We start from the raw sequence: 288,358 nt of genomic DNA on the forward strand, positions 1-288,358 counted from the left end.
CACAGTCTCAGGCTGTGGCAGGGGAGGTTGAGGCTGGATGTTAGGAAGAAGTTCTTCCCAGCAAGAGAGATTGGCCATTGGAATGTGCTGCCCAGGGAGGTGGTGGAGTCCCCATCCCTGGAGGTGTTTAGGGAGAGACTGGATGGGGAACTTAGTGCCATGGTTCCGTTGATGAGATGGTGTTGGGTGACAGGTTGGACTGGATGATCTCTGAGGTCTTTTCCAACCTGGTTAATTCTGTATTCTGTAAGGTACAAGATCAGAAAATTGATGGTGGTGTATTACTGAAACCTTCAGTTTAGCTTTTTATTATAACAAGAAGACCCACTGACTATCTACTATTTCCACTTGGATTAAAGCTTCACTGAGTGTTTTGGGAGCCTTGCATCCATTTATCATGCTTGTGTGCTGGTTATTGAGGTGCAGGAGGTCTTTGAGTCTGTTTTTAAAGATGACCTGCTACTTTCTTGACTCTTAAGAGAACATTAGGCTGGAAGGAATAGCAGAAAACTATCCCTCTGCCCCTAAGCAGGATTAATCAAGAGGAGATTGGATGTGGCACTTGGTGCCATGGTCTAGACATGAGGTCTGTGGAGACAGGTTGGACTCGATGATCCTCGAGGTCTCTTCCAACCTTGGTGATTCTGTGATTCTGTGATACACCTAAGCACTGTGGTGGTTTTAGGCTATGCCTTTAAAATTTAGCTGCAGATTTTGAGCAGAAAAGTAGAAAAATATAAGTAAATCACTATTGGGTGTAAAAAGAAAAACAGAAGATTATTCTAAACAAATCCATTGGATAAATGTCTGGGATAAGAGCAGCTGTACCATAACAATGCTTCATATTTCCCATTCCTTTTCTCTTCTCTTCTGATCTCAGCTCTTTTGCTTTGCTCAGGAGAGAGACAACGTGCTTCTGTCTGGCCTTGGGATAAGTCTAACCCACTGCTTTGTTTCTCAACTCCTCTTTCTCTTGGGACAGGGGGATCTGGGGGGGCAGTGGAACAGCTCTCCCTGGTCTTTTTGACCAAGGGGGTTTTCATGTTGTTTGCTAATTGTAAATATCTGTAAAATATTGTAAATACTGTATATTTTGTACATATTCATTGCATTCCATTGTAAAGTGTAGTTTTTGCTTGTAAATACAGCTTCATTTGCTTCTGACTGAGTTGATCTGGCAAAAGTTAATGCTGGGGGAAAAACTCAACCCACCACAAGCACCCTGATGGAAATTTGAAAAAAATAGATTTGGTTTCCTTACTTTACACAAAAAAATATTTGAATGGAAAACTTGGAACACATCTATATTGTTGGGTTTTTTTCTTACTACACAGATTCTCAGCTTGAAGGCCTTATATATGTCCAGGTAGGAATACTGCCTGCTAGTGATGAGACACGTAACAGATCAGACAGAACATACCATAATTTTCATATGATAACAAGCAGTGGATATGTACTGAATAATTATTCCCTGTTCAAAAATTGATGAACTTCATATGAAGCTAGGAGGTAACAATTTCAAAGCATGGAGGAGAAGATACTTCTTCATACAACATGTATGAGCTCAGTGGTTGAATTTAAGCCACAGGAGGTTGAAAATACTAGAAGACAAAATGATAAAGAGACACAAAACCACCAGTGATCTGCAAATGACAAATCACTGACAGATGAAGGGTTATTCTGGAAAGCATCTCTTTATATCTTGGGCACCTTCTGCTGGCCATTCTTTCTTCTGTTTCTTTGGTTTTTGAAGAAACACAGGTTTGTTTTTTTTTTTCAGGTGAGTACCTGTATAGTATCATGCACATGCCATGCACCATGGACCTCTACACAGCAGCAAAGTCCTCTGCCTATGGTCAAGAACCAGGAGATTGTACCTAGGTAGTTACTTGTCATTACAGCATGGAAGATGTTTAGACCATTGCTGTTGTCCAAATGTAAAATTTCAGCAAGAAAGCAGAGGTGGAGGGAAAGGGACATCAAGGCTCAACACAATTCTTTCAAGATGAGTTCTTAATTTGTGAAAGAAAGGCTCCAGTCTTCCTGTCATATTGGGACCTGGTACATAAAATGCTGTATATTGCAGTGTATTTCAACATCAGTTTCAATCAGCTGTTTTATAAAAAATGAATGTTTTATATTGTTATTTATTTTCATACTTATTGGTTTTGTATAATTTCTATTGTTCTTCAGGAGTCTTGCCCCATAAGATGTTATGTACAGTTTCCTTTAAAAATCAACACTTTTACAATTGCCAAAACCACAGTGCTCAGAAGACATCAAAAGCATTTTTTCATCAGAACATATTTCATTCCTTAAATGTGGCTTCACATAGCCCTTTCATACTAATGCAAATTAATCATTTGGAATGGATGACAAATAGGTTATACACTTTCTTTCTGAATGAGAAATGCAAAAGGCGAGTCTCCTATTTGCCCTAAAACAGAGGCCTCCTGTTTATATCTTCTTACCCATTTAATAGAAAAAGTTATATTTATACTTGCAAGAAAGTAACTTACTTCATTTAAACTTGAATTCTACCAAGATAATCTTCTAATGCCACACTTATGTAAAATTACTTAGAATTTCCATGCTTAAAATCCTAAGACATTGGGAAATCAAAACAATGTTGAGAGAGTATCAGACTCATGCAGAGAATTTCAAGTTAAACCACAAAACACCTAAGCTCAATAAATTCCTCTTTTCATGAAAAAGTTAAAATGCCTTTGGTGCCAAAATTTTAAAGACCAAATTGTGGAACCAGGCAGCTCCCCTAATTAGACTGGCATGGTGATAAACTCTTCCGTCAACAGAGAAAAACTACTTTTTTCAATTTATTCATCTAATTTGGTTCAATGCAGGAAACTACTGATAAGCTGAGTGGGATATATATTTAAAAAGAGAGAGAGAGAGAAAGAGAGAGAGAGACAGAAAAAGAGAGAAAGAGAGAGAGAGAGAGAGAAAATGAGAAAGACACCAAACAAACAGAAACCCCCCAAACCAAAACAAACAAAGATACCATCACTAAAACCTCGAATGTTTTCTTTTCCCACAAAGCTTGGCTTAAGAACCTTTGATCTACCAGCAGTAAAAAGACTTGGCGATTAGAAACAATCCTTAATTTCCACTTATGTACATGAAGATTTCTTGCTCGATTAAACACATTAATTTAGTGTCTAAAGCATATTTTAACTTTAGAAAATGGACTACATAACCAATATATTTGTGGTGGTGCTACTGGTTGACAGAAATACTTTTAAAATGTCGTATGTGTTCATTTTAATTGAATTCCAGCTCTATTCTAAAGCAATTTCACATTGATCATAAATTAAATAATAATCACTGAACAAGTTAGAATCACACCTTTTACAGTTTTAAACATATTAAGCTAAAAACTGCTTTAACAAACAGACACAGGTAGTGCTTTTTGTTACCCTAAAACATAAACCTCAGTGTTAGGTTCCTTAATTTGCTAAACGAAATGTTTGGATTCTTACCAAATGACAACAATCTAATGTTGTTTAATAGGCTAAAATTACTGTTTAAAAATTTATATATATATATATATATATGTATATGTATATGTATATATGTGTATATATGTATATGTATATGTATATATGTGTGTATATATATATATAATATAATATAATAGATAATGTGTATATAATATATATTTTATATATGTATGTATTTTATATATACACATATAATTCATATAAAATTTGCTTGCTTCTTGATGTAAATCAATCTACCTGCAAAAAATGTGCCTTAAAGTCTTGTGAGGTGATTCTTTTCTTTCTGCAAAGAGAGATAGTAATTTTCAGGGAAGCCAGGATCTGTTGTTCTGTAGGTGCAATAAAATGGTGTTGAATCTCCTGTGACTTAGATTGGTTTAAAACAGGGCTGTTATTTCATAGGTTTTCTGATAACTGAGTCTTTATGGATGAATCATAACATGATGCTGGAAACTTGGCAATTACATCAATGACTGCACCATGGATTGTACATGACCTGCATACTAAGAGAGAATAGTACAAGTAGAAAATGATGCTTTCTTGCAGTTGCTGAAATTCACCTTGTCTTGTTATATCCATTGTGTGCACAGTCTCACTTGTTAGAGGACAGATGTAAAGCTGTCAGCATCCCACAAACCACACGTTTCTTGCTATGGCTGCTTGAGTTCCCAGGGAATGCTAAAATAACAACTAAAGATACTGAGACATGCAGCTAAAAAAACTCCACAAAGAATATTCTGAGGTAGATTTGGATTTGTAGCAGTGCTTACAAGCTATTTAAAAGATTCAAGACAAATTTTCAATTGTGTGAGAAAATGCAAGTGATGTACTCAAGTAAAAGAGACACTTAGCAGTTTAGTTCACCTCTAAGGCCATACAAAATAGGCCATTTGTGTAATCTACAGCCTTGAACAAAAGGTCTCTTTACTCTCTCATAAGAGCCTAGGTAGATAAATCTGAGAGAGATAAAGGACATTGTCTTTCTTTCCTGAAAGTAAGTGCCATAAGCACAATAGACTTTCCAAACACGTAGTTATAAGCACTTCATTCTAAGAGGAGGAAAGTGCCTACAACAATTTCAATGTTCTCTTTTCCTTAAAATGTATTTCTGTTTGGTGGCTTTCATCCAAGTTGTTCCAAATTGCTTTCTGAAGTGATAAGGAATTCTTAATGAAAGCAGGAATAGCAAATGCTATACAGAAAAGAAACATTGTCTGGGAACAGTGAAAAAGGTCTAATCTATTACAAAGTGGAATTTTGGGGTTTTTTTAAATTATTATTTTATTTTATTTTCCTAGCTAAAGAGGAAAATGCCCTGCTTCAATGTGCTTTCCTTTTGAAGAGCCATGAAGGGGAAAGGGACCTGAAGGTCCTAGTGGATGGAAGCCAGCAATATGCTCTTGTGACCAAGTAGGCCAATGCTATTCAGGGGTATATTAGAAGGGGTGTGGTTAGTAGGTCAAGCGAGGTTCTTCTCCCCCTCTGCTCTGCCCTGGTGAGGCTGCATCTGGAATATTGTGTCCAGTTCTGGGCTCCTCAGTTCAGGAAGGACAGGGAACTGCTTGAAAGAGTCCAGTGCAGAGTCACAAAAATTACTTAGGGGGTGGAACATCTTCCTTACAAGGAGAGACTGAGGGAGCTGGGGCTCTTCAGCTTGCAGAAGAGGAGACTAAGGGGTGACCTCATTGTTGTTTATAAATACGTAAAGATTGAGTGTCAAGAGGATGCAGTCACAGGATCACAGGATGTTAGGGGTTTGAAAGGACCTCTGGACATCATTGAGTCCAATCCTCCTGCCAAAGCAGAATCTAGCACAGGTCTCACAGGAATGCCTTCAGATGGGTGTGGAAAGTCTCTAGAGAATGAGACTCCACAACCTCTCTGGGCAGCCCATTCCAGTGCTCTGTGACCCTCACAGCGAAGAAGTTCCTCCTCATGCCTTCCTACATGCCCTGGCAACTACTCTGTAGGTCTCCCAAGTGAAAAGTCCCTTCTTGCATGAACTGTAAGTATCTTTCTTCTGTGAGATTTCTTTCAGAAGCTCTTGCACATCCATGCTTGTCTACCCAATTTTTTTCACTCAAGGGAACACACCTATCTTGGGCTTGGAGAAGTGGCATTTAAAAATTGGCCAACTTTCCCGGGCTCCTGAGCTCTCTAGAGTCTTAGCCCATGGGATTCCTGCAAGCATATCTCCAGAGAGTACACAGTTAGCCCTGTGGAAGTCCAGGGTTGTAATCCTATTTGTAGCCCTGCTTCTACCCTGTAAAATTCTAAACTCCACCATATCATGGTCACAGTCACCAAGGCTGTTCCCAACCTCAATGTCCCCAGCCAGGCCTTCTCTATTAGTTAATACAAGGTTCAGCAGTGAACCTTTCCTTGTTGGCTCCTCCACTACCTGTTCAAGAAGTTATCACTGACATGTTGCAAGAGCCTTTTGGAATGGATGTGCCTAGTTGTGTACAGGCTTTCCGGCAAACATCAGGGTGATTGAAGTCACCCATGAGTACCATAGGAGTGTGAAGTAGAGGCTACTTCCAGCTGACTGTAGAAGGCCTCATCAATATCTTCTGCTTGATTTGGTGGTCTATACTAGACACCCACAACAGTTTCACCTCCCTTTCCACATTACCCATAAGCTCTCTACCACCCCCCTGGATTGAACTCAACACATTCCAGTTGCTCTCACACATAGAGAGCAACACCACCTGCCTTACCTTGTTGGTCTATCTTTCCTGAACAGTACATAGCCATCCATGACAACAATCTGGTGCAGTCATGCAACTTAATGCAGATATCCAACTACTCCTGTTTATTCCCTATGCTCCATGCATTGGTATATAAGCATTTCAGAGAGGGAGTTAATCCATTAGTTTTCACTCTTGCCATCCAACCACTCCTGGCCACCTCCACGGCCACCAATCTACCAGTGAGTCCTGCATGTGCTGACGTTTTCTTCTTGGCCGTTACTACCACATGAGCCCCTGGCTCATCTCTGTGAAACTTTTATAGTTGGCATCAGGATCTTGACCTTGTTCTCCCCAGAAAATTCTCTTCAGTGCAAACGTTACAGCACAGTGCTTCATCTCAGACCTTGGAATATAACACAGGCAAAAAATTCCATGTTAATTTGACATTGGAATCCAGTAGAATGTTATGGTCTTATTTACTTTTTCTTAACTTACTTGTTTATATCACACTTTACTTATTATTAAGGGCAGACAGAGAGAATGGATAACAGACTGATGTTCAGAGCCACCTTCAGCCCAAGGTATTCTACACTCAACGAAAATAACACTCAGCTGGCACAATCTACAGCTGTGAAATACAGATGGAAATAATGCAGAAGCATGTGCTTATTCATATAATCACTTCAGAAGAAAATATTTCTAACACAATGAATCCTGAGTATGAGATAAGATGAATAAGATGTCCCAAATGACTACTTTCAATCTTTGTTTACAACATAAATTAAAATAATATAAAAAAAAAATCTAAGACTCAATTATTTATCTACCCATTATTTATTCATTCACCTAGTAGTATCTCGGTAAACTAGCATGTGGTTTGGCTGTGCAGTTTTTCCCAAAGGATTCTGGCCAAACACTCCTGCACAAAGGAAAGCTGGGGAGTATTTTCATTTGAAAACACAAAGCAAGCAACCGTATCTTGTCAAATCTTTCATTGCATCTTTAACTAGTGATGGACATATTCCAGACAGTCTAGTTCAATCTTGGTTTAAGTTTTCAAATGTTTAGAGACTTCTGAAGTACTCTTGTGCCTTATTCTGGCCCTGAAAGCAGCTCCCAGAAAACATCCTTATTTCTGGAATACACTGAGAAGTTGTATTTGATTATGCATTCAAAATACAGAGAAGAAATGGAACATGGGCTTCCACAGACACAGACATCCAGACACAGACACAGACACACAAACATTCCTGACATTGTAAACTAGTTTATCTGAGTATATTTGCTCTGAGAAAGTGTAACCAGCAATTCCTGCAGGCTTGCTGAGGTGCTGCTCTAAGTTCCCATTTCTTGCTTTTGGCCTGAAAATCAGAGCTGCTACCCTAACTATGAAAACTCTACTGCTTTCACTTCTCATAATTTCCTTGAAAGTCACTCCTCTTTATTGTTTGTTTCTCTTTAACAAAGGAAAAAATATTAAATATTGTGTTGAGTCACAACAAAGTGTCAAGTTTTCTACCTTGTCATTGTCAAAATAGGCCAATTCTGTGGGGAGGGAAGGATTTGGACAAAATTTGATGAGGTTCAGGTAAAGAAAAATATTCAGAATGTGCTAAAATCCTTCCACAGACCTGGGCCAGTCTTTTCCTTTGAAGTATCTCACATCTCTAGTCTTTTCCACACCATCTTGTAAATCTTTCATAGCTATCATTCAGCATAAATGTACCAAAGCATAGCCACTACAGTGACTACCTATTAAAGCTAACGAAGAAGAGAAAACCAAACAACCCCCAGCTCTTCAAATGAAAAGAACCAGAAGGAGGAAAACAGCTCTCATTCTAGCAAATGTAGTGGGGAGGGTCTGAGGGCCAGCAATGTATCTTCCTTAGCAAAGAAGAGAGATGCTTAAAGGTGGGAAAATCAAAATGAACTGAAGAAGCATAATAAAAAAAAATTCAGAAGAATGATGTTAGGTGTGGGACTGAGTTGTACCCAACTGCTTACTCAGGTAATCCATATTTTGAACACAATATATTCTGAAGAAAATTATGACTCATTATCTAGATGTTATGACTCATTATCTAAATACCTAGAAGCCCTGAAGTGCTAGAAGAATGCACCAGTGTTGTCCAGAATAAATTTTGTCTGTGGAATAAAATACCAGAATATAAAAACAATTATTACAAATAGGTTATATAAATTGGGTTAAAAAAATTGAAGCTCTTGGAATACTAAGGTATAGAAGAAGGGAGCATACTCTAGCATATGGCTAGATAATGTTTTTGTTGTTTTTTTTCCCCCAAGTTTTCACCTCCACAAATAGAGACAAATATATAATAATAGAATCATTGAATGTTAGAGGTTGGAAGGGACCTCCAGAGATCATGGAGTCCAACCCCATGCCAAAGAAACATCACCCAGAGTAGACTGCACAGGCATGCCTCCAGATGGGTTTTGAAAGTCTCCAGATAAAGAGACTCCACAACTTCCCTGGGCAGCCTCTTCCAGGGCTCTGTCACCCTCACTGTAGAGAAATTTCTCCTCATGTTGAGGTGAAACCGTCTATGTTCAAGTTTCTATCCATTGTTCCTTGTCTTATGACTGTGCACCACTGAAAAGAGCTTTGCCCTCTTCCACTTGACACCAACCCCTCAGATATTTATACACATTGATGAGATCCCCTCTCAGTCTTCTCAAGACTAAACAGCCCCAGGTCTCTCAGTCTCTTGTCACTGGGGAGATACTCAAGTTCCCTAATCACCCTTGTGGTTCTCTATTTGACTCTATCAGATCCTGCTGGAGAGCACACAGAGAAGGTGGTTTTCCTTTACAGCCAGACAAATTAATCCATATCCTTTTATTGTGACCACTGTCACTTCACTTACTGGTCCCAAGGATTATTTGTAAAGTTCTTTGAGATCTCAGGAGGTAGGTGTGGTGAAGAGGTTATTTAATTTATTAATATGAAATATGAATTATGAAAATATTTTTATTAATTATCAAATCATTAATAACCAATGAATCACCAACTTATATACATGTTCTAGTGCACGTTCGTGAAATAGATTCCACAAATAGCTTAGTGTTATAATTAGAATTTAATTGAACTAATTACAAATTATTTCTATTAAGTATAACTAAGGGTGCAGTTCCACCACTTGGCCACTAGATAGCGACTCGGTGGAAAGTGGGCGGCTTTTGGCTGCACGTGACAGTATTATCAAAGTGGGGGTCCAGCAGGCGACTGTTGCTGGACTGGTTCCTAGTCGAGTTGACGACAGGGCTTGGTCCTGGTCGGGGTCGGCCCATAGGGTTGGTCCTCGGGAGTCAGCTCACACAACAGGGCGGGGCGATGGTTGCCGGTGCGTTAAGTGGCAGCTTCTCGTTTACTGAGCTTAAAGGAACAGCAGGACGCTCGGGGTGGTCCCGGGTTCAGTGCAGTATAGGCACGAACAATGATTTGGTATTCCCTGAGGTTTACAGGGCTCAGACCAGCACACGTGGCTGCTCCTCTCCCGCTACAGCGGGGCTAGGCAACTGTGGATTCGGGCTCGATCAAGTCCCTTCTCCCCTGTAACTGGGCAGGTCTTACCCTCGGGGGTTGGTCCAGTCCCTCGGTGGCACGGTGGGCTCTCCCGGTTGATACGACTGGCTGTGGCGACGCTGGGCTCCTCAGGCTCAGTGAAGCGTCCTCCCTCTGTGGAGATGATTCTCCAACCGCTTCCCGCGATGCAGAGGCTTTTAATATGCGTGCATGTATAACAGAAGCTAAACAATGAGCTCAATGGCAGAGGCTGCGGCTCGGAGTTACACTCTTGAGCAAGCACAGAGACAAAGTAGAAGAGGGGGCAACTTGTTTACCAGCTGGGGTAATACTTATAGAGTCCCTCGAGGCTGGGTTTGACCAATGGGCACTCTCATAAACAACTGGCTTCAGCCTATCGAAAGCGTGAAGCTAGAATTCTGCCATATTTGCCGTTTGCACAAGCACTGCATGAGCTGAGTGCGTGCTGGCCTGGCTAATGCCTTGGCTTTTGTCTTTCTCCTGAAGAAGGGGGAACTCGTCCACATGCTGGGACAAGATTCAGTATCTGGGCATAATGTACCTTCACCACAGTAGGTTAAGGCATCCAAGTCCAAAGTTACTAAAATACTGTAACACTATGTTGAGAATTAAGTTAAATCTGGTTGTCATTTAAATCAAAATGAAGCAGCAAGTGTGTGATGGGTTAATGCCCATCCTGGAAGCAGGGGGGAGGGCTTGTGAAAGCATTGCCCTCCCTGGAGGGCATTTTCCCCCGGGAAACAGTTAATCTGTTCCACTCCCCCTCCCCTGTCCAGCAAGGGTATGAAGAGGAGGACACTGCAGCCATTAGCTCTCTTGGGCCCTGCCTTTGCTTGGATGGTGGCTCCCTGCTTCTCTGTCACATGATCAGGCCTGATCCATCTCCCTGCTGCCTACATGCCTCTTCAGAGAGACTGGTTTTGTATTCTTGGTTTTTTCCCCTCCCCTCCATCCTTGTTCCTTGCCCTTGTGAACCTTGCCTGTTGTTGTTATTTATATATATATATATATATAAAGAAAATTCTTTACCTCTCTACTTCCAAGCCAACTCCAAATTATTTCTTGGTGGATTTTCTCCTTCCCTTTCTTTTTCCTCTCTGTTGGGAAGGAGGAGGGGGGAGCAGGAGAGGGATTCTTAGCCTTGTCCCCATCTGAGCTCTTAAGTCCCAGTTAAGGCTCAAACCACCACAAAGTGACATTCTTGTGGCACAAAGATCTCGTCTTGACTATTTTATTCAGGGCTGAAATTTACCTTGTTATATATTTATAATTAAAAATAATAATAATAATAATAATGTGAAGGATTTAAGGTTATGTAATAAAATAATTACTCTTTAATTCACGTGCACAATTCAAGAATCCAAAACGTCTAGATATGTCAACAAATGGAACACTTCATTGCATTTGCATTTGTTCAGCCATGTTCTCCACTTGCCTTTTCAGTGATCCTTTTTAGAAGGGTGATTTACCTAAAACCGAGCATTTTTGCAATATTGCTCGTGATAATGTGACTCACTAAAGCAGTTGTATATAATCTAAATTTTCACATGTAAAAAAAAAAAAGAAAGGAAAAAAATAGGTCAATCAATTAATTACAGCACTTCAGGACTCTAAGCCTTTATATCATGCTCATCCACCTCACAATATTATATCATAGTGGTCAGATAAAACCCATGGCAAAATTAATTCCTAGAGAGACAGATGCACTTTTGCTGTGAGCTAATTTCTGTAAGAACTTCAAAAATATAAATGACACATATGACTCAGTATGCAAAACATTTTTAAAACTGGAATATCTGACTTCTGGAAAACCAAAATATCTTATTTATCCCATTCTCATGCTTGCACTACATTTAGCCCTGCAAACCAAGCTCATAAAAGCCTCTGCTGTGGTATCAACCAGTCTTCCTACAGTTACTCTGGAGTGGAACTAAACAAACCGGCATAAAGCACAAGAATGCTAAATCACACACTGTGAACAACATCTTAAGAGTTTGTGTCCCATTCAGGCTCTACAATATGATCAGCAATACTAGGAAAGAAGGAAATAATTCACTACTGGATCTCACAGAATTGTAGAAACATTCATGCTGGAAAAGACCCTTGGGATCATGAAGTCTAGCAGATAAACCCTACTCTACAAGGTTCACCCCTAAATCATATTCCAAAGCAACACATCCAAAAGACCTTTAAATACATCCAGGGATGGTGACTCAACCAGCTCCCTGGGCAGCCCATTCCAATGTCTGACCACTCTTTCTATGAACAAAAATTCCCTGGTGTCCACTCTAAACCTACCCAGTTGCCCCTCTTGTTCTAACTACCTGTGAGAAGAGACCAGCACCAACGTCTCTACAACATCTCTTCAAGTAGTTATAGAGAGTGATGTGGTCTCCTGTCAACCTCCTCTTTTTCAAACTAAACAGCCCTAGCTCCTTCAGTCACTCTTCATAAGATTTATTCTCCAGGCCCTTCACCAGCTTTGTTGTTCTCCTCTGCGCTCACTCCAGCACCTCCACATCTCTCTTGTATTGAAGTGCCCAAAACTGAACACAGTACTCAAGGTGTGGCCTCACCAGAGCCAAGTACAAAGGGATAATCACCTCCCTTCTCCTGCTGTACACAGCATTTCTAATACAAGCCAGCATGCCATTGGCTTTCTTGGCCACCTGGGCCCACTGCTTGCTCATATTCAGTTGCTTGCCAACCAGAGAGCCCAGGTCCCTTTCTACCAGACAGCTTTCCAGCCATACTTCCCCAAGCCTGTAGTGTTGCTTGGAGTTGTTGTCACGCAAGTGCAAGACCTGCTATTTGGCCTTGTTGAAGTTCATCCTGTTAATGTTGGCTCATTGATCCATCTAAGTCCCTCTGTAGAGCGTCCCCACCCTCATGAAGATCAAGATTCCCACCTAACTTGGTGTTATCTGCAAACTTACTGGTGACACACTCTATGTCTTCATCAAGGTCACCAATAAAGATGTTAAACAGAAGTGGTCCCAACACTGAGCCCTGAGGAACACCACTTGTGACCAGAAGCCAGTGCTTTATCCAGCAGAACTTGTGCTCATACAAGCCATGAGCAGCCAGTTTGTCCACAAGAATTCTGTGGGGAACAGTGGCAAAGGCTTTTTGAAAGTCTAGGTAGACAGTATCCACAGCCTTTCCCTCATCTAACAGTCGGGTCATCCTGTCAGAGAATATCCGGCTGGTCAGGCAGGACTGGGCCTGATCCCCTGGTTTATCTCTGTATGTCATGTAAAGCACTTGAGGTGACCTGCTCCATGACCTTCCCTGGTACCAAAGTCAGACTGACAGGTCTGTAGTTTCCCACATTCTCCTTTTTCCCTTTCTTGTAGATGGGTGTTACATTTGCTACCCTCCAGTCCACTGGGACCTCCCCAGTTAGCCAGAACCACAGGTAAATAATGGAAAGTGGTTTGGTGAGCACATCTGCCAACCCCCTCAGCACCCTTGTGTGTAGCCCATCCAGCCCCATAGACTTGTGTGTGTCTAAGTGGTGTAGCAGATCACTGACCACTTCCTCATTTATTGTGATGACTTCATTCTGATTCCCCTCCCTGACTCCTAGTTCATGAGGCTGGGTGTCCAGGGAACTGCTGGATCTACTGCTAAAGACTGAAGCAAAGTAGGCATTGAGGACCTCAGCCTTCTCCTCATCCTTAGTCACTGTTTCCTTCTGCATCCGATAAAGGATGGAGATTTCCCACAGTCCTGTTTTTGTTGTTAATGAATTTATAGACACATTTCTAATGATCCTTAACACCTGTAGCTAGGTTGAGCTCTAGCTGTGCTTTGGCATTCCTAATTTTCTCCCTGCATAGCTTCACTACATCTTTATAGTCCTGAAGAGAGACCTGTCTCCTCTTGCAAAGGCCACAGACTCCTTTTATTCTTGAGGTCCGGCCAAAAGTCCCTATTCAGCAAGGCTGGATGCCTTCCCCACCAACTTATTTTTCAGCACACAGGGACAGCCTGCACCTGTGCCTTTAAGACTTCCCTGCATTCCCTCCATAGAATACATAGAATACATAGAATAAACCAGGTTGGAAGAGACCTTCAAGATCATCGCGTCCAACCCATCAACCAATCCAACACCGCCCAAGCAACTAACCCACAGCACCAAGTACCCCGTCAAGTCTTGTCCTAAAAACCTCCAGTGATGGCGACTCCACCGCCTCCCCAGGCAGCCCATTCCAATGTGCAATCACTCTTTCTGTATAGAACTTTTTTCTAACATCCAGCCTGAATCTCCCCTGGCGCAGCCTGAGACTGTGTCCTCTTGTTCTGGTACTGCTTGCCTGGGAGAAGAGACCAACATCCGTCTGTCTACAACCTCCCTTCAGGTAGTTGTAGAGAGTAATAAGGTCACCCCTGAGTCTCCTCTTCTCCAGGCTAAGCAACCCCAGCTCCCTCAGCCTCTCCTCGTAGGGCTTATGTTCCAAACCCCTCACCAACTTTGTTGCTCTTCTCTGGACTCGTTCCAGCAAGTCAACATCCTTCCTAAACTGAGGGGCCCAGAACTGGACACAGTACTCGAGGTGCGGCCTAACCAGTGCAGTGTACAGGGGCAGAATGACCTCCCTGCTCCTGCTGGCCACACTGTTCCTGATGCAGGCCAGGATGCCATTGGCCCTCTTAGCTGCCTGGGCACACTGCAGGCTCATGTTCAGTCTACCGTCGACCAGCACCCCCAGGTCCCTCTCAGCCTGACTGCTCTCCAGCCACTCTGACCCCAGCCTGTAGCTCTGCATGGGGTTGCTGTGGCCAATGTGCAGAATCCGGCACTTGGATGTGTTAAATCTCATGCCGTTGGACTCTGCCCATCTGTCCAGCCTGTCGAGGTCCCTCTGCAGAGCCTCTCTACCCTCCAGCAGATCAACTCCTGCGCCCAGCTTGGTGTCGTCAGCAAATTTACTGATGATGGACTCGATGCCCTCGTCCAGATCATCAATAAAGATGTTAAAGAGCATGGGGCCCAGTACTGATCCCTGGGGCACACCACTGGTGACTGGCTGCCAGCTGGATGTGGCACCATTCACCACCACTCTCTGGGCTCGGCCCTCCAGCCAGTTCCTAACCCATCGCAGTGTGCTCCCATCCAAGCCATGGGCTGACAGCTTGGCCAGGAGTTTGCTGTGGGGTAAGGTGTCAAAGGCCTTGCTGAGGTCCAGGTAGACTACATCCACAGGCCTCCCCACATCCACCAGGCGGGTCACCTGATCATAGAAGGAGATCAGGTTGGTCAGGCAGGACCTGCCCTTCCTAAACCCATGCTGGCTGGGCCTGATCCCTTGGCCATCCTCTAAGTGTTGTGTGATTGCACTCAGGATGACCTGCTCCATAATCTTTCCTGGTACTGAGGTCAGGCTGACAGGCCTGTAATTCCCTGGCTCATCCAACCGGCCCTTCTTGTGGATGGGTCAGCCTTCCTAGACTCCTATATCCTTCAGGGTGGCCTCCCAAGGGACTTTTTCAATCAGACTCCTGAACAGGACAAAGTTTGCCCTATGGAACATCAAGTTGGCAGTTTTACAGTCCTTTTACAATCTGTTAAAAACAGAGATGGACACCAACATACCAAGTTCTGATGGCTGTAAATAGCCCAGTGATGATGAGACAACTCTAAAGACAAGATGAGCCTCAGACTCAGACTGGCCGTGTCAAAAAGATCAGAGAAAGCCTGAGCAAAACTCACATTGTTATTTCTCATGGGTATTCTTTAGGCCATGCTTACATATTTACCTGCTGTAGACTGTGATTTTACATTCTTCACATTCTCTATTAATTCTTCAAACAATTCCTAATGACAAGACAGACTGTGACATTTCATGGTATCCAGTCAGTGGATTTTGCAAGAAGTTTGGATTGAAACTGCCACTGCCTATCTTTGTATTATTTTTTTCCATAAGCTCATTATGCTTAATATTTTGGTGGACTCCACCAGGGATTTATTATAAATCTTAGTATCTTAGCTATATGAAGAATGATTGGATTGAGAGGGTTTTTTTAGACATTTTCCAATTGAGCATTAAGTGCCCATTGTATCACTAAGTCCCTCATGGTGTAACAGATGCCATTACAATTTAATTCATGTGCGTTCCATGAATATTTATGTACATTAGTTAAAAACAGTTCAGCTACAGTAATAATATTCTGTGTCCCCCAGTTAACAAACAAAAAGAAGTGCTCCCCTTGTCACATGCTTATGTCTCAGTTATTAATGTACAATAACAAATTCCAAACTCTCATCTGGGAACATTATATTGTAATTGTTTAGTAGGCTATTAGGGCATATCTGTCTGTCAGAATCAAAACACAGAAAGTGACACCGCTGTCACCGAAAAGAGAACAACTGATATCTTCTGCCATCTCGTGGAAAATTTATTAACTGCAGGACAATCGCTGATACTTCACATGGTTACCTAATAAGCAGAAACGTCAGGAACATTGTTCGAGCCAGTTTTGCTTCCTACACAAAAAAATCTGTTGCCTGTAAAGGGGGAACCTGGTTCCTTAACACCTTATAATGGAACGTTTTTCATCAGCTGGCTTGTCATAGTATCATAGTATCAGTCAGGGTTGGAAGGGACCACAAGGATCATATAGTTCCAACCTCCCTGCCATGGTCAGGGACACCCCACACTAGAATATATTTCTGTAGACCTTGTGGATTGTGCACTCTCCATCATAAAGTCCTGGTTTCTTTTCCTTGCTGCAAACTATTTTTAGATATTGCTTCATGGTCAGATTTATACAAAAAGAAAATAGGCTTCTTTTAAAATTCATTGCACAACAGAAGCATTTCTTCTCACCTGGAGTGCAGGTTGGAACTGACCTTCCTCCTCCCTCCACCCCTACCTCCCAACCCCTCTACCTCCGTGGTACTTTTTTAAAAATAGCACGTTAATTGTTCTAACAATAAATATTCACTGATTGCTTAATTAAACGTATTAGAATGCAAATTAAAATCCCAAACCAATGACTATAATTAAAAAACAAAACAAAACAAAACAAAAACACAACAAAAAAAAGCCACCACATTATCAAAATGATGGAAGACCAAATTTAACTTTTTCCATCATCCAATGCAATGTCAATTAAGTATAATTAGAAAATAAACAATAGGAAAAAAAGTCTGAAACCAGCTTTTGCCACAGAAATTTAAACAACACTGTGTTACCTCACAGAGATCTCAGAAGATCCTAGAATATTATTCTGCAAGGCAGTTAGGTCTTCTTTGTACTCTAAGTCCACTCACAGCCCACGAGAATCTGAACCACAATTTTCTTCCTGTCCTTTCCCCTCCAGCCATATGGCATTATCTAAATCCCCTATCTGTAATCTATAGATACTTGCTAAACTACATGCACTGAATAATATAGATGGTAAGCTCTAGGAAACCCCAACAGAGTAACGTTTGAGGATTTAACCACGCAGCTCTTTTTAGCACTAATGTGAGCCAATGAAGTTAATCTCTATATTCCACTTTGAAACTGCATGTGTGAAGGTTAGAATTATTTCCTTTTATTTGTGTTTATCCTTTCATAATGCTTCAGCATATGAACACTACCAAACAAGATTGTAGTGGAGCTCAGTACCATTTACTTTGTGTAAAATGAATTAGAAATGCCTGGGTGAAGTCTAATTGAGCAAACATTTCAGGGAATGCTTCACCCCTCTCTCTCCTCCCCATCTCTCATCTTAGGAGTTATGTGCCCTTTTGCCATATATTTGTGTCTTTCTAGAGCAGATGTTGCTCTCTTATGCTGCTGCATAACATATTTCTGTTGGTCAAAAATCCTGTGTGGTTAAGACCAACAAATGGAGTGATTATTTAAATAAGAGCCACTTGACATGGAAATCTACTGTGCTAACATATTGCTGCAATGACCTCCTTCAAATTGTACTATTTAAATTCCTCTGACCTATTAAATGTCCTCCCTGCTTCACTGTTGCTGCAATACATTTGTGCTATAGAGCATGCTTAACCTGTCAGTGGTTGTGGAGGAGAGCATTTATTCTTTTGGCTGTGTCAAGACCTCATGACATGTGGGTCAGTCACAATATGAAGAAACAAAGGAACATCTCCTTTTGGTGAGAAAACTGCAGCGCGCAGAGGTCTTCCCTAAGCTGTGAGCTCTGAATTAGTCACATAGAGTCCTTGCCTGCTTTTCATCATGATCACTTATCTCAACCAAGTTCTGTGAGTGGACTCAGACAAGAAACAAGATGCAGGTCTATCCATTGTATTATGCTGGTTTCAAGTATGCACTACAGTACCAGACTGTATACAGGCTTTAGCTCCTGGCTGGCTGCTTTCACCACTTTTGCTGTGTGCCTTTGTTTCCAGAGGCTCTGTAACCTCAGTATCAAGGTTACAAACAGCCAGGTGTTGAATTACAATCTCTCTGTAGAGGCCTTGTCCATGTCATACTGACATGAGAGCTGCCATGTGCCAGTTTCACTCTGACACAAATATTTTGCTTCTTAACATGGGACACAGCTTATACACTATTCTTCATAATGTAAGCCTATGGAAATATTTGCTCCAGTACCATTTATCCCATCATTACCAGACCAGACCTTTGGTTTCTTTAACTGCTGCTGATGTGCATCTGCTCCAAATATCATTGTCTTCTGGTGAAAATCTTGACTCAGTATTGAATTACAACAGTATAAACTGAGGTCAAAATTTTACCCCTTTCCTGCATTTCCTCAGACCCTTTCCGCAGATTTATCATGCTGAGGATCCCTATAACACCTCTTCACTTCAGCATCACTTCCAGATCCCAAATCTATTCTCTCAACTGTGTAGACAAACATTTTATGGATTGGTAACACAACCGAACACCTGGAGTTTCTTGTGCCATCAGCCTTAAGCATGCAAAGACAATAACCACCAAAATTTAAAAGACTTAAACAAATGCAGTTGAGTCAAAGAAACTTCTGTCTTCTTTTTAAGACTTCAAAGGTCCTGTTCAATTTTGTTTTCCAGGTTATCTTTGCAGGAAAAAGTACTGATACAGTTTCCTGCCTCCATCTGTGGAGACTCAGATTTCTGCCAGATATTGCGTGTGAGACCTGGTAATGCTGTAGCTCCCATGACCCATTAAAAGTTAAATCTAAGTAGCCTTGACACAGAGAAGGCAATAAAGATTTCTGAGGTCAGTTTAAGACATAGGACAATTTGGTGAGTATGTTAATGGAGCCATACTCAAGGAACTGAAGTACATAATCAGCAGTAATTATTATTCTGCAAGACAAATTAGATGATCACTAACATGTAAACAGATTTACAGTTTTCAGGTTATGTCACTAATAATATCTACGCAACTCAGATGCCATCAGAGCAAATGCACATATGGACCTAACTGGAAATAGCCAAATTGTGCTGTTGATAGGGAAAAAGGGGAGAAGAGTTGGGTCACACCCTCCAAGCTGTGTTAGCTCTGCAAGGTTAATAGGAGTGGAGGGTAGTACAAACTAAATGTTGACACTGGAAAACCTGCCAGTTTTCCACATTTATGTTTCACAATATAGTTAATACTTGTATTTTCCTCTCCCTGCTTCCTGCTGTCAGGCATTTTCTTTTCAGTACTTATCACTCTCTACAACTACCTGAAGGGAGGTTGTAGACAGACAGATGATGGTCTCTTCTCCCAGGCAGCCAGTACCAGAACAAGAGGACACAGTCTCAGGCTGCACCAGGGGAGGTTTAGGTTGGATGTGAGGAAGAAGTTCTATACAGAGAGAGTGATTGCCCATTGGAATGGGCTGCCTGGGGAGGTGGTGGAGTTGCCGTCATAGGAGGTTTTCAGGAGGAGACTTGACGGGGTACTTGGTGCCATGGGTTAGTTGTTTAGGTGGTGTTGGATTGGTTGATGGGTTGGATGTGATGATCTTGAAGGTCTCTTCCAACCTGGTCTATTCTATTCTATTGTATTCTATTGTATTCTATTCTATTCTTGCACTGCTTTTTTTGTTTCCTCTGCTTAATCTTCTTGTACATGAAGCAGTGGTGATGTGCAGAGTGACACTACTCACCTCAGAGAGGATGTCATAGTTTCTCCAGTCCTCTTACAAGGAATCATAACCTACATTGGTCCTTGTATCTAAGCTGTGTTCATAAAGCAGAGGATATCATTATCTGTGCCCCAGTGGATTTGATGTTGGCCACAGCACCCCTGTCTGTTGCAGTGGAAATGGTGTCAGTTTCAAAGTTGAAGATTCTTATTAACATAATTCTATCTGTGCAATGACAGGCCAGGAATACATATTTCCAGTGTTTTGGTGATTCTTTCTCAGGCAGTTGTAAATTATTTCTCAGATAAGAGTTTTTTACACTTGATGAATAGGAGATGATTGTCACTACTTTACTCTTTAATTTTAAAATTAATTTGAAGTCTAATTCTCCAACTATAAAGTGTTCTGAGACTACTAAGAAATGAATCACATTAAATGAACTTCATTATAAATCATTAGCTTTACATGACACTAAAAAATATGCACTGGAGAAAATGAATGCACCAAAGACAGATTCTCAATGTTTCTTTTAAACAGAAAAAGCATTTAAAAATTAATTAAAATGAAAAAACACTAGGTCAGTGTTGAAACTATAAATGTAGAACTACTATCCCAGAATTACATAAACCCCAAGCTTTTACTCAATAAGAGCATAAAAAGTTTCTTACCCCTGTGCAACGTTACCCTTAACCACAAGTTTCAGCTTCATGTGACTAATTTAAAGGAGGGTTGCAAAACTGAGCAGTGACTTTTAGTTTTATACCACAGAACAATTTCATTAGTTACATTTAAGAAAGATAAAAGTAATGCATGAAGGAAAGCAATGAGAAACAGTCCATTACAGTTCCTACATAAGCCAGCAACATATTCAAATTGAAAAGAACAACACAAAAAGCACAGAACATAAATATTAAGCTTACTTCCAAATGGTCTTTAAACTACACTGGGGGGGTGGGGGGAGGGGCAAGTAAAAAGTTGAAAGATACACTGTCAGTTAAGATTTGAAGCACATATTGGAAGATACATTTTGTTAACTCTCTGATCTCCTGAAAAAATGGAATCCTTTGTCATGAGAAACAGTAAGAAACAAACTAGCTATGAATTAGCTAGGAATTAACTATTAATTATTAACTAGCTAGGAAGCTGCCAGTTTTTGCTGAACAGATGTATATTTTCAAGTCTTTCATGCAATGGCAGTAACCAAAAGCAACAGGTTATACTGTGATACTGTGATACTGTGAATATCCAATCTATCAAGCTGAGGAAGCAATACGGGGTATTTCTACTGAAAGAGAAATACTACACATTAAGAAAAAATAACTGACATTCAAATATAGTTTAACATTACAGTATCACAGTATCACCAAGGTTGGAAGAGACCTCAAAGATCATCGAGTCCAACCTGTCACCACAAACCCCATGACTAGACCATGGCACCAAGTACCACGTCCAATCCCCTCTTGAACACCTCCAGGGACGGCGACTCCACCACCTCCCTGGGCAGCACATTCCAATGACGAATTACTCTCTCCATGAAGAACTTTCTCCTCACCTCAAGCCTAAACTTCCCCTGGCACAGCTTGAGGCTGTGTCCTCTTGTTCTGGTGCTGGTTGCCTGGGAGAAGAGACCAACCCCCTCCTGGCTACAACCACCTTTCAGGTAGTTGTAGAGAGCAATGAGGTCACCCCTGATCCTTCTCTTCTCCAGGCTAAACAATCCCAGCTCCCTCAGCCTCTCCTCACAGGGCTTGTGCTCTCATCAGCCTCGTTGCCCTTCTCTGGACACGTTCAAGTGTCTCAACGTCCTTCTTAAACTGAGGGACACAAGACTCAAGGTGCGGCCTAACCAATGCAGAGTACAGGGGCACAATGACCTCCCTGCTCCTGCTGGCCACATTATTCTAATGCAGGCCAGAATGCCATTGGCCCTCTTGGCCAGCTGGGCACACTGCTGGCTCATGTTTAGGCGGGTGTCAATCAGCACCACCAGGTCCCCCTCTGTTTGGCAGCTCTCCAGCCACTCTGACCCCAGCCTGCAGCACTGCATGGGGTTGCCGTGGCCAAAGTGCAGCACCTGGCACTTGGACTTGTTGAATGCCATCCCATTGGACTCCACTCATCTGTCCAGTCGGTTGAGGTCCCTCTGCAGAGCCTTTCTACCCTCTAACTGACCAACATCTGCTCCCAACTTGGTGTCATCTGCAAATTTGCTCATGACTGTCTCAATCCCCTCATCCAGATCATCAGTGAAGATATTAAAGAGGATGGGGCCCAGCACTGATCCCTGGGGGACGCCACTGGTGACTGGCTGCCAGCTGGATGTGGCACCATTCACCACCACGCTCTGGCCTCGGCCCTCCAGCCAGTTCCTAACCCAGCACAGAGTGCTGCGGTCCAAGCCACGAGCTGACAGCTTAGCCAGCAGTTTGCTGTGGGGGAGGGTGTCAAAGGCCTTGCTGAAGTCCAGGTAGACCACATCCACAGGCCTCCCCACATCCACCAGACGGGTCACCTGATCATAGAAGGAGATCAGGTTGGAGAGGCAGGACCTGCCCCTCCTAAATCCATGCTGGCTGGACCTGAGCCCTTGGCCGTCCTTCAGGTGCGCAGTTATTGCTGCCAGGATAATCTGCTCCATCATTTTCCCTGGCACTGAGGTCAGGCTGACTGGCCTGGAGTTTCTGGGATCCTCCAGCCGATCCTTCTTAGAATACATAGAATACATAGAATACATAGAATACATAGAATAAACCAGGTTGGAAGAGACCTTCAAGATCATCGCGTCCAACCCATCAACCAATCCAACACCGCCCAAGCAACTAACCCACAGCACCAAGTACCCCGTCAAGTCTTGTCCTAAAAACCTCCAGTGATGGCGACTCCATCACCTCCCCAGGCAGCCCATTCCAATGTGCAATCACTCTTTCTGTATAGAACTTTTTTCTAACATCCAGCCTGAATCTCCCCTGGCGCAGCCTGAGACTGTGTCCTCTTGTTCTGGTACTGCTTGCCTGGGAGAAGAGACCAACATCCGTCTGTCTACAACCTCCCTTCAGGTAGTTGTAGAGAGTAATAAGGTCACCCCTGAGTCTCCTCTTCTCCAGGCTAAGCAACCCCAGCTCCCTCAGCCTCTCCTCGTAGGGCTTATGTTCCAAACCCCTCACCAACTTTGTTGCTCTTCTCTGGACTCGTTCCAGCAAGTCAACCTCCTTCCTAAACTGAGGGGCCCAGAACTTGTGGACGGGGACCACACCCAGTCATCTGGGACCTCACTGGTGAGCCAGGACTGGAGGAAAATGATGGAGAGTGGCTTGGCCAGCTCATCTGCCAGCTCTCTCAGCACCCTAGGATAGATCCCAACTGGTCTCATGGACTTGTGAGTGTCCAAGTGGCTCAGCAGGTCCTGAACTAATTCCTCATGGATTTCTGGTGCATAACACTGCTCCACGTACTTCATTTCAAAATGAAGTACGGAGTGTTTGATGACTGGTAGCAAGCTTCATGTGTTAGTGTCTCCTAAATGCTCAGCCTTTAAAAGGTAGTATCTATTCACCACAGTGATCTAGACAAAGATCACTTTTATGATTAGTTTAGGAACTTGTCTGTACTCATCTGTTTTCACCTGCTACTTTTTTACAACACAGAATAAGAATGGAAAAAAATTTGCAAGTGTGTCAAAATTTCTCAAAATCACAAAGAAATGCTAAGAATGAAATGCTACAGTGAAATGTTGAAACCAGCACAACTTGAATTTCAGACTTCACTCACTTTTCAGAATTATTATAAGGGAACATATATGCAATATGCAGATTTAAAGCTTTAACTGCAAATAGAGTTTTAGAACTTTTTTTACATGGAGCTTCACTGATTTATTGATGAAAAGGTTTGCTGAGGTTCCCATTTGGAAGGAAATGCTACTTTCATCACATCTACTGAACAGATGTGCTGAAACAGAAAAGATGATGTTAAATAAAAATTACCTAGAATCATACTAACTAGACTGAAACTTAATATGCAAGCTCATTCTTAGACTTCAATAAGGTTTTAGCAAAGAGTTAAAATTTTCATCCAGCTGGTCTTTGAAAGTTCAACAAAATCTTGTAATTATAGACAGACTTTCTATGAAAAAACAACGAATTTTCTCAGTTGGAATGCACTCACTGATGTATCCTCATTATAAAAATGTTTGTGGAAGAGATTATCTATTCTTCTGTGCATTTATTTTGCTACACGAGCCAACATTTCATGGTCCACAACAGCAAGCATGAAATAGTAATGTACAGAGTTCAAATTGTACAGTCCTAAATTACTTGTTTTTCTTAGCTGGTTTATGCATAATTGATGAGGCAAAGGTCTAACAAAGTAGTATTTTACCCTAGAACCCAGCGATCAAAACCCAACAGAGGCAACATAGCTGACCCTGACCATCATGCCAGGGGGGAAAAAATGGGGAACTGCCTTTATTTTGCTCAAAACTAAATGCTGCCTTTTTCAAAAGTAAGAGGAAGGGGAAAAAAATAAAGCTTGAAAGAAAAAAAAAAAAAAAGAAAAAAAAAGAGAGAGAGAAAAGCAAACTTGTTAAGTTTGTCCTTCCCTGGAGAATTGTTTCAGTTAAATGGAGGATTCAGTAATAGAAAATGGAATTTGTGAATACACGTATGAAACATACCTACTCTTGCAGTAGACAGTGATGATTCAATATCTGCTTATTTGGAAGACTGTTTTGGTTTAGTATATAAACAGGTACTTATTAAATTCTGAATGTCTGGAAGTTGACAAGCACTACACCTTTGCTGGTTTTGTTTGTGATAATCCTGCAGCAAATGTTTCTGTGTAACTGTTAAGTGTCATTAAGATCGTTATGTGATATTTATTATGTTAGAAAAATGGGTGATCACACACTTACTTTTGATGAAAATGTAGTTCAGTAACATGGAGTTATGAGTGACCTTTTCTAAAATTAAAATGAGTATGCATATATAAGAAAGAGCAGCATACTCCACTTATTCCACAGTATTTCAGCAGTGAGGCAGATCTAAGGCAAGATGTTTAAGAGACCATCATAAGTCTGTTACAATTTATAAATATCAAAAAACCTCCAATATAAACTGTAGAGGCATATAGCAGTTGTTTTCTCTGTGTATTCCTTTGGATTGTGTTTTCATTACCTTGTAGTCATACTTGCCATCTGTGCTGGAACTGCTTAATAGAATAGTCCTTAGTCACTAAAGAAAAAAAATTATCAAGATGCAGAAACACAAATTCTTTACTTAAACAGAAGTAAATGATTGCATTGTAAAATATTGCACTGTAAGTAAATCTATTGGACACACAAGAAAAAACTGCTGAGGAAACTTCAAGTGCTATAGATTATATCTGGATTACAATGGAGGTACATAGCTGCAAATGAAATTTAAGGGAGTAGAAACAAAGGCAAACATGTACCAAAGAAACACTGTCACTAGTATGAGTGACAAGGTGCAGAGGTGGAAGCTTGGAAGACTAATGTCTTGGTAAATCAAAATTACTGCTCGGATAAATATCTTACCCAAGTACAGAGTTTTGTTTTAAAGGAAGTAAATGAGTCTGTAAAGACCAAACTCAATTACTTAATTTTCCTTAAGGTTGCCAAAATAGTATGTTTTGTTACATAGGAAAGGATTCAAAATAAACTCATAGCGTCAGTGCAATTATGGGCAATACAGCTTAATACTTTGTTATTGGCAGTGCTATGCTCATGAAACAAATCAATAAAAACCTTTTGAGAAAAGTGTGAAATTAATCATATGAGCAAATCTGTCTCGCTGTCACAACTCTCTGGGGTAACATGACGCTTATCCACTAGAAAAGAGAGGAGGATCTGGAGAACTGCAGACCGGTCAGCCTGACCTCGGTGCCAGGGAAGGTCATAGAACAGATCATTATGCAGCATGTGCAAGACAACCCAGTCAGCATGGGTTCATGAAGGGAGGGTCCTGCTTCACAAACCTGATCTTCTACAATAAGGTGACTCTTAATAGATGAGGAAAAGGCTGCGGACAATGTTTACCTGGATTTTAGTAAAGCTGGCTCCCACAGCATGCTCCTGGAGAAACTGACTGCTCATGGCTTGTATGGGCGAACACTTTGCTGGGTTAAAAACTGCCTGGGTGTCCAAGCCCAAAGAGTGGTGGTGGCTGGTCACCAGTGGTGTTCCCCTGGGCTCAATCTTGATCAATGATCTGGATGACTGAATTGAGTGCATCCTCAGTAAGTTTGCAGATTATGCCAGATTGGGCTGGAGTATTGATCTGCTTGAAGGCAGCAAGGCTCTGCCAAGAGATCTAGACAGGCTGGATTGATGGGCTGAGGCCAATTGTATGAGACTCAACAAGGGCAAGTGCACTTGGGTAACAACTCCAAGCAATGCTACAGACTTGGGGCAGAGTGGCTGGGAAGTTGCCTGACAGAAAATTACCTGAGTGTGCTGCTTGACAGCTGTCTCACCACAAGACAACAGTGTGCTCAGGTAGCCAAGAAGGCCAACAGCATCCTGGCCTGTATCAGGAACAGTGAGGCCAGAAGGAAACTGAAGGGAAGTGACTGTGCCCCTGCACACAACACTGATGAAGCTGCACTTTGAATACTGTGTTCAGTTTTGGGTTCAGTTTTGGGCTCCTCACTACAAGAAGGACATTGTGTCACCAGAGCATGCCCAGAAGGGTAACAAAGTTAGTGAAGGGTCCAGAGAATAAGTCGTATGAGGAGTGGTTTGGGGGAGTGGGATTGTTTAGTGTGGAGAACAGAAGGCTGAGAAGAGACTGCATTGCTCTCTAGAGCTACCTGAAAGGAAGTTATAGTGAGGTGGCAGTCAGCCTCTTCTCCCTAGTATCAAGTGACAGAACATGAGGAAATAGCTTGAAGTTGCATCAGAGGAGGTTTAGTTTGGATATTAGGCAAAAATACTGAAAGGGTGGTGAGGCATGGGTGGAGTCACTGTCCTGGTGGTGTTCAAAAAAATGCATACACATGGCTTCAGGATGTGGTTTAACGGCCATGGTGGTGTCAGGTCAATGGCTGGACTCTATGATCCTCAAGGTCTTTTCCAATTGAAAAAAGCACCTGCCTCATTCAGTGCCCTTCTTTTGATTAAAGCCTAGAGGTTTCAAGTAGTCTTTTTTCCAAAGTTTATGAAATTAGCTGACATCCTAAAAATGGGTTTATTTTATTTTAACAATGGTGTCTTATTTCAGGATCACTGGTAACAGGCTCATGCTTCTGAGAAAAACAGAAGGATTTTGGCCTATAAAAAATTTATTGAGAGCATTCTGGTAAATCAAGTTATGCTGATGTACAATTGTATTAGTGGTTTTAACTCGGTATGGAACACATTACAGCACAAGTTTATAAATTCTCAATGGTATCTTGCATCCTAAGAAGAAAAAAGGCAGGCCAGCACAGATGAAAGAGGTGCTCCTGGACTTATCTGGGTAAAAAAAGGGTATTCTATAAGGAATGGATTAATAACAGGCCACAGGGGAAGACTACAAAGAAGTCATCCAAGCAGCCAGGTATCAGGTTAGGAAAGCAAAAGCATGTATAAAATTAAATCTGGCTAGGGATATAAAGGGAACTATGAAAAAATTCTTCAGGTACATCAGTGACAAAAGAGAAGGCTAGGGAAGATGTGGGTCATCACATGGGAACAGATGTTAGTCAGTTAGAGGGTAGAAAGGCTCTGCAGAGGGACCTTGACCGACTGGACAGATGGGCAGAGTCCAATGGGATGGCATTTAATAAGTCCAAGTGCCGGGTGCTGCACTTTGGCCACTGCAACCCCATGCAGAGCTACAGGCTGAGGGCAGAGTGGCTGGAGAGCTGCCAAACAGAGAGGGACCTGGGGGTGCTGATTGACAGCCGCCTAAACATGAGCCAGCAGTGTGCCCAGGTGGCCAACAGGGCCAATGGCATCCTGGCCTGTATTAGGAATAGTGTGGCCAGCAGAAGCAGGGAGGTCATTGTGCCCCTGTACTCTGCATTGGTTAGGCCACACCTTGAGTCCTGTGTCCAGTTCTGGGCCCCTCATTTTAGGAAGGACATCGAGACACTTGAACGTGTCCAGAGAAGGGCAACAAGGCTGGGGAGAGGCCTTGAGTACAAGCCCTATGAGGAGAGGCTGAGGGAGCTGGGATTGTTTAGCCTGGAGAAGAGAAGGATCAGAGGTGACCTCATTGCCCTCTACAACTACCTGAAAGGTGGTTGTAGACAGGAGCGGGTTGGTCTCTTCTCCCAGGCAACCAGCACCGGAACAAGGGGACACAGTCTCAAGCTATGCCAGGGGAGGTTTAGACTCGAGGTGAGGAAAAAGTTCTTCACTGAGCGAGTCATTCGTCATTGGAATGGGCTGCCCAGGGAGGTGGTGGAGTCGCTGTCCCTGGAGGTGTTCAAGGGGAGATTGGACGTGGCACTTGGTGCCATGGTCTAGTTGTGAGGTCTGTTGGAACAGGTTGGACTTGATGATCCTTGGGGTCTCTTCCAACCTTAGTTACTGTGATACTGTGACACTGTGATACTGTGATCACCAGAAGGAAAATGGAGACTGCTGTGACGGACATAGAGAAGGATGAAGTACTCAGTGATTATTTTGCCTAAGTACTCAATGGCAAGGGGTCTAGCTGCACCACCCAAACTTCAGCAGACAAAGACAAGGAGTGGGAAAAGGAAGATCACCCACTTTAAGTGAAGATCAAGTTCAAGACCATCTAAAGAGCCTGAAGGTGTACAAGTCCATGAAGCCCAATGAGATCCATCTGAGAGAACTGTCAGATGAAGTTGCCAAGCCATTGTCCATCATATTTGAAAAGTCATGAAGGGACTGGTGTAGTCCCTTCTGAGTGGAAAAGGGGAAACATAACTCCCATCTTCCGAAGTGGAAAAAAGGATGACCCTGGAAACTACAGGCTAGTCAGTTTCACCTCCATGTCTGTCAGGATCACGTATGGATCAGGTCCACCTGAAAGGTTTTTTAAGGTATATGGAAAATTAAGAAGAGGTGATTAGTGTTAACCAATACAGCTTCATCATGGAAGGGATGTCATCCAGCAAAACCTGGACAGGCTTGAGAGTTGGGCCCAAGCCAGCCTCATGAAGTTCAATACAGCCATGTTCAAGGTCCTACACCTGGTTGGGACAATCTCAAGCACAATTACAGGCTGAGCAAGGAATGACCCAAGAGCAGTCTTGAGAAGGACTTGGTGTGTCAGCTGATGAAAAACTCAACACTAGCTGGCAATGTGTGCTTGCAGTCCAGAGAACCAACTGTATCCTGGGCTGCATCACAAGAAATCACAGAATCAGCCAGGTTGGAAGAGACCTCCAAGATCATCAAGTCCAACTGATCACTTAACCCTAACTAATCAACTAGACCATGGCACTGAGTGCCTCATCCAGTCTCTTCTTAAATACCTCCAGGGACATTGACCCCACCACCTCCCTGGGCAGCCCATTCGAATGGGCAATCATTCTTTCTGTGAAGAACTTCTTTCTAAGGCTAAGCCTAAACTTCCCCCTGCACAGCTTGAGACTGTGTCCTCTTGTTCTCGTGCTGGTTGCCTGGGAGAAAAGACCAGTCTCCACATGGCTACAACCTTCCTTCAGGTAGTTCTAGACAGCAATAAGGTCTTCCCTGGGCCTCCTCTTTGCCAGGCTAAGCAACCCCAGCTCCCTCAGTCTCTCCTCATAGGGCTTGTGCTCCAAACCCCGCACCAGCTTTGCTACCCTTCTCTGGGCACATTCAAGCAAGTCAACATCTTTCTTGAATTGAGGGGCCCAGGAATAGACACAGGACTTAAGGTGTGGCCTAACCAGTGCTGAGTACAGGGGCACAATGACTTCCCTGCTCCTGCTGGCCACACTATTCCTGATACAGGCCAGGATGCCATTGGCCTTCTTGGCCACCTGGACACACTGCTGGCTCATGTTCAGCCTACTATTAACCAGTATTCCCAGGTCCCTTTCTGCCTGGCTGCTCTCCAGCCACTCTGACCCCAGCCTGTAGCACTGCATGAGGTTGTTGTGGACAATGTATAGAACTTGCCACTTAGATGTGTTAAATCTTATGTCACTGGACTCTGCTCATTTGCCCAAGCCGTCAAGGTCCCTCTGCAGAGCTCTCCTACCCTCTGACAGATCAACACCTGCCCCCAGCTTGGTGTCATCTGCAAATTTACTGGTCATGGACTCAATCCCCTCATCCAGGTCATCAATAAAGATATTGAACAGGATGGGGCCCAGCACTGATCCCTGGGGCACACCACTAGTGACTGGCTGCCAGCTGGATGTGGCACCATTCACCACCACTCTCTGGGCTCGGCCCTCCAGCCAGTTCCTAACCCAGCACAGAGTGTTGCTGTCCAAGCCGTGGGCTGACAGCTTGGCCAGGAGTTTGCTGTGGGGGACAGTGTCAAAGGCCTTGCTGAAGTCCAGGTAGACTACATCCACAGCCTTCCCCACATCCACCAGTTGGGTCACCTGATCATAGGAGATCAGGTTGGTTAGGCAGGACCTGCCCTTCCTAAATCCATGCTGGCTGGCCCTGATCCCTTGGCCATCCTGTAAGTAAGATGACCTGTTCCATAATCTTGCCTGGCACTGAGGTCAGGCTGACAGGCCTATAATTCCCTGGCTCTTCTAACCTGCCCTTCTTGTGGATGGGCATCACATTGGCCAGCTTCCTGTCATCTGGGACCTCTCCAGTGAGCCAGGACTGATGAAAAATGATGGAGATTGGCTTGGCCAGCTCCTCTGCCAGCTCTCTCAGCACCCTAGGATGGATCCTGTCTGGTCCCATGGACTTGTGGGGATCCATGTGTCTCAACAGATCCCTTACTGCTTCCTCCTGTATCACAGGGGAACTATACTGGTCCCTGGCTCCATCTGCCAGTTCAGGAGGCCTCATATTTTATTACTATATTCCCCTCTGCATCCAGTAAAGACCATCATGACAAGGAAGATGATTCTCCCCCTCTACTCTGCTCTCATGAGACCCTACCAGGAGTACTGTTTCCAATTCTGGTGCCCCCAGTAGAGTAAGGACCCCAAACTGGTGGAGCAGGTTCAGAGGAGGGCTGTGAAGATGATCAGAGGGCTGGAGCAACTCTTCAAAGGTGACAGGCTGAGAGAGTTGGGGTTGTTTGGTCTGGAGAAAAAAGGTTCCTGGGAGACCTCACAGAGGCCTTCCAGTACCTGAAGAGGGCCTATAAGAAAACCAGGAAGGGATTTTTCATGAGCACTTGCATTGATATGATGAGAGGGAATGGACTGAAGCTTGTGGAGGGCAGATTTAGACTAGGTGTTAGAAAAAAATTCTTTACAGTGAGAGTGGTGAGACACTGGAGCAGGTTGTCCTTGGGAAGTCAAGGATGCCCCCTCCCTGGAAGTGTTCAAGGAGAGGTTAGATGAGGCCTCAAGCAACTTGGTCTAGTGGAAGGTGTCCCTGCCCACGGCAGAGGGATCAGAACTAGATGAAACTTTTCATTATGTATCTATCATGTCCTATCTCACAGTTGTGAAAAATCCTGGTATATTTCTTAGAAGTCTTCCTGTGATTTATGATTTCTATGAACATAATTTCATTGTTTCTGCAGTTACTTAACTCTGCACTATTGCAAGTAAACTTGCAAAAATCTTCACCCAGCTCAAACTGCAACATGCATAAATACAACAGTATTCAAAACGTCTCTGTGTTTCCACTGAAAATAATTTCAGTTTTTCCTTGTTCCCTCTGCTGCACCTCCACATTTCAGAAGTAATTATTTAAAGATACCCACATCTACCCGACTTGATAGGCAAAATGCCTCTCCACCTGGAAACCACAGGTCAAAGCTATGTAATAAATCTTATTGACCTCCCGTAGTGATTCCAGCGGAAAAGTAAATTGTTAAAGAGGTTGTCACTGTCTTTAACTGCACATCCATGTTTCCTTGAGTCTGCTTATATGACCAACAGCCCATGCTTGCCACCTATGTCATGATAAGCAGGGAAGTCCAAGAGAGCATGGCCATCACCTTTCATGCAACACATTTTCTGCACTGGTAGCAATATTCAATATTGTATTTTCAGTAATATTTGAAGGTAATAGAAAAGATGAATTTTTAAAGCACAATTCTTAGGACATTGTACTCTCTTACTACAGCTCTCATTTTGAGATTTATGGTCAGCATTGGTCACATTATCCCCAAGAATTTTTTGTGGTGTGTTGCAAATATGCTTACAAGTCTTACCAAATCTGGGCTTTTAAAGAAAAGAATAGCAAAGAGTAAATGTCAGAGTGAAAAGGAATCTCCTTTTTCCATATCCCTTTTCTTGTAAAGTGAGACTGACACAAGGCTTTGGTGGCAGTAAGCTTAACTCATTAAATGGAAAAGCCTATTCTTTTGGAAGAGTCTTCTGTCATATCTTTTAGCGCTATTTTATTTCTGATATGCTAACTTTTTCCTCCTTAGCATCAACTGAAACCATCTCACTTTGGTTACCTAACAAGATTTTTATACAACCTGGACATCTGTAGACCTGAAATGTAAGATGTCTTAACAATTGTGGACCCTTAGAAAAGACATGTTTTGAAGCACTGCTATACAAATACTTTTCTTTTTTTTTTTTCTTTCTTCCTTTTTTCTGTGATAAAAGAAAATCAAGACAAAGAAGATACCAAGGTCAGAGACCAAGAGCAAGACAGCTTTACCCTGACATTTTAATTTGATTTTCACCACTAGCTGGAACTTGAATTGCAATAAACTGAACCAGCCTAGTTTCTCTCTGCGATGTTCTATTTTGAAGGAAAGTCTGCTTTTCAAAAATGGAAGATTTTCAAATTACATCTAGATCAACCAGAAATGGGAAATTTTGTCACAGTCAAGAACTGGTGACATGGCATCCCCCCCTGAGTTAAAAAAATCAGCTCAAGTATGCGGAGCTTATCAGCTCTGTTCACTGCTCTGCTCGCTTTCAAATGGGGATAGGATTTCCTTGTGGGGATGGGAACATGACATCAGAAAACATTTTATCTATTCTTGAGGTTGGTTCTTAAATGAGCTGAATGAATTTGTACCGTCTAATCCAACACCGGTTCAGAAAACTACATTGGAAAGAAAGGTTACAGTATGTAAAATTAAAAGACCAAGGACATAATTTACTGTTTCCTTCATTTATAAGAATTTAAAATGCCAGGTAAAATGTCAGTCTACCACTCAAAACACAGGAAATTCTTTGTCAGGAGCTCATTGGATTCCATCACTGAAGCAGTAGGACTTATTGCTCACTGTCATTTTCTTCAGCATTTCCCTGGAACACTGCTTTATTTTAAAACACTAACAAATATTATTTTTTAATCCATTTTGAAAGGTGTTGAAAGTGCACTCCGCCAAAACTACATGTCATTTGACTGTGTTATGTGAGAAGGAGGCTCAATTTGTTTAATATAGCTTCTAAAACACTGGGAAATACTGTCAAGATTTACCAGTATGTATTAATTCAATAGGCTGCTCAGCATATACATGCATAGCCTGGAGAAGAGAAGGCTCTGGGAAGACTCTATAGCAGCCTTCCAGTACCTGAAGGGAGGCTGCAGGAAGGCTGGGTTGTTTACAAGGGCATGCAGCAAAAGGACAAGGGGCAATGGCTTCAATCTAGAGAAGGTCAGAGGGACCCTGACTGACTGGACAAATGGGTGGAGTCCAATGGCATGGCATTTAACAAGTCCAAGTGCCAGGTGCTGCACTTTGGCCACAGCAACCCCATGCAGAGCTACAGGCTGGGGGCAGAGTGGCTGGAGAGCTGCCAAACAGAAAGAGACCTGGGAGTACTGATTGACAGCCGCCTGTCGTGGTTTGGGCTGGGTGCCCTCTGTTACAGGGGTGTTTCCTGTGTCCAGAAGTCCATCCCAGTGGGTGGACTCAGGAAATTAGGTATTTCTACCATAATCCCTTGCACCACTATAAATTTTGCGGTGGGGTCTGGCACTTCCTCTTTCCTTCCCTCTCCGAGACTTGGTAACTGGGGGAGAGATCTCCCGGCCATGGGCCTGATTGGGCCCAAGGCCACAGGGGGATGGGCAGTCTCAGGCCTGGCCAGCTGAGACTAGCCCAGCAGAGGGAGGGGGAAGAAGGAGCCCTGGGGGTTTTGGATGCACCCTCAGGTGGGGATGGGATCTTTCTTTGTCACTGCGCTTTGGGTTTTCTGTAACATTCACCACTTTCTATTTAAACTGTCATCACTTTTGCAATCCGTTTGTCTGAGTCGTTATTTCTGCCTGTGGTGGGGAGGGGATCTGCCCCAACCCATTACACCGCCTAAACATGAGCCAGCAGTGTGCCCAGGTGGCCAACAAGGCCAATGGCAACCTGGCCTGCACTAGGAATAGTGTGGCCAGCAGGAGCAGGGAGGTCATTGTGCCCCTGTGCTCTGCATTGGTTAGGCAGCACCTTGAGTACTGTGTCCAGTTCTGGGCCCCTCAGTTTAAGAAGGACATCGAGACACTTGAACGTGTCCAGAGAAGGGCAACAAGGCTGGGGAGAGGCCTTGAGCACAAGCCCTATGAGGAGAGGCTGAGGGAGCTGGGATTGTTTAGCCTGGAGAAGAGGAGACTCAGGGGTGACCTCATTGCCCTCTACAACTACCTGAAAGGTGGTTGTAGCCAGGAAGGGGTTGGTTTCTTCTCCCAGGCAACCAGCACCAGAACAAGAGGACACAGTCTCAAGCTGCGCCAGGGGAAGTTTAGGCTTGAGGTGAGGAGAAAGTTCTTCACCAAGAGAGTCATTGGTCATTGGAATGGGCTGCCCAGGGAGGTGGTGGAGTCACTGGTCCTGGAGGTGTTCAAGAGGGGACTGGATGTGGCACTTGGTGCCGTGGTCTAGTCATGGGGTTTGTGGTGTCAGGTTGAGCTCAATGATCCTCGAGGTCTCTTCCAACCTTGGCGATACTGTGATACTGTGATACTGTGAAGGTTAGATTTAGAGTGGATATTAGGATGAAGTTCTTTACTGTGAGGGTGGTGGAATACTTGAATGGGTTGCCCAGGGATTTGGTGGTGGCCCCATCTCTGGAGACATTCAAGGTCAGGCTTGATAGGCCTCTGAGCAACGTGATTTTTGTTAAAGACGTTCCTGCTTGCTGAAGGCGATTTGGACTAGATGACCTATTGCATTTCATGATTCTGTGATTCTATGTGTGTGCAACAGGAATCTAAAAAGTAAGAATTTAAAGTATGTGCAATTTACTTCTCGGTCAAATTTAACATTACTCAGTGTAATTTCTGTGAAAAACTCTTGAAAAAGCAGGTCTAGTATTTCCTCAGAACAATGCAACTAAAGACTTCCTTAGGAAAAGGAAGGTTAATTATTTTGATGTGATATTGAAATATTTAGCAGAAGTATAAAATCTTGACCTGCAACCCAGTATTCACAGAAAAATCTGGACAGATGGGCAGAATCCAACAGCATGAGATATAACACATCCATGTGCCGGGTTCTGCACATTGGCCACAACAACCCCATGCAGAGCTACAGGCTGGGGTCAGAGTGGTTGGAGAGCAGTCAGGCAGAGAGGGACCTGGGGGTGCTGGTTGATGGTAGACTGAACATGAGCCTGCAGTGTGCCCAGGCAGCTAAGAGGGCCAATGGCATCCTGGCCTGCATCAGGAACAGTGTGGCCAGCAGGAACAGGGAGGTCATTCTGCCCCTGTACACTGCACTGGTTAGGCCACACCTCGAGTACTGTGTCCAGTTCTGGGCCCCTCAGTTTAGGAAGGATGTTGACTTGCTGGAACGAGTCCAGAGAAGGGCAACAAAGTTGGTGAGGGGTTTGGAACATAAGCCCTACGAGGAGAGGCTGAGGGAGCTGGGGTTGCTTAGCCTGGAGAAGAGGAGACTCAGGGGGGACCTTATTACTCTCTACAACTACCTGAAGGGAGGTTGTAGACAGATGGATGTTGGTCTCTTCTCCCAGGCGGCCAGTACCAGAACAAGAGGACACAGTCTCAGGCTGCGACAGGGGAGGTTGAGGCTAGATGTTAGGAAAAAGTTCTATACAGAAAGAGTGATTGCCCATTGGAATGGGCTGACTGGGGAGGTGGTGGAGTCATCATCATTGGAGGTTTTCAGGAGAAGACTTGATGGGGTTCTTGGTGCCATGGGTTAGTTGTTTGGGTGGTGTTGGATTGGTTGATGGGTTGGACGCGATGATCTTGAAGATCTCTTCCAACCTGGTTTATTCTATGTATTCTATTCTATGTATTCCTTCCTTCCTTCCTTCCTTCCTTCCTTCCTTCCTTCCTTCCTTCCTTCCTTCCTTCCTTCCTTCCTTCCTTCCTTCCTTCCTTCCTTCCTTCCTTCCTTCCTTCCTTCCTTCCTTCCTTCCTTCCTCCCTTCCTTCCTCTCTTCCTTCCTCCCTTCCTTCCTCCCTCCCTTCCTTCCTTCCTCCCTTCCTTCCTCCCTTCCTTCCTCCCTTCCCTCCTCCCTCCCTCCCTTCCTTCCTCCCTCCCTCCCTCCCTTCCTTCCTTCCTTCCTTCCTTCCTTCCTTCCTTCCTTCCTTCCTTCCTTCCTTCCTTCCTTCCTTCCTTCCTTCCTTCCTTCCTTCCTCCCTCCCTTCCTCCCTCCCTCCCTCCCTTCCTTCCTTCCTTCCTTCCTTCCTTCCTTCCTTCCTTCCTTCCTTCCTTCCTTCCTCCCTCCCTCCCTTCCTCCCTTCCTTCCTTCCTTCCTTCCTTCCTTCCTTCCGTCCTCTCTTTCTTTTTTTTTCTGGAGAGGGCTAGGTGAAATCTCACCAGTGTTCAAGATAGGGGGTGCAAAGCCCATATGCTGTGACATCTCACTGTGGTCCTGGGCAGCTATTAGCATCTATCACTATTTTCCCTAGAGCCATGTGGAGTTGTCATGGTGGTCCTGCTGTGCTAGTGCCTTGGAACACACTACAGGTACCAACACATTGGAAGAAGGGAAGAAAAACCCCAGAACTGCGGGCCAGTAGGCAAGGGACCAGACTGGCCACAGAGACTCACCTGTCATGTGGCCCCAGCCTTATCCACAAGCTCCCTGGCCCCCAGACTCCCACTGTGATGTTGGCTGTTTTCAATAAATGCTGCCATGTGGCACAGCAAAATATTTCTCTGATCCCACACTCTCTCTTGCTTAGACACACTCTGACAGATCTGTACCTCAGGCTGAGGGATAAACCTCTTACAAAGTGGCAAGATCACAACTCTCCATGCATCTTCCCCCAAAGAGCCCCTCAGATGCTCGTATGCTTAAAAATGCATGAACAAAGTAGGTATAGTGACATTCACTTATTAAAATCAGATGATTGCAAATACGCATGCTGATTTTCAAGCAAAGCCACAAAGAAAAAAGGAAGAGGTTTTCATGCATGCTCTTTTGGCAAACGTTTTTCCCAAGGGCATCAGCTAGCAAACAAAATGATTACAAGAAATTACAGTATGTATGATGAATACTTTTTGGTATGCAGAGAGCAATTTAAGGTGTTATAATGTCACACTGCTACATTTGGAGAAAAAAAAAAAGAAGAAGAAGAAAAAATCACAGGCTTCTTTTGGTTATTAAGAAAGTAATACAATATTCACTCTGTGTTATAGAAGTTATTAAAGAAAAAATATTTTCAGACTATGCTTTAATAACACTGTCCTTACAAGTTGGTGAGTATTTATCTAAAGGAAGAAAATACAAGTTAAATTACTTATGTCCTCAATCCAAAACCTTTTGAAACTGAAGAGTTTCCTCAATTACTGCAATGGCCTTAGGTCCAGGTCTCAAGACCCCTTTTATAAGATGCACCTGCTCATTTCAGACCAACGTCTCTCACAGAAGAGCTACATCTTCAAACAGTATGTCTGTAGCCAGATGGCCTGCACCAAACCAATGAACCCAAGAGAAAATTAACACAATAATCTTCTGGAGAGCAGAAGCTGCCTCCTTTTTGTAATGCTTTTGTACTCTAACATGAAGCATAACCTATTATAACATTGCTAAGCTTGTATGCAGTATGAATTCCATTGTACCCCATGAGCTTCCCCTTGCAATATCTGCATGGAGCACCAGCAATTTTGTTGTTTACAGGAGAAAGAACAACAGAAATGTAAATAACTTATATGGGATCCCACACAGTGCCATGATAAAGGAGACAAAACTAACCTCAGTCCTCAGACAAACACTTACGAAAAATATTGAGCCTAACCAGGCCTTTAGACTTGAGTTTGCTAAGGGCAGTTTAGAAGACTCACCTTCAGCAGTTCAGCTTCAGCTGCCAGCATGAGGTTCCTACCAAATAATGGACCCAAATCCCCTAAAGTCCTCTAGTTCTAAATCAGTGGTTTAGCACTGAGCTAAAATGACTGGCTTGAGGTTGAGGTGGGTGAGGAGGACTCAAAGAATCACAGAATGTATGTGATTGGAAGAGACCTTCAAGATCATCTAGTCCAGCCTTTGAATGAGCACAGCAGGGTCAACACTAAACCACATCCATAAGAGCCAGGTCCATGCTGTTTAAACACCTCCAGAGATGGTGACATCACCACTGCCCTGGGCAGCCCATTCCAATGTTTGATAACACTTTCAGTGAATAAGTATTTCCTAATATTTGGTCTAAACTTTCCCTGGTGCAACTTGTATCCATTTCCTTTAGACTTGTTGCTTGCCACCAGGGAGAAGAGACTGGCCAACTCCTCACTCCAACTTGCTTTCAAATAGTTGTAGAGAGTGATAAGGTGTCCCCTCAGCCTCCTCTTCTCCAGGCTGAACAACCCCAGCTCCCTCAGCCACTCCTCACAGGACATGCTTCAGGCCACCCTTCACATGCCTCATTGCCCTTCTCTGGACCTGTTCTGTCATCTCAGTGTCATTCTTATGCTGAGAGGACCAGAACTGAACACAGTACTTGAAGTGTGGCCTCACCAGTGCTGAGTACAGGGATACCATCATCTCTCAGTTCCTGCTGGCCACAGTTTCTAGCACAAGCCATGATGCCATGAGCTTCCTGGGGCACCTGGGCACACTGCCGACTCAATATATTTAGTCAACTATCAACCACTACCCTCAGGTCCCTCTCAAAGCTGCAGCTTTCCAGCCACATATCCCTAAGTCTGTAGCTTGCCATGGGGTCATTGTGATCCAAGAGCAGGACCTGGCACCTGGCCCTATTGAACCTCATACAATTAACCTTGGCCCATTGGTCTAACCTGTTCAGATTCCATTGTAAAGCTTCCCTACCCTCCAGCAGATTGACATAGCCACCCAGCTTGGTGTCATCTGCAAACATACTGAGGGTGCACTCAATCCCCTTATCTAGATCATTAATAAAGATATTAAAAGAGGAGAAACCCCAGTACTGAATCCTTGGGGACACCACTAGTGACTGAGCACCAGCCAGACTTAACTCTATTCACCATTACTCTTTGAGCCCAGCCATTCAGCTGTTTTTTTATCCAGGGCACGGTGCACTTATCTAAGCCTTGTGTCATGAGTTTCTGAAGGAGGATACTGTGGCAGACAGTGTCAAAGGCTTTACCAAAGTCCAGATAGACAATGCCCTCAGCCCTTCCCTCATCCACTAGGCAGGTCACCTTGTTATAGAAGGAGATCAGGTTAGCCAGGCATGACCTGCCATTAATAAACCCATGTTGACTGGGTCTGATTGCCTGCTTGTTTTGTGTGTGCTTGTGTGATGGCACTCAGGATGACCTGCTCCATATCCTTCCCTGGCACTGAGGTCAGACTGATAGGCCTATAGTTCCCTAAACATCCTTCTGGCCTTTCTTGTAGATGGGCATTGCAGTCAACTGCTACTACTCAGTTAACCAGGGCTGTTGACAAATAATGGAGAATGTCTTGGTGAGCACATCTGCCAGATCCTAAAGTACCCTTGGGTGGATCCCTTCTGGTAACATAGACTTGTGCACTTCAGGTCTTTGATCATTTCCTCCTAGATTGTAGGAGCTGGACCCTCAGGGAGCAACTGGTATCACTGATAAAGATTGAGGCAAAGTAGTCATTCAGGAGCTCATCCTGTGCACCCAGTAGTGAGTGGAGATTCTCCCTGGCTCTCCTTTTACTGTTAACATATTTATAGAAACATTTATCTTTAATGGCACTGGCCAGATTCTAGTTGAGCCTTTCTAATTCTCTCCCTGCATATTCTTGCAAGACCTCTGTATTCTTCCTGAGTTGTCTGCCCCTTCTCCCATAGCCAGTAGACTTTCCTTTTCTTCCTGAGTCCTACTCAAAGCCGTCTGTTTAGTCAGGCCATTCTTCTGCCCCACTGGCTTGTTTTATGGTGCACAGGAACAGCTTGTTCCCTCTTGAGGAATGTCCAGCCTTCCTGGATTCCTTTGTCCTTCAGGACTACTCCCAAGGGATGCCATAAATCAATCAATCAATCTCCTAAACACATCAAAGACTGCTCTCCAGAAGACCAAGGACATAGTGCTATTGACCACCTGCCTAACTTCACTAAGAATTGAAAACTCCAATATCTCATAGTCAGTTTGCTTACAATGGACACCAACTTTTCTCTCTCCCACTAGCCCTTCAATGCTTACAAACTGTGGGTCTACTGGAGAGCCTTCCCTAGCTGGCTCACTTATAAGCTGTTTTAGGAAGTTATCTTCCACACACTCCAAGAACCTTTGGGACTTCTTTCTGTCTGCTGTGCTGTATTTCCAGCAGATATCTGGTAAGTCTCCCACAAGAACAAGAACAAGTCTCTCACAAGAACAAGAGCTAGTGATTCTGAGGTCTTACCCAGCCACCTGTAAAACACTTCATCAACCTCCTCATCCTCATTGAGTGGTTTATAAGAGACCCTTACTGTGACGTCTGCCTTGTTGGCTCTCCCCCTAATTCTTACCCACAAGCATTCGACCCTATCATCACCATCATCATCACGCTTGAGACAGTCAAAGCCATCCCTAACAAGGCCACCATATCACCTCTCCTTCTGGGACTCACAGATTTCCAAGCAGTGGCTTTAGATGGGTGGCCCAGAGCTAAGAGGAGGCCCAAGCTTTAATCACTCTTCCTGATTTGGGAGTGAATTCTTCATTGTTTTGGGTGGACTCACATATTTCAATGTGGGGTAGATCTTTCCACAAAAGCAGCCTTAACAGTCACCAGCAGCAGAGGATTGCTTACACTGGATACCTAGATAACAGAACAAGGAAAGAAATTACACAACATATTCACTAATCATAAGCAAAGACATTGCAAACTGTCAATGAAAAGCCAGCACATATGTTTTATATTATATAAAATGCAGACCAGCTAAATCAGCAGCAAACTTGCACTGAAAACCAAAGACATTGCTTCCATACATTCATCTGTTTTAGAATGTTGAGCTTGTGAGTTAGTAAACAACAAATTCCTCACACTTTCATTGCTGCATGCTTTTCAACATGTGGAGATTGAGTTCATTTGTAAACAGATCTATGTAAAAAAGCATGTAAACTGTGTATTTTAGTTCATCTTTAGAGAACAGTATTTTAAGTAGAGAAAATACATTACTGAATACTGTGGTTAGACTCTGAGAAATACCTAACAGAGAGCAAGGGTGAGGAACAAGAGCAAGAAAAGACAGCATAAAATACCTCCACTTCATAAAGAAACAACTTCTTTATTCTCAGTTAACTCTCTGTTGACAGTGTAAAATTTTAAATGCTTCCTCAGTAATTTGTACCAGAATGACCACCTAACTGATCTAGGAACATAAGGATTCTCTGAGAAGACATGAACTTGTGGAAACCAGACAATGGGAAAAACACAACATTCTGTCTTTGGTATGAAAAGCACATGGATATTAGCACTTTTATAGGGTATTTTCTCCCAACATTTCAAGTTACATTTCAGATATATATTTAATTTCATTCTGTTATTAAAATAATTAAATGGTGAACCACATCAAGTTGTGAAAAACTTTATTTGTAGGATTAACAACTGAGAAAGACAAAGATATTTACCACCATAGCTGTAAAACCTCAGACTATATTTGGGAATAATCAGCCTCAGCTGAAATCATATTACATCTAAATTAAATTAATGCTATGCACTTGAAATGTTTCTGGGTTTAAATGACTTCAAGACAGCCTCTATGTGGTCAATTACTTCTTGAGTCTGCTGCCTATTTTCCTACCTACCATCCCATCTATTAATTACAATGTCTGTTGTGGTTCTGAAAGGAATTCCTTTCATTTATTACTCGTGGTGTATATCAAGCAGTCACCTCTAAAACACACAGAATTCTACACAGAATTCTAATTCTAAACAGAATTAGGGTTGGATTTCTTTATAAGATTGCTAAAAATTAATTGAAACAAAATTACCACAGCTTCCAACATGTCTAGGTATTACTTTAGCATTTTGAAAAGAAATTTGCAAGATGGCTTGTGGAAGGTGGCTCCAGCAAAGAAAATCACAGTATCACAGTATCACTAAGGTTGGAAGAGACCCCAAGGATCATCGAGTCCAACCTGTCACCACAGACCTCACGACTAGACCATGGCACCAAGTGCCACGTCCAATCTCCTCTTGAACACCTCCAGGGACGGTGACTCCACCACCTCCCTGGGCAGCACGTTCCAATGACGAACGACTCGCTGAGTGAAGAACTTTCTCCTCACCTTGAGTCTAAACCTCCCCTGGTGCAACTTGAGACAGTATCACAGTATCTTCTTTGGAAACAAATTAAAAATATGTGACCAAAAAAGAGCACTTTCTGTAAATCTGCATGATGATTATTTATTACTTGGTGTATGGAAAAAATATCTAATTAAAAGAATATGGCACTTTTACTCTAATCTCCCCCCAGTTCCACCACTTTTAGAGTTAACAAAAGAACCTTCTGAACAGATAGGTTACTTCCAGTTTTCTATACAGAGCTTAAAAAGGACAGTTGAGCCACCAGGTACACTGCTAATGAGGTAAAGTTCCTCTTTCATATCAACAGAAATGAGAAGTAGCTGCATCAGATTCTGCATTCCCTCAATCTTTTTATTTTGAATTCTGACTCTCCTGGAGATTTACAGCTCTGTGGACCCCTCGCTATTTCCAGCTCCTGCCAAAGCCTGTTACTATTACTTCCTCCTGTTTGTGTGATTTGGCGCTGTGTTTATGCATTTAATGCAACTGGACAGGGAGAGCGCAAAGAACCGCAGCGAGAGTGTCAGAGGGAGAGCTGAGTGTAATCGTGACAGCGACACCTTCTGCAAGTCCCACAAGGGGACAGTGCCCCCTGGGAGCAGCTAGGGGATTCCTTGTGACAGGCTCACCCCAGGAGTACAAGTCTGAGTGAAAATGACTGGAAGCAGCGCCCATGAAATACCTCACTTGAAGCTAGGAGGAACTAGGTTTGGATTCAGAGCAGCAGAAGACCTCACACAACGCTGTGAGGGGCAGAGGGGAAAGCACCCCTTAATGAACTGCAGTTATCTGAAAATGCATTACCTCTTGATGCTTTGTCTATGTGTGTGTGTGTACACACATTTAACTGGATCCTGAATGTACAGTCATAAAGCAAGTTGGGGGCCCAGTCTCCTGCAGTGGGAACCTAGTGTTAGGAGCCCCCACCATCTATCAAAGAGGAGTAGTGGCTCTGAAGTCCAGACATTTCAACTCTTCACTATCAAATACAGGGTAAGACAAGAATAAAAGGTACAAAATCCTTTAACAGCATCTTGCTAGGAAGGAAACTCAGCCAAACAAACTCTCCTACATTACAGTAGATATGGGACATTTTGGACTAGGGAAAGATCTGTCTGACCAGGATATCATGGACTTGCCAACTGAGTAAATTTATTATTACTTAATAGTCCCTATGCTGCTTAGACCTCATATTGTTGATTGAAGGAGCCAATAACTTGTAATGTCTGCAGGGTGGGCAAAACTTAAAATTTACACAAGGTCATTTCTGGGGAAAAAAAAAAAAAAAAGAAATCAAGAAAAGGTATAACAGAACTCAGTTTTCTATTAAGATGGTACTAAATTTTATTCACTGAGCCATGCCATTCTTCATGATGTGTGCTACTACTCTTCTAACACTCCTTCCCAGTGTCTGAGAAAAAAAAATAATTCCTGCCACTCTGTCATATGTCTATTAATAGACCAGGAACATACATTGTTCCTTCACAATGTGAATTTAATCCCTTTCCTCAAATAGAGGATGGCTTTGCTAAGGGATTTTTTTCTTTGTATTTCAGGTAAAGGAAATATTGGGTTTAAGAACAACTTGTGACAGAGTTTGTCTGTCTAGAAACTGAGAGTTAAGTCTATGCAGGGTCAAACTTCAAAGTGTTTTTTAAGGCTTAGAAACATCAAAGTGTGGCTTTATTTGGAGATACAGCTGTGGTTGTAGCTGGGTGTTTCATCCTTAAGTTTGTTTCAGCAAACACCTCAAGGTCTGACATTTGAGAGTGCTCCAACTCAACAAATGTTCGTGACTGTTCTTACAGGAAACATCAGACTGCTTTCCTTCATTCCCACCTGGCTTAAGTGGGATGATTTCTCAAACACAGAAGCAAGTTTCAACTAATGAACTCCTTAGAAAGTGAGAAATAAATTCAAATCTATAAGAAAATGTTGAGGTACTGTTACTGTGAAGTAATTTGTTTTTGATTTACTATGGTATTTGTAGCTAAGGCGGATACAAGAAGCAAAGGATTTTATTCTCCACTGACAGCACACCTTTTTGGATCAGCCGTTAGGGAAACCGTTAGGTGTAACTGAGAATAGTGACATTTAGACAGTGAAGGAATGAAGCTGCCTATCCAAGTAAGGCCTCTTGGTACTTACCAGTTGGCACTGTGAGTGAATCCTCCGTCTTTACACAGCTGTTCATACTGCACTGTTTATGGTTTTATCCTCCCTACAGTCCCAACTGGTAAACCAGATCAGAACACCCTGCGATAATCCAGACTTTGAACAATATCAGAATGGGATTTCAGGCTGGAATTTCTGGCTACACTAGCATGGTGGAGGTGTACACCTCTTCTTGGGTCAGTTTCCTTGGTCAGGCTACCAATATTCCCTGCCCTGTGACTGCAAATCCATTCCCCAGCTACCCCAAATGCTTTTGAAAACAGGGACCCACATTTGTTTTTCAGGCACAGGCAGATGTGGGTCTGAACTAAGCACTACTGGATCCTGTAGATCTTTGGTTCTTTATGCTCTGGGCCACATGAATCCTAACAAAGTCTTGCCATGGATCAAGACCTCGTCCTGGCACTTGTGACTGTGCCACACCCAAAGCCCTCCTGCCTTGTATTTCCCTCCTCACCTGTTTCTCAACAGGACTGCTGAATATGGGCAGTGCAGACCTTCAAGCCTGCTGATGCTGGGCTGATCTCCAGACCTACCAGACACCCGTTCAGCAGAGTGGTGCTTTGCCCTGCCCTGAGGCGAATCTCAGGAGCACTTCAATGTTTTGTAGGCATAGGCTGTATATTGGAGAAGTGGCTATTGCCACCAGTGTTCTTTGCATCTTTCTCCAGCAGCTTTCTTCACAACAGTCTGAGCCACAATAAGACATCTGCTCCATATTAGCGAGCTAGGTCTGAGTGAGGACAGCTAAACAGTTTGGCATGGGCAGGGTGGAAGGGAATGCACCAGGTGGTGTCATACACCACTGCAGATGGGAAAGAAGCAATCTGTCAGCCACAGTTTCTGGGGCCATCAGTAGGCTGCTCTGGACACTACCAATACTGCATCAATTCTTTTCCTAAGGCCAGTCCTGCTTTCTAAGAAAGATCATAATGGCTGAAGTGGAGTAGGGGACACCAGCAAGAGGCAAGAGAAAACTTTCAAAACATTCCAGAGTCTTCTCAAAACCATCTTACCCTCTCCTAGCCATTCAGACATGCATTTGTTGCTTAGGAAAATTGTTGTCACAAGAACAAACACCATCTTTGCTAAGCCTGGCAGGGAAAAGTAAATTTGAATGCCCCATTTGCTGGGGAACCATTTGCTGGCTTTGCTGGGCTCCAGCCCCAGCCCTTTTCTCCCCTACTTCCACCTAACCACCTCATCCCATCCACTTACTACCACAGCCCTTCCCTCTCTTCCTTGGCTTTGTTTCCAAATCCTGAGAAGGAAAGGCAGACCCTTAACTCTGAGCAAGTCCTTACCACAGACATCACAGAAGAGTAGCCTGGAGAGTTGTAGAGCAAGAAATTACTGTTAGTCCTTAAGACAAAGCAGCCAGTAATGTGTAGGCAGTGGTAACCACTTCGGTACAGGTGCTCACCAGGGCCAGAGAGTAGGTGTTTTCATGGTGTCATGGTTCTGATTGTGGTAGCTCAGGGAAGTGTCCCCACATCAACAGAGAGAACAGAGCAATGAAAAGATCACTGTAGTACTGTGGGTATCACCAAGGCTGGCCTAGAGAACTGCATACTGCTTGCCTATCATTCCTTCAAGGGAGCACCTTCACATCTTAGTGGAGATAAGAAAGTCAGCAAAGCAGACTGTCCTATTTTTTCTAATTATAATGATTTATAGGCTTGAATTTATGAGGCTTGAAAAGGGAACTGGGAGTTTCCCAAACTGCATCCAAAGCACCCAAAGTTGTAATGGTCTCTGACTGTCAGAAATGGTCTCAACTTCAGAAAGTGCTGTACAGATAACTCCATTGACTACTGCTTGTTCGTATACTGTGTCTCCTCTCTGACTGATGTATCTGTGGTGTAAAAGGATCATTTATTCTCCATTTTCCAGGCAGTAAATTAGACAATGTAGTTAATAAAGTTCATTCATCTGACAACAGGAAACCTAGAAGAAACAAAGAACTTAAAGTAAATAAACTTTTCTGTTGTTGTTTTTTTAATCTATCCTTTATTTAGTTATAGCACCCAAAGCTGCGTTTTATTAACACAAATAATAGAGTTTTCATATTTTATTCCTGCCAGTGTGTTTCCAAATCCAGGTGAAATGCTGGAAATAAGTAATGCTGCTATACCATGAACATAGGGTCTAGATCACAATAATAAATGACTTACAAGTGAATCCCAAGGAACTGGAAAAAATGTAGTTTAGGTGTAAAAACTGTAACCTAAGGAACTGTGGCCTGTTTCCACCAAGTACTGTAACAAACAGCAGCAGCTCTAGGAACTATAAAGGTAACATACTTAAGCATTATTTTTGCATCACTTTATTGGATACTCCATGTTAGATGTACAATTTATAGCTATAGTGTGTGTTGGCTACAATGCTATAATGAGAATGTGTATTGCTTGTATTACAGAAAGGGCCATGAAATGTAAGGACCTGTCTGCACGTTTAACAAAATGGAACACCAATACAATAAAACTGTGCCACATGTGAATATTGTAAATGGATAAGTTATAATGTCATTCGTTAAAAAAAATCAAAATATTTGGAAAAAAAAAAAAAAGGATATAAAATGCAGTAAAACATAAATTACATTTAAAGGTCTGTACATGATTCATCCTGCAATAGAAGCACAAACCCAGCACTTCATTACAGTATTGCTTATTTCGGTGTTCTAAAGCTGAAAGATTCATTTTCACTAAAGAGGCAGGAAAAAACATGGATTTATGCACAATCCATCAGTAATTGTGTTAAATCAAGTAAGCCTGTAACCCCACACCCCCCAACACTTTTACAATGCAGGAACAGACATGTGGAGCCCTTTTCTATACTCGATAAACAACACGCAATTAAAGTTGGATTGTTAAGTTAGTGCACACCTATGATATCCCCTACAATATCCCCATTTTTTGGTTAACAGTGTATTAAGGCTGCTTGCTGCTGAAAATACACAGCAGAGAAGGAATACTTTCTTCCAAAAATGCAGTCAGATGATCTCATTTGGAAGCTTCTGTCACAGTCATTCATTGGGAATGATGAAAGAAAGCCATCCTCTCTCCTTACTTGTTATTCCACAGAATGTTGTGGATGCTATAAGTTTATGCAGGTTCAAAATATTTGGATAAATTCATGGTAGAAAATTCCATTCCAACAGAAAAGAATTCCACTTATGGCTTTGGAAGTCCCTAAGCCAGAGACTGCTGGAGGCTGGGGAAATTCTACAAGGGAAATTGTCCTCACAGTCTTCCCTGGGCAGACATTATTGCTAGCCTTTTGAGACATGCTACTGAGCTGGAGAGGCCCATGTTCTGATTCAGCACAGTCAGTTTTGTGTCCTATTTTCCTACTTTCTGGTTATCTTAATACAAGCACAGATCAGTACTCTCAAGTTGTAATTTTTTCAGACAAAACCCAAACAAAAATTTCATGTCCATTATATCAAAGAGATAAATATTATATACTAAACAGCTGTCCATCACATCTGGGGCATTCCTTATGCTCAGAGAAATTCTACAACCATAGCTGGATTCCTTTTTGTGTTACTGGTTTAAGCATAAATCACTAACATTACACCCACGTATCATGATATACATGATGTGCAATGCTACTCTGCAATATGTTGCACAGCAACAGTACATAACTGAAAAGCAGCTTCCCTCAAGAACTGTAGGACAGTAAAAAAGATTAAACTCAGAAATTCTATACCATCATATTTGCAAAATCTGATGGTGGCAATGGATAATAAAACCAGTATACCATTACTGCTGCACTTTACATGAGCGTAGGTTTTTCAGTTTTCCTTCTTCAAGTCAGATCAAAACCACTGCTATTAAGCCTAAGGATCTACAGTCTCCATGCACGGAAGTGACGTCAAATTCTTAGTAATGAGGCCAAATTCATTAAGCTTCTGACTGAATTTCTGCTTCGTCCATCTGAAGTGTGTCATTATCACCAAGCAATTCTGTTTCAGGCACAGAGCCCTCCTCTTCCTCTTCTTCCTGGACAGCATTCTGGGTGATGTCTTCTGCTCCATTGTGTGTGTCATCCGTGCCCTCTGAGAGCAGAGCAGCTCTGTCAGCCACTGATGCATTGGAAGGCGCTGTTGTTACATAGCCTGTGCTGGTGGATCCACTACCACTATGGTGAGAGCCTGGTTTGGGAATGATCTGGGGAGGCATTTGCTGAGGAGCCATTTGCATTGGAATTTGGACAGGATAAAAATTTGGCAAGTAAGCACCATAGGCAGGCATTGGCTGGTAACCATTGACTGGAATGTAGAGTTGAGGAGGTGGGACCATTGGTCTCATCTGCCCTTTCATTTGTATGAACTGTGGTTGAGGGAACGATGGAGTTTTCTGCTTTGGTCCAATGTATCTAGCATTGCTGATGTTGCTAACAGGGCTTGTGCTGAGAGAACTTGTTTGAGTGGTGTTGCTTGCCCCAGAGGTTTGTGCTGAACTGTTGTAATTAGAAAGATTTCCCCATGTTCTTAATCTGTTGTGTATATCTTTAAATCTTGGTCTTCTGTTGGGAAATTCATTCCAACATTCCAACATCAAAGTGTATATCCATGTGGGGCAGTCATCAGGACATGGTAAAACCTGCCGGTTTCTGATCATCTCAATGACATCCTGGTTAGAATAACCACAGTAAGGCTGCAGGCCATAGCTGAAAACTTCCCACAACACAACTCCGTACGACCATATATCTGAATCAATAGAAAATTTGCCATACATAATAGCCTCGGGTGACATCCACCGAATAGGAAGAAGAGAATTTCCCATCAGTTTGTAGTAATCAGCAGCGTAAACCTCCCTGAAAAGGCCTAAATCAGATATTTTGATATTCAGTTTATCAAACACTAGTATATTTCTAGTGGCCAAGTCCTTGTGGACAACATGGTGGCTTGAAAGGTATTCCATTCCTGCAGCTATCTGAGTCACAATATGGAAAAAGTCTGCTGGTTCCAGAGTGGATTTTACTGTCTTGTCGTCATCAGTGCTGCCAACATCTGAATGGGGAGATCTCATCACCAAGAATTCATGGAGGTCACTGTGGGAACAGTAACTAAATATCATGCTTATAGGTTGTTCCTTTGTCACTATTCCCAGCAAGCAAACAATATTTGGGTGCTGTAATCGTGATCTCATCATTGCCTCATGTTTGAACTCTTCCCGAAGAGCCAGTTCTGCTTTGTCTTTAAGTGTCTTGATAGCAACAGGTTGTGTCTGTTCACCTGGTGCTGTACCAAAAAGATGACCCTTGTAGACTTTTCCAAATCTCTCCTCTCCTAGTTCCTCCATAAACCGCACAGTGGACAGGTTGATTTCTTTAAGTTTAGCCTGGAATGCAGTAAAGAAAATAAAAATTCACCACATTTTCTAAGCAATAGATCTCTTGTTAAAGAAAAGCTCTCAGTGGTTAAATGCTCCAAATGGAAGACACATTGGGCCAGAATGACTTTTCAGCTCTTTGTATATTCACATCAGTACAGTATATTGATTTTACAGTTAACCTTGAGATGTGTTATATTGCTATTAGAAGCATAAATTGAATTATGCTTCTGATGAATAAAATGATGAATAAAATTATTTTTACAAAGGATGAACCATATTTCCTGCTAAATGAGTAACAGGTTCAGAGTAAATCTGGCAAATGATGACATGTATTAACTGAGAAATCTTGTGCTAGCTATGATGAAGAGGAGGGTGGAAGAGGAGAAGGAAGCAAGAATTTTTTTGCTGGTACATGAAGAAAAAGGTGGTGAACACGAGAGTAAGAAATCCCCAGAGCGTCCCTCCTGCAGCTGGCAGAGAAAGCAAGGGAATTTGTGACAGTGATCTAATGGGTCCATCCCAACCAGCTTGGGCTGAAGGAATACCCAACAGAGCCAGATGCAGCTGGCATAGCTTCAAACACAGGCAACTGCAACACAAGGGAGCAGGGCAGGCTGTAAAATAGGCTTAAACAGGTGTACGATTCTATGATTTGGGAACAAGCTCTGGTTTTAGTGGCCTGCAGACTGTGGGCTGGACCAGGCAGTTTCTAGCACAGCCCAGATTCAGCCATCAAACCTCCCCCTTATTACACAAAATCAATGTAATTTGTTACAATTGGTACTGTCTTGGAAATATTGTAGTTTCCTAAACAGATGTTGCAAATTATTCCAAATAGAGCATTTTTTTTTCAGAACTTGCATCTCGTAAACATGATTAAAAATTCAACATCAGCACTGAACAGGACTTCAGCTTAGAGATCAGTTAGCTGAGCCCAAAAAATGTATGCAGGAGCTGAGATCTGTAGAAAGACGTTCAAAGCTGTGTTCAATTCACTGTCCTTTGTGAAACATGTTGTACCTCAGCTCAACACACCCGCCCAGTAGTCATTGAGAATAACCGCAGTTTCAGTCGACGGATTAGACAAGAAACCCTGCTGTGCATCCTGCTTTAAACAAGCAAACCAGCCATGTCATCACCAGGAGTGAAAATAAGCTGCGGGCTGAAGACTGGATCAGAAGTAACAGCACCTCCAGTCACTGAGACAACAAGCAGGATAGGGATTGACAGGTAAGGACAAACACCACAAAATACTTTGTCCTGAAAGCTGTTGCCTGAAGCCAGGACTTCTGAACACAACTAGTGAGTGCAAGACCTAGTTTTTGCTGAACTATGAAAAGAAAATCCCTTACAACATGGCTCAGTTTGAACACTGACAGCCTTACATGCTGAAAATCATGACAATTTGGACATGTGTGGTCTAAAGAAGATCTGGAATTAAAATACCTGTTTGTGTTGACTGATGAGTGGCATTTCCATGTCCTGGCTAGGAGACGCCATCAGCTGGCGGCGCTGTGGTGTAGCAGCAGATGCCTTCTGCTTGTTTCTGCACATACAGACCAGGAAGAAAAGGCAGGCAATAACCAGAGGAATGGCTATGCTGGGAACCAAGATGTAGAGGATTCCCATTTTACTGTTGTCACGTGGACCTGTCAGGCACAGAAATGATCAATAAACATGAGGTTTTTTAATTAATTCCACAGTACATAAAATCCCAACAACCTACAGTATGATTATTAATACTGTATTTTGAACAAAAAGTAGACCCTATAGCTTGAAAACTGAAGTCATGTCAACCTCTTCCCATTCTCCATAGTTATCCATTACATATTTCAAAGAATGGACATAGTAACTAGCAGCATGAAGATAAATCCCACATTTAATGTGCTGACTTTAACAGTATGTGATTTATTTCACTTGATTTTTGAAGTTTCTACTTGTGGAAACTTCAGAACATAGACCTGAGTATCATTGCATTATCTTGTTCAGGGGGAAAAAAAAACAACAAAAACCCAACAGACTAGTGAGTAGTCTTCATCACAGTATAGAAAGCAGTAAACTCAACATGATGAACTACAGCACAACATTGCCGTCAGGCCTTCTCACCCACATTCAGCCATTTCATCAACACATTGCCCTTGTTTGACCTCCCCTCATACTGCTTCTGCCCAGAATAACATAAATCTCACGTCTCATTGACAGAGGTATTATTTGTTCTGTACTTAATAAACGGAAGGTGCTCTTACACTAGTGTGAGATAGATACAAAAGAGCCATCAATACACTTAATAAGACTGTTCTGGAACTTGTCTAAAATGTTTTTTTCTTGAAATCACAGTGATGTCTGGGTGGATGTTTTCTGCAGTCCGTGGTTTTGCTATTTGTGGCTGCTGCTTTCACCACAACCACATCCCAGTGTTATCTTTATACCATGTCACATGCAACACAGAAATTTATTCTAAATGTTGAATCATGCTACTTATAAAAAATGAGTCAACTAAGACATTTCATATCAGTTTTGAGAACTCTTAAATATCCAGGCAATCTGTAAAGGGGAAAAAAAAGGGTTTGGGCTTCCGCAATACATCTGCTGCCACAGAAAACATGCCTTTATTCCTAATGAAGCACAGTATTAAGTTGCTTTGTAACATCTAGAGACATTTATCATTCTAACAGCTCTACAGTAAGGCTGTACCAATGCAGCAAAATGAGTGGGGCAGTATTAAGCTGTAAGAGCTGTTCTTTGTATTTTTGCCATCAGTTATGCAGTATAGAGTCACTAGCAGATAGCTGGGACTTTTCTGATAAAATCAGCTGGTTTGTGACGTCTTTGCTTCAGGGGGTTCCTCCCAACCAAGCATGGTGCTCTATCTCCCTCTACAGGATCTGGAAATCTTTGCTGTCTGCAAGATGGCTTCAAGCAATATATCACCAGTAGCACAAGCAAACCAAATACATACAGGTGATATGTAAACCAAGTCTGGCATTTGGCAACTTTGTATCCTAGCTGCAGCAGTATTGTTAATCATTACATCATCTAAAGCACCCAATATATAATAAAATAGTGACACACTATACAAGCTCTCATCTCCATAAATTATTAAACACATACAGCACAAAACAAAGGTGCCACATTATGGTAAGCAAAACTTTTGAAAGCATTTCTTAAATGAATTGTACTTGTAAAAATAGGGACCATTCAAAATTGCACAGAATTTAGGACAGTGGTAGGGGGAAAAAAGAAAGAGAATACATACTACAAGAAGGTATGTCACACAGTTCCATGCGTACGTTTTTATTCTTTGTAAAACACCAGGGCCCATCCATCTGACCTCCAGGATTTCGACAATATGCATGTCCTCCACCTAGCTCTGGAAATTGTGTGCTGGTCAGATCATGGTTGTGGGGACTCTGGGAGTCCCAGAGTTGGCAAGTGTGGCCAGACTTGGTGACGCTGACTGTCCCTCTGTAGTCTGCTCCAGAACCATTGTAGCACTGATGATCTGCAACAGAGGGTTTGACAAAACATTGCAAATAACGAAACAGCCAAGCGCTCTTACACTCAGTTATTTCTGGATTGTGCCCTAAAGTGTCACAGCTCTATAGCTATACACCCTAATATTTGGTAATGGAGTTATCAGTTGATACTGAGGAGCACATATGGAACTTTATACACAGGACAAGATAAATTAGACAAAGGAAAAGTCCAGGAACAGTGTAAATGCCTACCATTTCTACTTCTCATGATCTTCCTGTCTTTACCACACTGCTCACTTCCTAGAGAAGCCAGCACTGCATTTTCTAATGCCTCTTGTCAGTTTTTCATTCTTTTACTCTTTAGAAAGAAAGGATTCAGGCTTTTCCTCTCTTTGCATGCATCAATATCTGCTGAATTCTTATCTTTATTCTTTCTGGTTTTGCTGCTGTCTTTGCTTCATACTTTTTGAATGCCTGTCTCCCACATGCATCACTGTAACCAAATCATGCATTTTTCTGCATGTCTACAGAATTACCTTCTCCATTTTCTGAGACCACCTCCCCAGCTCTCAGGAATCTGTCTCTATCATAGCCCTTCCCCCAGACTCCCAGGGTACTCATACTATATCTGTTGTATCAGTGGAAACACTGCTGACTCTGATCAGGATCACTGAGGATCATGGATGACTTTTGCCAGACATTTTATTGTTTATGTTCTCATTCCTTTTGCTTGATACCTCTTTCCCTGAATGGTTTATCCCTGTCACATTTTTCTCATCTCTCTCCTTCTAATTCTCAGCTACGCTAGATCATTGCCTTACAAGCACACAGGTAGTCCTTCACAATCACTGTTATGCCATGACTCCTACTTTTTTAACTGTGGGCTCAGACAATTAATATTTAGAACAATCTTATCTAACTTGGAAGTTTAAACATCTTTAGTCTCTTGGTGATTCCTTGTTGAGCATTGTAAAGGGTTTTGATTAGCTACTAGGAAATGAAGTAGGCAGAAATATTGTCAACACATAATTACTGGCAATGGAATATCCCTTCTACTCCAGGATGCAAAAAAAAATCCAAGGAAGTGAGATCAATGTTTTCACCAATCCTTAAGAAAGACAATTACACTCCGTGCTCAATTTACAGGATTAATATTCTTGTGGATTTCCATATAGAAGAACACACACTAAATCTTATTTTAACAGATTTTTCCAAGTAAAGCTTCCACAGCCTATCTGACTGAGATTTATTGATAGGTAAACAAAACTCACAACAAAGCTCCAGACAGGCGAGAATTGAGACAGGCATGCAAGTGAGAAGGGAATCCTGTAACACTCTGCTGCCCCTCCCAAAGCCAAATCAAACTTGTTGTGTGAACACAGAGTACCATAGTCCAGGGTGGCTGCTATAACCCTTTTCAGTACTAAACAGCATCCTTCAAGCTTCCTTGTTACCCTGACAATTCCCTAAAACAGTGCAAGATTACTGCTAGTATTAACATGATAAGTAGTAACATCCAGCACAGCAATACACCCTTTAAAAAAAGAATGACCAGTAAAGTATTGTCTCTCAAACTCAAACTGGATAAGCAGCAAACACTACTTTATCCCCACGATGAAACACCCAGACTTACATCGACTGAGCCTCTCCACAGGGATCCCGATCCTTATGCAGTTGGCAGCTTCCAGGGTGTCAGGTCGTGGGAGATCCTCACACTTAGGCAACTGTAGCTGCATCAAGATGAGGGGATTTGACCTAGCGATGTTGTACTCCTGCCTACAGAGATCATTCTCCAGAACTTCACATTCATCCCGGCACAGCTCCCGTGGCTTAGGGGTCCGAGAGCGCTCATCACAGAGGGGAAACACGAAGTGGCAGAATGAGGGTATAGCAAACTGTGAGCACTGATCAGACAGGTGTGTGGAAGTGCCAATCATGGTGAATGCAGCTGAAGAGGAACAAAAGTACTGCTTAAGTATTCATTCACAAAATGTATGAGAAAAACCCACAATTTTTGTTTAATTTTCCTGTAACAACTTTCTTCTTTTCTGAAAGAGCTCGAAGCCTACGGAGAAGCAGAGAAATTAACTCTGCAAAACAGAGCTGACAAATGCAGAAAGCAAACCCAGCACCCCACTGTTGCTCTTATATCTGCACTGAGCTCATGGGACACCAGTTCTCAGGAATTTACCCAAATGACTGGCACTGAGCAAACTGTTAGCACTTGACTGTTTTTAACTGAAAAGAAGAAATAGGAAGGCAAGATAAACCTGCCAGGGTGCTAACATGTATTTCCAAAGCTCCTAATTAGATAAATCTGGCTTCTTCTTCCTGTAGTCATTTTGATTAAGAGAACCTTAAGAAGCAAAATGAAATTTGTCACTGGTACTGGGGCAGATACTGCTATTAACAGACATACGAAGGCTACTAGGTAGCAGTTTTGGGAAAAATGAACATAATCAATCTCAGCACACAGATCACATTAAGATGAATGTCATAATTAATTAGGAACTTTATCCTCCTCTTCAGCTCTCATAATTTGTGTACTAATATTTATGTCAGAGTTTTCTTGTACACTACAAAAACAAGATAAATGTGCATGTGCATCGTATCAGGATGAACCAAACCTTAAAGGTAGGAATGCGCATTCCCACACCAGAAAGCATCATTTTTAAGAGAGGCTTGTTAGACTGTACCTTCCACCACTACACTCTGTAAAAAGAGAGGCAATGAGCAGTTCAAGTCAGTCATCAGTCTATTTACAATCTATAGATTAATTCTTTCCCTCTTGTCCTGCTCCCTTCATTCAGCCACCAGCTTCCTGCTTTCAGAGAGTCTCCAGTCTTCCTAAATTCCACACATGCAGCAAGCAGCCTCAATTCCAGTCTTTTGCTCTCTCTACACCTTTGGTTATTTTAATGCTGTAATATTAACACAGGAATATAACCATTTATTAGTCATATAGGAAGTATTTCATGCAATCATGGTATCAAGCCTCAAATGACAGCTGCGACATGTACTTGCCCTGAAGACTACTCGGGAAAAAATAAACCTGGAGGAGTGAAGCAGTCACGATTGACTATTTGAGACAATACACTAATTTTTTGAAGGCATTGTAGAATTTATGTAAGTATGAATGAAGAATTTACAGTTATGGCCTTATTTTGATGGGGGATGTAAAAGCCAGCAGGGTTGTGAGATGGTATATTGTGTTGGGGTTTTTTGTTGTTGTTAAATAACACAGAAAAGACATTGCTGGCCACTCATATGCATGGGTCAGGGGGCAAGTCTCTGCATTCTTTCTTGTTAGCTTTCCAGTCTTTCAGGTCGTATCTCAAGTTTTTCTCCAGAAACACCCATTTATTTTTAAATAGAAGTCTGCAATTCCCACGTGGCCAGGACCAAGCAGCAGCAGGGGCCATAGAAAGAAAGGGAGCGTATTTCATGCATTCGCACATCAGGGAAATGAAAATTCAGAATGAAAATTCCCCATAGGGGTCGCCAGTAACCTTGCTAAATGTTCTTGGTATTGGGCAGGAGGTGTCACCATTTCCCATGCACAGCCTCCCCTAGGAGACCAGAGACACTGAGCACAAAGAGCTCTCCTACCAAAAACTGTGCTGAGGTATGGGTAAATGAATAAGCAAGTATTAGCAGCAATTACACTGCTGATTTTTTGTTTACATCTAACAAGTTACTGTAATTTAAATAATATTGAATTTGGACAGAGAACACCCAATACTTTTTCACATGTCATAAGAACTATGTATGTTCTGAAACCCTCAGAGCTATTTTGCATAAAGCACTTGGTATATGCCCTTCAGATAGATGGATGTTGTACATATGTATACATCTGTATCAGTACAGAAGTTTGAAAAGGCTGCATTATTAATGAGCTATCATTACTGCTTAGCTAGACACTGGGCAGATCTACATGGTGGTTTCACAGAGTTTTGCTAAGAAAACAACATTTTCACCAGAAATTGTCCCCAATTCCAGGATGGAGTACTAACCCACACACTCCAAAATCCAACTGGCAATCAGTGGTATTAGAGATCCGGCCTCCACATCCCAAATGCCCATGTTACATATTCCATAAATGAGTATAATTCATCAATAAACATTTTCTGGAAGACATCGCACTTCTGGTGGCTTTTTCCTTGGTTTTGTTTTTTCTTGTTTTTGATGCTTGGTTTTTGGTTCGAGTTTTTTTTGTTTGAGTTTGATGTTTTTGTTTGTGTGGTGGATTTTTTACTGTTTTGTTTTTCATGGTTGTGTTTTTTGTTTGGTTTGGTTTGGTTTCATTTTGTTTGGTAGGTTTGTTTTGTTTAAATAGAAGGATTTATGAACCTAATTCACTGAATTACAGATATCAAAAGTATGTATTAGTTATGGACATAATAGTAAAAGATACCAGAATTACAATGGAACACACCCAGATTTTGCCAGTCCCAGAATCTGATCACCATCTCAGTAACAGAAAAAAATCCAACCTGGATTTCTGTCTTGACAATAAGCCTTTAGAGTATTATCCTAAAGCAGACAGACCTTACAAGACAGGTGAAGTCAAACTACTTTTGGCCACTAATTATGTTAAAATTGCAGATTCAATTTGTTAGCCACATCTGACTATAGGCAAATAACCTCCTGTTGGACTGAATTAGGCACTATGATAAACAGTTTGCTCTGTTCTACTGTTTCATTTGCTTGGTCTGCTGGAGTCATAGCTGCTAACATTAGCTGAGATTCAGTGAAGAAAACCCATGCTCATGCAAAGCCCATTAAAAGTTATTAAGGTTCTGGATACATGTTTATGACTCTTTACCAAAAAGATGATCAGAGGAAGAATCAGCAGGGGCAGACCACATGAACTCTTGTTTTATGTAAATCAGTGCGGAATCCAGACTCTGCCAGAATTGTGCAATAGGGGAAGAAACCCAAGACAAAAGCCACCATGTATTTGTCAATAAAAATAAAATATCACTGACTTTTTATTGCATCACAAAGTGATTTAAAAAAAACCAACACCAAACACCAAAAAAAACCAAACCCCAAACTTCTGTTTGAATCCGTCACATAAAACGCTTAAGTATAAACTGTAAGCTGTTACGAAGTCAGTGCTCTAACATTTTGCATAAGGACATGAAAAGAAGCTTCTATGCATGACAGCAAACATTCATCTTTCTTGCTCCAAATTTTGCTGACTGCACAAATGGGAAGCTGGCTTGCTTTCCCTAAACCTTAATATGCCTTAGTCATTGACCAATAAAATGGAAAAGGATGATAGCACTATTATGCCTGAACTGGACACATTCATGACTGTTTTTACCCTGCTACAGAGAGGTAAAAGCTTACCAGTTATTCGGTTTTCAATTTCCCCTTGCATCTGGAGGGAGTCCACATAAATGGTCCTGTTTCCAATGATTCGTGCACATGCAATTCCCCTGTAGGGCTGGCAGAACCCATCTTCATGGTAATCTTCTCTGCAAAAGACAGGTTAGGATTTTATAAGCAGATTAACTATCTCAAATGATTTTTTACATAATATATTCTTACAAAAGGAGAAACATCCTAAAGACTCTGAATCTGAAATTGTTCTGCTCCTTGGGCGCAGCTTTCTCCACCAATTGTCCCTACATTACCTTAGAAGTATTAAGTAGGCATCCTGTAAATAGCTTATTAGAAAAAGAAGCAAACCAAAACCCAAGATTAACTTGAAAATCATACCATAATAGTAATGGGATCTGACAGATTAGTCTATTAAAAAGCCTTTAGTCTAAGACAGCAACAGATTTTGTCACATGCCCCCATGCATTTTTCAACCAGTTTCACCTAGTGTAAATAGCTAACAGTTGTCTTCTACCTCTCTATCTCTTTTTCCATTTCCTGTAGTGAACATCAGGGAAGATCTTGCCAAGATTTACTTAAAACACAGAATAATTTTAAACTCTGAATTAGGTAAACAGAACAAAATGTCATCAAGATTTTAACCTGATTTTCTCTTCTCTTCTCTCTAATCAGATTCAACACCAAATTCCTCTTCCAACATGTATTTCAATATATTTTTCAATTCAGTGATGACCAGAATACATAGAATACATAGAATACATAGAATAAACCAGGTTGGAAGAGACCTTCAAGATCATCGCGTCCAACCCATCAACCAATCCAACACTGTCCAAACAACTAACCCACGGCACCAAGCACCCCATCAAGTCTTCTCCTGAAAACCTCCAGTGATGGCGACTCCACCACCTCCCCAGGCAGCCCGTTCCAATGGGCAATCACTCTTTCTGTATAGAACTTTTTTCTAACATCCAGCCTGAACCTCCCCTGGCGCAGCCTGAGACTGTGTCCTCTTGTTCTGGTACTTTGTATGCTTTGTATGAAACTTTGTTCCCTTATATCAACATAAATATTTTTGCATAGAAGCACTAGTTTAAAGGCTCAGTGGTTAAACACATCATCCCCAAAGACTTGGTAAATAATACAGAGCTGATCTACAGATCCTATCTGAGTACTGAGAAGAGGCTTCAGAGTGAGAGCGGTCTTAAGAGTTAATTATCAAGTATGAGTGTTTCCTCTGTCACAGAACAACCTCTGTGTTAGGATTCACTAGCTTGATGCATCCACACCATTTCATTCACTGTGCGATTGAACAAAAAAGGCATAAAACATAATCTGGAAAACCATGATTCCACAGTAATCCCAGGACACCAAAAACCTTAATCAACTTTTGCAACTAAACAGTCAGTTCAAAAGTTTGAGGTAACTCCCAATACCAGTGAATTTTCACGTATTACTTAAACATGGTTCTGCACTTCGGTCTTTATTATCTTTGGCCAACAATATGTATCAATATTTGGTTTGGTCACCCATGTTTCCACTTCTCTTACAAATATTTTCACCCTTTCTTAGAGTGCCACATGAGCAGCACAAAACTATCAGTGAACACATGTAAAACCACATATAACTCTGGTGGCGCCAAATCAGCTCAAAAGCCTGCTACCTGCCAACAGCTAGTCATGATGTTATCAACATCTATGCAGTTCACAGTGCAGCCTATTATTTCTGGATATCTTATTCTGTCTTAGGAGCTCTTTTCATTTTCCCCTCTGCCATGTTTTCCCAATAGAGATTGAGTTTATCTGTGGAAAGTTGAGCAGGACTGACCATACAGTGTAGCCAAAAGCTGGAACCACCAGTCAGCTCTTGAGCAGCCTCTCTCCCTTTTCTCCCAGAAAAGGATGAAGTAACAGGATCTGATCCATCACACAGTTGCTAGATGATTTCATGGTGATAGGAAGTGTTTTGTGCAGTTGTTGCCCAGATATGGAAGTTTTTGTTATGATGAATGAAGTAAAGGAGGATCTTTCAGGGTCAATTAATTTCTGCTGTGAAATTCTTTTACTTTCATAATATAAATTCCACTCTTGCAACAATTTCATCATGCCTGAAGGGACAAAAATATCAAAGCATTTTACCTGTGCAGGAAGCCAGCAATTCCCACAAGGAGCTGAATAAGTATGAAAACTCTATTTGACCTCTTTCTCAAGAGTAAATTCATACCCCTATGCTGCAGAACAGAGTTTGCAATGATGTAACTATAACCATACCTCACTTTTCAACTCTTAGTGCAGGGCACAAAAAAATTAAAAATTAAAAAGATCTATAAAAACCCAGTGCTCTAACCAGCATGGGTTTGGTGACAAAAGCAGCATGATTTCTTACTTAGCTCTGTTTATTTATTTCTGTCAAGAACTTCTAAATACAGCTTAGATACTATATATACACACATGTGCTCCCCTGTTCCATTTTATAGTCAACTGCTGATTAAACTAAAATGGATATGACCATTACCATGGATGCAAGCAAATGTAAACAGTAATCTGATGTCAGATACTCTGACAGAAGCTGAGCTGTTATTCTACATGTATCTTTGTCAGCTCAGGAAACTCAGTGATTGCAGTTTGACTAGCACTAATGATTGACAAAATTACATTAGCCTTCCTAGAAAAAGAGTTGATTTCAACAAAGCTGTGGAAGTGGCAGTACTTAGTCTCTTTACAGATTGCTCATTCCCTTGGCTACGTGTACACTCAGCACATGGCAAAATATCTGCAGCAAAGAAGCAACCTGAGGGGGCTCTGATAAACACTGCAGGAGCACCGTAATGCTCAGTGCAGACTGTAGTCTTTGGGAACACTTGCAGCTTTGATTTGTTCTCCAAACCACATGTTAGCAACTCACTTGCTGATTAGAGTTAAAACCTGATGAAACTAAGCAGGAATACTGAATCTTCAGGTTCCTGCTCCTTGAGCTATAAACTCTGCTCCAATCAAGAACCCTGGTAAAAGCAGAAATCTGACTCCACAAGAGAAGTCCAGAAGAGGTTATTTGTTCCACTTGAAGAAGTCTTACAAGCTAACTGCCATAGGTATTTTTCAACCTTTGTTCCTTATTGTTACTTTGTTAATATTTCAAGATAGCATTGCTTTTTCTCACTAGCGATTTTCTTCCATAAGGAACATGGTATTGACCTTTTCTCACATTTATTGGAGGGCAGTGTTAAAGACAGTTCACCTGGAACACGAATTTTCTCAGCACTCTATTAAAGTGGAGGTAATGAGGTAAGGTCCTACTGAGAGAACTCTCCTCCCAACTACTTCTCAGATGTTTGGATTTAAAAATGCAATTGCAAAGAAACTGACTAAACAGATCCTCATTTCTGAAAATCCCTAGTTGCATTTCTTAGAATGAATGCCATTTGTTTTCCAGGTCCATAAGGTGAGCCTCTGCCAGAACACTAAGATTAATAACTAGCCTTTCTAACATAAATCTAAAGCAGGTACGTATTTTATTTTGGGCATGCACAAATAAAACCAAATCACTGACAGTACATTTATGTACAACCCGGAGTGTTTCTAAGACAGGTCTGGAAACACCTTGAAGAAACAAGTACCAATAAGGCATTTACAAGTCCTTTATGACAGATGCACTGCACTGCCTGATTAAACACCGTCTGATTTTTTGGCAGAAATTAAATAGAGAATTAACCAAACAAGTGATACAGAAGGAAGCTGCAAGTTCAGTGGTATGGTGCCACATGAATCCCCTTCCACTGACAGAAATATCACTTCCAGGGACATTTGGGTCTGTAAAGGAAGCACTGGAAGAATCAGGTGCTTCTGAATAGAAATAAAACCTAGCAAATGTGAATAGAAAAGCCTCTAGACTGAGGTCATGCAAGACTTCCAAAGATTTCCAAGGCTCTGTAAATATATGGGGAGATTTCCAGGTGTACTACTTGTGCTGCACAAAACATACTGAACGCTGCCACCCCCACCTTCACATTAAGCATTACTTTAATTTTACATGTGACACAGAAAGAATACCAAAAAGAAGACTACAAAAGAAAATACCCAGGAAACAAAGAGGCTTTTACGAACAGAAAATCTAAAATGCTGAAAGAATACATCTGGGTACAATATGCTATGTGATATCTATGTAATACAATCTAATGTATGCAACTGTCACAGCTGAAAAGTCCAGAGCGCATATGAAACAAAAAAGTCCCAGTAAATAAAAGGCAACTGTGGAAACTCTATTCAAAACTAAAAGCACCCTGTGAAGCAGTGTTTGATGCCTCTGAAAGCAGAGTGAGTGCAGACCTAGTAGTCTTGCTGAAAAATAGAGACAACCCATGACTATATATCACAAGGATTTACAAAGGGAATTCCAAAAGCATAGTTGAGAGGTACAAGGTATTAATTTTCTAGTAAGGTATCTTATTGCATCTCAGAGACAATATACATTTTTAATTTATATCTGTCTTCATGAACACAGAAGAGTGATAACATTGTGCACCAGCCTGAAAGCGAGACTCAGAAATCCTCTCTAAAACTCAGAACAAAAACTTTTTTGATTGAATATACTTTTTAAAATCAACTAGCAATAGCCTACTGTATTGGGTTTGGCTGAGATGGAGTTAGTTCTCCCCATAGCATCTTTCTAGTGCTGTGTTTTGGAGTGATGTAGCTGCATGTTGATAACATGCTCCTGCTGAGCCAAACACCAAGGCTTTGCTTTTCCAACATTTCCTCATCAACAGCAGGCTGAGAGGTGGGCAAGACCTTGGGAGGTGACACAGCCAAGCCAGCTGACCCAAACTGACCAAAGGGGTATTCCATACCATATGACCTCATCTCAGATATAAAAGCTAAGTGAAAGAAGAAGTGTGGGGGCATTCATTGACAGTGCTTGTCCCCTAGAGAAAATGCTACATCCTGCTTGCTGGGGAGCAGCCAAACATCGTCTGCTGATGAGAAGCAGAGAGTATCTTCACTTTTGCTTCTGTGTGCAGCCTTTGCTTTCACTTTTGCCCTATTAAACTGCTCTTAACTTGACCCACAGGCCTTTTATTTTCTTTCTCCCCTATCCATCTAAGAAGCAGAGTGAGAGAGCAGCTTTGGTGGGTATCTGGCCCCCATCCAGGGCCAAAACACCACACCTACACAACTACTCTTGAAATAAAATGAATAAAAATGCTAGTCAAAATTGTAATTTGAAAAAATAATATATTCAAATAATACATTTAGAGTTATTTGGAGGGATACATCCTCAGCTTCCACTTTTCCAAAATAAACAACACTAAGCTAATTCATAGACTACAACAGGATATTCCTAAGGTTCTTTTTTAAAAACACAGTAGAAACTTTGTTACAGCAGTTTCCCATATGCAAAGTGCAGGTAGAATTTCCTACAAAAATTTCCACAACAAAAAATAAACCTGAAGAACTGGCCCTCTTTCATATTGTCTAGGGCTTAAAAATCTTTTAATTTCAAACTGTTAAATACTAAGAGAGGATATAAGGACATCCCCTCATACTCCATTGCAGGTGGAGTGGCAAAGCGAAATTAAATGCACAGAAAAACACAGACAGTGACAGACAAAGGACAGGAGAAATTGTTTACATCATCCTATTTGCTATAGGCAAAGAAATATGAGGTATGTGATGAGTATCTTGTGGAAAAGCCTCAGAGGTGTTAATAGCTACAGCTTGAAAGCTGATGCCAGAAGCTGTGTAAAGAGGATTATTATAATCGACAGTAAGAAGAGAGGGAAAAGTACAAGCATCATATTTCAGATTATGAGTTTACTCAGACTTGTGTGTGCCTATTTCATAAACATAAAGCAAACAAATTAAATAACCTGCAATACAAAGAACTAAAGAAACACAGGGTTTATGTTTAATCAAAGAGAGGCAAATCACACTGATTTGTGGGAAGGTCATTAGGAATTTCTGTTTTTAATATACGTACGTATTAATGGTTTGTTTACACTGCATACCAAGCTACTAAACTAGCACTACAGCCCTTATAATTTGTTACCCTTACTCCGACATATATCATATCATAGTTCAGGCAAGTGAAGTCAACTAAAAGAGGATGACTCTTCAGTAGTTAAAATGAGTTTACATCTCCAAGGCCAGGTTAGATGAGGCCTTGAGCAACTGAGTCCCTGCTCATGGCAGGGAGGTTGGAGCAGATGATCTCTAAGGTCCCTTCCAACCTAAGCCATTCTATGATTCTATAAAATATTCACTCCTCTCAAATTAAATAGGTCATGGAGAAGGTCTAAGAGAAGGGAAATACTATACATGTCGAATCATAGAATCATAGAATCACAGAATCGTAGAAACATAGAGTCATAGAATCATAGAATGGTCCAGGCTGGAAGGGACCTCTGAAGGTCATCTAGTCCAAACCCCTCTGCAGAAAGCAGGGTCATCTTAAATTAGGCCAGGATGCCCAGAGCTCTGTCCAGCCTCACTTTGAGGATCGGCATTGATGGGGCCCCAACCACCTCCCTGGGCAACCTGATTTGTTGTATCACTACAAAATTACCCTCCTGTCAAAAACACAATGAATTTATATTTATGTTACTATAGGAAAATATCTGGTACTTTTTGTTCAGGATTGTCCATTTGCCTTTCAGGAAAAAGCATCAAATAAAACACTCAATTTCTCTTTTCAACATGAATTAAAATTTATCGAGAATATTGTGTTTTAAAGTAATAATTACAATAGACTATAAAATTGCTCCTTCTCATAGGCCTTCTGTTGTGCTCAGGAGATCAATGGAAGTTTTACTACTGACATTCAAGACAACAGGACTTGATGGAGGAAAAGAATGGGATATTTCAAGGTCAGTATTGCCTAAACTATTACTATTCATCCATTGAGAAGGGCTGGACTAATGCCAGGTGCTCCTGACATACCTCATAACTTCTCCCCCTACAGAGCAGAAATTCAGTAACATACACAAATTGGTTGGAGGTTTTAGTGACGTTTCCAAAACCCGTGTGTACAGGAAAACAAATGAAGAAACTTAACAAACCCACAAAGCATAAAACACCAAAACCCCCACACCTGCAAAAATGTGTCCTACCCTCTGAAGCCAAGAGACAAAAGGATGGCAGACAGAGCTATGCTGCTGCATCAGGCCCCTGTCTGGTTGGAGTCACCCATGTTACGAGAGAAGGGTTTCCTGCCCTACCTGTTTCCATTCTCCAAACAAACAGTTTTATTCCCTGAACAAGGGTTTAGCTGCAAATAACCCACCTTTCCGGCACATAAACCCCTTGTTTGCACATCTGCCCTTGTATCTAAAGATCAGGACTCCTAGGATACCAGAAAATACCCATCAAAGGAGTTAACACATCAAAGACAGACTTCACTAAAATACAAGGAGGATGTAAAAAGTTTCCCCATACACTAAAGGTATGTAACAAATAGTATCAGAAAAGAAGGGGGGTGTCTAGTGTTAACAAGTCAAAAACTAACAGGCAGGAGGATTTGTATGAATAGTCATAGCTCAGTTGAAGTCATTGGACCTGTGACAGCTTACACTCACCAGGGTTATGGCCCATGAATTTTGCTCACTGAACATAACAGCAGACCCCAAAAGCAAGATGCCCTCATATCTACCATACAACTTAGACAAATATTAAAAAAATGGCATTTGGTTTTGTGGGTTTTATCCAAAAATAGTACATAACAGAACCCCTAAAAGAAGTATATATTTATGGAACAGAGCAATTGTGCTGTGTTTGATTTGAATATTTATATGCTAGCTGCTATACGAAGTATATGAAGTTGATGGGGCTCTGAGCAACCTCATCTTGTTTGAGGTGTCCCTGCTTACTGCAGCAGGGTTGGACTAGATGACCTTAAAAGGCCCTTTTCAACCCAATATATTCTACGATTCCATGAACTGAATCTCCCAACTGAATGACTAAGATCAGTAAAAAATAACAGCTGATCTTTATTTTGCTGATTCTACTGAACAATTAACGTTAATATTAATCATAGGATTTAGGAGCCCATTTCATGCCAGGTAATAGCTAAAGTACAACCACAGCTGCAAACACACTTCTGTAACATACCAGAGAAAGGTAAGAAGCATGTCAAACAGCAGGTTGTAAACAACCACCTCATTTTTAGTCTATTGCCATTATTTTCACAAGATTATAATTTTTTTTAAAACACAAAACTCAAGACTCCAAAGTCTGTCTCTCAAACATAGTCCAAATAATGTTTTCAACATATATGTTGATGTTACCATGAAAGGAGGATGCTTTTAATGCAAAGTATTTGAAAAAGTAATTAAACACAAGAGAACAGGAGGATATGAATAGTGTGAGCACTGAATCATGAACCAAATAGTTCTCTTCACTAGGCACTGCTTTTAGTAGGTGTCAGCACACCTCGATGAAGTGTGTCCTTGCTAAAAGGTATCACCTTTTTCTTCATCAAGAAGATGAAATCAATAGAAAATGGTATTGCCTGCCTTTCTTTCATCCTTCATCACTCCTACAAGAAAAGCACACAGTCCTTACTAGTGAAGATGCAGAGAAGAACTGACCATATAAAACTGTGTCAGGATGTTCATTAGGTAACACTACATACTGCTCAGGTTTGATGGTAGCACAGACATTCACGTATCTGTTATTGCTTTACATACTTAGAAAAGATTTCAGTGTACCAAAACCTGTTGCTGTTCCCAAGTAATCACATACAGAAGTATAAACATGGGTGACAGGGTGGCTCTTACTACAGTAACCTGAGTAAAACAGTCAAAGAAGCTAATCGAAGACATCTACATCCTGAAGGATTAGAGGATTGTCCCTGGAGGTATAAGCAGCCATATTCCTTTGATTACCACAAGTAACTTCAAAGAGATGATGTAAAATTATTTCTACCTACAAACTCTCTCTTTCAGTCTACTCAAATGACATTTTGGTAAATTCTCTTTCTGCCATCATAAGTGTAAGCATGTTGGAACTAAATCCTTGAAAGTCAGATGAATCATCTGGTAATCATGGAAGGCTGCAGTTTTGCAGATATTTTTCATTGAAACACCTCTGTTACAATCAGGGTTACTGAAGAATTGGGGGAAAAGTAACTTCAGAAAAATAATTTCAACATATGGGAGCACATACCTGGCCAAGCAGCGTTACAGCTTCACTCTCACCAAGGAAATCATTATGAGTCTCCCTCCCCACTCATTTTTTTTCAAGGAAAGTTATCCCTCTCTATGTGTCTAATAAACTGTCTTCCTCCAACATCCTCAAGGTAAAATAGCAGGTCCAGTGAGCCCTCTGAAGATCTTCTACCAAGCAGCTACTTCTTCCTCCAGCTGCTAGAGGAAGGCAAAATTCTTGTTCACTTGTATCCTTCCTCCTCCTGCCCTGCTACCCTAAATAAGCACACACAGGTCAGCTTCAAGAATGTCCTGGAAGAGTCCAGCAGGTGAAAATGTTGTTATAATTGCTGCCACATCAAGGAAGAACTAAAACTGGTAGCACCATCCTATGTGGCTCAGACAAGGCTTCAACAACAGGGCTGCTTGAGCCTCAGGGTCAGCGCAGTAAACAAAAGGCTCCACCTGGACTGCTGTGCTACATCGAAGTGGGCATGTATCGCATGTATCACAGTATCACATTATCACAGTATAACCAAGGTTGGAAGAGACCCCAAGGATCATCAAGTCCAACCTGTCCCAAAAGACCTCACAACTAGACCATGGCACCAAGCGCCACATCCAATCTCCCCTTGAACAACTCCAGGGACGGTGACTCCACCACCTCCCTGGGCAGCCCATTCCAATGACGAACGACTCGCTCAGTGAAGAACTTTTTCCTCACTTCAAGTCTAAACCTCCCCTGGTACAGCTTGAGACTGTGTCCCCTTGTTCTGGTGCTGGTTGCCTGGGAGAAGAGACCAACCCCTTCCTGTCTACAACCACTTTTCAGGTAGTTGTAGAGGGCAATGAAGTCACCCCTGATCCTTCTCTTCTCCAGGCTAAACAATACCAGCTTCCTGTGACTCAGAAGGCTCTACCTGACAGGAAAGGAAAAGTCATCCTGGGGAGAAAAAATGAGAAAAGGCCAGCTTCGATGGCTGTGATGCCATAGGATGGCACCACCAACAGAACCTTCACCTTGGACTCCCAGGGGGCAAACTTCAGCCTCTTTAAGAAACTTATTTGTAAAGTTCCCTGGCTACCAACCCTCATGAACCGAGGGGTTCAGGAGGGTTGGACCTACTTCAAACAGGAGCTCTTGAAGGCACAGGAACTGGCGGTTCCCATGTGCTGAAAGATGAGCTGGCGGGGAAGGCGACCGGCCTGGATGAGCAAGCAGCTCCTGGAGGATTTTAAGGGGAAAGAAGAGGCTGTATCACCTTTGGAAGGAGGGGAAGGCTTCTCGAGGTATGGTCAAGGAAGTGGTTAGATTATGTAGGAATAAAATTAGAGAGGCAAAGGCCCAGCTGGAACTGAAGCTGAACACCTCTGTGAAAGACAATAAAAAGCATTTTTACAAATATATCAACGCTAAAAAGAAGGGCAAGAAGAACCTCCACTCCTTACTGGACCTGGAGGGGAACACTGTGACTGAAGATGAGGAAAAGGCTGAGGTCCTGAACACCTTCTTTGCCTCGATGTTTAACAGCAAGGCAGGAGTTCAGGATGAGTGGCCTCCTGAGCTGGGCAATAGGGTCGGGGAGCAGTGTGATGCCCCAGAAATCCATGAGGAATTAGTTCAGGCCCTGCTGAGCCACTTGGACACTCACAAGTCCATGGGACCAGTTGGGATCCATCCCAGGGTGCTGAGAGAGCTGGCAGATGAGCTGGCCAAGCCACTCTCCATCATTTTCCTCCAGTCCTGGCTCACTGGAGAGGTCCCAGATGACTGGAAACTGGCCAGTGTGGTCCCCATCCACAAGAAGGGACGGATGGAGGAACCTGGAAACTACAGACCAGTCAGCCTGACCTCAGTGCCAGGGAAAGTGATGGAACAGATTATCCTGGCGGCAATAACTGCGCACCTGAAGGACGGCCAAGGGCTCAGGTCCAGCCAGCATGGATTTAGGAGGGGCAGGTCCTGCCTCTCCAACCTGATCTCAGCTCGTGGCTTGGACTGCAACACTCTGTGCTGGGTTAGGAACTGGCTGGAGGGACGAGCCCAGAGAGTGGTGGTGAATGGTGCCACATCCAGCTGGCGGCCAGTCACCAGTGGCATCCCCCAGGGATCAGTGCTGGGCCCTGTCCTCTTTAACATCTTCATTGATGATCTGGATGAGGGGGTTGAGTCAGTCATCAGCAAGTTTGCAGATGACACCAAGTTAGGAGCAGATGTTGGTCAGTTAGAGGGTAGAAAGGCTCTGCAGAGGGACCTTGACCGACTGGACAGATGGGCAGAGTCCAATGGGATGGCATTTAACAAGTCCAAGTGCTGAGTGCTGCACTTTGGCCATGGCAACCCCATGCAGAGCTACAGGCTGGGGTCAGAGTGGCTGGAGAGCTGCCAAACAGAGAGGGACCTGGGGGTGCTGATTGACACCCACCTAAACATGAGCCAGCAGTGTGCCCAGGTGGCCAAGAGGGCCAATGGCATCCTGGCCTGTATTAGGAATAGTGTGGCCAGCAGAAGCAGGGAGGTCATTGTGCCCCTGTACTCTGCATTGGTTAGGCCACACCTTGAGTACTGTGTCCAGTTCTGGGCCCCCTAGTTTAGGAAGGACATCGAGACACTTGAACGTGTCCAGAGAAGGGCAACGAGGCTGGGGAGAGGCCTTGAGCACAAGCCCTATGAGGAGAGGCTGAGGGAGCTGGGATTGTTTAGCCTGGAGAAGAGGAGGATGAGGGGGGACCTCATTGCCCTCTACAACTACCTGGAAAGGTGGTTGTGGCCAGGAAGGGGTTGATCTCTTCTGCCAGGCAACCAGCACCAGAACAAGGGGACACAGTCTCAAGCTGCGCCAGGGGATGTTTAGACTCAAAGTGAGGAGAAAGTTCTTCACTGAGCGAGTCGTTCGTCATTGGAATGGGCTGCCCAGGGAGGTGGTGGGGTCACCATCCCTGGAGGTGTTCAAGAGGAGATTGGACGTGGTGTTTGGTGCCATGGTCTAGTCATGAGGTCTGTGGAGACAGGTTGGACTCGATGATCCTTGGGGTCTCTTCCAACCTTGGTTGTACTGTGATACTGTGATACTGTGATGGAGTGAGACACAGAGGATTGGCCTGGGGATACGGGGTCCCTTCTCATACCTGGTGGGTGAAAGGGCAGCCGACCTTCCACCAGGCTGCTCCAACCTTGCCTAGAGCAACCCTCTCCCCACTCTGTAAAAGCACCAGGAATAAGCATGAAACAATACATGGTAAATAAAAAACAACAATAAAAATGTATGTGTGGGTAGACCTTCATGCATCGTGATTTACCCATATGGGCAGATTTTAAGCACAAATAGTAATTTTGTACTATTGTTCAGCTGATTAAAATCCATGGATGGAATTCTGTAGGTATGCCAGGAAAGCAGATAGAAAGTAGAAAGATTCAAGAGAAGACTAAGAAATCATGGTCCAAAATAGTGAGATACATAATCCAAAGAGAAGGGGAGGTTACAAGAAAAGCAAAGCACTAATTTAAAACAAAAAATGAGATCTCATAGAAGTGCCTCAAGTTTTCTGTTTTGGGTTTGATGGGAAATACAGTATTTTGTTGACTGCTTCCTAACATTTTAGCAGATGTTGAAAAGTTAAAATGTTTCTCTTAATAAAAACAATGGTTTAAAACTATTATTAATTAAAAATTGTTTCCGGAGTTAAAAGTATTTCAGTTGACCGTGCCATTAAAAATGTGATCACTTAGGAAAGTATCTGAGCAAGTGTAAAAAATAAAAATCATCATACCAGTATATTTTTTCCCCTACTTTATTTTATCTCTCTCTCTCTTTTTTTAAATTTTTTTATCATAGGAGCTGGGTTTTCTTGTTCAGCTAATACAGAGATTATTGTCAGAAGGAATTATGATAGCATCAGGTGCAACTGGTAGCATAACTGTATCTACATGCAAGTGTTCATCTTACAAAGTCTTTCACAGAACATTTTTATTAAACTTACTACTATTGAAACCATTAAAAGCATCAACATTTTATAGTCATAGGATAGTCAAGTGTCAGTTTCACAGCAGTTTTCCAGTCAAAAAACCCCAAACCTAACTAACACATTCCACTTACCAGAAAACCCCAACATTAATTAGATTACTGCTTTAAAACCACCTAAGCAACAACATGAAATACTGCTTATCTTTCTCTGTTACTTTTAATGGATACTATATGAACTTATTCTAGGCAAGACTGCAGAAAGTTGCAGTTTGTAAATATTTCTCAATGTTAGAGGCTGTTCCATCACTGCCCTTAACTTTGCAGAACTTAATCAGAGTTGATGTTTTCCACAATCCAAAACTAATTTTTTAAATGTTATTTATTTTTTATGCCAAAATAAATGGTTACAATGCTCCCCAAAAAATGATGAAAAAAACCCCAAACTATTTTTCTCTTTAAGAGAAATAAAACCAAATTAAAATGTCAAACCAAAACCACCACTGGGAAAAAACAAGCAGCCATTTGGTTGTGTTGTTACCACGTTGTCTTGATGCGACATGCTTTTTCATGAGCCCATGAAACACTACTCAAATTTGTTTGGCCTCTGCAGCATTCCCAACTCGATATGCTCAGCCTGGCCTCTCATAGCGTAGTTGATACTATCTCTAAATACCCTGTCTACAGCAAGTATTTCAGACAGGTGAGAAAACACTGCTTGGCACCCTTGTCAGGAGAAGCACCTAAGGTTAACTGAGGCAATGTTATGAGGAGCTTGCTGAGGGCCAAGGAAAATGGTGATGATGAATATGGGAGGAAGAGGCAGGTCAGGGATGCATGAAAAGGCTACCTCCAGGAGAGAATGCGGGTCTCAAAAATCTGGAGCAAAACCTCTTATTTTTTGTATCTCATATTTTTTTTTTTTTCTCTCAATAGATGAGTAAGTATGTGTCTCCTCTCCTGGGTTTCTTCAGCTATACTGAAGACAGTCTATCATTAGCACTATCCACTTGTTGGCTGGCTTCAGTGATTGAGGTCTGGGTGGTATGGCTAAGGAATCCAGGAACTCATGAAACAATTCTGGTGTGTCATCATAATTCCACATAATAGGATTGTTGATTTTTTCCAAATTAGGAAAGTTAGCTTTTTCTGTACAGGAAATTTGATGCCAGTTTCAATCAAAGCCTCTGGAGTTCCCAAGAATGAAAAATAAACAGATACTCTTCCACTTCAGCCACTGGAGAGGGAAGAAATGAACAACCTTTGGCTCTGCAGCTCCTCTTTTGGAGCTGGGGACACAGCACCTTGAATCATCTGGAAGAGCTGGGAGGCCTGGGTATCCATCCAGCCTTCATGTAATCCTAAATTGTATTTTCCCCTTATTTTTCTTCCTTTGGACTTAGAACTACTTACTGAATGTTTATCGGTCCTTATTTCCAAAGATTCCTCTTCTTTATTTTTTCTTTTCTATGTATAACCATCTAAAGCCTGAGCGACACATTGTTTTCATTTAAAATTTCCTAAAATATAATAGTGGATACTGCAATGTATCTCAGGAAAAGTAAAATAGCTCAACTTCCAAAATTAGAGTTATGATTTATTTTCAGATGTCACACATATGATGCTACACAAACATGATTAGCTTGAGAGGCTGTGAGTAGCAATTGTACCAGCACCAGAGCTCAGACTTTGTCCTCTGGCTGAGAGGAGCTCTGAAACAACAAGCAGCTCATGACCTCCATCACCATGAAGCACCTCAAACACAGGCTGTGGAAGTGGCGCCCAGGCTTACTGTGGGAAGCCTTCACCCTGAAGAATGGGTGATCCTTTCCCAGAGCCACCCAATGCTCCTCCAGATCCTGCTGACCTGGGCCAGAACTGGGCCATGCACTAGAACTCAAGGCCCCCAAATTGTACTATCCAAATAAAGTAATAAAAAAAATTAAATAGAACAAAATAATATAAAATAAATTTTAAAAAAATAAATTAAATTAAATTAAATTAAAGTATGAAAACTACAGAGAAAGTTTTAGCATTACCAACAGTGCAGGTGGTTTTGCTATCTGTGGGGTAAATGCCTAGGCTACCATAGGACAGGAAGGCAAGCTGGTTTAATACACTTCAGGACCACTGTAATTTACAGTGACTAATTAAATGCAATTTTAATATTAAAGTTAACACTCCTCAGTATGCTAATGAGCCAAACTGAGTGAATGGTAAACATATATGACTATGTTACTAAATCATGCCAAATGTCACCTAGATGGCAGGGACAGCTGGGGCTAGGGCATGAAACCCTTGAGAAGAACATCTCTTAGTGTGCAGGGGCACTGCCACCAGCACCAGTGGGGGTGCAGTGAGATAGCAGCAGAGGTGCAGCATGGCCAGCATCAGCAGTTTGGAGGGTAAAACAGAGACAAGTATGGTTGACAGGCTGCGCTCCTCTTCCTCCACCTGACAGGGACATCCGTCTTGGTAAGATCTGCACCTTTGATACACAGCTTAGCTTTTGCTGTGTTTCTATTGTACATTGAAGCTATTGCAAAGGCTTGCATTTCCAACTGTCAGTTGTTACCCAGGATTTCTTAATCTGAGATCATTTTGCACTCAGTGCATTTATCTCTGGCAATCCCAAGTCTGTTCTATCTGTTGCTTTAATAAGTTAAACCATATGAATGTTTTAACTTTCTGAACCTGTGTTAGTGCAATTCCTTATTGGAGCACTGGAAAAAAGAGAGGCAAATTTAAATTTTGACAAATAATTCCAGTAAGGGTTCTGAGATGATGAGACAGGCATACATAGGGATCTTAAAGCGACACTATCCTTGCCCTTTTTTACCAGGAGGGGTGGGATGTTAATTCTGAGGGGTCTTTCTACACGTGCCAGGTCCTATTGCGCTGTTCCCTCTGAAGGTAACTGCTGCCCATTTCTAGGCTTGCACCTCTACAGCTGGCCCTGGGACAAGTGGTTCCATCTAGTGGCTCTTTGGAGCCTGCCCATACCCCATGGCTCATCACCTTAAGCCTCACCACACCCTCTGTCCCCATGTCCCAGGGCTCTGCTCTCCCACCAGCCTGCACTGCTGGAGGCAGCCTCACTACAGCAACACCAAATCCGGTACACCTCCCACATGGAGTCACAACTTGGTGCTGCTCTTTGCATCAACCAAAGCAGGAGCCCCAAGAAGTTTAACAAGGGGAAACACATGTAGTGGGTGGAGCCAGGGTAAGCTGACTGTGCTGTTGCCCTTGGGCACAGGCTTTCTTCCTGCTCTATTAGATCCAGCCTGCACACTGGCATTTCCCCTGCTTGGAAAGGACCTGTCTTTGGCAGACACCCAGTAAATGGATGGCGAACAGCTGAGGACTCTGGGTTTGTCTAGTTTGCAAAAAGAAAGCTGAGGGATAACCTCATCACTTTTTATAGCTTCCGGAAGATGGGAACTAAAGGGAGGAGCTGAATTCTCCTCCTTGGGATCCAGTGACAGGACATGGGGGAATGGTTCAAAGCTCCACCAGGGAAAGTTCAGAGATGACATCAGGAAATCTTTCATTAGCGAGAGGATAGTCAGACTCCGAAACAGCCTTCCTAATACCCACCTGACAGTGCCTTAAAAATAGGCACTTGGACAATGTCCTCCATAATTAACTGTTGGTCAGTGATCAGTCAGTTGGACTAGATGATTGTCCTCTCAGCAGTAATTTCTCTTCTCTTCTCTTCTCTTCTCTTCTCTTCTCTTCTCTTCTCTTCTCTTCTCTTCTCTTCTCTTCTCTTCTCTTCTCTTCTCTTCTCTTCTCTTCTCTTCTCTTCTCTTCTCTTCTCTTCTCTTCTCTTCTCTTCTCTTCTCTTCTCTTCTCTTCTCTTCTCTTCTCTTCTCTTCTCTTTTCTCTTCTCTTCTCTTCTCTCTATTATATTTACTCTAGTCTAGTCTAAGTCTAGTCTATGTCTAGTCTGTCCTGGCCTATTTTGTTCTGTTCCATTATGCTTCTACTCATTGTTTTGGAATCTGGAACTACTTTATTTGCATTAGGCTGATGAAAAAAAAAATTCCTGCTTTTTCAAGATAGTTTTGCAAAACTGGTTCAGATGAAAGTATCAAGATTTCCATATGCAGGTCAGCCTGCTGACTGTGTTCCACAGAACTAAAAAGACTGACTTCCCTACTTGAAAGGGTAAATGTGCTTTCTAGCCTGCAAATACAACTGTTAGAAAAACTTGAGGGGGGTGGGGAGAGGGAGTGTGTATGTGTGTGTGCACACATCTGTATAAAAGTTTCAGTTATATATTGTTTGCATCTCACATAAAATAATCCTTTGCCTCTTCTATATTATTATCAGATTGAACAAAATGAAAAATGGAACACAAGATGGGCCTTTTTCAGGAGCATGACAGACTGGTGAAGAGATGTGCCTAACCATAAAGCCACAAAAATTGAAAGGATCATTCATGGCGTGGTGTTACACATTATCTCATTTTGTTAAATTACCTACTTTTCATTAGAATGGTGTTCCTGTATCTTTGTGCCTAACTACAACACTCACCCTTTCTTTGTATGTACTTAGAGGCTATTCAGCATCCAAAGGAACTGTAATTAAACTCAATGTGGCATCGAATACTGAGGGGAAGTCTCAAGACATATAACTGTCCTTTTGTAGGACATACAATAAATACTTTGAAAGCCATATAAGCTCCTGAAGGAAGGAGAGGAGGGGAGGGAGAGAGAGGAAATAAAATCAAAACAAACTAAAGATCACTGCTGTAGCTACTTAGACAAAAGCCATTACTACTCTGAATGTCAATTTACATATATCCTTATATGGATTAACAAATGTCTTATTTGCTTGCAGCTTCTTCATTAGTTCAACAAAATTGTTTCTCCAAGCTGCTCAAACCTAAGAACCTGCTGCTGATCTGGAATCTGATGCAAGAGGGCATGTCAGGGTCACATATTTATGATGTCAGAGCTGTGTTTGGCTCTTCACCACACTTTGCATATCTCAAAGATTCACCTTACAGATTGGCCGGTATGACAGCCTGTTGACTATTAAAAACCTAACCACCACTTTGCAGAACAGGAAGCAGGCTTTCCCAGCACAGAGATTGTGGGTAAAAACTCTCCCTATAGAAACCACCTACTTCCTTTAATATCAACAAGATACTTTTCTACATTTTGGAAAGCAGAACTCTTAAAGAAGAAAGTATTTGTGTACTTTGGTCTACTACACAATGTGCAAATGCAAAGTGGTAAGCATCACATTCATCAGTGGATCGATCCAAGTCTGCTAAAAGCATCTTGACAATGCTGCTAATCACAACCAAGAAACTGCTTTTCACTTTTAACCCTAAGTCAGCTTAACTAAGAGTAGACAGAAGTGTAAATAATCAGTTCTTCCTAAGGTATTTGGAAACTTTGCCCAACAGCAAGCAAGTCCCATAGGGTTGATTTCTTGTGTTTGCAAACAGGCTCTCTCAGTGAAGCAGTGCAAAGCAGCTGCCTGACACAGTAAGTCTCAGGAGCGTTTGATTTATACAGCAGAACAAAGAAGGTAAAGCTTTCCTGGAGGTCTGTTTGTACTCATCTTTGCATATGTTTGGTTTCCCCTTTTTTCCTTTATTTTCCCGCCCCCCTTCCTTTTTTCCTTTTTTTTTTTTTTTTTTTTTTTTTTTTGTGTCTTTGTTGTTGTTGTTGTTTCTGGACAATACAGATTAGTGACCATAGCAGACTGAAACAAACTATTATCCCTTTTTTCTGTATTCCCTGTCAGCTTCTTTGCTCTTCCCTTCCTTTGAAGGAAAGGGAAAAAAGCCACTTGGATCGTTTCCACAGATAACATGTTGCAGGAATACAGGCACTTGTGCCTACTCCAAGATGCTACGCATATTAGTTTAAATATACACCTAGCTTTTAAAACTAGCCAATTTTGTAAGCACATATTGAATTTCTACTTCTATCACTAAATAAAATGCACTAGATTTTTTCATCAATTATTTGTTATTGAGTAGAAAATACTTAAGCAGAAGATTAAACAAATAACAACAGTTAACACAGTGTGGGAAGAAAGTGGGATCTGGCATGGTGCAAAACAATCCAAATCAGTACTTTCACTGCTCTTTAACTTTTCCTTGAATTACACATATTCTGTGTTTCTCATGAGAAAAATTGCATTTTAAAAAAACCAAAAGCATTACTAGGATAAAAATTTTGCAGTATCCATTACAAGACAGAAGGTCGGCTTCTTCTGAGTATACACTCTATCTCTAGACAGATGAGTATAATTTTCAAGTATATATTACTTGTGACAGTGTGTACTAACAAGTGGTACTAGGTTGTGTCCTATGTAGCTAGAGTGAAAACAATCACAGCACCAAAGAACTTATACTTTAAAGCACACAAAAGAGTATGCAATGTTGTTTAGTGCAGCCTTGATTTAAGTTCCCTCCTTTCTCTACAGGCACAAGCAATAGTCGAAGGATATTTGAACTGATGGACCCAGAACCAGATCTGAGATTCTAGATCAAAATTCCCTGAAAGGAGCCTCAACCCCACACCAGGGTGAAATACAGGCTCCCTCTCCACCTTGAAAGCGAAAAGTAAAAATTGACACACAGGGGTCTAGAAGGGAATTGCAGCATGTTCCAGCCAGATCCTCAGATTGGATTGTCAGGGAACCAGGAAATCTGCCAAGGCAAACACACGCTGTTTAATGTAGACCAGCCCAAGATAATCTATGCCTCAGATCCTCTTTTGTATAACAGGAATAGCATTCCATGCCTTATGGGGAGAGAAGGTACCCTAAACATTTTGAAATTATCTGATCTTGTAATAGTAGAAGACAAAAAAATCCCAAGATCAGCCATCTCCAATTGATGTAAAAAGAAGAGAGAGAAGCTGAACAACTGCTGCAATCATACATGGAGAAAGGAGCTCGGCCAGAAATTGAATCCAGACCTCTAAGATTACAGTCCAGTGTTTTAATCACAAAATCATTCTTCTTCTTTGATTAGAGTAAGAAACTAGAACACAAAATATGCACTTATTCTGTAACTTCAACATGTTGCCACAAATACTTTAGGAAACTATATATACTTCAAATACGTTCATCTCAGCCAGGTGTATATTTTGACGTGAAAAAGGGCATGCATCTCATACTAGAGGAGGCCCATCACTGAACACCTGGTCCTTATGGGCCTGAGTAAACACAGTAACTTCCAAGCTCAGACAGCCTTGCACTGATTATAAAACTATCTCTATATGTGAATTTTAAGTTAATCTTGTATAATTTATGAAATTAAAAACATCATCAGTGGCTTAACTGACTGAGACTAGAGAGTATTTCCCACATCACCCAAGGAAAGGAGAAAGCTATTAAGTGGTGCTGCTACACTAACATGATGTTAGGTACTTTTGGTTTGCTGGGCAGATCTAGTTTTCAAAAATATGTGTCCCTAAAGCTGCTGGCTTTTGCCTGCAAGATCCCAGGCATCGGCAGAGATGTGGCCTCAGGGTGGAGTGTTCTGATAACCCACTCCTTTCCACACTTTCCCAAGGCCCTGTATTCCTTTTCCATCTTATAATTACATGAATATTTGTTGCATGATAGAAATATACCTTGTCCCATCATAGAAATGCGAGTGCCCATCACATCGGGCATAAGGTTCTCTTTGGGGTCATACAAGAAATGTGTTTTGCTTGTGTTATAATAGCCATGAGATATGCAGACTCCTCCTCCAGGTTCCTCAACTCAGAAATGTGACTAGTTTTTAAAGAGATTTGGCTTTCCATTGTTTGAAAGAATTGTTTATTTTCTCAGCTACAATTGCTTCTTAACTTTCTTTTCAGTGGACTGCCTCTTAAAAAATTTTACTGTTGTCTCAAACAACCTGAAGAAAATAAGGCATGGGAGGATGGAAATTTATTCTTAATGATCAGTATCTCAAAATTTCCCCCCAAAGTAATGACAATTTCTACTTGATGACCGTGTTTCTTCCTATCTATTTCTCCTTCTAAGGGTCTGGCATATAGGCATCAATGAGTGCAAACTCAGAACTGGTCTTAGTCAGAGTTAAATTAAATAGACTTCACAGTATCTCAGAAAGCCTGGTTCACCTTCACAGGGCTCTTGAAGGTGTTCATTACCTGGCATCCTGAGCAGACTGCAGAAAGTTCGGGTGGGGAAAAGTGGCTACAGAGCCAGCTCCTATCATCTACACCTAGTAAAGGCTGAGTTTATCATTATTTCTTTCTACATGTACTCTGTGGTGCCTAACTTCTGCTAATGTCTCATCAGATGTTCCAGGAGCCCTTAGAGCAAACAGTTAGATATCCATCATATAATAATAATAATAATAATAATAATAATAATAATAATAATAATAATAATAATAATAATAATAATAATAATAATAATAATAATAATAATAATAATAATAAACAGGTTGGAAGAGACCTCCAAGATCATTGTGTCCAACCCCTCAACCAATCCAACCCACCTAAACAACTAAACCATGGCACCAAGCACCCCATCAAGTCTCCTCCTGAACACCTCAATGGCATGGCATTTAACAAGTCCAAGTGCCGGGTGCTGCACTTTGGCCACGGCAACCCCATGTAGAGCTACAGGCTGGGGTCAGAGTGGCTGGAGAGCTCCCAAACAGAGAAGGACCTGGGGGTGCTGATTGACAGTCGCCTAAACATGAGCCAGTAGAGTGCCCAGGTGGCCAAGAAGGCCAATGGCATCCTGGCCTGCATTAGGAATAGTGTGGCCAGCAGGAGCAGGGAGGTCATTGTGCCCCTGTACTCTGCATTGGTTAGGCCACACCTTGAGTACTGTGTCCAGTTCTGGGCCCCTCAGTTTAAGAAGGACATCGAGACACTTGAACGTGTCCAGAGAAGGGCAACAAGGCTGGGGAGAGGCCTTGAGCACAAGCCCTATGAGGAGAGGCTGAGGGAGCTGGGATTGTTTAGCCTGGAGAAGAGGAGGCTCAGGAGTGACCTCATTGCCCTCTTCAACTACCTGAAAGGTGGTTGTGGCCAGGAAGGGGTTGGTCTCTTCTCTCAGGCAACCAGCACCAGAACAAGGGGACACAGTCTCAAGCTGCACCAGGGGAGGTTTAGACTCGAGGTGAGGAGAAAGTTCTTCACGGAGAGAGTCATTGGTCGTTGGAATGGGCTGCCCAGGGAGGTGGTGGAGTCACCGTCCCTGGAGGTGTTCACGAGGAAATTTGGATGTGGCACTTGGTGCCATGATCTAGTCATGAGGTCTGTGGAGACAGGTTGGACTCGATGATCCTCGGGGTCTTTTCCAACCGTAGTTATACTGTGATACTGTGATACCTCCAATGATGATGACTCCACCACCTCCCCGGGCAGCCCATTCCAATGGGCAATCACTCTCTCTGTATAGAACTTCTTCATAACATCCAACCTAAACCTCCCTTGGTGCAGCCTGAGACTCTGTCCTCTTGTTCTGGTACTGGCTGCCTGCAAGAAGAGACCAACATCCGCCTGTCTACAACTTCCCATCAGGTAGTTGTAGAGAGCAATAAGGTCACCCCTGAGTCTCCTCCTCTTCAGGCTAAGCAACCCCAGCTCCCTCAGTCTCTCCTCATAGGGCTTGTGTTCCAAACCCCTCACCAACTTTATTGCCCTTCTCTGGACTCGTTCCAGCAAGTCAACATCCTTCCTAAGTTCTCTTCAAGATGGCACCACTACAATAACAACCTCAATGAGAAATTTGTGCAGTGAGCAAAATGCAATCTAAGGATTTGGTTCATTAGAAAAATACATCAGACTAGAGAACACATGGTTTAGAATGACATTGTCTTAAAAGAACAATACTTGCAGAATGCAAAGCATTTGTTCTGGCCCTCTTATCACTCCAGGAGATTAACATCCATTGCTTAATTTTAAATCACACTAAAAATCCTCATTCTCCACTATTTGGATAGATTGTATTTTTCCATTTATACAGAAAAATATCATAAAAAGTTTTACAGATGCAGACTTCCACAGAATATAAAGACCTTACCACCCTCTCAAAAAAGTCCACATCAGTCTGAGACTATGTATTTGGCTGAAAATTTTTACTTTCAGATTTTTATGGAAATGTCTCAATTATAATACCTGAAGATAAGGGCTCTTTTTATTTTTATTTTTTCACTGCTAAGTCTGACTGTATAATGCACATTTGATCTCTGGCAAACTGTAATTGTAGATAATTTCTAGAAATGCACAACAAAACACATGGACTGCATAAAGATACTTTTCAAGATGGCATCTACATAGGTAATGGGGTTTACCTGTCAAAAATTCATGAGGCCTAGTTTTAAACCAAGTGACAATAGTTTTAGGTTTCAGTATTCCCAGTGAAGTGTGTCATTTTGGAAGCAGTAATGACAGGAGAAACAGCTCTTGGGTGGCTCGACATGAGATTGTGCTGTGCTCCCAGAAAACAGAAAGATCCCTTTGCTCCGTGTAGGCTTCTTTAAAAAAAGTTAGATATTGCTTTTGCCTTTTCCCCCCTTCCTTTTTTCTGGTTTACAGACTGCACAATTTTTAACAAAATTAATCCAAAAAAGTCATAATCATTTTCTTGGGGGAAAAAAAAAAAAACAACAACCAAACAAGAAAACCATAACCACAAAACCCCAGAGCTGCCAAGTTACAGGATTTTATCTAAAGGACTAGGTAGAAGGCATGGAGCAGACACAACACAGGAACAACTGTGAGCTATAATGTACAAAAAATTATAGCAAGGAAGTATAGGAACTTTGGAAAAGTGGGCAAAACCTGGTTAAGCAGGAAAGAAATAAAAAATCAAACAGAAGCAGGCATGCAATGAGGAAAATCCTCAAAATCTAATCGTCAAAAGCTCCTAGACCTCACATAAGTCCCTCAAGACTTCTCACTAGACATTTGACATGAGCTTGTTTTTGTCATGTCTCAGCTTTCTCTTCAATCTAGTGAATACTGAGGGGGAAAAAAAAATCTACCAGCAGTGTACTCTTCACCTTTTAATAGCATGTTCAAAACACTGATGGCACACTACTGCTTCTAGGTCCACTACTGACACTATCAGTAAAAGACCAGTTTAGAGGTATCATAATGAAAATGACATGATTTGTTGGTTTTGTTCTTACTTCATTTTATGGCTTCATAAACACCCAACAGCTGAATAGTTAAGCCTTTAAAATCTAAACAAAAGCAGAATCTTACTTCACTTTGACTTTGGGGGAGCATGCAATTAAGAAACTGTTACAATTTGGAAGTAAGTTTCCAGAGGTTTCAGACAGTTAGAGAGGAGTGGACTCCTCAGAGTTCACATTATGGTAATGATAAGTCCACCTAATTCAATTGGTCTGAAGAATAGCTTGTATTTTGCAGCAGAAGTCTTACATCTTTTTCTTTGCCTGCTTGTTGTTTGCTGCTCTGCTTTGGCTTTCAGGCTGTGCTATCCTCCCTTGTACATGTTTCCTGCTTTTTATACTGTTATATTTAGTTTCTTCTGTAAATACAGTTCCATTTTTACTTCCAAATTCTGAGTGTGGTGAGATTTGCTCTCTGGGGCAGATTTCCAAAAAATAAGTTATTGGGGGATCTAATTCAATCCATAACAGAAATACATCACATCGTAACATTTTTCTTTTTATTTGTTGGAATTTTTACATTTATATTGGTATTTGTAAAATGTTAGTAAACTAATACTCAGTATGGGAAAAGAATTTGGGAAATACCATGGAAACCAAAAAAAAGTAAGCCAATCGTTTGCTCAGTAGCAAAAAGTGAATCACTGTAAAACCTGCTTCCCAGCTTTTTACCTTGAGCTCAGAGCTTGCTACTCCTACTCTTCAGTTGCATTTGAGAAATGTTCTTTGAAGTTTGCACTCTCTGCCTTCTGATCTTCTATAAGATCACATAGCTTCCCATTTTTCTAAAACAGCTTTCTAAAGTGCTGTGAGCTCTAAGGCAAGATTTCACTGTTTACAGAAACAATCATATTTCCTTCTACTCAGTCATAAGCACCTGCTTTTAACCTTCTATAGCTTGCAATCAATTTTAAGAAAAATATGAAAACTTGTTAAATCCCAATAATGCTGAAATATTTAAATTAATTTACACTTTCCGTGCATCTAAAATACAAGAATGTGTACCATATATACATAAGATGAACTGCGCAAGGTACACAGAAGACGGATGGAGTACTGGTCAGACCACTGCAGTTACTGAAAGCACTCCTACCCAAACCACTGGGAGCTCAGAGATCACAAACACTGATCAATAATGTACTTCTGAAAAATATCCACATGCCTTTACAAATCTGTTTTTAGTCTTAGTTTTAATCAGTGATCATCAACACTAATTTTATGCCACTAACACATAAAAAAGCCTCACGCTGCATTCCTTACAACACTCCATTAACTGATCAGCTCCAGAATCTATTTCAATTATACAAGATGTGGTATTTAAACTAAAACTAACATATAAAGCAAGTGATGAAACAGAGCTGATCTAGTTGAATCTTTATGATTGAATCTGTAAGTGAGCTCAGGCAGCTAACAAAAAGTTAAAAGGACACTGAGAGATTTTACCTACATCCTCAAAGACAGGATTCTAGCCTTGCTTTATTTGACTTTTTATGTTATAATGTTGTAACATGGGTAAATTTACAACCACAGCAACCCAGACATTTTACCTGTTCATTGTTAATCACTCTTCCAGTCCATACTTGCCTTGTAAAAAAATTACTGTTCAAACATCATGACTTTGTGGTGTTTTGCTTGTACAAAATATGAAAGCAGAAGTTGCTCAAGAAAATTCAAACAAACCCAAACCCACTGTAATGCAATGCCATCCCAGTCTGAAAAGTTTCATCCGTTCTGTGAGATTTTGATCAAATTATGTTTTTTAAGAAAGCCCACTGTGCCTGCAGGCAGTGTTTTTTGAATTTATGAACTAAACTCTTACAGGACAAAATTGATCAGAGTGCATTAAGTAATTTTCAAGAAAGTACTTACTGAAGATTGTGATTTGGGCTATTTGTTGGACCTGTAAACATAAAAAGAAACAAAACTTGTTGACAAGTTTGGCCAGGGCCAACAGCATTAAAAAAGTCAATAGCAATCTAAAGGAAACTGTGTCTTTAAAGAAAATTTATCTTAGGATTCGAACAAAACCCTTTGCATTCCTGCACATAATTATATAGTGTTATTTTCAAAGCCACAAATAAAGATCACATGAATCTTCTGTCTGGCCAGGCAGCAACTTGAGTGGACTAAATTATTTCTTAGAAATAAAATCACAGGCTGTTAAAAGGACTACGTTGTCTTGACACACCACTTACCTCTTAATAAGCCCCACATGAGCCTCACTATCAGAGTTTATGGTATAACAAGGGTATGCTCTTAACCTTTGTCACTGTGGGAACAAGGTCCAACACCCAGCACTTAATGAATTACTACAAACTAAAGAGTGGAGTTAGCCATTTTCGTTATAAAATTAGACAAAATTTTAGGAAAATGCCTCTAGGATTTTTTTCCAATGCTTCAGAAGCAAACTAAATAAAAGGTTTCCTTCCAGGCTGCATGATTAAGTCTCCAAATCATAACATAAGGACTTATTGAAATGTGTGGTGTACCTTCAGCTGTCAAAGGGCAGAATTTAGACCAAGCTTCACACAGCAGTACAGGCATGATATTTCTCAAGGTAAGCTCAGTATGATGAGCATCACACAGGAAACTGCACCTCTCATTCACATCTTCAAGTTGTTGGGTTTTTTTTACTGCTTGAGTTCAGTAGTGGAGTTAAAATGTCTAGGCAATAACATGTTATCCTTTTGTACTTTACATTGCAACTTCTTTAGCCTATTTTTCTTCACTACATCTTTACAGATGTTTCCATCTGTATTTACTTTATTATCAGTAAATGTGCATCAAGTTCAACCAAGACGTTCCGCACTGAGGGAAAGGTCCCAGGCAATGGCTTTATTTCATAGTGTTAAGAGTTTTTCTTAAAACATCACATTAATTTCTCATTGTGCTATTGCAGAAACTCATACCTAGTCTACAAAGCAGTGTGAGTAGTCATAAAATCCTAGAACTCACCAAGCCTTACAAACAACACTCCTGTTGCAGTTATTGTCTTCATCCCATTTGAAGCCACACACTGGTAGTATCCTGTATCTGTGGTATCCAGATCCTGGATTCTCAGACGCGAACCATAATCTGTTTTTCTGATGATTATTCGTCTTGGCTCCTGAACCACTGGAGCATCGTTTTTTAGCCATCTGACATTTGGAGATGGGTTTCCTGCTACCTTGCAGTGGAGGATTGCTGTTTGCCCCTGGACTACAGTGATATTGTTTACTGGTTCCAAAAAAGTCAGGAAGTAACCTAAAAGGGTAAAACATCAGAAAAGATCAAACTTCACTTGGGTTGCAATAAAAGAGTGCCCAAAGACACTTTTTAAAAGAGAAGGTCCTGGAAACGATTTCAGTTCTCTTTCCAGCATATGCTCAGGAAAAAAAGCAATTCATTGTCTGAGGGATATCACAGCATCACATTCCAGTTTCTCCTTTATGATTCACTTTGTATTTGTCTGCAGGTAGGTATGCAGATTAGAAGGTCAAGCATGAATTAGTACCATTACAATCCTAACTCCCTTCTTGAACGCCTATTTTGATGCAATAATGATTTTTTGATTTTTTTTTTTTCTGCTTAGGTCCTATGTCTCTTGGGAATTGATTAGTGCTGTAACAGAAAAATACAACCTATTTCACCATTTAATTCTTTTGCATGGTCAAATATTTGACTTAAATATTCATTTGGCTTGCCAGATGCTCGTCTGACAAGACAATCTCAAGCTGAGCCTGATCTGGGTAAGTTCATGCTACAGTTGAACTTCAGAGAAGGCAAGCTAGGAACAACAGACAAGGAGAGGCTGAGGTTCTCAACACATTTTTTGCCTCAGTGTTCACTAGCAACCTCTCTCCTCATATTTCCTGAGCTGATTTTTTTCACCTGTCCCCATGTGCCAAAAAGACAAGTCATCAGAGGAGAAGGCCAGCCTTGCTGAATATCGCTGTTTGATTGCTGCTTAGGGAGAGAGTTTACAGCCACTGGAAGAAGGGGCAGGCCACTAGGGAGGACCACAAGGTTCTATGAGGCTATGCAGGCAGAAAATTAGAAAGGCTAAAGCCCAACTGGAAATTAACCTGGCTTCCATTGTTAAAGAAAAGAGGATATACTTCTACAAATTTATTAACAAAAGGAGACCTTTGTTTGGTGCATGGGGAACACAGTTGTAAAGGATGAGGGAAAGGATAAGGTCCTCCATACCTTCTTTGCCTCAATCTTATTACCGTAAGACCAGTTGTTTGCTGGATACCCAGCCCCCTGCACTGGAAGAGAGGAATGGGGAGCAGAATGAAGTCCCCATAATCCAAGAGGACACAGTTAATGACCTGATGCACCACTTAGACATACTCAGGTCTTTGAGGCCAGATGACACACACCTCAGGCTACTGAGGAAGCTGCTATCATTTCCCAGGGTTCTGGCTAAACAGTGAGGTCTCAGCTGACTGGAGATTGGCACATGTGATGTCCATCTACAAGAAGGGCCATAAGGAGGATCCAGGGAACTGCAGACCTGTCAGTCTGATCTTGGTGCTGGGGAAGGTCATGGAGCAGATCATTGCCCAGTCAGCATGAATTCATGAAGAGCAGGTTCTGCTTGACTAATCTGATCTCCTTCCATGACAAAGTGACCAGCTTACTGGATGAGGGACAGGCTGTGGATGTTGTTTATCTGGACTTCAGTAATGTCTTTGATACTGTCTTCTACAGCAGGCTCCTGGAGAAAATGTCTGCTTATGGCTTGGATGGGCAAAGACTTTGCTGGGTTACAGACTGGCTGGGTGGCTGTGCCCAAAGAGTGGTCGTGAATGGAATTAAATCCAGTTGGTAGCCAGTCACTAGTGGTGTTCCCCAGGGACTCACTTTTGGGGCCAGTTTTATCATCTTTATCAGTGGTCTGGACAAGAAGGTTGACTGCACCCTCTGTAACCACAGATCAGAGGGAGTGCTGATCTGCTTGAAGGCAGGATGGCTCTGCAGAGGGATCTGGATAGGCTGAATCAATGGGCTGAGGCCAGTTGTATGAGATTTAATAAGGCCAAGTACTAGGTCCTGCACTTGGGCCATAACAACCCCATGGAATGCTACAGGCTTGGGGCAGAGTGGCTGGAAAGCTGCCCTGTAGATAAAGACCAGGGGTTGCTGGCTGACAGCCATCTGAACATGAGCTAGCGGTGTGCCCAGGTGGCCAAGAAGGCCAACAGCATCGTGACCTATATTAGGAACGGCGTGGCCAGCTTTTGTAGGGAAGCGCTGGTGCCCTTAAACATGGTGGTGGTGAGGTCATACCTCAAATACTGTGTTCATTTTTGGTCCCCTCACTACAAGAAGGCCATCAAGTTGCTGAAGTGTGTTGAGAGCAGGGCAATAGAGCTGGTGAAACACCTGGAAAAGAGGTCTACTGATTAGCTGCTGAGGGAACTGGGATTGTTTAGTCTGGAAAAGAGGAGATGGAGGGGAGGCTTAACTGCTCTACAAACACCTGAAAGGAGGTTGTAGTGAGGTGGCTGTTGGTCTCTTCTCTCTAGTATCAAGTGATAGGGTGAGAGGAAATGGCCTCAAGTTGTGCCAGGGGAGGTTTAGGATAGATATTAGGAAACTTTGTTAAGGAAAGAGTGATCAGGCACTGGAACAGGCTGGCCAGGGAGGTGGTGGAGTCACCATCTCTGCATGTGTACAAAAAATTTGTAGACAGAACTGCAGGACACGTTTTAGTGGCCATGCTGGTGTTAGGTCTACGGTTGGACTCAATGATCTTAAAAGTCTTTCTTTTGGCTGAAACAATTCTATGATTCTAGTCTACGATTCTAAGTCTCATACTCAGTTTAAAGAAAGAATGACTCAATTGCAAAACTAACTTGTGATACAGAGGGCACATTCAAATTAATTACAGGCTGCCATTTTTTGTATCAAGTCCTAAAATACTGCTAAACGGGACAAAGAAAGTTCTGTATGGGTACTGAGGAATCAGATTTCATGGATTTAATTTTTTTAATGGAAACTAAAAGCATTAATTTGTGGTTTGTTGAAAGCAACGGGCATGTCAAGAAACACAGATGCTCTACTGGAGATTTCAAGTGATAAAAAAAAAGAAGATACAATTTATGCAAAAAAAAAATGAACAATCAAAACTTCTGTAGGTTATTATTTTTTCACTTAAAATGGTGTTAAGTTTTCCTGCAGCTGATACACAGCACACACTGAAAACTTGAAAGCATATAATTCTACTAAAATAATGAATGTTAAGATAAGTATCTAGCTGTCATTTTATGTGCTTGTTTTAATAAATTTATACCATCTAGAGATCAGGAATACTTCATATTACAGTACATTTTTATGTCATCTGAATCCAAATGCCAAATAACTCCAGTGGATGCCCACATGTGCCATTTACTATTAGTTTGATTACTTTGCATTTCTTTAATTAGTAAATAGCATAACACTGTGCAAGAATCTAACACTAGTAATAGAATGGTCAACCTTCACAGCAAAATTGCTGAAATACATCAAGAGAATTGATGTTCTGCTTTAATTTACGTTTGACATGACCATGGGTAGGTATAGCACTGGAAAGAAAAGCAGCAGAAGCATCAGAATGTAATGAATTTGCAATGTCAGATTTGCCAGAAAACTGGTTTTCACTGAGCATTACATTTGTCTCTACACTTGAATTTTCAAAAGAAATCCTCCTTTAATTAATGGTAGACAAGTGTGAACTTAGTATGTCACTAAATAGAAGATTAAGTAAATTCTAATATGCATAATCTCCACATGACATTGTAAACTTACACGAAAATTACTTTCATTCTTTTTCTCATAAAATACTGAATTTTCTGTATGTAATTTTACATTATTTTCCCCTATTGCTAGCCTACAAATCTCTAGCAGACTTTCAGATGTTTTGACAAAACACTAAAAATATTTCTTCTCACAAGTTTGATAAAAAAAGGGAGAAAAACATATAAACACTTTCTGCAGTGCCACGCCACAACAATACCATTTGTTGTGGTTTCCAGTTACATTTCATAGCTGCAGAATTAGAGCTACTAGGATGTCATTCTGATAGGGAACAGAAAAGCAGCAAATTACCTTGCTGATAATAGGGAATGGAAGCAATTGAACTATTCCTTAAGGTAAAATTTTACATATGCATTTCTAGTAGCAAGAAAGCAAGCATGATCAATCCTGGCACAAGGTGGAAAAAGAATTTTCATGGCTATTTCAATCTTGGTTCATTATTTAGGGAGCACCACAACTTACTTTTAAAATTTTTCATAAATCTGTATGTAGTTTATTCCCATCAGCACTGTCAGCACAGAATATATGGTCAGGAAGACAAGTTTGTTTTTGTTTTAAGTATGTTCAATAAAGAGTTGTCATACTGCACAAGTCAGAAGAATAAATTCATGAGAAGTGGTGGGAAATTGGAAAAACAGAAAACTTTTAATTCTAGCAAAATAGCTGGGGCACTGAAGAAATGCAAGGACATCTGTCCATGGTATTGGGTGTTGAGCTATTGGGTGGCAGAGGAGTAGAGCCATGAAGTGGGGCAATGAAATAACTCAAGGACAGCTCTGGCAAGGCAGAGCTTGGATGTGTGGTCTGCAAAATCAGCACTAAATTTGCTCACAGGCCACACTCAGGGAGTGGTGATCCACTGGCAGCCTGTCACAAGTGGGGTCCCTGAGGGTCAATACCAGGTTCAACACTGCCCCACATCTTTATAGACATCTTGGAAGTTGAGAATAAAAGCACCCTCACCAAGTTTATTGATAAGATTAAACTGGGTGGTGATGTGGTCAGTAGAGAGCCATTTTAGAGAGACCTGGACAGACTGAAAGAGAGGGCAAGCAAGAACTGTATGGAGTTTAACACAGACACATCCAGCCCAGATCAGAATAACCAGAGTCCAATTCAGGCTAGGATCTGTGTGTCTGAGAAGAAGCCTTACTAGAAGTGCCATGAGAGTCCTAGTGGCCAAAATGCTCAATGAGTCAGTAGAGCACTGCTGTGGCAATAAAGGTAAATTTGATCCAGGGCTGTGTCCATAGGGGTATTACTAGCAGAGACACAATAATCCCAATCTACTCAGTGCTTGTCAGGCCACATCTGGAATATTGTGTCCCCACAGTTCTGGTTGCTACATTCGAAGAAAGACAAGGATGGACCAACTTCTGATCACCAAAGGATTGGAGAGTCTGCCCTTCTCCCTAGAGATGTCTCAGGGAGGACCTCATCACAGTTTTCTAGTACTTAAAGGGCACCTGCAAACAGGACAGAAAGTCTCTCTTAACAGGGAGCCATATGGAGAAAACAAATGCAACGGGTGCAAGTTGTACAAGGATAAGTTTTATCTCAATAAAAGAAATAACTTTTTTTTTTTTTCAGTGAAAACCTTTGCAGAGATGTGGAGGACTCCCATCACTGGAATTTTTCAAGACATGGTAAGATATGATGCCAGATGATCTTTTATAGACTCTCTTCCCCCCTCCACCACCCCACCCCCCCCCCAAAAAAAAAAAAAAAATTAAAAAATAGGTTGGACTAGATGATCTTCTCAAATTCATTCCAGCTGGGCTGTTCTATGGTTCTTTGGGTCCATGATTCAACTACTTTGAGGATGCCCTGAATGTGCACATATGAAGAAGGCAAAAGAGAAGTTTTAAGGTCTTTTTTGAGAAAAAGTTGGGCCACTTCCAGCAAGGAGCCAGCATAAAATATAGTCCTCTGGCTTAAAGATGCTTCTGAATCCTAACAAGTACAAGAGGCAGAGAAGGTGCTTTCTATAAAGGTAGGGCAAATTCCAGCACTGTAAGTTGAGAGACAGGGAATGTAGTTCTTCAGCCTCTTCAATATACTTTTTGTTTTTAACACAGAAGTATATGAAAGGTCTTGTGCCATTGCCAGTTTAAAATGAGCCAGATTGAGTCTTCATGTTAGTCATGGATATTACACTCAAATACATACACATTAAAACAGATACTGGTTTTACTTATTAAGGCCAACAAATGTCATTAGCTCAAGTCTAAATCCATGTTAGAACCTTGTGTTTGACCAATTAAACCAGAATTACTGTAGGAATCAATTTGGCCCTTTTAAGCAATCCAAAATATTTCATCTGAATCAGATCCTATTAATAATTAGAACAAAACTGTTACCACCAGAAGTAATGCCAAGGATTTGTCGATGAATTCAGACTGTTATTAGATACACTTTCCTGCAGCCAGTATAACTGAATGTGGTAGTTTCAGGCTGTGCCTTGAAAAAAATTTCCACAAATCTTGAACAGAAAGTAGTAGAATGTAAATAAATCACCATTTGATGTAAAAAGGAAAATAATGATAAATTCTAAATAATCCCATTGGGCAGATATCTACCATAAAAGTTCGTTTGGTAAACTAGCTTTCTCTCTTCTCAGCTTCCTCACTCTAGCAGATACTAACTCTGGCTTCTGCTAGTTTTGATGACCTTGGCTGCATTGCTTTGCTGTGGCTAAGTATTAACAAACAACTCTCTGCTCTCTTGTCTCATGTTAACAGGGGATTATAGAAGGGAGCAGGGAAGGGGAAGCTATTAGTAGCCCCCTGGTTTGTCCAGGTTTTTTTTGTGTGCTGTATATAAATTGTACATATATGTTAATATTGTATATTTTTAACATATTCATTGCATTTCATTTTAGATTGTATCTTTGCTTGTAAATACAGCTTCATTTGCTTTCTAACTGAGCTGGTCTGGCAATTTTATGTTGGGGGGTAGTTTCAACCCACCACACGAAATTCATTTCCAGCAGGTCAGGACATGGCTTCAGTTCGCTGTTTCTCTTGCCAATTTTATAGGCATTTTCTGCAGTGTTTTATATTACCCTGTTATTACAAATCAAGTAGTAAATATTTTAATCTACTGAACTTTGAAGCACTTCTGTTTTCTTCAAAGCTCTGCAGAGCAGCTTAATAGCAGTAGGGCAGCTCACTGCTTATCCATTGCCCCTGGTCTGTACCTTGAAGTGTAACTGTTACTTGCAAGTTTAATTTCCTCTTTGAGAAATGATGCTGAAGTCTGGTGTTTATATACTTACTGGATCTGAAGTAGTTTTATGGCAGGGTGGGAAGCCATTTGCTCAGCTGCTCTGTTATTTGGTGTCCACTTGAGATAACCCACAATTGCCAATCCTCCAAAGTAGAAAATTTAACCAACCATGTTGTTAACAATGTTTTCCTTATTTAATGTCCTTGGTGATAATCAGCAGTTACTTTTCGTGCTATGCATCACACTACAAACACTGTGTGGATCCCATTTTGAGGCAATGGTTTGGGGAAAAAACCCCAACTGTTTCCCAGAATAAACTGGGACCTCAACAATGTGCAAAGCAATTTTTATTTCCAGTGTACTTCTTTCCCTCTTAATAATATTTTATTTGGACAGGTATGGAGGAAAACAAAATGTGAAGGCACTAGAGCTTGCATTTGTACCCTGTATTTTGTGTTAGGCATGTCAAACAGAACACTTAAAAACTTGAACAGAATTGTTCATCTGTTTTAGTGATGACATACCTCCGAAACGAATAATAAATGCTCTAAAATATTTTGAGTTTGCTATGTATAAGCACCATTACTAAACATGAATATCATATTATAAACAATGGTATTTCATTTGGAATGTGGATATCAAATAGATTTTTGTTTAAAATCTGAGTATAATAGGCAGCAATTTTCTGTGTTACACAAATAATTATTTTTTTTTCTTCCCCCCACCCCACTATGCTTTGGCTTGGTTCCAGTGGTCACTGAAATCAAGGAAAATGCCTTCAGTTGTCTTTGGCTTGGCTTATAGTACCTAAATAAGAAAAGCTATCTGGTGGATATTTCTGCATTTGCTGTAGGAAAAGATGCTCTGTATTAAATTTCTCTTTCAATATGTTTTTTTAGCATAATGAACAACCAATGCTAATATTTATTTTGCTTGAATGGAGTACAAACTGTTCTGTCAAGAAACTATGACAGAATAATGCAACTCAAACTACATATTATGCTGCACGATCATACTATGAATAAAGTAGTTTGAGGAAATGACTGACATGAATTCTGGTAAAACCCTTTCACATTTTGAAATGCCTTTATTAGTCATTCCTTCATATTTATAAATTGCATAAAATTTATATAAATGCATCAAGCAGTATCAAGCAAATAAAAATGGAGATACTTCGGTTTTGCGCATTTTAGCAAGAATATAAATGTTCCCTGAATAGGCCAAATCATTGTCAAGACATGCACAAGAATAGATACTAAGCTAAAAACATAAAAGGTGCGGCTACTACTGAGAACTTATACATTTTATTTTTCTTAGTTTTATGTATACTACGCTGGCACTTAGTTGTCCAGTTCATTGTCTTAAACTGAGTGTGCTATCTTTGGTATAAACACAATATAAAATGATTGCTCTGTTTCTGTTATTTTAAGACCTTAGCTGTGATTTGAAGCTCATGCTAAAAAAAAGTGTTTTAAACCTCTTTAGTTACTTAGATTGAGTTAATTCTGCATTAGCAGTTTCCAATTCAAGTTTTGGTTTCTAACAGTCTTTCGCTGTTGCTCCTTTTTCCCTGTAGGAATTTAAAAATAGCTCTTCATTCTTCATTTTCACACCAGCTTTGTGATGGCCTCCACAAATACCAATTATTAAAAACCTTCAACTCTTTCTATGCCAGAAGGTCTAAATCACTTAGGAATATCGAAGTCTTATGGGACGAGAAGGTACCATCAGCCTTATTTTTCCAAATGCTAAAACTAAAGCAAGTGGATTCCCAAATTCACACATGGACAGAGTAGTAGTAATATGCATGATGCAATACTGAGCTCACATCTTTCTGTGTTCCTGAGATCATGAGGGTATGAGATAATATCCTTTTTATTTTTTTTTTTTAACAGTTTATTCCCTTCTGTTTCTGCACTGCACAAAGGAAACAAACACTGAATGTCTAATTTCTGAGAAAAAGGAACACTGGAGTCACAAACTGCTAGATACCTGAGGATGTAACAGCTTTTTCAGAACAAGCAGTCTTAATTACATACATGTTTAGTCACTTTTAAAAATACATATTTCTCAGTAAGACACATGTATGTACTTCAATAACTTTCCATAAAACAGTCAAGACCCTCATAAATCCATCTGTTTGGTATTACAGAACACAACACAACACATAGCAGTGTAGGCTTCAGATACTCAAAAATTAAGATCAGTTGTTAAAAAATACCCCAAACCCTTTTGTCTGCATAACTTTGTACAATTTAGAGCATTTCCAGACTCACAGCATAAAACTTCCCAATGTTCAAAACCACTACAACATCTGTTTAAAAAGAAATGTGGGATTTTTTTCCCCTCTCTGCTCCTTTTTTTTTTCTGTTTTCCTCCGTCCCAAGCCTTTTCTATATTCATCTTCAAATAACTTTCTTCAATTTTTAAGATATAAATTAAGAACACGGTCTCTCACCACAACTCCTTCACACCTTAGGTGGGAGTCCAGCAAAGTGACTCTTGTCCACAAGTAAATCAGGTCTGGAAATACACTGAGAAACACCAACCGAGTTAGGAGGGGAGATAGAATTCTGTCTAAGCCCCATGACTTCTTGCATAGACCCATTTTACTAAACACAGTCTTCCCAGTTCTTCACCTCTCTGCTTTACTAACCACAATATGAAGATGAGCAATCTAGAAGATAGTGGAACCAGATTAGGAAATAGTGGGGATGTCAGCAGGTCTCCCAAAATACAAATTTACAGTTAAGGAAATACACTGCTATATACTGCCACGTAATATTTAGAGATCAACTAAGACTTTCACAGACTCATTTAGTCCCATTATTTGCCCCCCATCTTCAATACTATTTGTGATCTTAATGTACAAAGATGTAGCTAGAAGCACATAAAATGGATTTATTTGGATCGTGTGCACTTCAAATGTACTTCAGGACAAATTATAGTGAATTCCAGAATGAAGCAGAAAGAGCACTGAAAGACTGCTGCAGTGTACACACTGTGCACACAATTAAATCAGTGGACTTAAGCTCTTTTATTAGCAGAATGAAACCTGGTTTTGAGCAGTATTTTCTCATACTTCAAGGGCTTGAGATCATACCTGCCTGGAAATCCAGTTCTGTGGGGCAGAATGGTTCTGGTTTTTTGCTTTCTGAAGTCTTAGATGACACTGTGAAGAGGTATGTACACCTGTCCTAGGCTGCTGCCCATTTAGATCTTTGGGGTACACAGTAGTGCATTAGGTTGTAGACTGTTCTTTGGGTCACCAATTGTGTAGATAGAAAGCCACTGCTTTCAGAATACATATGAATGATTTCTGCCCTTATGTCAGGTCAAAGCAACAGTGACATTTTAGTCATAACCTGGATTTATCATACAGATACCTCTTAAACCAGAATGGGTTCCTAGACACATCTGTGCAGGAGCCAGAGCCTTGAGGCAAGTTGTCTCCTGAAGCAATGTAACTCACTTGATATCTCAGATACTGCATGTTGCCCTTATTCATACATTTCTTTAACTATTAAAGTGTATTGCACTAACATTCTCACCTCCAGACATTATTGATGATGTAAGACTCTACTGGTAGCTCACCTATGTTGCCTACCATCCATGAGAAGTTTTGGGTTTGCCTTGTTAGACCTTCTATAGGCTTGTTTTAAGAGTATGACATGGCCTTGTCCTGGCCAACCCTCTGCTGCAGTGAGAAAAAGAGGGAGCTTCGCCAATTTTCCAGCATCATTATCATGAAACACTGGCCAAGAGTGGGAAGGTGGACAGGGGGGCAGCACAAGACCTAGCAGATAGTGAGCCTTGTGTATTTCCAAAGAGGGGTATGGAACTGACATCTTTCTGCCTCTTGAGCTCGGGAGACTCTTTAGGAACCAAGGAGAGTTTGTTGCAAAACAAAAAGACCAAGAAATTGGGAGTGGAAGAAAGATCATCTTTGCAAAGACTTGCTGGACTGGAAAGCGAAGTGCATTAAAATATATTATTTTTATTCTAAAGCAGCCCTACAACAAATACCATTTGGCTTTGGTTTTCATGAAACAGTGCTCAGAGGCAGTGCTTTTCTGGTGATTCAGGTACTCACTCAGGGAAAATAGGGGAAGGTAAATTCTCCTTAAAGCCCTAGCTAAGTCATGGCTCTAGCCCATCAACTACCAGAAAAATAGCTTCACTTGTAGAAAGAGACTTGTAGCTTTTTTAAAGTCCACATTATTAATAATGCCTTGCTCAACCTAGTGACTTCTTTGGAGACAGAACTGGTTTTCAGGACTTCTGGAGAGTTTAGAGGAGAGTATGACAAGTATGTATTGGCTTAGAGACACATCTAAAGTGGCTTTAACTTTGGGCATTATTAAAGTCAATATCCTATTATTTTCAGGCCTGTTGTGGGGCTACTCTATAATTAGGGGGGAAAAAACACAACCAAAACAAAGAGGTTACAAACAAATCAGAACAATTAAACATTTCTTAAGGAAAAAGTCCATGTGATAAAAGAATGACATTAATAGCAGGCACAAACTCTGAAGCAGAACTGTCTGATGGTTTTTTGAAACAAAACACAGGCTAATATTTGAACTGTAGAAACAGAACCTTTCAACCAAAGGATTTTTGCTTATTTGGAGAATTCTGTAGACACAAAACTAAAAGAGGAGAAGAATAAGGCCATTTCCAGACAAACTACACATGCTGGAAACTAACAACCGATTCATGTAAGAACAAGGGTCACTCTTTTATTCTGAAGGAAATACAAAATCCTTATGATGTAAAAATGTTTGAGATGTGATTAATTACTTCCTTAGTCAGGTACTGCCTGTGGCCCAGGGAAAAAAAAAAAGGGGGGGGGGAAATAACTGCAACTCCTTTCTCAACAAGAATTTAACATGGAAAAAAAGAGAAAACCAACCAAAAAACACTACCCCAAAACAACACCAACAAACCCCCACATTTTCTTTTATGTCTGGTACCCTTAAAAGCTCAGACAACACAAGAGTAAAGTGGGACCAACTTGACAAGTAAACAAGCCTGTCAGATCAGTTAAAGACCTGGACCTTTTCCAATCAAAAATAATGGATGTGTGTGTGTAGTGAATAAAACAACTGTACAGTATACATTGTTGCTGGCAGGAATGCCTGTTACTGAAATTCATTCCCATAATGGAGGATGAAGCTAAATCCTCAAAAAGAAAAATTGGGAGCTTCAGAAAGTGGAAAAGGTTTGAGAAGAGGTGTACACCAAGTCTCCCTTTCAAATGACAGAGCAATGGTACCACGCTGATTGTCAGTCGGAATGCAGTTAGAGATATGCAAACATAAATGCATATTTTTAAATTCAATTAAGGACAGAAATAATTGGACGGTTCTAAAGAAAACAAACTAACTAAACCACAAAAATGGCAGCTTCCAATAAGCAGAGTCAAGGTAAGAACACGTAAGGACTGCATGACATTGGTATCTAGGAGAGCAGAGACTGCATTCACTCAAGAGGTGGTCCTCTGAAAGAGAAGGTCCAAGAACAACATCTGACTAGCACCTGAGAGCTCTGTAGGCTTCAACATGTGCTCATCTTGCTGAAAATGCAAGACAAAGTAGAAAGAAGGTTGCGCTCCTCATGTTAACGAAATTATCTAACAGTTTTTCTAAGCCTATGGGATGACATTAGTACAGCAGTGCATTCATACAAAGTTAAAAATCTGGATGACAAGTGAGATAGTATGTTTCTTCAGTCAGAATACTGAAAATCTCCTACTTTCAGAAGTTGCACCAAACTGTAATTGGAATCAGAGTCTGCAGTTTCAGATCCAAGACTAGCATTGAACCTACAGTTTAAGCGATAAAGTATCATTAAAAAAATATGCTAACAAGGTACTAGAAATTCTGCCATTACACTCAAAAGTATTTAACATTATTAATGCTCGGAGCTTAAAAATTAATCTTCATATACTCCTGTAACCTTACTACAGTTGCTTTCAATCAGAACTATTGAGTCACACAAGGCTGCCTCTCTTACAGATCTGTATTCACAGGTAAATCAAGTGAACATATAGCAATAGGATTTTGCTGGTCCTCTCTAAATGATGCTTGTGTTTGGGGAGGAATAAGAAAAAGTAACTACAATTCATTTTACCTTTTGGTGTTGGAATTGGTCTCTGAAGTCCATCCACATGACCTAAGGGGTCATTTGAATCTGGAATTTCCATTTCACCTAGGAAATTAAAAATAAGTTGTTGCATTGAGGTTCTGATTTAATTTTTCTCTTAATCAGCAGTACAAGAGTAAATTCAGCATACTGCTTCAGTCCAGATCCTGGGTTACAGAGTAGCACACATGAAAAACCTACTAACAAGGCCAGGATTTATCCATCACAGATTAATAAACTTCACCAAGGTACACACTGTGGATTTACCTTCTGCTACGGAAATATAAGCAGCATTAAAAGCTATTTCCCAGTTCTTACCAGTATAAAATCCAATTTTATAAAGAATACAAATATTTCCTGAAAGCAGTGCTGGCCCATAAAATTAAGCTTTAATAACAGACTCAGTGAGAAAAATAGCATGACTCTGCTTTTGAAGTTACATTAGAATAATGCAGATTCTATTTCCAGAGGCCAGACTCATCATCTCTGCTGACTTTCTTGTCATACTCTCAGTCACATCCCTAAATATCTAAACAATATCTCCCAGAAATGAAAATACAGTAACCATTAGCCAAGTGTTCTAAGGGGGCATGAAATGCACAGACATCTTTCTGTGTGCCTTCCTTGTTTGTGCCTATCATGTATCAGAACAAGACAGAAACAATGCTTAGACAGCAGCTGCTGCAGACAGCGGACATGTTCCTTTGCTTTTGCAGGTCTTACAAAACCCTGACCATTATAAAACAGAGCTCACATGTCTGCTCTCCCTTTTGAAAATACAATGCTGTGAGGAATAGAGCTGAATTACAGGGGTGCTTTTACTAAAGCAATTTCTCAAATGCCATGCACAGTGTTTTTGCATTTCCTAATTTATATTCAGTCACCAGCATTCCTTATCACCTCGGCACATTACTAAAAAAGAGCAGGAAAATCTAAGGTCATCAAGATCTACAGTGAAAGATCTGGGATTTATTGTAGATTAGTGAGAGGTGCAAATGTTACATAATTATCTGAGTAAAATGAGATTATGGAAAAGGCTCTCCCTCTTCCTTTTGTTCCCATTCCCCTTCCCTCAGAATAAACCCTGCAACAACACTCTTCAAATCAACATCCTTAATCTTCCATCTTCTTGTGAAAGAGGACAATAATTGAGACTGATATTATTATTTTTCTTTTATGGTTTTACCTATTATTTGAGAACATAAGATTAAGCTAATTTAATTCTACTTCAAGCTGCATCTGAAAGTATTTGTTCTGTCACAGTACTGCCACCTTGACATTACTTCATCATTCCCTTCAGCTCCCATTTGCTTAAGGATCCTGGCCTTCTGCTTCAGTTGTGTATCCACTGCCAGACACCTCGGTTAGAGTGATGGTGAAGACAGGGCCATACCCTGGTAAGACACTCTTTTTCAAACTGGAACAGCTAAGGCTTGGGCAGACATCATCTTCTGCCACCCCAGTGCTTGCCAATGGAAATGATAGAAAACTTTCATCTGCAGTCTGGAGGGAGAAATGGAAATAAATGAATGAGGTGGTAGCATCTTAAATTTCATTGCAAATCCTACTCCAGTCTGTCTTCACACCCATGAGGGCAGAAAATCCCAGTGTCTGTGTTTTTTTCACTCTACAGTAAAAATTGTTGATTTATTTGATTCAATATGAACTGATGAATGTGTAATAGTCATATTTCTTCCAAATCTCAGCAAAGATACATTTCATCTCATTTTTACCAGAGGACAGAAAGTTCACCCTTACTTCCTCGCTTCTGTTTGACCTCATCTGTGTAGCACAAGGAATTTAGAACAAGACAGCGACATTTACTGGTCACAAGGAAGATTAATTCAGTATGAGATATTGGAGTAAAAAGAAGAGTAGGAAAAGCAAATGTTCGTTTAGTCCATAAGAACCTGTAATTGGTTGTTGGGTTGGGTGATTCTAGCCCACCAGTATTCACAGGGTGAAACATTGTCAGTAGAAGCCCATTTTTAGGGACGCTTGGTCATTTAATACTCAGAGCTCCAGATTCCAAACTGCCCAAGATCCAAGTGGCACTTTTGGTTTGATATCACATGTTCAACTTTAAAATAGTTGTTTCCATTCCTTAGTCATTTAGTGGGATTCACAAAAGAAAAACACTGGAAGCTCAGATGAACGAGCACAGAAAGGACTTCCTCTCGCTTTTCTCCTTCCCACACTCATGTCTTTAATTTTTTCAAGCTTCTCAAAACAAAAGAGGGAAAGAAACAAGAAAGCATTTGCTGATTTGAAAGTGTTTCAATAACAGTTTGGTGTGATTTGTTCTTGTGCTTGATATGTTTATGTCTGGAAAAAACATTAATCTCCAGATGTGGTTTACCAAAGAACAAGTACAAACCATAGAAACAATCCACCACCAAAGCCTTCAGAACTGAGCAAAGTTAAAATTGAAAATCCTTTGTATATTTTTCTAACTTTACATACAAAACATCTGTCACTCAAGCTTGCTTTTATGAAAGAAATGTGTGTTTTCTGTATCTGCAAAATTCCACATCAACCACATTTATTATAGATTCCCAGCTTTAACCCTAAAGTTTCCGTATCACAACTTAAAACATAAAAGTTATTAGCAATATGGAAAATTCAAGTTTGTTATACCATAAATGCTTCCAGGTCAGACAACTAACAAGTCAATACAACCAAATAAAACCTTTTCCTCTTGAATTAAAAAGAATTTAAAAATCCTGCAACTAAGAGCTTCATGGAAAAAGCTGTGCAATCCTGTTGAATATTATTCTGAGCTTTCTGATTTTGCATAACATAGTACGTTTTCTCCTAGGCGTAAATCCATACTGGTTTTGTCAACATTTTCTTGCCATTTTTTAATTCAGTTCTTCTCACTATAGTGCAGATGCACCCTTGATCATGTGCTATCACCAACTTTCTGCAGTCCCACTCTTGTCTGAATACCCCTGTGCAGCTATGTGCCTATCTACATCTGATTTTTAACTTATGTCTTTTTTTCCCACCTGTTTGTTCATTGTTTCAGTATGGCTACCTCATTTTGCTTTTCTTCTCCCTACTTTAGGTTGCTTTTCCTGGCAGCATCTTTATGTGTTGTTCCACTACCTGAAGTGGAGATAAAGCCAGAAGTAGTTTTAATGTTCAATTTTCACTGACAGTCTTGATCTGTAGACAGATACTGACTGAAAAGATAGAGGTATTTATTAAACTGATTTTAAATGCAACAAAAAGATAGTCACAGCTCTTTATATATATCAGCATTGTCATATGATGCTATGAAAAAAGGTAGACTTGCAATACACAAAACCAGTAGAATAAAAGCAATCTGCAAAACAGTTAAAAAACTGATAAGAAGAAAACCTTACATGTGACATTGTCAGCTCACACGGGCAAGAAGTGTGCTAACCAGAATGGTACTACATGTGTAGCTAACTGAAGACAAATCAGTCACCATGGTGTCTGGAAAGTGTCTCAATGAACATATCCCCACTGGTGCGTAAATAATCTCCACAGCAGGTTGGACAACTGTGCACTCTGCACAGGCTTGTACAATAAGACTGAAAGAGCTCCTGGCAGAGAGCTTTGTGTGGCGATGTGGGAAAGACAAAAAAAGAAATGGCTAAATGGTATACAGGCTATCAAACTCTCCTAATCAAAGCTACTAAAGAAAGTGAAGGAGACAGGGAATGGGTGGAACACCAGCAAAACCCAATTTCAAAACAAAGCCAAAGCAAGGTGAAGTTTTCTCAAACAAGATGTAGTTAGGCTGTGGGCAGAGTTCACATGGGCTATAGCTGAGACTGGAAAAGTTCACATAGAAAAATCTCTTCAGACCTAACTAATTCATAGAAATCTTATACAGGCAAGGGTGTCACTGAGGTCAAAATGGTTGGAGGCTAGGTAAATACCCAGCATAAAGTAGTACTATGTACACCAGATCTCTAATTCAGCATCTCCTTTTTTTCTGCCATCAGAACCAAGACAGGGTTGGACAAATCTCTCATCTGCTCCTGTATGGTTACTCTCACATTTTTCACTCCTTGCTCAGCCATTAAATGCATTACAACTTTTTTTTGAACATCCACTTCTTTAATTAATATTCGCAGCGATCGGGTAGGAAAGATCACCAGTGTCTGTTCTCCTTGCACATTGGTCCAGGCAAGACTTCAGCATAACCTGAATGCAAATTGCCAGTATGAGACAATATATGTGTCAGATGTGCCACATGTGAGGCCCCCAGGAATATCTCTCTTTCAGGGACCATATAGTCCAGCAAAAAGCAGATGATGTAAACAGTACCTCTTCTAAATTGTCCATCCACATGAAAAGGACTTCTAAACTTTCCAGGGCAATAGTGCAAGCTATTTCAATTTAAGGAAAACTTCCAACTCCACAAGATAAACCACATTTAAAGACCATGTTCTGTATTTCTGACGTACAAAATACATTCCATTCCTTTGACTTACTACAGCAAACTGCATAAAGAAAATAAGCAGCATACTAAACACTCTTCCAAATGGAATATAAATAATTATTACTTTTGTCAATTCCCTTTTCCTGAAAGCAGGAGGAAGATTCACTTACTGAAAAGGTCCAGCACAGGTGGCCCCACTGCTCTGGCTTAAACTCCAGTGACCAGCAAAATATACAAGCAAACATCCTATACCACTGGGATAGGAATGCCCTTCGGATGTTCGAAAACAAAATTGCCCAACTGATCACAATGCCAACTCATAGATCATATACTATTCTTCATAGAAGAGCTACATTTTTCCCTCTGAAATGGTTATGAGTTCACAGATCATTCACTACTTGAAAGGCAATTTCAATAAATACTTCAAAATGCTCTTGGTTGTAAGCAGACATCAAAACAATGCATTAATCTTCATCAAAAAGCCAGTCACAAAGAGGAAGTTATCATAATTGATACCAGGAACAAAACAAGGCCTCAGCCTTGGACAGGAAGAGAGTAACAAAGTCAGATATTTTCAAAGAGAGTGTGCCTAGTTAATTTAGAGCTGTTAAAGGTTGGCTGATGCAATGCCATGCAATGTCATGTTAGTAACTGTCAGTTCTCACAGAGCACAAGATGAGATCTTTAAAATGGGAAATTGCACAAATGGTTCCTATCACTTATTTTTAAAGGTAAAAAGGAGTTCCAGAGATTTATAGACTCATCAGCGTAACTTCAATTCCTGGAAAAATAATGAAACTAAGAACTTATTTTAAAGTATTTACAATAAAACAGAGAGATAATCTACAACTAACATAGAAGCCAAGATTGGCCTGGCTTACATGGATAGAATTGATCATAGATCAACAATCTCAAGATGTTGCTAACAAGGTAAACATTGTACAGGGACACATAAAGAGTAGTTTATAGACACAAACAGTAGCTTGGAGAAGAGGGCACTGAAGAGAGACCTTATAGTTCTCTACAACTACCTGAAAGGTGGTTGTAGTGAGGTAGGTATTTGTAGTGGTTTGAGCCTTAACTGGAGTTTAAGAGCTCAGATGGCAGCAAGCCAAGGATAAGGAAAATGGAGAGAAAGGGATAAAAAGGGGGTTGGGAAAAAGAGAAGAAGGTAAATCTACTAAAAAACAATCTGGAGTCAGTTTGGAAGTAGTAAATTTTTTTAACAAGATATGTATACATAGCAGTAACAGGGAGGGTTTACAAGGGTAAGGAATAAGGATAAATAGGAAAATATATAAAACTAAGCCTGGATGGCCTTATATTTCCCTGGATGTGCCTGGATTTTGGTCCTTTAGAGAAGCATGGATGCGGCAGGGGGAAGCCAGGCCTGACCACATGGAAGAATGAGGAGGAGGAGACTGGCTGTGGCAGGTGAGCAGGTGAGCCAGGAGCAAAGAGGGAAAATGGCAGCAGTGTCCCCCTTTTTATAGGCTTGCTGGACAGGAAGGGGGAGTGAAATAGACCACCTTTGACCTGGGAGGGGGAAACCAAGTCCCTCTCTGTTCACCTGGATCAGGTTTCTTTTGTCTCCTGTGGGTCTTGCAGCCCTCCCCCCAGGATGTAACCCAGGTGTAACCCAGCATGGTGTTGATCTCTTCTGCCTAGAATCAAGTAATAGAAAAGAGGAGGTGGCCTGAAATTGCGCCAGGGGAGGTTTTAATTGGATATTAGGAGAATTTCTTTACTGAAAGGCTGGTGAGGCATGGCAATAGGCTGCTCATGGAGGTTGTGGAGTTCAAACAGTATATAGAAATGGCATTTCAAGACATAGTTTAAAGGCTGTAGTAGTGTTAGGTTGACAGTTGTACTCAATGATCTTAAAGGTATTTTCTAGCTGGAACAACTCTATAACCCTATAGTAATCCTTCCAATCTACTCAACACTAGTAATGCCCTGGAGCTCTTTCTCCAGTTTTCTGTATTCCCCTTTAAGGTGGGTGTGGGTAAAACCAAAATACAGGAACTAGTGCCGTGAGTATCACCTAAAAAACATGATCAGCAAAAAGAAAAAACAGATTATTACTATGTCTGCTTAGTCTGAAAGACATTATGCATTGGCTAAGAGCTAATATTCTTTAAACAAAAAAGAGATTTCTTTTGAATGAAAATTAATGAAATTTTCCAGGGTGGCAGATTAGGCAAGCACCTAGTGCATATGGTACAGCACAGACTCAGCTAATGCTTCTTCTCACAGGGTGAAACAGGATCTCTTCAGATCTTTTCCAGTCTCATGATTCTAAAAGGAAAACAATCATCCTATCATTGTATGCTAAATCTCAAAGCTTGTGACTAAATCCTTCAACAACTGCATATAGTTACAATTAGGAAACTGTAGATTTTTGTACAGTAATTTCTTCCACTCATCAATAATTTGATTTCTGGAGCTGAAACTATTTTCAGATTTAAACAGCAATACGCAACCTTTGCTTCCTGTGGCTGTAACCTTTGACTCAGGTTCTAACTTTCTTCCAATAACATAAACCTCCCAAACTCTCTCTCTTTAGCCTAGTACCCTCTAATATTCTGTTCTTTTCTTCATAAAACTTTGTTGACCTTCTGTCAATTACTAACCTCTGGAGCTCCCAAACAAAGGGCTCACTGTACCCTTTGATTCAGCTGCCAATCTGATTACTTTGGCTGGGGGAGGCAGGCTGCTTGGGTTGCTGAATCAGGGCCTTTCATTGAAATTTCTCTTTTCCAACATCTGCAGCTCCTGGCAACCAATTGCAGAGTGGGCTTGGCAGACCTGTAAAGGGTGGTGAACAGTCTACAAAAGATGCAGTTTGTAGTATAAAATCAGTGTGCTCCTTTCATAGTGATGGTAGATTGCAACTGCCACAGCACACGCTCCTTAACTGCTGCAGCTTCACATAAAAATATCTGAAGGTGGTGGAAATAACCTAAACTTTTTGCTCTAATCAGACAACTGTGAAGTCTGAAAAACAAGCAATTCCTAGCTTGCTATCACCTTGCAAAGCATACTACTCATAGGATAGTATGTTAACTAATTAATTTTGATTTGATTCCTTAGCCATCTTTATAATAATTTTTAGCTAAATTAATAATAATAAAAACCTCTCACTATGATACCACCATAAAGGGAGATAGCATTTCTAAACCTGCTATATTACATCAAAGCAACATTAAATTTATTATTTAAAGTAAAACTAATGTAAAAGTAAAATGAGACTTCAAGTCACAGAACCCTCAGAAAGCTGCTAGAAAATACAGACAAAAACACCTTTTACAAGAGCCAGAGTTGAGTTACACAGAATAAACTCTCACCATTTATAAGCATTCCTTATTAAAGCCAATTTCTGGTTTCATTAGCGCTAATTTTCACCTCTATATGTTTTTCTACTTTATCTTAATAACTACATTTAAATGGTTTCATTTCATCTAGTATCAAGAAAAACAGTCTATTGCAAAATGCGGAAACTACCGTACGGGACAAAGGCAGATGTGAGGTTTATGACCTATAGCAATGAAAACACCTTCGTCATATGTTTGGGACAGAAAACTGATAATTGATTTAAAACAACATTCGAAACAAACACAAATGTTAAACCACCTTCACTGCACAGTGAGACCTCATTTCTTAAAACAGCTTAACAGAGATTCAGAATCCTGTATTTTTACACCCTTTTGTCAGTTAAATGCATATAGAGGGAATGTGCATTCATTGACCTATATTAACTATGAACATTTATGTTCCCAGACTTATCCAAGACAGACTAGTTGTCCATTCTGGAAAACTAGCAGCCAAGCTTATGATTAAAAAAAATGTTTTACAAATTTCATAAGGTTCCTGCAGAAACTTCCTCATTTAATAAAACAATCCTTACTAACCTAGCATCGAACCATTCTAAGAGTACAAGAAAAAAGCTGTCCATCAGCACAAAACTACAGAGTAGGAATGATTCTTGATTTCCACACAGAGCTGCAATGAACTTTCAAAATGCAAAAGAAGTATATGGAAGATTCAGTTCATCTTCTTAGTCATCAGCCAGGCATCTCACCAAGTACTATGAAGTCAGTGTGAAAAGAATGACATCAGGTGAGTAATTTAAAATATCATTAAAAGGGATTAAAAACACAGACTTCAAATAATACTTTATGTTAATACCACCTCATACATATTAAACACTGGCCACACAGCTGCCTTTCGATTGCAGATATGAATCTTTACTCTTTAATTATACTACCCTCATCACTGAGCTTAGCTATTACATACTTTGGATTCTTCTTCCTGCAACTTTTATTTGCCTCTTGAAATGTTATTTATAAATGTCAGTGAGACAAACCAAAGCTATAGTTAGACTTCATTCACCAAGGAACACAAAATTAACCAAACAGCATCCACAGAAAAAAAGATTAAAGTCACCATTTTTAGTGCACAACCAAGGCCTGAAGGTGATAACCTTTGGATTAAATATTACTCTGTTAATTAACTGCACCAAAACATTATTTTGATAAAGTTACAGTAAAGGCCAGATCCTCTTACTTCACAAGAGATAGTGGAGATCATTAAACAGGAACCCAGCCTCTATGAAGGAATATCCACATCCTAAATTCAAATTTTAGGCCTTCCTGGAAAGTCCTAGCCAAGTCATCTTAGGCCAGACTTTTAAAAGTGTTTGCTGCCACAAGATGAAGAGAGATGTCTACCAGGCTTTTCAAAAGCATGTGGGCACACAAATTTCATGTCTGCAGTAAATGTCTTTTAATCTTTTGTACTTCAACTGCCAAGGAGCTGATAGGGGGAAAGGTTACCTCCCTGATGTGGTTCCAGTGCAGCTGCAAGAGTGTTGAGAGACAGCAAAAGGAAGGCAGCACCATGGAGGCAAGAAGCCAGGGCAGATAAAAGGAAGGATGGAATTTTATGATGACTGGGGTGATTTATGTAACTTTAAACTGATCATGGAATTCTGAGCTTAAATCTTAATCCTGCACACTGGCAGGAAAACCCTACTGTCACTGCAGAGTGCTAGCTTTGCTCCTAGTTAAGAAAGGCAAAAATTAAAGCATTATTGGAAAACGAGATGCAATTATGACACTAAAACTGAGTGTTTAGTAAGTTAGAATTAATTCTGTGGTATTTACAGTGTAAAATACTTGAGGCTTTTAAAACCAAAAAGAGATTACAATGTAATTTCTGATTTAGCAACAGCAGAACTAAGTCTACTAACTGTCAGACAGATTTTTCTGTTCAACTGTATGTTGAGCAGTACAAATCAGTATACTGAGGGGCATGTAAAAGCCATGAACCATAGAAAATACACAAGTCAATCTGGATTTCGTGTTGGTAATGCATTATGCTACAAAACAAAGTAAAAAAAAAAAAAACCAAAAAAACAGTAAAGCAATTCTGAGTACATTCCAAAGCTCTTCACCACCTCAGCTGTAAAAATCACAGTTTAAACAGAACCAATAGAGGCTCTGAACACACCTGCAGTAGTACAAAGAACACTAAGTAACATGATAATTATCCATGGCATTATTACATGACTGATTATTTTACTGCTTCTGGCTGTGAAAACAAAACAGTCTCAACCAAAAGGTTGAAAATAATCATGATTTATGACTATAACACTCCATCAACTGGGATAAACAACAATTTTCACAGTGCTCCTTTTCTCTGCAAAATAATTTAGAATCCAAAAATGCTAGTCCTGTGAGCAGCCTTAGGCTGAAATTTTTAAGACTCCAATTCAGAAAAACACTCCTAGTCAGACACATACTTGAAAACAGACTTTTATCTAAGCACACTGTCTTAAAGGCACTCTGAATTTGAAACAGCAACATTAATTTCCTCTATTCTAGGTAGTAATATATTAAAAAAAAAAAAAAAAGGCAGCAAAGCCCAGATCACAGCCAAGTGTGAAAGAATATATTAGAAGCTGCTATTACATACCCTAATCGTTATTCTGACTGGGTTGACAATGACAGGCAGGGAACTACTGTAAGGTTGTTTTTTTAAAAAGTCATTCCTACAGCTTCTTTTTCAGTCTCTAATTGTAATTTAGAAGCTGGAATTGTAGCACCAGACTTGAAAGGTAAGGCAATTACAACTAGCCACTGTATTCTTGTGAAAACAGCAAGAGCAAATCGCACGTTTGTATTGATCAGGACATTTTTCGATGACAAAAGTATTATGACTAAGTAGTTTTGCCAGTTTTGTGACAGAAAGGAGAAAAATAAATAATTCTAAAGTGCTAGTGTCTGATAGTAAATACTAATTTGAGGAGCCTGGGCACCCAGGCAGGATGCCTGGGTTATCAATATTTTAAGAAATTACAGCTCGTAAATAAGCCAACAGTAGCACAATATGCATCCTTAAATAAAATCATTCAATAGCTACTCATGTCCTTTCCCATCACAAAGAATTGCTATATTTTAAAAGGCCCAAGGAGACAGAAAATCATGCTCTTGGTTGCCTAGAGTGCAACCTACCCACTCGGGATTTGTCTTCACTAAGTCAGATGTGAATATGATTTTACAAAGTTATGCTGCTAATATGTAACATCAAACACTGTGATAAAAGAGAAGCAGATGCTCATTAGTCCAAGTAACTCCATACTATAGGTTTTGCTCATAATCACTTGGCATAAATTTAAATAACCAGGTTACATTTTAATTTACATTTAATAAACAACCAGGTTATATTTCTAAAGAGGGCAAACTTCCTTTTAACACAAAGTATCTTGGTTTCCAGATCAAGTGCTTAATGTTCTTAATTTTCTACTGAAAACTCTCTTTATAATGAGTAATTAATTACAGTCTGTACATACATACAAAGAATAATCCCTCTCCCCCACTAACAATTCAGGCCACACAAACCAGTGTAGAGCAAGCAGAAAGGCAGTAAGTCAGCACACAAGTGCTCTAACCAAGCGAGTCACACATGGGCACTCACAGCAGCAGTGATGGGATCAACTATTTTTGGTGGCTTTAAGAGACTGTGTGTGAGTGTATTTGTGCTTGTGCATATGCAGGTTGGCCTATGTGCGTAGAAAATGGGATAAAAAGATAAGAGCAGATGCCAGGATACTAAAGAGGCTAACACCTAATCTGTATTTTACCCATTGAAAAATATAAATTAATTACTCTAATTGAGAGCTTAAAAGATGTTACTGATTTGTTTTGTAGGTTTTTCTGCATTTTCCAAGGCATGGTGTTATTTGTTCAAATAAAACTACTAATAAAGTATAAACGAGTTTCTTCATTTGAAAGTAAATATCTAAAACACACAGCATTTCTGCCAAATGGCTGCTTGTCCAAGAGTCTTACTGTTGACTGAACTGCTTGAATTCTTGGATTACAAGTGAATGCACACAGCGATGTCGTAATGGTTGTCTGCTCTGAAATAAACTCCCATTTCTTACTCCTATTGCTTAAACTAATATTGCTGCTACAAGAGTTAAAACAATAGCTCCCATGCATAGGCAGACTTTGATACAGTTGCTCTTATTTGTCTTTGATTAACAGAGCCAAGCAATGAACTTTTCTACATGGAAAGAAATGGGATACTACTTGCTTATAGTCTTCTCAAAGCTATAAAAAAATGTAGAGCCATGGGGTGGAAAACCTTGAGCAGAATGCTTCCAGATGTGGATACATGCTGTTTTCAGTAGGTGAACAGTGAAAGAACCAAATGAAAAATCTGGTCACGGTCCCACTGACACTAGCCAACAATGCCATTTCCAGGTGACATAATGATTCACAGGAGCCCTTTTCTGCCATGCCTGACTGCATATAAAGCAAGGAGCAGCTTCCCCAGCCAAGCAGTGCAGAGAAGAGCTCTGGCAAGCACTCACTAGCAGCAAAGAAGATCAAAGCATCTTGCAGTTTCCACCCAACTCCTGCATATTCCCACAAGCCAGGCAGGGATTTCCTGAGCTCCCAGTATCATTCCTCATCATTGAATTTAACGATTGATACTAGTGATAATCACAAGATCAGCTTCAACCATTTTATTATGATATTGTTTCAGCTGCAACATTCAAGGCCGCCACACAGCCATTTTTAAAAGTTTTGAAGACAGCACTTGTGTAAAGTGCAATGCATTTTCAAAGTTGTGTCTTACCACCAAATATCTCTTCATCTTACAAGTATAAACTATTATTTTGCAAACAACAAACTTACCCACATTTTTGTTACTGTGACAGCAGGACTAACATCTATTTCCGTTCATAACATGGGCTACCTTTGCTTCTACATCATGAAAACTACTTTGGCTCTAAATCACCTGGTTTTATGACATGTAAACAACAGAGAACTTTAATTTATGTTGCCAGGTTAACTTGTGCTACTGAGCTTCTTATTTATATGTTGTACAAATCTTGCCTGAAAGCAACATATAGCCACAGATGACATTTCAGAGACATGTCTCAGAAAGGCATCCACTTGAAGCGATAGCCTCTTGATTTTAACAAATGCCACAAAAAGCTCACATCTGTGAGTAAACTATTACAGACATAATTATAGATCAGAGTGGAACAAGCTGTGTGGAACCAGCAGCATTAACTGCTGGAAAATTGGTTGGTTCCAGCCCTGAAGTGCAAAGCGCACAAAAGCAGACAGCTATTACAAGCAACTGCCAAACATACTGGTCTTCATTTCTAACACTTCTGAGCCATAAATGCAGGTCCCTCAGCTTTGGGATTGAAAAACATGGTGGTTTAGGAAGAACAAATGTTCTTCACAGAGATACATAAAATTTGGACATACTTGTATTCTGTTTCAGCATTTCAAAATATACATAGCAGGTACTCTACTCAGACCTAAATGTTATTTCTATATTTGATATATTCTCTTGCAACCACTGTTTACTTAATCAAAGGGGACAGCTGTGGTTTTCATTATCCTTAAGCAAATATTTGCACAGGTATTACTTACTTGTGTTATACATCACCATAAAGTTTTGCAAGCAAAAGCTAATCATGCCAATCTAAACGTCCTTATGTAGGAGCTTTTTATAGTATCTGTGAGCATTTTCCAAATTAATTGTTCTAAGTGTATAAGCAGTTGCCTTCCTTCATGCTAATGATGGACAGCTTTAAAACTGCATTAGCTGTGCAGTATAGAGAAAGACTGCTAACTCTAGTACTCATGAGATGATGCTAGAATCAGAATACATCTATATTTATAGCAATCAAAATAACCACTATAACAGAGAAAACATTACATTAAATCACATTATTTTCAGTACTTGCAGAAATCTAAGGCTTTGGTTGATAATGAAATGTCATTGGAAGTGTCCATGTTGTTGACACACATGGAAGCAACATTTGCATAGTTAGCACTTACTGCACAATGGAAAGACAGAAAACTGCTAAGATTAATGGGTCATCTTTTAACTGAAAATGTTCTCAGTATGGGGTGTATGCTAAAATACTAACTAGGAGTCCTCTGGCATTAAAAAAAGTAAGTATAATCAAACCTTTCCATCCTTGCTTGTACACTTTCCCTGCACTGTGTGAATTTCCCAACACTGTCTGGTACAGAGCCCGTCAGATAACTACCAACTTGTTCTACATGAGTGCACAGTATGAGATCAGCAGTATTTGGCATAGCAGCTGATTCAGAGGGAACTGCCAGAAATGAAAACGACAGCAACTTGAGCTCAGCACAGAGCTATCAGGTGCTCAGTTAAGACTGGAAGGTGCCAAGCTGTAGGAGAGACAGAGGCATGCCCAGTCAAGCAAGGTGGAAGAAGGAAACTCACAATAGTACAAGACAGTTGGCTGGCAAGATAACTGCCTTTATTTTGCCTCATCTGACCAATTTGCTGCCCACACTAGTCAACACTGATGAAGCCAACATTTTGTTTCTCATCAGAAGCACAGACTTCCTGTTATGAAATAAGCCCTGTTGCTTGAGTTTAACCTGACAAAGCTTTACAGCCATAGAAATAGTTATCTGATGGTTGCCTGGGGGCACTGCCTCATTTATAGTAAATAACATTTACATGACAAAAGACTAACACAAAAATTGGCAACCACTAGCTATCTCTGCTATCAGTCAGGGTGACATGTTAGTGGTCAGAGGTGATTTATCATGATACTGAGAACCAGGAATATTAATTTTATCTGACAGAGCTGCTTCTTCTCTAGCATACATTCACTTCCCAGCACTTACCTTCTCAAAGCGATTGACTTTTTTCCTTTTTTTCTTTTTTTTTTTTTTTTTAATGAGCTTCTAACTTTGTCCTCTTCACTCTTTGAGGTTACATGAGAATCTGCATCTTCTTGTAACGAAATTCAACTACAGCCAAATTTTTAAATCCTAGCAGAGTTGCCTGCATTAACTAGTAGTTACTGTGTTATTAAAGGCACGGGGTGATCTTTTATCCAGGTATGTATGCATGTTCCCATACTTTGGGAAAGCAGAGAATTAGATTCAAAGCACCAAGTGAGATGCTAAGCACAATCTAACCATTAGCCATCTGCTGTGGTACTACAGAAATTTATCTTTGCACTTTCTACTGGGAGGCACAAAATTAAGAACACACTGAGAAAAAGCTTCTCTGGATCTTCCTCTATGTCCACTACTTACTGCCTCTTAGGTTTTCCATAAAGCAATCAACATGAAAAGACTTGGTGATTTACAGTTCAGCTCCATGAATGTAGATAAGATCTAGTCAGAGCTCTAAAACAAAACAAAGAACTCTGTATTACTCTTGGAACAGCTTCTCAAATATTTAAAGACTACTATGACCTAGAAAGTCAACCAATTGATATATTGCCTGTGACCTTGCCATTCTTGCCCAGTCTGTTTTTCTCTGCTCTCTGTATTCTGTCTTGTATATATTAATGTGAACCACCTAATGTCACTCGCCTGATAAAGTAAACACTGTACAAATAATAGGTTACAAAGTGCTCTGCTGAGTTGCTTGGTTATTCATAATTATCTCCTGACTGTGAATTATGGCAAAGACATCATTTTTGCTAGTATGACTTTTCAGAATTAGCATTACTAAAGCCTACCAAGAAGCCTCTTAGGTATTCGGAAGCATATTCTAGGAATATCTATTTTCATTTTCTTTCTTTATTAAATGAAACTCTATGTTATTTACTTTTTTTTTTTTTAATCCTTCAAAACAGAACATTTTCTGTATATTTATAAAAATACCCATCTCCAACTAAACTGAAAACCAATTAGGAAATTTTAGTTACAATACAAGGTAAATGAACTCCATTTTCTCCTTATACTTGCCTCACTAACACAATGTATACCAGTCTCTGTAAAAGAGAGCAGTGATAAACTTTACCATGCAAACATGACACATCAATCTAAACATAACAAAAGCACAGAAACAACTTTTGTTTGTGTATATGGAGAAAACAAAATAGGCTGCAATACATACACATATTTCTCCCTCCTATTTTTTCCTCTTCTTAACAAAAATAAATATACAAAAAAAAAAAAAAAAAAAAAAAAAAAAAAAAAAAAAAAAAAGCCCTCTCTCCAAAACCTGTAAAGCAATTTAAATTTCACAGCTCATAGAGAAATTGAAAGAGATCTCAGAGATTAGTATCTGGCATTGCAGTTCTTGCTTGCTTACAAGTTCTCATAACAGTTTGAGAAAAAATAATGGATGGACTTTTACTTGGTAGAGATCCCTTTCAAGGAAAAGGCCTACAAAATAGCAAAAGTAAAATTAAACTATAAAGACACAGATGGATACTCACAGACTGCAGAAATCGGATTTGAAGAACACATATCCTTGCTACAGCACAGCAACTGAACTTTTAGCAGTCATAAAAGGACTGACTTCCCTTACCATAATCCACTTTTCTACCTATCACTTTCCAGGAGATGAAGTTTACTGCTAACTTTCAGACACTTGGTTTGGCAGGACTTTGGGAAACTACACCATAAACAAAAAAGGCAACATATATGCTGTATTATGTTACTGTAACAAGGCTTTCAGGCAGATCTGAAGTGACCTTACTGGCCTCAGTCATAAAATGGTAATTCTTATTGGACCTAACCTTTTATGGTAAAATTTGACTTGAGCAACAGCCCCTTTGCTGCTTTAGTTAGTACAAAAGGTTGTATCACATTCTGATTTACTGAATTCTGGTTGCTAAGCTTTTCAATTTTGGAAAAGCCATTCAGAGCAATGCTTTTAATGGAGCTCCAGTACAGTGACAATGAGCATGTCAAGACATGAACACTAATAAAAAAACAACAACTAACACTCAATAGTAGCTTCAAAGTTACAGTGTATCAAGTACAACTATAGTATCAGTATACAATCCAATTATCTGAATTCACTGCAGAAGTGTGCCTAATGAGGTAGATTGATCAAAAAGATTTATTGCATGTTTCATCTATGATTGCTCCACATTCCAGTGACTAAGCATTCAAAAGAAGCTGCTTAGGTGCAATAATGCTTAAAACAAGGTAAAGCTCTGCATTAAGCTTATATTTTCCTTCACAGGCTTTCTAGCTGAGGACTGAGAGAGAAAGAGCTCAGGGAGACTGAATGCAGATAGGCAAACTCCAGTGGAAATAAAGGCTGTAATTGCTACTCATCTCGATTTAGTCAACTAGAATATAAAAAAGGCTTACCAAAATGTAGACTTTCTTGGAGGATGTCTGGATACTAAACTAGAATTCAGTACCAAAAGGAGTTAAATTATTGGAGTTAGTGTCACCTCAGCCTTTTTTGTAGTGAGAGTTTCTGATATCTTAGTTGTGGGAAATCTATTCAAGAATGAAAGTTATACATAAAGAATTTGGAAATGATTACAGCACTCAAGTATAGAAGCAAATAGGCTTGTGACAAAAATCCATGTTAATTCATTGCTGTAGCCTGCATAATGGGCCTACAGAAGCATGTCTTTAGGATGAGAAAGGAAAGTGCTGTTAGTTTCACAACTGAGAAGCCCTCTGAAAGTCAATATAGTTTTTAAAATTCACTTCCATCTAGTAAAAGATGTATTAGGGGAAAAAAAAAAAGTTCTTTCTGATTTCAGTTTTTGAAATTGAGACAATTTAACAAACCCCCCCTTGTATTTGTATTGTCTCTCAAATATTGCAGGCCACAAGTGATTAAGACATAAATGTTTACAAATACTCAGCATTCGAAAATGTGGGTTTCATTAGTGTGATAGTTTCAGGCTGTGCCTAGAAAATTTTCCACACATCCTGAACAGAAAGTGGCAGAATGCAAATAAATCACCATTGAATGTAAAAAGGAAAATAATATGTTCCAAATCATCCCATTGGACATATATCTACCATAAAAGTTAGTCTGTATAAGCTAACTCTCTTTTTTTTTCAGCTTCCTCGCTCTAGCAGATACTAACTTCTGGCAACTTCTGGCTTCTTCTGGCTTTCTGACCTTGAGTGAGCTCTTGTTGTGTTTAAGTAACTAACAGGAACTCTCTGCTCCTTCTCTTGTCCCATGTATACAGTGGGGTAGAGAAGGGGCCAGGGAGTGGGGAAGCTATTAATAGCCCCCTGGTTTGTCCAGGGGGGTTCTTGTGCTGTTTATAAACTGTACACATATGTAAATATTGCATATTTTGTAAATATTAACTGCATTCCATATTTTAGATTGTAGTTTTGCTTGTAAATACGGCTTCATTTGCTTCCAACTGAGCTAGTCTCTCAATTTTATGCTGGGGGGAATTTTCAACCCACCACATTTAGTTTAGCAGATAGTTGTTGCTACTCCTAAGAAAGGGCTCATCCTTTTGTTAGCAACATTTTTTTTCTCTTCTTCATGGGGAGAATTGAGGCATTAATCAGAGTCCACTCATGCACCTCAAGCTGCGGCCTGTCAGAAAGAATGGTGTAGTAATTCTTGTCTCTGTCATTCTTTCACCTTTAAGTGTTGATTTCAACTCAGATAAACAGACACAAAAACACTTTACCTTCTGTTTGCACCTGTGATCCCCTAGCTATGTCTGAAGTCATTTGACATCATTTTTATTATGCATAAAAATAGTTAAGAAATTCTGATTGTGAAAATACTTGAGATCAGCTCCTTAGTGGGTGTCACACAAACACTCAAGCTGAGTAACTTTTTTGAGTAACATTTTTCAGTAAGCTGGAGGAGTGTATGAGCCACAATGTACAACCCAAAAAATCACAGCTTTTGCAACATGAGTTGTAAGTGCAGCCTGAAACCTAAAGGCAGCAGAGAAGAAAACCTCAGCAACAGAGCCTCTGCCCTTTCCTGCATGAACTGCAGCAGGGCAGCAATACTTAGGACATAACTCTTGACCTATTCCAACCCTATTGCCTGCAACTGCAGTTATCCCAGGCAGCCAGTAGAAAACTTCCCAATGGCACCACTTAAGCCACCTTTGTCACTTCTGTACGTGTACCATAACACCTGCTGCTGTTGGAAATGAAGAATCAAAGACAGCATCACCATCACATTGACCAGGGCTTATGCAAAGGTCCTGTGAAATAGCTAGTTAATGTTCAGAAGTGCCTTCAAAATCCTGATACCGCTGGAACAAATGGAGCCATTCATAAACTTACTGTTTTCCTCCTACTTGCACCTCTCCACTTCATTGTTCTTTTCCTAGCAGAGTAAATGGTTGGGTGGCAAGCCTTACCCAGAGAAACACAGGTGGAGAGTCTATTCAGAAACAGCAGAGTTGCTTCCTGTGAGACATGTTACTAGTGTATTGCTATAAAGTGAAGGTTCAACCATCTAATCACAGAAGGTAGTTTAAAGAAAGAGAAAAATCAGTACATTTATGGAGAAGAAGAACCACATTGTGAACTAACAGAGATTCTCACTGTGAATGTTTCAAAGCAGGCAGCTAAGGAGAGTTCCCTACTTTAATTCTGTACCTTCACTCAGCAACATAGCACAGCACCTGGGTAGTTTTATGATTGCTTGTGTAGTCACATTCTCTGACTAACTGACAGTATAGACTACAGTGTTTCTGTAAATATTCCGAACAAGACTCATAAAATACAAACCACTGTTTATTTTAAAAAATCCCAGGACCAAGGAGACATTTCATGTTGGTATGTCCAGAGCCAGTCTGCTCTCTCTTTCCATCTAACTTTCTCTCTTTCCCTCCCTCCCTCTCATTCCTCTTTTTTCCACACCACAAGGAAAGCTCTTAACTTTCTTCATGTTTTCACTTTACCAATTTAAACCAAAGGACTTGCACTAACCCTAGTGAAAATATTTAACTTTGCTAGCTTAAATATAGGTCTTAAAAAGTCATGTTCTCGTGAAAACTGACTGAATTTCTGCAATGCCCATTAAGCCATATTCCACTGTGGTTTGCTGAAGTTACAAGTGTGTGGTTAGTCTAGAGTAGAGGGGAGAACTGAGTTGCTTCCATTTATGTCCTTAAACATAGGGACTTAATGGCTCAGATGCGAAGGTCTCACATCCCTTCAACTAGCCAAGCATAAGGGAGAACAAACTTTTTAGATTATCATCTAACTAGAAGCACACTTCTAATTCAACTAGCTTGTAGTATTAAATAAACTTTAAATCTTAATAAATATAAATATTTTTCCTCTTCTATTCTTCTTTCTTAAGTTTTATCCAAGGAGAATGTATTTATGACCAGACATGTCTAAAATGTTAACTCATCACTCATCATGAAGTAAAGCACTGTGCTCTCTTCCCAGCACTGAAAAGTTTAAGGCATTATGGGGATTTTTTTCTGCCAGATGTTGCCCTATTCAAAATTTGTACACAGCAAAAGAAACCTAACACTGAAGTCCTGCCTTTTGGCAAAATGACAAAATAGTCATACATTAAATGTCAGCTTTCTAGAGTTTACATCACTCACACCCCTCTGTCTACAAGGACCTACAAATTACAGCTGTCAAAGTTTTTGCATAACCTAAACTTTCAGCTCTGGAGAACCCTTACTTGTCTACATTTATTTATACTCTTGGTAATGGAGTGGTTCATTATTTATACTAGCTGTTCAAACAGTAACTGAGTTGTTTTAGGAATTGTGCATTTGTCCAGATATGGGCTATGCATTTTACATATCTGAAGAAATTCAAGATTCATCAACAAAACTATGCTGACTTACAGTTGTACAACCATAAGAGCAAAATATTTTCCCCTAAAATATTCTTCAGTAGTTTTTTGTAAGCAAACAATATAAAATAAGCTACTTCTTGCATCTATTAGTCATGTTGCTTCACTCTTAGGATTTGACATGTTACATCTATAAACACACATTGCTACATTTTCAAGATTCCTTTCACTTTTAAAAACATGTAACATTGTTCATGTGTAAAGAACAGTACTGGAGACGTGTTTGTGTAGGAGTTGTTACCTACATGCTAAACAATCTCCTAACTGAACTTAAAACTGAGATTGGACCTCTGCAGACCTTTGAAAATAGAAATGGGTGAACCTTTTCCAGCAGTGAGTCTTTAGATATTAAGAGATTCACAGCGTCCACAGAAGTAGCAGGAACTCTTGCATCTTTTATCTCCAGCATTTAAAATGCACGTTTCCTTTCAATATTGACTTCATCAACAGATTTGACCAGTTTTTGCTAGCAATTGGAAACCTGGAGTGTATGTGACTGATGGATAGTTTCTATTATACTGCAAAGGCAGTGTTAACGTAGATAGATGTATGAGTATGACTATGTGCATACTCATACTCCTTTGGGTTTTCTTTCCAGTCCCATTCCTTTTACATTCAACAATGTAAAAATTCAAGTGACTTTCTGAAAACAGCATTCTGGATCCCACATATCAGACCTTAAGGGCCACTTAAGAAAGAAGTTAACGGTTTCATGCTAAAACACTGTAGTGACCATGTGCCAAGCACAAAGGTGAGTGTTTATCACCTTGGTGAGATGGGATTTCCATTTTCTTTAATGAGCCAAGACATCAGACCTGCACATGTAACTCACATTTACACAGAAGCCACCCCTGGGACAATAACTGTGTTTCTGTGGAAGCAAAGGAAAGTAAGTGTGGAGAAGAGGTGGGGTGAAGATGGGGACGAGGAGTTTGGAAAGATCTGTGTAACTAGACTAAACAATGATGACATTTGTGATGTGATGATCTTTGTGCAAGAAGGGGGAGCAAGAAAGCACAACTGTCACATTTTGCATTGGGAATTGCTGTTGACTCCCATATTCTCCAGCTTTCAGTGACACTGCATACATTTTTGTTCCAAAGACTGAGTCTGTCAAGAGCCATGATCACCACAAAATACAATTTCCAATTTGCTGTCTTCAGAACTATGGCTCCTGTTTACAGAACACAGTGGCTTTTTCATTTGGATTTTGAGTTTGATGAGATGGAAGATACATGTTACCTCACATTCCCTGTCATTGCATACAATACCAGCAAAGACAATAAAAGCAAGGCGGAAACCATACCAGATATTATATGCAACATTTGAGAGCATCTTGTTTACTCCTATAATTTGCCATTTCTTCATCAAGTATACGGACACATCTCAGACTTACAAGACATCTGGGCCACAAAGTTAAAATTCTGCCTTACCACAACAGAGAAGCAGGGACACAGGCTACAGTGTTTAGCCTAAGGCTCCCAACCATGTGAGTGTCCTGACTGGAGAGCTGTCATGGCTTTAGTTGAATCTGCTTGCTGATATTCAACACCATGCTGCCATCATGCCAGCTTCAAAATGAAACTGCTGGCTGGAGCAAAGTATCATGGGGTTTGAAATTCAGATTGTCACATGAGAGGCTTCCTGTTTCAGCTGCAGTTCTGATTTCCAGGTTTTTTGGATGGTGGGCTGTGGGTTGGGAGGTGGTGGGAGGTTGATGACTTATGCTGCTGCATTTTGCTGCACTTTTCTGCAAACAAGCTAACATAATTGTGCACTGCATTTTCTCATTTCCAGTCAAACTTTTATCTCAACTTTTTATCTCAAGTCAGAGGGGATTTTTTTTGTGTTACTTTCCCTTACTTCTGTGTTAGGGGAGAGAAGGGTGCGAGACCAGATTGTGTTAATCCATCACAAGAGTGAAGATTGGCTGGTGAGTGAGGAAGGGCATACTTGCCAGCTCTGAAGTCCATATCTACATCATGCTGATTAGCCATGCCTCTTGCCAAGCAGCATGTACTGCAACTTCACACTTGTGAGTCAAATAACAAAGAAGAAAACTTCCATAGGGAGATGAATAAAAAGAAACCCAGGAAGGCAAAGGGGAGACAAGAAACCTAGGAACATTTGAAGAAGCCTTCAGAAGGGACTAGGGCACTCAAATATGGAGCATCTACAGGGCTTTAGTAGAAAAGCTTAGCTGTAGTGCTCCATCTATATAGAGTAAAGAGGTTTCAGTGGGGAAAAATAGGAAGCCTGTTGGCAAATTAAATTCTCAGCAGAATACCCGCCCATGTCTACTACACCTGGGGCTAAGTGGTTGACAGATGGCTGAACATGAGCCAGCAGTGTGCCCAGGTGGCCAAGAAGGCCAATGGCATCCTGGCCTGCATCAGAAATAGTGTGGCCAGCAGGAACAGGGAGGTCATTGTGCCCCTGTACTCTGCATTGGTTAGGCCACACCTTGAGTACTGTGTCCAGTTCTGGGCCCCTCAGTTTAAGACAGATATTGAGACAGTTGAACGTGTCCAGAGAAGGGCAACGAGGCTGGTGTGAGGTCTTGAGCACAAGCCCTACGAGGAGAGGCTATGGGAGCTGGGGTTGTTTAGCCTGGAGAAGAGGAGGCACAGGGGAGACCTTATTGCTGTCTACAAGTACCTGAAGGGAGGTTGTAGACAAGCGGGGGTTGGTCTCTTCTCCCAGGCAACCAGCACCAGAACAAGGGGACACAGTCTCAAGCTGCACCAGGGGAGGTTTAGGCTCGAGGTGAGGAGCAAGTTCTTCAATGAAAGCGTGATTGGTTATTGGAATGGGCTGCCAGGAAGGTGGTGGAGTCACCATCCCTGGATGTGTTCAAGAGGGGACTGGACGTGGCACTTGAAGCCATGATTTAGTTAGTCACGAGGCGCTGGGTGATCGGTTGGACTTGATCTCTGAGGTCTTTTCCAACCTTATTTATTCTATGATTCTAAATCATATCACCTAGGTTTTGGCCTGCCTAGACTCAACTACTTTAACCTCACTCTCCCAGATCAGAGAAATTAAGCTTAAAAGTAACCTGAGTCTTGTAAATATCTTTAGATGATCCCTGAAAAAAAAAGGGATAAAAAGGAAAATAATACACAGTATTTGAAGTATAATTTGGTGATCCCAATTTCAAAGCCCTTTATGGGTAAGATATTCAACACCAAGTGCACAACTACTTTTCTCAAGTATACTTTGAAGTGGTATGTTGTTTTATTTTTTATCTCAGTCTGAGAAGTTTGAGTCTACATGAGCACTATCATTACGCTTATTTTTGGAAGAATATATCAACAGCTCAATTTACAGGTAAGAATGGGATGTTTGGGTAAAATTCTTTTTAACTACAAGAACTGAATATTGGATGGTCAGTCCTCTTCCTAGTGCCTTTCAGTTTCTTTATATATATATGAAAAATTATTAGATGCAACTCATTTGTTTTAGCTATGAAGTGCCAGACAGCAATTTCATTAACTACTGTTTTTGAAAGAACAGCTTGCTATCAAGTTCTGTAAAGTCATTTAACCCCCTGGTAGCACATATGAGGAAGCATAAAACAACCCAAAGCTTCCTAGTCACTGTTTCTGAGAGCAGACTGACAGCAACAGAACCAAAACCAGGGATAGGGAAAAGTGCACATGGTTTATATCTGATCTCTTAGCCTTTGTCATGAGGAAATGTAATCTGCACGTACAACAAATTATGCTCTAGTCAAAAGACTTATGGAAACATCTGCCTGAACTTCAAGAGGAGTTTTAGCTGTAATTAACGAGTTTGTAAAATCGGCACAACCTAGCTGCTACAGAATCAGAATAACGGAGCTTCTACCGCTACGGAAAATGAAATCCTAACTTTGGATATAACAGCCATACAGGTAGCCAAGACTGCTTATCATCTTGTTCATACCACACAACCAAAGTGCCAGCACAGAAGAAGGAGAACCAAAAGTAGCCTGTACTTACCACATAACATGTTGAGATTGTGACTGATGCAAGAAACAGGATATTAAATACAGACATTTACCCTTCTTAAATCAACCAGTCCAGATCTTTAACACTATACATGCTAGTTTACGTGTGAAGAAGTACTGCAGCCCCTCATCATTCATTATAATTACCTTACAGTCAAAAGAGTTGTTTTGTTCTGAAAACCAGCATAATAATAAGTAAAAAGTATGTCTGAATGTTGCAACATGCCTTAAAGCATCTTCCTTCTTTACTATCAACTGTCATTTTACAAAAATATGTACTAGGGCTATTTGTATTCTACACAAAGCTAAAACAGGACTTGAAACAGAACACTCAACATTTAAGATAAAATATGTACATTTCAATTCCAAATGAGGCACTAAATCAGGCAAAACTTGCTTTTTGACAGACTAGTGATGAATTATAGGATTTTCAGTAATCTTCCAATAAACAAAGTGAACACTGTTCTTCATGCAGAAACTGCTGGCTAAATCACACACGACATAGATCTGGTATTCTTGCTGGAAAATATGACATTACCTTGATTGTCACAGAGCCTTTCAGAAACACTCGATTTTCCAGCTTTCCTCTATGTAAGCACAGAGTTTAAAAGAAAAATTATGTGATAGAAGTCATAAACATACAAAACCCCTACCTAGCAATGCAGATCTTAAAAGAGTTTTCTATGCTCTGGATCAAGGGAGAAAAATACTTTCAAAAACATGCTGTGAAGGAAGAAGGATTATGTGATGCTGGAATTACTTTGCAAAGGAAAACGAAGCCTGTCATCTCTCTCCAACAGGCTGTAAAGATGCCTAATGTCCAAATTGGTTTGTCATCTGTAAGAGGTAGATTTCTGCATGGTATTTGGAACAAAACCTGCCTTACATTGGCAAGCTTCCTATATGTTTGGCAGAGAAACAGTAACACTTGTACTGTATGACAAACCCTGTTTATTTGTGTACATGGCTGCGATCGAATACTCCTGAATGAAGTATGTCTGTATGAAATAAGCCTGTGGAGCAAAAATGCAGTGTATGTACTGCTATGTTCTTTAAAATAACAGTTTACCACAGCAGAAGTAATTCAGAGAATAATTTCAACTAAAACTTCAATTCTAACTCTTGGATAAAAAAACTAGTGTGTATAAATGTCAAACCAACAGAAAGAATGTACATCACGCCCATCTGCCTGCTTTTGAAGCAAAGAGTAAAACTATGTTTAGTGAACTGGAAAAACATATCAATCTCTTTATCACATTTCCTTTCTTCAGAGAGCCAGCTTCTCAGAACTCCAGAGAGATCGAGGGAGGCTGGATAAAAAAAGAAAGGATTTGTAAAATAGCTGGCTTTCTGATCTTGCTTAATTAAATACTTTTTTCTTTTTCACATTCCCTGTTTATATTTAAACATGGAATTATTATATCCTGTGCAAACTAGTAATTTAGGGAACACAATTAATTTAAGCTACAAAAATGATCACTAATATTTAAAGTGTTTAAGAAAAATAAAATCTCTGAAATCTCTGAAGACATAGAAGACAAAGAGAAAGAAACTGGAGCTAGAATAAGCTGAAACGTTAAACCAGCTTTTGACAGAAAGTGACTATTCCACAGGTGCATAGTGAGTATTTGCTTCATTTCAAATTTCAACTACTTCATTCAAAGCTGAAAAACCAACTGGGATTTTAAAAGCCAGGAAACCTTATTTTCCTCTTACAATCTATGAATAAAAATGAGGTGAGAGGCTGAGATCCAATTTTAAAATCTTGAAGTCCCTGGTAACAAGAAACAATCAGTTCAATTCATTACTACAGATAAAATTGTACTTACTAAATCAATATGCTCCAAATTAAAAACATATTTTTTGAAATTTATTTTCTTTCCTACACATGTTAAATTTTATTTCACTATTCTTTTCCAAAGTTGCTTTCTGCACAAGCAGCACAACTACAGCTAATAAATGCTTACATTAATGCTGTTTAAATTTTGTGAAAATGAGAGTAAGAATAAATGTATATTTAACTACACTTCTGCTGAAGTGTGTTTTCTCATTAGGCAAAAAAAAAAAAAAAGATACAAAATAAGATACTTGTGAACCTTTAAAATGTTTTATTATCAAAGACAAGCAACATTTCCCTAACAAAACAAATTAAAAAGACCCCAATCAAACTAAAAAAATACAATTAAAAAAATTAAGACTAAAATTGACAGTTTTTCTATTTTCTAATTTCAATTGTAATCAGAAGCACTTCGTTACTTAGATTTTTCCGCCCTGCTTTTCTGTGCCTGGAACCTGGAAGAAAAGGAAGTTACATTCCTTGCTATACACATTTCAGATTTCTTCCATAGCGGTAGGGAAGAGTGCTGATGCAGAGACAAGATTACTTCTGTTTAAAAAGCGTACAAAACCTCCTGTTCTTCTTTTGGTAAAAATCAAGGTGCTGAAAACACAGGTACTAAAAATATAGTGGTATGGAGCTTCAGTGGATTTTGCTGGTTGGCATAACCCCTTTGCAGTTCCATCACCCACTTACCTGAACTTTTCACACACACACACACACACACACACACACACACACACACACACACACACACACACACACACACACACACACACAAAAGTAAGAGCTTATTTCTGGTTTTAAGACAAATCACCACCCTCACCCTTTCTCATGGCAATGGACCAGTATTTTTCCTTCACCTTCAAACAGCAAGGCTTGGTCTTTCTTGGGTAGGATAGAGAGAACTTCCTCAAAATTTAAACACATCATTAAAAAGGACAAAGGATGCACTAGCCTACCTCATCTGAGGCTACAGAATGCCACAGCTTTCAAGTCTCAAGGTAGGAGCATAATAATAGCTTTGATATATAACAAAGCCTCCATAATTACTGAGATTGAAAAGTAAAAAGACTTCATTGGATTGGTTTCAATTAAGTAATTTGATGTTATATATTTATTTTCAATTTCCTGTTAGAAACTAGAAAGGAGTTGAAAATGCCTGTTTAAAGGAGGCATTTTCTGCAGTGGCCAAGTTGCACAGATGAAGTCTGACCACATCACATCCCTAGTATGGGCCACATGCCTAGTATTGCTGGCACTCAGATTCAGAGTTTGATATAAAACTAATAAATATGTTGAGGGCAATTTCATGTGAAATAAAAACATACAATAATGCGTTTTCCTTTTTTAGTTTTCTTTTGTTTAAACAGAACTATTTTAGTCACCTTCATTACCTAAAAACTCATACCTCATACCATGTCTCAGTTAATTCCATGCATTCCTCATCCCAGTCTGAAGGTTGGTATCTTAAACAGGCAGTTCCATCACTCAGGCAAAACATGAATTGAGAACGGAAATGGCAGGCTGTGATACAACTTCAGCATTTTGGAGCAAAAAACACAGTACTGAGGGTATTTTTCTCCTTGTTATTTAGTAAATTTAAGCAAGCCTTCCTTCCCCAAGACTGCTTTCTTTGCTTATATTGCTTGGCATAAAATTTGCACAGGTTTTCTGTTGCATTGTTAATTGCCATATATTTACCAAAGATATTTTCCTTCACAGTTTTGATCTTAGCACTGAAATTAGCATGTGATTATTATATAGTTTACTTGAAGTCTCACCAGATTCACTGAAGACTTTCATTATCTTTTAAAGTTATTGCTATTAAAATGAAGAAAACCAATGCAGAAGAACAAACACAAGCGGTTTTAGTGCAGATGTACCATATAATATATAATTGCTTATGACAATCATATATGCATCCATTTTAAGAACTTTTATTTATGAGAGAAAAGCAAGCAACTTATCTTATTTACCGACAAACAAGAATAACCTGAAAGCTATGAAGATGATCCAATTTAGCAATGCTGATATAAGTCTAAAGTTGCTTGAGCTCTGACAACAGCTAAGGCAGTAAGAATGATGCAAAATTGCTAAAACTCTACTCCTACAAAGATGTTTATAAACATGACCTCAGGTATGGGTGGCCCCACAGACATTCTGGTTGTCAGTGGGAAATCACACCTATCCTCCAGCTATTTGCTTACAAGGTCAGGAAAAGGCAAAACTGAGTGACATAGAACTACAGAAGAGCAGTAAGTATGACAGCAGTAAAAATTCATTCTTCTGAGCAGCATTTCAGTTTTCCAAGCCATTTCCTCCTAGCACCACCATGAGACCCAAGCACACACTCAGCAGAGCTCTTACTGCTCCCAGCAGCAGGCATTTTGCAGACACTGCATGACATCAGAATTAACTTCTACTATGGCACAAGATGGGTCTGTGGTAGAACTTCTGGACTAGGACATTGAGTCCATCATCAGTAAATTTGCTGACGACACCAAGCTGGGGGCAGGAGTTGATCTACTGGAGGGTAGAGAGGCTCTGCAGAGGGACCTCGACAGGCTGGGCAGATGGGCAGAGTCCAACGGCACGAGATTTACCACATCCAAGTGCCGGGTTCTGCACATTGGCCACAACAACCCCATGCAGAATTACAAGCTGGGGTCAGAGTGGCTGGAGAGCAGTCAGGCTGAGAGGGACCTAGGGGTGCTGGTTGACGGTAGACTGAACATGAGCCTGCAGTGTGCCCAGGCAGCTAAGAGGGCCAATGGCATCCTGGCCTGCATCAGGAACAGTGTGGCCAGCAGGAGCAGGGAGGTCATTCTGCCCCTGTACACTGCACTGGTTAGGCCGCACCTCGAGTACTGTGTCCTGTTCTGGGCCCCTCAGTTTAGGAAGGATGTTGACTTGCTGGAACGAGTCCAGAGAAGAGCAACAAAGTTGGTGAGGGCTTTGGAACATAAGCCCTACGAGGAGAGGCTGAGGGAGCTGGGGTTGCTTAGCCTGGAGAAGAGGAGACTCAGGGGTGACCTTATTACTCTCTACAACTGCCTGAAGCGAGGTTGTAGACAGACGGATGTTGGTCTCTTCTCCCAGGCAGCCAGTACCAGAACAAGAGGACACAGTCTCAGGCTGCACCAGGGGAGGTTCAGGATAGATGTTAGGAAAAAGTTCTATACAGAAAGAGTGATTGCACATTGGAATGGGCTGCCTGGGGAGGTGGTGGAGTCGCCATCACTGGAGGTTTTCAGGAGACTTGATGGGGTGCTTGGTGCCGTGGGTTAGTTGTTTGGGTGGTGTTGGATTGGTTGATGGGTTGGACGCGGTGATCTTGAAGGTCTCTTCCAACCTGGTTTATTCTATGTATTCTATGTATTCTATGAATGAAGATCATAGTAAAGGCCTCAGTGGTGCTCTCTGTGGACTGTGACTGCTTACCTGCTTTCCACTCAAACCCACATTTCCCCTCATGTGCCTTTAATGGGACCCAATGGTTTATGCATTGGCCCCTTGCAGGATCAAGGCTGAGCAGGCAGAGCATCCAAGTCTGAAAACAATGGCTTACTAGGCTTCATACAGCAAGCGATGCAGGCAATGTGTGAGACTCCCTCCCCCATTCAGTATCATGCAAGGAGGCTACCTGTTTCATGGGATTTCAAAGGTTGGCAAGAATGTGCTACAGTGAGTTGGAAACCTAGTCAGCTTGATGAAGAAGTAGGTTACCCAGTCTTTCCTGGGAACATCTCAACGGTTGCAGCACTGAGGAATCAGTGGTAGGTGAAATGACATCTCATCTAAAACCATATGGCCAAACCCAGGTACAACTGGCTGGAATACTGGCACATGCAAGTGAATAATCAACAGAAGTTTTCTTTCTTGGTAGCCAGTATCCAGTGAACAACAACATAAACTATTTTCAGTTAGACAATAAAAAGGAAACAAGGAGCAGAGGTACCTGGGAACACAGGTCCTGCAACATCTGAGAACAAACAGGAAGGACAAAGTCACCTCCAGCTGGGTACAAATGAAAGGAGTATTACAGACTCAGATTATAAATACAGCTATATGTTTGTTAAACACAAACCAGAAGTAATGGCAATATTGGCAGAACTATGTAGCTCAGATACAGCAGCTAAAGCAAGCTTATAAAGATTATATGGCCTGCATTTGGGGCAGTAAGCATTCTTCCACAGATAAAACAAACCAGACTACTCTTGAGCTGAAATAAAAATGCCTGTGATGTGTTCTACCAATTAAAGTATTTAATCACAGCTTTTAAAAAGAGTGTTATTTTCTTGCACAGTCATCACTACACTTTGCTAAAAGTGAGAGTTATGAGCAATTTCCACAACTGATGTCACAGTCAGTGAACCACCACGCTCCAATTTTCAGTGTTTTCCCATGCATGTAAATATAAGCACATAAACCCTACAGCATTGTAAATATGCCATAGCAACAATGTAATTATAATTCTATGGACAAAATAGGGACAGTTCTAGGGAAGAAAAATAATAAATACATGATTTGGCAACTTTAGAATTAATCTTCTTTATTCAAGCAGAAAATGCAATAGCAAGCTGGAAGACCTAATTTGATTTTAAACACTGATTTTAAATACCCTCAGTTCCACATATTTATAATGAGTATTTCAAAGTTATCTGCTTCAGCAGAAATATCTTTTCCTTATATCAAACCCAACAATCCTAGGAGACGAACATAAAAAGCCTGATTCTTGGCAAATACAGCAAAATCTAAAGACTCCTTCACAGGACATTGTTTTCACAGCTGATGAGCATTGGCAGTATGGAAATCTTACTGGACAGACTTTATTTCCAATTGTAAAATTACATATACATACACACATATATAAAAATACACATGTGTGTTAATACACCTATTATAAGAGTGAAGTAAAAACTTTAGGGAATTAGTTCAATTAACCTCTTACAAGAGACTGTTTAGTAAAGATACAGTTTAAGTTAATAATGCCTACATGTAACAAATCTACTGTGAGAAAAATAACTTTCTAAAACAAACACAGATTTTATAGTGCCTGTGTCTGAGATCCACTGGACAGAAGTACATTACATTGGTGCTGTGTAATACAGATTTATTGGCTCAGACTAATGCTAGACTAAATTTCTTAGAGGTTTTAGAGTCAGCAGTGCCTGACTCTCATTTATAATTTTGATATACATTTCTATAATGTGAACATTGCTTTGTTCAAATTGCCAAATACTCTATCTTTAGCATAGGCATCCAGTAGCTACAACCTTTGAAATCTATAACATTTACCTCCTGAAGAAATCTCCATCAACACAGAAAAGAGTCATGGTGGTTAAAATGTGTTTTCGCTGCTGTTTAACCATTTAGAGGGTTTATCAGACATCTTTCAAAAAGATGTTGTAATTTAATATGTAATGCAAATATATCCTATAAATAGAAATCTAGCTAAATAAGACCATCATTATTAAATGTTTCTTCTGTTATAATTTTATTGCGTTTTCATCACATTTTTTCTCATCTGTTTTATGAAGGCCCACTAAATATTATGAATCTTGCATTACACTGCCTCTGTGAACTGAAGGTAAACAAATCAGCTAACTTTCATGATCCCAAGCAAACATTTCTAAGAACCCCTCCCAAACACACATTAGAAATGTTCAGAAGCCAAAGGCAGGTCCCAAGAGTCTCATGAACAAAGATTAACCTGTCACACCATTTAGCCAGCTCTTTCTCATTATCTCATTTATTATATCTCAGTAACAATAATTCAATTAAATTTGTAATGCTCATCAACAATAGTTATGGACTTGAGTGGAAAAGAGACTTTGAGTTATAGAAGAATAAAGGGAATGCAAGGATCTTCATAAGCAATACTCCCAGTTCTGTTCCACACCCTTGTTAGCAGAAGTACATGAAACAAACAAATATGCTAGGGCACTACACAGCAAGTATGCGAGGACTTTAGCTGAGTCAAGGTGGATGGAGAGACAGTGCTTTTAGAAAACTCTTCTGGAAAAAGGAGCCTTTAGCTTAGCTACCAGTGACCCAGGTACTCCAGAGAGAGTTCACTGTTTCCCTACATTCCTATGGAGTATTTGGTAAGAAGCTCAGTTCCTGAAGTGGACAAAAGTAGCATTCAGTTGCCAGCATTGTTAGAAACCACAAAGAAATCCTTGTGGAAGCACCAGGTGAGAGGCCACAGCCAGCTCAGGCTTTCCTCCTTTTTAGCAGCTGGAGGAAACATAGTATGGACTTCAGCAAAAGGTAGGCAGGTGCCAGGCATCAGAAGTAAGAGATGCCATAGTCAGCTCTTGGATAAAGAATTGTGGTTCAAGACCATTGCAAAACTGCTAATACTTGAGAAATGGTTGAGAATAGAATAGAATAGAATAGAATAGAATAGAATAGAATAGAATAGAATAGAATAGAATAGAATAGAATAGAATAGAATAGAATAGAATAGAATAGAATAGGATAGGATAGAATAGGATAGAATAGGATAGAATAGGATAGAATAGAATAGCATTAACCAGGTTGGAAAAGACCCTTGAGATCATCAAGTCCAACCTATCATTCAACACTATCTAATCAACTAGAGAAAACACTGGGAAACCTCTGTTAAAAAACAGAAGTAGAGACTGCAGAAGATCACTCCTATTATTTTGAATTCACAGCTGCTAGGCTACAGGGATGCCTGTGCTTATTCATTGGATATGCTCTGCTCTTAAAATATGTCTACATACATTTTCAGTCTCCTCTCAAATGCCTCTGCCCTTACACAATGACTGAAATCCAGAACACATTTGTAACACAGGCACAAGGCACAGCTTCACAAAATGTCACTTGGAGATGCAGAAACAGTTCTTTTAGACCCAAAATGAGAACAGTAAAGGAGAGGATAGCTAATGCACCTGTTTCTCACTAGCTTTATGGTCTGTTCTATTTTCCCTCAAGCAGTCACACACTGTGCAATGTATGCTTTTCCTCTCAGATTTATCACTTCCAACATTAAATAAAGTTAAAAAATATATATATAAATTAAAGTGGTGAGATAAAGGCTGAAAAATATTAGTGTACCAAAAGATTCCTACAACACAACAGTCCCCCCCAAAACAATCATCTCACGATAAATTTAACAACCTCTAGCAAATGAAGGGTTAAAAAATTTGTTTCTAGCCTTACTTTTCCTAAACAGATGTTCCACACAACATTAAACAGGGGCTAGAAAGACGGGGGAGGTAGAGAATGAACTTTAGTGCAATATGGAATTTTTAAAGGCATTTCCTTCTTCCTAAGAGCCAAAAGCTGTGATCACTTATGTCTTTGCTTTTTTGAATACATATTCATTTTGTAGCTTTTGCCAGACTAAATGAATCCAGTCTTTGAAAAGTGCTTTAAAAAAATAATCTTACTTTTCCCAGTCATACTTGAAGTCTGACTTTTTTCCAATAATGTCAACAGAAGTGTGTATGAATTTCTCCCTTTACAATTAATTCTTAACTGTTCAGATGTGTGTCACAACAGTAAGCTAGTGTTACAGAGCCTAACTTTCAGATCTAAATAAATTCATTTTACTCAATAACTAGGAAAACAAGCATTCACTTCTTCCGGAATGGTGTTGCTGTATCCTTTTTTTTCAGGGAGGAGTGTGTGTGTGTTCGTGTGTGTGTATGTTATGGTTTTGTCGGTTATTTTTGTTTGCTTGTTTGAGCTTGTTGGGTTTTTTAATTTGCCACAGATAGTATCAATTAATGATACAGCTGATGACCCTGCAATTCAAATATTGCTTAACAGTACAGAATAATGTTATCATATTTATAAAATATCTTGTAAAACAGCAGTTGTGGAGGTTTTTTAATGAAAATCTTAAAGTCAATCATGTTTCCAAAGCATGTTCCAGTTTTCTGACTATGCTGATGTTTGAAACACCTTACTCTTTGCTTACATGAAGTATTGAGTCGAAGTGTAAATCAAACAGGAACTTGGACTCCCAAATTAAATATTTCTTTCACTCTTGAAGACTTGTAAAACATTTTTAGAAGAAGACTGTGCTAAAAATATTTTTAAAACATTTACATTTAATTTCAAATGTTAAAAAATCAGAATGTTATTTATTCCTAAGGGGCATTGTAGCTCAGAAGGCCTATTCTACAAGAAAGGGGAAATTTTCTTATCTTTTGCAATAGAGTTATTAAAAAAAACCACCAGACCAAATTTCACAAAGAATGTGAAAGCTGATTTTGTTTCTAAAGGTGCAGAGTAATCTATTTCTGATCCTTTTATATTCTAAATATGTACATTATACATTGATTGCACTTTTTCCACTCTCCTTTCTCACCTCCAACTTCATGCCTTGTACATTTCAGAAAAACAATCCTTTAAGGTATTAGTCAATTTTAACAGGTATAAAGGAAGGCAGCTGGGACATGAAAACAACAGAAAAATAATAATAAATTATGGATAATGTGATAAAACATTCTGGCTAAGTAGGGACTCTGCATGGTGGAAACAACCTTCAGTAAACAATCAACAGCAGTCAATTTGACTGCTATGTGGAAAAAAGCACCTCGAGTGATCAGTTAAATACTCTTAAGAAAAACACAAAACTAGAAGCTCAAAACAACCAACACTGAAGTGGTATTAGAACAGAATAGAATAGCATAGAATAAACCAGGTTGGAAGAGACCTTCAAGATCATCGTGTACAACCTATCATCCAATACCACCTAATCAACTAAACCATGCAACCAGGCACCCTATCAAGTCTCCTAAACACTTCCAATGATGGTGACTCCACCGCCTCCCCGGGCAGCCCATTCCAATGGGCAGTCACTCTCCCTGTGTAGAAGTTCTTCCTAACATCCAGTCTGAACCTCCTCTGGCATTAGATGATTCCCATTCAATACTGATGTGGATCCCTACATAGCTGAGGGTGCACCATGTAGGCATCACTTGCAGGAAAAAAAGAAAATGAGCATCACTTTATTGTTCTAATATAGGAAAGTTAGCCACCCTGGACAACAGATGGGAATTTCTCTATTGCAATGTGTATCAAAGTACAATATTAAATAATAATAATAATAAAATAATTTACAATTACAGTATCACAGTATGACCAAGGTTGGAAGAGACCTCAAAGATCATCACGTCCAACCTGTCACCACAGACCTCATGACTAAACCATGGCACCAAGTGCCACGTCCCTCTTGAACACATCCAGGGATGGTGACTCCACCACCTCCCTGAGCAGCCCATTCCAATGGCGAACGACTCTCTCAGTGAAGAACTTCCTCCTCACCTCAAGCCTAAACTTCCCCTGGTGCAGCTTGAGACTGTGCCCCCTTGTTCTGGTGCTGGTTGCCTGGCAGAAGAGACCAACTCCCTCCTGGCTACAGCCATCCTTCAGGTAGTTGTAGAAAGCAATAAGGTCTCCCCTGAGCCTCCTCTTCTCCAGGCTAAACAATCCCAGCTCCCTCAGCCTCTCCTCATAGGGCTTGTGCTCAAGGCCTCTCCCCAGCCTCGTTGCCCTTCTCTGGACACGTTCAAGTGTCTCGATGTCCTTCTTAAACTGAGGGGCCCAGAACTGGACACAGTACTCAAGGTGTGGCTTAACCAGTGCAGGAGTACAGGGGCACAATGACTTCCCTGTTCCTGCTGGAAACACTATTCTTGATGCATGCCAGGGTGCCATTGGCCTTCTTGACCACCTGGGCACACTGCTGGCTCCTGTTTAGGCAGCTGTCAATCAGTACTCCCAGGTCTCTTTTTGTTTGGCAGCTCTCCAGCCACTCCCACCCCAGCCTGTAGCTCTGCATGGGGTTGCTGTGGCCAAAGTGCAGCACCCAGCACTTGGACTTGTTGAATGCCATCCCATTGGACTCTGTCCATCTGTCCAGTCGGTCAAGGTCCCTCTGCAGAGCCCTTCTGCCCTCTAACAGATCAACATCTGCTCCCAACTTGGTGTCATCTGCAAATTTGCTGATGATGGACTCAATCCCCTCCTCCAGATCATCAATAAAGATATTAAAGATTAGTGACTGTTTAGGAAACACTAGAGTTCCAGACACTGTAGTGCTCCTTCAAAGACTGTAAGAGAAGTAAGTATAACACACAGACTAAGCATTCAGTAAATAAATTAAGTTCCCAAGCTCTGATACTTACATACATTGAAATGATGTAGTTTCCAGAGCTTTTGAAACACAAGCAGTGTATGCAAACAGATGCCATTTGACTTCAGCCAAAGTTGCAAGCCTGCAGTCATAACAGAAGTGGTTCCTTACCTCCCTTAAGAAAAGTGTCAGTACAAAGCCAGAACTTCTGGGAGCTATCACGAGAGCTATAAGACAACTGTGTTCTTTTCTATCCAAGCTTTTGCATGGCATTTTTCTCTCAGTACCTCAAACCTGCAGGAAATGTGGCCTTCACTGCATCATGAGCATTCACACATGATGAAAAAATAACAGCAAAAAGAGAATGAAGTAAAACAGAAGCTGATCAATTAACTACTCATAATCCTGATTGAAAGCATACACTCGTACCTTCAGCAAAATAGGAGACATACTACTTGAATTTTAAGAGTAAGAAAATTCAGTAATATCCACAGCAGGGATAAAGTAAAATGGTCCTCACTAAAGCAACAGCTTGAATCTGTCTCTCAAAACCCTTCTTGCTTGTGAAAGTAACCCTTTTTAAGCACATGAAAGTAGCTTTGTACTTTCTGGGTGATGACAGAGGTAGCTGAACAAATGCCAAATACCATTAAGAATTGTTTAAAAAATCTCCAATCCTTCCAAGATTTCAGAAATAGTTCTGTAAACACCAAAAGGCTTTATAGAACTGGAGTGCTGCTCATGACAGCACCTGATTCTCGACACTTAGTTTAATAAAAAAACAAAAAAAACCCCAACAAAACAAAACAAAACAAACAAACAAAAAAACCAACCCAAACCTCAAACAGACAAACACATTTGTAATAATCTGTGATATGACTATCTCTAAAAACTGATGTTGTGTTCTCTCTTCAACAGTGACCTTGCAAATAACTCTAATTATGCATGTGTATTGTACTTGTCATTTTGCATTAAAGGAAAAAAAAAAACCCACACCAAAATGAAACCACAAAAAGACAGCCCTTGCACAGAGAATACAATATTATTTGCATGAAAGGAACTGGAAACCTAACAGTCTTTTTTCTTCTTCTTGCTATGTACTGTTTATACTAAACGTGACCCTTCTGGAGGGGAATGGTTGATGGGGAAGAGAGAATGTCCTGTGCTTTAAGGCTATGATGTCAGTGCCCTGCTGTGCAGAGACTAACATTTGTATTACAGTCATTGCTTATTCTTGCTAAGCATCAAGTAACACTGGAAAGATAACAGAAATGCATAAGTTTTTCAATATTTCTTCTCAAGTTTCCAAATGCAGGCAATCTCTGATAGAGATGACAGAGACATACAGTAAAATTGTCTTCTGGAATTCTTAGCAAGGTAACTGCTTTTTTTTTTCAAAATCTGTTCCCCTTAGCGTAAGCTATTTTCATTTAGACATATTGGGATGCTCAGTGCCTGCAGAGCAGCTGTACTTTGTCACAGTTTGATGAAGCAGACCTGCTTTGACAGGGAACAGAGTTACTAAGGGCTGTCATTCATATATGCTGAACCAGAAGAGGAGATCAGTCACTGTCTGTGCCTATGCCCTGCTCTTCATAAATATTCCCATGTGTTCGCAATTAGTTAGTGAGCCATTCTGGCAGTAAAGGTTATTGAAGGCTGCTTTCCAGACATTGTTTTTTGGGTTTGTTTGTTTTGGTGTTTTTTTTTTTCCCTTTGCAAAACCAAGAATAGATGTTAACATGTTTAATAAGAGCACAAGCAAACAGCAGGGGCCTGTACATGTATATCAAAACCACTTTAAATGGAAGAGCTTACCTGCCTTCTCTTGCTAAAACTGGATGTGTTTTAGATCAACAGGGTCACAGAACAATTGTGCAGTACTATTTAGCAACTATGACAAGCTGGGTTTAGTTGATGTAGTGTTTAGAGTGCATGCAATACAGGGAAGGTTTTAACATCTGTTCATCTGAAATTTCATTGTGCTATTTGTTCAATCAATACATTAATTTAGATAAGTATTCCTCTCCAAGACCTGTAAATATTTGCCCCATTAATAGACTACCAGTTACATGTCAAGAAATACACACACATCAAAATACTGCATTTCTGTTTATTCTTTTATATCACACAGCAACCTAGATATCAGGCTAACTGCTTATATCTTGGTGTTTTATGAACAACAGTGGAAAACATGTATTGCTGGGTCAGTAAAGGATTATGCTTTCCTGTGTCCACTCTATTATGCAGAAAGGCACAAATTGTTTCACCATTGTCCAGGAAAACAGCTGAAAATTCCTATCTCAAAATTTTCCAATTATCAGCATTTCTTTACACAAGGTTTCCTTAATAAGCAGGTACAGGTTAATATAGCTACAACCTTTGATGTCAGCTGTTTTCAACAGTTTACAAGCTTTAAGGTTCTCTAGAATCCAGCACTGTATCTCATTCACAGTTTACTGTAGCGAAGGAATGCTTGCAACATGAAAGAACAAGCATGCAAACAAAAAGTAGTAGGTATGGAAAATAATATGACTGCACAGCACACTCCGCTTTTATATTGAATTTCCCTCCACAAATTCAGCTGCGGTCTTCAACAGCATTTTCCACCTATGATTCACAGTTGCGAAGAGATGTGAATATGTAACAGATCAGCCATTCATCTCTCTGCCAATGGAGAATTACTGCATAGAGTATGTTTTCTGATATTTATACAGCCCAGTTCTATGAATTCCAAGAAACAGAACCTCCCTTGAGAAACCATTTCTGATAGTCAAGGAAACCTTCTGATAGTACAGTGTATTGCACTGATAGTTAAAAGAAAACCAGCCAAAGAACAACAAAAAGCCACCACCAGAACCCCAAACCAAACTTCCTGAAGTTTGCTGTTGTTCATTATTTTACCATACTCTTTACTATCAGTGATGCTTACACAATGTATTTCTTGTGCCATTATCACTTATCCAAAACACTTACATTTAGCCAACCCTCTACATGTGCTTCTACACATACATGCAAGTACTGTAATTTTTATTGTTTTCCTCTGAGCTCTTTTTAATTTATTAGCATCTATTAATGGCAAATTCACATCCTTTACAACCTAGCAAACTATCTTCCCACCTTACAGAAAAGATTGTTTATACAAAACTGTTTCTGTGCATTCAGCTTGCAAGATCAACCCCTTACTTCAACTTCCCAGGTGTGTGCTGGCAATATAATTCAGCAGAGAGAACAGTCCCAGAGGTTCTTGGAGCATGTGGAAAATGTCCTCCTAGACCTGTTGCTTGTTAACAGAGAAAGACTTGTTGGTGATGTAGCAGTTAGAGGCTATCTTGGGCTTAGTGATCATGAAATAAGAGGAAGTGAGGAGGGGGTCAGCAGAACTACCATCTTGGACTTCCGTAGCGCAGACTTTGACCTGCTCAGGAGCCTGATTGACAGTGTCACTTTGGATGCTATCCTGAAGGACAAAGGAGTCAAGAAAGGCTGGGCACTCTTCAAGAAGGAAATTTAAAGGCACAGAACAGGCCATTCCTGTGTGTCTAAAGATGGGTCAGTGGGGAAGAAGGCCAGCCTGGATGAATGGAGAGCTTTGGCTAGAACTCAGGAACAAATGGAGAGTATGGCCTTTGGAAAAGGTGATGGGCCACCCAGGAGGACTACAAAGATGCAGTGAAGCTATGCAGGGAGAAAATAAGAAGGACCAAAGCCCAGCTAGAACTCTTATCTTGCTATTACTCTAAAAGAATAAATGCTTCCATCAATACATTAAAAACAAAAGGAAGATTACAGAGAATCATTACTAGCTGCAGAGAGACTAAGGATGAGGAAAAGGCTGCCTCTATCTTTAATAGCGGGACAAGTTGTTTGCTGGGTGGCCAGCCCCTCAAGATGGAAGACAGGGATTGGGAACAGAAGACAACCTCTATAATCCAAGAGGAAATGGTGAGTGACCTGCTGAACCACCTTGACATGCACAAGTGTATGGGGCCAGATGGGTTACACTCAAGAGTGGTGAAGGAGTTAGCAATGTGCTTACCGAGCCACTCTTCATGATTGTAAGCAGTCCTGGCTAACCAAGGAGGTCACAATGGACTAGAGATTAGTTAGTATGATGCTCATATACAAGAAGGACTGGAAGGAGGATCTGGGGCAACTATAGGCCTAGGTGCCAGGGAAGGTCATGGAACAAATTATCTTGAGTACCATTTACAGGACAATCAGATGATCAGGCCCAATCAGCATGGGTCCATGAAGTACAGGTCCTGCTTAACCAACCTCATCTTTCTCTATGACAATATGATACACTGACTGGCTGAGGGAAAGGCTCTGGATGTGGTTTACTTGGATTTCAGTAAAGCCTGTTTCCCACAGTATCCTCCTGGATGGGCATATACTTTGGTGGCGGTGAACAGAGTTAAATCCAGATAGTGGCCAGTCACAAATGATGTTCCCTGGAGCTCAGTTTTTAGGCCAGTCCTCTTTAATATCTTTATCGATGATCCGGACGAGGGAATTGAGTGTGTCCACAGTAAGTTTGCAGATGACACCAAGTTAAGGGGGAGTGTTGATCTGCTGGAGGTTATCACAGTACATTAGAGGTTGGAATGGGGCCTCAAGAGATCATCACCCTCTGCCGAAACAGGATGGCTTAGGGTAGTCTGCACAGGAATGCATCCAGGTGGGCTTTGAAAACCTCCAGGAAAGGAGACTCCACAATCCCTCTGGGCAGCCTGCTCCAGTGCTCCATCACCCTCACCATAAAGAAGTTTCTCCTCGAGGTGAAATCTTCTATGTTCAAGCTTGAACTCATTGTTTCCTGTCTTATTACTGTGCACCACTGAAAAGAGCTTGCCCCCCGCCACTTGACGTCCACCCCTCAGATATTTATACACGTTGATGAGATCACCTCTCAATTTTCCCTTCTCCAGACTAAACAGCCCCAGGGATCTCAATCTCTCTTCACAGGGGAGATGCTCAAGTGCCCTAATCATCCAGTGGAATGTCCACATCTCTCCAGTTCTCCCTTGCTTCTAGAGACTGAGGTTCCTGAGGGCTGGTCTTATGAGTAAAGACTGAGGCAAAGAAGGCATTCAGCAGCTCTGCCATTTCTGCATCATCAGTTATCGTATCTCCTATACCATTCAGTAGTGGGCCCACCTTCTGCCTGCTTTTCCTTTTGTCATTGATGTGTTTGAAAAAACTCCTCTTGTGCTCTTTCACCCCCCTGATGAGATTCAGTTCCAAGAGGGCCTTGGCCTTCCTTGTTTCATCTCTGTAATCCTCCCAATTGACTAGACTTTTTTTCCACATGTTGTAAACCTCCTTTTTCTTTTTGAGTTTTACTACGAGTTCCTTGCTTATCCATGCAGGTCTTCTGCCTGCCTTACTTGATTTTTTTCAAGGGAATACATTTCTCTTGAGCTTGGAGGAGGTAATGTTTGACAATTAACCAGCTCTCATGGGCTCCCCTTCCTTCCAGAGCTGTAGACCACTGGATATTTCCAAGTATAGTCATGAAAAGGGCAAAGTTAGCTCTCTTAAAGTTGAGGGTTGCAATTTTACTTATCACCCTGCTTCTTTGTCTGTTGATATTAGACTCCCAACATGTCACGGTCACTGCAACCAAGATTACCCCCAACCTTAACATCTATAACCAGTCCTTTGTTTGTTAATACCAGGTCCAGTGTTGCACTTCTCCTTGTTGGTTCTATCAACTACTTGCAGGAGGGAGTTGTCTTCAATGCTCTGCAGTAACCTTTTCACTGTTTGTGCTTGGCTGTGTGATCTTTCCAACTAACATCAGAGTGGTTGAAGCACCCATGAGCACCAGGGCACTTGATCTTGAGGCTGCTTCAAGCTGCCTGTAGAAGACTGCAGCAGCAGCTTCTTCCTGGTTCAGTGGTCTGTAGTAAACACCCACAACTGTATCAGTCATGTTTGCAAGTCCCTTTACTCTTACCCATATGCTTTTAACACTTTTATCATCTCCCCCTGGGTTAAGCTCAGCACATTCTAGCTGCTTATTCACATAGAGAACAACTCCACCACCTCACCTTGTCAGTCTGTCCTTCCTGAAAAGTACATTCTAGTCACGGGAGTTGTCCCACCATGGTTCTGTAATTGCGACAAGATCATAGCCCTGTGACTGCAGCCAGATTTCGAGTTCATCCTGCCCTGCAGAGGGACCTAGAAAGGCTGGATTGCTGGACTGAGGCAAATCATATGGACTTCAACAAGGCCGAATCCTGCATTTGGTTATTTGCAATAACCTTCCAGAGACAGGCTACAAAGCTGGTGAACAGTCTTGATAATAAGTCTTACAAAGAGTGGCTGAGGAAGATGGTATTGTTTAGTCTGAAGAAGAGGCTTATTGCTCTCTACAATTACCTGAAAGACAGTTGTAGAGAGGTGGGTGTTGGTATCTTCTCACAAGTCACAACTGACAGGACAAGAGAAAATGGCCTCAAGTTATGCCACGGGAGGTTTAGGTTAGACATTAGGCAAAACTTCCATAGTGAAATGGTTATCAAAGACTGGAACAAGCTACCCAGGGAATTGTTTGAATTGTCATCCCTGGATGTATTTTAAAGCTATTTAGATGTGGAGCTCAAGGATATCATGTAATAGTGGCCCTAGCAGAGTTAGATATTGATTTCAACTTGATGGTCTTAAAGGTCTTTTCCAAGCACAGTGATTCTGCATGACTCTCTCTGTTCAGAGACCCTTGCTTCAGAAGCCAGCAGTCTTTGCCTCTCTTGTCCTGACCTCTTTTTCTCAGTTTGTCTGTGATAGCAGTGTATCTGTCTGTATGTCCATGCTTTGATTTGTATCAAGGAACAAATTGGGCTAAAAGTAATTCTGTAAAAAAGAAAAGGTTGTTTTAAGGCGAATGAGTTTTCTGATCTACTTCACTAAATGGATGCATACCTACCAGTTGATTGAAGGGATCTCTGGAAGTTGGAATAAACAGCAGAAAGCAATGGCTTCAGTGCAGAATAGCAGTGCCAGACAAAGATATGAACCATGAAACTGTATGGCCTTCACACAATGAAAATCTTTCCGGAGTGTTTGGAACTGCACTTCATCACCTGTCCAGAGAGCCCTGCACTGTGATGAGTGCAAAGAAACACGCATAGGTGTAAACAAGACACAAGAGAAATCAGGTGACAGGGTCTATTTTTATTCTGTATTCCAAATAAAGCAATGTTTATCTTTAGAAGTATAACAAAGCAATATGTTTTTGTAACTAGTGAAGTCACTGTAAGGATTTCTACCCTTCCTCTCCATGGCATTTTTCTGTCACTTCAGCTACGGTCATGGATCCAATGACTTAGAAACATCCCAGCCTTTAGAAAAGAGGTTCTTCATTTAAAATATCATCTTTTAATAACTATGATCTAAAAATAAAACAAAAAGCTTGAGAAAAAGAAAGAAAATATTTTCCACAGATTCATTAAAATGAGTATATATTTGTTAATCAGGATCCAGGTGTCTACAAATTGTGTTAGCTACAGTGAACCTCTGACAGAGACAATATTTTCCAGTGACAAGACACCAAAACTATAATAAATTACAATGGATTTAATATTTTTTGTTAATAAAACACAACCTGTAAACCAGAACAGAACAGGAGAAAGGCCCAGGAACCTCCTTTATTTCTCATTACTGTAAGGTTCAAAATGTAGCCTGAAGGCCACAAAATGCAAATTTACGGTCAGAAGGAAATTTCACTTACATATATTCTCCTTCAGGACTTGGTCAGTTGCCATTATTCTCTCTACCTCATGCCCTCCTCTGATGGGAAGGCACACTGCCCACCCCAGCCCCTTTTTCATTATGCTGAAATTCTCTCTTCCCTCTCGCCACTCTAGCCACTACATCCTTCCTCTGCGTCTTTTACTCATTTGTCTCCTTCTGCTTTGCTAGCACTCTTTACAATACATTGTTCTGGGTTCTCACAAACTCTTGGCTACAGTGGCCCTTTCTCCACAGCCTTCCAAATAAAGACCAGTGCTCAGGGGATACACAACCATCCTAACTCACAGGGTAATTGACACAGACTGCATTTCACACTTCCTCTCCCCAGAAAACAGGAACAAAATATTAAATATCATCTGTATGTAGAAAGTTGGATATTTTTAACTCCATTATTATGCAAGCTAGCAATTTTATTGCTAAGATGTTATTGGTATTTTTCATTTAGTGACAATTTCTTTTCACTTTTAGTACTCTAAGCATTTATACTGATTCCACTGCTGTGAAGTCTCCTTTCAATTTCTGCAGACGAGAACAGTACCAAACTTCCATTGTGATTCAGGGAACTTCATTTTCATACTCAGACAAGAAGAGTTAATTTCCTTAACAGGATCCTTGAAAACACATACTATTAACAAGAGATTTTCAAGCCATTCCTATTCCTAGAAAATCTGAACAAATATTGACTTTAAATGTTGCAATGGGATCAAAAGCCTTGCTTTAGTCAGACATCCAAGTCAGTGATATTCAAAGCAGAGATAAAATACATGTCCAAAGATAAACTATAATATGACATGAACTGGCAGCATGTTGAAAAAACAGATGATAAACATGATGAAATACATACAAAAGATTGATAAAAAGTCCACAATCTAACTAACTACATTTTGCGTCAACTGAAACAATCTTCAGTTTTGATCCAAGCGTAGCACATAGCAATAGCTTAATCTCCTGCTAATAACTCACCCAAAGTTGAAAGAATGTTACAGAAAGAGCTTTTTGATTATTAGCACAACGTCAACTATGTCATAAAAACATACCTGTGCTCAATGTAAAACCTTTTCTATATTATATGGAAGGCAAACACTGTGAACCTAATGTTGTGCAGATGAATCATCCAGCCATGATCCAGCATAGCATACTGCTGACAATTTTTGGATAAAAAAGACTGCAAAGGCTTCATTGCTGATCCTGCAGAAGTACCTTCACTGCCGCCTTTTGTGCTTTGTGTTCCCTGTTGTGACAATTTCTTCAGAAAGCCTTGAAGATTTCATTGGATGTGGTTCCTCACCCTTACAATTCTCTCTCTTCTAGAATAGTATTTGCCTAAACACAGTAAGTGAAAATTCATTTTGCAGTTTTGGCAGCACCACCTACACTCCAGGCAATTTTCTTTCTCTCTCTAAAGGACAGAGGGAAAGGAAAACAGCAATTTGAGAAATAGCAGACTGAGTCATCAAAGCACTATCTCAAAGGATAAAACAAAGGCAGTGCCACCGTGCAACAAAATCATTATGATGATCAAATTTATTTTGGCAGACATTGCTAATCCCTTTCATTTTGCAAGCTATAGCAATGACAGAGAAGCCTTGCAATTAACCTTGGTATACAGGCTTGGATAGGAAGGAAAGAAAACCCCATTTCTTCTAGGATTTAGATTTACTTTTGTGTTTACAGGAAGTCAGCCATGAAAAGCTAGGTGCATTTTAAAATAAACAGAACAAGAGGCTCAGGTCCATGTGAAAATCTGGGGAAACAGTATTATCTGAGTAAGGCTGGTATAACTAACAGGAAGAGTTTTACACAGAGCGGTGGGGGAAAGGATGACATTCATTAGCAATTTCTACAGCTAGTAAAAAAAAGGCAGGTAAATCAGGCAGATAAGATCACATCAACAGGTAAAAAAATAATATGCAAGCAAAGGATGGAAAGCAAGAGCAAAGTTCTAAAGTGAATGAAAAAAGTGATCATGTATGCAAAAGTAGTAACTGATATAATTTTGCCTTTCACAGGTAGGATTTTGAGTGTAAAAAAATCAACAGCAACCAAAATGCAATGCAGGCAACTCCAGGCTGGGATTTCATTATTGGGCAAGACTTCTGAACAGATTTTTAAGGAAAGAATAATTAGTATGTGGATAAATTGCAAGCAAAACTAATTATAACATAGGATCTGTAACAGTTCTATCATTTTGACTCAATATCCTTCTCTAATAATCCTTCTCATTTTGTAGATAACGTCTGCTAGCTTAAGGATAGCATTTGGTAAATGGAAAGCTATACACAGTGCATGATGAATGATGAGATACTACAAGAGTGAACCAAAAGAGAGACGACAATAAGTATTATTGTACTGCCAGGAGATCATTAGGGAGGTCCCACACAGGCTGGTGCTTGGACCAGTCTTTCCTATTATTTTTACTGATAATGCTGGAACATTAGACATTTAGTGCTGAAATCACTACATCGCGAGGCAGAGTGATGCCATGATGGAATGAATCAGCTTCAAAACCATTTTGGCTCGGTAGCCGGTCAGAACCGCTCCTTCGGGACAGCACCGCTCGCTTTGTGAGTTTCTGCTCGGCTTTTTGCCTTGCTTTCGGGGTTTAGCGGGTCGGGAGGACTCCTCGGGGGCAGGGATTGAGGCGGGCTCGTGCTCTCGCGAGCGTGCACGGGAGCTAGTGCCTGACGTCAGCCGCGGGAGATTTAAATCCCGGGCGGGCTGTGCGCGCGGCGCCATTTTGGCTCGGTAGCCGGTCAGAACCGCTCCTTCGGGACAGCACCGCTCGCTTTGTGAGTTTCTGCTCGGCTTTTTGCCTTGCTTTCGGGGTTTAGCGGGTCGGGAGGACTCCTCGGGGGCAGGGATTGAGGCGGGCTCGTGCTCTCGCGAGCGTGCACGGGAGCTAGTGCCTGACGTCAGCCGCGGGAGATTTAAATCCCGGGCGGGCTGTGCGCGCGGCGCCATTTTGGCTCGGTAGCTAGCCTTTCGGCTGCTTGGGAGGAAAAAAAAAAAAAAAAAAAAAAAAAAAAAAAAAAAAAAAATTTTGGTTTTCACCCACACGTTGCACCATGGTCATTACTCGGACCAAGGGTAGAAAAACAGCATCTACCCAGACAGAGTTGTTTCTCCAGCATGCTGGAGTCCAGGCTGCCAGCTGCAGAGAGTGCTTCAGCCTGGCAGTTGGAATAGAGGAAGAGGGAGAGGGTGGGGACACCTGTGTCAGGTGTGAACAGGTGAACTTTCTCCTCAGCCTGGTGGCTGAGCTGAAGGATGAAGTGGCCGAGCTGAAAGAGGAGGTGTCTAGGCTAAGGTCAATAAGGGAAAGTGAAAGGGAGTTAGACTTGTGGGAGAAGGCTCTGCAGATCTCCCCTGCTGAGGGACGGGCCCCTGAAAACGGAGAGGGATGGACACAAGGCCCTGCCAAGGGTGGCAAGAGAAATCCACCCCGGCCATCTCCTCCCCCTCCGCTGCCCTTGCATAATAAGTATGAGGCCCTGCGGGCTGAGGGCGGTGGGGATGAGAGGGCTGAGGAGCAGCCATCCAGAGGGGAGATCAAGGCCAAGCGGTCCCCACCGGCTGTAACGACCAGCTCCAGGGAGCAGCCTAAGGCCAAGCCTAAGGCCAAGCGGCCACTACCAGCTATAACGACCAGCTCCACAAAGAAAAGGAGAAGGGTTATAGTTGTTGGGGACTCTCTCCTGGGGGGTACTGAGGGACCCATATGTCGTCCCGACCCATCCCACAGGGTGGTCTGCTCTCTACCTGGGGCGCAGGTAAGGGACATTGCAAGGGGAATCCCCAAGCTCATCAGTCCCTCTGACTATTACCCTCTGCTGGTAATACAGGCTGGGAGTGATGAGATTGACAGGAAGGGCACCAGGGCAATTAAGAAGGAGTTCAGGGCCCTTGGACAATTGATTGATGGGGCAGGCGCACAAGTGGTGTTCTGCTCAGTTCCCTCAGTGGCAGGGGAGTACACTGAGAGGAACGGGAGAACCCACACCATCAACAAGTGGCTCAGGGAATGGTGCCAGCGGAAGAACTTTGGTTTCTTTGATCATGGGGCTACTTTTACGGCACCCGACCTCCTGGGTCCTGATGGGGTGCATTTATCTAGAAGGGGCAAGAGAGTCCTAGCACTAGAGTTGGCAGGACTCATTAGGAGGGCTTTAAACTAGGTCTGAAGGGGGTGGGTGAAGACATCGGTCCCTCTGCAGAGGTAAGAGTAGAGCACAAGGTAGGGTCAATTGAGAGCTCAGGAGCCCAGCTGCAGTGCATGTACACCAATGCACGCAGCCTAGGCAATAAGCAAGATGAGCTGGAGGTCCTAATCCACCAGGGCAACTATGATATAGTTGCCATCTCAGAAACATGGTGGGACAACAGGCACAATTGGAGTGCTACACTGGGGGGCTACAGGCTCTTTAGGAAGGATAGGCGAGGGAGGAGAGGAGGAGGGGTGGCTTTGTATATTAGGGAGACACTTTCTGCCTCAGAACTCGAGGTGGAAGATGAGGGAATTGAGAGCCTGTGGGTTAAAATCAGAGGGCAACCCAACAAATCTGACATCCTGGTTGGAGTCTGTTATAGACCACCCAACCAGAATGAGGAGGCTGATGAATTATTCTATAAACAACTGGAAGCTGTTTCAAGATCATCAGATCTTGTCCTCGTGGGGGACTTCAACCTGCCGGATATCTGCTGGGAACTTAATTCAGCAGAGAGAAGGCAGTCCAGAAGATTCCTGGAGCGGATAGAGGATTGCTTCCTGACGCAGCTGTTAAGTGAGCCTACCAGGGGACAGGCTCTGCTTGACTTGCTGCTCTCCAATAGGGAAGGGCTAGTGGGAGATGTGACCGTGGGAGGCTGCCTAGGGTGCAGTGACCACGAGATAGTGAAGTTTTCAATATGCAGGGAGATAGGGAGGAGTACCAACAGAACCTTCACCTTGGACTTCCGGAGGGCAAACTTCAGCCTCTTTAAGAAACTTATTTGTAAAGTTCCCTGGCTACCAACCCTCATGAACCGAGGGGTCCAGGAGGGTTGGACCTACTTCAAACAGGAGCTCTTGAAGGCACAGGAACTGGCGGTCCCCATGTGCCGAAAGATGAGCCGGCGGGGAAGGCGACCGGCCTGGATGGACAAGCAGCTCCTGAAGGATTTAAGGGAAAAAAAGAGGCTGTATCACCTTTGGAAGGAGGGGAAGGCTTCTCGAGGTATGTTTAAGGAAGTGGTTAGATTATGTAGGAATAAAATTAGAGAGGCAAAGGCCCAGTTGGAACTGAAGCTGGCCACCTCTGTGAAAGATAATAAAAAGCAATTTTACAAATATATCAATGCTAAAAAGAAGGGCAAGAAGAACCTCCACTCCTTACTGGACCTGGAGGGGAACATGGTGACCAAAGACGAGAAAAAGGCTGAGGTCCTGAATGCCTTCTTTGCCTCAATGTTTAACAGCAAGGTAGGAGTCCAGGATGAGTGGCCTCCTGAGCTGGGTAATAGGGTCGGGGAGCAGTGTAATGCCCCAGAAATCCATGAGGAATTAGTCCGGGACCTGCTGAGCCACTTGGACACCCATAAGTCCATGGGACCGGATGGGATCCATCCTAGGGTGCTGAGAGAGCTGGCAGATGAGCTGGCCAAGCCGCTCTCCATCATTTTCCTCCAGTCCTGGCTCACTGGAGAGGTCCCAGGTGACTGGAAACTGGCCAATGTGGTCCCCATCCACAAGAAGGGACGGATGGAGGAACCTGGAAACTACAGACCAGTCAGCCTGACCTCAGTGCCAGGGAAAGTGATGGAGCAGATTATCCTGGCGGCAATAACTGCGCACCTGAAGGAGGGCCAAGGGCTCAGGTCCAGCCAACATGGATTTAGGAAGGGCAGGTCCTGCCTCTCCAACCTGATCTCCTTCTATGATCAGGTGACCCGTCTGGTGGATGTGGGGAGGCCTGTGGATGTAGTCTATCTGGACTTCAGCAAGGCCTTTGACACCGTCCCCCACAGTAAACTGCTGGCTAAGCTGTCAGCTCGTGGTTTGGACCACAACACTCTGTGCTGGGTTAGGAACTGGCTGGAGGGCCGAGCCCAGAGAGTGGTGGTGAATGGTGCCACATCCGGCTGGCGGCCAGTCACCAGTGGCGTCCCCCAGGGATCAGTGCTGGGCCCCATCCTCTTTAACATCTTCATTGATGATCTGGATGAGGGGGTTGAGTCAGTCATCAGCAAGTTTGCAGATGACACCAAGTTGGGAACAGATGTTAGTCAGTTAGAGGGTAGAAAGGCTCTGCAGAGGGACCTTGACCGACTGGACAGATGGGCAGAGTCCAATGGGATGGCATTTAATAAGTCTAAGTGCCGGGTGCTGCACTTTGGCCACGGCAACCCCATGCAGAGCTACAGGCTGGGGTCAGAGTGGCTGGAGAGCTGCCAAACGGAGAGGGACCTGGGGGTGCTGATTGACACCCGCCTAAACATGAGCCAGCAGTGTGCCCAGGTGGCCAAGAAGGCCAATGGCATCCTGGCCTGTATTAGGAATAGTGTGGCCAGCAGGAGCAGGGAGGTCATTGTGCCCCTGTACTCTGCATTGGTTAGGCCACACCTTGAGTACTGTGTCCAGTTCTGGGCCCCTCAGTTTAGGAAGGACATCGAGACACTTGAACGTGTCCAGAGAAGGGCAACAAGGCTGGTGAGAGGCCTTGAGCACAAGCCCTATGAGGAGAGGCTGAGGGAGCTGGGATTGTTTAGCCTGGAGAAGAGAAGGATCAGAGGCGACCTCATTGCCCTCTACAACTACCTGAAGGGTGGTTGTAGCCAGGTGGGGGTTGGTCTCTTCTCCCAGGCAACCAGCACCAGAACAAGGGGACACAGTCTCAAGTTGTGTCAGGGGAGGTTTAGACTCGAGGTGAGGAAAAAGTTCTTCACTGAGCGAGTCATTCGTCATTGGAATGGGCTGCCCAGGGAGGTGGTGGAGTCGCCGTCCCTGGAGGTGTTCAAGGGGAGATTGGACGTGGCGCTTGGTGCTATGATCTAGTTGTGAGGTCTGTTGGAACAGGTTGGACTTGATGATCCTTGGGGTCTCTTCCAACCTTAGTTACTGTGATACTGTGTGATACTGTAAATCGTGGAGTCAGGGACTAAGACAAAATCCTACAGTAAACCGAGAGCTCACAATTTAGTTGAGGTGAAGATGGATCTTAATGACAGTAAAACACAGATGAGAAACAGGAAAATAAATGCCTTAACATATCACGTGAGAAACTGCAACACTAAAGGACAGCTAGCACTGCTGTGTATCTTACATATCACATACATTAAAGAATGAAACAGAAAAAAGATTCAGAAAAAGGAACTGAGAGACAGCGCTGATAGGATACATTCCATAGCAAAATGCTAGAGAGAATTCATGCTGGCCCTTTGTGTGAAGTCCACTGAAATTAAGCCCAGGATGAAAAATAACTGCTTCCACAAAAATAAATAGATACCAACGAGCAGATAAATGTATACCCAGAACTAAAGATTCCTACCTGTTAAATTGAGCAAGTCTCAGGACAGCCTTTCCAAGAGGAGTAGCAGAGGCAAGAAAACATTAGCTGTTTTTCATATAGACTTTGATAAGTTTAAGAAAGAGGATAATATGGCATAGTGCCTTCACAGCAGAAAACTGTTCAGTGATGCAGGAGGCTCCTTATAGTCCTAGGAAACCTGGGGTTTTTTCCCCTTTGGTTCAACAGCTCATGAAGAATTTAGACTTCCAGTCTTTCCCTTCCAGCTGATCTCTGTTACAACCTACTGGCTGTGAGAAAGGAGTCCCTGAGACAGTACAGAATATGACCACCAAAAGCCATAGTGATTAACACCAGAATGAGGAGGAAATAAGAAGCCAGCCATGTGCTTTGCACTTCATCCTGCAGTTGTAGGCTCATCTAAGCGGGATATATCCCAGATGGGTCTTGCCTGACTGAGAAATGACAGGCATGACACTCCAGCAATAGGGTCCTGGTTTGACAAAGTTTCATGTAAGACTGGAAAAAATACTGGTCCAAAACCCAGCAACAAACAGCTGGGGACAGAGGGGAATGTGATTGCCCCTTTTAGCAGCAGCATTATATCAGCTTAACTGCAGCACCAAACCTAAACATGTGCTCTGTGAGGACTAATTCAGTGCAAGACCAGCTTGGGTGGCTCTGCTTAGTGCTTATAGCACTGGAGCTCTGGGCAGTGTTATTCGGTGACATACAAACACTTCTCTGAATACCAGCTGAGTTTATTAGCTGATCCCAGCCCTCTTGGTGCAGATCTAGTGGTAGTGAAGATACACCTGAAAATGAAAATCCTTGGCTGGGTGTGACAGCATTTGGGCATGGAAGTGAAGAGGCTGAAGAAGAGCTAGACCTTGTGAATCTTAAAGACCACTTTTATTCTCAGCTAGGTCACAGCAACATAAAATCACTGCTCTAGAGCACACTGATCATAGATTTTAGTGTTGTAATAAAAGCTGTTTGCATCCCCTTTTTCTTTATGAAAGCATGCAGTTTACCCTTCAGAAACACGCATCACATAATTCTTAAGCCCATCTACCAATGCATTAGTGAGCTTCTGGACTGGAACTACTCTTCTCCTTTTTTTTTCCCTATTCCCAAACCCCCCTGTTTTGTTTTGTTTTTAACACTGTTTTGACAAGAGGCAATTTCTGAATTGAAAAGAAAGTGATTTCAAACTTAAATAAAACATTTCTTCCCAGTTCTATACTTCATAAAAGCACAAACCTTTTGATGCAGCACAAGGGTTTACCTAACGTTTCCATTTCTCTTTACTCCCACAAGGTCCAAGATAAACAGTAACCTAATAAAAGTTGATAGCATGGGCTCTGTTCAAGTGAAACCACTTTATAACTTGACCAAGTGTGTTCTCTGCCAGGAAATGATTGCTTTTCCAGTTCAACACAAGAATGTTGCTCTGTCTTATGTCTGCTGGCAACAACTTTTCTGTTTATGGGTGGGCTAAAAAAAGGAGGGCTCAAAGGCTAAGTTTAGACCTCAGATAATGGTACTGGGATTAATATTTGTTCCTAGATTTTACCATACCTCTCATGCTGGTTCGTGAGGATGAGCAGACAAACAAGGAAGGTACTATTGCATATTAAATAGTTTACTAAGCTGTTCTTCTTATAGCAACTCATTACGTCAAGTCAAAATCAGGTCTACAATAATGAAACCATGAGCAGGTATGATTGACTTCTTATTAACAATCCCACATACTTTCCTATCAAAGTCACTGTATTCTCATAGATTTCTTACAAGAAAATTCCTTGTGACTTACTGCAGAAGATCCTTCCCAATCAACACAACACCAAAACCAGTGCTCTAATTGGTGAGTGTTTTGCAATGTACCACGGCACTAACCTTTAAAGCAGAAAAGGAAAATGGTGCCTCTAAAAAGAAAATTACATTCACACTTAAGAGGTACTGCTGCAGGACACCATGCAGTGGTCTCACCAGGGAGACTTATGATGGGACATGCTGCGAGTATTCCCTGTATCTCTAGCACACACAGTAAAACCTAAAATTACACTATCCTGTTATACTGCACCCAAAAGCAAAGTGCCTCAACATTAACCGATACACTTTAAATGCATTCATGGGAATTTCCCAGGCTTGAGGAATTATGAAGAAAATCTAATACAGGTCAGAGCATTTAAGACAAAGTTACACTTCACTGCCTGAAACTTTCTGCAATTATTAAACTGCCTAGAATATAAACTGAATTGTGCTACACAGTCACATTCCATTTACTGTTCTGCCCATACACTGCCATCTTCACTTTGAGAAAAAATATATATTTTTTTTCCCAGAATAAAACCCTGTTGCAGGCAATATGATCTGGAATCACAGAATCATGCTTCAGCTGCCATGCAATTTATTGCCATGCAACAGGAACTTCTGATCACCAATTTAGACACTGAGAAGAAGGACTTAAACTATTATGTGAACACTTACATAAAGAAATATTGCTTTCCCCAGTCTCAACAAACCTAACTTTCACCACAGATTAAACTGAGCACATTCACATGGCTCTGGCAAGGTGGCAAGCAGTATATGAGACTGAAGGGTGTACATAATGGATTTTGTTTCCCACCCTATGCTTAGGATCTGTGTGGCCGCATGCTTCATAGATGTTGCCTTCAGTTACCCTTCAGTTTGTAACCCTTCAGTTCTTTGGTACATCAGTACAAAAACCAGCCGTTATAGATAACCTACATTTTTAATCTTAACTTCTTGCTGATACATTGTTAAGAGCGTGCTGGTTGTTGCAGTTATGCACCATAGGTCTATCTACACAGCCCTAAACAACAACTTTGCTAACAAAAAAATGAAAACAAACAAACAAACCCCAACCAAACAAAAAAACTAAGAATTTGTCCACAGTGGATGGAACAATCTTCTTTTTTTTTTTTTTTTGGTACAAAAATGTGCTCCTGTAACAGCATCACAAGGCCACAGACTTGTTGGAGCAGTTACAAAGGAGGACCATGAAGATGGTCAGAAAGATGGTGCACCTCTCCTGTGAAGACAAGCTAAGAGAACTGGGGTTGTTCAGCCTGAGGACAAGGTAGTTCCATACAGTTATTACAGCAGCCTTTCAGTACTTGAAGGGGGCCTACAGGAAAGATGAAGAAGGATTTTTTACAATGGCATGTAGTGATTGGACAAGGGCTAATGCTTTAAAATGGAAGAGGGTTGATTCAGATTAGACGTAAGAAAGAAATTTCTTCAGTGTGTGGGTGGCAAGACACCGGAACAAGCTGCCCAGAGATGTTATGGATGACCCCATTACTGGAAGTGTTCAAGGCCAGGTTAAGGCCTTGAGCAGTCTGGTCTAGTGAGAGGTATCCCTTTCAGCACAAACCATTCTATGATTTGATGACGTTTGTACTACATACACAATACACAAGATTCATGTTCACATATTCTTCTCAGCTTCATCAGGTGCATTATCCTATGAGAGCTGCCTATTATTTCTCTGATTAATGGGTATAGAAAGACTCCCAAAGCAAGAACTATTGCTTGGTATGAGAAGTATCTTGATGATGCTCAGGTCCATATTTCAGCCAGCGCAGTATTTGCTTAAAACAGTCTGTGTCACAGAGGCCATAAACATTAGTCTAAGAGCAGCTACTCAAAGCCCAGGGAGGAAAGCTGAAAAAAACTGCTTCAAAGATGAAATTATCCAAAAACTTTCCTAAGGTATTGACTGTGCATTTGAGAGGTGCTGGAGCATGTCCAAAGCAGAGCAACAAAGCTGGTGAAGGGTCTAGAGAACGAGTTTTATGAGGAACAGGCAAAAAAAATGATATTATCTAGAATGGAAAAAAGAATGCTCAAGGCAGCTCTTATCACTCTCTCTACAACTATCTGAAAGAAGGTTATAGTGTGGTGGCAGTCAGTCTTTTCTTCCAAGTAACAAGTGACAGGATGCAAGGAAATGGCCTCAAACAGCAGCAGCAGAGATGGTTTTGGAAAATTTGCTCACTGAAAGGGTTGTCAAGCATTACAACAGGCTGCCCAGGGAATGGCTGAATCACCATCCTTGGAAGTATTTAAAAGACATGCAGACATGGTGCTTAGGCTCATATTTTAGTGGTGTACTTGCTAGTGTTAGGCTTATGGTGGGACTTGATGATCTTAAGGGTCTTCTCCAACCTAAATGATTCAATGATTAAGCTTGTGGTAAGTCTTGCTGTACAACACAGACAGATTTCACATAAGATAAAGGTACTGTTGTAGTTTTAGGTTGTACCTTTAAAATTTTCCACAGAAAGTGGTAGAATGTAAATAAATCACTACTAGGTGTAAAAAGGAAAATACTGGTAAGTTCTAAACAATTCCATTGGATACACAATCAATAAAGTGGGGTTGTATATACTATCTTTTTCTCTCTTTCAGCTTCCTCGCTCTGGGAGACACTTCTACTTGGCTTTGCTGACCTTGGCTGCAATAAAAGTAATAAGTAATAAAGAACCCCAATTCTCTGCTCTTTCTCTTGTCTCTTTGTGCCCAGGGGGTAAGGAGGGGAGCAGGGAAGGGAAAACCATTAGCCCCCCTGATTTTTGGGCCAGGCAGGTTCTTGTGCTGTTTATCAATTTTAAGTACCTGTAAATATTGTAAATACTGCATATTTTGTACATATTCATTGCATTTCATTGTAGATTGTAATTTCACTTGTAAGTAGAGCTTCATTTGCTTCTAGCTGGGCTGTTCTGGCAATTTAATGTTGGGGGGAATTTTCAACCCACCACAGGTACATTTTGTATTCTTTTTCTGCTAGATAGAAAAAAGAAAGAAAAATATCCCTTGCTCTGAAATAAACAAAATGCTCCTAAAATCAAAGTATTTAAAATTTCTAGAATGGATTATTTACAAAAAAGTCCAAGCAAACCTATATTCTTAGTTTCATACAAACTAAAGTGGAAAAGGATATACCTCTTTCCTAATTTGATTTTTTAAAATAATTTTATTTCTTCCTAAAAACATCAAAACCTTCATAATCTGGGACCAAGATTTTATTTTTTTTTTAAAACAAAATCTTGGCACTCAGGTAAAAATTTCAAGCCACTCATAAGAGAGTGTAAAGTACTCAAGAATTAAACCTGTTTTTTCAAAAACAGGTTTTTTTGCTTGAAGAAAAATACAGAATTCTTAATAGAAGTCTGCTTTGTCCTGCTCCTGTGGATGGTCATTACAGGAGCAGGTACGGATCATTGCTCTCCACTTCTTATTTGCACCTGTGCAGAAGCCAGAAATATTTTTGGACTTGCACTTGAAGTACAAATATTTAACTTTTAAATTGCAAAGCCCTCTGTAAAGTTTAAATATGTTTTTCTGTAGCACAAAAAAAAAATTAAGTTATTTAATTGTACCTGTTAAAATTTTACAGAATCCCTTATCCAATTTCACCATACTCTGTTCTTGTTTTTTTCAATGTAAATTATAAACCTGCTGTCTGAATATTTCTATATGGTGATGAACACCCTTGATTACTGTCTGTCTTCAGGAACTATTTAAGTATGGCTCTATTCTAAACTTGAACAGAAAAGCACTTGTAGTTTTCCCCACAGCTGAGGGGACAATTTTAATTCAGTGGTTTACTTCTTAGTATGATCAAAGATATGCCTATGAAACAAGACAGCAGAGTGACCAGTACAAAAATAACAAGACAGCATGGCATCACTCACACTAGTGGTGAGGGAAAAGCAGCTGGAAGAGTTCTGCCCATGGCCATAGCATTTGACACTGTTTCCCACAGCAACCTTGCAGATAAACTGAGGAAGTGTGGTCTTGAATGATCAGGTAGTGAGGTGGATTGTGAACTGGTTGAAGGAAAGAAGTCAGAGAGTTTTGGTCAATGGGAGAGTCTAGTTGGAGGCCTGTATCTAGTGGAGTCCCTCAGGGGTCAGTACTGGGACCAGTACTATTCAATATATTCATCAACAACCTGGATGAGGGCACAGAGTGCACTGTCAGCAAGTTTGCTGATGACACCAAACTGGGTGGAGTGGCTGACACACCAGAGGGTTGTGCTGCCATTCAGCAAGACTTGGGACAGGCTGGAGAGCTGGGCAGGGAGGAATTTACTGAAATTCAGCATGGGCAAGGGCAGAGTCTTGCACCTGGGAAAGAACAACCCCATGGATCAGTATAGGTCAGGGACTGATCTGTTGGAGCAGAAAAGTAGAAAAATGTAAATAAATCACTATTGGGTGTAAAAAGGAAAACAAAAGATTATTCTAAACAAATTAATTGGATAAATATCTGGAATAAGATGAGCTGTATCACAGTTCTTTTCTCTTCTCTTCTGATCTCTGGCTGTTTTGCTTCGCTCAGGAGATAATCTGCTTATTGGATGGCTTTGGCTAAGTCGGACTTCTCTGCTCCTCTCTTTCTCATCCCTTTTGTACAGGGGGTATAGGGAGAAGCAGAGAACTTCCTTGGTCTCTTGACCAGGGAGGGTTTTGTGTTGTTTGGTAATTGTAAATATCTGTATAATATTGCAAATACTGTATATTTTGTACATATTTGTTGCATTCCATTGCAGACTGTAGATTTTGCTTGTAAATACAGCTTCATTTGCTTCTAACTGAGTTGGTCTGGCAAAGTTAATGCTGGGGGGGAAACTTCAACACACCACAGAGCAGTAAAGGGGAGAAGGACCTGGGGGTCCTGGTGGATGGAAGGTTGACCACAAACCAGCAATCTGCTCTTGTGGTGAAAAAGGCCAATGCCATTCTCCGATGAATTAGAAGGGGTGAGGTTAGTACGTCTAGAGAGGTTCCCCTCCCCCTCTACTCTGCCCTGGTGAGGTTGAATCTTGAATATTGTGTCCAGTTCGGGGCTCCTCAGTTTAAGAAGAACAGGGAATTGCTACAAAGAATCCAGCACAGAGCCACAAAAATGAGAAGAAAGCGGAGGGAGCCTTTAGCTTGGTGAGGAGACTAAGGGGTGACCTCATTAATGTTTCAAAATGCGTAAAGGGTGAGTGCCAAGAGTCAGGCTCTTCTTGGTGATTCCCAATGACAGGACAAGGAGCAATGAAGGTAAGCACACTGTGAGGGTGACAGAACGCTGCAGCAGGCTGCCCAGGGGCATTGTGGAGTCTCCCTTTCTGGAGGCATTCAAAGCACACCTGGAAGTGTTCCAGTGTGATTTGGTAGAAGTGATCCTGCTCTGGCAGCGGGGTTGGCCTAGATGATCTTTTGAGGTCCACTCCAGCACTTGACATTCTGTGATTACAGCCTCCTGGAGTGTTTCTGTACGGCAGTGTGTGAAGCTGTGCTCTACAGGAATGTAACCACAGTTTTGTGTCCCCACACTGATGAAAAACATAACATCTCACTTTGAGCACAAGTTGTCCCCAGAATCCAAGCTGGAAGATGGATTTTGTTCCCCAACACCAAACACTTACTGACTACCTGTAATAAGGAAAAGTTGGATCAAACATTAAAGGCAGTGGGGTTATACATATGTAGTTGTAGCATAATACACCATGCTCAACAGCACATAAATGTGAAGTCTGTACTTCAGCCTAAACCCAGGCCTAAATTACAGAGCTGGTAGGTGTGTGTGTGCACACATGCAAATACATGTATAATGGGATACACACGTGGTTGGGTTTTTTTGGGGGTGAGGTAGATTTATGTGTAGGAGGGATCATGTACGGAGCTGTAGATGAGTGGGTATTTGCAGATATGAGTGTGCAAGTATGTGTGGATATGGAGACATATGAATACAGGCATGTACAGGTAACTGTGTGCTAGTGCTTATGTGTGCACAGGGATGTAGAGTCTGAAAATTTTTGTGGGTTTGTACAAGGGCGTGATGGAGTTTCTGCATGGTTGTGCATGTGTGCATGGCAATATGTGTAGATGCAGGTGTGTGGAGTATGTATGGTGTGTGCAGAGGTCTGCATTTCTGTGTGCAGTGCCATACATAGGAAATACGTGTATGTCTACAGCAGTGGGGCGTCATAGGGAGGTGTAACAATGTGTGTGCAGATGAGGAAGCATAAGGGTGTTTGTGGAGGGTTTTGTCTGTGCTGATGGATGTCTGTAGGTAAGAGGGAAAAGATGTGTACGTGTTTGTGTGCACACACTCAATATAATTCAAGCGTATAGAACATGGTACTTAATAGAACACAGATTTGCTATACTGAAGGCAACTTTTGAAAAAGGACTTCTGACAGAACTTAACACTGACTTATACTTAGAGCTAATTTAGAGTTTGCTGTAATTTCCATGACTTCTATTTTACCATGGTCTGAAGAACTAAATACACACTTGGAGGGCCATGAGTCCACAGACTAAGTATTCATAGATACCTACTGACATGGATTCAAATAATTTCACAAGAAAACTGTGAGCAGTCAGTGCCTTTGAGAAACAGGCCTAGTGTTTCTAGTTTAGTGCCTTGAATTTATCCAGAAAGGGGATACTCTGCATTTTCAAGCACTGATGTAATTTTGTAATATACCACGTTCAGGGCAGAACTGTCTTCTGAGAAGGTGTTATGGTTGTGCTTTCTAGTTTGATTTGTTAGACTGCCAGCTACCATGTAACATGTAACTTAGACTTTATGATAAAATACACTAAACTGAAATTTTTGTAAGTCTTCCCTTTAATACAGAGTAAAAGAAATACCTGGGTTTTAATTCACCTGATGTTACAATTAAATTTTGTTTCTAGGCTTCAAATGTATCACACTAAAAAAATCACCCACCCAAAGCCCATTCAGGAAGAAAACACAGTATTTCAACACAAAAGGAAAACAAGAATATAAAAGCCGTACTTTTAGCTCCAGGAAAGAGATTAAGATAATGTTGAACACCGCACTGCTTCCAAGCCCAGTATTTTTCAAGGGAAAGAAAATCAGAGCACTGGAAACTAGAGATGTGTTTCTAAAAATATGGCTGTAGGACTTTCAACATGGCACAAAAGATGAGCATAGAAACTACACTGAAAATCTCAGAAGACAGTTCTACTTGCACCACTTTGGCAGCTATTAAATCATATCATCATCTTAATCAAAAAGCACAAATTACTGACTTGGGGTCACAAGGCAGAAAATTTACCCTGTCTTGCTTTAACCCCTAAACACTTTCAGCTGTCAGGCAGTTCTTGTACAGCAATAAGGACAAGGACAGGATGTTTACCACAGAACACCTGTAGCCACTTCAACTGTGGTTACTTCAGAGGGTTGCACCTCAAGGGACTCCAAGTACAAAAATATCTACTCTGCCAGAAGTGCAATGCTGTTAAACCTCCACACTATGTAAGCTCTGATAGCCCTTGAATAGGATTTTCTCCAGTTGTCTTCTTACACCATTTACCATCCTACAGCTGAATGGCTTCCTAAGCTAAAGGTCATTTCTTAGTGTTTAATACCTTCTGGAAAGTCCCTTTAACACACAGATCTGGAATAAGATGTACAAATTATTCCACTTAACATCTTTGAGAGAAAATTGATAACATAGACATTAAAACATACAGCTGATCACACTGCATCAGATCAAAGAACTATTTAGCCCAATGCCCTGTCTCTCAGAACAGCTAAAACCAGATTCATATATGGTGGCTCCCTTTAACAGTCCCCAAACTCTTTGGGGTCAGGAAGTTCCTGAGGTGGAAATTCAGTAACCCCCAACTGATTCTCTTCCATGACCCTGACCAAAGCTCTCCTTGAAATTATAATTTGGCAACTAACATACTTTGGCAATTGGTTCCACAGCTCTATTACTAGAAGTATGAAGACTCATCTCCTGCTTGGTAGGATTTGGTTCCTAACAGCTTTATTTGATGCCACTTAGTTATTCTGAGCCTGGAATGACCTATGTTTCTTTAAGAAGTGAAATGTGTCATAAAGAGTATCTATCAGGCATAAAAAAGAAAATTAGCAAAGTGGGCCTGTGATTAATGCCATTTCAATACCATAGTTGCAGAAACCATGCCTGTATTCACAAATATCATGTACTCAAAAAAAAAAAACCAAACCAAAAAACCCAAAACCAACCCAAAACACAAAAACAACCAACCAAAGACTACACCATTCTGTTCTCCAAAAAAAACCCAAAAACCAAAAAACCCCAAACCCAAACAAAAAACAACCAAGATCACACCACTCCACCACTCTCACTGTATGTTCTGCAACAGTACTTCACTAAAATTAGAGAAGGTGAGGTGTCTCTGTATGCTCTTAAGTGAAAACTAGATTAACTTCTTTCAGCAGAGAGGAAAACCTAGTAGCTAAATCCTGGGCAAAGAGTCAAAAAATACATTAAAATACAGATACAGAAAATGCACACTGATGATATCCATACTTCTCAAGAGCAAGGCATACCTCAAAGCCCATAATAGTTCGAATATGAAATAAGAGTACTTAAAACTTTAATGTAATAAAATATCAAGTAATTTTTAGGGGGAGGGAAAAAACAAAACCAGAACTTTCCCTCCCCTTTGGACTGATTCCTGGCGCCACTGGTTGAGCAAGGAACCACAAAGCATAGCATATTTACAGCAAGCACTCCAGATTGTGCTGCAAGAGCCAAGAACCTTTGCTGTAAACTGAGGCCCCAGTCCACCCCACAAACTTCACATTGCAGCTATGTGCATTTAATAAATTTTCACATTCACATTTTTTATTTTTCTCATTACATTGTTTATATTACTCTGCATTAATTTCCTCTTTGTAAAATCCCCTAAACTGCTCATAAAACTGTCTCAGAAAGAAGCAAAACGATCCAGCTTGGAGATCAAGGAGGAGAAACGGGTCCGTTTTTCACTAAAGACATAAAGAACAGAAAAGGAAAATAATGCATCACTGATTGCTGTATGATGCCTGCCATCAGATACAATTCTGGGCTTCTGCATTCATGGATTTGCCTCAAAATGACACAGGGTAGTGCTTGAGAGAAGGCACCAGTTATCATATTTTAAAAGGTATTCCTAAGCATAGAAATGCAGGTATGCATGATCCTCATGAAAGTTTAGTGGGAACAGCAAAACCATATGCAACCAATTTTTTATAAACCTCACAGGTCTGAAAAACCAAGTCAGCTAAGAAGATACATAGGGATAGATCCCTATGAAGCCTAACACAAAGACAGAATCATTCACATGAAAAAATGAGGTAAGGTGTAAATAAGTATCATGATTAAAAATAACTGTCACAGTCCGTAAACCATGACAAAATGCCTTAAAACTTAGATTTGTCATAAAGGAATCTACAAGCAGCAGAGATTAATACCTTCAAACATATACTCCATATCAAGTTTTATTCTTAAATCCCTATTATCATAAACATTTTCCAAATTAGAAAAAAAAAAATTAAAAGGACAACAAAGAAAAACCCCAAAACTTAGACTGATGACAAGCCCACTTGGCATGAGATACTATAAATATTGAAAACTTTTCATTTCTTTTTCTTTTAAAAAAGCACAAATACAGTCCTTTCATGTTATCATTTAAGTAATCACTTCCAGGTTCCACACAGACCCATCCCCATGGGTAAGACTGAAGTCTGCTATTATGAGCAGAAAGGATAAGGCTGCCCTTCGGCAGATGTATTATTTTTGTGCAGTCAGACTTTTGGATTTCTACCACTTCCCTTGTTGGCTTCTATTCTTCCACTCATCCCTACTTGCATACATACCAGAGCTTTAACTTGTGCTGCCAAATAACCTCCCCTCAAAGAGTACAAACAATCTCCCTCCAAGGAGTACATCAGGGGAGAAAACAAAAGCAGTTAAAAAAAAAAATAAATCTAAAAATCAATTTTGATTTCCAATGCTATGTAACAAACAAGCCACAAAAGTACTTTGAGTCAGCAGAAAACACTGTGTTGGTATGTGAATTACTATTTATCCCCTAGAAATATTCTATCTTCTGCCCAGAATGGAAGCTAGAACACTCACTGTAGTTCTGCCTACGCTGCTCTGGCCTTGTTGACATTCCTGGTTTGACAAGTCACCATACGCGTTTCATGGGAACATTTGAAACCAGACCCCAGAAAATTGTAAATTAGAATATGGGTATTGAAAACTTGTCATAGAACACAAATCAGTCAACCTGAACCCCTAGAGATATTCTAAAGCCAGCAATCACCAAAATAAATTGCTACAAAATCTGGTTTTGGATGTTTGGTTTTTTAACTCCCTGATGACTCATACTATGCTTAAACTGCAAAAAAACCTGACTGGAGTTCACTTCAGATTTGTAGCTAGTAATTTCAAAACTAATGATGTTGTACACCTCCACTTTTGAATAATCAACACGACATATTCTTAAGGAAGCCTGAATTTTGGTGAATTCATGAAACTTGGCTTCCTTGAAGAGCATTTAGACAAGTATCAGAAATTATTTTTCAGTCAAAAAAATTTCTGAGGGTCATAGAAGAGAGTACAGGGATAACAAAAGGGCAGCATGCCAAATATCTGAGATGTCTATACAGAAATGTCAGGAGGAGGATACACAGGAGGAACTTTTGACTCTTTAGAATCAGCTGAAATTACCACTGAAACTACATCACAAAGACTGGGGACAAATAGCAGGACAGGAACTGCTGGTACAGGGGTCCAAAGTAGTTGTAGATGAAGTAGAGCTGGGTGAAAAAAACACAGGAGATCTTACATCATAAATCAAGAATTCATACATTTGCTCTAAAGCTCAGGAAAAGTAGAGAAGATTTTTAAATATCCCTTGAGCAAACAAAATGTGAAGAGAGGACAATCATGTCTTGTTACTGACCTGCTACAGATTAGTCAATCAGAGGAAGAAATGCATGACATTTTTCCCTTAACTAACTAGCAGAAGAATCCAAAATAAAAGATTTCATAGCAATGAGGGCTTCAGCAAGAAATCCATGGATGAGGAGGAAAAAAAGACAAATAAAGAAAATACAATTTTTGAGAATACACAATTTTTGAGAAAATTTCTTCAGTGAAATTGATTTACATGAACTCTAAGTAAAGGAGAGATGAGTCAAGAAACAGAAGAAAATTACCAGTGGTAAAATGAGAATACAGATATTATAGATACTGTATATATTTATATATTTTATATATTACAAAAATGTACTTATTCATTATGTATTTTATACACATAAGTAAACAAATATACCAGGATACTAGTAAGCAGAGGGTATAGGGACAAAAATCTTGCATAAAAGTAAGTGAAAAATAATTTGTCCCAAGTCAAAATAAAAAAGCAGCACAGAAAAGGGATCAGCACACATGTGTAAGGGTTTCTTTATAATCAGAAAATATAAAAGACCTGAAACTGCAGTGCAGAAAGGTAGGACCCAGGCAACACACCGTGTGGAGCAGCATGTCCCCCCCCAATCCCCTAAGACAGCTTTTTTCTTGTGAGAGGCCATCATGGTGTGGGTGCAGACTGCTGCAGTGAGGGGTGGGGGTCTTCACCAAAGGGAGGTGCTGAGTCACATGCACTTGTTGCTGAATTCTCTCCCAGTTAGGTCATGCAGGCAAGAATAGGGATGGTTGCAACTTGGAGTAAAGCTGTTTCTAAAAGATCTGTGTTGACCCAGACTGAGGTTGAACATAAACATTCAAGTGTCCAGGCAACTGGCTGCAGAGAGTCCTGGAGGCTGGCACTTGAAATGGAGGGCAGTGGAGACAACACCTGTCTTAGGTGCAAGCAGGTTGATTATCTGCTTAACCTAGTGGCTGAACTGAAGGAAGAAGTGGCAAATCTGAGGACTGTAAGGGAATGTGAAAGGGAGTTGGATTTGAGGTACCAGGCTCTGCAGACTCCCCTAGCAGAGGGCGGAGACCCAAGAAGCTGGAGGGAATGGGTACAGGTCCCTCTTGGAGAGGCAAGGGAAATGCCTCACAGCTCCCCTCACCTTCCCAATTGCCCTTGCAAAATAAGTATGGGGCACTGGACGTTGAGGGTGAGGAGAATGAAAAGGCAAAAAAGACACCATCTGTAGGGATTGCCTAAAGCTAAACAGCCCCCACCTTGCATCAGGACTTGTTCCCTTAAAAAATAGAGGAGGGTAATTGTTATTGGTGATTCCCTCCTGAGGGGAACAGAGGGACCCATAGGTCATCCAGATCTTCCCCACAGAGAAGTCTGAAGTCTGCTGCCTCCTTGGGGGTCCAGGTCAGAGATGTTACGAGAAGGCTGCCTAGTCTGGTACAGTTCTCTGATTACTATCCCTTGACAGTTATGCAGGTGAAGAGTGACGAGGTTGAAACCAGAAGTCCAAAAGCAATCATAAGAGATTTCAAGACACTGGGAAAACCGGTTGAGGGATCAGAGGCACAGATTTTTTCATCAATAGAAAAGGAATTGCAGGAAAGATTACTGAAAGGAAGAGGAATGCAGGTATGATTAACAAGTGGCTCAGAGGCTGGTGCCACTTACAGAATTTTGGGGTTTTTGATCCTGGGGAACTTCATATGTACCAGGTCCATGAGCAACAGATGGGAGTACATCTGTCACAAAGTGGGAGAAAGATCCTAGCACATGAGAATAGCCTATCCCACAGGGGAAAAAAGGGTTTTAGGAAGGGAGCTGTCAGGGCTCACTGACAGGGCTTTAAACTAGATTCAAAGGGGGAAGGGCTTTGGAACACAAGCCCTGTGAGGAGAGGCTGAGGAGCTGGGGTTGCATAGCCTGGAGAAGAGGAGGCTCAGGGGAGACCTTATTGCTCTCTGCAACTACCTGAAGGGAGGTTGTAGCCAGGTGGGGGTTGGTCTCTTCTCCCAGGCAACCAGTACCAGAACAAGAGGACAGAGTCTCAAGCTGCATCAAGGGAGGTTCAGGCTGGATGTTAGGAAGAAGTTCTTCATAGAAAGAGTGATTAGCCATCGGAATGGGCTGTCCGGGGAGGTGGTGGAGTCACTGTCCCTGGATAGGTTGAAAATAACATTGGATGAGGAACTTAGTGCCATGGTTTAGTTCACTAGATGGTGTTGGGTGATAGGTTGGACTTGACGATCTCAAAGGTCTTTTCCAACCTGGTTAATTCTGTGATTCTGTAGTTATTATTTTTTTAAAAGAAATCCAGAAATAAGACCTAGGATGAATAATTAGACATAGTATAGAGGAATTGCAGAAACACATATGGCTAAAATCAGAAAGGCCAAAGCATGTAATGAATTACACAAAAGACAGTAAAGACATGTTCTTTATAAACCATATGTTTTAAGAAAATATCAAAAGTAAGGTCTGTACTTAACTGGGAAATAAAACAAACAAAAGAAGAAAGAGGCAGATGCTGTTTTTTTAATCATGTTTTTAAAACAGTGATTAATTGTGACTTGTGTTTTTAACAAGGAAATATGATCATATTCCTCCTACCAGACTCTTTCTCGGGGCCCTTCAGATGTGGTCAGTGTCCCCAAGTTCTCATCTCATACAACGGACATATCATCCCAACGCAGGAACACATTTGCATGCAAGGTTAGATGACCAGCAGCTGTGTGTCTGCAGGGTTGTGCAACTGCTGGAATTGGAAGGGCTTATCTGAATGGCAGTCATGAAATGTATCTCAACTAGCTACAGCTTCTGACCTCTTCAAAACAGGGATCTGGAACACAGTCAAAAAGATCAGTTAGGTGGAATCATAAATAACGAAAACCTGTCTGGCTACACAGCAGTTGTCTGCTCTATATTTCACTGCTCCAGTGTCTTTTATTTGATTCTTTAAAATATTTTAATCAGTCACTTGAATTGTCATCCAGAATCTAAGTATCAATCAAAACTGCAAGTAACTCCTGTGCAGGGGGTACAATAAGCATCCTGAGGAACAACAGTAATTGAATTGAATTTAATTAAATGAACCAGGTCAGAAAAGACCTTCGAGATCATTAAGTACAACCTATCACCCATCTAATCAACTAACCCATGGCACCAAGTGCCTCTTCCAGTCTCTTCTTAAACACCTCCAGTGATGGTGACTCCACCACATCCCTGGGCAGACCATTCCAATGGCCAATCACTCTTCCTATGAAGAACTTCTTCCTAACATCCAACCTAAACCTCCCCTGGTGCAGCTTGAGACTGTGTCCTCTTGTTCTGGTGCTGGTTGCCTGGGAAAAGAGACCAACCCCCATCTGCCTACAACCTCCCTTCAGGTAGTTGTAGACAGCAAGAAGGTCTCCTCTGAGCCTCCTCTTCTCCAGGCTAAGCAACCCCAGCTCCCTCAGCCTCTCCTCATAGGGCTTGTGCTCCAAACCCCTCACCAGCTTTGCTACCCTTCTCTGGACACCTTCCAGCAACTCAGCATCTTTCCTAAACTGAGGTGCCAGAACTGGACACAGGACTTAAGGTGTGGCCTAACCAGTGCTGAGTACAGGGGCACAATGACCTCCCTCCTCCTGCTGGCCACACTATTCTTGATACAGGCCAGGATGCCATTGGCCTTCTTGGCCACCTGGGCACACTGCTGGCTCATGTTCAGCCTACTATCAGCCAGTACCCCCAGGTCTCTTTTTGCCTGGCTGCTCTCCAGCCACTCTGACCCCAGCCTGTAGCACTGCATGAGGTTGTTATGGCCAATGTATAGAACTTGGCACTTAGATGTGTTAGATCTCATGCCATTGGACTCTGCCCATCTGCCCAGTTTGTCAAGGTCCCTCTGCAGAGCTCTCCTACCCTCTAACAGTTCAACATCTGCCCCCAGCTTGGTGTCATCTGCAAATTTATTGATGATGGGCTCAATCCCCTCATCCAGGTCATCAATAAAGATATTGAACAGGATGGGGCCCAGCACTGATCCCTGGGGGACACCACTAGTGACTGGCTGCCAGCTGGATGTGGCACCATTCACCACCACTCTCTGGGCTCGGTCCTCCAGCCAGTTCCTAACCCAATGCAGTGTGCTCCCATCCAAGCCATGGGCTGACAGCTTGGCCAGGAGTTTGCTGTGGGGGATGGTGTCAAAGGCCTTTCTGAAGTCCAGGTAGACTACATCCACAGCCTGCCCCACATCCACCAGGCAGGTCACCTGATCATAGAAGGAGATCAGGTCGGTCAGGCAGGACCTGCCCTTCCTAAATCCATGCTGGCTGGGTCTGATCCCTTGGCCATCCTGTAAGTGCTGTGTGAGTGCACTTAAGATGACCTGTTCCATAATCTTGCCTGGCACTGTAGTCAGACTGACAGGTCTGTAATTCCCTGGCTCCTCCAACCAGCCCTTCTTGTGGATGGGCATCACATTGGCCAGCTTCCAGTCTTCTGGGACCTGTCCAGTGTAACGTTTGAAAACTACAATAGTACAAAATGAGAAAAAAACACTCAGGTTGTGATACTGCAGAAAAACTTGTAGCTGCTCCAGAAAACAAAACACTACTCTGTGAAAGCCTCAGAATTTATCCTCAAGGAAATCCTAAACAACAGAAGAAGTAAAAGGACCTGGAATTTATCTTTTCCACATTTGAAGCCTTCTTCTAAAACCTGTTCTGATGTAACATGCTTGGCTTTAATAGTTGAAGATGTGCTGTCAAGAGTTACCTTTTCCAATAAGCAATACTCTGTTGTCTCTTCCACTCCCTCTCACTACCTAAAAGAGCAAAACAAATAGGCAGTTGGCACCTCTAGACCACCACTGAGCCTAGATTAGGCCTGAAGTCATACTGGCAGGAGATGAAAGTAAATTCTGATCACAGTCCAGAGGCTGATTTAATCTGAGAGAAGGGAGAGGAGGCAAGTGTGTTAATTCCTGAACTTAAGGGGTTTTTCCGTTCATCTTTGCACTGGAAAGGAAGTGAAGCTGGAAAACTTTTAAAGATGGGTGAATACACTGCAAAATAGGTTTAAGCATGTGCACAAACTTTTAGAAAAAGCCTTAAGTCTTAAACTGTGGGCTTGTATATGCTGTAGAAAAGAGAAAACACTACCAAGTCTCTTATTATAAGAAAATGTAGAGGTAGAATATTGTAGAAGAATTTTTTTCACTAGCAAATATAAAAGAGTTAGCAAAATAACACAATTAAGATTACTAACCCAGAAATATAACTGTGGCTTTCTTCTATTCAAGTCATTATAAATTTGAAATATTAACTGAGTTGTGTAATTAAATAGCACAATATTAACACCTAGAGATCCTTCACCTTCACTTACATTAATAAGTATCACTCTGGTGTTTCAGTCCCCCACTTTAAAAAAGGGTAAATAACTTGAATAAACTCACTTTGAGTATAGCAAATATTCTGTTATCATTACACAAGCATCATCCTCAAAAAACAGAAGACCCAAGTTTGTTTCAAGTACGTCCTACCATCCTGCTAATAGTACTCTTTGCCAGTACTATTCTACAGAAAGTATCTGTTTTGTAGATCAGTTTCCTCCACAATCTAGTTTAATACTTTGATATCTTCCATAGTAACAAAGGAATTAACCATCAAAAAAAGAAAGGCCTGTAACGTAAATCAGATCTTTTCAGTTTTTTAGCACTGAAATTAACTTTCGGTGTTTTTCAGCTAAAATTATTAATGCCATCTAAACCACCACTAAAAATTTGTTATGCTGCTACTCAAACTTAGGACCCTGCTTCTAGGTTATCCAAACATAAAGAAATGCATATACCTTTTTGTGCTCCCATGGTATGCTTTCTGCACATCTGATTGAACACTGGGAGGCTTGAGATACATGACAGAACTATCTGGAGGGCGGAGAGCCAGAATGGGGAGGAGGTGACGCAACTGCTGCCATTCACTGGTTTTTAATACCATTTAGTTCTCTCGGTTGCTGACACAGTTTTGTAACATTTCCCAGTAGTTTTTATTGGAATTAATTGAGATTTCTAAAGATGGTCTGAAAGTGTTTTCAACTTGAAAACACTTTAATGGAAGCCTATCTGTTTCCAAGAAACATGGATTGAAACACAAACCTTGAATGAATCTGAGGATAGGAATCTTTTCTTCCTCTCCAGTAACTTTTATTACTTTTGTACAATGAGCTACCCACTCTTGACCTACTTTAAATAAAATGCTAATAGAAGAATTTTACTACAGATCTCATTTATCATGAAGTTCAGTAGAAAAATTATTCTGTTGTTTGGGTGGAGGTGGGTGTAGGGGTGTGTACACGTGTGTGTGTGTGTGTGTGTGTGTGTGTGTGTGTGTTACATGGAAACAATAATTATGGGGGTTTTTTCCAAGTTACTGGCTTTTAGCTCAATTTCTCTCCCCACCTGACTTGTGGACAACTATCTCACTGTCACAGGCACTTAACAAACATTAGAATATTTACTTTCTGTAGCCCTGAGGTGATGACACTCTTTTTCTACCCCCAAGATAAAGCCATTGCTTATCTGATCATTTTGTCTGCTTACAGCTGATAGCATCATGTAGTTCCAGTTGTTGCCTCTAGACACCTACTGCTTGAGAGACTTAATATTGTTCTTATTAGCACAGAGTCCCTGCCATACAGTCAGTGTAATCCTGCTCTTAATTAAAAAAACTAACCCTGCAGACTGCCTGTGCATTATAAAACACCAGAAGTTGTCTGTGCATTTACTGTCCATACATTTTTACTAATGCTGTGAAGATAAAAAAAAAGTTACTAAGCATTTCAACTACATCACTTTATGCTATAAAAGAATGACGATATAAGACCATAAATATGAAAACCAACCTTAAAAATCACATTCTTCAACCAACTCTGCCTAATCCTAAAACTGTTTACAGTCATTTTACCAGTACTGTTGGGCAGCAGTGCTGCTGCACACCATCATCAGTGCTAAAGCTGGGCCTGATCTCTGCCACTGAGGCTTAGGGCTCCCTTGCTCCAGCTTCTCCAGCCCCTCCAAGATCAGTAGGGGATGAAGCTACCTACGTCTCACCAGAACCAATTCCCCTCTCTGCAGCAAAGAGCCAGAGAAGTGAAGATTACACTGGTCAGGTCTTCCACTCCTGGCAGCTAACAGCTGAAATGCAGGTTTATGCTGAACTGTGGAATCCCACAGCCTATGGAAGAGAAAGCACATCTTAAAGACCCGAGCAAAATATTTGGGAGAACAAGACAACTTTTCCCCTTTTACCTCAAAGGAATCAGTCTTCCCAGCAGTGGGAGCCAGGGAAGAAGGGATATAGGGGGAAGAAAAGAGAAAGTAAGGCTTACTTTCCCAGCCACCACCTTCCAGAAGGAGCAAAAGGTTTAACAGGATAGCAATTTTTTTCATACATATTATGAAAAGTCCAGATAGTGTTTCCAATCACTAATTTTGTCCTAATTTCCAAGTCAAATGATCCTGAACGGCAGGGGAAATAAGCCATTTATTTTCCCACCTACTCCAGAAAAGAATCAAGTTCCCTCTTTTTCTTATTTTATACTTTAAAAAGAACTCTGTGTTTACATGGATGGATCAGTCAAAGATAATCCAGAAGATATTTTTCCTCCCAAGCTGACTTACTGTATCTTATTGTGACAGTGAGTGAGAAAACATATTCAAAAAGAAACCCTGAACCCTTAAGTCATAACATGTAAGCATCACCAACAGGATATTACTTTTCCTTAGTAAAGAACTGCTACCAGGAATATCCCAATATGACCAGTGTACCCCTCTATGGGGTCTGAGTTCCTTTGATGTTGATGGAAACCTGCTTTTTAGTTAATTCATACAAAGGGAAGCACTCATATTTCCATTGCAACTCTGAAGCTAACATCTCGTGATAATATATAAAGTCTCCGCTAAATGCGGAACAGATGAGGTTTAAATGAAAGTTATTTACATAGTTGAATCTTTCAGAAAAATTGGGAACTAATGTTGACATATTACCATCATTCTCCATTAATGATACTTGAGTATGGATATTAAAATTGTGCATAGGCTGAACAGAAAAAAAACCAAAACCAACATAAAAAAAAACCCCCACCAAAATTGTTACAAAAATCTAATGACACTTCTGCAAATTTTGAAAGAGCAAGTTAATGAATCAACTAATCAATGGACCAAATTTAAAACAAAAATAAATTCAAACTTATGAACAGGTTTGCTAAACTCTTCCCATTTTTGCACTAATTATGGTTCCACTCTGAGCAGCTTCACCCTCAGTGATTTCTAAAGCAGTGTGCTCAGTTCACATTGCACCTCTGCAAATCTGATTCAGAATCCAGTTGTCAAGCTGCAATACTTCCTCCTTGTACAAAGATCAAAAATAAATATAAGCTAAGTTCTGCTATATGTGACATTTCAGACAGTCTATCATCTCCATCAGCGTAGTGGACATTGCATTGTTGCTTTGTCAGTAAATCATGTGAAAGATGAAACACTAGGAAGGAATATAAAGTCAGATGACAAAATTACAAGTTTAGCACGCTTTCACTATAATTGTGTATTAGTGTGGCAGATGTCTTCTAGCTGAAGCATCACAATGTCCGTCTAGCTCTTCACTGAAGCTCACCAGTGTAATCCATATTCTGTGGCCCAGGTGGAGCAACCAATATGACTACAGATCATGCATACAACACTGCACAAAGCCAGGCAGGTTTTGTACAAACTGATTGCACTAGGAATACATGCTGAACCAGGTGACTTAAAAAAAACCCCAACAAACAGAGAGGTAATGCTGACATGTTCAGTTCCCTGGATTTCACCAGCAGAAGGTGGCTGCTGATACAGAATATGATGCAGATACATTTTTTCTTTCTTAATATGAAATATATAACAAACATTGTGCTTTAAAAAAAATAATCAATTTCCTTGCTGTCATACACAGTTAAAAAGAAAAGTGGATTTCATGCATGTGAAATTTCTGCATTTTACATTATTCCACATCAGTGGCTTATTGTGCAACATCTGCTTGGCAATCAGCATAAATACCAAATAAATTGGGCCAACCAAATTTAAAATAAAAAAAAATGAGAAAGAACAGTAATTATAAAGAAATCTCTTTTCCTATTACCATTTTCCTGTCCTAATGACATTTATATATTAGTAAGAACATGAAGAAATACTATATAAAAATCTATTACTTTTTATTATTATTAGCCAGCAGACGTTTTTCCAGTCTAAACCCAGTATGTTAGCACTGGTCAATATTGTACCTTTTTTCTCTAGCTAAACAGAAAGTTCTCTTCCTAAGCAGAAACACAGCCAAAGAGCCTTCCTAACACGTGAAAGAAATGAAGGTGAGACTCTGCTCTTCCACGTCAGAAGAGATAGTTTTCTCTCACTTGAGCATCTCTGATGTCAGATTTCTGATAGACTACATGGCAGATGAGCAACAGCAATGAAATCTTTGCATATGCAACCAGATCAGTCCACCTTACCTCCTCCAAACAAGACTCAGCCATATAAATTCTCAGGAACAACTTGAATTTAAAATAGTAATAATTCGCTACTATTGTTGCATGAAGGCCAGATGTATCCTTCCTCTAAAACTTGAGATAAAGCTTCAGAAATACTGAGAAAATATTATATAATGTTTCTTACCCGTGGTTTTTGGACAAAGTTTTCTGATCTTGTAATGAATTATGAAATGGAATATTGAAGTACATTCACATCCTTGAGCAGACAATCCCATGAATGGGTTTGCCTTTCCCCATGGGAAAGCAACCCACACTGCCTTTCCCAGACACTTTCCCATGTGCACTACAAGGGCCTTATCTCCTCCTGCAGTGTGTAAAGGTTCTGTTCCGGCAGAACCAGGTTGGTTAGCAGATCCTCTGGAATTAACCAGACAACTGGCTTCTGCTAAATCTGCACCCCAGTGCTTCCATGCCCCATTACCCAATGCTCTCAATGTGGTCTTTAACAGTCCACTGTATCTTTCAATCTTCCCAGAGGCTTGTGGGTGATAGGGAACGTGATACACCCACTCGGTGCCATGTTTCTTGGCCCAGGAACTTACTCCTGAAGTGAGTCCCATTGTTGGGTCTGATTCATTAAAGAGTACCATGTCACCACAGGATTTGCCTTTCAAGGCCTAAGATGGTGTTCTGGGCAGTGGCATGGTTTACAGGATATGTCTCCAACCAGCCTGCAGTTGCCTCTACCATGATGAGGATGTAGCGCTTGCCTTGGCATGTTCATGGCAGTGGTCTAATATAGTCAATCTGCCAGGCCTCACCATAGCGAAAACCCAGCCACCGCCCTCTGTTCCAGGGAGACTTAACGCTGGTGGCTCACTTTACTACAGCACAGGTTTCACAGTCATGTATGACCTGTGTAATGGCTTCCATGGTCAGGTACACCCCTCAGTCACAAGCCCATATGTAGATAGCATCTCTCCCTAGATGCCCTGATGTTTCATGGGCCCATCAAGCTACAAATACCTCACCTTTATGCTCCCAGTCCAGATCATTTGAGCAATACTAATTCTAGCAGCCTTGCTGTTCTTCATTAGCACAGCTCTTAGGTATGTGAGCATCAACATGGTGTACCTTCAGAGTCATGTTTTCTACTCAAGCAGCAATGTCCTGCCACAATGAAGCAGCCCAGAAGGGCTTACCCTTGCACTGCAAATTTATTTCTTCCACTATTGTAGCCACCCCACCACAGGGCATTAACCACCATCCAAGAATCTGTATCAAATACTGGCCATTTTTCTCTCTCAGAATATTTAGAGACAGTTGGATGGCTTTTTCTTCTGCATATTGACTTGATTTATCTTCTCCTTCAGTGGCCTCAACAACTTGTTGTTTAAGATTCCATACAGCAGCTTTCCACTTCTGATGGTTTCCCACCACATGACAGGATCCATCAGTAAAGAAAACATAATGCCTTTCATCTTTGCTTAACTCGTCGTATGATGGTGCCCCCTGGGCACAAACCAGCTCCTCTTGTGACACTCTGAAATCTCTGCCTTCTGGCCAGTCCATAACGTTGTCACAAATTCGTGGGTGGTTGGGTTTCCCCAGTCAAGCTCACTGCATAATCAGCACTACCCACTTAGTCCATGTAGCACTGCTCACATGAGTAGAAGAGATGTTCCCTCTGAACATCCAGTGCAGCACAGGTAACCTGGGTGCTAAGAGGAGAGGTGTTTCTGTACCCAGTGCTTCTGAAACAGCTCAAACTCCTTCATATGCTGCTAAGATCTCCTTCTCAGTTGGTATGTAGTGGGCTTCTGATTCTCAATATTCTCTACTCCAAAATCCTAATGGCTGACCTCAGGTTTCACCTGATGTCCTCTGCCAGAGACTCCAAGTGAGACCATGCTCCTCAGCTGCAGTGTAGAGGATGTTTTGCACTGATGGTCCTGTTTGGATAGGCCCAAGTACTACTGCACAAGCTATCTCTTGTTCAATTTGCTGTAAGGCTTGTTCTTGCTCACTGCCCCACTCCCAGTGATTCTTCTTTCAGGTCACCCAATAGAGAATACATATACATAGAATACATAGAATAAACCAGATTGGAAGAGACCTTCAAGATCGTCACGTCCAACCCATCAACCAATCGAACACCACCTAAACAACTAACCCATGGCACCAAGCACCCCATCAAGTCTTCTCCTGATCACAGGCTGACAATGGAAGACTCACAAGTCAAATATAGCCTGGAACATGCATTTTCCAGAACCCCCCAAGGCCTAGGAAAGTCTGTGTCTCCTTGTAATGGGTTGGGGCAGACCCCCTCCCCACCACAGGCAGAAATGACAACTCAGGCAAACGGATTGCAAAGGTAGTGGAGAGTTTAAATAGAGAACAGTGAGTGTGCACAAAAGGAAACATGGTGACAAGAAAGAAACCAAAGTAAACCCAGAAAGACCCCAAACCCCACCTGAGGGTGCATCCAAAACCCCCAGGGCTCCTTCTTCCCCCTCCCTCTGCTGGGCTAGTCTCAGCTGGCCACGCCTGAGACTGCCCATCCCCCTGTGGCCTTGGGCCCAATCAGGCCCATGGCCGGGAGATCTCTCCCCCAGTTACCAAGTCTCGGAGAGGGAAGGAAAGAGGAAGTGCCAGACCCCACCGCAAAATTTATAGTGGTGCAAGGGATTATGGTAGAAATACCTAATTTCCTGAGTCCACCCACTGGGATGGACTTCTGGACACAGGAAACACCCCTGTAGCAGAGGGCACCCAGCCCAAACTATGACACCATGTTAGATGGTGGAGACACAGTTGCTATCTTGCTGACCATGTTCATAGGAACATGATGCCATTCATCCTGCCATTTTATTCCCAGGAACCGAATTTCCTGTGCGGGTCCATTGACCTTGGTTTTCCTTATGGCAAATCTGGCCTTCAGAAGAATCTGAATGATTTTTTTATCCCTTCTTAAACACTTCTTCTGCCTCATCACCCCACACAATGATGTCATCAATGCACTGTAGATGTTGAGGATCATTAACCTTTTCCAGTGCAGCCTGGATTAGTCCATGAAAATGGTGGAGCTACATTTCCACCCCTGGGGCAGTAGATTCCAGGTGTATTGCACACCCCTCCATGTGAAAGCAAATTGTGGCCTACAGTCTGCTGCCAATGGAATCAAAAATGCATAGGTGAGGTCAATTGCAGTGTACCATTTGGGTGCTTTTGACTCCAGCTCACACTGGAGCTCCAGTGTGTTTGGTACAGCAGCACTCGGCGGGGGCATCGCTTTGTTCAGGCCACGATAGTCCACTGTTTATCTCCACCTTCTGTCAGATTTCTGCACTGGCCAGATGGGACTATAAGAAAGGCAAGCGTGTCTTGATGATCACTCTCTGGATCTCCAGATGGTGAATCAGTTCACAGATGGAAGCCAAGGAGGAGTCTGTGCGATACTGCTGCCAGTGCTCTGTCCTGGTAGCAGCTGGCACCTGCTGTTCCTCAACCTGCAACAATCCTACATCAAAGGGATCTTCTGGAAGGCCAGGGAGGGTAGGCAGCTGTCTGATCTTCTCTGTATTCACTGTGGCCACACCAAAAGCCCATTGATGGCCCTTTGGGTCCTTGAAGTACCCTCTCTTGAGGTAATCTATACCAAGAACACAAGGGGACCCTGGATTGGTCACAATGGGATGCTTTTCTCACTTGTTCCCTGTTAGGCTCATGTCAGCTTCTTATACAGCTCTTGGCAACCTTCTGCCGGTCCAGAAATCCAGATGGATCCAGTGCCTTTTTGCCCTGATAGCATCAACATCCACCATGCACCTCTGTGCAGCCTTATACTTCTGTGGTTTCAGTGTGCTAGGCCATCACATCCACACAGTCCAGTATACCTTGTCATCCCTTTCCTCCTCCTGGCTGAAGGCAGGGACCCTCTGCTCCTGGTCTTCATCAGAGCATTTACTGTCTGACCTTGGTGGTGCTTAACCAGAGGTCCTCTCATCAGGATCAAGGGATGTAACCTCAGTTCTTCTCCACCTGAAAGATTGTTATTACCTTGTTGACTCTATACAGCAGCTATCTTTACTGCCTTCTTAGATGATCTCTTTCTAACAACCATTTTTCCTCTCAGTTCACATACATGAGCTTCCAGTTTAGAAATAGGTTCACCATCCCACTTCCTCATGTCCTCCCCTGATCATGCAGGAAAAACAGTGCTCTGCATAGCATGCACCTGGGGTTCCTCTTCCCTCTGACTTTGGTAGGATAGAACTGACTTCTTGGGGTATTCCTGGTAGATGAGACACTGGGCTCATGGGAATGAGGTGATACAGAGGTTATCCTCAAAATTGTGGAGTCAGACTGGCACTGTGTCCACAGGCCATGTACCCTCATCCATACAATACATCATCACTAAGCTGTTTGAGTATGATGCTGGGTCACTTTGTATGACCCTTCTCCACCTGGCCTAGAAAATTTCCACTTCCCTGGAAAATTCACAAAGTCTTCCTTGAATGGGTACTTTGCCTTCACACTTAACAGGAGTCATCTCCAGAGACTGCATATGTCTATTTCTTTTCCAATTCCTTTGTTTCTGGCAGTGGGTCCCAGTTGCTAGGCTTCCTTCCCTTCTAACAGCTGTCAGCCACATTATCCCAGCACCAGAGCAGCCAAGCAGCAATCCGCTCTCTGGGATGGTGGTTGTAATCCTTACGCATATCTCTTACCTCTGCTGAGGTCAGGGACTGGGTAGGCTCTGCTTTCTGCTTCATTTCACTCATGCCCTCTGATCTCCCAGTTGGTGGACCAGTCCCTTGATCAGAATCTTTCTCATTCCTTACTAATTGATGCTAGGGATCTGTTGACCTTCTTGTCCACTGCTGCTTTTTCACTACTGGGCTAGTCACTCTGGTTGTTGTTTGGGTCCCCATTTCAACCATGGCATCTTCAGGTGACATTTGTGTGCCTGCCTCAGCCACAGTCCTCTTAGAGTACTGAACTGTGGCTCAGTAAGCACAGGCCAGGCCCCAAAACAGTGTAAGAAGTTGCTTTTTTTCATTGAGGTAGGTGACACACCCTTCTATAAGATGGCGTGTCAGTTTACCAGTGTTGCCTCTTCTGAGGTAAAGTCCCAGGCTATAGGAGATGATAACCATCCTAGGAGTCTGCCCAAATCCTTCCACACACCTTCTGTACAGGGGGACTGACACAACCACAGGTTGGTTCTCTGTTGCACCTGACATGTCTGCTGTTGGGGTCTGAGTAGCTGCGGTCCATGCCAGTCTGTCTGCATGTCCAGACAGACATCTCTTGCTCTCAAGTCTCATGTCTCTTGCTCCTGAGCACAATGAACCCTAAAGAGAAGTGTTCAGTAGGCATGGGCCAGGCCCCAGTATGTCACAGTGATTTCTGTCTCTTGGGAACTCCCAGGCTGGCAACAGACATTTTCCAAATGCTTTACCAGTTTGTCAGGATTTCACACTTGTTCAAGGGTGAAATTCCAAAACACTGCAGGTGACCACCAATCTGGGCACTTGCCCATACTCTCCCACACCCTGCCACTCATAATCATCCAGCCTTGGAGCAGATCTCCAGGTGGTATTCCTGGGAAAGACGCGCATCGCTCTGGACAAGACCTCGATCCATTAACTGAATGCAATTACATTTACGCCAAGTGGCTAGCGGAATAACTATATCATAACATACCAGTAACCAGCACAGCCACCCCATAGCTATAATCCATTCTTACGAGGTGGTACGCACCACCAGAAAGAGCACATCGAGTAGAAGTGCATGAGGTTTTATGTAACGTAACCAGGGCCAGGCCCCTGCATATTGGCCCCAGCCACCCCTGGAAAGCAAAAGCATCAAAATGGCAAACATGGTACAGAAAAAAAAACCACATACAAAACTCTTTTAACAAGCCTTAATTAAATCCTCTCATTATTTCATTTCTTCTTACCTCTCTTCTTGTTATATAAGCCCTTTCCATGATGCCTCACATTCGGGCACCAAAACAGACTGTCCTGGTTTAAGAGAGCCCACTCTCACAAGCCACCCACACACAGATTGGGAGGGAAAATAACACAAAAAAAACCAACCTTGGTTGAAATAAGGAGTTCAATGAGATGAAATGATGTACAATTACCTCAGCCTGTATCATAGAAAAGCACAGCAAAAGCAGAAGCAGCACAGAAGGCAGGGATAAAATGTGTCCTCCAAATCCCCAAGCCGGCAGCCAGCCCAGCAGAAAAGACTGACACCCCAAACCAGAAACACGAAGCTTCTCATAGTACAATTTGAACTAGAACCCACCATGACACTTTGCTCCAGCCAGCACTTTCATTTTAAGGCAGATTCCATTAGCTGAACCCATGACACTGTCACACTCAAATTTTTCCTTACATTCACGAAAGTATGTATCATCTGTGTTTATTTGCATTTATGTTTCCATGTACTGTAAGTATAAAGAATGCAGACAAATCTGCATGAGCCTGTAATGTATTCAGGTCTTCCCTGACTTGGTACTTGAAATCAGTTTCTCTAGGGCTGAGCTAAAAACATTTCAAACGTTAAAGAACAGCAGGACAAAAGATTTTTGTAAGTTACCATAACAAATTATAGTCAACCACAGAAGTTCTATTCTGGTTTTGACAGATTAAAGGTGAATACATTATTTTGCCAGAAAGGCTGAATAACCCAACAGTGATTGACTTACATTTTCTTTTTGCTTTTTAATGTTCTCTTACACGTTTCTATCCAGTGTGTTACCACCTGAAAGTAAATTCAAATAGGTGGAAGCTGACAGCAACAGTGGAGTTTTCACTGCCAGAAGTAAATTCTAGAAGAAAAAAAAAAAATTGCAAGCATGCTATGCTATTTAAAATGAGACTTCAAGGCACCACAAGAAGAAACTCTTTATAAATCAAGGGCACACTGTATACAGTAATTCACTTACAAGTACTGAAGAGAGATGTTGTTAAATCCACTAATCCATTTTTGGCATGGATGGCAAACAGGCAAGAAAGTTTACAAATACAGGTTACAAGCACTGTTGCTAAAGCTGCCACTCCTGTGATCTCAAGCAAACTCTAAAGCACGTTGCTTCCTTTCTGGAAAGCTTAAATATGCTTCCTGCCCCACACACCCTTAGCTCTGGACAGTTGAATCATTCTCACAGCAGATAAATCTTTCTGACTGCTGATTATTCTGACAAGGGGAAAAAAGGCACTGTGTGTGACAGGGTCTCTTTTGTTTCATTATGAGCACAAACAATCTGTTTTCCATTGAACAGAGTTTTTAGTTCTCCCTCCACAACTTTTTTCTTTAATTATGATAAAAGACAGTAATTTAATCAGGCATGAATCCTGTTCAAGTGAATATAAGAAAATACAGCGGTTAACTTTGGAGGCAAAAAGTTAGGCGTCTGACCTCTCAATTACAACTATAGATAGTATATCACTAAAGTACTGACAAGTGAAAAATTTCATTCCTCAGATTTGCACCAGTATTGCAGAACATTAAAGAAACCAGCAGTTATGTTTATTTTAATTAACATGCTTTTCCTAGAACATAACTATTCAGCTATAAAATTACCTTTGCTTTCATTCTGGTAGCATAACCATAAGCTGCTCTCAGGGGGGAAGAAAAAAAAAGCACAATCAACCACATTTTCCTCATAATATGCTATTTGTTTCAGAAACTCTGAAGACCAGCACCTCAATTTGCCAAAGAAGGTGGGGAAAAATTAAGACAATGGGACTGATATAACAATATGCAAGTATCCCAAGTAATTCACTTCTTAGGAAACTGGAATAGTGGAAAAAGAAGGTTAAAATGGACTCAGTGGTGCAAAGTGAGAAGATTTACCAACAGATCTGCATGCAAGCAAGCCTAGAAGGAAGGACAGCTGAGCAGGAGTTGAGAGAAAGACATGGACAGATCTCAACATGACAGACTAGGGAGTTGAGGTATCTTTGGGATGGAGGCAGGAGGTGTTGTTAGACATGGAGGGGAGACAGCAATGGTAAGCAATTTGAAGGCAGTAATGTGAAAGTCACTGGAAATGTGGACAGGGTACATAGAATTTATTCAAACTGAACAAGCATTGAATCTTACTAAGCAGAAAAGGCCAGAGGCACTTCATTGGCCCTAAGGTCAAGGGAAACAACATGGGTCATGCCCACATACGTCTCTCTTCTAACTCTCCAATAGGCTGGCCATATCAAAGCTAACCCTGGGACTGCACGTTGCCGCGTGTTCCTCCCCTACATTATACTCCTGAACTGCCACAGTTAGACCTACAGGCTTAAACAATGACACAAAGCATTCTCCTCAATAAACCACAGTCAACTGCAGGCTGACATATAAGCTTCAACCTTTTTTCTTTATGGTAAAGACATATCCTCTACTGCTGGAGTGAAGACATGATGGATGTTGGGGAAAGAAAACAAAGCCAAAAAAATCACCATTACAGGTAACCTAGGGGAGTCATGTGGGTTCCCCTAAATGTGGGGAAATTGAAGGATCAGATACAAAGACCTTGGTGGGCAAAACAGGGGGAATTGCAGAGGTTTATGCAACAAGGACAGTGTGCAGACACTGCGAAGTACAGAAAACCTCTGTTCCTCCCATAAGCAGCAGTAACTGCCACTACCAATGACACTATCAATCATCACACTGAGCTTCCCCACTGAGTGTCGGCAGTCATGTCTGGTTTGTAGTTAGTATCTTTTTTGCATAACTAGGACCAAGATGGAAGCTTTTAAAGACCACAATGTCACTATATGAAAAAGACAGGCTTGGTTAATTGGTTAAAGACATTTCTTTCATTGCTTAATTTAAAGACATCTCTGAAGCTGAACAAAATGTTGAAGGTTCAAACTACTGATGTCAAAAGGAAGAGAAATTCTTTGGGTTGTTGGGGTTTTTAGGGGCCAGTCTGGAGCAAATTATTTCAGGCAGCGTGAAACTGCCTCTGGCTATAGTTACAGAGTAGGCTTTAAATGAAAACTGGTGTTGGTCTGCATAACATTTTGTGCACCTGGAGAAAATATTTATCCAAGCAACAGCCAGATCTGTGGCCACCAAACATGTTGTGAGTACTCACTTGCATCATGTTCAGTCGTACCTTCGAAAGTACCAGCAGATATTTAGTACATTTAAGCTAGCTGCTTCTTTTTTAAATTTTATAACCAAAACTTAGCAGAAGAAATATATTGATAGGATATTTGCACAACATGGTCAAATTTGCTACACAATTCCTCTTGTAGTACATTATTTTCAATATGATTTTTGCAATGACAATTCAGGTTTACATGCACCACATTCTATTCGTTTTTTTTTCCCTCCATTTGGCATTCAGTAATTTTTAAATATGAACATATATTTAGGGGATTAATGCACACCGATGTTTTGGGTTTTTTTTCCCCAGAACAAGCTTTATGATATCACTTAACAGCTCTGCAGTAACTCAACATGCAAATGCTGGAGTTTCAGGGTATGAGATGCTGTACAGAATCAAGAGTGGAACCAGAAATGCTTCCTTATCAGAAGAGCAGACAGTTTAAAGTACTAACATTTTTGTGTTTATATGGAAAGCTTAATATGCAGACAAACATACATACTTATGCTGACATGCAATTCCAACATCTTTCTGTTCCTATTTGTGTGCTCCTGCATATAACTACTAGATTATTTAAGACACTGGGGAAGTTTTAGTTAATGCAAACAAAATGTCAGCCGTTTAAAGTACAGATACTTTTTCTTTTTTTCTTTCCTGGAATAAAATAAAATATGACAGTCACTGCAAATGCATTCAAACCTAAACAGTTCATACTGGCCCTTCCCCCAACATGTTAAAAGGGCATTCCTTGTAAAAGAACTCTACTAAAGAATGTCTCTATTACAGAAATGCAGCTAGGTACCTTCCTAATCATGAGATAATTAAAATCCGCTAAGGTAGTAAGGTACTAAGTCTGTAAAAGGTCTACTGAAGAAATGCCTTCTGCATTCTGAATGACATCTACAAAGTCACCACTGACATACACAGGTGTTTTTCCTAACCAAGGAAAAGTATTCCTTCTAAACAAGAGTAAAAGTTGAATTGCTGATGGAAGCACAACTTACGCACTGGAGCACAGCTACTCCAAGACATGTCAAAAAACATCCTTAGCGCATCATCAGCGCTGCCCTGCTCTTCAGCCACACACTCCTTGGAACAAATACTTTTCAAAGAGCTCAGACTATAAATTACCTCTGACAAAGACTTTCATTTTGTCTTATAAAAATTACATTTATTATTTATTTTTCCCTAGTGACCACACCACGTGATCTGTGCCATTCTTCCCCAATTCTAACTTGCACTCATTTGTAGTCCAAGATGAGGCAAGTTGCAACAGCCACCTGGAAAGGTAGGCTAAGAACAACTGTTCTGCAAAAAAACATTACAGAACTCCATGAAAAACATACTACAGTTACAGAGGACAGATTTAAAAATAAAAATCATAATTATTTGTGAGGAAACTTGATGCAGGTCTATTTTGAGATCCTCTTAATAGAAACATAATTTTCCAAAACTTGTAATGTTAGGACTGAAAAAACTTTGCTACCTAAAATCTTTTTACAACCTCATGCAGTGCTAACTAAAACACATCTTTAAGCCAAAAAAATTGCATGGCATAATGAGAACATAAAATGCCAAGTAAGCACATTTCTTACTACTTTCAGCTCAAATTTACAAGAATTTGCAAGCACTATTTAATTTACAAAAATAGTTTCAGACCAATTAATCTTGAAGCATTTTATCCATTTATATATAACCACAGCTGATTTTAGAAGCCCAAACTAAGCCAAGCGAACACTAAATCTTGGTTTCTTTTTTTAAGGTGACTTTGTCTGACAATGTTTTACCGATTCATATTTGGAAGATGAGGGAGGTGCAGATCTAGCCATCACAGTTGGAAATAAAATTGTTTTTTATAAAACTGGTTTTTACACCTTCAATTCGGTGGATTTGCAATATTGGATCTCAAGTGTAGCAGATTAAGTAAAGACTAATACATAAAAGACATATTAATTTTGTCCCCACACCTGATCTTCCAAATAATGGGATGAAGATCACAGAGTTACTTTTACTGATTGGCAGGATTCTTTGGGGCTTTTTCCTTGTTTATTATGTGATAGAACACAACTCTATTCAAGCCATGCTTCGTCCAAAATAGAAAGCAGTAACTTTTAGAGATAACTCCTGCTCTTTAATGTCTCTTTAACTTCAGCCTGCACATCAAGGAAAAAAAAAAGGTATGTTGGCTACTTACATAGAGGTGATATTACACAGTCTGAAAGTGCAAAGTTGGGTGTAGTGAGGAGATATTAGTGAACAATCTTTGGAAAATCACTAGGTAAAGAAAGTAGCAGTCTAATACAGCGGAAACATGGAAAACTTGTACTTCACCCTCTCTTCCCACCACCCATGGAGCAGAGGCTACAGCATCCATGATACAATTATTCCTTTTATGGGAATGCTGTAGATAACATTTATTATAAACACTACAGAAAGAATTAGAACTGCAAAGTGAAAGTGACCACAATCTTCACTTCTTTACCACATTACCTTACCTCACCTCTCAATTTTAAAGGCTAGATACAGATCATCAGCAAAGTCACTGGCATAACAGTGAACTAGTTTATTCAGCCACTTTCTGAGATTTAAGTCCTCTGATTTAGCAGGTATCAAGAGTTTCTACCTGTAACATCAGTGCAGCACAGCCAGATGCACACTAAGTTTTGTTTACAACAGACAGATAATATACTGAATTTGCAGCAAAAGGGACCAATGACTAGAACTGCCAAGTCTGAATCACTATTTACTGAGTATCCATCCTCAAGAATAGTCAGGAAGGAAATTAGAATAGAATAGAATAGAATAGAATAGAATAGAATAGAATAGAATAGAATAGAATAGAATAGAATAGAATAGAATAGGAGCTAACCAGGCTGGAAAGGACCTTTGTGATCATCAAGTACAACCCATCACCCAACACCATCTAATCAACTAAACCATGGCACCAAGTGCCTCTTCCAGTCTCTTCTTAAGCACCTCCAGTGACGGTGACTCCACCAACTCCCTGGGCAGACCATTCCAATGGCCAATATCTCTTTCTGTGAAGAACTTCCTCCTAACATCCAGCCTAAACCTCCCTTGATGCAGCTTGAGACTGTGTCCTCCTGTTCTGGTGCTGGTTGCCTAGGAAAAGAGACCAAACCCCATCTGGCTACAACCTCCCTTCAGGTAGTTGTAGACAGCAAGGTCTTCCCCAACCCTCCTCTTCTCCAGGCTAAGCAAGCCCAGCTCCCTCAGCCTCTCCTCACAGGGCTTGTGCTCCAGACCCCTCACCAGTTTTGTTGCCCTTCTCTGGACACCTTCCAGCAACTCAACATCTTTCCTAAACTGAGGGGCCCACAATTCGACACAGGACTCAAGGTATGGCCTAACCAGTGCTGAGTACAGGGGCACAATGACCTCCCTCCTCCTGCTGGCCATCTGCCCAGTTTGTCAAGGTCCCTCTGCAGAGCTCTCCTACCCTCCAACAGATCAACACCTGCTCCCAGCTTGGTGTCATCTGCAAATTTACTGATGATTATCAATATAGATACTGAACAGGATGGGGCCCATCCACCAGGTGGTCACCTGATCATAGAAGGAGATCAGGTTGGTCAGGCAGGACCTGCCCTTCCTAAATCCATGTTGGCTGGGCCTGATCCCTTGGCCATCCTGCAGATACTGTGTGATTGCACTCAAGATGACCTGTTCCATAATCTTGCCTGGCACTGAGGTCAGGAATTCCCTGGCTCTTCCTTTCAGCTCTTCTCGTGCATGGGCATCACGTTGTCCAGCTTCCAGTCCTCTGGGACCTCTCCAGTGAGCCAGGATTGTGGAAAAATGATGGAGAGTGGCTTGGCCAGCTCATCTGCCAGCTCTCTCAGCACCCTAGGATGGATCCCATCTGGTCCCATGGACTTGTGGGGATCCAAGTGGCTAAGCAGGTCTCTAACTGCTTCCTCCTGGATCACAGGGGAACTATACTGCTCCCTGCCTCCATCTGCCAGCTCAGGAGGCCACTTGTCCGGAAGACAACCTATTCTGCTATTAAAATTTGAGGCAAAGAAGGTGTTAAGGACCTCTGCCTTTTCCTCATCTTTAGTTACAACATTCCCCTCCATGTCGACTAAGGAGTGGGGGTTGTCCTCCTTTTGCCATTAATATATTTTAAAAAGCATTTTTTGTTGTCCTTCACTGCAGAGGCCAGTCTAAACTGGCTAAAAATTAGCAGTCTAATTTTTGTCCTACGTGACCTAGCAACATCCTTAAACATTCCGTGGGTTACTTCTCCTTCCTTCCAAAGATGATACACCCTCTTTTTTCCCTTATTTCACCCAGGAGTTTATTGCCCATCCAGGCTGGCCATCAGCTCATCTTCCGGCACACTGGCACAGCCTGTTCCTGTGCCTTCAAGAGTTCTTCCTTGAAGTATGCCCAGCCCTCCTGGACCCCTTTGTTTTTTAAGGGCTGTTTCCCAAGGTACCTTCTGAGTTAGTTCCTTGAGTAACCTGAAGTCTGCCCTCCAGAAGTCCATAGTGGAGGTTTTGTTGCTGCCCCTCTTAGCTTGACTGCATATTGAAAACTCAATTATTTCATAGTCACTGGACCCCAGACAGCCTTCAACCACCACATCTCCCACCAGCCCTTCTCTATTGGTAAAAACAAGGTCAAGCAAAGCCTTTCCCCTGGTAGGCTCTCTCAGCAGCTGGGATAAGAAACTATCCTCTATACACTCCCAAGAACCTTCCAGACCACCTCTTCTCTGCTGTGTTAAGTTCCCAGCAGATATCAGGCAGGTTAAAGTCACCCATAAGAACAAGGTCTGGAGATCTTGAGACAGCCTCTAACTGCCTCTAAAATAATTCATCAACCTCTTCATCCTGGTTGGGTGGTCTATAACAGACTCCAACCAGGATGTCTGCCTTGTTGGCCTTCCCTCTTACTCTCACCCACAGGCACTCAACTTGATCATCCTTCATCTCTAGTTCCATGGGCATCTAGACCCTGATGTACAGGGCCACCCCTCCACCCCTTCTCCCTCGCCCATCCCTCCTGTAGCCATCAGTTACAGTGCTGCAGTCATGTGAGTCACGTTTCTGTGATGGCAACTACATCATAACTTTCCTGCTGCAACAAGGTTTCCAGCTCCTCTTGTTACCCATGCTGTGTGCATTAGTGTACATGCACTTCAGCTGGGCTACTGGTTTCACTCCTAACTCCAGCTTACCACCCTCAGACTCCTGTCTGGGGGGAGTAGTTTTAGTCCCTTCTCCCCTCAAATCTAGTTTAAAACCCTGTCAATGAGACCTGCCAACTCCCTTCCTAGAACCCTTTTCCCTCTGTGGGATAGGCTATTCTCATGTGCTAGGATTTTTCTCCCCCTCTGGGATGGATGTATTCCATCTGTTGCTAACAGACCTGGTGCCATAGAAAGTTCCCCAAGATCAAAAATCCAAAACTCTGTTGGTGGCACCAACCTCTGAGCCACTTGGTCATTACACCTGCTGTCCTGTTCCTTTCAGTATTCCTTCTTGCAACTAAGGGTATTGATGAAAAAATTACCTGTGCCCTGACCCCTCAACCAGTTTTCCCAGGGCCTTGAAGTCCTTTTTGCTTGCCTTTGGACCTCTGGTTTCAACCTCATCGCTCCCTACCTGCATAACTATCAAGGGATAGTAATCAGAGGACTGTATCAGACTAGGCAGCCTTCTGGTAACATCTCTGACCCAGGCCCCAGGGAGACAGTAGACTTCCTTGTGGGAAGGATCTGGCCAACATATGGGGCCCACTGTTCCCCTCAGGAGGGAATCACCAGTAACAATTACCCTCCTCTTTTTTTAAGGGAGCAGGTCGTGATGCAGGGGCAGGCTGTTTGGCTTTAGGCAACACTTCAGATTGTGTCTCTTCTGTCATCTCATTAACCTCACCCTCAATTTCCAGTGCCCCATATTTGTTTTTCAAGGGCAGCTGGGAAGGTGAGGGGAGCTCTGAGGGCTTTACTTTGCCTCTCAGAACAGGGACCTGTGTCCATTTCCTGCTGCATCTTGGGTCACCTCCCTCTGCTAGGGAGCCTGCAGAGCCTGGTTCCTCAAATCCAACTCCCTTTCACATTCCTTTACAGTCCTAAGTCTAGCAACTTCTTCCTTCAGTTCAGCCACTAGATTAAGCAGATAATTGAGCTGCTCACACCTAATGCAGATGTTATCTCCACTGCTCTCCATTTCAGGTGCCAGACTCCAGCACTCTCTGCAGCCAATTGCCTGGACACCTGCCTGCTTAAGCTCAACCTCAGTCTGGGTCAACACAGATCTTTTGAAAACAGCTTTGCGGCGAGTTACAGCCATCCCTATCCCTGGCCACTGACCAACTGGAGAACAATTCAGGAATGAGCCCACGTGACTCAGCACCTGCCTCCCTCTGGTGGGGGGGGGGGGTAAAAAAAAAAGAAAAAAGAAAGACATGAAAAAAAAAAAAGAAAGTAAAAATGGAAATAAAAAAGAAAGAAAGAAAAAAGAGAAACAAAAAAGAAGGGGGTGGGGGGGAAGATGAGTGCTGTGGCACGTGCCACTAGCTGCAATCGAGTGAGAAGACAGCAGCTCTCTAGCAAAATGGCAGTCACGCAGCTCAGCCCTCCTGCATTTGAATTTCATAGAATCAATAAGGTTGGAAGAGGCCTCAAAGATCATCAAGTCCAACCTGTCACCCAACACCTCATGACTACTAAACCATGGCACTAAGTGCCACATCCAATCCTCTCTTGAACACCTCCAGTGATGGGGACTCCCACCACCTCCCTGGGCAGCCTGTTCCAACAGCTAACAACTCTCTCTGTGAAGAACCTTCTCCTCACCTCGAGCCTAAATTTGCCACAGCTGACATCACCCTGTCGAGCAGGCATGCAAGAGGATGACCCTGCCGGTCCTCACTGTCTGCCAAGGTCCTCCTGTCCTGAAAAGCCCCGGAAAGAAACAAAAAAGGAATGCCTCTCAGCTCAAGCATGCCAGTCGCTGTGCCCGTCCTGAGTAGCTCTCTTGCCAAAATGCTCTTGGACATCCCTAATGTTTTCAATTACCCCAACCTTCTCTTCATACATATTACTGCAACTGTTTCTAGAAGATTAGCTAAGATTTGTCCAATATTGAAAGATTGCTTAGTTATTTCTTAATATAAATTCCTGTCTGTCTGCTTTTCAATTCTTCACTTAATTGAGGAAGAAATAATGAAGATTACAACAACAAATCTGGTACTACTACCCTTGCTTGTTGACAAATGGTTGATTAGAAGCAAGATTTGTTTGGTTTTGTTTTGTGTTGTTTTTTAATTAAACTGTCTTAACAATCCATTTGGCAGAAGAAGGAAGCTTTGACTATTGGCAGTCAGGAAAACACTCAGAGATCTGTGGTTGGACCAAGGAAGTTAATCCTAGTACAATAAGGGAAAACAAAAACCCATCACTCAAAAAGGCAATAGAAAAAGAACAGCCCTCACCTTTTTAAAAGCATGTATTGCACATATCTTCTGTCCCAGAAATTCTTTGTATCCATTTTAAAAAACAACTTACCACTATTTCATCCAAGCCTGAAAAATGTGGTTTATTCCTAACTTAAAGTTGTATGCCTTCATTTTGAAGTGCACTGCCTCTTCCTTCTCCCATCACCTTCTGCTTGCAAAATAGCACCCTTCCTGTTGAAAAGATAATACTAAAAAAAAAAAAAACCCAAAAGAAATGTTTTCATCCCAAATTCACAATTGGGCTAATACAGTAGTAGCCCTCTGATTAAGTTTACAGCTGGCTGTCTGCAATGTCACAGGCAGTAAAATTACAATTAACCAAGTCAATTTCTCACAGCTTGTAAAAGCTGCAGAGAAATATAAAACCAGGAGCTCAAGTTATTGATTAAGAACACAAAAGATACAGAATTGGAGAAGTATGGGTTTCTTTCTGTGAAATCCCATCAATACCCAACATAAGCCAGCCACCCATACAACTTTCCACTCACCTAGACGGACATAGTTTCTTGCCAGAATCCTGCAGCCCAGAATTAGTACTCACAATTTTATTAGGAAACCAACATCCAACAAAAGCGCCCATGATCATGGAATAAAAAGTGATGAGGCTGATGAGAGAAAGGAGAAGTCAAAACCAGCCTTCAAAAATGTCTGCTATACCTTCAGACACATGCAAGGTTGATCCTGACCAAACTCAAATCCTTTCAGCTTTTCACAACTACAACTCAAGCTTTCTCTCCAATTTCATATGAAGAAAATTCATTTGAAGTGTCTGTTGTATGTTCCAGCTCTTTGAAGTCCTCAGCACTTCAAGACTGAGTTGTTCTTTTGAGAGAGGTGGGGAAAAAAAACCAACATCCACAAACCACAAACATAAAAAATCATTACATGGTTCTCACCAGATGCAGGAATGATTGAGCCTATGGCAATCAGATAAACAAACTTTTCTTCTTTATAGTTCATAGTCCATAGGTGTTCAGAAAGAAAGATTCCTCTAAAAAAATTAAGTGGGGTAGGGGGGATAAGGAGGGTGGAGGAGTGGAGAAGCAATAGACACTCCAGTGTAAGAACTGGAAGCCAAGTAATCTTACCTATTGCTATTTTTGAGAAGTCATACTGGAGTGTAACTTTATGAATTCTCTAATAAGAAAAGCAGCACATACACATCTTCACACATGATTATACTCACAGTATCATTCTCTGCTGTAAAAGCAGATCCCGTACAGTATGAATTCAGCAGGCTTAGCACATGCATCAGGTCAGCAAAACAAAAAACTGAAGCAGAGTAAAACAGGTTTTGAAGAAAACTCCTTTAAATACTTGATTGCTGCAGGCTTTAGAGAGAAGGAAATTCTGGGTCCCTACAAACAGGGACCTTCCCCAACCCTCAGTGGAGCCCACAGAGAGCTCCGCCATTGTTGGCCATTCTCAGGTCCAGCACTCAGCATACAGTGAGCAGCCGCACTTTATTACTGGTCCCTTCCTGCAGCCCATAGCACATAGCAAGAGAAGTGAATTGGTTTGCCTTGTTTGGTTTGTTAAATGAGAGACTTTGGGAACAACTGAAAGCTCTGTGCTTCTGTGGTACTGCTTGACAAATCTGGGGGAAAAAATACACGAGGAACCTACAAGATATTTGCAGGGAGATAATGTCAGCAGTTCTCCTTCATCAGCAGCTGTTATGCTTGGATATGCCATAATTGCCCTATATGAAAAGAGAACAAAGGATTTTGGCCACACCACACCAGTAAGCTGCAACTGTGCCTGGTGTACAGCTGTCAGCAATAGCTTCTGAAATCGATAATATCTTCCCTCAATATGATCCACACTGTGATCCCTCAAGGTGCCAGAGACCCCCTCCTTCATAAAATGAATGAATATGTGCATTTCTATACATAGGAAAGAAAAATCCTGTCTTATCCTTGCTTTACACATAGCATTTCCTTCTGAAATCTACAAACTTGCAGGGAGAAGACACATAAATGAGTTTAATGTGGAAAACTCTTTTTCCAAGTGATTTCTAGTAGAAAGTTGCCTTTGGATGTTGGATTGACTGAGCAACTTCTAGAAAGAAAAACAAGTATGCAGAATGCAAGAACCTGTTCCGCTACAGAAGCACAGAGCAATCAGCCTTCAAACCACACAAAACTTAGAGGGAAAAATTACATGGGCTGATACGAACACATGACAAACTTCTGCAAAGCACCACACTTGACAGAAATGAGCACACTGGCTAGCCCAGCCATCAAGGTAATGGCAACTGGAAATGCAGTTGAGGTTCTGATCTTTTGTTGCTACTGTTGTTGTCATTTTGTTGGTTTCCATAGTATTCCTATTTGCATAGACATACATGCATTTGCTATGGCCTTTAACTATGCTGCCGTATGGGAAAAAAAGGATGTGCATAATCTTCAAGATCTGATCATGCAGAGTCACAGAATGTTAGAGGTCAGAAGGGACCTGGAAAGATCATCTAGTCTCACCTCCCTGCAACACTTCTGACCTACTGAGACCAAATAAGGTCTCAGTAGTAGTGAATAAAAATGCCTTTTTTCCCCCCCTGATTTTCTTTTTGTAGGGTTTGGAGGTGGGGGGGGGAGGGAGTTTGGTTTTGTTGTGCATTTTTGGTTGTTGGGGGTGTGTGTTTGTTTGCTGTTTGTTTTTTGTTTGGTTGGGTTTTGTTTTGGTGTTTTGTGGGGGATGTGTGTGGGTTTTGTCTGCTTTTAACTTAGCCATTACCTGTATTTAAGGAACACATTTTAAAAGGAGGGCAAAGTTTCTGGAAACTCTCCAGGATGGTTAAGGAATTAAATGCAGATGCCAAATCAGAGGTAGCATCTCTATTGTAACCACAGGTCAGTGTTAGTTCTTCCATGAAAAGTATGTTTAGAATAATGTAACTCTTTTAAAGTGAGATTATTTCTGACAGCTGCCTTCATTTTACATACAGGAATATAAAAGTCTGTGATTATTAGTGAGAGCACAAAATAACAAAAAAATTTACACTTTCAGATAGTACAAATTTCCTCCATTCATGCCTATCATTTCCACCATCATGTTACTTTCATGTAAGAAGCAAAGAAATACTACACCATCTTCTTTTAAGATAGCCTGAATTTAAACTATACTAGCTTGAAAGCATATCCCTTTGGAAAAAAAAAAATAAATATTCTAATCCCTCTGCAATTCTGTTTTTCTTTAGACTTAGAATTGATTAAAACAAAACAATGTTCCAGCCAGACCTGCATTCTTTTCAATATTTTCCCATCCTTCCCTTATCATTCTTTAAAAAATGTACTTTCACAATATGGAATTCTTTAATCAGTCCTGACATGTGTCTACTTTTTACTTGGCCCTGCTCCAGCAAACACAGTCATGCTCTACTACACATCATTTCTCTCCACAACCTCTCTTTTCCTTTGGGTAACATACTTCATTTCAAAACATACCTTTAACTACAAAGCAAGAGACTCCACGCTTCTGTAAGGGTTAAATTAGAGGCTGAATAATTGATGCACTAGAAGAATTCTGCTTTAGTTCACAAATACTGATCTCGTTCAGCCTGAAGTTTTTACAAAACAGCTTCAAAACTAAGCTTTAGCCTCTCCAATCAATTGCTATAGCCTGTTACAGAAATCTTCACTGTTCTATAAAAGACCAAAGCTTAAAGAACACATTCTGGGATCAACGATTTCTCAGGTTCATCAACTCTTATGTGGAATTTAACAACAATTATTACAAAATTAAACAAGTCCAAATATTACTTGTACTTCAACTATCACCATTTGGATATTTGGCTCAACATTATCAGTAAGATGGTAAAAAACAATTTTCCAGTACCACACCCCTGGCAAAGCAGAAGACTAACACACAGTTTTCTAATAATGCTAAAAATAATGTGCAGAGGCACATCCTTGCAGAGTGTGCAGCTTCTGCCATTAAAAAACAAAACCCTATAGAACAGGAATACATACAACTATATATAGTTTTCCTAGACCAATGGACTTGATCCAAAATCTATTAAAAAGAGTTACTCTGCCTCTTACATTAAATATAGTGCCAGTAGCCTCCATAATATATTGAATTATGTGCAGCTTTAGGGCTCTGTTTTTCATCCACCATGTCAAAACCCTAAAGATAGGACCTTAGCTTCCTGTCACAGCTCTCTTTTCTTGAGGAAAATATTGACTATACATTCATTTTGCATACAGAATTCTTGTAAGTAACAGAAATGTCTCCTTCAGCCTTCTCTCTTTCTGGAAAGCTGTTCCACTGAAGGAGTGTCTAAGACCAAGGGGCTTGGCCTGCCTTGTCTCATACAACAGGAGCTGGAACCATTGTAAGAGAGGAATTAGGAAGGAGACAGATCAATCCCTGTGGAGGCAGCATGGCAAACTCCTTTTCTCTTACCCCCTCACCCTCACAGGACTGGAAAACTTCAGTTTGAGCATGCACCGGGTGACAGGTGAAACTTCATTCTACAGTTTCCCCCCTGAACTTTCTCTCCCAGACATCAGTTTTAATTACACTGTTGCCCACCTTAACTCTCTCAAACATTTGACCGTGCTGACACAAGACAACTGTCACCCAAAAGGTGGCCCTAGACCAACTAAGACACATAAGGATGAGTGCATGTGTTTACCTTGATCAACCCACCACTTAAATGCAAGATTCCAAGTCAAGACAACAGTTCTGGATTCAAGGGTGGTGAAATCTCTCTCTCTCTCAATGTTCTTCTATTTGTTTTTCTTTTTTTAATAGACATCACCTAGTCTGTTCTAAAGTAGTTAAGGAAAGCACTCCTCTGCCAAGGTGTCTTTATCCACAATTCTTGTTGAGAGTTGTAAGGAAAAAGAAAACAAAAAGTAAATTGTCATAGCTGTACCACAGTTTTGGTCCCTGCTGAGCAGGGACAGTTTTCATTGTCCACTGAATGGGATGACCACACTGGACTTTGAACTTTTGTATTGCTCCCCAGTCATTGCCATGACCCTTACCACTGTTGCATCTTTGTCAAGCAGGCATAGCCCATTCAGGGGATTACAAAGACTACCTCCTTTGACACCCTCCAAGTGGCATGAGACAGAAAGACGGCATCCACTACGTTGCAATTTAATCATATTGTGCCATTTCACACTTAGTTTAGACACAGTCGTGTTGGTAAACACACATCACAGCAGACAGAAGAATGAGCAGAAAATTCTGAAAATATCTGATTCAAGTCAGAACAGCCTGAGATATCTGCTTTGAAGGCAAGAGCAGCAGCTGGATGGTGGGAGGCAAGGAGGAGGATGGCAGACCAAGCAAACAAAAAAATCCACAGCCATAAAGGAATTATCTTATCACTTCTTTATAAACTTTTATGGGAACAGAATACATGTGATCTTGGGCATTATCCTACCAAAGTACTCCAGAGCACACAAGCAACTCATACCACCAGCAGGTTACATGCTGGCGCTCCAGATGAAAAGACCCAGTCGTGGGCTGCTTGGGGCTGAAGACTTTTACAGAATATTGTAAAATGCAATGGATTATCCCAGACACAAATACAAAATCTCTTCTTTCTCTACACCAGAATGTCTTTATATTTACAGAGGCGTTCTGACTTTTGCAAACAATTCATAATTATTTCCATATTTAATTATATTTCTGCACAACAAGCAACTAAAAAAAGTTTATTTCAAATATTCTTAAGGTACTCGTCTGCCTGGGAAGTGATGTTCACGAAGTGTTTACCAAGAAAATGGCATCAAAGAGTGTACTCCTGCTAACACTTACATAACACTTTTCCACTGGCTAATACGTTTAAGACTCCACATTGTTACTGCAGCAAAAGAACATGCATCAGCCACAAGAGCGAGCATGCAGGTTTTATGAATAATGCAACAAACAGACAGGTAAAATTGACACCACAAGCTGCTGACAGATGAGGTGGAAACCTCCTCCAGGCAACATGGACTGCAAAAAGACACTACTATTTTTGAGCTGCACATATCTTTCCAGTAGGACTTCATTCTCCTTGAGGCAAGCTCACAGCCACACACATCTTGTTAAGTTGGTACTTCATTTGCACATTAGACACAGTAGCTAGCTGAACAAACACAGCCATGTTGAGTCAGCGTTGTCATATGGCCTGGTCAAATTAGGACACATTCATTGCCTTGTACCTGTTTTGTTTTGTTTTTTCCAAATAAGATTTGCACTTAAACAGAAGACAGAGCTCCCTATTCTTTACAAGGGCAGCATTATTTGTAGCATTTTCCAAAATGAAGTGACTTCGGTATTCGACGAGCCAAACTTCAGTCTGATGCCTAATGGGAATCTCTTTTGATCACAGCCTACCTACCAGTAACTGACACATTATGGGTTCTTGTTAAGATAATGGAAAGAACAATAAATGATTTTTACCTTGAAAGGCAAATTAAAAAAAAAAAAAAAAATCTTCTTATGAATATTGTTAAATAACTGTAAATGCTTAGAAACCTAAGGAAAATGGGATTTTAATTTTTTTCATACATACCCACCAAGGCACACTTCAATTCTTTTGTTCAGGAAAATTTAACACTTTGTTCGCCTTGTTGTCAAGAGATAACCTTTTTTTTTCCCCCCACTCAGGTCAAAGATAAACTTGTAGCTCTTGTTCAGATAAAGCTTAAAAATTCAAAGCCCAGTGTTTGACCTTTATCAGTAGGACCAGCCTGGGGACTTAGATAGGCAATATTCTTATCCCAATTTATGTTAATGTTTTCTGCAAGTTTTATGTGAAAGCAAATGCCAATACAAAATAAAAGCTTCACTGTATTTGCTCTGAACTACAGGAAACTCACTAAAAATCCTGATAAAACACACACAAAACAGAACAAGAAAACGCTTAATGCATAACAAATAAACTTGAGTTCCCAATATAGTAGGTTGTTTTCATGGATAAAAATACAGGAAAACTATCTACAGTAGTTTTGCTGTTCTGTTAAACACCTTTTGTACTACGGTCAGTAGCCCAAAAAGCAGTTTAAGCACCTAGCCTCTGGCAGTCAGTGTGAATCATCACTGACTCCAAACATCTCTCCTGAACACAAAAGTTTGCTTCCTATTTTGACAGCAGGCTTTTACTTTAGCCATCACAACTGAAATATAAATAAGACTGAAATAAGCTTGTATTGTCCTTAAATGTGCATGCTCCTAGTAAGATAATGACAATACTACTTATTATCAATGGAATGGTGCAACAATTGCCACAAAGAATTTGCACTGTTCAAGACTTCCCTTCCTCTTTTAAGAGGGAAAATACATCCCTATTGCAGTATTATTTCCAAATAGTGACAAGTAGCTCTGTGGGGATAAGGGTATTTTTTAAAGCAATACGTCAAACATATCATTAAAATATCAGCAAAATATATTGCAAATTGAAATAGCTAGCAAGCTCACTAACAGTCAGTAGTGCATCGCTTACAGAAATACACACATTTGTCGCAGCAAACCTGTCAGCTTTTCTCTGTTTTGACCTTAAGGCCATTTATACTTCTATTGTAGAACGGTGAAGGCTGAATGTGCCTTTCAAACGGCTCCCACGGGTCACCTGTTACCAAACTTTAGTGACACTAGAGCTTTATGCTTAAGTGTTATCTAGTAACACAGGAAACACTCATGTAGCTGTTGCCACACACATGCTTTGGGCATGAGGTCTCCCTCCTAGCTGGACACTCAGACGCTGCAGTGCATAACGCAGCACATATCTGCACCACAGTACGCAACGGCATGGGCAATCCATGAGGTGTTAAGTAGGCTTCAAATGTGAAGGTTATGACAACAAGGTAATGCTCATCCATCTGAAGATTTAGGTTGACCTTCAGAAGATCCCTCATGACACTTCAATGCATTAAGGTTACTTGACCACCTATTTTTTCTCTTTCCAAGCGATTGTTTAGAAAAAACACACTTCATTCCTAGTAGATGGTAGAGAAACACCAATCCATTTCACTCCCTCATGACCATATCAGCACATGTGGTACCTCATCAACAATATGCCAACTGAAAAAATGATGGAAGAATCTCATGCTTCAAAAGCATATTGCTCAGTATATGTACTACTCAAACCAAAACAATATTCATGGCAACAGTAAGAGAAGTCAGATAAAATTCTGGTAACCAAGCAGTGTTAAATGTTTTCCTATGAGTCTTTCTTCAGAAGATATGATGCTGAGCTGCCACATCTATACCTGAACACTCCCATGCTCCCAAAACTTCAGCAACACAACTAGTAACTGATCAGTACTAAAACAAAACAAACAAACAAATATATAGTGTCTCCAAATCATAGATGATCTCTCAGCACAGCAAGCAATACAAGTAGTTCAATCCAAGTAAAACTCAGCCTGAAAAACCAACCAGATGGTGTCATAGTCATCTCAGAAGCCCAGGAAATGCCAGAGTTGTCAGGTCACCACCTTCTCAATAACATTTCCCCCAAATTAGAAACTGAATACACTAGGTCACTAGCTGGCAAAACTCCCAGCCTCAAATGACAGCCTGTCAAACAAGAGAGAAGGGCACTCTTCCATCTCCTGCAGTAACAGGAGGGCCTGAGAGTCTCTGAAAAGCAGATCCAGTGTTTCATCACAGAAAAAAAGACAGGGATATACTTTATGTAGAGTACTGAATTCCTCAGCAAACCAATTTCTTCAGAATTTCATTGAATTAGTCTTCTCTTCAAAATGTTCCACAAGCTGCTAAGTAACTTCATCTCTTGCTATGTAATGCACTTCACTGCATTTATAAATTGAAACTGGGGGTTCATTAGGAGTGGAGCAACCTGATTATCAAGGTGATAAAAACCTCACAGTGATTCCATTGCTAAATTTTAAGTGTTGATCCCTTCATAATAATTGGAATGAGAGGAGGTAGTAGAAGATGGAATGATAATAAATAGTAAATAAAGCTTTTTCTAATAGACTTTCATGGAACATATGTTTCTAAATCAGGTCAGTGCCAAGAATTACTTTGCTTGTTTTAATTCCCTTTCCTTCCCAACCTTCCTTTCACTGCTACAAGAGCTCCATTGACACATATCATGATATAGTGCCACAGTCAAACACAGACATCCTATATGTCTTTATTTTAACTAGTCCTTTATTTTATCAAGATTCTAAAAATTTTTGTGGCAACATAAATGCCCCATCATCCCCTGTAAAGAAGCTGATTCACAGGAAGCAGATGTGATCTCTCCTCTGCATCATTAGGAGCTGGACCTCCTCTCCTATGACAATAGGCTGAGAGCTAGGGTTGTTCAATGTGGAGAAGACAAGGCTCCAAGACCTTATTATTGCCTTGCAGCATCTGAAGGGGGCCTACAAGAAAGCTGGTGAAGGACTCTTTTAGGGTGTCAGGTAGTGATAGGACTAGGGGGAATGGATCCAAGCTAGAGGAGGGTAGATTTAGATTAGATGTCAGGAGGAAGTTCTTGACCGTAAGGATGCTGAGACACTGGAACAGACTGCCCAGGAGGTGATGGAAGCCCCATCCCTGGAATTTTTTAAGGCCAGGCTGGATGTGGCTCTGGGCAACCTGATCTAGTGGAAGGTGTCTGGGCCCATGGCAGGGAGGTTGGAACTAGATGATCTCTGAGGTCTCTTCCAACTCTGACAATTCTGTGAATGAATGCTTTGCAGAATACCTTGTGGATGTGAACAACTTGTCCCCAGAGCACAGAACCTGGTACACATCTTCATTTCTTTCTTGCCCAAGAGCCTAAGTATCTTTCCAGAAGGAAGCAAAGTATGTAGGAATGACATGGAATCAAAGCACACATCAGTCTGCAATATGCAACAGGTCATCATTGAAGACATCAATGCAAAAGACGAAGGGACGGAAGTAACTGGCGTTGCAGAAAATTCAGATAACCTTAACAAGGCTATGGCCCATTTTCACTTATGGAAACCAGGATGCCAGACTTAATTTAAGGTGAGGCTATAAAGTCTTTTGGAACAGAGATTCTCTTAAAATGCCATTTTACAGAGGCACACTGTGCCAGTACACTTCAAGTTAAACATTTACTAGACACTTGAGAGAAACAAAACACTAATATTACTACAAGAAAAGAATCTTTCAGAGTCTCAACAAAGGGCACATAGATGGAATAAAAGTCAATCAAGCCACTGTTCTGAAAAGCAGAAGTTTAAAAATCACCAGAAGAAAAACACTGAGAAAAAAGCAAAATCCTAACTCACTTTTTAAAATGAAACATAACAAAACCAAAAATCCCACATGTACTCTTAAAGAAGGACTAGTTGGTGAAATCTATCAGGATGAAGCAACTTGAAGACCTTATTTTTTTTTGGGGGGGGGAGGTGTTTGTTTGGGTTTTTTTTCTTCTGAATAGAAGTATGGTAGGTCCTAGAGAGAGCACATAAAACATAATTCATAAAATTACATGATAGATTTATATGAAAGTACTCATGCTTGATTCTTTTTAATATTGCTAACATGCCCAAAACTCATGACTTGTGCAACAAGTAAAATAAAATACTTACTCATATAGCAAAGTAATTTGTATTGAGTCCCTGCGAAATTTACAGGAATGACATGCTCAGGTGTAGTTTTGGGAATCTACAGATCTGTGTTTTGGGATAAACTAACTTCACTGAAGCAGAATTGGAAGCCAAGCCTTATCTTACACAAGCTGATTAGAGACAGGAGCAGTAGTCTGGCAAACTTAAAAGCTGGCTTTTGCTGAGGAAAACCAGGCTGCTGGAGGGGTGGAAAGTAGGTGGAACCACATCAAAATGTCACCAGATTGACCAAATAAGCTAGCCAAAATGGAGGCTGTATGTATATACTGACTTTTTGCTGTAAAACCACATTTGTCATTACAGTGAGAGCAGTGGGGCAAAGAAATATATCTGAAACTGAAACATGTAGAGCACCAAGAGCTGTTATCAGGGAAGCTCATGATTATCAGCATATCTGATGAGCAGAAAAGCAAGAATTACAAGTACAAAATAAGTGTTTGTGTAACCATGTTGAAACACAGACCTGCATACAAGGCAGGGGAGTGCCCAGAAGGCATCTACTAGGATGACCAGGGCCACAAGTGGGCAAAACCTTTGAGGCAGCCGAAGCCAGTGCTTCACAGGCTACCTAGATCTACCATATCTCATTTCCCCACCCAGAGGAAATTAGCCTCCATGTAGGCACAAATCAAGCAGGCATGGTCATCCACAGGGCTGTGTCTACTACCAGCACACCACATGGGAGCCAGACACCACCCACCTTTTCAAGGAAGAATGGCAGCTTGGACTGAAGGTCTCAAGAATTGTTGAGAGGACAGCATGCCAAACCCAGCTAAAACTGGACAGCTTCATCTCTCCCTTCTCTCGTCACATGATAGCTTACTGGTATTGATGCAGGGCAACCACCTACTACCACCCTACTTCACCTGCTGCTTCCTCAGCAGCTATTCCAGGGCAACATAACAACGACATCAATCCAGCAAAAAAACAGGCATAGAATATACAGAAAGACTAATGGACAAGCATCCAGCTTATGCAGGTAAACAATCCTCCCAACATTTAAAAGAAGGTTGTCAAGAATTTGCCCCTTCACACAACATGAACAGATTTTTCACCAAGTATTTTCCAAATGTAACAAACAGAGCTAAACTCAGGCAGCATCATTCTAGGTTATCACTACTAAATCAAGCATAAATGAGGCTGATTAACATACCACAAGTTTCATCACAGCACTTCTTAAGTTCCATCTCAGCAAAGTCTGTACAATTCTGGACTTCTAAAACAACTCTCTCTGCCCTCTAATAATTGAATGTTCTGGGGAGGCCAGCAGAGAAACACAGAAAGCCATGCAGAAGACCTCAGAACCATGAAATAACTTCACCTTTTAAATGTGCTTAAATAATGTTTCAGTATGAAGAAACAAACATCTTTAATGTACAGTACATTCCCGGCATTCCAACCTGTCCACAGGTTCCTGTTCATGTTCTTTTTCTTCAGTACACAGAAAGCCTTTCTTCTCAAAAGACACATTGCACAGCGAAAGTTCAGAGCAAGTTACATTTTTGGATGACATGCTTGAAAGTTTATTGAAAAAGTACTATTATTAAAAAAAAAAATTTAAAAAAAATTTTAAAAGGTGGAGAGAGACAAAGACCAGATGGTGTGGGAAGCAAATCAAAACAGCACAAGGGTTATTAAATTGCATCCACTTTGAAATATTAACTGGCCAAGAATCAGCAAGACAAGTTTCCAAGTGAGCCTGAATATTCAAAGCTAAACTCCTGAGCCTGAAAATAGCTCCAAAATCAACAACAAAACAGTGACACTGCAAATATACTGGGAGAGAGGAAAGAAGGAAGGGGGGGCGGGAATTATTTAGTGTTTATTTGCTTGCTGTGGCATATTAAGGGATGTGTTTAATAGCCCATAAAAGCATTTGTTGAAGAGCCAAGTTACTTGTTGCTTAAAGATTTTTCTGAAAGGCTTCCAGGACAGGTTCTGTCCCTGAGTTAGATTATTTCCCATCGTTCTCAGCCGCTTACCTTCATCAAGCAACAGGTAGTTGTGGGCATGTTATGTGCTTCCTTTCAGCACTTACCCCAAAGTTTGGCGGAGCTATGCCACCAGAGACAGCTAGTCTTTCAATCCCCGTTCAGGCACTTTTTTGTGGCATACTAAGGGCATGAAGCCCTGAAGAAGAGCTGAAACGACTTACGGATAACTCAGAGAATGATCAGTATCCGTTTATTGTGAGAATACACACAGCTTATACACCTCCAGCAGCAGTTGAAAGCAAGCCTGTTTCTAGCAGTACGTTTCCATCCTAGCCAAACCGAACTTACCTAAATGGTCCTTGGTTAAGCATTTCAAATATTTGCACCACAGAGGTCAACAATAGATGTCCTCTATCTTGTCTACTCTCTACCTTAGCACCCCCCCAAGGTTTCATTTTAACAGGCATGTCTGTTTCTTTACCAGAACACTGTGTTTCAGACTCAAAAGTGATTAACTCTTTTTCTTCAATACCCACAGCTTGCCACAGTTAGAATAGAATACAGTAGATCAGAATTAACCAGGTTGGAAAAGACCTTTGAGATCATCAAGTTCAACCTATCATCCAACACTATCTAATCAACTAAATCATGGCACCAAGCACCCCATCAAGTCTCTTCCTAAACAACTCCACCACCTCCCTGGGTAGCCCTTGCAATGGCCAATCACTCTTTCTATGAAGAACTTCTTCCTAACATCCAGCCTAAACCTCCCCTGGTGCAGCTTGAGACTGTGTCCTCTTGTTCTAGTGCTCGTTGCCTGGGAGAAAAGACCAGCCCTCACCTGGCTACAATCTCCCTTCAGGCAGTTGTAGACAGCAAGAAGGTCTCCCGTGAGCTTCTTCTTCTCCAGGCTAAGCAACCCCAGCTCCCACAGCCTCTCCTCATAGGGCTTGTGTTCCAAACCCCTCCCCAGCTTTGTTGCCCTTCTCTGGATACCTTCCAGCAACTCAACATCTTTCCTAAACTGAGGGGCCCACAATTCAACACAGGATTCAAGGTGTGGCCTAACCAGTGCTGAGTACAGGGGCACAATGACCTCCCTCCTCCTGCTGGCCACACTATTCTTGATACAGGCCAGGATGCCATTGGCCTTCTTGCCCACCTGGGCACACTGCTGGCTCATGTTCAGCCTACTATCAACCACTACCCCCACGTCCCTTTCTGCCTGGCTGCTCTCCAGCCACACTGACCCCAGCCTGTAGCACTGCATGGGGTTGTTGTGGCCAATGTGTAGAACCCAGCACTTAGACGTGTTAGATCTCATGCCATTGGACTCTGCCCATCTGCCCAGTTTGTCAAGGCCCCTCTGCAGAGCTCTCCTACCCTCCAACAGATCAACACCTGCTCCCAGCTTGGTGTCATCTGCAAATTTACTGATGATTATCAATATAGATACTGAACAGGATGGGGCCCATCCACCAGGTGGTCACCTGATCATAGAAGGAGATCAGGTTGGTCAGGCAGGACCTGCCCTTCCTAAATCCATGCTGGCTGGGCCTGATCCCTTGGCCATCTTTCAGGTGTGCCAAGATTGCCTCCAAGATGATCTGTTCCATAATCTTGCCTGGCACTGAGGTCAGGCTGACAGCTCTGGAATTCCCTGGCTCCTCCTTCCAGCTCTTCTTGTGCATGGGCATCACGTTGTCCAGCTTCCAGTCCTCTGGGACCTCTCCAGTGAGCCAGGATTGTGGAAAAATGATGGAGAGTGGCTTGGCCAGCTCATCTGCCAGCTCTCTCAGCACCCTAGGATGGATCCCATCTGGTCCCATGGACTTGTGGGGATCCAAGTGGCTAAGGAGGTCTCTGACTGCTTCTTCCTGGATCACAGGGGAACTATACTGCTCCCTGCCTCCATCTGCCAGCTCAGGAGGCCAGCTGTCTGGAAGACAACATATCTTGCGGTTAAAAATTGAGGCAAAGAAGGTGTTAAGGACCTCTGCCTTTTCATCATCTTTTGTAACTATGTTTCCCTCCATGTCCACCAAGGAGTGGAGGTTGTCCTTGCCTCTCCTCTTGCTATTAGTATATTTGTAGAAGGACTTTTTGTTGTCCTTCACAGCAGAGGCCAGTCTAAGCTCTAAATGGGCTTCTGCCTAATTTTTTTTCATGCACGACCTAGCAACATCCTTAAACGTTTCATGGGTTACCTCTCCTTCCTTACAATGACACACCCTCTTTTTTCCCTTAATTCACCCAGAAGTTCATCACCCATCCAGGCTGGCCATCTGCCCCGGCGGCTCATTTTCCGGCACACTGGCACAGCCTGTTCCTGTGCCTTCAAGAGTTCTTCCTTGAAGTATGCCCAGCCCTCCTGGACCATTGTTTTTAAGGGCTGTTTCCCAAGGTACCTTCTGGGTTAGTTCCTTAAGTCCACCCTCTGGAAGTCCAGAGTGGAGGTTTTGTTGCTGCCCCTCTTAGCTTGACTGCATATTGAAAACTCAATTATTTCATGGTCACTGGACCCCAGACAGCCTCCAACCACCACATCTCCCACCAGCCCTTCTATATTGGTAAAAACAAGGTCAAGCAAAGCCTTCACCCTGGCAGGCTCTCTCAGCAGCTGGGATAAGAAACTATCCTCTATACACTCCCAAGAACCTTCCAGACCACCTCTTCTCTGCTGTGTTAAGTTCCCAGCAGATATCAGGCAGGTTAAAGTCACCCATAAGAACAAGGTCTGGAGATCTTGAGACAGCCTCTAACTGCCTCTAAAATAATTCATCAACCTCTTCATCCTGGTTGGGTGGTCTATAACAGACTCCAACCAGGATGTCTGCCTTGTTGGCCTTCCCTCTTACTCTCACCCACAGGCACTCAACTTGATCATCCTTCATCTCTAGTTCCATGGGCATCTAGACCCTGATGTACAGGGCCACCCCTCCACCCCTTCTCCCTCACCTGTCTCTCCAGAAGAGCCTGTAGCCATCAGTTACAGAGCTGCAGCCATGTGAGTCATCCCACCACATTTCTGTGATGGCAACTACATCATAACTTTCCTGCTGTAACAAGGTTTCCATCTCCTCTTGTTTGTTACCCATGCTGTGTGCATTAGCGTACATGCACTTCAGCTGGGCTACTGGTTTCACTCCTAACACCAGCTTACCACCCTCAGACTCCTGTCTGGGGGGAGTAGTTTCAGCCCCTTCCCCCTTTGAATCTAGTTTACAATAGTATACTAGAATTGACTCATCTTTTTGATGGGAAAGTATGAATACTGACTTCTGTGTAGACTAAATGCCTCTGCTAGAAGTATTCTTCTCGTACATGGAGTGTAACAATGAGAGAAAAACCCATAGAGTACACTTCAAAGTTTTCCAGAACCTATGCTTTTTCCAGTGAAAGCTGCAGATACTCCACAGTTCTGAAAATGGGATCACTGAACTTTAACAAGCAACTTTAAACATCTAGGTTGGAAAATTCTGGCCAAACTGCGCAGCATATGGGTGTAATGATTCTGTGATGCTATTAAATTACAACAGATCGTATTTACTAGAATGCACAGAACAGTATGAACTCCACAACTTTAAATATCATCTGCTGGTAACAGAAAAGGGGGAGAAAAATACCTCTTAGGAAAGACCAAAGACTAGAGCAATGTACCTGAAATCACTATCAAATTTTTCAACCTTTCAAAGAAATACAGATGGGCTAAACTATATTAGGCAATTATAAGGGAGGCTCAGATCGGGCAGGTTTAAGGTAATTAGGAAGTGTAGCTTAAACAGATAAGGTTTCTTGAGGCTAGACAACTCTTTCACAACTCTTTTTGGAAGGCAGTTAAAGCATACAATACAAATAGAAGAAATCACAAAAGGATGCTTTGGCTGTTAAAGGGCTTAGGTCACAAATTAATCCGAAATTGCACCTACATAATCTCATCTTCAGAGCATTAGACGATGAGAATGCTCAGTTTGCCACGGACTCATGTATACTGTTCCAGTTATGCACTCATTAATACTGTTCCAGTTATGCACAGATAAATTAAAATGTTGATGGCAACCTCAGGCTGTCAAGTCAGTGCACATGAAATACATAGAATACATAGAATAAACCAGAATAAATCAAGCAGTACAGACAGAAATTTGACTTAAATGTCTCTGAATTCAAAATTACAATTCTTGAAAGGTCAGAAAAACAGAAGTTGAACGACACCATAAAGCAGAACTGCTGAAAGAAACTGACACAGCTTCATTGAAATCTCTACTTTCTTTCAGTGCTTAACTTAAAAGGCAGTGTTATATGGGAAGACGCCAAAAGCTGAGAGGAAAGCTACAATATTGAGCACCCTAAAACCAAAAGATACATGAGATACAATGTATGTTTTTCCAGTATTTCAGTTATTGTCTTCTCTTCAGGAAGCTGTAGGAAAAGGCAAGGCTAAGAGACTGTCTTAGAATTTAGGCTATTTTAAAGCCTCCAGAAATCGGTATTTCCACTGTCTGTCCTAAGTGTGGATGGGCACTTGGTGAGGAGAGATGTCTGGTAAAAGGTACCTTTGAAATAAAGCCAAAAGAATATTTAACATTTAATATGGTTAGCTCTGCTCTGAACAGGGCCTGGATCCCATGGGCCTTTCCAACTGTGGTTATCCTAGACAGCACGTATTTCCATTTCATTTGTCTGTTCTGTGTATAGCCTAAATAATGTTCTATTGCATTAACTTTTTGTCATTCTTTTCTCTACTAGATTTGGTCATCAGTTCATCTCACAGTTTAACGTCTGCCTCTTCAGATTAACCACGGCTGTAAATCCAACCCATCAAGTGTAAGTCCACACATGACCGTTGGCCGGGCTCACCATTTGACTGTTCCAGCACTCTCAGAAAAACTATTCTTCAGTAAAAATGAAAGGATAAACCTGAACATAAGCAAACTGACCCAAATTAAAGCAGACTCAAGAGAGAAATTTCCTGTGACACTTGATCCAGTAAGGTAAAAAGTGAAACCAAGATCTAGCTTTAAATTTTGTCTCCACATGCCTCATACTTACAAGTGAACCTGAAAGCAAGATGTACAGGACAGTGCACTACTAAACTAAGCCAGAAAAAGGGCCTTCTAGGGAAATTAAAACTATCAAATTTCTGCACATGTGAAAATGTACACAATCATTAATATATCTATCAGGATAACTCAAATTAAAGGTACAAAATCTTTTATAATTATCTTTCTTTCTTATTGTCTTTTACAATTATCTTTCATTTTCACCAGTTTTCCTTTATTGTCAAAAATCTCTATTCTGTTAGCAATCTAAAATACCTCACCTCTCTGAGTTACACTTAGAAAAAGAAACTAAAGCAAACAATGAATGGTTCTAAGTGTACAATCAAGTAACCCAAACAACTCCATTCAGGCATCTCTTGCCTAAATGCTAACAGGAAGACAAAAAACAAGGTATTCTCTAATCCAATAAGCAACTGCAGATACATACGAAAGTCCAGGATTAAACGAGTTCCTGCATCTTGATCAGTTGCCAGAGGAATGTTGTTATTTACATCTATATTGCTTCCAGGGGAGGCCAGTTTGCACACACTTTCTAATCTAAAACACATTCAGGAACTAGCAACATCATCTTTCAAGTCTAAGAGACTCTAAATTTAATCTTGTATCAATATTTATTAACACTCCCAGTGTGGCTTCACTGACTGCAATAATTACCCCTTTTTACTTGTCTTACCTTTTAGCCAGCATCAGGCTCTACATTCTGCCAAGGGCACTCTCCACTAGACCAGGTAACTTAAGTCCTTGTCCAACCTGGTGCTGAACACCTCCAGGGACACGTGATTCACAACCTCCCTGGGTAACCTGTTCCAGTGTCTCACCACCATCACTGCAAAGAATTTCTTCCTAATATCCGGTCTAAATTTGTCCTCCTTAAGCTTCATTCTACTCCCTCTTGTCCTTCACTACAAGCCCATGCAAGAAGTCCCTTTCCCAGCCTTCCTGTAGACCTGCTTCAGGTACTGGAAGGCATCTATAAGGTCTCTCTAGGGCTGCCTTCTCTGAACAGCCTCAACTCTGGCATCCTGTCCCTACCGGGGAAGTACTCCAGGCCACTGATCATCTTCACAGCTCTTCTCTGGACCTGGTCCAGCATTTCAATGTCCATCTTATGCTGGGGACACCAGAACTGGATGCAGTACTCCAGGTGGGGTTTCATGAGAGCAGAGCAGAGAGGGAGAATCACCTTCCTCATCCTGCTGGTCACACTTCTTTTGGTGCAGCCCAGGACATGATTTGCCTTCTGGGCTGCAAATGCACATTGCCAGCTCATGGCAAGTTTTCCAACCAACACCCCCAAGTATTTCTTCTCAAGACTACTTTTGAGCCACTCCTTGCCCAGCCTATATTTGTGCTTGGGATTGCCCCAAACTAGGTGTAGGACCTTACACTTGGCCTAGTTTGAACATCATGAGGTTGGCATGTGCCCACCTCTCAAACCTGTCCAAGGATAGCATCCCGTCTCTCCAGAGTGTCAACCACACCACACAGCTTGGTGTGATCCACAAACTTGGCTGACAGTGCACTCAGTTCCACTGTCTTTATCACTGACAAAGATACTAAACAACACTGGTCACTGAAGGATGTCTCAATGTCCTTTTGGACACTGAGAAACTCTGTGAAGACCATACTTTGCCAATTTGCTGACCAGGATGTCACACAGGACAGTGTCAAATGCTTTAAACAAGCCCAGGCAGATGACATCAGTTGCTCTTCCCTTATCCATTCATGCTGTAACTCCATCACAAAAAGCCACCAAATTCTCCAGGCATGATTTGCCCTTGGTGAAGCCATGTTGATTAACACCAGTCACCTTCATTTTCTCCATGCCTTAGCAAAGTTTCAGGAGGATCTGCTTCATGATCTTTCCAGGCACAGAGGTGAGACTGACTGGCCCATAGTTTCCAGGGTCTTCCCTTTTTCCCTCTATGAAGATGGGGGTTAGGTTTCCCCTTTTCCAGTCAGCAGAGACTTCATCAGATTGCCGTGACTTTTCAAATATCATAGAATCATAAAATGGTCTGGGTTGGAAGTGACCTCTGAAGGTCATCTAGTCTGACCTCCTCTGCGGTTAAGTAGGGACATCCTCAACTAGATCAGGTCTTCCAGAGCCCTGTTGAGCCTCACTTTGAATATCTCCAGGGATGAGGCCCCAGATTTCTGAAAGTAAGCTTCATGGTTCAGATATCCAAGGTCCTGCCTATTACACCACTCCCCCAACCATTTATTGTGTTTTTCCTATTCTGTCAGCCCTTTCAAACTCTTCCCCTTAACCAGGAGGATTGATGAGAAGGCTACCTGTACTCCCAAATCCTTCACTGGATTCCAGTGCCTTGTAGTCGCTCTTGATGCTCTTTAGGCTGCTTACTACTCTGTCATTGCTGTACACTTGAAACAGTGGATAATAATCAGTGGGTGGTCCAGGGACAGGAAACCTCTTTGATAAATAAGGGATAATAATAAGAAAGTGTTGCAGACAAGACAACCAAGTAGTATATGGTGCTCCTTTTGTAGTCAGCAGTATGCAAAACCCCATTTGGAGAAAAGGAACTATTCAGCCACTTCTTTTAAAGATGTGCACTCATTGTGAGCAAACTCTTCAAAGTAAGCCAATACGTGCACATCTGTGAAGGTACCCTACACATTTATGGAAACTACTTCTCTAAATTTCTGCTGCAGGTGCTGCTTTCTTTAAATAGCAGCAGGATGAAGTCCTGGATGACATTATAGCTGTATGGTTCAAGCAAAACTCTCCACCACCCAGTTTCCTCTTTTCCTGTTCCTAGTCCCATAAAAATTTCAGCTTCCTCCCCAGCCTTAAAGTCTGTTCTCCACAGAAAGACTTTGAAACCTTTCTACGTACTAAGATATGTCATATGAAAATAATGGCCAATCAGAATCAAGTAGGTCAAGTACTTTAGCTTCATCATTGTGAGGATGAAAGCTGCAACTGCCACTGGGGAAAAAAAGCAAACAACAACAACAACAAAAAATTTGCCAGATTTGCTTTTTCATGTACAATGAATTATTTCAGGTAACTATGCAGGGAAATTTCTAATCACTACATCTATCAATTTGAAAAATACTCATTTTCTCCAAGCATCTACAATAATGGTACTCCAGCTGTATACCTATACCTTCCTATTTTCTAGTAAAACCATCTTAACAAAATATCTAAGACTCAGATGTTTCAGAACAATCATTACATTTCTTCAGTTATGACATGTTTATTTTTTCATAGATTGATAGAATGGTTTAGGTTGGAAGGGACCTTAAAGATTATGTAGTTCTACCCCACCCCCCACCAAGTCACTCAAGGCCTCATCCAACCCGGCACTGAACACCTCCAGGGAGGGGGCACTCACAGCATGCCAGGGCAACCTCTTATGGTATCTCACTACCCTCACTGGAAGGAATTTCTTCCTAGTATCTAGACTAAATCTACTGCATACAGACTTTTTACATGTCTCTCATTCTGGCACTTGCTCATGACATTGCTCTGGAAATGTCATCTATGATGTGGGGTCTGTCCCCTTGTTTTTTAGCCACTGATTGTTAAGAATGAACCACAGCAGTAGACCAAAGCTACTTAAATGCAGTAGGGTACCTATATACAAAGACATTTAGCAATAAGAACATCTTGTATTTCATACTTCATTGGATAAAAATGTAGACAAGATTATTGCTTTACTTCTGCTTGAATTCAAATCAGCAATAGGAATTTTTGATATAGGAGTTTTATTTTAGCATTTTGATTATTATTGTTAGAATTCTACCAAGTTCTCCATTAAACATCTTGTCATATAGATGCACAATCATGCCTGGTGCCACATGGACTCACTACAGAGAAACTCCTGATCATGTGAAAACCTTTCATTTTCAGGACACTTCACGTAACTTCCTTCTTCCTCAATCTGCCCTTTCATAAAACAAAACCATCTCACTTGCTTGTGCAATTTTAAAATTGGTTAGCATTTGTAAAGATCTTTCACTTTGCAACAGGATTTTCAGGAGGTGCTACTGACTCCACAAAACAATATAGGACTAACACCTACAAATGCATCAACAAATTGCAACTCCCCGCTCTGTTTTGGTTGTTAAACACTAACGGTTGCAGAAGCAACACAGAAGTTCACATTTAGCAAGTGAAATGTTTTTTAGCTCAAATTTAATAAAGTTATACTACAATTATTTAAGCCTGACTTTTTCTTTTTCTAATACGTCTCTATTCACATACAAAAATTCTCATATGCTCACTGAGAGAATCTACTTTCTTACACAACTGAAAACTCATTATTGCCTTCGTCAGAGATATAAATACTAAATTAATAAACAAACTTTCACTATCTGTCTTATACAAGAGGTAGAGACTGCCTCCAGAAGACCACTTCTTCTCATGCAATTCAGAATTCCACTACATGAGGGACAGGTGAAATTCCCTCCCTATTTATTCCACTCTGACACAGCATTGCTTTATTAACTTCTAAACTCCTATACAGAGAGAGGTCTCTAATCTGTATGTGTGCATGAACTGTGGAAGCTATGGGCAAAACTGTTTTATTTGTTTCTCTAATTATGAGAGATACATTTAGGAGAGTTTAATAAGTTAAGATAACTGGTTTACAAGAGAAATAAAATGCAAAATGTGTTCATGAAAATGGGTCTTTTAATGTTCATCTCAGTAGATGGCTACTGGAGGGAAATGGTAGACAAAATCTGCTGATACACAGCTGAGCAGAGAAAGGCCTCACATAAAATCTTTACATAATTTTTAGTACATGTAAGGGTCAGAGATAAGCCACTACTGGTTCACAGATGCAACTAAAATCCCAAATGATGTTTTTTCAAAACTTTTGATGATTAACTCAGTGGTTCATACAGAATTAATTTTAAAATAACTGTATTTGCACTGCACTACAACACCTAGAACATGAAGGCTTGTACTGATTGAGTCCTGACTACTACAGTTGTAATCCACACTAAACATCAACAAAAACTATGGAAAAGTGAGAGAAAAGTCTGCTGATAACACTCTTGGTACATGACAGACAACACACTCCCAAGTGAGTAACACAGATGCTGGTTTCAAATACTTGAAAGGATTTAGCAAAGTATTTGAGAAGTCAGTGAAGTGAGTCTTGAGTACTGAATAAATGAGCTCAGGAACAGGTTCCTAGTCTTCAGCTTTATTTTACAGTTTGCATATAGAATAGAACTCAAATTAATTTATTATGGTTCCTAAATCAAAAATCTTCCTCTTGCAATATTAATCTATCTGAAATGCTTTTCCTAGAGCAGAGGTCAAATTACACAAGTTTTGAGCAGTTCCAGATACCCTACTTTTAGGGGGCTACTGAAAGATTAAAATTGTTGCATTTAACTTCACATATAATTTGACGCTGAACTACTTTATTTGCTAATTAAATAGCATTTTGCTCTACTCCAGAGAATAAATTCACCACAGAGCAGCAAATTCTTGCCACTTCATAAATATCTTGTTAACAGCTAAACTATAACCTAGGTAAGACACTTTGTCACAAAACAGAACATTAAATCAACTAAACTCATTTTGCCAAAGCAGCAAAACAAACCAGCTTTTTCAGAAGGGAGGAGAACCTCAATGTTGGAGAGAATGATAACTACTAGTATAAATTATAGTACTGACTTTTTTACTCTTGGGACCCAGGATGGTTCCTTTCCAAATCATGATTTTAAATTAAAGCCATTTTGAGATCTCAAGTCTTGGTCCCTTTTGGACATTCATCTTAATCCCTAAACTACCATGTATTTTAGAAAAATGTAGCAGTTGCTGCCCAGGACTGACCTTACTGACTCAGAATTACCAAAGAGAGTGGTTTTATTAGTTGAAAGGAATTTTAAAAGGAAAGGGGAAAAAGAGAGAGAGAGAGAAGACAAACAAATGCACACCACCAACCAAACACACTAGGAATAGAGGGGGGAGGGGGGAGGGGAAAAGGGGAAATCCCCACGAAGGGCCTCCATATATCAGGCATGTGCAAAGAGAAAGGAGGTAATCATTTTCAGTATTTCCTAACTATAGTTTTGACCTGAGGAAAAAATCTCTCTTCTCTTTTCCAAAAGTTCACTATTGTTTCTACACTATGACGTCTCTGAGATGGTAAAACTACCAATGACTTCCATCTTGTCACTATCCACTATGAGCATTTCAAACTAGGTAAGGTATTTGAAATATCCAACCTTTGCAGCAGACAACTTCAACCTCCCTCCTTTTTCTTAAGCAAAATTTGCTGTGCAACCCACAGTGAAAGACATTATACTCAAAATGTAAGTCCTGAAAAAGAAAAGAACTAACCACACTGTTCCCAAGTGCAGCGTCAGTGCTCTGTTGTCTCTATACCACCATCCATGTTGGCAGTAGACGTTTCCCTGCTAGTCCACACTCATGTTAACCTCCTCTGTGCTTGCTAAGAGGCATTCTCAGAACCCTAATCCCATATCCACACCCCACAGACATTTATTTTCTACATAAACTGAATCAGAGTTCAGCTGCTCTGCTCAGAGAAGCCCATTCAGTGCGCTCCTATCTCATCAGAGCTATGCTCCAAATTTCACCCTTTACTCTTACATTCCATACAAAACAAAATAGGTATAGGTGCTGACACCAGCAGCTTTTCAGGCAATATAAGTTATGAAGAAGCATACTAGTGGCTTAGTTACACAAAAACATCTGTTTGGATGTATTTTTCCTACCTGTTCAGGCTTTTTTTTCCCAAACCACAACTGTGGATCACTTTGAAGTACTTCCTACCATCTGCAGGCAGCCACAGCAGCAACATACAACTACTCATATAATATGGGACTTTAAAGAGCAAGAGAATCAGAAATACATTAGCCAGCCAGCACAAGATTAAAGGGTAGAATTTTAATCCATTAAATTGTCATTATATTACAAGACAAATTGTCACTTGCAAAAAGTTTTCTATGAACTTTGTCTGAACTCAAAAAAAAAAAAAAAATCTTTCAAACCCAAATCTTTGAAAACACTCAGGTCTGAACTCTGCCTTTCAAATTGATGAATCTCATTCTCTAGCTCAGTATAACAAAGTATCTGACCAGAGTTACAGGAAGAGAAGTTGCAGAAATGAAAGTTATTTAAGAGCAAATAATATAAGCAGAGACTTCAGAGTTTCTGCTGAGGGAAGTTTAGCTCCCAAAGACCATGATATGACAGCTCCTATCCTGCACTGAATGTTAGCATAAAGCTGAGGCACCTGTGGGAAATTAAGGTGCTAATTAGTTTGAGGATGAACAGTCCCACATGACATTCTCCTAGATGAAATACGAAAATTAGAAAAAACAACTAATGAATGTCGACTCATTGGAAAGCCATAATTAGAGTTACCTCTCAGTGGTTAACTGATATGATGGTTTCACAGGTTTCAGTGCTGTGGATACCTCTCTTACTGAACTCCACAGGCAATACCAAGGTGTTCGGTACTGGCAATATTCTGATCTTGTCAAATTAAATAAAATGTCAGGAAACAATGGCACAGAACAAGTGGGAAGAAAGACACACAGCTGAGTGAAGACAGGCAGAAGGTTTTGTGCTGGTACCAAATAGAGACTTGGCAACAATTCTGCATGGAAGATCTGGAGTAGATCAGAACTTGAGCAATGTCATCCTGCCACGAAACAGTCAGACATCACTCTGGGAAATGAAACCAACGTCATCTCGTAAATATAGGAAATAATCCTCTTCACTTAGCCAGTGCTGGTGCAGCCTGAACTGGAATATGCCAGTTTTGGTTAACACACTCCAGGAAAGATGGTTTGGATGAAGCCCAGCCTTGAGAAATGAGCACAACTATAAGATTCAGAAAACGTGATGTAAGAGGAAAGGCTGGGAAAACAGCAGGGGGAAGGAGACGTTCAGGGAGAGATGTCTACAAGGAAACAAGATAAATTTTGACAAGTGTTTGTTTCAAAGCTTGAAGAAGCTGTTTCAGAAGTAAAACAAACAAACAAACAAAACCCCAAAGCCAAAACCACCAAAACACAAACCCAAACTACAAGGAGTAGAGGAAAGAATTTTAACAGGAGGTAATGCACTTAAATTACAACCAAACCTAAGCCTGCATGCTTGCCTGTGGAAATCACTGAGTATCTGTTGCTGTTACCTCTTGAGAACAGATTATGCCAGCTACAGGCAATTCTGCCTTGAAGAACAGATAATCTGATCTCTAAAGGTTTTTTACAACCCCTTTTTCCACAGTCATTAAAGAAGATCTCAATCTTCCTAGAAAATAGATGCAAAGACACTTCAAGCAGATCTACACAGCCTAACACCACAGTTACTGAGGTTGGAGTTTTCTCCATTTACTTCTAGAAACAATAAATCAGTTGCCAACCGCCAGCACAAAGATGATATTTCAAGTTTTCCACAGATCACTGAAGACTTGTCTGAAGAATTTACTACATCTAGTTTACTCTGTGGTTTCACAGTAAACTAGTACTTTCTCATAAGTTACGTCTGCGGGCACAGTAAGTGTTCAGTAAATGAGAAGCAACATTTTCCACTTTTTGTAATTTTGAAAATGTGATGTAAATCAATGTCTCTACTTTTTGCAATCCTTTCCTGGCATCCTGCTCCTAGCTTTAAATTTGGCCTTTCAGTTACAAACCAGGATAACTTCAGAAATTTGTCTTTCTTAACTCCATACATTCTTCTCTCTGAATGGCATGATCCTCTTCAAAGCATTTTCTACACTTGATATGTTCTTAAATAACACATGGATAAAATTGTACCTTTCCCCTCCCACCATCAGTATTATCCATAAAGCTCTCTAGATACAAAATTTGAAAGAAATTTGGGGTGGAGGCAGTAGGGAGGAATTTTGTCTTGCTTTGAAAACCACATTATCATGAGCTTTGCAACAGATTCTCTGTCACCTCTGTTAGGGAATAGATTTCTGAATTCAGTTTCTACATTGATAGAGACAAGAAGATATATGTAAGATAACCTTTAGAAAAACAGTTTGAATTCCTGTCTGCAATTTCAGACATCAATATCCAAATTAACTGAGTTTGCAAAGCCAAGCATAGCAACCAGACTCAACCTCTCAAGATATTTATTAACTACTGCTTCTGGTCTGTCTGAAAATACTTTAAAAAACAAAAACAAAACAAACAAAACAAAAACAACAACAAAAAAAAATCCCACCACCAATTTGTTACATTAAATTGCTTCCAGGCAGACATAGGAAATACAGTTATTTTTAAAGCAACAGCAGATATATTTTCCTCATGTTGGTTTGGTTCAGATCCTGTTCAAGCCTGTAATTTTATCTACATAATAGCACTTTCCCCTTGTAGGGAATTCTGGTCTATCATGAAAGGAGCCATCATTAACCACCAATATAACTACAACTTTGAAATATTTTCTAATGTTTAAACTTACCCTTTAACTATTGAATTCCTAGGGTATCAAAAACTGTTTTTATTCCCCAGTAACTTCTTACATGAACATAATTCTCTGGTTTCTGTTGCAGAATCTTCCCTTTTTATTCTGTTCATCTTTACAGAAAAATAAAAAACAACAAAACAAAAACAACAAAAAAGTTTCATGTTTGTTCCAAAGAAGCATGATTTGTATTTCTCACTAGCAAGCTGCAAGATTTAAAAAAGTAATCATGGCTAGAGGCTGTTCCTCATTACTTTTGACTTAGAATATTAAAATATTTAAATAGCACAAAGAAAGCTTTACTAGATCTTCAAAGCCTTCACAAAGCTCTCCTTTTGTACATTTAATTGTTTGGGGGTTTTTTGTAGGGAAAGAAAACTCCCTTGTTTTATTAATACATTTAATTTCAAAAGATCATTCTTACCCAGCAAATGAAGTACAGAACTCACTGGAATCCTAAAATTCAATTTAAGCAACAACTGCTGGAGAATGAGCTGCTCAAACACAAAGACAAATGACAATGACTTCTGTGATGAGAATAACCGAGTGAACACGTCTTTGCAGAATAGACTTTCAAGGCAGGTGAGCTTTTTCTTGTTTAAACTGCATAGATCTGGCTCAGTTCTGCAGAACCCAAATCTTAGCCATCAGTTATAACAATATTGGGAAATTTTCTCTAAAATGTCTAGTCCACACAATTATGTTAATACGTGTGCCTATCACATTTTCTATCTCTGAGAGTACATACAGTCCCACAGTAATTTAAGTTACTCTGTGCTAGGGCTGTCATGTGCTCTCCCTCCCAGCCCCCCAGCCAGTGTGGCCTCTAACCATGCCAGTGTTGGTGCTCCTGGAGACAGGAGATAAGACAATTCAGGCAGCCTAGACAGCACAGAGCTGATTTTTTCCAGGATTAGTTTTTGCCCAGTCAGTTCTCTAGTACACATTCTGGGTAGTTTCACATTACTTACACAATTACGTCTTAAGGTAGGTGCACCTCAAGGAAATTTTTAATGAAGAAAAATGCTTCTCTAACATGTTAGCAAAATGAGGAAACCAACATATGTATAGAATCACAACAGAACTGTTATTGCCTCACTGTATACAGCATTGTATTTGGGTTATCTACCTAAAATTTGTTCACTTCACTTGTTTTATAGTTTTTGGTTTTTAAGAAGAAGTAAAATACACTACACATAGAAACACTGCTGCCACATTGTTAGCTCAAGTATTGTTGTTTGGGTTTTTTTTATATAACACATTGATGCCATGCCACATTTCTCAACTAGAAACAACCACACTAAAACCGTAAAACTTACCTCACAAAATATGCACTCTCTCTCACTCATAGCAAATGCTATGAAATGTCACCATTTTCTTTACATTGTATAACTTGTTGCTAAATCTTTACTGTGATCAAGCATGCAGAAAATTTTATACGTTGCTGGGGCCTCTTAAGCTTTTAAGAAGTTTTGTTTATTATTAGTTCATACAATAGATTCACAGAACCTATTTTAAAGTAACTCTGCTTTTATAGCCCTTGGCTATCAAGTAATACTTTTCCTTTTCCTTTTCTGAATTTCTGATCTTGTTCTATTCAGCAAGACCTTCGTTACGCTCCTAAGCGTGTTTACTTACACAAATCCAGACAAATCTTATGAATCTTTCCAGAACTGTTGTTCTTAGTTTTTTTTTCCTTTCAGAGATGCTTTTATTCTTATAGTATCAGACCATCATTTGTTCTACACCCAAAAGAACAAACAAGTGAGCTCCTACAACATCTTCATATGATGTAACATGGCACTGCTGTGACTCCAACCTTCTGTCCTTCAGTGTGCATCCCATTCTACCAACACTGGCAGAATGATAAATCTTATCTTAGCACTCTCACATGGATTTAGTCAGTAACAGGTTATTATTTCTTGATATACTTGTACCTTCCTTTAATAGTACTTTTCAATATGGATGATGCCTTATCACATGCAAGAAAAAAATTGAAACAGTTACAGTTTGTTGATGCCCTTAGAAGTGAAAGATCAGTGTCTTACAAATAGAAAGGTATGTAAGGAGTAATTTTAAGATCTTCCTGTGAAGCAGAGCTCAAAATGCCTGAGCTGCGCTCTAGGTTAGCCTAATCCTGTGATTTTTCTGTGCTGGTTACTTCTGCCCCTGAACTTTGTTATAGAAAAAAAAAAACTTTCATGTCCCTTTTACATGCAAGTTACAGGAATAACATCTATTGATCTTGTTGTAGGTAGGGGGTAAAGAAAGCCTGGAAGTTTCATTAGTTTACATTGGGTACAGTTCTATGAATCCTCTTTTAGACTCACATATGATGAACTTATTTTTGTTTATAGTTCATGTGACAGTGAGTCTGACTAGTAGAAATAAAGCTTAATTTTTATCACCTGATATTCTGTACTTTTATTTTCTAAACATACATGGGTAAAATTCTTTCTGTCTTTTGATGTATGTTATCTGTCTTTTACCTACTCCATAACTGAACATGTGACTGCAGTATTACTTTGGTAAGAAATTAGGCCATGGATAGTTTCATTTATCATTCAACCACATAATTGTGTATGTTGTTTTGAAAAGTATGACTTCCCAATTTTAGAAGAACTTTTAACAGAATTTATCCTCTCATTATACAACCAGACAAGTAATTTTACTTATATAGGCAGTGTCATGGAAAAACTGTTAAGGCATTTAACTACCAAAAGCAAAGAAAATAATTTATAGAAGCCTCTTAGTCTTGAAATAATACTTACTAAATGTTTATGCAGTTTATATAAAAGGAACTGCACAAGTGGAGCAATTAGAAGACAAATATAAGTTAAATAGAGGTTTAATAGCTATGACAATACACACATGGAGATTTGTCGTTGAAAATAAAGGATATTGAACGTGTGTTTGCTATTTCTAAGTTCACCTCACACAAAGTGGAAGTATCAACTGTAACAGCTCAAGTGTAACAGCTCAAATGTAACAGCTCAAATGGAGCGCTCAGTGGCAAAATACCTATGGGGACAAATCTTACCTGCTCATTGGCCTATTCACATTTGAAACCTAGGCACTGGCCAAACTAGGGCCCAAAATAGTTACCCCATTAATTTTATTTTGCTGTTCAGGCAAGCAGCACCCTCATAAAACTTCTTGTCGTTCCATTAAAATCAATATAGTGGAAAATGTCATCTCTCTTTCCATCCTGCTAATTCTCCACTTCTGCCCACATTGTCTTTCATTCTGCAAAATCCTTTTCTCCTATGAGTACTTTCCAGGAGAGTCAGCTTGCTAATTTAACTAATAAAGAGCTCCAGGTGCCCCTGAAACTGCTCCCCCACAACCACACAACTGTTAGGGGTTATCAGCTGGCTCAGCTCTGGACTCTGAGAAAGCAGGTACATAAGACCATGCTCATTCTTTAAATACTTTCCACTGATTATTGTGAAATTCTTTCTCTTCCATCAGCTATTGTACACCACACTTCTTTACCATCACAGAGAAAGGCATGGTTTGGGACAGTATATACAGCAAAACCTGAAGGTATCAACATAAATGAAGATTAATTCAATCAGAAATAGGCAGGATACCCTCTTCTGAAGCAGTGCACACTATCAATACAAGGGCAAAACAGGTCATGCAAATACATACAAGCTAATTTTAAACCAGCCCAGAAGCATGGAACTGTCTACTGAATATTCATGATGCTTTTTCACCAGGCATTGCAAACTGATAAATGACCAGTGCTACCAGTCTGCGAGCCTGCTAAGCCTAAAGTAAGTGGAGTACACCTACTTCCCCCATCACGGTAACAGTGAAATGAACTCCTACTGTGATTTCATGTTTTCACTGAAATTACAATGTAGATTTCTTCACATTCTTAAACTAAAGCTTTTGTCCACTGCCCATTAAAAGACAAAGTAATAATCTATAGCTAATTGATCACTTTTTAAAGGTGTCTTTTACTGCCACCAGCAAAAAGACATACAGCCATTTTTACTTTCAAGAAAGGTCACCATCTGGCATCATTTGAAAAGAAACTGAGGAGGACAAACAGATGTAAAGAGGAAGAAATCCAGTTGTGAGTGAAGTTTGTGGAAAACGTCAGAAAACCATTCTAGCAGGATATTTGCAAATGAACACTGGTGAGTGGCAAAAGCTTGGAAAAAGTAAATGCAAAAGCTGGGAAGGGGCATTTAACTTCAAACTACCTACGAGTTTAGACAAAATCCAGAGGAAAACCGATTTAAGTTAAACTGGTTTTTGTCCTGAATGCTCACTACCAATGCTGCCGCAGTCTGCAGTATGTGTAACAATTAGAAGCAGGATTAACAAACAATGCATCTTCTTACAGTGCAGCAAAATCCTGTCATTCCTTTTCTTTGAAGCTTTAACTACTTTGTAGTCACTGGATTAGACGACTTAAGGACTTGCATACTTTCCAGAGGAGCTGAGCCTAATGACAACTTCATTACAAAGCAACAGTCTCACAATGAATAAACAAACTTAAATAAGAAGTCATCCTTTGCACAGAGAGCATAGTGACAGATGCTATAAATTAGGTGGAATACTGTAAGTAGCATTTCTTCTCTCTGAGCAACATAACACAAAACATCTACAGAAAGATTTACGTATAAAAAAGCAAAGGAAGTTTGCTTAGTGTGTTTTTTTTTTTCTCTACCTGAAACGTTCAGAATAATACAAAGAGGCTGTTTAAACTAAATTAGCTCAATCAAAAGTATGACTAAAAACTTCAAATGCTGGCTGCTTCTAGATAGTGTTTTTATTGAATATAAAACGTGAATTTAAGACTCTGAAGACAAGCCATGAATGGGACTCTAAAATTCTATATGGAAGATTCTGGTTCTGGTGGTTATCAAGCAAAACTCACTAGTTACTACTGTTGTTTCCTTCTACATTTCATTCTCATTCTGACACTGTCGGTTTGCTAATTTTTGATCAAATATATTTCCACGCCAATGACAATTCTGAAAACTGTTCACACCTTACACAAAGTGCAGCAAGTTTAGAAAAAATATCTGCTTTCCGGGAAGCAACTGGAAGCCCACTAAACAGGATTAATTTGCTTCATCTGTCCAATGATCCTTTTCTTCCTGCATCTTGCATTTCTATGCTGTTTACAACAGAAAAGAGATTAAGGACAAAACTGCAAATCCATTACAAATGCTTGATATAACTAAGACACAAGAGGAAAAAATATTTAGTGGCAAACTTTCATCCAAGAATAAATTTTACTACTGATCATTTTAACGATTAACACTAAAAATGTTTGATTAAGCTTAAACCTAAAATTAGTTAATGTAGTCAATGTCATTTTTGACAGCTTTGTGAAGACACCTTGTATTCAAAGCTGTACCAACTTTTACCAGGTGACTTATGTACAATTTCCAGAGCTGAATCTCATTTACCAAAGTCGTGAAGGAGCTGTAACTAAATTTCAAGCAACTTTTATATATTCAAGCATTTTACAACTTTTGTAGGTAAGCATTTAAAGGCATTGAGAATTAATTCATACTTGTATTCACTTCTCCACCAACACTGTACTTTAAGAAATGGAAGGGGGAAGGAGTGTTCTTTATAAAACTAGGTAGAAGTTTACAAACTTCAGGACTTGCAAAATCATAGCACAAAGTTACGATTATGTTTTCATTCCCAGACTTTCTGTTGACAGAATTATGGTGTGGGCTTTTTTTAACCACAATACTCTGCATACTTTGCAAGTGACATGAATATTAACTTCAGGCTGATTCCTTTCCTACTGAAGAACAGGGAGGCAAAAGTCGAGCACACATCACCAATTTCAACAACGCCCATCCTAGTTTGTTGCCTCTCACTTGGTCACATTGTAAGGTGTACGCTGAAAAGTTTTAAATAACTTTTTACAACTATAAATGTTTAAATTAAATGTAGTTTAACAACGATTCTGTTCACCACTAAGCAAATCTAATTAAACAGAAGAATGCTTAACAATAGAAGTACGAAAGTATTTATTGCCATGATTATGGACTCTCGACCACTGTGCTGCACATTCAGTGAAGAAAATGGAGCCTCAGACTTCATGTCCATCGATGTACAGCGAATTCCACAGGTGGTTGTGACGACTACCACAAGGCCGCTTACACAGTAAAATAAATAAACAAGCAACTAAGATCCTCCAAATACACTTTTATTGGTACTTTGTGATTTTATACTGCCTCTGAGAAGGCTGTGGCGCTCTCACATTTCAAACTGGACCTTTGTCCTATGACACATAAAAGAGTACCAGCGAGCAGTACCACTGCGCACAGGACGAGCCAGATGCGCGGCCGCGCTCGCAGCCTAAAGCGCCCAATTCTCGTTTTGGCCACTTCGCCCGGCGCCAGGAACCTCCCTTCGCGGCAGCTCCGCGCTTGGCCGGGCGGGGCCCGAGACCCGCAACACCCCCCGGGGAGCCCAGTGGGGCTCGGGGGGCGGGTAGAAAGGGTTCTGCCAGCCTTAGATTTAGAAGCGGCGGTGTTAAGGGGCTGCGGGGGGCCAAGGGAAGGAAGGAAAAAAAGAAGCTCCCAGGACACCCTGCCCGCCTCCCCCCTGCTGCGCCCGAAAAACAGATCCATCTGCTCAGGCAAAAGAAAATGGGAACGGAAAGTTCGGCATCTCCTTTCACATCCAGCGTCAAGGGGAAAGGGGGGTGAGGAGGAGGGGGGTGGTGCGACACCTTCCCTGCAGCCCCGAGAAAAGGAGATGCCTTCGCGCACAGACTCTGCGAAACCTCCGCCCCTGCCCTGCCGGGAGACCCCCGGAACCCGGCACCCCGCAGGAGGGAGGGGTATGGCGACGGGGCAGGCCGCGCAATTTGTCAGCGGGCCCCCCCTTCAAAGAGAGCAATAAATGCCCTAGGAAAAATAAACGCGACTGGGACTGACCCCAAATCCGCGAGCTGTAACACGGTCGCCTCCTGCTCCCACCCCGGAAAAGCCCCAGACCTCTCACTTTCCGCTGACCCTCTCCCTTCGCGGCAATGCAACAAATGGCAAGACCTAGGACCTCGGAGCTGAATAACAGGAAATATCGGCATCTGTCACCTCCCGGGGAGAGGTAAATGGATTAGTGAAAGCAACAAAGGGAAGAAAAGCTCTTTCAAACGTGCAATTGATTAACAAGACCCCTCTAATCTGCAGCATTACTGTTTTTTCTTAAAGACATCATCGGTCTCCTCCTGCTCTTCAGTGCAATTAAGTTAAAGCCAGTAAGGGCGGGAGCAGAAGGCGCTGCTTGCCCGCTGAGTTTCTGCGCTGCCCGGCGGGGACAGCACGGGAAGGGCTACAAACCTGGCATGGAAATGGTGCCGTCTGTCATCTGCCCCAGTCCCTGGGCGAAGAACCCCAGGAAGGATGTTGTGAGTAAGGTTTATCTGCTGCAAAGGGGGAGAAGGCAATTTTCCAGAGAACGCTTTCACGAAAGATCAAAGAGATGTATCCGGCAGTTCCTACCTCCTCAATGCATTTCACATCCCAAGGAAAACGAAAAGGCTGCATCTCCCTAATTTTTTTCCCCCTACTCTGAAAGCAACACACTTCTTAAGGCGTGTGGGGAGAGAAAAGGCAGGGGGGCGGGGGGGGGGGTGTGGAGAAGGAAGGCGTTCATGGCGCTTCTTGAGCGGGAACTGTAACTTACACCATCGCAGCTTTCCAACCTCAGGCTCCCTACGGTCTATAAATCACAGTGCTCGCCTCGGAGATGCCAGACAAACTGGCAACTGCTCAGCAGTCGCGCTGCCGCTGCCACGGCGCAAGGTCAGATGTTAATAAGTTTATTCAGCCCTAAAAACAATCGCGGAGCTCGCTGAACCGAGTCCTAGTGTTTCCTGAGCCCAAAGGCTGACCTCAGTCCCCGAGGGCTGGCCAGGTACACAGAGGAAACGGGACCTTCTAAAGCTCAAAAACACACAAAAAGAGACCCCGCCGCGCCTTCATCAGCTACAAGCACGGCGGCTGCCCCCTCGCATACTCAATTTTAATCCCCCACACCTTCCTCCTGGTTCCCGCTGAGACTCTGGCAACACTCAATGGCCCAAATAATAACACATTATTATAGCCACTCCGAGGGGAGAGCAAGGAGGGCGGGTGAAGGCGGAGGCTCCCTGCTATCCACCCTCGGCAACAAAAACCCCCGAACTTTTCCAGTGTTTTCTCATTCTTCCCCCCTCCCCCAGTCACTATCAACCAGCCCCGGTGCCCTGAACTGGTCGAGGAGAGATAGGAAGAGTACGTGCGGGGCCGAGGGGCCGGGATGCGCCCCACGGAAGAAAGGTTAGCGAGCCCCCCTCGGCAGCCACCGCTGCCCTCGGCTCCTGGTAAAGAACCGCGCAACATCAGGTTTCTATTTTGTCACGGAGAAGCCAAAACAAAAACCAACCAACCAACAAAACAAAAATAAAGGGGGGGGGGGGAGCTGTTTAAGCAATACGGATGAAAGAAAGAAAGGCAAAGTATCGAACATCAGCCACCCACGGGCGATGCGGGAGGCTCCCCCGGTCTCGAAGGGACTCGCGCAACTCTCCTAGCAAGAGACGCAGCTTTCCCTGTCCCCGTCCGCCCCCTCCCTCCCATTCCCGGTGACCCACTCCAGAAGAGCAGCAGCCCCTTCCTCCCCAGCCGAGGGCACCTTTCCTTACCTGCTGCGCGGACACGGAGGAGTGAAGCGGCCGCCAGCAGGGCCAGTAGCCGACCCGCCGCCGCGGGGACCATACTGCCCGGCCAGCCGATCCGTGGGGTAGCGGCGCCTGCGGTCGGAGCGGGGTCCGCTGCCCGCGTACTCGGCGCTACCACAAACTTCTTCTCGACACCGCCGCCCCCGCCCTGCGCTCCCGCTAGCCGACCGGCCCCGACTGGGGGCGCAGGAAGCCGCGCTTCTGTCCCCTCCTACGCCTCCTCCTCCCGCTCCTTCCCCAGCATCCCAACGTCATACAGGACAAATCCGACACAGGGAAGGGAAGAGGCACCGAGGGGCGGACAGGACAAGGACTGTCCTTGCGCTCCGGCCCCCTCTGCCGGGGGCAGACTTTGCCTTGGGGGAGCTCACATCCGCCTTTCCCTCCATAGAGAGACAGAGGGGTCTTGACTGACCCCAGGAGCCAGGAGGCCTTGGGCCCAGTCTGTTCCCGGGAACCTTAAAGCCTTTCCAGAAACCCCCCAACAAAACTAAAAGAAACGCGCGGAGGGTACATCGGCCAAAACCACCACTGCCTCTCTGCTTTGCCTCCTTCCTCGTCCCTGCACAAGTGATGCCTTTTTGCACCCACACAGCAGATAGTGATGGAGAGCTTCTCCTGTCCCTAAAATTTACAGAGGTATCAGCCCTGGAGCACGTACTCGAAGAGGCAAGGTCCACCAGGACTGGGATCTTCCTATATACGTTCTGCTCTCTCGGCTTAGGGTGTGAAAAGTAAATTTTACTTTCTATTCTATCAGGCAGAAAATTGTCCTGTTATTTACTACCAGAAATACAGGTATTCTGAACACAATTTAAATAAGCTTTTAAAAATCCACTTTATTTTGTTGTTTGGTTTTGTTTTCTTGGTTGTTTGGGGGTTGGTTTGTTTGTTTGAGTTCAAAGAAATTAAGATGTTTAATTAAGGAGTTCAAGTAAGATGATTCAGAACTGTGAACAGACATCTGTTAAGTAGGTCATAAAAACTCCAAGAACACTGTAACACCTGAGTATGTGCCATTAAAAAAAAAAAAAAAAGTTATAGTTAAACAGCAAATTTAATTAGATGTATTTTGCATAAATACATTTATTGGTTTAGAGTTCATTTCTAAAGATTTGATGCTTAGTAGTGCTAAATACATGCAAATCTAGGTCCTTCCCCAAATCAAACTAAATTCACAACTGCTTCAGTGAAATTAGTTTTCCATTAAATTTACTTCCTATTGCAAAGGCAAATGATACAACATATTCTTTTCTTTCTGTTTTTGCACCCCGTTTCTTTTCTTTCAGGACTTCAGTTCCATCTTGAAAATTCTTCTGCCACCTAAAGATGACAAAGGAAGGTCCTGCTCCCTCCTTGCAGGAGTGTAGGACTAACTGGATTCAGTCCCTTTCCATCACAACAACACATTTCATAATCCCTTTCATAAACATGAAACCTAATGTAAAAGTAGTGAAGATTTTTTTTGTAAGCTCCACTTTTTAGATTAAAGGCTGCTCTAGACTTCATGTCTTTGATGTCTACAAACCTACCCTTAATTTCCAATTGATCTGTATTCATGGCCCATTCATACTCCTTATCTCTTGTGCTACTATTATGCTTTCCCATAGCTTCCCACTTGCTTTCTCTGTGCTACGAAATGATCACAATCACACCTCAGTCTTTAAGATTATTTTAGCCTTTTAAAAGCTTACATTTTTAAACTTTCTCTGAAATGATCCATTCTGTATTTCCCAATTATCCTAAGCTTTTTTTTTTCCTGCCCTGATGCCTTAGTCTCCACCCCCCCAGTATTTTTGACAGTCTGATTTAATCTTTCAGAAAATGAGTGGCTGAAGCTTGGCTAGTATTGGAGATGGTTTCTCTACTAGGGCTCTTGTATTTTCCTTTCTGTGCTGAAAAGATTAACTGATACATCCTGATGATTACAGCACCTGTACAGTTACAGATATTCTATGATGTGTTAGAAAATCTGCATCCTCTCTTTCTTTATAATTTCCAGTGTATACCTAACAGCAGAGAACTGCATCAAAATTCTACATGTCTGGCCTAATAAATCTCTCCTCCTCTTTTTGTATTTCAAGTCATCCAGACCAGTTGTTTCTGCAAGATAACCTACACATTGTCAAAAAACATTGGCTGCACGTTGATGTGTCTAAAGGCTTTTGTGAATACATTATTAACTCTGTATTAAATATCAGAGATCAATATTGAGGAGCAACCCTCCACCTAATAGTTTGCTGCTCGAAATTTCTAAGTTTCCTCTCTTGTGCCAGCTACTCACCCACCTTGCAGTCTATTGAAGGATCTCCATAAGCTCCATCCTACCCATAACTTCCCAGGAGTTAAACATTCTGCTCAAGTCCAGATGAATGAGACCTAATACATTCTTTGTTTTGAATATCACTGAAGGCAAGCTACTAAGGCCACCTGATGATACCGCTTTAGTGAGCAATGTCTAAGATGTTACATTTTTCCTTCTAAACTCTATTCCAGAGCTTTGTAAATTTCTGAGGCCGAACTAATAGGCCTGCAGGTATCTGAATGACTTTGTATCACTCTTCATAAATATCATCTGCAGAGCTGAACAGAGCCTTGATCTCTGGGGAAACGGGCAAGATCACATAGCCACATAATGCGATACAGGAAGCATATAGCAGCATGTGAGCTGAGGATAACAAAAGTCTGTATAAATCTTTGCTCCTCTCCAAAATGAAGCTGTTACTTGCCACTGGCTGTAAGAAACCAGTGTGTTTGTTACTTCCCAGTTACATGACAGTGCATTTCCTTCAGTAGATTACATGGAGGAACGATTAAAGGGAAGAAAAAACAACAACAAAATAACATGTAACTAGGTCTGCAGTTGAATGTCTACCTTCTTTTCCCCATTTGTATTTTGACTCAATTCTGGCAGTATCTGCTGTTTGGTTGTGGTTATAAACACACTTCCTTGGAGGTGATGGAATTAGTTTTCCATTGTAGGGCAAGAGATAAATTCAATGCCAAGAACTGTGCCTAAGAAACTAAAGCAGAGACAGTGCGGTGTCTTTTACAAGAAAGTTTAATTAGTTAAAACCCGTAGCAGTTACTGCCTAAAACCTTACAAGCTCCAAGTCAATATTCCTTTGGAGCATATGATTGTTCAGATGAGTTTATTAACTTCCAAATATAGTAACAGATAAAACTGCTCACATACAGCAGTCAAAATTTTGCATAATCATCCTGAGAAGCACGAGTTTGCACTTTTTTTCTCTGATACTTCTGAAACATGTCATAAAATAATTAGGATGTGGATCCAAAGTAGAAGTTTCAGTTGTGAATTATTTTTCCAACTCAACAGGAGAAACCGGTTACATCATGAAGGTCAAATGACTAAACTAAGTTAGCTATTGAGCATTTCAGTCTCCTTCTTGGCCGCAAATTATTTTGTCACTGACCACAAACACTGTTGTTTCATATTTCACATTTGCAGGGAGAATTGCTTGGCAGGATCAAGGTGGAGGCACTACAGTGAAAAAATCGCTCTGTGTTGTAGAAAAATGCATGCAGCAGGCAAAGAAGCATGGACAACTGCACATGTCTTTTGTGTTGGTTCACTCTACTCGTCTAAGCCATTAGTGTGCTCATATGTGTTCTGCAGCATATGGTCCCAAACTGTTTTGTCACTATTTGACAAAGTAAAAGCTGTGTGTGTATTTGTTTGCATGACCATATGGTACTTGCCTAACAGGAGCAGCTGAGCAACCAGGAAAGCTGGAATTCAGCCTGAACTTGCTAGGAAATCTGACAGAATTTGAATGGATTCCTTTTGCCACGTGTGTCTACTTTCTTAATAAATACAACAAGAGTAACTTTAAAGAACAGACATTGTACAAACTTCAAGGTCTTTGTGTTCCTATAATCATTCTATCAGCTTTGATAAGTTTTAATTAGTGCACTATCTTTACTTTAAAAAAAAACAAACACCAAACAACCAATCATTCCACACCTGATCTTTCCATTCCTATCATGAAAGTGGTGCAGGAAGCATTACTGCAACCATTACCTACATGTGTATTCACCTGATGGTCTGAAGAAAAGTCGTTGTCTTCAGACTGATGGCTTCTCAGTCCTCTCTTGAGGAGAAAGATGTTTCTCTTTTCTCCTACCAGTAAAACAATTAAGAGAATGACTTGCTGAAGATCAGAATTCAAATAAAGATTGGGATTTAGGTTTCTATTATACAAATTAAACATAAATGTCTGAATTAACTGAAAGCTCAACTAATCCTTGAAAGTGTTATGATTACACCATAGATTGATCTTAGCATGTAGTCCCTCCTACTCAAAAAAAAAAAAAAAGCAAAATTGAGATTTTTTTTCCATGCAATTTTCATTATAATTTGTTGTTACTTGTGCTGAAATACTTAAATTTATTTATTTTACTTATATTAGCCATTGTTGTGGCAATAGAATGCTATGGTTTTGTAAATAATGTGTGAACAATTAAAATTGTAACTATTTGTTAACTCCAAAACAGGTACTAGCTGTCAAGCTGGAGCACCAACAGTCAGACATGTGACAGATTCTGAAGTGCAAAAAAGGAAGTCTATGTGTCCTCAACAACCAAAGTAACTTGCTGAGTTCATGCAGAACTAGAGATCCATTACCCAAGCTCTCAATACTATGTTAAGTACTGCAGTTCACAAGGCAACACCAAAAGTACAACAGTCTCTTGGTGAGGCAGAGGATCTAAGCACCAGAAAACGGTAACTTATGCAGGATAAAAATGCAGTTCAATTTCAAACAGATCTTTGCAAATAACCACAAACCAGTATGTTGTTTTATTTTGAAAGGACATAAAGGTATCACACAACAAGGAGCTGAACCTAAGAGCTTAAGTCAGCACCTGATGGGTACTGACTACAAAGTATGCTCTTTTGAGAGCCTCAATGTGCATATCAGCATCTAAACAACAGTTTTGGAGGAAGCTGGGAGAAGGGAAAGAAGAGGTGGTGTAGATTTTTGGGTTGGGGTTTTTTTGGTAGTTTTTGTTTGGTGGGTTTGTTTTGGTTTAGACTGAAGGTTTAGTGTTCTGTGGTTTTAGTAGTGTGGGTTTTTTTCAGGGTTTGTTTTTTGGTTGGTTGGTTTGGTTTTGGTTGGCTTTTTTGGTTTTGTTTTGTTTCATTTTGGGGGAGGGGTGTTTGGTGGTGGTGTTTTTATGTGTGTGTATGTATGTTTGTTTGTTTAAAGTTATCCTTAGACTAGAGAATAGACAATCTTCAACACCAGTACACAGAGCTTTGGCCACAAACAGGATTCAGAAGATGTATACTCTGATTCCAAGAGCACTTAATAGTACTCCAGCTGGCAGACATCTCATTACAAGCTTGTCAAAAGTGCATCAAAGAATGCTTTGAATTTGAAGGGGGGGAGGGGGAAGGAAATGGAAATATTTGAGAAAGAGGTAAATCTGGGAAAAAACTAGAAGCAATCAGCACAAGCTATCATCTCTTGTACCACAGACATGAAGATTTCTTGCAATTTCTCTGCCTTTGCAGTCAAAGCAGTCCCTAAATGGACAAGTTCAGTCTGCTGAAGCAGGCTAAACACATTGCAGTCCTCCATTAGAGATCAATTGTGGTAAAATGAAATTCTTCTTCCCTTTTCTGCCTCCAAATATGACATACGCACAAGGGAAGAAGAGGAATCATGGGAAGAATTTTAAAGACAACACACAAATGGTAATGGTAACATGAATATAACTGAAATCCACTTGGTGCTGCCATCTTCTGTGGCATGGAGCAGCAAATGAGCACTGCTGGCTCTCAGTATACGTTCCCCAGTGCTCTCCCTTCAGTGTACAACACTGAGAAAGCCAGTCAGGCACATTTTTCACTTCTCTCACCTACAGTCTGAACTTCAAGTCTTATGAAAATTCAGCATATCGATGAATATTAAAATATTTGTGATATGATAAGCTAATAATGTATCTATTGAATTCATAGCCCATTGTGCCTAAAGAACGTGAACTGAGTCACATGGACTCAAAAGGACGTACAAATATGAAAAAACGTTTAACACACACACAAGAGGTCAGCAGTATAGATAACAGGCTTTATGCTGAAGTACACTAAAGATGTGATTACTTTGGATTCTACTTTTGAAGCATTAAAAAAAACTGTGTAAGACCCTTTCTTGTCCAGACAGATTTGCAAAACTGATCAGCTGGAAGCAGAAAAAACCTGGGCCCCCATCTCCTCAATGGTTCATTGAAGTTATTTTTTATTAAAAGCAGCATAGTGCTAACTAGTAAAAATATATTAAAATAGCATTTTCCCTTATATACAATTTCAAGGTTGCATTGTGTCTGCATCAGCTATCAGATGGTTTTGATCTTGCAGTATAATGCTTGCATAGTACTTTTTCCTTCTTCATTTCACCTTCTTTGTGCACTGCTCCCATACTTTACTAAAAACAGCAAAGCGAGATACTTCTAATCACTTAAAGATGCTCTCTACCTCTCCTTATTCTCTTTACAGGAATTGTAACAATGCAGACAGTTATTCACTACACAACTACAAAAAGCAATCTGCACCATTTTTGCTCCTCTTCTAGAACTTCTTTGGTTTCATTAGAGTGGATTTTAAGACATCTAATTATCCCTCTCTTCTGCACAATTGTGTTGTTTAAATTCTACAAGTTGAAAAAGTTTATTTAAAAATATTTTTCATTTCAAGATCATAGTATCATCCCTTTTACATTCAATGTCTTTTACGAAAGAGACACAGCAAGACTGGAGACTAGTAATATCTGAAAAAATAATTCATGCTTTGTTTTAGGTTCAAAATGCAAGCTCAGTCTGATCTGCCAAAGGAGACAGGTAATTGCCTCAGGTTAGGGGCAGATTAAGTGACTCTCCTGCATCATACACAACACAGGGTGAAGAACATGGACTGAAGACAAGGAAGTTGTTTCACCTTTTATTAGGGAATCAATGTCTGTACCTAGTTAGCTACTTCGGTGGCACCATGTCCTGTTTCTCTTCAGGAATCACAAGAATGTACTTCCTGGATTGAGTCCCATTTATACAACTGACTTTCTGCCTAATCTGAGGCTTTGCCTACAGGGATCAGTACTCCTTTTGTGGCATCAGCCAGCTTTGAGCAAATAGGCAAGAATGGATTATTAAATTTTGTCACTACTGTTGTCCCCTAACAGCTGTAATCTGACCGAGACCAAACAGGGCAGAAAACTTAGTTTGGTCCTCATGCTGTTCAGAAATTGATGAGGACTGGTATTGATAGAGGTTTATCTCACTTGCATAACATCAGTTGCTGCACTACCCAAGGGTCTACCTGCCTTACATGAAAGCCTCTTAAATGAACACTTGTATATTTTTCTTTTCAACTAACCATAGCAGCAGCATCAAACTTCTCACAACAAATATGTAATTAAATAAAATAGCACAGTTAAATTAGACTCAGATGCACAGACTTGATATCTCTGAGACACCCATGTCATTTTTTATGGAGAAGAGTTCATCAAAAAGGCCCCAGGATGTTCCAGTTGCTGCCTTGTGGAACAGCTAACACTAACACACTGGCCTAGACACAACCATCTGAGCACAGCTGTCCTCTGTCATGTTCTCAGCAACTAACAAGTAGTATGGGAATCAACCCAACTCAGAAAAATAGGACATGGAGAAACAGAGCAGCTTAATTCCAGCTCAGAGCAGAAGCCCTCTGGGAACATCCAGGATAAATGAGGAAATGCTGAACTGTACTTTATGTCTTGCCTATAGTTGTGGACAGTAGGTTGGGTCTGGAGTGCTCAATATTTAATAGTAAAGTCTGACAAAAGGGCTGTGGTGGGTTAATGCCCATTCTAAAAAAAAAAACCAAACCAACAAACAAAAAACAGGGTGGAGAGCTTGTGGGTGCTTTGCCCTCCCTGCAGGGCACTTTCCCCCTGGGAAACTGAGTCTGTTCCACTCCCCGCTCCCTGCCCAGCTAGGGTATAAAAAGCAGGATGTTGCAGTCGTTAGGCCTGTTTTTTGGCTCCTGCCTCTCCTGGACAAGAGCTACTGGAGCTGCTTTCCAGCTCTTCTGCCATGTGGTTGGGCCTGATCCTTCTTCCCTGCTGCTTCTGTGCCTCTTCAGAGAGAGAGACTGGTTTTGTATTCTTGTTTTGTTTTTTCTCCCCCTCATCCATCCTTGTTCCTTGCCCTTGTGAACCTTACCTGTTATTGTTATATATATATTGTTTAAAGAAAACTCTCTACTTCCAGGCCAACTCCAAATTATTGCTTGGTGGATTTGCTCCTCTCTGTGTTTTTTCCTCTCTGTTGGGAGGGAGGAGTGGGGAGCAGGGGAGAGATTCTCAGCCTTGCCTCCATCTGAGCTCTTAACTCCCAGTTAAGGCTCAAACCACCACAAAGGCAGAGACTGATTTGGTAGAAAAGTTTCTGGTTTGTCTGCAACCTAAAACACACAAAGGTGGTCTAATTAAACCTTGCCTTTCTGTACTTGCATAGCTTTTACTTCACCAAGAAGGAAAAAGCACAGCTAATTTTACTTTTGAAAGGGCAGGAAAGGAATCAGGAAACTTATGTAGTGACTTACAGTGTACAGGGTTGCTAGCACTGAAAGGAACAGACTGTTTCTGAGCCACATGTGACACTAGACATAAAACCAGCAAAATAAATACATCTAAGTGGAAGGAACCATGATAATTTCTTTTTTCCACTGTGAAATGGAGGGGAAAACTGGACTACATTTTAGCAGATCTGTTGCCAGTTGAGTTTAATGTGAAAACTACACCTTGCCATGGATGCTAATCACACTGAGGAAATTTCTTTGTGAACAAGGACTGGAGTTCCTAAAACATGGAGATTCAATATTTGGTATATAGAATCATTTGGGTTGGAAGTGACCTCCAGAAGTCATCTAGTCCAAGCCCTGTACCACAGACATGGTTTTATACTGTAGCATTACAGAAACTCAGGAGATCTTCTAATGCAACTAACTACCAGTATCACAAACCCACGTTCCCTTTCTGTTTAAATTCTTAGAAAGCAATGCCATTAAAATAAAATGAAGACAGAATTAACAGTGCAGTAAGAAGAAGATAACTGAATGCATATACTCCTAATTCCAGTTTCTGTTTACACTCAAAATTTCATTAAATTCTCTGTTGTTATTGCATTCACAGGCAATTCCAACAAAAATGTAGCCAAAACACAAATATATTTGTCATACACAACATGAGTTAGCAGTGATACTACTTTTGTAAATATAAATTTTGCTGTCAACTTTTAGTTTACACCTTCAACATTTTAAATAGTAGAAAAGAAGCAATGGCTTGCAAAAGTTCCAGGCTACAGCCCAATCAAAAAAACCTTTGTCTTTACTATTGATAACACCACCAAAGGACTGTGATGCTTAAGTCCTTCCTATCACCTACAATGAACTCCTTGAGGTTCATTCCATTTATTTAGTAGTACCTAAATTTAAGGTGACTTCCAGTTCTTGAAGCTGTAGCTTTCTCAACTTTCATTAACAATAGTGGGAATTCAAATACATGCATCAGTGGCAAGATAAGGGCTAAAAGAATCCATTTTAAAATTAAAAATCAGGTTTAAAAACACCTTTTTATCAGTGCATTTTACATGACTCTGCAAGGATTTTGGTTTGATTTGCACTCAGCAGGAGTGCCTGTTATTCAAACCATGTGCTTGCTACCCACTTAGTATACAGGACATAATACTGCTGTTGTCAGCATTTGCTTTAAAATCTGATGCAATATATTACAAAGAAAATTTGAACAATCATAACTAAAAAAACAAGTTTGAAAGGCTTGAAATAAAGGATTGAATTAAGTAAAAAACTTATGGAAACAATAAAATCTAAAATGTTATAAAAAGAAACTGAGTATACACATGGGAACTATTCTACAACCTTCTTGGCAAATTTTAATCAGACATGCCTAACAAAAGTAATACAACTAACTTCTACATAAACAAAAACATGCATACTTTCCAAAGGGATTAAACACTGCACTTAATTTTTTAGGACTATCATATATGAGGATACTTGCTGCACTCCAATGGCACTGAACCTAGAGAATAAAAAAATACAGCAAATTAGCAAAATGATTTCCAATACATACCTGGGTTTTGGGTCACCTTTCACTATTTTCCACTGTGAAGACTGTATTTACATTAAATTCTCAACAATGTAATTCTTCCATGAAGCTTTATTTGGTCATAGAAACTTCAGGAGAGATTTTTCTATCCAAAACACATACACCATAACCTTCACAACCTAACATATTTAAACTTACTTAAAAATTTACTATCAGTGTTGTTATAATTCAGTGTTTAGACAGATCTGTCAGATGTTATGAAGAAGGAGTTCAGATGAAACAGTTGTTTCTCAAGGAGCTCTAAAGATTTCCTGTAAATTACACAGTACAGAGGTGGAAGATGCAAGACTTGAGATTTACCTCATTTTTATCCTTAGTACATGACACTTTATATTTCAGTACCTCATTCCTTATATCACATCCCTCAGTAGTCCATTGTAATTTCTGATGGCCTCATTAAATCACTTAAAGATAACTATTGCACCCATAGGAGAACAAGACTTGAGATACAATTTCAAAGTCAGTGAAGTATTTCAGACTACTGCTTTGATGAGCTTGAGCAGGGAGTTCAGACAGGAGAGACCTATATGCAATGGGATTATGAGACTACACATGTGTACTGGTTGAATCTTCAGTTTAACAATAACCTACACTCAGACAGGTATTTGACATTCCCCAAAACTGCCATCAGACAAATCCTTACATAAACATACAAGTTAGTATTGGGCATATGCTGTCTACTAATGTGATCTGTGTGTATCTCCATGCTGCTATGACTTTGTTTTTTCCATTGCAGATCCTTTTTCAGTTCATGGCCCTCAGAAGGTAGAGTAGTGATGGTAAAAGCTGTTCTTTAGTTTTCAGGGTTTTTTTGTTTGGTTTGGTTGTTGGGTTTTGGTGTGGTTGTTTTTTTTTTTCCCTTCATATCACAAACACCAGGAAAAAGCTACAATTGAAGCCATACTTTGGATATAAATAATGACTCGGACAACTGTTTTTTATTTTCATTTTTGTTTTCACTGACTGAGAATGTAAGTTGAACTTTAGTGCTATTGTGCTTTGTTCTCCTTCTCTGTGGAAATGTGTTCTGCATTAAATTGCATGGATAAACTAGAACAGTTCCAAATATCACTCCTCAGCTTTTGTATAAAACAAGAGCCAAGAAAAGATAGAAAATGTGGGTTTATGACCAACAGATGGTGTAATTGGTATCATAGATGTTTTTATGTCAAGGGGTCATAGGTTCAGCCTCCATCTGGAACCTTCTCAGATCTGCTGTGTAGCTAAATGATTAAAGAAGTTATATTGGGTCAAAACCACAACCACCTGCCTGAGGGTAAATGTACTGCTTTCTTGATCTAGCTGTTATGCTACAGTTGCCTCCCATATTACAGTCAACCAACCAATGCAGTATTTAATACCAACAGCATTCAACAAAATACTCAACACCAATCTGCTCATACCTTTCAAGACTCCCAGTAACTTAATGAAGCTCATAAAAATAAGTTTAGTTTTGCTTACTTGAGTGAAAAGCTATTCTAACTCAGACTGATAAATACTGACATGAGGCCAAAATTGAAATGAAAAGGAAACAAGTATGCTGGGCCGGTATTTAGAGATTCAGCCTTGGTTAATTGTCCAGGATGGTTCACATCTTCCAATCAGAATTAGAGATATTTGCATGTGGATGGTAAAAAGCAACATTAATACTCAACACAGATGGTCTTAGCTACAGTTTCTGGATTGGAATCAGAATATCAACAAAAATGCTCTAATCCTACAGTATTTGTGTTACATACGGTTTACCTGGCTATGAGAGGGTACACAGACAGATCATGACAACTAATTTATCCACATGAGGCCACCAGTTTATTTCCCTTATAGAGTATTAGCAGTAATTAATGCCCCAGTCAGTGAAACCATGACTTCAGTGGAAACCAGCACTCCCATAAAGCAGAGATTTTATGTACTCTTAGTATTCTCATTACGTGCTGCAAAGAACTTGCTTAGGATATGTTATGATTTAGGTGGTCTCTATAGTACTGATGGCAGAAAGCTTACTTGGCTAACACTGGAAGCAAGTAAAATGTTTCTGTATGATAAAAATACCATAGTTTCACATAATTAAGGCACTCTGCTACTCTGTGCAAACACTGGATAGCAGACCCCTATGCTAGACAGAAACAGTAGTCTAGGATCTGAATTTTAAAGGTAGCAATACAGGCACGAGTCAAATGCTTTCCATTATCATATTTCAGGTGCTCATACATAAATCCAGTTAGGTCAAAACTTTCAAAAAATGTTTCCCTATATTGTCTGTTAAGGATTCTTCCATGCTAATGAAAAACTCACTATTTATTGGTACTTCAAGTTTTAACACAAATTAAAAACTGATGTTAGATTGGTTTCTTTTCAAAATTTAAACACAAACCCTGTAATTTTAAGTGAACAGAACTATGAAGAAAACAACCTGTTGTTACTGGCTTTATGTTGTAGGTTAAAGGAAAACCAAGAGTTAATTGGTATAACCACAAAGAAAAGTCCTGCAAAGACTAGAGAGTCCCAGGGGGATGCGTAGTTCATCCCAGGACATTGTAATCTATTCCATTTTACTGTATTTCTCTACTTAAGGGAGTGTACAGCCAAATCTTTTTCTCTACCCTCTGGTCGGGATGTGTGTGTTCTTATATTTTGTCAGGGAGAGCTTTTCTCTTGGCCTTGGCTGGCAGCAAATTTCCAGCTAGGCAGCTGGGGCTGTTGAAGCCTGCATTAGTCCTGAGTGTGGTGTGGGGGGCAGTTTGGCTGCTTTTGGGACTGCTGAGGCTGAGTGGGGTGGAGGTTTCTGGAAGGAAGGTTTTGGCCTTGTAGGTCCAAATGTGTATCTTTTACCAGAATGCCTTTTGTATGTATTTGTCAATAGAATTCCTATGTAAACTTCCAATCCAGTGTGAAGCATTTTTGTTTTACTCCTTGGAAGGGGCAAAACTTCTCTGTCCTTTTGTCCTGAGCAGCTCATGGCTCAAAACTAGGACACTTTAAAAGTTTCTCTTTTCTTGTATGACTGAAATGACAACCTGACAGATCTCTGCAATGAACTTCACCAAAGATTTCTCTGAAAAGTCTAGATACCTGACACCAAGCTCCAGAATTAGAAATTGAAACTGTTGCTAACATGCAAGATTTTTTGCAGCTCTCTGTACAAGATATACACGTCTTCAGAAAGCAGTTGCTTATTCATAGAATCAATAAGATTGGAAAAGACCTTGGAGATCATAAAGACACTCAAACATGTCCAGGGAAGGGCAATGAGGCTGGTGAGAGGACTGGAGCACAGGCCCTATGAGGAGAGGCTAAGGGAGCTGGGGTTGTTTAGCCCAGAGAAGAAGAGGCTGAGGGGAGACCTTCTTGCTGTCTACAACTACCAGAAGGGAGGTTGTAGACAGGTGGGGGTTGGTCTCTTCTGCCAGGCAACCAGGACCAGAACAAGAGGACACAGTCTCAGGTTGCACCAGGGGAGGTTTAGGCTCAAGGTGAAGAGAAAGATCTTCACAGAAAGAGTGATTTGGCATTGGAATGGGCTGCCCAGGGAGGTGGTGGAGTCACTGTCCCCGGAGGTGTTCAAAAAAGGATTGGTTGTGGCACTTGGTGCCATGGTTTAGTTAGTCATGAGGAGTTGGGTGATAGGTTGGACTTGATGATCTCTGAGTTCTTTTCCAACCTTGTTGATTCTATGATTCTAAGTCCATTCATGGCAGGTGAAGTTTAAACTGCACTTTCTTCAATGCTAAACATTTTTTTGCATAGAAGATCATTCATAAGAAAAACTCAAGATACAAGCAAGTAAAAAAAGGGGATACTTTCTTCCTCATATGCACACACACACACAAAAAAAAGAAGTACATTTCTATTTACTTTTTACCAGAAGTGGTGAAAATATTTCTTTTAATAAAGGAAACATTCTGCTGCAGAGCACTTTTCCTAATTGCCTGTACTATGGGAAGTGTAACAAACACCACATCAATGCAGTAAGACGTATTCCCATTCCAGTCATCTCTGAATAGCTGAGATGTTTCAAGTGGATTTATGAAAATGAGTAATTTTAGACCACACCAAAATATTTATACTAGCTGCCAAGCATGTTGCTTAGACATTTTGAGTGTAAGTTTTCATTAGCAGGCAAGAAAACAGGATTTCTATGTGAATTCATGTAACCTGTCTTCATCTGTATATTATGCCCTTGCTCAGGAGCATCCCATAGCTTCACAGAGTTTTTTGGGAAAAAAATCCATATTGAAAACATTTTCCAAATATAAATAACCACAAGTAATAAGGGCATCATACATCCTGAAATTGTACTTCTGTGAAACACAGCATGATGCTCCTATGCCATTTAAGAAACCTAGCCTTGCACTTGTTGCATGAACTTCAGGTATTATTTCATGCCACGACAGTGGACGGTTTCACAGAAAGTGATGAAGACAAGACAGGACCTTGCATCTTGCATATTTCAAGACTACCTGAAAATTAACACCCTTCACCTCTGGTTTCTTGGGGTAAACAAAAGAGCACTTGGGAGTTATGCATTAGTCTAGAGGTTGCTGCTGCAGTTGTCATCTACAACACAGATGTTTCAAATTTCTCTCTTTATCACTACTGCCCGGCAAAAGCTATACTGAGATGAACATGATGCTCCTCTCTGTTTGTCTCCTCAAATCCATCAACACTACTGTAACAGATGATAACCACATACAAAGCTGTGCACTAGCAGCTCGAGTCTCTTTTGAGGCTACACTTGATTTCTGGAAGTAAAGTTCTCTGTCAGTTTCTTCAGACACCTAGTAAGATACTCAAATGCTAAACAGATTGAGGTGAAGTGGGGAGAGGGGACTTCTGGTGGGGAGGGAAATCTAGTGTCAGGGGCTTCAAATGGTAAACAGATGCCACCTATCAACAGTTCCACAGTAAACTACCCCAAAGGCAAATGTTGCTGCCATTTTTCCACCTATGACAAGAACTCCTTCACCCATGACTTAGCTTCCTACACCTTTCTTCTGCTCTGCTGGCTGCACAAAGACGATGTGGCCAAAGCACTACACATATGCTGAACTTTGTTTTTTAAGGGATGAAGTAATCAAAACTTATTTGAAACTTGTCATTTCATACCATTTCTTACCTCTGCTTCAGTTAAGAAGTTTGAGGGGCTTTTTGTTTGGGTGGTTGTGGTTTGTTTTCTTTTTTGGTCACCTAGGTGTTTTCAGCTCTCCCCTTAGCCCTGCAATATCAAATGTTTTTATAGAAAGATGTGTAGATACATAATAAATTCACACATCCAATTCTCCCCCCAGGTTGCAAATGGTATATATAACGTCACTTGCTAGATTCTGTATTATTTTCTGGTGGGAATTAATTTTGCTGTGACATAAGTTGCTGGGTTTTTTTGCAAACAGTTTCCAATATAAAGCAATTTCTAGTACTCAGAACTAAGTTCTTCAACATGCATTGTTACTCTGTAGACATGGGTGGACCAAGAGGCAAGCCACAGTACTGATGATGATTCTGTAACATATTAACAATAGCTAGGATCCTACAAGTCCATTTTTTTCCCATTGTAGCACTTTGCATACTTTTATTTTGCTACTCCTAACCAGCACTTAATAAGCAATTTGTTTCATGTTCAAAGTGAGGATGCCTCAGATAGTCCCTAATTCCACCTCTGTAAATGCATCACTGTCTTGACTATCACAGGATTTAAAAAAGTTTCCATTTTTGACCTTCAACTCCAGCATGTCTCATACGGCAGATGTGACATCTTACCCACACTTAGTTCTATGGTTTCAAATAGTAAAATGTTACTTAAGTAGCCTTCTGTACTTAGAGGTGATCGTTGATCACCTCATGCATTTCTACAGATTCCAACTTATGCTTGAAACCTCAAGTATGTGTACATTATGAAATGAACACCATTCACTATGCACCAAGGAACAGATGCGCGCTGGAGCTAGACTGAAATGGAGTCATCACATTTTCACTGGCATCATCTCCTATAAATTCAGTTCATCTGTGCAATCATACAAACTCCTCAATTTAATGAAACTTTCTGCACAACCTTTGCCTCCCATCAGTCAGACAATGCCAATAAGCCTCCACATTTACTAGATGTGGGCATGGTCACTAAACCAAGGTCTACAAACACTTTCATGACTTAATTCTTAAGCCATTAACAATACATTTGTTTTTGGAGGCTACCCTAGGAAATGAAAACAAAACACAAACAACAACAAAAATAAAAACCCAAACCAGTAAGACTGGAAAACAAAGGTGCAGAAAGTAGCAAAACTTAAAGAAATCTAAAAGCAAATTATCTATAAATTTTGATCTTTTAAAATCCTTTAAAAATTCTTATTCTCAAGATAGCTATCTGGTTATGAAGCAAAGTATTTAAAATCTGCTTTTTAACAGATTTTGAAAACCAGCACATTTCAGTAAAACAGTCTGCACCTTGTCATGCCTATGGCTTAACTTCTTCCATGTGAGTTCTTTACCCATGAAAAAAGTCAGGAAATTTACTACTGCTAATACCAACTACTGTTTGCTAGCACACCTTTGTGTGTAGCTAGACCATGAAAATCTAAGAATGGATCAAAAATATATTGATCTAACCAGTCATAAATAGAAGTGCTGTTACCATCCAGTATTACATAGTATTAGCCACTTTAAAGGCCACTTAAACACTCAAAAGATTTTAAACCTAAAGGCTACATATAGAGGTATGGCATATCACAGTCTTTTTAGATTCTGTAACAAAAGTTCAGATTCACCACTGACACCAAGGGCAAAACGTTATTCATTACAAACATTATAAACACAACTGAGGCTAGCTTCTTTGAAAGAAGAAAAAAAAAAGTCATCCTGGATAAACTTAAACAAAAACATTTAAGCTTGATCTTTCAGCAAATAGCAGCCATTACATTATCTTACATGAAAGAATAGAGAAAGCCCAAGTCACAGAAAATGCATGAAGTCAAATCCACCTCTTGAAATCACGTTGCGTCATCTTTTTATCCTCTCTAGCATCAATCTAACATATATTTACTCTCATGCACCGAGTATAAATTTTCTCTTGGACGCCCCCCAACACCTACTATGACATTCTTTGGTAATCAACAAATGGATTTCTACAAAAGAAACCAAGTGCACGTGTCAAAAATTATTGCCACTTCCTAAGTTATCATCAAAGAACCCCAGAACAGGCTGTTTTGGAAGGGGCTCAAAAGATCATCTGGTCCAACCTTTCATGGGAAAGTGATCTTAGATGAGATTTACCCACTGACCTGTCCAGTCATCTCTTGAAAACCTCCTGTGATGAGGTCTCCACATCCCTGGGGAGTTTGTTAAGCAGTGAGTGTTCTTCTCACTAGAAAAAAATTTCTTCAGGTCAGGAAGAAATGTTTCCTGGCACAACTTGTACGTATTGCCCCTTCTCAAGTGGCTCATTGTGGAGAGCTCTGTCCTTTTCAGAAATGCCCTTTAAGTACTAGAAAACCGTGGTGTGGTCCCCCTGAACTTTGTCTTCCAGAGGGAGAAGAGACCTGAATGCTTCAGTCTTTCCTCACAGGCCATGTTCTTCAGCACTTTGCTCATCTTTTTGGCCCTCTTTTGGTCTCCTTGCAGTCTGTCCTTGTCTTTCTGGAATTGTGAGGATCAGAAGTGGATGCAGTGCTCTAAGCACAGTCTGAGAAACTGTCAAGTGGTGTGGGATGATCACATCTCCACTAGTAATTTTTGGCCTGAATCAAATTTAAATTAACCATGGATTATACATTTCCAGTTCCACTGAAGTCTTTCTTCTGACCCAAATACTTATTGTTTGCAGCCAACACTGAATCCCCTGGTGGAAAATCGGCTGTTATGCAAAGAGCATGTGGCAACAGGGGTAACAGAGGTAAATAGAGAGATGTAGCAGGGGTAGATAAGAGAACTCTTACCCATACACTATGCCGTATTTCCTCTGTAAATGTCTTTTAAAGTTGGGCATATTTCATTTGGACTCAAGAGTTTGCCGATATATCGGAAATTCTATGCTGAGTCACAGCAAAACTGTATCCGGCCCAGTGTTCAGTTTCCAACAGCAGTTTTCCTTAACTATCCACTACTTAAGTATTAGAAACTGGTCACACAGAGAACTCTCCTTCCCTGACAGATTCTTGCAGCGATCTGCAGCTCAGAGGAATGATTATTTATGTGACTTCTACAACTTCTATTTTGCAGTGACCTAGCACATGCTAGGTAGGAAACTAAACCCCGAAAAATCCATTAACAGCAAGACAGAGTAAATTCGTTATCTTATGAAAATTGCCAAAACTCCATGAAAACACAAGAAGAAATGTTATCCAGACATTTCCTTTTATTAGGACACTGAAACAGTTTAACATACAAGTGCTTTGTGTTAGTTGTAAATATTTCTTTTAAGGAGTACTAACAGCTCATGTACATTTCTTGAGTCATCTTAAGATGAGAGATATTTGTGGTAGCAACTTCATAGAATCAGTGACTGCCAACACTCCACAACCCTGTTTAAAATAATGAAGTCCAGATGGAGTGACAGAAAGGAGACAGTACACTATTCTGTGCAGTGAACAGGATCATATTTCAAAAGTGAGTTAAATTTCTTCAAAAATCAAAGTTATTCAACCATACCTCTCTCTTTCTTAACACTCTCCTTATGCATTTCACCTCCTATCCAGAAAGGATTATTACTGTAATAAAAAGAAAAGGAATTTGTAGGTTTTCTATAAAAAACAATGAACCTACAGAAATAACAAAAACGTTTAAAAAGAATATTCAGGGAAAATATGTCTGTTTAAAAAGAATACAGGTCACGTAGACATGATTTCTTCAAGCCAGAAGACCTTCCAACTACAAATTCTTTCCAGCCCATCCCAGTTCCCAGATACTACAAGCAATTGCTTTCATCAGGGCAATTTCGATAAATGGCCACCTTACTACAGTTACAACGCATTCCTCCTCAACTCCCAGCCTACTGGTCTCGAGTAGGGAAAAAAAAAAATAATTAACATTGATTTTTGATAAAGTTTATTATCCTGACGCTCCCACTTCGCCAAAACTGTTCCAAATACTCGGCAGGAAAAAAAGACATAAATTAGACTAATTAAGAACCCAAATATTTATTTTCAATAGAAAGTTTGAAGTTTGGGGTAAAGCTCTTATATGCTTGACTCACCTCCCAGTATCCTGCCTAAGGATATATCCTCCCAATATTCTATTTATTTGCTAAGACTCCCACATTTGAAGGAATGGATGAAAGAATTATCACCTCAAGCAAAAGTAACCATAAAGCAACTGAACTGTTCATATATATATATATATCAGCCTAAACTACTGAGAACTCAAGCATCTTAACAGGCTTCTGAATTTTTAATGTCAAAAGTTTAACTAGAATCACCTGCTGTCCCTCTAACCCCAATCAACATTTTCTCCCACGAGTTACCCTTCCCTTCATCTGCTTGTGATGTCAGTTATCGAAAAAGCCAAAGTGAAGAGGGCCAGAAGTACTTGAACTAACCAGGGATATCTCTCTCCACCAACAGCATTCCACAGAGACCATGTACATAACCTGTCAGTAGAACACTTAACAGGACTTCACCAGCTATCAGCCATAGGATGTTCACTTCGGTGTGACCTAAATGCTTCTTCTCTATACACTTGTAAAAAACCAAAAACGGACAAAGGCAGTTTTATCAATTTTAATGTTGGTTATGCGCTTGTCAACGTGACACCATCTCTCAGCAACATACTAAACTTCTGTTCATCAGAACCACTTTGTCACAGCCTTGAAACTGCCAGAGGTTCCAATTTGCTTACTAAGAACTCAGGTGTTATCACTTCATTTTTAAAGCCCCAAATCCAACAAAATAAACCTATATATCTAAAAATTTGTGCTGGTTCCCTCAGTGCAACAAAAAGTTCCCCCCCCATTTGCAGACAACCTAAAACAAGATGCAGGAATTAAATAAAGATTTGCAACCTATGTTATTTCAACACTAATTGGTGATCTGCTTACTGTCACAAGTTTACCCTGAACTCAAAAACTATTAATTACACTGCATTAGAATCCAAATATCTCATTTTTTCCCAGCTTCTCTTCTAAGGTTTAAGTTTACTTGAATATTTGTATTTCAATTATCAAGCTAAAACCAGCTCTCAAGCTTAAAGTATAGTGGTAAGTTTTAATTTTTTTTTCTTCCCCAATTTCTGATGGTCTTGAGAAGGTTGATTGTTCTATACTTTGGCTGCAGCCTGTGAAATGGGCATCAGTGTACTTCCTCCATTGCTGTTCATTCTTTGGCTTCTCACAAGCTTTTTACTCACAGAGAAAAACATATGTTAGTGAAACTTTTTCACACTTGGGTAAAGATTTGTCTACAATTGCACAGAATGGTTTGACTATTTCTCACAGTCAAGCAACAATCACAAAAGTGCCCCAACACAACTTTATCTGAATGTATGCAGGTGAGGAGTTTTGAATGCCAGAGCAGATAGTGACTATGAACTGAAGGAGGCAATATAGACTATACTCACCACATCTGGTACTAAGGGACATGGTTTAGCACCAGATTTGGTAGAGTTAGATAAAGCTTGGACTCTAATGGTCTTTTCCAAAACAATTCTATGATGCAGAATATTCAACAGAACATCGCTGATCATGCTATAAAAAAAATCTAATAATAAATAAAAATCCGAATCAAACCTCATTAATTTTTTATTTAAACAATGATGTTTCTCAAAAAACAGTCCTGTAGTCCGTGTAGCAGAAACCAAAATGACACATAAGTACAAACAACCCAGATAACATACCACAAAGCGTATAATAATTTTAAACAGACATTATCAAAGTAAAATCCTGAAACACATAGATACAGTTTTATTTTATAAAAAGGTACAGCTTACTGTTGTCCTTCCTTACCAGTTTCCTCTGATTGGTGTAATGTGTTTGTCTGTGTAATGTCCATCTGTGCTTACTGAAAATCCTGGCAGCATAACCTCCATATATCCAATGACACGGGGATTTTATATGCACATATTGATTTGTGTTTCAGTAGTATTTATATAATCTAAACTCTTATTAGCTATCTCTGAATCTTCCCCTCTAATGTATCACAGTTTAGAGAGAAAACTTAGCACACACAATTTTAGTGCTTCAGAGTAGTCTGAGTGAAGTTAGCTGCTGTTTCAAAACTTTGGTTCACCCTTCACATGGCTTATGACTCCTCTTCAAGACTGGTGCTAAGCCCCCCCTGACTGAACATACTGTAATGTAATCACAGCAGTTTCAAAATTCATGTTTCTGTTCAGATGTTTTAAAGTTAATAATATGAGAAACCTTACCCATTATATCAAGTATGCATAAGAAATATAGGAAGCAAAATAATATTTAATATGAGTTTACCACTTAGATACTGAATTCTCTGACCAGGCAGTCTTAAAAACTAGCTTCCAAAAATGGTTAGAGAAAGTTGCAACAAAATAGAATTTAAATTCCTTCTTTAAGCCAATAATAAATGTAACATAACACAAAATTCTTCCTTAATGGGTTATTCTCTCCTTTTTGGCACTATCTTCATTTGAGGTGTAATTCCTTGACATTTATTTTGAGTTCCTATATTCTGAGAACATGCAGAGAAAATGATATATTTTAGGCGTTTTTAGGGAAAACGGAATGTTCCTGTAAGTTTTTGAAAATGTTTCAGTGTTTGAAGAGGTAAACTTAAAACGTTAAGGTGCAGCCCATGAAAGTGTTCTCAATGCAATTTAAAGGAATTCTTGTAAATGGTAGAGTCTGAGTTGCAAGTACACCTTGTCATTAAGCAGTTCCAGAATTCACCATTCTTCCCCTCACTGCATTTAAACCATTCTGGAATAAACTTGTTACTCAGTTTCAATGCCATCAGTGGAAGAACTTGAATATCTGAAGCGATGTCACTATACAGTGTGGAACATTTATCCTGATAATTTGGAGAAAGACAAATGCAAAATACCAGTCTAATTCAATACAGACTGTGCAGCTTCCTTCAGAAGTGATGCAGCTTTGTCCAGTTCTTCTTCTGTTTGTTCCACTGTTATCACTACTCGAATACTAGAAAAAGAAAACAAGAACATAGATGGTAAATTTTACACCTTGCCTTCTGCTTTAGACTTTTTTGGTACTAATTTAAAATCACTAGTCTTAGGGAAATTATTATGAATTCAATTCAACCAGAATCAAGACATGACTTAAAAAAAAAATGGTCAGAATACCTTTCCCCCCCACTATATACACCACAGAAATTTATTATAATCTTTTTGACCTGCAGCTGTGCAGCTTATGGAAATGAGCTTGGTACCAGGCAACATGCTGATCAGTGAGATTTAGGTAGTTTTAACACAGTTAGTTCCAGCAATCAGCACCCTGTAACAGTCACTGAAAATATATCTAAAACTTGAGTCTTTCCTATTTTTACAGGGCAAAGTATTAACTCCAGTTTACTGAACTATGAAAAGAGATAGAGAACCACAGTAAATAAAAAACAAATAATGTATTAACTTTCTGCTAACCTGGGTGGAGGAAGACATTTTTCTTCTTTCTCCAGATAGCGAGCCTGAGTTAACGCAATACCACTGTTCATGCACTACAAATAAAGAAAATACAGCATATGTCAATCTGGAAATTTCTGATGGCCTAGCTTTTTTATCATCAAGTATATGTAACTAACTTTCATGAGTCTGGTGTTAGGATAACTGTTCTTTGCCAAATGGATGTTGTGCAAAATCATCTGTCATATTAATACAGCATAGACACATAGAACAGGTTAGGAAGCGCCTTCTTTGGCTTTCATCTCCAAGTAATCAGACAAAAACTCAGTATTAAGTAGGCTGTTTAGTCAGATTTAAACATATTTTCAAGGAAATTGCCATTTAGAGTTTCTATTTATTCTGTAGTCTTTTTTACCTCTGCCTGAAATATTAAACTTCATCAACCTTCACGAGGAGAAAGCAAACCAATGTATATTGAAGATGGAAAGAAATACTACATACAAAATATGAGACTTCACACATAAAAGCAAGTTTGTGGACTCAAACAAGCAAAAATACAGAAAGCTAAACCTCAAATGCTTAAAATACACCACCAGAATTGTTCAAACAGTTGCCTTTATTCTTATAAATATAAAAGAAGTTTTCTAACCAACTATTTTGTACGCAAATTTGAGTTATGTAATACATAATAGAAAGTAGTTGTTTCCTGAAGTAAAAGATCTAATACATATTTTTACCCAGTGCTACAGACCTAAACATACTGTAGCAAAAAAGTTAGAAGATATTCTTTAATATAGCCTTACAGTCAGCAAAGAAACTGAGTTTCTACCTGTATGCCCATATGAGCATCCATTATTCATATTCAAAGGTGACATTGTATTTTAATTGTTATGGGGACACTTACATAATCTACAACTCTTTTAAGTAACTTCACATCATCTTCTCGAGATCCACAGCTCTCTTTCAGCTGTAGGTGCAATGCTGGAGAAAAAGATTCTCCCACTACTTTCAAGCCTGAAATCCTAAAACAAATAAAAAGCCTTTAATGCATATCCTACTTCATGTTGGAAGTTCCAAATAGCATTTCCCCTTTCTAGGTAGCAAGTGAGGATAGAGAGGTATTTCACTTCACTAATACTAATGCAGACAAAATACATGTACGTTGCAGCTCGCAATGGGTAAAGACGACCAAACTTATCAATGAATATCTTTCCTACGGAGTTTAGAAACTGTAGTTACAGCAAGTTTGTGTAACAATAATCCTTTCCACAAAAGGATTCTTAGTAAGACTTTGGAGAAATGTTAACATTTGCCCTGTACATTACTGATAAACACAGCTAGCTAAAATCAAGTCTTTGGAGTCTATATTATGTAAATAAATCATAGAATCATAGAATTTTTAGTGTTGGAAGGGATCTCAAGGATCCCCTAGTTCCAACTAAATAAGTCTTTTTAACTGCTTATGTGATAAAAAGAAACAAAATGTTTTGGGTTTTTTTTTTTTTGCAAGAGTTCTGGTTTTAGATTATTTCCTGGAGAAAATCTTTACATCACCATCTGTCACTTAGTCAGGAGTCCCTCTAAAACTAGTTCTATTACTAGAATTGCTTCCATATCTGTACTTAGGGGCAGTTGTTAGTCAGGTTCCTAGAATTTGATTGGATGATTCAGCTTGCCTCATATACTATAGGTTTATACCCTCATTTTCAAGTAAGTTTGCCTTTTTTGCAAAGTTCAAGACCCAATCAGGGCAGAAGAGATGCTAAATCCATAAACACCAGAACTGAAACCTAGAAGAGAATTTGCTCTCCATAAACACTGAATCAATGATAACCTTGAAAAAATAAACATATACTCTATCATGGAAAGCATCTTGCATTTTTTCTACAATGCTACTTAGATTTGCAGTCCATTTTAGAAAGACAAATCAAACTGATAGTCTTCTTAATCCACAAAACTGCCAACATCCAGGCATTGTCCACCTTGGTTAGCAAACTAACCAAACAGGATTTATTTAGTAAGCAAGCACACACACTGCATTCACATGTAACTATCAGGGATACGATGTCTGATAACAAAGGACAAGGAAAAGCAGTTCGAGGTCCAGCTACAAAGTAGAAAGACAATAAACAGTACAGAGGTGTAACATATGTCCCTGAAGAGTGACCTTACTTATAAAAAGTGTCCTAAAGATAAGGCGATGAGACAAGATGGCAGATAAAGTTGCTCTGTAATTTAAATTTATCTGCTGGAGAACAGTCTAAGATAAGCTACTCAAACAGTTAGATTTTGTTTAGAGACACAGCATTAACTTATAGTTATAAACCAGACATAATTCTTTAATTGAAATACACAATCATAAACTGCCCCCTCCATGAAGTAATTAACTAGGAAGTGAGCTTTGTATCACTTCCATTCAAACTGAGTCTTAGCCTGAACAACAAACATGCTTTGTATTTGCTATAGACTTACTCAAGGAGACTGCTCCTAAGTTTTAAAATTGATTATATTCTTAACTTTTTTTCTGTTACTCATAGTGTAATAAACAGAACTATAGAATTGTCTTACCCATCTATTTGTAGAAGGTTAATCTATGGTCATCCAATGGCAATTAACTTTCATGTGAAGTATTAACTATGTTTTTCTGAAGCCTCTGCCAAACTAAGATTCAACGACTTTTTATCTCAATCATAACATTGTATTACTAGCAAAGAATTGATGCTAACAGTTTCCAAGTTACTCTAAAACTTTAATTTCAAGTGTAGAACCATCTGGGTGTCTTTAAGCTGAAAGCCTACGTATTTTAAATCTGTGCTGAGACAGAGCACACCTGAAGAAGACAAGGATTATTCCATAGTAAGGTTATTTAAAGAAGCTGAATGTAGCTAAAGTTCTGACATAAAATACAGGCTGAGCAGGAAACACCTTATTTGAAATAACAAGCAGATCACAATGAATAATTACACGACTAATACTACCAAAAAAACCCCCAACAAAATCAGCTAGTGTAATTAATCATGCATTATAGAATGTGTGCATTTGGATGTTATTTACTTCTGTAAAATGTAACAGAAACTTGTTAAAGGAAAATAATTGTAGAATACCAGCTAACATATGTATTCTGCACATTAAGTAGTCACTGATTAGTCACAGTAATTTCTATTATATTTAATACTATTTTAGTATTAAAACCTGTCAGAAAAACAGCAATTACTCATTATAGTATCTTTTAAAACATGACAGTGCTAGGAAATTTTAAGCAGAATCCTGATTTTTCAGATAAATTCTAGCAATTTTCTATGTGCCTCCAGATGAATGACTACTTCTATCACTATTTAATAGTCATATGTAAGAACAATATTAAAAGGGCATTGTGTGGAAGGTGCATGGAGTTGCCTGAAAGTATCTGCCAATCTATGCCCCAAATTCTTTCACGCAGACTTTTTTTTCCAAAATACTTATCAAGGCTTTGTGCCACTGCCACTGAAAGCCATCACACTCTCACAGAGACTTAGGGTAAGGGCTTGCAAACATCCTTACTAGTATTAAAGGGATAATCTCATTTCAGTACTTGTAAAGGGACTTTTAAAACTCGGGATTATTTTTAGTAGCATAACATAAGTTAGAAAAGGATGAGTTTCTTCCTTTAATACATAATGCAGTGTACACGTCTCAGTTTAAGCCACAGTAAAACCAGAAACAGATTTCAGCATGGATCTTTCTTTAAAGTTGTCATTATAAAGGCATGGTCAAATCAACAACAGTTTAAAAATCCACAAAACACTCACCCCTGTAAAGCTTTGTGAATTCGTTCACATTTAGCCCGGAGAGTCTGAAAAATATCTACACACACAACAACAAAAAGACAAACAAAAAATCCCAAACACAAACAAACAAAAACACATCACACACCCACAAGAAAAAAAGAAAAAAGAAGAGGCTTAGATATCCTGTTTCTACTTTACATTTCTCTAAGTTTAAGACTTAAAAAAAACCCAAGATGCGGAAAGAAAATTAAGATATATCGATCTACTGAAGTACTAAGTCTCTTCACTCTTCATAATGTTCCCAATTCCTATTTTTGACAGGAAATGACAGGCTTTTAAGACCTGACAAATGTGTAACATTCCTTTCTCTCATTACTTCAGCTGCAGTGATTGATGATCATATGGAAAGGATGACACAAACACTTGATAACAGGACTGAAATGGCAGGTCCAATTTTTGTCCATTAAATACCTACTGCCATGCAGACTCTACTCCTTAATCCCTTCACCAACTCACTGCAGATTCTTAAAACTCTGACTTCTGTATCAGCAAATCTTGTTTTTTCCCCATCCTCAGTAAATGCTGACCCTCCACTACAGCTAATAGTCCTCTAACTTTTCTTGCATTTGTTTAACATCAGAGGACCAGGTTTGGGATACCTTATAGGATACATTTATTTGTGAGAAAATAATTACAGTATCTCTCTGTAGATGTCCTCCTATCTGCTGATGCTAACCAAGGTTGAAAACAAATACACACAGATTTGGCCAATTTTGTTTTTCTCATATGCCTCATACCTCCTCCATCCCATCTCCCCCCAAAAAACAACCCAACAAAAAACCCCAATCTTAGATTCTAGACAAATGGACAATTCTCTGACTCCTAGAGCAGAAACTCCTGCCTGCTAGCTATATCCAAAGGCTCGATCAAAATTGCAGGTATTTGCACCATGATCTTTCCCGAGATTCTGCCTGGATTCATAATTGGAGAAGAAAAAAATAATTCAGTAGTGTCAGTAGTGCAAGTGGAATGGAATAGGTTGTGCACTCCTGAGGAAATATATTTCCATTTGTTTCTTGTTCACTTTACCTTCCTCCATTTGTCCTGAAGGACTTTGTTGTCAAAGAAGCATATCACTAGTCTGTAAAGCACAATATTAACCTAGTGAAAACTGTCTCTCCTAACCTCAGCCAACTTACCCATTTCAGCTGGAAGAAGGGGAGGAAACATTGAAGAAATAAAGCAGGATGGGAAATTATATGAAGAAAAAAATCATGTGAAAAAACATGTGAAATTAACTGAAAAAGAAAGAGGACTTAAAGAATAAAAGGGTGAGGAATTAAATAAGGGATAAGGGTGAGTTATTTGTTTTGGGTAAAGAAAGGCTGGAAAAAATTATTTTCCTGAATTAAGTACCTGGATTATCTTCCATAATATTCAGAGCCTCAATAGCAGCAGCAGCTAACAAAGGAGGTAAGGATGCAGAAAAACAGTAGCCTTGACCAGATAATCGCTGTGGGGGAAAAAGTAAATTAAAAAACATAAATAATAAAAAAGTCACTTGTTTATACACATATAGACAATGTTAAAAGTTAATTCAGACATATTTAAACAATCTTTTCTCCACAGTTATTGGTTCATGGAAGGACTTAAATGTCTCCAGTTCATCTACAATAATTCACAGAATCAGACAGTTTCTGCTGGAATTAACTGTTGAATAATTAGTAAGTATTAATAACTAACTCTAACTTCTAAGTTACAAATTCTACCACACCAAATAAAAATGATTCCTGGCTTACCTGATGGTCAATAATAAAAGATCTTCCACAGCAAAATCCTCCAATAGAAGCCAGTGAATTTTCCATGTTCGCACTAATAAGATCTATATCATCAATCTGCCAGTTAAATTAACAAGTTGTTAAGAGATGTTTTTGAAGATTATTTATAAAATAAATCTATGAAAAATATAACTTGTTTCCTATTATCATGAATATCACAAAACACCCACTGATTTTATCACATATTTCCAATTGTAGCTTCATTTTAATTACTATTTAAAGCAAGACCATTGAAATTGTCATTTATGGATCTGCAGATAATCTACCTAGGATTATTCTTTTTCCAGACACTGAAACATGAAGATCACAAACAGAAAAAACATTATATAGATGCTGGTGACAACTCCTCCAACCACAATATGACAGCGTTCTTTAAGAATGCAAGTCGTCTGGCTGCAGTCAGTAGGAGTTCAAATGTGATTAAAACTGAGCATAAGCCTATTTAAATCAGAGACTGAACTTTAGAGACAATTGTCCTATCTCACTTGTTAGTTACAAATACTTTTTGCCAGACTCTGTAATGCATATTGACTACTGCCACAAATTCCTATTATGAGCAGACAAACTGAGAGACTAAATTTGTAACTGAATTTAACACAGATGCCAATTAACCACTGTGTACTTGGTAAAGCATCACAGCAGCATCCATTTCTAAAGTTGCTTAACATTCATCTCCTATTTTTCACATTTCATATTGAGACACAAAGTAAAAACAATGGGAGATAGGAGAAGAAAAAATGAATTCTCTGAAGTTGCTATTTCACTTCCAATCTGAATTCAGATACTGTCAGGATGTAGTAAGAGATATTCCATGCTCAGACATTGGCAACCAAAAGAACACTTCTTCCTTCCGAACTCAGGTGGCCATGGTTACAAACAACAGCAAGGATAGCAGTTTTCAATTTCCAAAATATTCCTCAGCTGAATAAACACCACACCAAACATTTTACACTATTTTCCCCCACTGGGGTCAAAGACATTGTAGTAAAGTAAGCTGGTTATGCACTGAAGATTCTTCTAACTTAGCCTTATCTCAAAAATATTTCCATGTAAGCATGACATTTAAATATATGTGGCTGGAAAATACTGGTTTGAGTGTCAAAAAACCCCCCTGATAAAATTATCCATTGTAGAAGTTATTTTTAGTGAGGAAGATATAAAAAGTAAAATTATTTCAAGTTAAGCACATGAAAGATAAATTCCAAGACCTGAATGATCTAAGACTGACAAAGAACAGTATGTTTAGAATTCAATTGCACACTAATAAACATTGTTAGTGCCCACTGGTATAGAAATCAGTTGTGCGATTTCTTTCTGTATAAGCCTCTTGTTCACAACAAAACTCACCAAAAAAGCACTTACATTTATTCCAAAGTGTTCAGTAATTCCTCTTCCATGTTCTCCTAGAACTCCAAAGGAAAGGCTCTCCTCCAAAAATATTCTAACTTTGTATTTATACTTCAATTTTATCTAGAAAATGAGGCAAATTATATAAAGCACAACTCAAGCCCAGCCCTTCAGAACTTAGTAACAAAATGGGTGGGGGAGATAAGGTAAAGACAGACAAGTATAGTGTTCTGAATACTGCAACATTGTTAGCTTTAGAGTTGTGTTCTGTCATTAAAGATACTGTAAAAACCTACACAAATACTCCGTCGTGTAAGACTATATTTCATATATATTTCAAGACTATATTCATATATATTTCAATATAAGACTATATTTCATATATACATTTATATATATTTATATTTAACCACTCACCAATTCTGGAAGAGGGCAAACATCTCCTGTGTTCATATACAATCCTTCCACTACAATAAACCTTCGAGTTACACGAGCCTTGCGAGGATTCTTCAGAGAAAGACATGGTTTCAGTTTGCATCAATTGTAACCAAACATCTGATTTTTTTTTTTTAGAAAAGGACAGTAATGGGGAGGAAGAGAATGTTTCTCTTTCAAGTAGGCTTTTGCTGTAGTTTGTACAGTATTTAACATTTGTAACAAAAGCTGAAATGTCTCTGGATTACTTTTTATTTTGTCATGGTTTTAAAGCTTTTAACTCCTATGGAAGATTTAAGATGCCTAGTTTTGCATAAAATCATAACCAATCCATCTCAATTTCATGAATAAAATGCAAACAATACAACTACAGGAAGAGTACTAGGACTCTTGGATTCTATTACACTAATCATTACTCTCAGCTTTTCAGCAAGTGGTTTATGGACTAGGATTCTCAGTGCAGCACAGACATCTCACAAGTACTGTACTTACATAACACAGTCCCAAGGTATTTGTAACATTCCAGTTACAACCTCCTTGTCTGATCTTTAGACAATACAGACCATAAGAATATGCTGCACTGGTTTCTGTTTAAACTTCAACAGTATAATTCGAGTCTTCTTGTTTTAAAATGCCTTTCCTATGATATTTACTTTAAACCTTACTGGCATATTCTGATCAGGAATACTAAGTCACACTACTTAACTTTCAAATTTCTCTAAATTTTTTGACAAGAACTGTAACTTTGCTGAGCGGTAGTCACCAAAACTGGGCACAGTCCCTCAACAAGTTGAACTAACTCTAGCGCTAAGATCTACCCCTTGCTAGTCAGTATGCCCTAGTTATGCACACATGGTCTGTATAACGTGGTTGGCCAGCAGCTTTGGTCACATCAGATAATTACATTAACAAACTTTAACCATGTAGCTAAACCAAAGCATTCTGCAATGTATGTTAAACAAATTGCATCACGAGCCTTCAACTGCATCGAAAAACTCAGGTGAAGATTATTTGACAAAATGTATTTTCCATGCAGGTATATTAACTAGCTGGTAACTAGTATATTTGCTACGAATTTGCTGTTACTCAGATCCCTTACTGATTTAGACTGATGTTAAGATGACTGGCTTAAAATCAGGCAGTTTATCTATCGTACTTTTTCTATGTGTTATCATAAACCCAGCTTTCTTCCAATTGTCTGTAGTTGTCCAGCATTCTGTGAAAGAGCCACATAATGGTGATAGCTCTTCAGCCAATTCTTTTAAAAATTAATTTAACCAAGTTATCTGTACTTGCTGATGCTGATTTTAGTAGATGCTTTTGGGTGTCCTTTTGTAGGGCTATCAGTATGATAAGTATGCCATCAAGCTAATCCAAATTTTCCAAGAGAGAATATTTTTAGAGTTTAATGCAAGATAGGGAAAGAATCTAAGAAGGGGAGGGGGAGGGAGAAGAAGAGTGAGAGACAATCATGTTGATTCCAAAAATTAAAGGCTTATGTTGCTTTTATGGTGTGGCAATTGAATGGATAGTTACATGGTATAATTAGGCAAATACAATTATACAAATTTCTAGAAGCCTTAAAAGAAGCTCTGCAATGACATTTTAAAAAAATAATATAGTCTCACACTTCTGTTATCTGCCCAAGTATTAATGCCTGTGAGCTTGATTCTAGTGGTTAGGTAAACAAATGAAAGTAAATAAATATTCTTTTAAAAATAAAATCATCTTACTGACATAAGTAATATTAACTGCCCAGACATTTATGAAAACCAAATAACTGCCTAAAAGCATTACATTCAATTACACAACTCTGTATATAAATATGGGGGAGGTGGAACAAAAGAGTATAATTACTTCAAAGGTATGGTACCTTTTGATCTTCAGTTTCTTGTTCTTTCAATAGTCGTTCAAGGTCAGCCATATCATTATGCTTAAATAACTTTATGTTGCTACGAGATGCTTGTAATCCCTTCTGAATAGCAAAGCAGGCAGCTTCATCTCTGTAAATACAGCAAGACCTTCAAGATTTGCACTTGGTTTCACAATATTCGAAGAAAGCTGGCTATTAGGAATGCTCTTTTGAGAAGATATCTGCATTTAGGTGTAGTTAAGACCACATTTATTAAAGTACTATATTATTTTATTTACATTATGAAAACTTCTTTTCCAAGTTTTGCAACTCTCCTATGCACTATAGCCACTGAAAGCAACCCAACAGTTTTTCAAGTGTACACCAGTCCCTTTTTAGTATATGACAGTTTATTTGAGCACAGCATTCCATGGACCAGGTATAATCCCATGGTAATCATCCCAGAAATCTCTCACTCCATTTCCTCTGGGTCTTGCGGCAAAATGTGGATGTAACATTTATAGTGGTTCTCCAACTACTCAAAGCTGTCTTTAATATCCTTGGGAAATTATCATCTGTGTTCAAAGCACCATCCACTGTTGGAAAAGCCAGCCTCATAGCTGTTTAAGTAATGCAATCTTTTAAGAATGGCAACTAAATTAATTTTTTTGCACATGCAAAGCATGCAAAAAACCCATGTTCAAAGTCATGAGGACACTTCTGTAAAAGAAGTCAAACAGGCTATAAGCACTACATGTAGAAAAGAGATTACCAAAGAAAGATTTTGACAGACAAATACAAAGCTAACAGCGTGTTGTAACTCAACCTCAGCAGGCCACTAAGCCCCACATGGCTACCCACACACTCCCCTCGTGGAGAAGATGCATCAGTTCAGTCTAAGAAAAACAAAATCTAATGCATCAATCATAATTCGAGGGTGTTATTTCTTCATAAGGCATTTCTTCATACTTTTGCATACAGTGTCCCAAGTTAAACTGTGCAATTACATGCCACAGAAGTACTGAGCATATTAAAGATTTACAATGGTACTGAAAGAATAGGAAAGCTTGAGAAAAGTGCATCAAACTACTAAATCCAAACCCTTCTCTTTGGCTGAGACAGATTATGACTGGATACTCTGGGACCTGATACTAGGCTTGCTGAATATGCAATGTGACCCTACATAGCTCCTCTTGTGTTACTTTAATACAGAACACTATTTATTCATCTAATCTATTGCAAATATGCATGAGAACTACTGTCCTGCAAGAAAAGTGAAAAGCCAATATTAAATAGGAAAAAACCCCAAATAGGACTGTATGTGGTCTTAAGAAAACAATGTATTAGACTACTGTTATGCTCTTGCATGCATGACTTTGGTTGATTGTTTGGCATTGTTTATTGCTAGGATTTTTTTCAGCTGAGTGCTAAAAGCAGTAACTGATTTGCGTTGGAGTACCTGGCAAAGAAAAGATAATTGAGTTTTGTACAACAAAATACTTGATCAAAACCAGCACTGTTTTCTAAATTATTAACTTAGTATCATTACCAGTCATTTAAAAAAAAACCAAAACCAACACAGGAAAAACGCTGTTATTTCCAAAGTAAGAAACAACACTCACACAAACACAATGTCCCCTCTTTTCGAATATGCAGGAATAGCACTAGCAATTGTTGCAAATCCATATGAGTATATAATCGCTTCCTCAGTCCTCATGAATTTTGCTAGTCGTTCTTCTAATTCCAAATGCACATCTATTTTAAAGAAAAATTCAAGATATTTCAGTCTTTCTGACATGAAAACAAGTAAACAGTCTATCATTGCTTTTATCATCTAATTGAAGCAAACAGAATGTCTATTTGTAGGAGAAAATTACAACAAATAACTTCCAGCAAAACCTGGTTGCAACCAGTCCAGACTCAAACTGACAAGTAACCCAGTATTAACAGAAGCTTGACAAATCTGAAAACATTTATATAATGCAGCTCTCTCATATTCTTATGCAAGAGGAATTAAAATCGACTTCTGATTAGACTGCAAGTGAACAATGCTGTGTTCCTGGACTGTGACTTGGGAGCAGAGTTACTACAGTCAGATAACAAATATCTATTTAATTATAGCAATTGTGAGGTCCTGTCGGCAGACTGTCAGTTCTTCCAAGCTGATGCTTTCACCGCATATACCACGGCTGTCACTGTAACAGAAAACTCCTTGCAAAGCTGCAGTCACATACAATCTCCTGAACACACTTCAGCCAACTGAATCTCCACGGCTGAGATTATTCAACCTTTGATTACTCAACAGTTATGTCGAAGTGATCCACATTAGAAACGCCACTAAATCAGATTAAGAAGGATAGTATCTCATGGTGAGTGGGCTGCTGCTGCAGAAAAGTGACAACAGGGTTAAGTATTCTGCTGTTCTGCCTAAGAAAATAACCTGTATCATATGAACTTCCATTTTGTTTGCATAACTTTCTTGTCTCTACTTGCTTCTGTTAGCAAACTGAAGACTATTAGGACTTTTATAGTCTGGAAATAAACAAGATTAAAGAGCAAACAGAGGTTCTTACTGTGTGACTTAAAAGATACCACTGACCAAACATTACCTTTTTGCAGTTATAGGAAGTTCATTGAAATGAAAACCAAATGAGGCAACATCAGTTAAAAACACAGATTCTTCAACAGCTTATGTCAGTGTTGCTAGTTCTAATCCAGGTAGCAACAGTGTAGGGAAAAAGGTGTCTGTAAAAATCTTAACTTTGTCATACTGAACAAGTATCTTAGCATAACCTCTTCCCAGAAGGGCATATCCACCTGATTTGTGTATTTATACAATAAAAAAAAGAGATATGTCTTCAAACAACAGCCTTCTAAACAACCAACAGTGATTATATCCACAGACTACAATCCATAGATCTTCAACAATCCTTTCCTAATGTTCACTTGAACATCAAAAAGAAAAATCAATGTATAGGAATTCTTTTATTTTGTCTTCCACTGGTTTAAGATGGGGGGGGGAAAAACAACTCACTATTTGTAAGTTTTCTTTTGCTATCTATCACACTGAACCATCATAGATATAACAAACATTCAGAGAAACCTAGAACAGCTTTTGTTCTCCTAAGTCTCTGCAAGGAAAGATACTGCTTGTATTTATCCAATCGCTTTCTGATAGAGATTTTAAGTAGCTTTTTCTCAAAAGATTTGGGTTTTTTAAAAATTATTATTATTGATACATGGACTTCAGTACCAATGAAACAATCTTCAGTCTTCAAAACAAGACAGATGAACTTTGATTCAATTACTGAACAAAAACCCCAAGATATGTATTTTTTTTGCACCAAGCACCAAAAACCAAAACCCACCAAAAAGCAACAAACCAACCCCACAAAACAACCAACCAAACAAAAAACAACAAATAACCCAAACACACAAACACCCCCCCCCACCAAAAATCCAAACCAACAACAAAAAAACCCAGCCCCCAAACAAAACAAAAAACATGCACTATACACAACATTCAGCCAAAAATGATCTTGAGGCTATGTCAGTACTGAGTAAAAAATTAAGAGGAAACAAGGACTAAACTTTGAATGTCCAGATATTCATACACAATGGGGAAAAACATTTTGTTTGGGTAAAAGACCATCTACATCTTTTATCTAAGGAAATGGAAAAGATGATGAGACTATGACAGTTAAAAATGATAACTCACACGCTTCTCTCAGAGCTTTATTCAGCAACAATCACCACTATGCTGAGCAAGGGCTAGGTGAAAACTGTGTGGAAGAAGTACTGTCAGCAATATTGAGCTAAGGAATATAATATGATCTGTGTTAAAAATAATTTTACAAGCCTAGTTAATTTTGCCAATGGTAAGAAGAAAAAGACTGATAAGTTCCAAATAATCCCATTGGACAGATAACAGACATAAAAAGTTAGATCAGTAAACTGCCTCTCTTTTTGCTTCCTCTGCTCTGGCTGGTGCTTTTCCTGGCCTTGCTGACTACGGCTGTGTTCTTTGTTGTGGCTAAGTACAAACAACTCTCTGCTTTCTCTTGTCCCTTGTGTACAGGGTGGTACAGGGAAGGGGGCAGGGAGTGAGGAAGCTACTATTAGCCCCCCTGGTTTTGTGCAGGGGGGTTCTTGTACTGTTTATAAATTGTAAATACCTATATGAAAATATTGTATATCTTGTATATTGCATTTCATTGTATATTGTAGTTTTGCTTGTAAATACAGCTTCATTTGCTTCCAACTGAGCTAGTCTGCCAATTTAATGTTGGGGGAATTTTCAACCCACCACATTACGATTAATAGGTGCTTATCCATATGTGGGGCGTTGGTCAATTGATTGATTAGTGTACAGATTAAGAAAGCCAAAATGAAGCTGTGGAACTCGGCGAAGGCAATGTTTGGGGGTGTTGTCACTTGTCTTGTCACTCATGTGAAACATGGTAACTTTTCAGTACACATTCCACCCGAGTTTTTGGCATTTACAGTCCCCATAACTGAGTTGTTCAAGTGATTTGAATCCTACAGTGGCTTGTCTTCTGTGCCTGAATCTTCTGGGGTTTGTTGCTACTTTAGGGCTGGCTAGAGTTTTGTGGAGAGAGAAAGCTCAAACTAGGCAAGCGTCTACCTTTCCTGCAGACAGCGGTAGGGAGCTAAGAGTTAACAAAGAAACATGCTCGGATCACAATGCGGGAAGGGAGAGAAGACAGAAGCAGCGTGCGAAAAAACCGCCTTGCCGCTATGCTTTTAGAAAGGGAAAGCAAGTGCCTAGATGCCCCATTTCCCGCTGATCCAAAAATATGGAATAAAGAGGTAATATGGGTATCTCTGGCACCTGATACAAGGCAACAAGATAAACCCCCAGCAGCGCAGGCAGCGCCGGCAAAAAAACAAAACAGCAAAGGGGGGCAAGCTATTATCTCACACAGCAGCCGTGGAAAGCCCGGCTGTGCCTGGAACCCCTGTGCAAAGAGCGGCAAGTCCAGCTGCGCCTGTAAAGGCGGTGGTCGAGGGAATTTCGCCAGCAGCCCCTACCCAGCCATAAATGGCAGCGGTGAGCGCTGCCGTGAGTAATCATCCATACGGTAAAACCTCTCGTAGCAACGTGGCGGAAGAACTGCGCTGTGTTAAATGCGGTTCGGAGAAGGTATACCGTTTGCCGACAGACCCGGTGCCAGCGGCAGCAATGGCTGCGGCGCAGGCAGGGCCACAGGCAGCGGCCATTACCGGGGCTAAGGCGGCAGAGGGACTTCCGCCCGCAGCGGCTGGAATGGAAGCGAGTCCTCCAGCAGCGGCAGCAGGGTCCCAAAGAGCACCCAGTAACGCTGTTTCTGTGCCAGCCTCCTCTGCTTCTGCCAGTCCAGCTGTTAATCTCCAAGCAGTACAAGGGCACCAGTAAAGATGGTTGCTGCTGTGGAAAAGGATCCTGATGATCAAGTTCCAACTTCTCCTCCATGTAAGGCAAAGGCAAAGACAAACAAGTCTTAGATGACTCCTTTGATATTCCTCCTCAAATGCAGACAAGAAGTCAAGCCCTGAAAGCCATGAAAGGTGGTAGTGACCAAGGTGATAGTGATGAGGAGGAAAAGAAAGTTTGTCTTAGAGATAGATGATGGAGATGCCAAATAAGGTGAGGATTTTAGGACATGAGGAATGAAGGGAGGTGCTTCTGAGATACAGGTGATCCAACAGAGGCTTTTAACAGGGAATCCTGGGAGACAGCAGGATGAGGAAGATCAGGATGAGAATGATAATAGAGATAAGGATGCACCCAGACAGGAAATCAGGCATGTAATAAAAGATTACTTCAGAGGAGACACTGAACCAATAACAAGCTGGTTGGGAAGATACTATGATACAGGTGCTCCTGCTTTAATAGCAGGTGACAAGTCAGCAAAACAGCTTGGAGCCTTGGCAAAAGGCTATGAGATTGACAAGCATACAGGCAACTGCCTATAAAGTTTCTCTGTGGGCATGCCTTCTATTGGCTGTGCTGATGCAGTATTCATCCACAGCTGATTTACCATGGAACCCAAAGAAGTGGACTACAACAGATGAGCAAATCAAGTGTTTGAGAGAGTTTGCTGTGAGAAAAATAATTTATGGAAATCATGATACACTGAACCCTGATGAAATTCCTGGGAGAACAGGTCTTGCCAAAAAACTCATCAAACTTGCTCCTCCTAATTACGCTACTATTTCGGCAAGCAGAATTGTGGCAAAAACTATGATAGAGCACCTCCTACTGTTGGTTATTTTACTGACCAAATGAGGCAATTGGAGGATAGCCTCACACTCATTTCTTTGGTCTTAGCCATTGAAACTCTGACTGGAGAGATGCAGAATTGCATGAAAGAGCTGAAGGAGCAATTTAAAAGCTCCACATCCAAACTGGTGAAAGGGGATGAACTCGCTTCTTGCTGTTCCAAATGGATACAGGTTTCAGCTGTTAGAAATAGACATCTTCCTAGAAGGCCAGTTCAAAGCTGGCCAATCCAAAATAGACAACAGTGGCAATCCCATGGGAGCATTTGGATAACCCTGCATGATCAGTTTGGTGAAAACATAAAGAGGTGGGATGGTCAATCCAATTCTGCTCTTTTCAGGAGATTACTGCAGAGTGGCAGAGCCCAAGGTAACAATACCAGAAGGGTAGCTGTCACTACCTCAATTTCCCAGAACAACTCTAATTTCTCCAACAGTGACTCTGACACTAACACTAGGAGCTGTGTCAACTGTACATGAAGATGTAATCCCTGTAATTAGGGGTGCCCTGCTACCTGACAGGGGGAGGAAAGGGATAATGGAGATAACAGAATGTATTGGGATGTATACATTCAGTGGCCTGGCACTTCAAAATTTCACAAGTATAGGGCCCTGGTTGACATAGGAGCTCAGTGCACCATAATGCCATCCAATTATCAAGGGACAGAGTCTGTAACTATTTTGGGAATCACAGGTGGATCTCAAAAGTTAGCTAAGCTGCAGGTTGACATACATTTAACTGGAAAAGAGTGGAAGAAATACACTATTGTAACAGGACCAGATGCACCTTGTATTTTGGGAACTGACTTTCTAAGAGAAGGGTGTTTCAAAGACCCTAAGGGTTACAAAAGGGCTTTTGAAATAGCATCTGTAGAAATTGAAGGAGGAAAATTGAGGTTGTCGATCAGACCTGGACTTTCAGATGAATCTGCAATTGTGGGACAACATGTGATAGAGGAAGTAAAACTGCCGGTTGCTTCTCAAACTGTGTATCACAGACAATACAAAACCAGACGTGACTCTTTGGTGCCCATTCACAACTTGATTTGTCAACTGGAAGGTCAGAATGTCATCAGCAGAACTCATTTACCTTTCAACATTCCAGTGCAGCCTGTGTGAAAGCCAAATGCAGAATGGTACGACAGCTGACTTCCATGCTCTGAATGAAGTAACTTCACCTATGAGTGCAGCAGTACCAGACATGATGGACCTCCAGTACGAGCTGGAATCCAAGGAGGCCAAATGGTATGCTACCATAGACATGGCTAATGCTTTCTTCTCTATTCTTATAGCAGAGGAATGTAGGCCTCAGTTTGCTTTCACCTGGAGAGGCATCTGGTACACATTCAACTGTTTGCCCCAGGGGTGGAACACTGCTCAACCATTTGTCATGCAGTGATCCATGATGCTTTGGGGAAAGGTGGTGCTCCAGAACACATCCAGTTTATCAATGACATCATTGTCTGGGGTAAAACTGCTGAAGAAGTCTTCCAGAAAGGTAAAAAAATCATTCTCTTAAAAGCAGGTTTCACCATCAAGTGAGACAAGGTGAAAGGACCTGCCAGAGAGATCCAGTTTCTGGGAGTACAGTGGCAGGATGGTCACTGATACATTCCAGTGGATGTGGTAAATAGTCTCTAACATGGCAAATCCCATGAACAAGCAAGAAACTCTATGTTTCTTGGGTAGAGTGGGATTTTGGAGACTGCACATTCCTGGATACAGTCAGATTGCGAAACCTCTGTATGATGTGACTCGAAAGAGAAACAGTTTTCAGTGTGGTCCCGAGCAACAAGCAGCCTTTGACCAGGTAAAGCAGGAAGTAGTCCAAACAATGGGTCTGGGACCTGTCTGAACTGGTCCAGACATTAAGAACATTTTGTACATGGCTGCAAGTGACAATGGTCCAACCTGGTGCCTGTGGCAGAGAGCTGCAGGTGAGACACATGGACATCCTCTTGGTTTCTGGAGTCGAGGCTACAGAGGCTCAGAGGCAAATTAAACTCCAACAGAGAAAGAGATTCTAGCTGCCTACGAAGGAGTAAAAGCTGCTTCTGAAGTAATTGGAACTGAGTCACAGCTTCTTCTATCTCCTAGATTGCCAGTTTTGAATTGGATGTTCAAAGGTAAAGGTTATTCACCATATCATGCCACGGACTCCACCTGGTCCAAGTGGATGGCTCTGATAACACAGAGAGCTTGAATGGGAAATCTTGAAAGGCTTGGTCTGGTGGAAGCGACCACAAATTGGCCAGAAGGCACTAGCTGTACAAAACCTCCAGAGGAGAGACTAATTCATGCTGAGGAAGCTCCTCCTTACAGTGACCTTTCTGATGATGGAAAGAAATATGCTTTGTTCACAGACGGTTCCTGTCGTCTTGTTGGAAATAAGCAGAGATGGAAGTCTGCAGTGTGGAGTCCAACATGCTTAGTTGCAGAGGCAAGAGATGGAGAAGGTGAATCCAGTCAATCTGCAAAGGTAAAGGCTGTCCAGCTAGCTCTTGATGTAGCTGAATGAGAGAGATGGCCAAAGCTTTATCTCTACGCTCATTCATGGGTGATAGCCAATGCACTGTGGGGTTGGCTAAAGGACTGGAAAAAGAATGGCTGGCAGAGGAGAGGAAAGCCTGTTTGGGCTGCTGATCTGTGGCAGGACATTGCTGCTCACATTGAGAGAATTCCAGTGTAAGTGGGACACATCAACACTCACATTCCTGATAGTAAAGCTACTGAGAACAACAACACAACCATCAGACAGATTTAGCTGCAAAGGTTTCTCAAGTAGATACAAACTGTGATCTTGCCCTTGACTGGAAACACCAAGGTGAGATGTTTTCAGCTTGGTGGGCTCACGATGCATCAGGACATCAAGGCACAGATGCAACCTACCAGTGGGCTCGAGACAGATCAATTGACAATTCCATGGACAATATCACGTGGGGCATACATAATTGTGACATTTGTGCTGCTATTAAGCAGGCAAAGTGAACCAAGTCCTTGTGGTATGTTGACTAATGTACAAGTATGGTGAAGCATGGCAGATTGATTACATCACTCTACCTCATTCTCAGTCTGGTAAGCAATATGGGCTGACTATGGTAGAGCCAAGCACTGGATGGCTGGAAACTCATCCAGTTCCTCATGCAACTGCACGCAACACCATTCTCGGTGCGGGAAGACAAATCCTGTGGAGACACAGAACTCCAGAGGGGATTGAGTCAGACAACGGAACTCATTTCAAAAACAATCTCATAAAAAACTGGGCCAAAGAGCATGGCCTCGAGTGGATATTCCACATTCCCTACTATGCACCAGCTGCAGGGAAGATTGAACGCTACAACAGTTTGCTGAAAACCGCTATGAAAGTTATGGGGATGGAACTCTGAAACTTGCTTTAGTCTGGTTACATCACTTGGATTATCTTAAGTTTGAAACACTACCTGCAGTACTTTTGCACAGATAAATCTATGTCAGAACATCTTTCAACATAACTATGAAGCCTTGAAACATTAATAAAGCTATTACTGTCAACAACTGCTATGAAGTGCCAGTTCAGTGCCCAGCATGTGCTTGCATGCAAGTCAAAAATAGAAGAACTGAGACAAAAATCCCTTTTATACATTTTAACCAGGTAACCCATGTTAATCTTCACAGCAGTAGAGAAATTGTGGCTGCCTGGCAATCAACAATAGCCTGTAAAAAACCTAGCACCAAATGCCCCAGCTGTCTTTATGGAGCAAATAACCATAAAGATTTTGTTATGTGTGAATATGCTATTTCAAGCTTATGATAACTTAAAGGCATGGATGCAGTTTTCAGCAATGCAGTACAAAGCAAAAATGTCTTAGTAAGTATTCACTAAATCTAGGAAATCTCTTCAAAAAGGCATGAAGAACTCAAAATAAATTATAACATTATATCTACATTTATAAACAAAGGTATCTCTAATATGAGAATCAGTCCCAAAGGGGATAATTCCGTGTGACAAATCCTGAATAGCTCATTAAGAGGAAACTACATAGTTCTGGACACAACATGACTCACAGCACAAAAATACTGTGAAGTTTGAGGCACACAACATCACTGATGTAAGAAGTATTTCTCATCAGAGATTCATAATCCTGCAATACTCAAATGTTTTATGCCAGGGGAAGCCAGTTTGGGATCCAACGAGAACAGTAGGTGTTCATCTCAAATTTTAAACCAGTTCTCCATTATTTTATATATAAAAGACGGTGTCTCAGATAGGTGACTATAATAAGCTCTTCACCAGTGATGTGACACACCTGTATGAATTCCAACAAATCACTGCTGAACTATAATCAGTGTGGGAATCTAACTTCCTAAAACCTCTCTATTAATCAATTGGCTACTATCAAGTTCTTGAGAAATGAATTATAATTCTAGGCTAATGAACAATCTACAAGACTGATATCAAAGACTCAACTTCATCCTGACGTACACACTGGTAACAAAGCAAAATACGTGTAGCACCTGGTTGATAACACAAAGGACTACCTTGATTAACCAAGAAAAATTCATGTTAGTCTTGAATTCAGGTCAAGCCTACAGGAAACTAACTATGAAAATTTGATTACAAATATACTGTGGAGAGGCAGGAAAGTTCACAACTCTGGGAGTAGACGGTTTTAGCTTGCAACTGTGCATGAATTTATGTATTACTTTCTGGTTTCAAGGCAGTCAGTATTTCAAAATACTAACACCTGAGATTTACTACTTAAAAAGAATGCTTGCATCACAAAATTTCTTTATTACAACGTTAAAATAATCAGTAAGGGAAAACATCATTCTAAGGCATCAGGCATATTTAACAGTCTTTGTCCTAGAAATCAGACTGCCCTCTTGTGGTCTACTTAGAAGTGTACCATTCATTTAAATTCACTATGCATGATTAAATTCTAATAGTATGTTTATTTTTTCTTCCTACCATGTTGGCCAGAACTAAATCAGATGATCTCCACAACTCTCCTGCAAGATCAGCATTAAAAAGAGTAAGAAAATACATAAAATGAGTAAGAAACAAAACTATAAACAATAAATGCTATCACTCTTTAACAATTACAGCACAACTGTTCTTCACAGAGATAGAAATAATTTGATGGTCATATGTAGGACTGTTCTGGCTAATTTACCAAACTAGTCTGAACACCTTTAAAGGCAGATCAAAGAAAGTTACTCACCAAAAGTACCATAGAATCCTCGAGGTCCACAAGTGCCAACACCATATTTCTTCAGAGATGCCTGGGCTGCACTCTTCAAAAAAATAGAATTATAAGAAATACTTCTTTCTACACTACTTCAAACTCTTCCATATATGTCACAGTGATAATTTTGTACCAGGCCAGTTACATATATACAAGCCAGTTCTTGCATCATGTAATGTGTCCTGCTTCCAGAAGGTATAATAACATAATGAATTCTATGAATTAATTTCACAGAAAAAATACTTTAGACAAGTGTTTAAGCATAATCGTACTCTAATGATTAAGGACATCAGATAGTAATTCAACTTGATAATATGCTAGAATACAATTTAAACTTCAGTAAAAAGACAAATAGGACAAAATTACAAGGTTTATAAATCTTCCTTGCTGCTTTAAAAGTATACTTCCTTGACAAAGTTTGTGCTTTCTTATGCCAACATTAATGCCAAGATAACATCTAAAGTAAAAGAGGAAAAATCACAGATATACAATAACTTTAAGAACTCACCTTAACCTTTTCATTATCCAAAAGCCCAAGAAAGTTAAAAGATGAAAAGTTTATACACTCCTTGCCATTAACAGTGATTATATGGGTGGGAGGACTGAAAAAAATTACAGAGTTATTGTTATTAACAAAACAGTTACCATTTTCATAGAGAGTCAAGCAGTACAGTAGTTTTGTTTTTCAACAGTAAAAGGCACACAGCTTCTTAAAGATTCCCTCTATTTCTTCCTTTGTAGCTGACAATCAGTAATTAAGTTCAGCGTCAAGTCACAAACACACTACCACACCCAGCTAAAACTGTATTCCAGTAGTTTAATAAAGAAACCATAAACACCTTCACAGGATATTTAATGATTCCTTATTGAAAACTTAATTCAAAGATGAGTCCTGAAGAGATAAATAAAGCTTCTCCATTAAAAGGAAAGTGGTATCTATTTCACAGGAGTAATTAAGGGAGTGGAACATCTCCCTTACATGGAGACTGAGTGAGCTAGGTCTCTTTAGCTTGGAGAAGAGGAGACTAAGGGGTGACCTCATTAATGTTTGTAAATATGTAAAGGGTGAGAGCCAAGAGGATGGAGCCAGGCTCTTCTTGGCAATGCCCATTGACAGGACATGGGGCAATGGGTGGAAGCTGAGGCATAGGGAGTTCCATGTAAACATGAGGAAAATCTTTTTCACTGTGAGGGTGACAGAACTCTGGAACAGGCTGCCCAGGGAAATTACGGTGTCTCCCTCTCTGGAAATATTCAAAACCTGTCTGAATGTGTTCCTGTGTCATCTGCTATAGGTGATCCAGCTCTGACAGCAGGCTTGGATTAGATGATCTTTCACAGTCCCTTCCAGCCTCTAACATTCTGTGAATGCTACAAATAAAAAGTAATTTTATTGCTACTTACTTCCACAATAAAAAAAAAAAAAATTAAAACCAATGTTTTTGTCATAAAGCAAACTCACCATACTAATTCTGTACTGGAGAGGGATCCTGAAATATAGGTACTAGCTACAAAGAGACAATAGTATTGTATTATCTGTAATCTAAAGTTTCCAACTCTGTTAACCCGTAAAGGTTTGTGTAATTCATGTAATCAGGAAACACAAAGTATAAAAGCACCCAATATTAACAAATGAACAAGAACATGACATATGACACAAAGGGTGGAGAAATTTTCTGCCCTAAAAGCTGATTTAAACAGCTACCAGAAAACCAAAGATAAAAGTAACTACTGCATATTTAAATACAAGCATCACAGCTGTGTGCTGTATTCTAAAGGCACCCCTTTCCGGGCAATTGCACACATCAGTACTACAAAATGAAAAGTCTTAGTTACTCAGAGTGTTGAGAAGTCTCAAAGCAAAGCCACATACAAAACCTAATGTCTGCTCATTTTGTATGCATTGTCAAATATTACAGTTGAGACCCTATACTATTCCTCAAACACCATAGTTTCAACAAGTCTTTCCCACATGGAAACTGGCACTAAGCAATTTTCACAATCAAAACTAAATAGTGCTGCTCAAATGTCAAATGCCTGTGCACTGCTACTCCAAATCAGGGGCTGGCAGTATTTCAATAAGTGCATTTGGTGTGCAAAATAAATAAACTTTATATCCAAGCTATTCACTACAAATTAAGGAAAACACTGAACTAGCTGAACATCACTTTAAAAAAGTCCATGAATTATTATTTTTTATCTGTTCACTTCAAAACATAAGCACATGCTGCTTCAACCAAGCAACTGCAAAGCTTACAAAAGAGCTTCAGAAAGTTTTCTACTAAGAGAGTGCACATGCCATGCATCTTCATCACTGTCATTCGACGACGCTACACTGACATAAGCTGAACCTGACCCCACAAAAATAAGAGTTCTGCATTATTGCAGTGCATCTTCTGCACACTAGTACCATGACACAGAAGTGGAGCAAACTAACTGCCCTAAAAATGTACCTGGCTCTGTTCCTCTCTCTTGCTCATCAACAAACTATACCAAATGCTGGTAGTTCTGTGAAGTTAAAGAACTACTTATGTTTGCAGCTATTCACCAAAACAGACCTACACCTATGCATTTTGGCATTAACATGAGGTTCAGTATATTCCCAGGATGTTATTAAACTTGGTAAATTTACAACAATTTACACACACAGCTCCATCACTCAATACTAGAAAATACAAGAACATTCACCAACAACTTGCCCCTGACAAAGATACAGTCCTCTTGAAATACAGCCACACTTTACTATCAGAATTTTACCCAATCTTCTAAAGAGATACCCACGGTTAGGCAGAAAACAGTAACAGAAGCAAAATACCCAACACCTTACTTCCATGAACAATCATATCCAAAAGATGGATGCCAAGAGCATCATAAAATCTTCCTTGCAATACCAAAACCAACAAGACTTTGCAAAATGAAGTGAACATTAAATTTCTTTATTGTTTCACCTATCTCCCTTCCCGTAGAGTAACACAGTTCATTAGGTAAAGGCAACAGCCTCTAGCTCAGTGATACTGAATGATCTAGCTGAAACTGTACATAAATATAATTTCAAGCTATACTGAAAGAATTTGCAAACAAATCCTCCAGAAATTGTCTCTTTCATGGACTAAAACCACTCCATTTTTATTTAGCCCTCCTAATTATTTCCTAAGTGTTACATGCTTTGCAAAATCAGCTGCTGAAGATGATAAAGTTGAAAGCCATCTGTTACTGCCTTTTTATATTTTAAAGCAAAACATCATGAGCATTTTGCAGACATACCATTTTAGGAAGTAAGTTTACATTTTCTGATTTTTTAGCCTGGAGAAGAGGAGGCTCAGGGGAGACCTCATTGCTCTCTACAACTACCTGAAGGGAGGTTGTAGCCAGGAGGGGGTTGGTCTCTTCTGCCAGGCAACCAGCACCAGAACAAGTGGACACTGTCTCAAGCTGTACCAGGGGAAGTTTAGACTCAAGGTGAGGAGAAAGTTCTTCACGGAGAGAGCTGTTAGGCATTGGGATGGGCTGCCCAGGGAGGTGGTGGAGTCACCATCCCTGGAGGTGTTCAAGAGGGGACTGGATGCAGCACTTGGTGCCATGGTCTAGTAGTCATGAGGTCTGTGGTGACAGGTTGGGCTTGATGATCTTTGAGGTCTTTTCCAACCTTATTGATTCTATGATTCTAAGGTATCTTGCATAGATCAGCTCACAGAGAGGCTTCCAGAGGAAGCAAATAATTTCTGGGCTGTGACCAAGTTGTCATGGGTAACTTCTTCATCACTGATTCATGACTGGTCACTTTTTAGTTCAGATTGCATTGCTGGCTTTGCTTATTTGGCAACTTTACAGGGATTATGCAAGTGTTCAGTGGGAAGAAGCACACTAACATAAGGCACAAATTGCCTTGCACATTGACTGAGGAGTCTGCCTCCCCCACACTGTGGGCCAAATTTTTACTGTTAATACTTACAGTGGTTATGAGTCTATATAAGCCCTATTCACACATTACTGTAAGTATGCAGTATTAAACCATCACATACTAAGATAATCAAGATTTACATAAATCACCATTCATGGTACACATGAGAATCATTGAAAGAAGTCTACTTCATTAGCAACAGTAGGGTCTCCCTAAAATACTTACTGAAAGGGAAGATAAATGCTATTAAAAGGGAATTAGGACACAGACACTTCAATTTCTGTATTAATCCTGAAATGTGGGTAACATTTATAGCCCATGTTACAATCTCACAGCTGTTAAGCAACTTATGCTAAGGTTGGCAGTTTAAAAATCTTACAAGGCAAACACCAAGTTCTCCAAATAGCCACTATCAAGTTTAACAGCCACAACACATTAACATTCTGTCACCATACATTTCCCAGTTGTAAGCTTTGGAAAGTTCTAAATAATTTAAACATCTAAAATCAATCTAACAGATGTATTTGTTCAGACTTTTTCTAGACACCTAACACTTCCATTAAGTCCACGTGACTGTTTGCTTCAAAGTTTTGAACAGGATTGTTCACATCATAGTTGATTAAAGCAGGCATCACTTTTCTATGGCAGACTACTCCATAGTGGCAGAAACATCAAAATGGAGCTCCCCTGTGACAGCAAATAACAGTGCACTGTCACTAAATCATTGTAAATTACTGTCACTAATAGGATATCAAGAATGCTTATATTGTAAAAGTTGCATCAGTAACTTGTGAAAGGAATTTCAAAGCCATTTCTGAAACACTATAATTCTTGCCTAAGAGAGCATGCATTTTAAAAGCCTTGTAACAAACTAGAAAGTAACAGTGAACCATATTTTCCTCACAAAACAAGCTTGCCATCAAACATCTCCAGTTCTTATTGTCCAAAAAGGAACAGCTTTTCATGAAGTGCTGAGTGGCTAGCCACAAAATCAGTTTCTTCTGAAGTGATTTGTGATGACAGTTTCCTCTAAAACCCTACACATAAAAGTAGTCACCACTTTTTGGAATCTAAACCTACATATTCAGAAAAAATGGAAACTAATTGCTACCAAACAATACAGACCTGGAAAGGGTCCTTTGCCTCACCCTTGATATATATATAAAAAATTACAGCATTTAAAATAAGAAAGATTTTCTCAGTAAGATAGCCTTGATAATGCTGCAAAACCGAGATGACGTCGTCAGTGACAAATTCAGCCCTGTTATCTCAAAATGTAATTCCTTTATGAAAGGTTTTCAGGATATGAAAATGCTTAGTAAGAAACAAGCTTGGAAGTACAGACATCAAGTATCCCAGCTGAAATAAAACCCAGAATGTTTTGGTTACATTTACCCTGAAACAATGTTGTAGTTCAGAGCTGGGTGATCTTTTGGCACAGGAGGTACAAGGGGCTCTGGCTGCCATTCTTCGATCAACTCTTCCTTTTCCTGAAAGGGAGAAAAGAAATACTCAAAGATTTCCAGTAGAAAAGCCATGTGCTAACCAACAGTTGCTAAAAGATGTACGTGAAATTATGTGTGCTCATGTGTCACCTTTTTGAGAGTTCAGAATTAATACAAGCTCAGTCTCTTCCAGAGGGCCTCTGATTTATTCAAATGAAAGATGCAAAGAAAAGATAACCCAATTGTGCCTGTGCATTAACAATCTCATGCTATGAAAATTGAGAGACTAAATATTAACTTGTGGGTCTGCCAAATTTTAATCAATACTGTTTCATTCAATCTATTAATTATGAAAAAGCTTATCTACATTTTAAGTAACTGGACACAAATTACATAATAATTGAAAATAAACTGCATCACTTTGCATTCTCAAGTCCTCAACAGTGCTGTTTGGACAACTGTGGCATTAAAATCTTTAGCAAAATCACACATGCATGAGAAGGACACAATGGAAAAACACCATCGACTGCTCAAGAAACATTAAAAGCTACTATTAAACATGCATCATCCACCCACCCATGTAGGAGTACTGATGCACATTCATTTCCAAAGTGCTTTAAACTATTTAGAAAACCTCCCATAGATGGTTTTCCTAAGGACATGCAATAGACAGGTGCATTAGACTTAAATGAGCAACCAGGCAAATCACCACAATTATCCTTTGCACCTTTTCTTTCTCAGAAAAACTATTTACTAGTACAGTAAAACACATCTGATCATATATTTGTTAACACATTAACTTTGAATGTTATGACTATAGCAGGTTTATATTTACCTATTATTTCAAAAAGTACTAGCATATTTAAGGCTACTTATTCCAATACCAAAATATAAATTCTGCAAGCAATTTCTGAAGATGCTACAGCAGCATCTTTTTAAAGCCTTCAATATTACAAAGCCAAATTAAGATATGAAATGACTAAACAAAACTACATGCAGGAATACAATTAGTCTCCTGCATTTTCATCACGTTCCTTTTAATAAGCTAATGAATACCTTTATTCCTTGCTATTTCCAGAGTATTAATTATTATCCCAGGAGCTGCAAAATGGTCTATTTCAAAGCACAAATGGAAAATTCAATAGTCCCACATTTCAGAAAAGAGCCTCCTCATGTGAGCAGTCAGTTGTGTTTCTACAGCATTGCAGATGTACTTTAAGTATCTTTTTATTTAACTTTGTCATGCTAGATTTCTTAAAGAAATTTAATCCATATGGCATATATTTTAAAGGAAATAAAATGCCATTAATATATGCAACAAAAGAAAATATATTCAATATTTCAAGGTGGCTATACTTATGTTTAAAAAAGTGCTTAGTATCTTTAGCCATCATATGACAGATTCCAGCTGGAGCTGGCATGTACTGAATTGCTGTTATGCATAGCAAAGAAAGGATCTGGGTTTGCTTAGCCTGGAGGAGGCTCAGGGAAGACCTTATTGCGCTCTACAGCTACCTGAAGGGAGGTTGTAGACAGGCAGAGGTTGGTCTCTTCTCCCAGGCAACCAGCACCAGAACAAGAGGACACAGTCTCAAGCTGTGCCAGAGGAGGTTTAGGCTGGAGGTTCGGAAGAAATTCTACACAGAGTGATTGCCCATTGGAATGGGCTGCCCGGGGAGGTGGTGGAGTCACCATCATTGGAGGTGTTTAGGAAGAGACCTGATGGTTTAGTTGATTAGGTGGTGTTGGATGGTAGGTTGGATGCGATGATCTCGAAGGTGTCTTCCAACATGGTCTATTCTATTCTATTCTAAGAGACGGGATGGGGTGCTTGGTTGCATGGTTTAGTTGATTAGGTGGTGTTGGATGATAGGTTGGACTTGATAATCTCAAAGGTCTTTTCTAACCTGGATAATTCTATTCTATTCCATCTCAGATTATAGTAGGGGCTTTATCAATTCACCCTGTACTAGGCGCCATTCATATGTCAAATAACAATTGCAATGCTTCAATCCAAAACATCCAAACAGCTAACGAAAAATAATAAATGAATCTTTGTGTAAACACTACTGACTGATCTTCACTACCACTTCCTATTATCAAACTTCCTGTTTGATATGACTTAGAAAATTCCCCAAGAATCCTACAGAAGGTCACCAAATGACAGACCTTATAAAGATCAACATGCAACAGAGTGCCAAAATGGTGAATAAGTAGCACCCAAATTCAGGTTAATCTCAGCATGAACCACAACCATATAAACCTGTACACTAACATGCATTGATCAGAGTGGCATTTCCAGCCTCATGGCAAAACAGGTGCTAGTGTGCATCTCTATGCCACACTGCCATTTGAAGAAAATAACAAAACAGTGACTTAATATATCACTAAGTGTGCTGACCCACAGAACTGCAAGCCAATACCTGCTTAAGTACAGTCCTCTCCTGAGCCCAACATACACCTGTTCCTTGTCTTAGCATAGACAGGTAGAAAACCAGACTACCTTGTTCAGAAATAGGACCCTGATGAAAACTAATTCAGCAAATGCAAGATGGGTATGAAACCCAGGGTAATCAGGGAGCTGGCACAAGTGCTCACCAAGCTGGTTTCCATCATTTACCAGCAGTCCTGGCTAACCAGAACTAAACATTGGCAAATGTGATGCCCATCTACAAGAATGGTTGGAAGCAGGACCCAGGAAACAACAGCCCTGTCAGGGAAGGTCATGGAGTAGATCATCTTGAGTGCCATTATGCAGCATGTGCAGGGCAACCAGATGATCAGGCTCAGTTTATATGGGCTCATTAAGGGCAGGTCCTGCTTGACAAACCTACAACACAATGACCTACCCAGTGGATGAGGGAAAGGCTGTGGATGTTGTTCACCTGGACTTCATCAAAGCCTTTGACACTATCTCCCAGAGCATGCTCCTGGAGAAACTGGCTGCATATGGCTTGGACATTTTGCTGAGTAAAACATTGGGTGGGCCCAAAGAGTGGTGGTGAATGGAGTTAAACCCACTTGGCTGCTGGTCACTAATGGTGTGCCCCAGGATTTAGTCTTCGCACCTGTTCTCTTTAATATTTTTATCTACATGAAGGGATTGAGTGCTCCCTCAGTAAGTTTGCAGATGGCACTAAGATGGAAGGGAGTGATGATCTGCTTGAGGTAGGAAGGCTCTGCAGAGGGAGCTGGACAGGCTGGATTGAGTGGTTGAAGCCAACTGTATGAGATTCAAGATGGTCAAGTGCTGGGTCCTGAACTTTGGTCCCAACAACCCCCCATGCATCTCTACAGGCTTGGAGCAGAGCAGTTGTAAAGATGCTTGGCAGAAAAGGACCTCAGGGTCCTGGCTGACAGCCATCTGAACATAAACCAGCAGCATGCTGGTGGCCAAGAAGGCCAACAGCATCCTGGCCTGCATCAGGAACAGTGCGGCCAGCAGGAGCAGGGAGTGATCATGTCCCTGTGCTCAGTACGGGTGAGGCCACACCCTTGAGTACTGGGTTCAGTTTTGGGGCACTCACTCCAAAAAAGACACTGAGGACCTGGAGCGCATCCAGAGAAAGGCAACAAAGCTGGAGAAGAGTCTGGAGAATAAGTCTTCTGAACACTGGCTGAGGGAACTGGGGGTGTTTACTCTGGAGAAAAAGGAAGGTGAAGGGAGACCTTATCACTTTAACTACCTGAAAGGAGGTTGTACTAAGGTGGATGCTGGCCTCTCTCCCTAGTAAGAAGCAGTGGGATGAGAGGAAATGGCCTCAAGTTGCACCAGTGGAGGTTTAGATTGGATATTAGAAGAAAATTCTTCACTGAAAGGTTATCAAACACTGGAACAGGCTTCCCAGGGAAGTGGTTTAAAAGACACATAGATGTGGCACTAAGGGATATGGGACAGTTAGGTAACAGTTGAACTGCATGATCTCAAAAGTCTTTTACAATCAAAACAATTCTATGATAATATATAGCTGAACTAGATCCCACAAAATAGCCTCCACAGATTGGATGATGCTACAGGGAAACCGTAACCTGAGTTACAGTTGCCCAGAAGAACTTGGACCTTTTCTGCACATCAGAAAGCAGGATATACATTCACACAGCATTCACTCTGCTCCTTCAACAGTTGGTGTCAAAAGGCTCCAGTGCTGTAGCTGTACTGTGTATCCTGCATCTGAAGTTTTGTGCTTGTTTTAGAGCACAGGGTCAAAGTTGTGGGGGTTTTTTGTTGTTTTGGTGATTCTTGGGTTTTGTCTTAATTAAGAAGCAGAATAAGTCAGAGAAGAAGTGGTGCAGCCTGTCAACTGTTGAAGCATTTCCTCATTTCACACACCACCATTTCACCAATTCTAGGTCACATTCATCCTCCGTATCTGTTACAAGCATTTTGCTTTTTGATGGGATATAGGAACATAAATGACAAATAGCTGCATCTTCAGGCTTTATGTCTGCACGTGTGTTTTGCACAGGCAATGGTTTACCAAAAGCTTACATAACAGATGTTCCTTTGCTATGTCTGGGGACTGGAGATACTGTTAAAATGAATACTGACCTGAATCCAAAATGCCCATCCACACTGCAGATGGCACAGTTCATACCCCTTCCTCTGTCCATTCACCAAATACCTCAGTACACTGTTTTGTCCTTCTGACTTTTCAGAGAAAATATGACCATGACCCTCTGACTAAGAAGACAGAAGCAAGCTTTGCTACAGTGACCCCACATTCAGAACTGCACATTTTACCTTCTACCTCTGCAACAGGAAGCAAATTTCAGACCAATATAAAGAATAAAAATGTTAAGTTTTCAAACATATAAACCAAATTTTAATTCACAATGTCACATTCTCAATATATAGTTGATTACTTTATTTCACCTTAGTTCACTGTACTGAAAGTATCCACTTGATGAAAAGAAACTCAAAACTTTCCAGTTTCTGAGACTGTAAGGTAAGTAAACTCATCTCCCAGCTCCTCTTCTTCCCCTTTTGTAATTACTTTTAATGTATATAAATGTTAAATAAACTGGAAATATCAATAGGAAAAGGTGTATTTCATTTTTATTACTAATATATAATACACCAAAAAAAGTATTTATAAGTGTATTTCATAACTTACAATGTACACAATTACACAGTTGTGCACACACAGAAATGTTTTGCATACTTAAAGACACACACACACAATGCTTTGGGCAGGCTGCATTTTGTCAACTGCAGTTTTTACTTTTCAAACACCAGACAATTTGGGTAAGGAAAATACCTGGATGTAAACACATCCAACCCAAATTATTTAAGTAAGTTGCCTTGTTGATCCTGTATTTTAAGAAAATGTAGGAATTATGTTCATGAAGACAGCTGGTGCCTAGCACTAGTGCTCTGAAACAGTGTCACACGTGCATCTGCACCAATGTTCAAAGTTTAGCAATGTTGATAGTCCTCAAATAACAGATCCTTCATTTCACAGTATCTATAGAATCATGTATCAACATGGTATAAATTAGCACAACCAGGCATGACAGTCACAAATTTATCTTTCAAACTATTCTAGTGTTTAGGAGAAACTTTACCTACTTGAAGGTCTTTACAAGAGCAGACTACATCTGACTACATCTTCCCTGTAGATCAATCTCCAAATGCTGCATGTGCAAGAAGGAGCTCCTGTGGTCTATTTATCAGCCATGCATTAACCATCTGACAGAAGCTTTACAGCCTCCTGACTAATATCACTGTAATAAAACTATTCCCATGCTCCTACTGCAGTGAAAATTCTAGAACCAAGGAAAATAACTATTCCTTCCATTCTTCAATGGTAAGACATGGCTCCTGGTAGGGCTTCAGAGATTTTCAGAGAAAAGTTCATTACCATTTAATGCAGAATGAAACTGGATACATCTGGAGGGCACTTTCCTTCCACACAAATGGCTTTTGGATGGGAAATACAAATTAGTCTCCGGCCAGAGTGTTAGACATAGATATTGTTGTGGGCATTTCACATAAAATTTACTGAAAAGAGGCAAAGTGCCACTGAAGACTGGAGTGGGCTGGGTGAGATTGCATAGCATCATTTAGCTACAAGCAGTGAAAAAAAACAAAACAAACCCACAATCAAACCACCAGGAAATTCCAGTCACAGAGAAGTACTCCACCTTTCTGGTTAATGATTTGGGAAGTTTCATTATTTTGGAACAGAACAACAGGAGAACCTACAAACACTATTACTAAACATGACAGGCAACTGAAAGCTGATTCCTGTGCTGGATTTCTTAGTACTCTTGCACATTTGACTAAACCCAGAAGCCACGTTCAGGGTAGATCTCTTCACTGCTTTTAGAAGTGTGACTCCTAAGTGTACCAGGTTGCACAATAACCATCTGCCTCTGGTTTCCCAAGACAGACCGGTCCTGACAGATGACATGAAGATGCCTGTGCAATAGTGATATTCCTCAGTAATACACATTATTGCACAGCCAGCTCTGCTCTGGCAGCATGCCCAACAGTAATTCTCAGAGAAATTCCAAATATCGTTACATGAGTGGCTGACACAAAAGTGGCCTGAGCTCCACTGTCTGAGCTGGCCTGTCTCCAGCACCTGTACCTGAACAATCTAATGTTTCTTTCTGGTATAGTAAAGACTGGACAACACAGCATGAATCAAATTAGAAAAAAAAAAAAAAAGGCATATCATCAAGTCACTTGCTGAAAAGCTGGCATGTTACTACATGCAGTTCAACACATCTAGAAGTCTGTCTGTGTGAGAGCCTTTACTGTATGAAACAGACTGTAGATGGTGTTAATTTTCTTCACAGCAGCTTGTATAGCACTGTGTTTTAGATCTGTGACCAAAACAAGGCTGATGGCACACTAATGTAGCAACTCTCAATGAACAGTGTTTGCATAGATCTTCTGTTTCTCACTGCCACAACAGTGAATAGATAAGGGGGTGCACAAGAGGTTAGGAGGCAACACAACCAGGCAGATGACCTGAACTAACCAAACAGATATTCCAGGTCAGATAACATCATGCTTGGCAGTAAAACAGAGAAGGTGTTGTTCAGGGAAGTTAGCCATCTTTGCCAGGGAACTGCCTGGGTATTAGTCCATCCATAGAAGTTGGTAAGTGACTGCCTTGCTGACTTTGTGCTGCTAGTCTCCTCTTCCACTTCTTCACTTATTAAGCAATTTTGTCTTCACACTCAAATTTTCTTGCTTTCACCCTTCCTTTCTTCTACCCCTGTACCACTAGGGGTGAAGAAGAAAGTGAGCAAGAAGCTGCATGATGCTTAGCTGCCGACTGTAGTTAACCCAGAACACTGTATCTGTATCAACTGTCTGTGGATAACCTTTTTAGTTCACTGCTGTTACAGTGAACTTTACAACTAACATCAACCCTTTTAAACTTAAGGTTTTCCCTGAGCTGCAGTGGACCAGCTCCCACTTATTCACTGCCCCAGATAAGACACAGAATAATTTTCTTCCCTGCATACTGTTGTTCCAGATTTGTACGAGCACCTCCTTAAACACCTGAGCTTCATCAAAATGGTGAATGAGAGAGATGATCTACAACTGGACAGTAACGTTCAAGATACACACAAAAATATCAGAGTGAGACAGGTTCCAGCTTTCTCAGGTCATCAGGTACGCAAGAGTAGCAAAGAGCCTTTTCCCACCATCTCCTGCAAAGAGAATATGTCTTTCAAATGGAAAAAGTTATTCTCCAAAAGACCGGTGATCAATTAACTACTAGAGTTTCTGAATGGACATCCAGGGGCTACTTTAAAACGGCTGCATGTTTTCCTAGCACTTCACCACACTAGACTTCCTTTGTGTTCGCTCCTCCTTTGTATTGTTATCAAAGGTAGAAAACTTCAAGCATCCCAGGATCAATTCAAACCCTTTCAAGAACAAAATTGAACTGGCCCTTCTTGATTTCTACTCAGCTCACTTCTTGCCTCCAATGAACACAGGCTAAAGTGCTTCCTAGAATACCTTAAGTGCATAAGGAGGCACTTCCCCAAAGTGAATCCTTCCTGCAGATTTACTTACCTTAACAGTCTTGTGACTATAGCGTCTGCATCCTGCTCACTGATGCATTACACCAAGCCCGCCCACTTAACATATCCTTAGCAAAAATAAGATCAAAAAGTATGCAAGTTGATGCACATCACATACATGGGAGTAACAAGGTAAAATACGCACAAATCCATTTCACAAATCTTTCCCAGTACCCTGAAGTAATTCCAGTGCTTTATCCCATTCATGAAGCATACTGTACCTCTGAAGCTCTAGCAATCTAGGCTAGTTTGCTATATGGAAACTCATCCAAAGCAAATTCCCACATACACAAACTGGCAGTCACACTGCAGTACATTGCTATAATTCATCCTTGTTCACCTCACCATTTTGAGAGTGTGTATCCAATTCTCTTTTGAATGCATTATAGACCAAGTACAGTGAGACCATGTCTCAGACAAACTAGATCAAGGTCATCTCCAAAATAAACTCTACTCATTCCAGAAGTCAGGGAGAAATTCAAGTGTTCACAAACAACTACAGCTTTCTTTTTTTTTCCCCTTGAGATAACTACATTGCAAAAGAAGAAAACTACCCCTTAAGTATGTAGACACTCCATTATTACTCATAGATACCACATGTACAGACCAATCATTTTCCTGCACTCTTGTAATTCATTTTCTTTGGTGGCTTTTTTCCCCAGCACAGCTTCCATTTTTAAAACAGTACCATCTACTGACAGGAGCTAATGCCAGCTTTTCACAGTTTGGCAGTTACAGTCACATCAATTCTTTTACATTTCTCAGACTCTCTAACACTCTTCTACTTTAAAAGCAAGAATTAAAGTGTTTGAGTAAAAAGCAGTTTATTAGCCCAAAGTAAGCTTATATTTTGAAACTGCAAGAAAAAAACAGCACAAGCTGTGGTTTAATAGTTAAACATATCAATAAACTTTTTCACTAAAGAAGAGTATTTTTCCAGCATACCTTAGCTGTTAGATCAGATCGCTCTTGAAGCTTGTATGTCTTGGAGAAAAGAAGTCTGATTATCCATAGAATTAGAATTCCTTCTAAAATGAGGTGGTAAGTAGGGGCCTGAAAATAAAAGCACAAAAATAAGTCTACCCAGAATTATATTTAAATCAGTGTGACACTGCGCAACACTTCTGTCTCTTTACTACTAGACTCGGGGGGTGGGGGGGAAGCCAAGCAGGTCATCAGCTGATATGTGTGTTTCCAAATCAGTAAAAGTTATATGAAAGTGAATTACTTTGCAACTACTACTTGTTGCTGTTAACTTAATTTTGAATGGCTTTATTCTTTTGTTAATATACCAGGCACACTATAAATTGGTAAGCAGTTTCAGTTCCACACGTAAATTGAATACTGAGAGAAAATAACACCCAGTTGTCATCTGTATCTGTTAAAGTATCAAGCTTTCACAACAAGCAGAAGTCTGAGAGCTTGAAGATCTGGATCATCTATACACATCTGCTTCAACCCTACAGTCCTCTAATCAGTGGTGACAGCTAGTATTATTCACAAAGAAACTTAATTCTGTCCTTATAGCCCATTTTTGCTGGCCTCACAGACACTTTGAGTGGGTATTACCAAACACAGTCATCAAAAGCAGTTTTGCCAAAATGTGGACATAATATTTAAGAATATATACATGAAACCAGGGCAGAGAGTTGATTCAAATTAAAGGTAGCCTCTCTGTGTGCTGGGAAGGAGGAAAGCAAATTTCTTCTGGCAGCACAGCTAGTTCAAAATGCATGTGGAGTTATGACATTAGCACCTGACACCTAGTTTTAATAATGGGTTTAGTTACCATATTTCAGAAAGGCTTCTGTGTACACTGTGGATGTCTACTATGTCTACTATCTTTACAGCCTCAGAGTGCACACACACTAGAGTACTACCTTTTCAACTCGGAGGAAGAGCTCCCACACATCAACATTTTATGGTGGGACCTGGTCTGCCAAGAATGGAAGCAGAACACACCACTGAGAAAGCAAAGGAAACTGAGCACAAGTGTTTAAATCCAGTAAGGAGTCCTATGGCATATCAAACTGCAAATAACAATTTATCCTTTGCAGAGTGCTTTTCAGTTCACCAAGCACATTAAGAATATAAATATACACCATGACATTGGAAAAACACAGAGTCTAGAAGAAATAGAAGTCCACACAAACTATTTTCCCATGTTTTTCAGTGCCCATAATTATCCTGAATTCAGAGTACTAGACCATGCTACCAGCTTCAGCAGCTAAGCAAGTACTGCAAATCCTAATACAAATGCTTTAACAGCCTTTGCCAGAGGAAGGGAGGGAGACTTTGATACAAGACCACCACCTAACATTAGGACATCCTTTTTTAATATTGTGAAACTAAGCCTGGATGCAAAAAAACCATACTGGTCCCCCTCCAGGAGAGAGCTGATTTTATTGTAGAAGAACACTGAATCTTATTACTGATTAATACCCTTGTATATACATTAGAAGTAGCTTTATAAACTTAAACAGAAAAAAATGTTAAAGGTGTGCACCTGTTTTTCAATACACAAACCCCGTGCACATACATATGCCTGCACCTCCGCGAGTGCAGTCTCGCACGGACCCACCCCAGCGCCCGGCTGCAAGCAGGCAGGACACAGCACCCGCCCGAGGCACCGCCCCCACGCCGCCGCTGAGCCAGGCTCACCGGTGGGCAGCTCCGGACAGGCCCGGCTCTACCTTCCCGCTCCCGGCACCCGAAAACAGCGGTCAAGGGACAGGCCTTCCGCATACACATCCCCCACACTCAGAAAGCCACCGGGACCTCGTCTGCCCTGAAGGGGGTCACTGGTGGGATCACTTCGGCACAGCCACCCAACCCGTACCGGGCAGCAGGTGCCACCCACCCCGCTCCGGTCGGACAGCACCCAGGACCCGCACCTCATAGAAGGCCTGCACCATCTCCACCAGCACCCACTGCTGCCCCACGCCTGCCGCCGCCATCACCGCGCCCGCTCGCTTCCGCCTTCGAGGCCCAGATGGGCACCGCCACCGCCTTACGCCGGCGTCAGAGGCGGAGGGGCCCGCCCACGGCCACGGCAGAGAGCGCCCTCTCCGGCCCGGCGGGAGCGGCTCCTGCTGCGCTCCGGGGCGTCGGGCGTGGACGGGCGGTGCTCCGGAGAGCGCGGGAGGAGTCGCGGGCCTGGGGACGCTGTCGGCAATGGTTGGGTCGCAAAGGTCTTTTCTGGCAGCGCGTTACAGTCCCGCTGTTCCCTGTCCCCGGGAGCTAGGCCGGGCCGGAGGTGCACTCTTCGGTGCTCGAGTGCCTGACATCTTCTGTAAGCGGAACCTGCCAAGGAAGGTAAACGTGGATGCGCTGGTGTGCGCTTTCTCGCTACGTTTCAAACCAGCTGCTGGCTGCTGAACATGTTGGTGTAATCTCGGTGCAGTTTCCTCTGCACCTAGGAGACTGGTCCCACGCTGGAGCAGTCAAGGGGCTCTGGTACTTTCTTCACATAAGTTACACGTGCTGTCTCTGTACCTGTAAGCTCTGCCTTCGCTGCTGTAAAAAATAATTGTTCAGATACTTGAACTGAACAGCAAATGCAAAACCAGAGCATAGAATCATAGAATCGTAGGGATTGGAAGAGGTCTCCAGAGAGATAGTCCAACCCTGCCATGAAAGCAGGACCACCTAGGGCAGATCATACAAGAATGTGTCTTGAAAGTCTCTGGAGAAGGAGACTTCATAACCTTTTTGGGCAGCCTGTTCCAGTGCTCTATCATCCTTACAGTAAATGAATTTTTCTCCACGTTGAAGACGAACTTCCAGTGTTATGGTTTGTACTCATTGCCCCTTGTGTTCTGTCACAGGACACCACTGAAAAGAGACTGACATCTTCTTGAGCATTGAAAAGATCTCTTAGTCTTCTCTTTTATGGACTAAACAGCCCCATGTCTTTAAGCCTTTCCTCATAATACAGACGTGCCAATCCCTTAAGCACCCTCATAGCAGTCTGTTGGACACATTCCAAATTAGGTCTCACTAGGACAGAGTAGATGGGAAGGAGAACCTCTCTTACCTACAATTTTCTTAATGCACCCCAGAATACCATTGGTCTTCTTGGCCACATGGGCATGTTGCTCTCCCATGGATAATTTATTGTCTATCAGTACTTCAAGGTCCTCCCCCATGGAGCTGCTTTCCAGCAGGTCAGCCCCTAATCTGTAGTGGTGCACAATGTTGTTCCTCGCCATGTGCAGGTCTCTACCCTTATTCTTGATGACCATCATTAGGTGCACTTTGCTAGCTCCCCAGTCTGTCCAGATTTTGCTGATTAGTATAGTGGAAATAATAAGTAAATTCAAAACAAAACAAGAAATTAAAGGTTTATGTGTATTTCAAAGGCCACAAAAGCTGAACCTTACTGAGAAGAGATAAATTCCAAGGGGATGATGAATGGTGAAGAGCTAGCATGGGTCACAGTTTCTGTGAACCACTGCACAGGACGTGAGTGACTGCCTAAACCAGCACTGGAGGCGAAGAAGAGCTAAAAAGGAGTTAGCACTTGATAGAAAAGAAACAAAAGACATTACTTCTAAAGGAGATGTTTGGGAGTTGCTTAGCTGAAGCTGAACAGCTGTGGATGCCTTCTGATGGTCTTTTGGAAGAGCACTGTGGGCCTGCCTCGTTATTCTTCACCGTGGTTATAGGAGAAGAAGCAGCTGAGGCAGCAGTTGATTAAAGATGTGACTGCGAAAACCTTGAATGCTGCGGCTAACTGCGAGCAACCTGCAAGCTACAGTGTTGCAGCAGTGGATGGTCACATTCACACTGACTGAAGTGAGTTAAACTTCTCCCTGAGATTCTGCACTTAATGATACACTTGTGAGATCCCAGACTCTAAACAATAAAGAATAAAAAAATGTGGTTTGAGGCTATCTAAAAAGTCAAGACAGGGAGAATAATTGTCCCTTTTGTTTTTTAGCTGCAGGAAGATTTTTCTATTTACTGTTAAGTATTTTTGTGGCCATTGCATCTGGCTGGAGAGGAGTCTTGGGCTCTTAGGAGATGGCTGCTATTACCGGCCTCAAACACTGTGTCTGGTATTCATCCCAGTAGCAGACTGCCCCCAGAAGAGTGGGCTGCATTAGTTTTCTTGGTGGGCTGCAGAGTAAGTTACACCCCTGCTCTTAGCATTGCTCTTTCCCTTTCAGCATTTGGCATATATGTGTGTGTGATTGGGAGACTAAGAAATTGATTTTGTAGAACACTGAATGAATTGTTTCCAGCTTGAAATGCAATGAAGTTAATAATATACAAACCATTGATTCTTCTGGCAGTGAATTTGAAGTTCCTGTTCTGGATTATCATATGGCTACGTTTCTCACAATAACAAGTCTATCCTTATTATTCATTGGTTTCATTGTTCTAGCACAAGGCAGGCTGCTAATTGCTTAAGGCTGCTATATTTCTGACACTAAAAGGAGGAGTGGTGGTGAAGGGAGAAGTCCTTTGCAATGGCAGTTTATGACTGGTGAAAAAAAGAGGAGAGGGGAAAAGAGTCTACTTCTGATCTTAAAGTCGTGACAAAAGCTCTTGCGATAGTATCCTATGGAAATTCTTGCTCTGGAAGTGTCAGGTTTTTGTTCCCCTCTTCCCTCCCATATCTTCCAGTTCTAGAGTATTCCTAAACTGTTCTTTTTCTGGACTTTCCCTGGGTTGATGCTGGCATATCAGTCATCTGCAGCTGTTCTCTGGTCACTCCAGGGCAGAAAAGTAGAACTTTGTATGGTTGTGAGAAACCTTATTTTTTCTAAATATCACAGAGGTAACTAGTGGCAGTTGTCTTTGATCCTCTTTGCTGTATTAGCTCTTCCTTTTGTCTTCTTTGTTCCTACTCTGCTGAGTATGAGCCAGACAGTAGAACCTGGAAGTGGAAGCATGGGAATGACATTCACCCTCTTTCTGGACTCTTTGGCCTCTCTCCC

The 288,358-nt window shown here is 40.6% G+C and overlaps 2 protein-coding genes across 3 annotated transcripts; both read right to left on the reverse strand.

The window, feature by feature from the left end:
* Positions 1 to 47,821: 47,821 nt before the first annotated feature.
* On the reverse strand, positions 47,822 to 225,724 carry ROR2 (receptor tyrosine kinase like orphan receptor 2). 2 transcript variants are annotated; one of them, XM_054178607.1, is made up of 9 exons: positions 225,522 to 225,724; positions 99,220 to 99,297; positions 86,032 to 86,319; positions 84,946 to 84,976; positions 58,839 to 58,966; positions 55,117 to 55,431; positions 53,264 to 53,509; positions 51,454 to 51,656; positions 47,822 to 50,013 (listed from the first exon to the last, which is right to left on the reverse strand). In XM_054178607.1, the coding sequence occupies exons 1-9, from the start codon at positions 225,592 to 225,594 to the stop codon at positions 48,571 to 48,573; spliced, it is 2,805 nt and encodes a 934-aa protein (XP_054034582.1). In that variant the 5' UTR covers positions 225,595 to 225,724; the 3' UTR covers positions 47,822 to 48,570. The 2 variants fall into 2 exon arrangements, with proteins under 2 accessions (XP_054034582.1, XP_054034583.1); XM_054178608.1 differs by lacking the exon at positions 225,522 to 225,724 and adding an exon at positions 106,282 to 106,341.
* Positions 225,725 to 246,448: 20,724 nt separating this feature from the next.
* SPTLC1 (serine palmitoyltransferase long chain base subunit 1) lies at positions 246,449 to 285,417 on the reverse strand. Its single transcript, XM_009901478.2, has 15 exons — positions 285,308 to 285,417; positions 283,359 to 283,466; positions 274,315 to 274,409; positions 269,527 to 269,620; positions 268,995 to 269,067; positions 259,134 to 259,266; positions 257,533 to 257,662; positions 255,642 to 255,731; positions 255,240 to 255,347; positions 253,839 to 253,934; positions 253,456 to 253,552; positions 252,061 to 252,115; positions 249,177 to 249,294; positions 248,294 to 248,367; positions 246,449 to 247,835 (listed from the first exon to the last, which is right to left on the reverse strand). The coding sequence occupies exons 1-15, from the start codon at positions 285,368 to 285,370 to the stop codon at positions 247,742 to 247,744; spliced, it is 1,428 nt and encodes a 475-aa protein (XP_009899780.1). The 5' UTR covers positions 285,371 to 285,417; the 3' UTR covers positions 246,449 to 247,741.
* Between the last annotated feature and the right edge of the window lie 2,941 nt (positions 285,418 to 288,358).

The sequence above is a fragment of the Dryobates pubescens genome, chromosome Z, assembly GCF_014839835.1.
Source record: "Dryobates pubescens isolate bDryPub1 chromosome Z, bDryPub1.pri, whole genome shotgun sequence".
NCBI classification, from domain to species: domain Eukaryota; kingdom Metazoa; phylum Chordata; class Aves; order Piciformes; family Picidae; genus Dryobates; species Dryobates pubescens.

What these genes read in the sequence shown, in the direction of transcription:
- ROR2 (XM_054178607.1), bottom strand. Translation starts at nt 225,594, where the DNA reads ATGGTCCCCGCGGCGGCGGGTCGGCTACTGGCCCTGCTGGCGGCCGCT. An exon ending in AGTGTTGTTTGTAAGGCTTG is followed by an intron (nt 84,977 to 86,031) that starts GTGAGTTCTAGG and finishes TTATGTTTACAG; the next exon opens with GTCCAACAAATAGCCCAAAT. An exon ending in AGCCCAAATCACAATCTTCA is followed by an intron (nt 58,967 to 84,945) that starts GTAAGTACTTTC and finishes TGTCTTTTGCAG; the next exon opens with AGAAGATTACCATGAAGATG.
- SPTLC1 (XM_009901478.2), bottom strand. Translation starts at nt 285,370, where the DNA reads ATGGCGGCGGCAGGCGTGGGGCAGCAGTGGGTGCTGGTGGAGATGGTG. An exon ending in TATTATGGAAGATAATCCAG is followed by an intron (nt 252,116 to 253,455) that starts GTACTTAATTCA and finishes TTGTGTGTGTAG; the next exon opens with ATATTTTTCAGACTCTCCGG. An exon ending in AAATGTCTTCCTCCACCCAG is followed by an intron (nt 247,836 to 248,293) that starts GTTAGCAGAAAG and finishes TTCTTTTTCTAG; the next exon opens with TATTCGAGTAGTGATAACAG.